The sequence below is a fragment of the Lathamus discolor genome, chromosome 6, assembly GCF_037157495.1.
Source record: "Lathamus discolor isolate bLatDis1 chromosome 6, bLatDis1.hap1, whole genome shotgun sequence".
Classification (NCBI taxonomy): Eukaryota; Metazoa; Chordata; class Aves; order Psittaciformes; family Psittacidae; genus Lathamus; species Lathamus discolor.
In genome coordinates, this window is record NC_088889.1 from 19721797 (window position 1) to 19993098 (window position 271302).

The window sequence follows — 271302 nt, forward strand, 5'->3', positions numbered from 1 at the left end:
ACTTTGGATGATCGTGCATTACTCTTCAAACTCCCCTTTCTTGTCAATCTCACTTTGATGCTTAAAGCTGAGTCAGTTTTGCAGGCAAAGTACTGTGAATATGAGTGAATAGGATTCTTGTTTGTATTACGTTAACAGCCAAACAACTGGTAATTACATGGAGATTTTCTTTTTTGAAGCATGAGATACTGAAGGGACAAGCAGAAGCTGAACTTTTTTGATTGTAACTTCCCATTTTCTGACAGTTGTGTATTTGATTTCTTGATATTATGATTATCTGCTGACGCAGAAAGACTTAGAAGCTCAGTGAGAAGATTGGTTTGTACTGTGGCCCCTGAAAGTAAATAGTGTGGAAAAATCCGGCTGCAATATTTTAAACAGTGGCTTGAATTCAAATATATGTGGGGTTTTTTTTAAATAAGAGCAGGAATATTTCTAAGTCTTCTATTTTTTTTTAACCTACATATAGTGTTTTTGTGTTTGTTGTGGCTTCTAAGGAGTTACATCTTATTCTTTATCTGTTCAGAAAGCTTTTGAACATAGCAGCAGCAAAAAGTTAAGGATGGGTGTTTTCTGAATGCAATGCTGAAGAGCCAGACCCAAATCCCATGGAAGTCTGTGGATGTAATTCTCACTCCATCTACATGAAAAGTAGGTCTGGATTCACAGTGGGTCTGAGTTAAAACCTCGTGAAATCATTCTGAGCCTTCGCTTTGACTCCAGTTGTCTTTGGCTCATGTTCAGTGAATGGGGAGCCAGTTGACTTGTATTTCTGACCCCAGCTTATTTTTATTTATTATGAGTGGACACCAGCTGCTTCTTTGTTGTCTAAAATATACCATCTGCCCTTGAACTTCAACATTTTCCTTCCAATAGGATGATTTAGACCTCATCCATGGTTTGCCAAATCAGCAGGCGACATCATACTTTTGGACTTCCGACAGACCACAAGTGGCTGATCCTTCACCTACCTTTGGAGAGATACATAAAGTGAAATATGAAAAACATCTACAAGGCCTTATAAAATGGAAGTATTGATCAACAGGGCCACAGCTTGTGTTATTACCTTTGCTGATATGTTCAATTAACAGTCCTGTCAAGGAGAACCTGGCTTTGGTCACTCAACTTTACTTCATTTAAGTTGATAGTCCTTGGTATCCAACAGTGGGATAAACCAGATTCCTTAGCTTTGTTTGTTTTGGCCTACCGTGTCTCTTTATGAGGAAAATGGTCAAAGTAAAGTGCTTCCTCTGTGTATTTTGACAGGGAACAGTACTAATATGCTTTCCTTTTGTCGCATGCCTTGCTCTTTTCTCCCGGTGTTGTTTAAATATTTTCAGTCCAATGACATATTTATTAACCCACCACTCTCTGCATGGGGTAAGACTTTGATTGGCCCATCTGTAAAGACTCTCGGTTAAGGTGGTTTTTTCAGCGAGAGTTAATAATATTACTACTATTCACGTAAAACTCTGAGACAATCTCTTTAAAAATGGAGCACATTTATCTAAAACAGCTGGTTAAGAGAGCATGAGGGCCCAGCTAGAGTCGGCAAGGTCGGGGGTCAGGGTTAACACCAATCTCTGTGGAACTTTGAAGCTGACATTTTACAGATTATATGTGTCTCAGTGCACAGTGGGCATGGCATATAAATTGGTCTTAGAGGCCCCTATTTGTTCTCTGCATTTTTATGAGCCCACAGAGTTGTTCTTTGAAGCAGCACACACAGAAAATAAAAACTCATTTTAATGTTGTGGAACTATTTGCAGTAAATCATGTTAACATCCTGGCTTTTCTTTAGAGAGATGCAGCGTGTTTTTCCATGTTCTTGGGTGCTGTGATTGCCTCTCTTTAAATTCTGTATTTTTCTTTTTAATCTTGCTTCATACATCTTGTCTTCTCTCCTGTTCCCTGCTTTGGTATTTGCAAAGTTACCCTATATGCCTGCTTGATTTCAAGCTACAAATGATACCTTCATTTTCCTTCATGCGATGCCTTAGCTATTGTAAGTGCTTACTTTCTCCTTTATCAAAAATCCCCTGGCACTATAAACCCCTTTGCCATTGTATGGCACTGTAACCTTAAAAGTAAGCATCTGATTTCAAAGAGACCAAGTTCCATTCTTGAACTAATTATATCATTTATTTTATGATTTTTTTTTTAATTGCTAGGTGTTTTAACTGGAAAATGCTGAATTCTGGAGAGTTACAAGGAGCAGACACTGTTAATGGAATCTGCTGGAGGTATGTTAGCCACCTAATTAATTTTCAATAAATGCTTCCAATAGGTAATTTGCTTCTGGCCAAATGTAAATCAACTGGAGACAAATAGGGTTAAAATTAGAAATGTGTGACGGGGACAATATTTATGGACAAAATAACCTGGCAGTCCTAGAAATAGCTTGCTGACAGTAATAGAGAGTTAGACCACACAGATGTTAACAAAAAAAGAACATTGCATTTCACGTGGCCCTGGTAGAGTTTCTCCAGCTGGATGCACAACTGGCTCCTATATGAGGGTCTCACCACACAAGGTCTGCTTATCCTTAAACTTCCTGTGGTATGGATTGGTATGGATTGGGCATAACATGACCTCAGTCCTCCTCTATTTGGCGTGCTTCCTGAGGTGCCTTTTCTCCATTCTATGTGCAACAATAGACATTACTGTCCACTTGAAACTTCCACAAAGCCTCAAGACACTCCAGCTAGTATGAATACCCTCAGCAGAACTCCAAATTTTTATGTTCTCTAGTCTAAGAGGTCACATTTTCAGAAACACATAACAGCTGAAACACAGCTGATTGATGAAAAAAGTTTTCTAATTTTATTAATTACCAGTGGTACCAATCTACATCAGCTTCTGAGAGAAACACACAGATTTCTAAAACATAAATTCTTCTCGCATATTTGCTTTCTTAAGTTTCCTCGCTCTCTCCCAATTCTCTCCTCTCAGAGCCTTCTAATTCAATGGCAAATCCCCTGGTCTTCTCTGCTGGAATATGAAGCCAGTATCTGTCCCACCCTAAAAAGGCTGGTAAAAGATTCTTTTTATAACTTCTGTTCTCCCATGCCAGGTGACTCCTGGACAGGTCTGTCAAATGCTCAAGGTCCACCAGGAGCAACATTCTGTATAAGTCCCTTCCTGCCCTTAAATTTAAACTGTAAAAGTTAGTCTGACCTGGGCAGAAACAGACTCTTTATACATGGAAACTTTCATATGTTAAGAGGATTTTTAAAGCCTCATTTTGATGCCTCATTATTATGGGTCTTAAGTCACCTTTATAATTTAAAATAAATCATAGTTCAGAGAAAATGACAGGATTGGTGTTACTTGTTACTGAGTGTGCCTGTGAGCTGTGGATACTGGAAGAGCCCTCAAAACAGGCACCATCTGCTGTACAAATAGGGAAATCTCTCAAAGCTGGTATTCATGAGCAGACCAGCAGCAGCACTAGTAAGACATGGTAGAGCTGCAGAGATATTGTTGGCCTGAAAAACAAGTCACAGATAATTATGTGGTACAGGACATGACAAACATAGGCTGCTGTTACATAAATATAAGCACAAGTGACCTTTGGAGGCATGTGATTACCCTTCTAGAAGGAAGCTTGCTTAAATCTTTAGCATTATCTGAAAGCAAAAGTCAATGACACAGGCTTGCAACTTGTATAAGCTTCTCTAAACATAAAGGTGATGAAGCAAGATACGATAATTCTCCTGACATTTTCCTAGTCTCTGTTACTGAAAAGATCCTCACATGGACTCCACATTTCCCTAGGTTTTAGTGGATTTGGGTCTGGCCATGCTCCCTATATAGGATCTCTGTCAACTTCAGGAAAAGGGCTTGGGAGAAAAATTCTTGGTTGTTCTAGCAATAGCTTTTAACACTGTAAAATTATGAGTGGGTCTGGAAAATTGTGTTCATCTCTTTGATGTCCCACAAAGTTTATTTCTGTCACTTTATTTTTCTGTGATGGCCAGTGTATGGAAAATGGCAACATATCGGACTCCATTCCAGTCTCAGGCAGCCCCAAACAAGGTTGTGTGCTGGCTCCCATGCTGGTTTCCGTCTTTTTCTTGGCTGTGCTGGTGGAAGCATTTTGCTGACATTGAGAGAGGCGTATTTATTTAGTTCTATACCAATGGAAAGTTTCTCCATCTGCAGCGCTGCTCATCAGAGATCTTCTTTTTTCAAATGACTTGATGCTTCAGTTGAAGACATTTACTTAAGCAGTGACCATTTTGCTGTGCAGCCGTTCGAGTGTGTTTCATGACTGAACAACAGGACGTACGTGTTGGTCATATTCTTGCTTCTCTCCAGTCTAGGAGCGCTTTGCCGGATAGTAAGAATGTTGTCACAGAAGCTGCTGATGAGATTAGCCATTGCATGACTTTGCATTTTGGTTGTGGTTACACCTCTGTAGAACAACATTGTGAAAGTAAGTAGTAATAATAATGTCTGTCAAAATGTCCAGCTCATAGTATTCCTTCCTGGTTGTAAGACATGGGTAACATACTGTTGCTCCATCAAAATACTTAACCTATACAGCCTAGATGCTATGGTTTGGCCTGTTTGTGAGATCAGATGGTGGAGTGACATACCTAACACACAAAGCCTTGTATATTGGCAAAGTTTTCTCACTGAGCAGTGGAAATGCCTGGACACCTTACTATATGGCTTGAAAATTCTTAAGGAAATTTGTTGAAAGGATCAACAAAACCAAAATGGCTGTTCCCATTTTGCTGGCATAATGCAAATCCAGCTGGAAAGTGAGCTCCATTGACAGCACCTCCCCAAGGAGGCAGCAGTCCACAGCAAAACAGAGTGGTGGTAACAGTGCTGTACATCATTGAAAGAAATTGTGACTCGTACAAAAAAAGTCCCTGATAATTCCACTTACTCCACATCCAGCTTCTCAAGACAATGAAGCATAGCTGCAGTTTCCAACATACCTGTCCATGTTGCGTGTTTTCTGGATTCATGTGTGCTGAAATGAGCATGAGTATTTGTCATTTTTGATTAGATAGCAAGAAAAGTAGGTAAGAGCTGGATTCAACAGGATTGTGCAGTTTGACACAGAATCCCATTAAAACCAGATATTTTAGATGGGTTCTCCAGAGCGATGTTCTAAAGCAGCTTAAAAATGAATAAGACATAACTGGCTAAAAAAGACTTTGTAGTGATGAGGACAGATCCTTGGCTGCCATAAATTTCTGTAGCTCTGCTGAAGCCAATGGAGCCAGGCCTTTTTCTACTGGCTGGTGTTTCAGCCCATAAAGTTGTCATTTTAAGTCCATCATTAATTATGAACCCTATTTTTTCAATTCATAGTCAGACAAATAATTCTGGACTCAACACTGTAACTGTTCATGCATTTAAGTGCTGCAGGAAGAGGGAACAGTGAATCTAAAGACCAATATTAGAGCAATAGCCCTCAGGCAGGAATCTGAATCTGTACGGCATTTTAAGCGTATTTTGTCTGCTGTATCATGAAGCAGATTGATTAATTAACCCAGAATCACATTTAGTAATCAAGACTCAAACAATCTATGATGTGTTTCAGGAATTATGATTTTTTAACCAGTCTACCTACAATAGCAAATTATATTCCTGTGTTTAAGATGAGGTTATCATGAGTTCTTTACACTGCTAGAAGAACTGATAGTAACATCAGAGAGGTGAATCAGTTTTGGATAATAGTCCTCACTTTTGGGTAAGGACTGTCTTTCTATTCCTCGAATTCTATTAAGATAAATGACAGCAAGTTTTCTTAAGTTTGGTACTACCCGGTAGTACAAGCTATGTAAAAAGGCACTTAGAAATTGTTGGAGATACTTTATTTTTGAGTTTATGGACATTCAATACAGTGCTGAATCCATATATTGCCTTTAAACCTAAAAGCTGTAACAAAACTCTCTACGTTTTCTGCATTAATCTAGATGTATTTAATTAGCAGTAAAGCACAAGGCTGGGAGCCAGGAGGTCTGGGTCATAACAGCTGTGGGAATCCTTTGCGAGCCTTGCCTTGCCTGTCACCTGGGAATAAAACTCTCTTCAGGGAAGGTTTGCCACAATGGAACTTAATTTACTGATGTTTTTAAAGCACTTTAAGGACTGAAATGGGAAGCACAAGAGAAGCGAGACTTGGATGGAACTCTTGTGCATCCTAGTACCCTGGTAACTGTTAATGATGGGCACATCTCAGAAAGTTTACAGAACAGCTGAGATGATAGCCATGTGTTTGGGTACATAAAGCCTGTTTCTGCTGAAATGAAGCCAAGTCTTATGCTAAACCTAATGAAAGCAAGACCAGTCCTTGTTCTTGGTCTGTGTCAAAAAATGGTACAGGGACATGTTCTCACAAAATGTATTCATCAGGACTACCTCTGTCACATTGAACTAGAAAATACAAAGGAAGAAGGAAGCAAGGAATGCATTTTTTAAATTAAATGGAATTTTATTTTTAATCTTAAGACAGCCTTTATTGAACACTGCGCACAGATTTGTTTTACTTTGCTATTGCCAAATTTCTTGAGCTACTGCCAGTCATAATTCATTTGAACTCTCATGTTGTGATTAAACACATTCAGTGAACGAATGAAGATGGGAAATGCCAGTGTGTATAAATCACAGCAGACTGCCAGTTGTTCTCCATTTGCTTCCTCCTTCTCTCTCCACACCCTTGATCAATGCTGTTTCCTGTTTGCTTCACTCAAATGGAGATGTGTCCTGATCTTGCCTTTCTTACCATTTAGTTTATAAAAGCCTCTCTCTTGTTCTGCCAAATAGCCCTTGTTTCTGGGGAAAGCCTGAGCAAACCCAGCCTAACACTCAGGTGAAACAAATCCAATTGCCTCCATTAAAATCACAGGGGTACGCCCACATCAGTGTGAAAAAAACACCTGAAAAGAAAATTTACCTTGATATTTCAGCCTTCAGTCACATGAGAATTTACATTTATCTCTTCTCATGTGTCTAACCCAACAAAGGCTCCAACCCTAGGCCAAAGTGTTTTTAGCCTCATAGCTAGTGGAGAAAAATGGAAAGAAAGGTGGTGCTACATTTCAGCTCCTGTTGATGAAGGTAAAGAAACTCGCTCTGGGCTGCTGGCATTTCTTGCTTTGAAAGAAGGTCACAAAAATGATAAGCAAAACACTGAAAAAATGGTAAATCACTCAAGGAACACTAGATCCATTTTGTTTTGTCCCAAAGTGTTTCATTATAATCATAAACTATAAGGTGTTAAAGGGGTTAACAGGCTCTCAACTCATTGTCAACTAATTATCTTTAAGGTGTTGTCATCACATACTAATCGCTGGGTGAATGCCAGTTCCACCGCTGGGAGGTGCCCAACCCCAGGGTGACCTTCTCTCACCTAACAGATGCTTACTTCATTAACTTCAACCATCACTTGCACAAAAAAAGCTTTTAGGAACTTTCATCTTTTTAAAAGGGCAAGGAAAAATCCTAATAAACTGGTAGCCTGGTTAGCAGTAGGGGATAGCTTTAGCTTAAGGCACCATGGGTGGCTAAGATGTATGAGAAACAGATGTAAGGCCTTTGGTGATAGGTCTGCACTTTCTATTTATTGACAAATGAAATAAGCAACAGAAGGTAATTAAAAGCCAATGATTGTACACAAACACTGCAAACCATAAGAGCAGAGAGAAAAGCAAAGCAACAACACTGTGCAGCTCAGCCTGTTCAGGGCCAAATGAGATTGATTTCGGAAGCAAAAATGTGAGTTCTTTGTAAAGAAAATGTTTTGAGTTTAAAGCTGAAGTGGCTTGATAGTTGTTTTGGCTTTTGTATTGTGTTTTTCCCTAAGTGATGCCTGGTTTCAAGGCGCTTCCCATCTGTTTTGTTTTCTTTCTGGGGCTCAAAGAGGAGGTTTAGTATTGGTTTTAATTGATGGAATGAATAAGAAAGATAATCAAACGTGAATAGGCAGCAAAGGGACAGTCCTTTCTTGCTGTGACTGAATGCATCAGTAATTCAACATCAAACTGTAAGCTTGATAACCTCCTTACATTTTAACATTTCCTTAACAGGCATTTGAGACCTGGACATGAAAAGATAAATTCAAATGCCTGCACTCAGCTTTTCTAAAGAAAGAGATTTATCCCTTTTTTTACTAATCTTCTGTCTGCAGGAAATAAGCTTGGAAGATAATTTATCTCCTAAAGAACTCAAGGAGTGTGTGTTCTCTGTAAGGCTGACCTCTGATCTCAGAATGTACAGACAGATAACACAGGAGATCTTCTTTGTAGGCATTTTAACAACCATTTTATACTCAGACCTGGCATAGCACCTACTTTTCACTTAATATGATGAAGGTGCAAATCCATAGGCCTAATTTAAATGCGTCTTTATTCTGGAGACTATAATTTTGCACCAGAGGCAAGGGGAAAACCAGCTCACCCTCCCAGGATGATGTTATGGCCAAGCAGAATCTCATTAAAAATCAATTCCTCATGTCCATAAAACAAGTTTATTTTATCTTGTGGGAGCCTGCTGTTAGCACTCACATAGTCCCATTGTGTGGAATTCTTGCCTCTAGTTGTATGCCAAACTGCACAGTGTACCATTAATGAGTTTCAATTTTATGCTAAGCTTTTCAATATTTTTGGTGTCATTTACTGCAGGTTATTTTGCCAGCATGTGGTGTCTTATAACATATGTTATTAATAGTGATGACATGTTTAGGTTCTGAGGGTTTAAACAAGACCTCCAATATTTACATTTATAAAACTGGGAAATGATGAGAGCGGGACTGTGATTGGCCACTGAAGGCTCCAGCTGTGCAGGTATTCATCCTAACCCTTGCAGGTCAAGGCTTGCTAGCCAACTGTTACAAAAACATAACCCAAAATACATTTTATAAGCACAAGACAAGTCAATACATGTTAACTATGTATTAATCTGCCTTTTTGCAGGGGGTAGTAGGAAGCACATGTGTTTGGTCTTCTGCTTCATAGTGCCCATGGTCTACAGTGATGGTTGTACGCTTGCCTGGGTGATACAGGGTGTGCTAGTGAGCTCAGGTGATCTGAATTACCCTGGCTTAACACCACAGTTAAGCAGTACTTCTTCACTGGGGTGGTGCAGAGAAAAGCAAGGTAGAATACATTTACTTACATCTCAGTAAGACAGGTTTGATTAAATACATTTTATGTCCTATCCGCAACGGATTAAGTATGCACATGCTCAGTAACTGCAGTTTTGCCGACCTGTGCTAATTTGAACTGTTGTAACTTGATTGCGTCTCTGGGCCTTTCATTACAGGGCTTTTAAACCTCTGTGTGTTCTGTTTGAAAAATAGTATTTGGAATTTTTAGGTACTATTGTAATTAATAAATAATGATCACAAAATAATTTCGACATGTCACTTTTGAAAGCTGGGAAAAAAACATGGTATGTTCAAATTATCACTAATCTTGAATGCCTATATTTGAGAGGAGTGGGGATGTGGGCGGAAGGCTGCTATAGTTCTAAGTGTCAGGTATAATTAGGATGATTAGTCAAGGTTGACTATGCTGTAAATTACTGGGAGTGAAAAGTGGTGCTTGAGTGATGCTTTGTGGTGTTAGGAAATGATTCATGTCTAGAAAGGATAAATACAGAGTCTTAAATGAATTATAATATATTGTATTTAGTAATAGCTGTAGAAAGTGTCTCATTTTTTATTTCTGGTGCACCTGAAATTCCAGGGCTAGGAGTTTTGAAGGGACATTTTCAGTTTTATTTAGGCAACCAACATCTATTGACTTGGCTTGCTTGACTAAGCTTCCCTTAGAAATTCCAGTGACACCAGTACAGGTTTTCAGTTCACCAGAAAGTGCAGGTATAGAAAACCGCAGCTTAAAGTGATGTCTCCTGTGAGCAATGAAGGGTTGCTCTGTTTGTAATGTAGCTGTCGACAGCAAGGAACTGATGGTCACAAATGTGCCTATGGACCCAGACGCCAAACTTCCCGTATGTTTAACAGAACTAGGCACAGGCATGAGGCTTCTTGGGAGAAGATGACCACTTTTCATTCTTTTCTTGTACATCCCTTGGCACAATAGCACCCTTGAGGGCAACATCTGTTTATTTAAAGCATTGAATAAATACAATATACAATGTATTGAGTAAGTAATAAGCTGATTGTTTCCTTCTGATCAGACAATTATGACAGATGTTTAAAATGGCTTATTTTGTAAGTCCTCTTTACAGAATGAAACAAAATGTATTGTACTTGAAATCCAGTGCAAAGACCTTCATGCATTAAAATCACAGGCCTATTTGCTATATAAGCACTAGCAACATAACAATGTCACTACGTATCTTCTGTCCAGTCCAGAGCAATGGCACGTATGTATAAAGTGGCCTTGAAAACTGGTAATCTTTATACTACATCATTTCATGAGGTTTCACTACCTAGGAAATATATGAACCTTTTTATAGCCCGCTGTTGTCTGATGGCTGAGGGTGGCAAGAAAAGGGCTGAACAATTATTATGCTTTATGTAACAGTGACGTTATTTGCTGTAATCTCAAATGCTTCAATTAAAATACAGATAGTGAAAAATACAGCATGACCTCAGGCTGGCATCTCTGAAACGGATGGTCACAGAGCACAGCCAGGAACTTTTGACAGATGACTTGTTTGGGTCACCAGGGAACTCAAGGCTTCTGGTTCTTAAACTTCTCTGGACATAAGAAATGTTGCGGTTAGTAAATTTATTTTATTTTCCTATTATTTTGAATTGAAATTTCCCAATAAATAAACTCAGTGATAAAATACAGCTGAAATTACCCCTGTAGTTATGAATAAGGAAACAAAATTACCTAATATATCACGTTTTCTCACGTCTGTATTTTTGGCTTCCATTCACCCAAGAAAAGTTTTGAAATTTTTAGGGAATTTTAACCAAATCCGTGAAACAGGAAGAATATTTAAAAGTTCCACAGGGGATTACTACAGGTTTTATGGAAACAGGTGTTTGTGTAAAAGGGAAATATAAAAATGAATGTCTCCTCTCTCTTCCCCCCAAAAAAGCTTCCGCACAGCCTCTGCTGTATTAATACACATGGGAAATACATTGGAAACAGTCATACTGAGGACTCCAAGAAGAGGAGAAGCCTCTGCTGGTGTTCATGCTATATTAGACACAGGATGATCCAAGCATGAGACATTAACTTGTGAAACCTGGTTTCCTGTAGCTATGCTGTTCAGAGCACCCCTTAGTTTTAGACCCCCACCCCCAGACATTACAATTCAATTAGAATTCAGCATCATAGGAAAGCCTCCATCAATTGGACAGTCAGGACACCTACAATAAAACCACAAGAGTGTTTTTATTTTGTTTAAATGGCTTGTTTTTATGAGCTCAACAAGGTTCCCTCAAAGATTACACACAGAAGAAATATGTTCTTTAATTTCTAAAATTCAATAAAAGTCACCCAAATCTTATTTTCTTTTTAACAGTTACTGAATTTCAAAATAATATTCACTGGAATTTTTCAAGGCAAATGAGCAAGTTAGGCATGCATCTCCTGCTGCCTTTCAGTGGGAACTCAACAATTCACTGTTGTATTTTTACTTTAAAGATCTTCCCCATCTGTATGCAAGTATTCATTGGGGCAGGGCTGATTTTTGTATAGAAGGAAGTGCCAGAGCACTAACACAACTTGCAACAGAGGGCTCAGCTGGGTGGTGAATTAGGTCCTGTCTCACCATGCCACAGCGCTCTCCACTAAATCTTGGATTTAGGCATCCAGCACTAGGGGTGCAAACTTGAAAAAAGCAGCTGGTGACTTTTTGCTTTCTTTTTATTTATCTCCTCTTCTTAAAAGTCTCCAGGCCAGCTAGAATTTCACAACAGGCTCCCCTGCAGACAGCGGGAGCAAAGTACCTGGTTGGAGTCAGAAAATGTTGGGAGAACCAGAATGATCCGATCTTCATTATTGACCTCTTGGTTCATACTTCTTTTCTGTTTTGGGAAGTTGTCACTGCCTCAGGATGGCACCCCTCAAAGGTCACCCATGGAGCTTGTCAGATTTTAAGGAGCCCTTGGCTTTCTCCAGTTCATCTGGTAACAAAAAGGTGGTGGTAGCACAGTGCTGTACCTGCTGCCAGTGAGACAGGGCAGGTCCTGGGAAGGGAAGTGTGACATGGATCTGTGTGTGCCAGCTTCTGGGGCCATGAGTGTGGGCCCATATACAGTGAGCTGGCTCTCCTGCATCCTTTCGTCAGATGAGCTGGCAGTGGGGTCTCTCTCCTGAGCGTAACTCTTCTTCCCTGAAATAGTAACTACAGGTACAGCAGCTGAACAGGCTCAGGACCAGTGTTTTTCTGCTCCTTGCCTAAACTTGACCTTTCTTAAGGCTCTAACCTCATAGTTCACCCCTTTGGGAACAGGGGATGATGGAAGCATGCAGAAACTCAGATTTTTTTCAGCAGGTTCTATATTCCAAAATCAAAACCAAAAAGCATACAGGCTCAGATCTGCTCCCCCACTTCCCTTGGTTTTGTGTCCTCTTTGGGATCAAGGCAAAGTTCTTGGAGGACTGGCTCTTTCTCACTTTTAATACCTATATCTGCTCTTCAGGATTTAGGAGACTTTTCTGCTCGTTTTTGGCTCAATTTCTTTATCTCAGATGGTCTTGAAATTAACAAATATCCTGTGTCATAAAAGCATGCCCCATCTCCTGTTTCCTGTACACAGCGTCCTTCCCAGAATATACGGTCCCTTTGGACTCTCCATTGTCAATTCCCTGCCACTGCTTTCTGCTATACCCTCTCTTGTCACATGACCCTGAGCAGCCTCCAAAAGGATCAAAGTCCCTGCCTGTTGGTCAGCCGTTTAGTTCTCTTCCCTCCCTGTCCCTTATGTGTTCATCAGACTTAATAAATGAGGCAGTGGCCTTCTCTGTGCATGGCTGTTGCAGTTGAACAGGCTATCTGCAGCATTTAATGACCCCTGGTTTTTATTAGCCCTATGCAAAGGCACAAAAGTTTCTCTCATCACCTCTTGTGGATTCTGGGATACTGTAAACTAAAGGGAGCCAAGAAAGGAAAAGATTGCCTGCTCAGAATGGATTTTGTAGCCTCTCAGGCACACAGAGAGAGTCCCCTGTAGCAAGCAGATTTCACAAGCTGTATGTGGAGAGATTGCCCAAATTGTCACTTAAGCTAACATGAATTTTTATAGTCTTTCCCTAGGAACATATATTACTTAAACAAAATAGAAAGATTTTCCCCTTATCAAGCATTATTCTCTTACATTTACAGTTTGCCTGACATACAGGAGTAATATTCCATGGTTTGCTACAACTTATAAGTTTATGACCCTTCTGTGGCAGATCAGACTAAACATAATTCATTCACAGCTACTTAGTGTTCTGGGAAATAAACCCCTGAACTTAAATAACTATAGTGTGACCTCTGTAAAATATTATTTATGGGTTAAGAACTATTATTATGTATATATCAAGATGTGCCAAAGGTTATAAAACAAACACTAGTCAGCAAACTGCACTGTTTACTGGCCTAATCACTCATGGCTTGCTTTCTGGTTATAGTCCTACAAATATCTGTAAATGGAGAAAACTATTACTTGGCTGCCTTGGTAATAAGAATGAAGTTGATGCTATGAACCACTAAGGATGCAGTAACAAATAATTCTCTGTCATAAATGGAATGCTGAAACATGGCTAAGCAGTGCAGTTGAAATACGTGGTGTTTTCCATTAAAAAACATTGATTGCCACAAGGGTGCAGCCACTGTCAAAATAAGCAGGGAAATGACAACCATTCATATGCTATTCATTTTGTGAATCAGTTGATCGAATGCAGGGAAAAAGTTCCGAGCATGTATATAAGGCTTCCAAAAGGGAATTTCAGGTTCTGGTTTTGATATCTACCAACCCAAAGGGGTTTTGGGAACTGTGTAAGTGTGCATTATTGCACTGCTTGTGTATAATCCACCTATATCAGAACACATCTTGTGCACACAGCCCCTAAAATGTTTTACAGGCAGAGCTGTACAGACACATACATCAGTAATGTTCATATTAGTCAAACCCATATAAGTTTCTGTAAGAAATCTGTCATGGTTTATTCCCCCTCTCCCCCTCCTAAAAGAAAGACAAAAAAAGTTTGAATAAAAATAAAACACCAGCTCTATCTGTACAAGTTTTATAATGGTCACATTTAATGTCACAGGAGACTTCCCTATTTCCCCTTATCAGACAGGAAAGTTCCCCAGCAATGTCAGTGGTGTTTCGATAATTTCTGCCATAAGGACAAACATAAGTACCTGCATACAGGTTTTCCTGGCTCTCAAATCAAGTCTAGTAGTGCTTGGCTCCCAAAAATGCCTTCTATCCAACTTGCTTTTTAGACATCAGGGACAGATTCAGGCCTATAAGGTAGTTGCTAAGTAACTAATACGAGGAAGCAAATAATTTTTCAGCCCTCTGAAGAAAACTTTATTTTTGTTATTAGTTCAGGGATTCTTTCTTTTCTCCTTTTAGTACAAAAATACTGTGTGAATAAGAGAGCTGGTACCAAAATAGCCAACAGCCCCCTGGCTAGGGCAATCCTGGAGATGATGAAGACCCAAATTCAAGTCCTTCTGCAAACCTGGGATTTACACCTTGGTGTGCCGCATCCCATCAGAGTGCTTGTCTGCAGACCCATCTCTAATGCTGACCAAAATCTCATCATGGGCTGAGCCGGCTTTCCCTCTGAGAGCTGCGTGGAAACCAGCACCCTTCCCATTAGGGGGCTTTGTTGCAGTGGAATGTTTCAATCCATTTCGCTCAACAATTCTCTTCTGCCCTATCAGTTATTGATTCTTCTACTGTGTTTGCTGTAAGATCTCAGGCTGTTACGTATCTCAACATTTCCTTCATAATTTGATCCCATTTCATCAGTGACACCCCTGCAGCAACTCCAAATATTCACATGAACTGTCATTTTCATTGGTTTAAGCTGGTGGAAAATCACAGTTTAGTAGAAAGCAACCAGGTCTTGCACCAGTACGGAGCAGAATGGGGATAGGGTGCTCACTGTAGCCATAGAAGTGAGATGGAATCGCATGAATTCCAGCATGATATCCCTAATCTATACGAATAATTGACTGTTAGCGCTGCCAGTTATGTGAGCCAAAATGCTCACCAAGTCCTTCTGAGCTTCCTTTAGAATACAGCAGGTGCAGATTTAGCCACCAGTCTCCAGGAGTATGAACAGGCAGAGCTTGAAGTGCTTGGTGTGTTTTCTGTTAACATGAAAATAGGTGACATTTCCAAATATTTGGCTCTTTATTCTAGGTCACAGTTTAGGCTAATGTTTACTCATGCTAGGTTTTTCCTGTGACTTGCTTTACCTTAGCTGAAACTGGACTGCAGGGAACCTGGCTTTCAGAAGGGCTGTGCATCCATCTTTGTAACCGAGCTGGAAAAACACAAACCACAGCAAAAACAGGGCATGCTGTGAGCATAGAGCACTTGAGGTAGTGTGAGCCAAAGAGGAGAATGCTGCTAGGGGAGCAGGGTAACCAGGTCTTGCTGCTGGCTTTGTCTCATTGCAGAGTAATCTTGGACCACCACTTTTCCCCTCTTTTATCTGTTCTCCTTCTTCTCTTATGCTTTGTCTGCTTTGATTGCAAGTTATGGGAAACAAACTGTGTGCTTCTTACTAGGTGTTCATCCAGTTCCTAGGTTTTTTGGAGCAGTCCTATGTTTATTTAGAGTCCCCTCAGGCACTGCTATACTGAAAATAATAGTAGAGATTTCAACATTTTTGCTCTTATCCCTTTGATAAGATTAAACATGTATTTTAAATGTCATCTCCTGCAGGCCTCCTGGTTTTTTTCATTTACTCCCCAGAGTAATTTTTGGCTTTGATTGCACAGGGGGCTTTAACATTCATGTTGTTGGAAGAGGCTGGAGCTGTTAGTTAAAAGCACAGCCGTATGTGGCATGGTGCGGTCCCAGCCTGCCCAGGGGGCTGCTCTAAATAAACAGAACCAAATTAAAGTGCATCATAAAATTACAGCATGCTTTTCTGTAAAGTTCGATTTTTACTTTCCTGGGCCTGACCTTCAGGTTTCGTTTGAGCAGCACTCACAGAGCTCCCTGCCCAGCACCGCTGTGGGCTGAGGGTACCCTCTAGTGGGACAGGTTCTAGCAGCAGTGAAACCCAGCAGCTGCTGCCCTGCCTTACCAGGGTCTTCTTTAGGGCCCATGAGACACTAGGGGAAATGAAATACTGACTCTGGACCCTGCCCACCCATGCTCTTCACCCTGTGCAAGGAGGATGGGCTGCAGACTGGTTTAGGGGTCATGTCGAAAAGGATCATAGAATACAAGGTTTGAAGGGACTTCAAGAACCATCTGGTCCAACCTTTCTGGACAAAGCATGACCTAGACCAGATGTCCCAGCACTCTGTCCAGAGAATCTTAAGTGTCCAGTGCTGGGGAATCCACCACTTCCCTGAGGAGATTATTCCAGTGGCTGATTTTTCTCATTGTGAAAAATATTCCTCCTGTGTCCAACTGGAATCTCCCCAGGAATAACTTGTGCCCATTACCCCTTATCTTTTCCATGGGACACCTTGCAAAAGGGAGGTTGCACCTTCTTTGTAGCCACCCTTTAAACACTGGAGCATGGTGAAAAGGTCTCCCCGAGCCTTCTTTTCTCTAGGCTGAACAGACACAGCCCTCTCAGCTTTTTCTTACATGGCTTCCCAGTCCTTGGATTTTCCTCATGGCCCTTCTCTGACCCTCTCTGGCCTGTCCACGTATTTTTTGTATAGCAGGGACCAAAACTGAACAGAATATTCCAGGTGTGGCCTGACAAGTGCTGAATAGAGTGGGATAATGACATCTTCATCTCTGCTCATGGTGCCCTTGTTGATGTAATCCAGCATTCAGTTGGCTTTCTTTGCCACAGCTGCACGCTGTTCACTTACATTGAGCTTGCTGGCCCCCTGGACCCTTGGGACCCTTTCCACAGAGCTGATCCTAGAAAGGGAGATGTGTGCTGCCTTAATCCTTCCAAAATCTGGGCTTTGTGGTTCGCAGACCTGATGGGAATAGTGCAGTGCAAAGAGGGACACAACGCTGTTAGTATTTCCTGTGCATAGTGCTGGTGGTGCTTCGAGGCTTGTTCTCCAGGCTTACGGGATCATGCAGGCTGATGACACCTGTGCAATCAGCTCTCTTCCAGCTGGCTGGCCCTGCTGGGAAAACTGCTGCTGCTGTCCATAGAAGGGGTAGGCCTTCCAGAAATGAAGCCCCCCATCATGGGAAGCAAAGGAATTCTTCAGTGTACTAATTTTTGCTGTCTTTGCCTCTTCCTAGGGACCTAGTCCAGCTCTGAGCTCAGCTGCCAGGCTTCTGTGTATCAGTGCCACACCACTGAGATAAAGCAGTCTGGCTGTTCGGCTGGGGATCTGGCATGCTGTTTACATTCAGATCTCAGCAGTCTGCAGTCCAGTTTGACTCTCCTTTCACTCACAAATGTTACTCTTCTGGAATGGGCAGTTTTTAAAGCTAGACAGGCAAGGCTGGTTTCTCAAAGGATTATGATAAACTTTATAATATCTAAAGAGAGCACAACATGCATGCAGAACGATGCTTGCATGTACTTTGTTGCAAATGCCTAAGCTTTCTTCTTTCACACAGCACTGTATTTCTCTTGCCTTGCTTTATGGCTGGCAGTACTTCACTCGCTGCTGCATGGTTTCAAAACAAAAGAGGCAGCTCCATCTAGAGGTCTTTGATAAAAGAATAAAACCTGTTTTTCATAGCTCTGCACTTCAAGAGTTTCTGTCTGATGCAGCACTGTGTATGTGGGTGTGCTTTCTCTTATGCAGCATAGCTATACCTTATTTCTAAATGTTTTATAAGTTCTAAGATTTTGGAACAGGGCCTTGAAGTTTCAGAGCAATCTTGAGACACTTCCTCCCTTCCCCCCTTATTATTCAGAGTGAGTTGCAGTTCAGCAAGAGTATCCATATGTACAGTGTTTGCTGCCTGTGTGCACAGTTTGGTGCAGAGATGGGATGGACAGGGAGGTCCTGACCATTGTTTCTCTCTGTTTCTTCATAACATCTCAGAATTTGTCAGTGTGAAATGTGAGATAAGGCTGTGCTCAAATTTACACTGAGATTTAGTGGCTAAGCCTAAACTCTAGTTCAAAAGAAGGAGAGAGTATCACTGTGGTAACCGCCATGAAGTAGGGATGGGGACACGCAAGTAACTTCTACTCATCAACGTGCACCAACAGAGGTGTTATTTTAAGTAACTAGGAATCTAACAGTTTGTCTCACTGAGTACTTGGGATGGCATTTTGGTATCACAGGTTCTTATGATTTACTGAGATTTTAAAGATGTAAGTAAAAGTGCACACACAGCATGTTTTTCTTCCTATCAGTAACGATTAAAGCAGAAACACAGCAATACATCTGATGCACAGCATATCCCAGAGTGCAGGCCTACCACAGCACTGTGTTCATATACTAGGGGATGTTTGGGGTTTGGTTCTGGACCAAAAGGAGAGTTCTTTGTAATGGAATGAAGAACAAAAATCAGCATTTCTTATGTAGAATGTACAGGTTAATAATGCCCAATACTTCCTTGTTGTTTCTTTTTCTTCTAGTTGCCTAGTCCAGGTAATTGTTCCCTTCTCCCTTTGAACATTCTTTATCATCATATTCTCTATAGTGCACTCACACTTTTAACTTCATTCTAATCCTTTCCTGCTGGCTTTTCAATTTCCACTTGCTCTATAGGTATTAAAGACAATAGCTCTTGAGGTTACTAGAAAATGTACAGATAGAGGTTATTAGTGAACTCCTGCATTTCAGTTCAACAGAATTCAGCACTTGAGACAAAGAAAAGAATATGTAGTTCTTGGCAGGTGGGACTTTTTTCTTTATGAAAAAAAAAAAGAATTTAATGAGAGACATCTTTCAGGAAACTGAAAGATCAGGCTAAGTCTTGGCTGAAAAAAGAACTTTGAGGGCTTGCTGATACTTTGCCAGTGTTAAAGGAGTCAACTCAGAGATTATTAGCTAATATAATGAGTCTGCAACATGTAGTCATAATAGTCCCATTACGTTAATACATTTCTTTTTCCCTCCTCTTTAGCCTACTTACTGCTAAACAATATCTACTATTGTTTTAGAGTAGGCCATAGTTCAATCTTCTGAGGACTTAAAAAAAAATATAAAATTAAACTGCTAAGGAAGAAACCCAACATCCCACTTCTTAAAGAATAATATTCATTTTAGATAATCATTTCTGGGGAACATTTGGCATGCTAGTACTTAAACAGATCTCTGGCAACCACTGTAGTAGTTTTGTTCACCAAGCCCTCCATCGTTTCACCTATTTCAGTTTCAGGCTCTCTCATGAGGACCAGGCAGGTGGGCACAGTTCATGCTGATTTCTCACAGAGATTATTTCTCGCTCAGTGCAAGCAGACAGGGGTGTTGCTTTGTCTTCTTAGGATCGGAGCACAGCAGCCCTTGGAGCTGCCCACCAAACTTCGAATCTCCTCAGCAACGCATTCCCCAGCTCTCTAGCCAGAAGAGTTCCTCTCCTGGGACATCATGTTGATGCCTGCACGAGGTCTAGTGCAGCTGGAAGTCTGTCCTGTTGATCCAGAAGCATGCAAGCTTTATTTGGCTGTGGCAGGTACCTACTTCCAGAAACTATCTTTCTTCCGGGATCTCTTGGGCAACCTGTTCCAGTGTTCCACCACCCTCATTGTAAAATATTACTTCCTTGTATCTAGTCTAAATCTACCCACTATTAGTTTAAAACCATTACCCCTCGTCCTATCACAACAGGCCCTGCTAAACAGTCTGTCTCCATCTTTCTTATAAGCCCCTTTTAAGAACTGAAAGGTCCCAATAAAGTCTCCCTGGAGCCTTCTCTTCTCCAGGCCGAACAACCCCAACTCTCCCAGTCTTTCCTACAGGAGAGGTGCTCCAGGCTTTTGATCATTTTCGTGGCCTTCCTCTGGACCTGCTCCAATACGTCCATGAAGACACAGAGACACTCCCGTACTGAGGACTCTAGAGCTGGATGCAGTACTCCAGGTGGGATCTCACCAGAGTGAAGTAGAGGGGCAGGATCACCTCCCTCGACCTGCTGGCCACACTTCTTTTGGTGCAGCCCAGAATACACTTGGCCTTCTGGGCTGTGAGTGCACATTGCTTGCTCATGTTCAGCTTTTCATCCACCAGTACCCCCAAGTCCTTGTCGACAGGGCTGCTCCCAATCCCTTCATCCCCCAGCCTGTATTGATACTGGAGGTTGCCCCAACCCAGGTGCAGCACCTTGTACTTGGCCTTGTTGAACCTCATGAGGTTCACATGGGCCAACTTATAGAGCTTGTCCAGGTCCCTCTGGATGGCATCCAGTCCCTCAGGCGTGTCAACCACACCACAGTCATAATGGGCTCTTCACTTGCTGTGACAGGACCTCTTCCTTTGCTGAGGTGACACCCAAATCCTTGGAACAAAAAAAAAAGGTCCAGTGGGAGCAAAAGAAAGGAATAATATGCTGCATGAGGTACACAATGATTTTGTTAAAAAGATCCATTTCTGTAAGAGGTGGAGGGAACAAGAGAGGGGAGGTTGGTACAATGGCATGGTATCCCGTGAAAAAGTGGAGAATGAGGTGCTCAGACTTTTTGTGACAAAGGGTCTAGATCACAGCTCTGGCACCTACTTTCTGTATGGAAAGCAAAGACTGTGGGCTCTGTGTTTGAACAGTTCCTGCTGTTCATGGAAAATCCTGGGATTTATGATGTTCTGAGTTGTACCAGGAGCTGAAAGAGGCAGAGATGCTTGTTTTATTCCACCCTGTTACAGCAAGGTAAGGAGAATACATACACGCCTGACCGTCTGGGGCCATTCCTAGCAAGTCTCTGCTTCTTAATGGCGTAATGTACACATCCTCAGGCTTCTTGAACACTTTTAAATTTCTTGTCTAACTGGTTTTGTTGCACAATATGTTAGCACGTGTAGCCTGGGAAAGAGGGTAGGAAGGAAGTTGTTATCAGAAGCTGATAGGAGGGAAGTTGTATCAGAAGTGCTTTGTTTATATGCAGGAGCAGATAAGTTGACTCATATCTTTGAGTCCCCAGCACTGCAACGCTACACATCCTCATGCACATGCCATGTAAGACACAGGCATGGGCATACAGAAGATGCTTTAACCCCTGCGCCAGGGATAATGTAAGCACTTTCTAACCACCTGTGCTTGTTGTAAAAACTAGAAATGTCTTGAACTTGTTCTTAGCAAAATCTCTCACCCTTTTCCTCTTGATGCTGTGTTGGATTCACTGGCTGTCACATCAGGCAAATGGGTTTGGAGATAGCACTGGACTGATGTAATTTGGCCAAATTTGCTCTCCATGACCATCCTCTCACCACTTTGTGTGTAACTAAAACATGACAAGACCCTGTTTCTCAAGACAAATGAGAAGAGGATTGGTGGGGCATCTCCAATGTAACACGTTCAGATACAGCACTGTAAATTACTTATTTTGGAGAAGAGTGGCCTTTCTTCAGGTTGAAGAATTGGTGTCCTCAACATAAAAAGGACATGGAACTGTTGGAACAAGTCCAGAGGAGGGCCACAGGTATGATCAGGGGACTGGAGCACCTTCCGTATGAAGATAGGCTGAGAAAGTTGGGGCTGTTCAGCTTGGAGACGAGAAGGCTGCGTGGAGACCTCATAGCAGCCTTCCAGTATCTGAAGGGGGCCTATAAGGATGCTGGGGAGGGACTCTTCGTTAGGGAATGTAGTGACAAGACAAGGGGTAATGGGTTAAAACTTAAATAGGGGAAGTTCAGATTGGTTATGAAGAGGAAGTTCTTCACTGTGAGGGTGGTGAGGCACTGGAATGGGTTGCCCAGGGAAGTTGTGAATGCTCCATCCCTAGCGGTGTTCAAGGCCAGCTTGGACAGAGCCTTGGGTGACATGGTTTAGCGTGAGGGGTCCCTGCCCATGGCAGGGGGGTTGGAACTAGATGATCTTAAGGTCCTTTCCAACCCTAACTGTTCTATGATTCTGTGATTCTTCAGAGAGTTAAGCACCATGTGTGCCACTGCTATGCTGTGCTGCTGTACTGGTTGTGGCCTTTTCTTTCTGATTGACTCAAGCCTTCAGTGAACATATAGGATCATTTATACCAGGTGTAGCCTTGTGCCTTTGTAGGAGAAAAGAACTTAAAAGTACCATTAAGAACTGCAATGCAGTAGAAAAAGTCTCAGAGAGCTCAAAAATGGTGTTATTTCTATCTCATTCAATTTAGCCATCCGCACAAAGGGTAAACCACAGTCACCTCACATGTCTCCGACTCCGAAGTACTGACAGTTGTCTTGCAACACCAGTCAAGTCCAACACTGATGGGCGGGAGTCTGGAAGATCCTGTTTCCAAAGAGCACTAACAACACGTTTCTGGGTGTCTCCTCCCTCATTTGTGTATCATGGCACTGCAGGTTGAAGAAAACTGCTCAGACTGCTTGAGGAAAGCCACTTTCATGACAGGCTGTTGACGATGCTTCATGAAAATTTGACACTGGTACTGTTTTTCTATTGCTTTGAACTGTATAAAGTGAAGCAAGCAGAGCAAGTAAGGTGTGCATCAGGGGTCTTCAGCACTCAGAATGAGGAAGGTCTTTCAGATCTTGTTAATACTGGGTAATATTCTTCACATACAAGTGTTTGCAAGATTGTGGCTCTAAGCTTATTTGTAAGCCACAAGGACAGAGGAGTCCTGTAAAATTATCTGGATTAAATGTTTGTGCAAGACAAAAGGATCACTGTATCAGTCTCAATTAAGAGGAAGTTAAAAGTATTTTAAAACTTGCTGTTGGATGTCAGTGAATTAGAGAACTATGAATGAAGCAGAAGATTTTACAGCCTCTGAGATACACATTGATGTACCTTCTACTTAAATCCCATTATTATATATGGGAGTGGAAGCTGGTGCCCAATGAAAAGATACAGAAAAATCAGAAAGCAGAGGCCACTCCAGCTGTCTGGTGCCTCGGAGCTCTGTGGTTTAAAGTGGAGGTTTGTTGGGCTAGGTGGGGCTGGTGGGAACGGCTGGCACATGAAATCACTGTCTACAAGGATGGCTTGAACCCATTTCTGAGTGTGTCAGTCATGTTTGGGAATAAGTGAGGAGCCAAATTATAAATAATAGGGCAAGACTGCTGGGAAAGAAATAACCCCAGTAAACTAAAACAATCAGTTTGTTCTCCCATGTTTCCTGTACAAGTAATAAAATCTAATAACTGACTTGCTGTTAACAGTTAATGACCACTGCATTTGTTAATGGACCCAGACAAATGAGAGCAGTTTAATACAACAAACAGGCCATTAGTTGTATTAATGGTTGGCTTGTAGGAGTTAGTGCTCTTATAAACTATATTCTGCAGTTTATAATACCAGCACTATATAAAATGACCTGGTGTTTTCCAAAAAATAAAAATAATAAGGATCAGGTGAGTTCCAGTTTAGCACTGGAAAATAAGTATGCATGCTAACTAGGAAAAGCTGATAGCAGGCTAGTTTTCTAGTTTGCACTGGAGTAAATCAGGAGCAACAGCAGACATACAAACCAGGGCTGATTCTTGTACAGCCTAAAATCAGTGGCAGCTTTTCTTTTGACTTTGGTGAGTTTTGGATTGCTTGTGTAATTATCATCATTAGAGAGCAATTTTCTTTCCTTTTTTTTTTTTTTCGCAGACCACAAATGATTCTACACATGGGATATTCAGTTTTTAGCAGCTGTCATTATTTAGAGGTTTAACAAGCACGCTTATAGAAAGAACTATAAAAGGGAAGTTGTATAAATAGACTGAAATTAATAGAGGAACCAAATAGAGTTAGTTCCTGCTTCACTAGCCTCTACAGCTCATTCAATTTCTGTATTTTTAAAGTGTATTTAACTGCAGTTCTATTTACAAGAAATGTCAGTAGCATTTTTGCAATGGTAGTTGTGAAAGCCAAAGTTTTTCCATGGCTTTACAGACTCACTTCTGAATGTAACTAGTGTTTGGTAGAAATTTAAAGTGGAGCAATTTAAGCATTTGCCCTTAACTTGCCAAATGGGGACGATACTAAATTATTACAGAATTATAGGTTACTGGTGAAGGGAATAATGTACACTTTGGTATGAAAAAGAAGTGGAGGTATTTAAATGTGTATGAATGGGCTCTAATTTGTGTATAGTCGTAGCATGAGATGAGGCCAGGCTTAAATCATAAACTTATAACAGGGCTTAGCCAAGCTCTTTGGCTTTGTTTGTGGAGCCAAATTGCAAGTTTTCCAGATAGACTCCCCAAAACATAAGAGACCTTGCATAAATTTATCCTTAAGGTTACTGTGACCTGGAGGAAGAATGCAAGAGTAAACTCAGAGAGCTGTTCCCACCTTTGGCCATTCAACCACATGCAGGGAATAGTGTCTAAGCCAATCTAAAGAGGTGTCACTCTAGAGTTTTCTTACTTAGATATGGAAATTACAGTCCAGAGGAACATAATATTCACTCTGGGTCCTTCCTAGATTCATCATACCTCAGCAATGCTGCTGCAAAGAGTGGCAAGTGACTGAGGCTTCAGAGTAAGATACAAGAATACTTCAGCAGAAAAGGATAAGAAATAAGAGAGGCACAGAGTGGTCCTTCCTCTGGTAATCCTCTCAACTGGCAATATGTGTTTTAAGAGGTTCCCGGGCCAGGATTTATCTCAGGGTTGGTAGTCAGTAGGAAGTCTATCCTCCATAAATACCTAAATATCCTTTCTAATTCTGGCCTCCATTTTTGGCAATGAATTCTATATTGTAATTATGCATTCTGTAAAAAGATGTATGCTTCTGTGTGTTTTAAACCTCCTACCTCAAATTTCACTGACTGCCCTTTACGTCTTGTCTGGAAAAGAATGAAAAATTCTCTCCCATTCATCCAGCTCATATGGTTTATGATTGTACAGATATCAACCGCATTTTCCCCTTCAGTCATTCTTTCCCAGACTCTGAATTCTTAAGCTAGGCAGTCTCTCTCCCTTCACAATAACGTTTCATGGCTTTGATCACCTTTGCCATCTTTTCAGTTTTAGTTCAGTTCTACTCTGCATTTCTTGAGATGGAGGGAGAAGCAGTCTTGCACACAATGTAAATGGTATGGATGTATCATTTATACAGTGCCTGAGTGACAGTTTTGGCTTTGCTCTTAGTTGCGTTTCTTGTAATGACTAATATTATATTTGTCCTTTTGATAGTTGCTGAACACTGAACTTTTTTTCCACTGGCTCTCCACCCCTATCCTAAAATCTTCTAGAGTGGGAGAAGGTTAGTAAGATCACCTATTACCTCTTTGCTTATTCTGTAATATACCTATAATTCAGATTGTATTTCCTTATGTGCATTATTCTGTATTTGTTACCTTGCACACAATCCATTGTGCTGCTGCTCAGGCACAACATCAGATATTTTTATACTTCTCAATCAGTTTCTTCAACAGCTATGTGTCAGTGGCTGACTGCCCAGGAAACCACACAGCTTGGAAGGAAGAGCTGGGAAGAGCTCAGCCTCCCTGAACACTTGAGGGCACAAAATAAATCAACTTGCCTTGTCTAGAGCCGTGCTGGAGAAGGAGGAGAGAGAAGAGAAAAGAGAGAAGCCATGCTCCTGCGGACCTGCCCGGCGTTCAGAGCAGGGCAAGGAGGTTCAGCGCAGCCATCACCAGATGGTGCTGCTGCGTTCAGCCTTGCGAGGTCACCGCGCGCAGGGACGTTCTGATTCTTGGAAGAAAATACTGTACTGGGGACGTTTTTCCACTGCTCGGGCGTCTGGAGAGTAGGCAGGGGATGTTCTGACTTCATGTCACTACTCAGTTCTCTTTGAGAACCCGACATTTGAGTTTTGGCTGGGAGTTCTGAATAGGGGTGTGTTCAGATGCTGTTTGAGATGATCTGTTCCAGACTGGTTTGAGTGGATAAACAAAATTAATTAGATTCACATCATGTGAGCCCACAGGATTGAAGTTTTCCTCCAATGGAAAACAAGCTAGCAGTGGGTACTGTTGCTTGTCAGAAATATTTATAACTATAGCTCACCTGCTTTTCCATATGTTTGAAAATGTTTGCTGTTTTTTTAAAGGCCCAGGTACCAGAATCATGTTATCAAAGAGACTCCAATGAACCACTGCACAGCAAAAGTTCTCAGAGTCCCCTTTGCTATTGCTATTACATATGAAACTCCAGTGTAGCATAGTACTTCACCTTGCGTGGTCAAACAGAGGAAATGGCCTGCCTGAACCTTTAACTAGCAGATTTTAGTCTATTTCTTGTTTGTGCCAGTAAATATGTGAGCCAGTCATTACTTCTAACAAGTTGATTGGGAAAGTTTTCCTCTCTGATTCCTCAGAAAACTGAGGAAAAGGTAAAAGAAAAATTTTGACACTATGATGGCAGTTTGTGAATGTAACTCATGTTCATCTATTAACTGTAGTCTCCAATCTCCAAGAGCTTTTGTGAATCTAAGTTGATATTAAAACTTCTGTAAAGAGTTTACTGCACAGCTGCAGGAGCATACTGAGGTTTTAACTTCCATGAGGCAGACAGATCCAGCACAGGAAACTCAGAGGCAAAGCAGACACGCTGCACTATTCTTCATTGCTATTGCTCTGAGCTCTTTGGGGGCCTCTAAACAAAGTAAAATCTATGTTTAACAATTTGGAGTTTAAAGAGTGAGCACTCCAGCCTGCATAAGGCCTTGAGCCTCATCCTGTGGACGTTCATGCTGGACTCCAAGGGACAGCTCCTGGCTATCAATGATAGAATAGAGGTGATCAAAGTGCAAAATGACAAGTAATGATGCTCTTGAGAAGGTAAATGGTGGGCTTTTTTATTCTTTGCTGTCATGAAAGAAGAGCAGCGGTGAATCAGGAAATTGAAGTGACAGCAGATATAGAGCTGATGAAAAGAAATGTTCATTTCTGACCACCTCACTGCTGTGAGATGGAGGAATCAAAAAGGCACGAAGACTAAACCCAGAATATTTGTAAGGAAAAGAAAACCACTCAGAACGACCATCCCTAATGCTAAATGCATTTCAGAAGGAACATCAACCCAACAAAAAAATTCCTGTATCTTTAAGTCTTTTACAGGAACAGACTACTCTGTGTTTTCACAGCCATACCCTCTGCTAAGAGACCTGGAGATGGTCACTCCTGGAGACAAGATCCCAGCCCCTGTGGCACCTGGATTACATGCACCTTGGTAATTAAGGCTGTTCCTCCTCAGGGTGAACTGTCCTAACCGAGCTCAAAAAATTCTTAAACACTTCTTTTCTCAGGCTAACAATGACAAACCAAGGAACATAAAAGCCTGGCAGGGAGACCTGTCAAAAGTCTGATTTAAGGGTCTACAAGTTTTTCTGGCAGAACTGTTGCTTCTATGTGATGAATGATCACATTACTGAACCTGTTCCACCTGCTCTTTCCTGAGGAGACAAGAGGAACCCTGCTCTGAGGCTGGAAGGAGCTTTGGCTTGGTGCTCCTGCGAAATGTGGAGTGGCTAGAAGGAGAGGAGGGTAAGGAGAAAAAGGGGTGGGAAATGAGAGGCAGTCTGCTAGGGAATGGGTAGAATGTAAGAGATGAAGGGCTGGGGGGAAAGGCATAGGCTGAAAAGGTAAAAGAAAAATAAAAAAAGAAACACACACAGACTGTGTGCTCGCAACCAACTGTGGCACCATCCTGCTGTGGCAGGGACATTCAAATGACATGTTAGTCCACTGCGGGGATTGCAACCTAATCCAGACAATGCTGGCCAGACAGCATCACCAGGAATGCAGGATTTCACTGCTCCCCTACCCAGTCCACAGAGTTTTGCTGTAACTTTGGAAAGTAATTAAAAGTATTTAAATTCTGACTTTATTAAGAGCACTGAAAAGGCAAAAGAAATCCACCCCAAAACAAGCCCTGCATGACGAATGCCAAGAATGGTAATCACGCAGAATTAATCCCAAACGGCAGTTACAACAACAAACTTTTCAATAGCAAAATTAACGTATCCTTATATTATCTGTACACGTTCTCCTAGTTAAACGCGCTGCTCCAGCGTTAGGCTGCGGTAAATCGCCCGCCACAGAAAACAACGTACAACGCAGCTGAGCGGGTGCTGCGCTGTCGAACTCGCCTTCCCGCACAGCCACACCGCAGGTATGGCCGGAGCAGCCGCAGCCCCTCCCCGGGCGGTGCGGGCAGGGCAAGGGCCGTGTCCCCGCGGCAGCCCGGCGCTGGCATCGCTCTTCCGCCGCTCCCCCGCGCCCTCCGCCTCTCGGCAGGGCTCCGGGCACACCTGCGCTAAGGGCGGGGGCGCTGCCGGGCCAGCCCGGGCCGTGCCGATCCGGGCCCGTCCCGCCCGCTCCGAGCCCCGCGCCCGCCCTCGCGGCTCCGCCCCGCCCGGCGCCGTCCCCCGCCCCAGGTGTCCGTCCCGCGCCGCGCCGAGCTGAGCCGCTGCCCCTCTGCAGCAGAGGCCCGCACCGGGCGCAGCGGCGGCGCGGGGCTGGGCGGCGGAGCGGTGCCCGCTGCCGCGGGAGGTGGGCGGTGCGCGGGGGCGGCGGTTCCGGGGCCCCGGCATGGCCCGGGGGCGGGCGCGCCGCCGCCGCCCGGCCCCGTGAAGAGACACGGCAGGGCTGGCTGCGGGCTCGGCGGAACCGGGGTCTGGCTTCGGGCTCTCCTCCGGGCGCCCCGGGGGGGCGGCCATGTCCGGAGCCATGAAGTTCAACGGGTACCTGAAGGTGCGGATCGGGGAGGCGGTGGGACTGCAGCCCACCCGCTGGTCCCTCCGGCACTCGCTCTTCCGCAAGGGATACCAGCTCTTGGACCCTTATGTCACCGTCAGTGTGGACCAGGTGCGCGTCGGGCAGACCAGCACCAAGCAGAAGACCAACAAGCCCACCTACAATGAGGAGTTCTCTACCACGGTTAGTGACGGCCATCAGATCGAGCTGTCCGTCTTCCACGACACCCCCATCGGCTACGATGACTTTGTGGCCAACTGCACCTTGCACTTCCAGGACCTCTTGCGCTCCGCAGGTCCCAGTGACAGCTTTGAAGGCTGGGTGAGTACCCGTCTTGAGGGGAAGCTGGAGCCGGGCTCCTCTTTGAATGAATGAATGCGCTCGAAGGGTATTTGCAGAGCTGGGGCTTGTCCCTGCACGTCTGCGCTGCAGATGCACACAGCCCGGTGTGTGTGTCTCATTTACACAAGTGAACTTTCATGCATCTGTGCCCTTATGCTTTAGACTTGTTTAGCCTGCTATTTAGACTGCTATTTCAGCTGATGCATTTTGGAACCCTAAGTACAAAAAGTCTTGGCTGTCATAGCTTGAGGGTCAAGACCCTGTAGCTGAGGGATGTGAAGTCTCTCCCTTTGTAGACTAGCAGAGAGAAGACTCATAACACATAACCATCAAAGTACACCTGTAGACTTACATGATGATGTACCTTTGTTGTTTTGCTTAGCATGCAGAGATGTACTTGGAAACTTAAATACCTGGGGTTGGATATATTTCTGTTCAGATCTCTGCATGCTTGCACAATTGTTTGATGTGTGAAGGTAAGTTTCTTTGACTTTTTAACAGAATGGCAGGAATAATCTTGTGTCTATTATGTCTGCTGCTGCACTGGTTGAGCAGTTTCATTTACAGCTAGTTGTAGGCTATTTCCAAGTAGGTGTCACTTGCATCCAGTTCAGAGAACTTCATTTATGTCTTAGTTCTAATGGTAAGTGAGAAGAATAGTACTAGCTTTAAAGTTGCACCTTTGTTTCTGCTACTGTAAAGGAGGAGGAAGTGATTGTATTGATCCAGAAAGCTGTTTGTAAGTGCTAAATTAAAAAAGGGGGGAGAAAAAAGGTATTTCTTCTGGTAGAGAAGATGGAGAAGAGCTGAGAATTTCCAAGGTTAAGATTGGTATTAGATTTTTAAGGCAAAGAAGTTCAGCATGTGTGGTCAGATAACCGCCACAATAAAATCACATGTGGAGGAAAGAGAGCTGACACTGTAGAGAACAGATAAGCATCTTGATCATATCACTGGGGAGAATGCTGGTGCTTTCTGTTCTCAGCTGGTGTCTGTGACTGAGATGTGATGCTGTGCCTCTGAGGTGATTGTAGGGAAATGCCAGTTGCAGGATTAATTGGTGTATGTTGGTCCTATTTCTTTCTTTTAATTTCTTCTTACGGTGTACTTGCATACCCTGTAGATAGGCCTGAGGTTCATGCACTCAAGGTGGTCCCTCTCAGGCAGCGACTGATGTCATTTTGTGTCAGGTGGAGGGATCCAAGCTAGCCTCAAACAAGTTAGCTTGGGTGTTGCTCCTGACAGCACAGCTAGAGCAGCGTTGACAAGGGTTTGCTCAGTGTGTGGGTACCCTGATTCCCAGGCTAGCTGTGCTGCTGGAGAGAAACTGCTCCTGGGACTTGAGCTAAAACAGTTTTAAATGCAGAATGAAGCCCTATGGGCCAGGGCAAAGGAGTGAGCTCAGGATAGAGAGCTGTGGTTTTGAGGGTTTTCTTTGTGTTTGATTTGCTGGGGGTGTTTCCTCTTTGCCCCTGAGAGAGGCCCTGTCCTCCTGGGAGGCTGGAGTCCTGGCCACAAGTGGCATTGGGCTGCTCTGTTGCAAAGGTGGTGGCCTTATTTACATTGCCAAAATATCTGTAATAGTATTGCCTCTGGTGTGGATGCATGCATGTCCAGGGACCCACTGTTCCTTTGATTTTGTTCATCCTGGAGTGCTGATTTTTAAGACTGATGGCCTGAAACGATTGTGGTTTTTTTGTTTTTTTGTTTTTTTTTTTTTGTGAGGGAAAAGTTTTTTTATCCCTGCTGGATAGGCTTGTGTTTTATGAACTCCTGTACCTGTGAATTGATGGGTGCAATGGGTGGGAAATTGGTGATTCTTGTCAACTTGACTGCTGTAAACTGATGCTGTATCTGGGCATGTAGACAGAGCTGCTTCTCTCCTTTTCAGTTAATGTCTAAATATTACAGCTGGGGTGGATTTAGTGGGAAGTAAGCAAGCATTCATATTCTGTTCCCTTTCTCCTCTCCCTTTTGGCTTGCTTCGTTAGCATCTTGCATAGTGTGCAACCAGGATCACATGACAAGAGGGAACAACATCTTGCCCTGATAAATTAATATGTCTTGACATATCCAGCAAGGCTGTCATGGAGTTTTGTGTAATCAGAAGGATATGGAATGCTGATTTGTAGTAACCAAAGGTTCAGGAACTGCTGGCATGATACAAGACAGCACAAGGGGTTTGTAGATGATTTGCAACACCTCCACTCTGAAATTTTTTGTCCTGCCCTTTTTCCATCCCCAGAGCTAAAGCACATGTAGGCAAGGAAGGAGTGAATGGACTGAGGGGAGAACTGATGAATCCTTGAAGTTTAAACTGGCTTATGCTTATGTGGCTATGCATGATTTTTACGTTCACTTTGCAGAGACAAGGACAAGTAACCTCCAAATGCTCTTTGGATTGATAACGGCCAAGCAGGGCAGGGGAGCTGGCTGCCTCTGGTCCTTCAACTGCTCTCCATATTGCTGAGCTGCAAGGCATTACCTGCAACAGTTCCTCAGCTCACATACACTGGCCTGAAAGTTTTGACATAAGCTCCCAGGCTCCTGCTGCTCTGTTTATGTTTAGGGGGCCTATAAGGATGCTGGGGAGGGACTTTTCATTAGCGTCTGTAGTGATAGGACAAGGGGTAATGGGTTAAAACTTAAATATGGGAAGTTTAGATTGGATATAAGGAAGAAGTTCTTTACTGTAAGGGTGGTGAGGCACTGGAATGGGTTGCCCAGGGAAGTTGTGAATGCTCCATCCCTGGTGGTGTTCAAGGCCAGGCTGGACAGAGCCTTGGGTGCGAGGTGTCCCTGCCCACGGCAGGGGGGTTGGAACTTGATGATCTTAAGGTCCTTTCCAACCCTAACTATTCTATGATTCCATGAACATGGATTTTCTCCTGCTGAAGAAAAAAAGAGATTATCTGTAACATTGGTCACCACCTCTTGTGACAACTGTAAGAAGTGTCAGCGAGAGGCAAGTCGGAGCAGCTGGTGTGTAAGCGTGACTTGCAGGTACATCTCTGCAATTATGACCCCAAACAATTATGCAGATGAGTAAGTGTATGGACATGAACTGTCTCATCAGTAATACTTCCCCACCTGACTCATCCCACTGGCTACTGGGACAGAGTTCTCTGTTCATGATTTGCATTAAAATCCATGTTCCAGTGACTCTTCAAAACTGACCCTTTTTCTTCTAAACATTTTGATTATTTTCTGAGGTCTTTCTAGTAAACATGTTAGCATGGTCCGGATATTTTTTAAGTTGCATCTTTGTTGTTAAACACATTTGACTAATTTTACACAGATCAAATCCATAAGAGCTTATAAACTTCAAGATTTGTCTCTTTGTTTCCCATGTCTTATATTTACTTGTCAAGTCGGAGAGCTGTAGTTTTTACTAATATTGTCCATTAAATGCCATCTTGCCTTGAGGATGCTTTAATGTAGTTAAAACTGGGAGCGTTCTCCCTGGTATCATGTTCTTTCGGGTAGGCATTTTCCAGTGTGGGTGTGAAATTGTGCAAACCTGAATGGTAGCATTTTACACAGGTGCGCATGACCCAGCCAGGTGCAGTGCAGTAGAGAATTAAGCTGGCTGCTGTCCGAGAGCTGTTGTGTTATGATTTACACCAGGGTTGGAACTTGTCTTTTAAAGCTTAATTTTGCGCTAGCATGTGCTAAGATCTTTTTACTCTGCATATGCATCTTTAAAAGGTCCTATCTTCTCTTTAACTGTGTTCCAGTGCAGTATAGGAAGCAGTCATATGTCAGTGAAACAATGTAAGTAATTCAGAGTACTGAGTTGTAATCAAAAGGGGAGACATTTACAATACATAGGATTATTCCTATGAGTTTTACTTAGTAGCTGAGGTGGTTTTTAAGCTTGAGGACACACTATTTACAGATACTGAATTGCATTGTGACTGGGGAATTATTTAATTATGATTGCAAAAATTGTTAGTCCCTGGGTAGTGATGTCATAATTTCTAGGATTTTAACAAGGAGTTAAAATTAAACCGTGATCTTGAAGTAGCAGATTATCAGAGTATACTGAAGGAAATTACATTACAGATGGACTAGAAGATTAATGAGCCAATCACAATTTCCTGATGAGTTTGTTATCGTTTGCTCATGTGTGCAGGGAGAGATTAATACAAATAATTCTCATGAATTCTTTAACTTGAGCTCTTTTTGCCTTTATCTTTTCCTGTGACTTTCTTAAGGCAGAAATACTTGTGTTTACCCATGTCTGTGTGCAATTGTATATACTGAACATTAAACTGAAGAGTTAAAGGAGAATGCAACTTCTTCACCAGAGCATTGTGACCTTGGCAGAGAGCCACAGTGCTGCAGGTCAAATACGATATAGCTGTTTCTTGTTTTGAGTCCTGCTTCACTGCAGTGTATTTTCCAGGTGTGTGCATCTTGCATCCGGAAGCCACAAATAGGGTATAGGTCTTGACAGAGGATTTTATGAAGCAGTACTTTGTGTCTGCATCAGCCTGTGCCCACCTGAAGATATGGACCACAGTTTTTAGCACGGGAGTAAATGGTGTCTCCTTCCATAGGTCAGTAGCAAGCTGAGATAGAAAGCAACAGCAGTCTGTCCATGTCATTTCTGTTTCCATGCATGTGACAAACAAGTACGTAGTGCAGACCTCTGATCTGAGTGAAAGTCACTTTGCACATTAATTGCAAACTAGGCTTGAGTAAACTAAGCTCCTTTCCTATTTCTTGATCAGTTTTAAGTTGTTTCTGTAACTATTATTAGAGATAAGCAGTTGTTATGTTGCATTACAACACGGACTAGTAGAGAGAAACACCCACCGCAGGAGATAGGATGTTTTTTGAAAACTACCAGAATTTTGGCTTCTGTGCTTTCCTTTAGCAAACAGCTGTCCTTTGGCCCTACAAACAAACCCTCCAGAATGCTAGCAGAGTCCCGTGCACCAAAGCTGTCTGAGAGTGCCCTGCAGTCTGAAATAAAGGCTGTCGTAAATAAATGAAGGAAATATTTTTGCTGTTTGTCAGGTATTAAATAATCCTGGGGTGTGGGATGCTAATAACAGTTTTACTGATCGAGGCAGGTGAGGACAACTAGAGCTGACTGTGTCACAAAGAGCTGCATGCTTACTCCCCAATAAACAGCCAGTCTGGCAGCTGTGAACATCCTCGGAGAAAATGGGTGTGTGTTAGGTTGGAAAGATTTGGTTAAAGCATGCAGAAAGCCAGTTTCCAGGGGCTGGAGCTGCTGGGATGCCTGTGGGACCGGGGTTCATGCCCTGGCTTTCAACTGGGTACAGCAGGATGTGAATTTTGGTGGGTGCCTGGTCCTGCTGCGGTACTGACTTCCTAGTGTGTTCCTTAGTCTGTTTTTTCCAGAGCTGCACCTTGAGAACTGTTGCTTTGATGCTGTTGGAGTTGGAAAGGGCTCTCAGAACACCGTAGAGGTGTGCAGGAGGCAAGCATGCTTTTCCCCCAGTGCAGTTTGGGATAGGCTGTGCAAGTACCACCACACTGCTTTCTCCGGCTGCAAGCAGCTGCCAAGCTGAAGCTCAACCCAACGCAGCTGACAGGTACCCAGGCCCTCTGGCTCTGCAGCATGGTGGGCACGAATGTTTCCAGCTGGAGCCTGGTCTACTCTCCGCACGTTTGGCCTGTCAGCCCATGCTGCCTTTGCCTGCCTGTCCACTCACCATGCTTCAGCTCTCCAGTGGGGTGGAGAGGGTGGCTGGCAGAGGCTGCAGGTCCTGCAGTCACACAGGGGTTTCTGGAGTCAAAGCCCCTGCTGATGTGGTTGCTGGGTGCACGGTGACTTTGGTGGCAGATTACTTCTTTCTCTGCTGCCTCTGGCTCTGGTGGTGTTGCCACTGAACTATCTGCAAGCCCCAGTTAGAAGGAGGGGGGCAGGCCAGGGGCTGGTGCCTGAGTCTCCTTCAGCAGTGATAGGCATGGCAGAGGCAGCTCCTGAGGGTGTTTGCAGACCCGCGCCCCAGTCCTGGGGTGGTGTGTGGTGTGGTGTGGAGGAGGAGGCCGTCAGGGAGACTGCAGCACAAGTGAGCCCCGTACCCCAGGAAGCTCCGTCCACATCCCTGCTCTTCGCACCCTGCAGGCCTCGCCTCACTCTGTGTTTTATATTTAGCTTGTACCACAGGCCTTTCTGTAGAAATACGTTTCACCCAGGCTGTCCGAGGCTTTCTGTTTGGAGAATTTTCTGAGTAATGATTGGTTTCGGGCCATTTTGAGCATTTTTAGGCAATAAGCCCTGCAGAAAAGAGTGCCAAGGGGGCTGTTTAAGCTATTGAAATGCCATTAGAAAGTCTGATTTTTCCCCATAATTCAATATGAAAAGCATATCCCTTACTGAAGTGAATAAAACTCTCCCCCTTTCTTTGCAAACTATTAAAGCTCCTTTGATGTTTTAGGCTTGATTGTAGCTAGTGTGCTTTGCTAATACAATCAAGAAACTGGGGACCTTTTGTGTAACCATGGAGAAAAACACGAACAGAAGGGTTATCAGTGAAATGAGTTGCCGGAGGCTTTTGTAAAGGGTTCTGGATCAGGCATCATGTCTCCTTGCCTCCCGAATCTCAGCCTATTTAGGCATGCAGTTAATATATGTCAAACCATGCTGCAGACTTAATTTCTTCTGGAGACAGTGAGCAATCTTTGTTCTGATTGCTTATTCCACCCCTGCATTACTTGTGGGGCCGTGCAGTGAACCAGGCTGGAGTCCTGGATAACTAACCCGGCATCGTGTCTTGGCGGAGCTCACCAGGCAGTTGTTCCTCTCCCAAGCCATGCCCATGTGCTGGTACAAGAAGCTGTGGCTGGTTGTGAGGGAGATTTGCTTTCTAATTATATCAAAGCTATTAAATGTATGTCTAAAACAAAGTGCATCCTGAAGCATCCAGTTAATGTTGCTAAGCCATTTAGGGTAAGCCAGATGAATTACTTAAATTTCTGCCATGCCAACATTTTTTATTCTTTGATATCATGAGATGTTCTCTCAGGGAAGTCAATCGCTAAAGAAACCATCATGTTTTATCTCAAAAGCCAGCACTATGAAGCCAGGTTTCATTGAATTAGTGCAGTGCTGTGTGAGAGCAAGTGTTCCTCAGCAATTCTGGTGTTACTGACATTCAGCACTAAATCTCGGTGTCTGTGCTGGGCCCAAGGTGATGGAAAAAATGGCTTTTTGACTCCCCCAGTGAGGCCTTGTGTGCCCCTGTGCCCTTGCTACACTAGACTGGAGGCATCTAATTGACGACCAGATCTATCCCACAGGCCTGCCAGAGCAGTTTTACTGGCTGATGGTCAGCTCCCTGCTTTGCTCTTCCCTGGGGCTCCTCAGATGTGGGGCAGGGGTCAGGTTGCAGGCAGAGTTGCTCTGGCATCTGCCAGCTTGTTTTCAGCCACTGTCTGCCTCGTGAGACCCACTGCATTTCCAGAAAGACTTGTATTCTCTAGCTAACCGTCATCGGTGTCCTGATGGAAGGATGCAGCCCTCGACATGGAGAGTACCATCTGCTGCAGATAGGGGCTGCCTATGTCTTGTCTGTGTGACAGATGGTTGCTACATCCAGGTTGTCTCCTCTGAGTGTCACCTTGCAAGCCATGAAGCCCAGCCTGGGAAAGATAGCAGCCCAGGGCTGTTCATATGCAGGGTATTTGGAACTTCAGGTGTGCAGTAAGATTTCAGCTTGTCTGCTGTCCCTTCTGGTTGCTGGGTGGGAGTTTCTGTGCTCCATTATACAGTGTAGACCTGCCCTTCGGGTGCACTGAAATGAGAGTGCTGTGAGTGTACTTACAGCAAGCTTTGCCAATACAAAAAAATGTTGGCAGGGGAGGAGGGAGGGGAGTGTGAAGCTGTAGATGACATTACATAAAGACTTCTTCTTGGTGTTTATCTGCCAAGTTTCGTAAGGATTGAGTTTCATGAGTGAGTTGATTGTATTTGTATCAGTGATACCATGGCAGCTCTCCAGACTCCTTCCAGGAGAGGTCTCCTTGCAGTTGAAAGACAGATGAAGAACTGGCGCAGAAACAAAAGTTGAGCAGCTTTGGTAGCTGACTTCAGTTTGTGAGATGGGAGATAGATGACTTATTCTGTTATTTTAACCAACATGACAATGCTGTGCAGGCTTTAGTGGAAGTTTATTTTACTTTTTTACTTTTATTGCAGTATGAGTATTCCTGTCAACAGGAGTAGAGGAGGAAAAAACACCCATGTGAGAGATACTTTTAAACGTGTGATCTGGTGTATGCGTATTGCATGTCTGCTGTGTGTTTAAAAAATAAATAAATAAAAATTGATAACATAATTTGCAATGTGAAATCATTTGACAGAGCAGCAGAGCCCTGTAACCTCTCAGATGGAGGCAAGTGAGCGAGAGAATGTGAGAAACAGCCTGCATATCTATGCTGTCCCAGGACATTACACCTAACAGTAAGAATTATACTGACAGTCTGACAGATGGCAGTTTCATATCTGAACACTGAGGTGTTTTTCTTGCCTTTGTCTCATATATTTAGTATCAGCCATTCTCAGAGGCAGGATTTTGACTTGTCAACTGGCCTGATTTGGTCTAAAAAAGCAGCTCATACCTGCCTACAGCATTTCTGGTGTCTAGCCCTCTCTCTGACCTGCTTTGTGGTTTCTGTTTTGCCTTTGCTTGTTTCTTACTTTTTTCTTAGATCTTTGTCATTAGTCCCATTTTAACATAGTATAGTATTTTGTATTTTTCTCTTGGGTAAATTAAATTTTAATTTTACTCTGTTGTGTGAGCAAGGTGTCACTTTCAAATTAAAGTCTTTGTATACATCTTCATGTACAGCTGAAAGTGGGTAGATCTAGATTAGATATTAGGAAGATATTCTTCCCTGTGAGGGTGGTGAGGCCCTGGCACACGTTGCCCAGAGAAGCTGTGGCTGCCCCATCCCTGGCAGTTTTCAAGGCCAGGTTGGATGGGGGTTTGAGCAACCTGGTCTAGTGGGAGGTGTCCCTGCCCGTGGCAGGGACTTGGAACTAGGTGATTTCTAAGGTCCCTCCAACCCAAATAATTTTGTAATTCTATGATCTTCATTTGCTTTAGTATTTTCTATGGTAGCAATGGGGTTTTAGTTTGGGAACCATTTTATCGGTTTTGGATAGGAAATACTTGCCATCATTCACAGTTTTGTAGATGCTGTAGAAGGTTCGAGCAGGCACCAGTCATAACTATGCCGAGTGCTATAGGTGTGAGTCAGAGAGAGATGTGAGCTGTCAGAAAGGTCATTTAGGGTTTTGTCAGTTTGCTGGAGCTGGCTGGCTCTACGGTCCGCATAGGAAAGACAGTGATAGTTTTACTATGACAGTAAAAATAAGCATGGGATGTCTGTACTCCTGAGCGCTTTTATGTGATAAAGTGATTGCAAATAAATGCTGTCTCTGATAGCATTGGAGTTGGCTTTTCTACGTACAAATTAGTTTCTCAGGTGATTCTCTCTGCCTAGACTGGTCAGTGTGCTCATCCTGTACTAAATGTATTCAATTCTGGGCTAAGTTCCTTCAGAATAATGAAGGTCGTCTAGATCAAGAACAACTACTGAAAGACAAGCTTATCCTGTTTTAATTCCTACTTTGTCCTACTTTTTTTTTTTTTTTTTTTTTTGACAAACAGGGCCATATAGCTTGTTTTTTGTTTTTTGTTTTTCTTTTTTTTTTCCCCAGGACTGAAGAGTGGAGGAAAAATACCTTGTTCTAAGTGGTGAAGCCTATAGATTGGTTTACTTAATGTTTTCTTCTATCTTGTTGCCTTAAGTTCTTTCAAAAAATGCTTTAAATCTCAAGAAGAGGGAGAGAAATCTTTCTTGCAGTGGGGCCTAATATCCTTCCCATGTAAATTCTGGCACACTCCATGAGAAGGTGCTCTCCGTACCTCACTACTTTCTGGTGTCTATTTTTTGTAACATTGATGTGAAAGTTGTCCTTCTCCTTTCATTCTTATTGTTAAATGTCACTCTGTAAAAGGTTTGCCTGTGTTTTGTGTGAGATTTCAGCAGAATAGGAGTCCGGTTCTTGCCTCTGCATTTGCTTGCAAGGTTTACATCAGGGTATTCCCAACAGCATCAATGGAGTTATGCTGCCAGTTTTGCACTGATCTAATTAGGAGCAGAATTGGACACATTTCTTTCCCCTTCCTTGCATGCAACAAGGTTTTATAATGATAGCTGGGTTGTACATAATTTATTGAGTACAGTGAGTGCTTGTGGAGCTTTGAGAAAGAGGAAGGAACTGGCTTCTGTGCAATGAGTTTATTATCTAGGTCATTCGCAGACTGAGGCATCTAATGTTAATATATTCAATGGAAATTTATTCTGTAAGGCTGTTTGCTCGCGTGCCTTCAAGAAAATATAACCATGTGAGGAAAATGTTCCTGTGCCCTCCAAATCCATGGTGGGATTTCTTGTCAAAGATACTCATAATGCACCATTTAACACAAAAACTACAGTGGTGTCAAATGTGTAGGGTGGTCCTCCATTTCTTAATAGGGCTTTGTAGAAGTATTGCTTTCGATTATCAGTTTTTGCAAGATGGAACCCTATGCCTCTCACATCTGTTTGCTTAAGTAACAATAAAAAGTCCAGTATAAGAGCTTTGGGTATTCCCATAAAAATTGCTCACAAGAGTGGATGTGAGAGGGGGCAACTTCTTGGAGATTGCTGGGAATGACCCTACAGTCAGTTTCCCTTAGAAGTTTCAGCCTCTTGTTTCTGCATGATATAGTAGCTTACAGACCTATGCTAATTAAAAATGCTGGTTTAAGTCTTCCTTAACACAGTGGCGTGGAATTGTAGTTGTTTGGCATCTTCTATACAAGCAACTAAACTGTTCTCGTTTTGGAGAGGAGCAAAATTGTGTAGAAACCCAGCTGTGTTAGGATAAGCCGTCTTCCTCTCAGAAATTAGCCCCTATTATAATAACCCCATCAGTACTTAATGGTAGTAAATAATTTTTACCACATTTTCACTTAATTAGCTCAAGTAATATTTAGCCTGTCTTGCCAATAAAGATGATGTTTTCACTTTCCTTTGTGAAATCTTGCTGAATGGATTTTGGTGTGAGCCTAGAACAGCATCAAGTTCATTGTGCTCAGGTCCACGTGAAAGGAGCAAGTTCCAGTACATTAGTGAGCCCAGATAGTAGTAGGTGCTTATTCTTTGCCTTCGAGGGGCAAAAGGGGTATGATGTGGGCAAAAGAAATGGGCAGCAGTGTTACGGAAGCAGATACTGTTTCTCTTGCATGTTCTAGATTTCTTTAGGTTGAGGGTAAAATCTCTAGCTCTACCTGAAGGACGGTGGGATCCCTGTGTGTACTGTTATGGTGCTGACTCTGCAGGTCAGGACTCACTGTATCCAAATCGTTAGGGCTCGTCATTGTCTTGGAGTGACAGCATTGAAATGGAGAGCAGACTCTTGGATTCTGGAGTGTCTGCCTAGCTCAGGAATAAAACATCAAAAATTCAGGCTATCTGCACATCCTCATAGAATGGTTTTCAGCTTCTTGTAGATAAAATACTTTCATGTGGTGGTATGAAACCCTTTTTATTTGGGCTAATGCTTACAAAGCCATGCAGAGTAGGAGTGGGGTTTGTGTTTAACCATGGTCGAGTGCTTTTTCAGCAGTGTCTTGTGAGCTCTAGCAGCTTGCACAGGGCAGATCTAGGAGGATAGCCAGCAGTTTTTTGTCCTCTTCTGCCCTATGGGCAGTCTCTGTGAAGCAGGAGAGGCAGAGTGCTTTCTGCTTGTGTCTCTGCTTCTCGCCTACCCCATTTCACAGCTGAGCTTGCTAAGTAAAACATCAGTCAAAGCCCGAATGAGTTAACGTGGTGGGCTGTGAACTGTGGTTTTGGAGTTGTGCGAAAGCAGCGTCCATTCTGCTGCCTTTGCAGAGGAGGGGTGGCAGCCGGAAGAAAAGGGGAGGAAACTTTGGGTGGGGGGAGGGGAGCTGGGGGCAGTAATCTTCTTTTGATCAAAGCTTGCTACCAAGATGGCTTTTTCCTTTATTATATATGTACTGAGAAACTCGGTTAATGATTTAACAGTTCCTAATCAAGCCTGTGCTCTTCCCAGCAGTTAACTACAGTCACTGTTGGACATGTACAAAACCTCACTCTGACGTTACCAAAGCTCTCCTGAAGGGGTATTGAAAGCTGCACCTTTTAGCTTGTCTTAGGTGAGCAGTTGCTGCTTGTGGCTGCACATCTGCAGGGGCACAGGATGTTAATAGTCGCAGTGTAGAAATGCCTGTGGACGTGCGCATGTTGTGGGGCAGACAAGACACAACGCACACTCAGTTCAGTTCTCAGTGCTGCATGTAAGGAGGAAAAATCCCTTTGACTGGTTGTGCACCTTCTGGCTTCTGCTTTGTTTGTTAAAGTTCTTATAATTAAGAATTTTAGAACTCCAGTATTTTAGAAGAACCTGAGTGTGAGGAATTGAAGCTATATCCAAAACCATCAGGTGGTTCATTTTAGAGTTGCACTCTTCTGATTTTGTCAAGAATAAACCGTAGGGTCTCAGTGGATTTCTTCAGAGAAAAGCAATGATCATTCAAGTTGTCGCATGTTTTGGCTTATGTGGATGTTATCTTGGAAAGTTTCAGATGTGTCCTTGCTAGTTTGTCATGTCCCTTTGTTATAGAGAAAGGAGTGTTTATGATTAATGTGGGGTCACTGGTTTTATTTCTATATATAAAGAAGCTTACTGCAAAGAGACTTGCCTCAGCAGTGGATGTGCATCACTCATTGTTTTTAAGCAGTGCTACTTCTTATTTTAGTAACCTTTTGGAAGCGTCTGTTCCTGTTTTGAGCAAGAACATTAGGTGAGAAAAGAGTAACAGAGGCTTTCTGGTTTTAAAGAACCTCTGGTGCCCCTGTGCTTGGCTCCTGAAAAATTGTTCTGAAGGAATCTTCCTGACCACAAAAAAACTCATCAACATTTTCTCAGTATAAGTTCTGTGTTTCATTTCTAGCTTGACTAAACAGTCTCCATATGTTAATAGTCCTGGGTGTATGAAATTTTATTTGCAGGGAAATGTGGGTTGTTTTTTTTTTTTTTTGTGTTTATTTATTATTTTTTTAATTACTTCAGCTGCACAAAACTACTCGTTGTCTTTGCCTGCTACTTTTTTTTTCCACTGTCAACAATAAGAACAGGACCTTTTTTTATTTTAAATATATATATATTTTCTGCCAGTAAATGGGTAGTTGCAAAATTCTGTACACCTATAGTATTTATTCTTACTCCATCTCTAGCAATATTAAGCAACTGTTTCCACAGGAACAGTGCTCTTTACAATAGACGGTGTTGTGGCGTGCTTCAAAGCCACAGTCAGAACATGTAGGTGTTTGAAGAGTACCAGATCTTTCCATCTCTCGCTATGAATTTTCCAGTGGGTCATTACTTGTTCAGACTTTCTATCTCAGTATCCAAAACCACTCCAGTGCTTTATATTACTGTGTGTGGTTATGTCCTAGAAGCCTTTCAAGTGCTGCTGGGTTGCAAGAGGAATCTTTTTATATTCATAAAAAGCCAAAACTTCTGGTGCGGTGGTGGTGAGGATCTAGTCAGCAGCTCCAGTGCAGGTAGTTTAGGATCTAACTCTTTACTTCTGTAACCTTATCTAGGGGTCCTTCAATATCACGCATATTAGGAATTGAACAGTGTTAGGTGTTTTATTATCTTTCTTAGGGGACTGTATTTGTCATGGTTCACTTCATTGGATGTATGGAAGTTATTATGGTGACTGTATCTCTTCCATTTTCTTCCTCCCAGGGTCATTACTGAGTGTTCTGCTTGTACAGAGGAGAGGAACTGTCTGAGTGGTTTCTTGGCTCTATGCTGCAGGGCTTGGTAAACTTTAAAAAAGAAAAGTTATTTGATTTTATTTTGAAAGAATATAAATGCTACGGGATTTATGTTCTCAGCTGGTGAAAGCTTTCTGGTTAGGGTTGTGAGACTAAAACTGGTGTTACTTTTCCTGGAGTGAATAACATTTTGCTGTGGGAATTAAGGTAACGTTGCTTCTTCTCAGCAAGGGCCGTTTGTCAACTGGAAAAGGTGCATAAGGTCCCCATTAGCAGTGCCACCCAGGTAGGGGTGTACTTTTCTGCAGAAGGGAATTTATACTTTTAATCATATTAGCTAGTGGGCTGGAGTTAAAAGCATGTGTATTTGTAATGTAAAGCACATGCAACATTGGCTGTGGCATGGATAAAATGCCAGGCCTTCCATTCACAAAGAAACTAAATATTTATCAAGGAGGGAATATGATGTCAGTTGTCCTAAATATCATGGCCATGTAACAGAGCCTGTTCTGCTCTTGACTTACCTTGAATTACCATGTGCTTGGGCTTGCAGTGATCTCCAGTAAAAGCTCTGTTTGAAGAGAAGAACGTTTATGTGCAGCTTTGTGGGTAATGTTGAACTTCAGGTGGGAAATGTGGTCAGTATCAGGTTATACTCTCGATTGACATGTGAGCAAAACCACTCTAACCATGTTCTGACCTTTTTCTCTACAGACCCTTTTTTTATTAATCCAAGCTACATCTTGGTCACATTGGTGAGAAGTGCTTCCTCGTCTTGAAACCACACTTTGCAAAGGGAAAAAGAAATACTAAAAAGGGGAAATACGTGACAGCATGCTGTTGGTAGTGCCAGCGAGCTGCCTGTCAGCTCGCAGTTGCACACAAACCCCACATGTGCCTCCTCCTTCAGAGGGAGGCAGATGGCTGGGTCAGCTGAATAGCATATCTCGGTGTCATGGCACCTTGTCACCCATCCGGTGGCCTGCAGAAGACTGGAGGCTGATGTTGTTCAGCTTCTTCCTGCCTTAACTCAATTGCTGGAGTCACAGCTATGACTTTATGGTCACATGGGGGTAGTGAGATCATCTCTCTCATGAGGTAGATGAGGAAAACTGTAATCACAGACTTGATGGGACTAAATATTGTTTGGTCTTGGACAGTCCGTCTCCTATTGCGGTGCTTGGCTTCAGGATTTTGGGACTTCCCCTCCCCCACCCCATTAGGCCTCTTTTGTACTTGCAACCCAGTGTCCTTCACAAGGAGAACCTCATCTATGCACCTTTTTTTAACTTCTATTTTACAGAAATATTTTTATTGTACTCTTCCCCTTTCCCTCACCAAAGGAACCCTAAACCGAAAACAACCCTACAAACAAAAAACATTATACAAATAGGATATGATCTAACTTGGCAAAGCAAATGCTGGCAACGGCATGTCCTTTCTGGGTGTTGTCAGCTGCATACTGGATCCCAATCTACATTCTTTTTGCTGCATGGAGACTTGACTGTGACTTCCAGCAATATACCTCATGGGATTAGAGCGGAGATGCAAGCGGTAACATCTGGACACCAGGAGCAAGCATCATACCTTCAGGAATGCTGGGGGAGTGCATGCCTTGGCACTCCTTTTTTTTTTTTTTTCTTTTCTTTTTGAGTTCTGTACCTTTAGAAATGTCTGATTGGTGGTCAGAAACTGCTGCTTCTTTCACTTGATGTTCTGGGATGTGTGCACCAGGAACGTTAAACAATCCCATAGGCTGCAGGCAGGGAATGGGAGAGACGTTAGTGTGTGAGCTAAAGGACTTTTAACCTTCCTCTCCATCGTTCTCTGTCCCCCAAGACGTTTCTGTCCTTGAGACATCACCCATATTTGATAGTTTGTTTTTCATCCTTCAGTGTCAAATCTTTTGACAGATCATCTTGCAGCATGGAGTGTGAGAGGAGATGTGGTGGATTGATACTGGCTGGATATAAATGTTAATAGTTTCAGTGTTAAGAAACTGCCAGGTGAGGAAGTGAGAGGAGGAAGAAAGTCATTGTGATAAATTCAGGATCTGGAAAGAATCGCCGGAGTATAGGTACTTAGGCTTCTCCGTGGTGTTATAGCCCATGGTGGGATCTGGGTTTCAGAAGTTACTGGAATTAATCCCGAAGGATGAGTAATACAAAGGTTTTATGGGGGAATATCTGTGATGGGAACTGTAGTTCTAAAGACTGGCTTGCTACTGAGATGTGTCCTTTGAAATCTTATGTTTTGTCAGAAATATTGCTGATAACTTGATTTTGCATGTTAAGTAATTGTGATACTGACAGGGGTGGTGGTGGTGGTGTATGCCCCTCAAATACACTTAGTGCAAGGCTTTATAGTCACTGAGAAGAATGATGGGTTTTGGTGCTGTGGAGCAATAGACTTTTCTTGCCATTGGACTGCTGGGCAGTCCAGGCATGCATTCATTGCTTTCACAGGTACAGCAGAGTCTTCCTTTCACTTTTTCAGTGTGGTGTGCCTGCCATGCGGTGTGCTAGATTGGGTTTGTGAAGACCATAAGTGCCATTTCTGGCTCTGCTTGTGCTATCTCCATACATTGCTTTCCTTGTCTATAAAATTGATGGTGTAAGGTTTCCTCAGCACCTCAGGGGGCTTTTGATTGAAAAGGTGGAGATGTGTATGATCTCATCTGCGTAACTCCTTCTGTACGTTGCATTGCCTTTAGGAGAGATACAGCAATGCTGCTGTAGGAATATACCAGGGATACAACAAGGGGATAGCAGCCTGTGTGGTAAGTTTCCCTGGGTGAAGGCAAGCACTGTAGGCTTACCTGGCGTGGAAGTTCCCTTAGAATCCATGTTATGGGGTTCCACCTATCCCCAGTGGTGTCCTACAGCAGTGCTGGAGGTCGGGCTGGGACAAGTGAGCAATGATCAGGACAGAGAGCTATTGAACCCTCATGCAGCACACAAAATGTTTGCCCACCCAACAGCATAGCGCTGATTACTGCAAGGCCCTCTATTAAACATAGACCTTTTCAACACTTGGTGTTGAAGGGAAGAAGGTAAGTGCCTGCAACTCAAGCCCTCTGCAGAGTTTTTGGTTTGGATTTGAATCTCTGTATCGCTGGACCCCAGCTTCCTGCTGTCAAGCTGCAGGCATCAAGATGCTTATTACATCTCACTCAAGGAGTTTTAAGTTTACAGCACCCCATCAGTAGTGATCAAGCACTGTAAACAGCTGGACTTTTCCAACAGATTGCCTTTTGCTGTACCACCAAGACTTAACTTTTTAACTTATTGAAAAGATGGGGTTTGGCTCTTCAAAAGTGATTCTCTGACTTAAAATGGTTGGAGTAGCAGAAAGTTGTGACCTTTCCCCTTTCTACCTGGGGTGTTGAGAAATCTGATGGATTATATCTGGAGGACTAATGGATTTTAATGGTTCATGATCTCATCAGCTGCAGCCTGGTTTTATGAAGAAGGGAGAGCTATTGGACAAAAATGGAAAAGCATCAGTACACCAAATGAATTATATGTAGTAGGAAGATATTTTAGAACTAGTGACACACTTAATGGAGACTTGAATGAGAAGATTTTCACAAAAGTTTAAAACCTATGAATAACAAGAAAATCAGTTTCCAGCACTGAATACTGGAGAACAGCGCAAGTACGTAGATGGGCAAACACGTGCTGGGGAGACAACTACAGAGGGGTTCTTTGCAGAGTATTGCAGCTGGTTTAGGGGTTCACAATTCCTTGGGCTGGATTTGGGAACAGGATGTGAAGGGCACTGTCTGACATTGTACAACCCGGTGGATTTCTCTTAACCTACCCAGTGCTGTCCTGCTTGTAACTGTGTGGTGACTGTCCCTGGGTATTCAACAGGAGTTCCTTGAACACAGAACCTCAGACCATAATGCAGACTTTGCTGCTTTTAATGTAAAGTTGTGAATGATTCATAAGCCTGCCTGGATTTGTTAATGAGGTTAATTAAAACTGCAGGTGACTGCTGTGCCTAGGAAGAGTTCTCCTTAAGGCTGAGACCATCGTTAATTCTTTTCTGCTCGGTTTCTTTGTTTCTCCTTCTGTCTTTCTGCCTGGTGCTTGTTCTGTTCCTCCCTGGGCCTTGTTCTGTTCCCTCCCCAGGTCTCTGGTGTGTGCTGGTCGGTACATGGGCTATCTGGGCTCACTCCCTTGCTAGTGCACTCACCTGCCCTTTCCTTGTCAGGGACATTGCATCACTGCTAAGCTCAGCTATGTCACTGCTTTTCTTGTGGGAAACTCCACTCACTAACTCATTGCTATGGCCTTCGGAGTGTTTCCAAATGGGAAGTGCCACCAACTTGCCTGCTTGGCACCCATCTTTGTTACTGAAAACTGCAAAACTGGCACAGCTTCCTGTTTGGTTTTTTTTTTTTTTTGCCAAGTTAATTACGTGACAGAAAATATGTTTATTGATCACCTCCAGAACCCGGAGATAGAAACCAGTGTTTCCTGCGTTGTGTTCTTCGTGAGAGACCTAAAACATGAACTGTCAGCATCTTCCCTTTACAACCCATATGTTCGGAACGTAATAGCTAAAGTGGTGTCCCGGGGCTCCATAACTGTTGAAAGATTTTTGTTTTATTGGTAATAACTGGTTGTTGAGGTTTATTGACCTGTTGTTACAGCTCATTGAATGGAAATAGAAGATTTTTGTTTGCTTTGTTTTCCCAAGGGCAGAGACCCTGTCCCATTTTCAGCTTCTTTTACCTGCAATTGCACATACAGATGTTTGCAGGCAGATCTCCGTATATTGCATATGCATAGCCAATAGCCTGATACCAGCTACTGAATGTGTGCATGGGTGTGTTTGCTGTAATTAAGTATTCAAACAGCTGAAAACAAAGCCCTGCATTTGCTATCCTTTAATTTAGTGGTCCTGCATTGATCAGTATCTGTCTGTTAGGAAATTAATCCGTGATTTCCTCCCATCTTTTAAAAAAATAAAATAAAGCTATTGGAAGAAGGCAAGAGGAGTTGGGAGGGAAATCCAGTGATGGACGGGATGTGGTGGTATTTGGCATAGTGTTACAAAGCAGGTTGTGTACTTAATAAATTGTGCTCAGCAGAACTAGAGCTCTGCTTGTCATGTATGTGGTGGGAAAGGCAGAATGCATCCTGCCCACACGATTTTGGTTTCACATGGGCTATGGTCACACAGCTCAGGGAAGGAGGTGGCACAAAGGTGTGAGAGGCCCTCTGGGAAGTGGGTCCTGCCCCTGCTCTCTGCATCTGACTGGGTTGCAGAGCTGCTCAGGAAGGCACAGAGCAGTCTTTGCTCTCTGTCTGTCATCTCCCCTGCCTGCCACATACAGTCACTAGAGCAAGTGAAATGCTGTTTGTCAGCCAGGTGGGAAAACAGAGCAGTCGCCTGCAACTTCATAGAATCATAGAATCAAGTAGTTTGGAAAAGACCTTTAAGGTCATGAAGTCCAACCGTTACCCCAGGACTGTCAAGTCCACCACTAAACCATGGCACTAAGAGCCTCATCTGCACATTTTTCGAAGACTTGATGTCTCCTGGGTTGAAGTTATTTCAGAGCAGGCTTTTTGCTGCCTTGCTCCTGTCTGTTCCCCAAGGCTTTGCCCAGAAGGGGAGACCTTGGCCTCCCAGGGCCCTGCATCCCAGTAGTGCTGCTCCACCGTCTGTCTGTACAGGAGCTCTCTGTCAGCGGGGCTTACTGCAGGAGCTGTGCAGGACAGGAAGCCACACGCTTCAGCGTGGCTGTGCCCCAGCAGTTGCAGAGCCGCCTGCGGTAAGCCTGGGCTGTGCACACCATTTCTAACCATGCTGACAGCGTGGGAGACCACCTTCCTCCCCTGCCCCATGGGGCCGGCTGGGGAGGGGTGACAGCACACCTCCTTGTGTGTGACAACATGCCCCATTGAACTGAGAGGGGAAAAGCTCAGAGGCGGGAGTTTCAGCACCAGTGGTTATCCCACATTAGTGTGTTCTGTACCTTCAGAAACTGGACCCTCACTGCTGGGCTCTCATCACCTTTCATGTTTACTTCTCAGCCTGTTCACCACCCTCGTCATTTCAAGCTATCCTAGGTTTGTGCATGAAAGCCCTCCTCTGTTTTGAAGACTCCAGTGTGTGCATGGGACTCTTGGGCTCTTCCCCCATCCCCTGTTTCATTATGAGTTTCACTTTAATTTCTGAAGGAATGGGTCTTGCTAAGTGATGTTGGGGTTAATGCCTGGAGTCTGAGAAATTTCAGTACTGTGGCACTAATGAAGAGGTGATTGGATTTCTCCTGCCACGTAGCTCAGGGTGTGCGGAAAGAGATCAGAAATCCCTCCAGAAGGAAGCTGTTGTTTTTCCTTAAAAATATAAGGAGAAAGAAATATAACAGTCTGAACTAGTGTGTGTGTGTGTGTGTGTATGTATATCTCTTTTTTCTCAGATTGATAACGCTACCTTTATGTTTTAGATCTATTAAAGACTAGCCACCCACAACTATTATTCATACCTCATTCATTGCTTTAGAGGTGGGATCTATCAAAACCAGTATAAGTTGGTGTAACCCCATTAGCAGCAGGCTTTGGCTCACACTTTTGAAAATGTAATTTTTTGGAAGATTTGGAACCTCCTTTTTTATCTGTTTTATTTGTAGCCTTTCAGGCAGGTTTCCATAGACTCACAGGTTTTCTTGGCAGGAATTTTCACAGAATAGATAAATCTCATTGCAGCCCTTGCTCTTCCTACCCAAGCAAAACTCCTGTTGAGGGGTGTAATCTCTTGGATGAAACTAAAATTGATTAAAGAGTCCAGGATTGGCTAAGAGTCATTAGTTATGCATGATTGTTCATGGCTGGTGCACAGCTTATAATTATGCAGCTTGACTGAAAACAAAAGTAATATGTTGAACAGCCGTCCTGGAACAAAAAATTAGAATGACAATATTACAGTAATAGCTGGAATAACAGGTTATAGGAGTTATGAGAGAGACTAACTTTCCACCCGTTTGTGGGCTTACCTCCAGAGCATCAACCATGTGGCAGTAATGGTTATTGGAAAGTGTTGGATTTTTCCCCCCCTGAAACTTTGACAGTAACCATGGCTTGCAGAAAGCGGAAGTTTTGAGTCTTTATCCCCTACCAGGGGATGGACATGCTGACCCCCAGGGGACCAGGTTTCATCTCTAGGTCTAATCATGCGTCTGCTAAATCTGGAAACAGTGAGCTGCGAGGGCTTCAACACTCCGAATTCAGCATGGTGCGTGCACTTACCACTTTGAGGCGGGACTGGCAGCCTTTGCAGTGTTGTGCCACCCCGTGCTCACTTTGTTTTGAGGCCTGGCATCAAAATTGATTCTTGGTGGGAGCAGGGAGACACTGCTGTTCAGCAGCACCAGATCCAGAGCTTGCGTGGAACAAGTGAGCTGGGGTTGCTGCCGCTCACCAAATGGTATCTCCTAGGCCTCCCCTGGCCAGAGCTTTCCATGGTTTGTTGAGAAACTATCCATGTCTGCGCTTGGCGCCTATGGTGGAAATTACTGCCCAAAGCACTTGCAGCCTTTGCAGGAATGAGAAGATGCCTCAGCACCCCATTTTATTTTGTTTTAGGCACACAGGTTTGAATTTTAGAGATTGCATGCAGTGTGTTTGTAGGAAAAATAACTTTAATCTGTTGGTCTGGAAATGCAAAATCCCCTTTGTATGAGAGAGCCCTAAGGATTTTCAAAAGTGCTTGTCTTGATAGACAGGTGTCTGTCAGCCTCAAAACATACAAGAAGGACTGATTAATCCAGACACCATGTATTTGGCTGAGACAGTTGCTACTTCGACCTGTCCAACAAAGGCATGCTCAGGTGGAGGTGCTATCTTTAATTAAAGTACAGGAAGATCTGCCATTCCATAAGCATGATCTGTTAGGAGCTTAAACAAGAAAAAAGAAAAGAAGTAACTAGAGGCATGTGAAAAAACAGCTTTAGCCTAACCCAGACTTTCAGCCCTTTCAACCGAACGGAGCCTTGGGAATTGCCTCCACAAATGACTGCTTATATATGCAGTTCTGTTAATTAAATTTAAAAATTGTGTAGGAAGTCAGAAGATACAGCTACCTGTTTAATTAAGCTAATTAAGTCCCCAGGTAGCTTTTATATTTGCTTTATTCACTGCAAGTGTCTGGCTTGTTCTGTTTTTGAAGCCATGTCAACATTGACATGGCTTAGAAAAAAGGTTGTACTAGGATGCTTACTAATTGTGCCTGTGGCGAAGGAAGGACGGGACAGCAACAGGAGAGAAGGATGTTCAGAGCTCCAGGGTAAACGCAGCTGTCTTTTTTGTCTGATTCAAAGACAATAAAAAGATTCCCACTGATTGCAGTGCACTTCAGACTTCCCAGACTGGATTATCGATTGCAGGGAAGGGTGGAAAATTTGTTCTGAATTTGTGTTTGGAAGAATTAATGCTCATGTCCGATGCAGTGTTGAAGATCTCTCTTCCTCCTGGAGGTCCACCTTGTGTCCGTTTTGGTGAACAAGCAACTTGCAAGAAGGCAGCCACCCTTGAGATCTGCCTCTTCCCATCCGCAGCAGGTTTTTAACCTGCCAGGCACTCTCAGAGGCTGACTGACTATACCTGCTCTTCTAGTTCAGTGGATGCTTCAGCTGGGTGTTGATATGTTGCCTGAGAGATTACCCTCCTCCTGAATTTGTTTTCTAAACCTCTTCCATTGATGAATCATGCACGACCAGTTATTATATGTGTGAAGGCATATGATTAAGGAGCCCTGTTCTGGTCTCCCTGCGTCTGTTCCCTTGTTTGTTCCCGAACTAGCTCTTTTTTTGTAATGAGGAGAAGGGGGGCAATTAACGCCTGCCGAGTTGTCGGGACGATGTTGGTACAGTCCCTTCCTGGAGAAGGTGTGTGAGATGGTTGACTGGGGCCCCTCCTTGTGGGAAACCAATCCCTTGCAGCTCCCTTTGAAGTCACGCGGAGCTGCGCAGTCTCGGCAAGTTCAGGCATGGGGCACTGTGTGAGTGGTTTGAATTGGGAGTGGAGTCCTCAGTCCTGTGTTCAGCCTCGCTGCCAAGATGTTGCGTCTCACAATGGAAGCATAATGGCTGAACTCATGAGTCCTTACCTGCTCGTTTCCAGCTTGCTTGCCAAAATCCTCCACTGCTTATGTTCTCTTGGGTATGGCTGTGAAGTTCAACAGAAGTTAAAGTGTATGTTTAGCTCTGGGCCAAAATCCTGTGTTGCTCTTCACAGATACAACTGAGCTCCAACAGTTGATCTTATCCACTCTTTATGCTATGGAGGAGCACGCTGTCTTCCATTTCCTTGAACTGGAAGAGAGCAGTGATTAAAGGCTTTTCTACATTGATATGCACACTTTCCCAGCTAACTAAAACTTGGCCAGTTGCCACTAAAATGGCCAGAAAGTGGATGGTTTTTCTCCCAGTTGTTCTCTGGGGGCCTGGGCTGAGGATGAAAGCACTGGAGAGAGGGGAGGGTGATTACAGCTGTGTGCACCAGTGGTGTGCTGCTGCATGCCACCAGTTTAGTTTGATTTATTTGGAGACTGCTGTACCTTGTGCCATTCGCAATATCATGCATGCATAAATATTCAGGCTTCTCCTTTGCTTCTCCCAGTACCACCGGACTTTACCATTGCAGTATAACTCGTGCTCTGATATTAAACCTTCCAGGCTGAATTCTGTGATTCTCCAAAAGTTACCCTGTGCCAAACAGATCTTGGCATTAGAAAACTTTTCTCTATAGCTATTACTCTTTTAACATTGTTGTCAAATACATAGAGATGGTTGCATTCCTGTATCACTTATCTCCTATGTTATGATACAGGAGATCCCCATTAGCATCATCTGTGTTGTCTTCAGGCTATTGAGTTTCATGGTCTCTTGTGCTTTCTTTGAGAAAGAAGATCAGCATCAGCTGCATTGTTGACTTAAACCAATTGCATGGTCTGCTTTAGACCTTAATAATTCCATCAAGAATAATACTGTGGCCCCTGCTTCGTTGTAAAAATACATTTTTTTATCTTTGTGCAGCCAAGGTCAATGCTGGGAAGACAAGAAAGAAAAGTGAGTAACAAAACTTGATGTATGTGTGGTACTGGTGTTACACCATCAATGCTGTTGTGAGGATCCCAGGGGTGTTTGCTGATGCTGGGAGGTACTGACACTGCCAGAGCCCCGCCAGCAGACTGTCAGGGCTCGGGCTGCCAGCCAGCCCTAGACAGAGTTATCCCTTCATGGCTGGAGGGCCAGTCCTTTGACAGCTGCTTCCTTTTGAGGTACCTGAGTCCTATTAAATAACAGCATAGTGAGATGTCCTCTCAGTCTGTGAAAACAGGTGCTAGTGATAAAGTTCTTTAGTGACTGAAGAGGTTGAAAGAGGGCTTATGTTAGGAATTCTTCCTTTTGGAGAAGGAAGTAGGGTAGCACACTCACTTGTGAACATCTGTTTTCAGATGGTTATGACATATTTTTATGTGACCAGATGTGGCTGCAGTTGTTTGCTGTGTTGGTAAAGCTATCCCAAAGCATTTGCTATTTCAGTAGCTGCACCACAAAGTGTGTAGGCAGTAATGAAGGTGTAAAGAAGGGGCAGGAACAGGAACCATGTGATGCAAGGATGGCTGAGGTTAGCCCTGGTACCTGGGCTTAGCAAGCCACTTGTGCACGCCAGTTCAACATATGAGCATCCATCAGGCTGCACGTGCATCATGGGTTGCGGTCCAGTACATGTGGGCAGCTCACAGGAGTTAATGATGCCAGCATGAGGCCCCTCCATGTTGTGAGGCTGTGGTATGGGGGCTCTGTGCGATGGTGAGAGGAAGCATGTGTGGTCAGGTGGGAGCTGCTGTCTGGGGGCTGCTTGATTGTCTGATCTTGGGCAGGCTCATGGAGGAGGTCTGCAGGCAGATATTTTCCTTTCAGCTTTCTAGGTCAGAGATTATTTTCTGTTTCAGGTGCGTTCCACGTATCTGGGAGTTGACCTCAGGTGTTGTGTTGGCTGCTGCTTAGCTGGTCACATTTATCTTTAAAGGAGATCACAGCAGCTCCAAAATCCAGACTTTTACCAGTGGTCTATTAATTTTAATTACTCATTTCATTGTATCTTCCCTGTTGCTGTTGCTATCAGTTTAAGAGCAGAGAAACTCTTAAGACTGTCTGATTTCACCTCTTGTATAGATTTTGCTAGCTGTCCTGCATCCAGTGGGGAGGTGCTGTGCCAAAGTTTCAGCAGCTTTTGGCATGCTGAGGCTTCAGTCCTCTTTTTAGAGCATTTTAGCTGTATTTTTTCATTTTCATGTGCTTACACAGGGCTGTGAGATCATCTTAAGTGTAGCTAGAGCCTCTTTGTTGAGTGCTTTTGAACTGTGGTATACTGTGAGCAGGGCTGCTTAGTTGGTGTAAGGGATTTAACTGGCCCTTAATCTTGGAGTCCGGAGGGGAGAGAGATTGGTTTATAACTGTCATAAATCTCTTGCTGTTATTTTCAGAATTGTTTTGTTTCTGTTTTGTAAGACCATGCTACCCTTGGTAGAGGAATTCCGTTTGCAGAGCTGATGGAGAGCAAGGTGTGTCACAGAGTTTGGAACAATTTTTGCTTGTGCCCTGTGTCAAAGGTAGATGCTGCTTTTGTTGCATCTCCTGGTCTCAGCCCAGCTCTTTGTGTCTTGACAAGCCTTTGCTTTTAAGACTAAACAAGGAGTGCAGAATTTGCTCTGCTTCCCACCACAGACCATGTATGTCAGAAGAAGGGAGGAAAGATCCACTTTGTGAATGCAAAAGTCGCAGTCTAATGTATGTATATGGAGACTGGCAGAAAAATGATAAGCACTGAATTATTTTGGAAAACTAAATAGGGAGGATTTTCTCATAAAATCTCAATTCTTGATGTCCCATAAATCAATGTGGGTGACTGTATATATTATAGTTATTAAATATTTTTGAAAGAATCATTTCTTTAAAAAGCTGCGTCTCTCTCCAGAGAATTGAAATTCAGGCAGAAATGATGCATGAGATCACTGGAGTTGAAGTGGTGTTTTTTAGGGGGAATGGAGACAGAAGGCCGTCTCCATTAAACACAGCTTCCTAAAGCTCGTGTAAGTAAGCAGCCTAAGCAAACACAAAAATTAATACTGAGTCAGAGCTATGTATTTAATTTAATTTTTCCCTGTGAGATTGATTTTTTTAATTTTTTTTTTAAGTGGAAAATACAGTGTCCGTAAAATCAGCATCTTGATGGGATATTCCCAAACAGTTCTAGCTTCCCTGTTTTGTATTCCTTTGATAGAGGTTGTAGCTGGAGTGGTGTGAATAGGATATTCTGTCATCCTTTCCCTGAAATTATTTGCTCTGTTAATCCTAATAAGTTCTCAACGCTTTAAAAACCAATTTCTGTATTTCTGCACCACACTGTAGGCTAGGGAAGCGCACAGGGGTGGTGTGTGCTGTCTGGCGCTTACCCCAGAATATTGTTTTCTCTCAGCTCATGTTAGTGAAGCTGCAGTTAGCACCCCCAGGAGCGAAGGTGCCAGCAGAAAGGGCTGCTATACCTTACCACAGCAGAGTCAGTCCGGCTTGGACACCTTCTTCTGCCACTTACAGCTATGCAGACACTTTGTGTCCATTTGTAGCATGGCTGTCTGGCTCCTCCCTTAAATATGTAGAGTTCAGCTCTCTCTTTTGACAGTATCTTAATGTTATTCACTTGAAAGGACTGGTTGGTACATGCAGGGTTTTACAGTCCATGCACAAATATTGTTTGGACTAGTGGTGGACCATATACCATTGCTGTGGGAGCTTATGCTTATAAGTTTATTTGAATGGCGTGATATGTATTAACACTGGAGAGAAATCAAATTGTTGGCAAGATACGTTGTCTGTGTGTGTATATATATACACATGCACATATATATATATACACGCAATATATATGATACCAAAGAAAAAAGAGGGAGCCTGGACTCATCTTACTTCCTTGCAAGGCAGGAAATAGTTTTCTATTTATTTTTTTGTAGTTATTATGATTTAAGACTATAGCGAGTTATAAATACATAAATACAGCAAGGTGTATTAAATTCTGGGCACCTCCGTGGTGAAACTCTGTGCTGCTGACATAGGAGACTTGGTTCTGTTTCTGCCAGACTAAGGGAAGGTGGCTGTACAAGCGCAGAGGGGGTTTGGACGGTTGTGCTCAGTTGTTCTTCCAGAGAGCTCGATTTTCAGGATGTTTATTCTGCACAGATTGTCAATACCCACAAGGTGTGAAGCTTTTCTTTGCTCATTTCAAGCTTGCAGTTTGGGGGTGCATTGGAGGTGCCTTGTGTGGGTTTTTTCTTTTTTTTTGTGTGTGTGTTTGGCTTTGTTGTTGCTTTTGAGGGGGTTTTGGGTGAAATTTCTGTGTGACAGCTTGACTCAGACACCAAGAATCCTTAGGTGTGATTTTTGCGAAAAACTAGCTGGTGAACAGTGGAAAAAAGCCACAACCAACCAACCAACCAACAACAACAGAACCCCAAAACCAATACAAAAACCCCACCCAACCAAAGACCTTGATTGTGTAAAAATGTAACTAAAAAGTAAAACATCTACTCAACAAAACATACATACCTTCTTTCAAAGACAGGTTGGCTGACACCAGGATTGAGTCTCTGATCCATGAAGTTACGTTCTACATCTTTGTCTACTATAAACTAAATGACAACAAGTCCTTAGGTAACAGCATGAACAGTTTCCTATTTTCTGTGGTTTAAGGCCAAAAGGTGATTTATGTAAGAAATCAGAGTTTACCCCAGCACTGGTGGTATTTTGGGAGACTGAAACAATTTCAATGTGATAAATTATATTAGGGAGGAAATATCCATGTAATTCACCAAACAGGTATGCATGGATCTTTTTCAGAGAATTGCATATGTTTAGTGTTACACCCATTTCATTTATTTGACAAATTGGAACACTATTAACCTTTGGTTTGTTTTTTTTCTTCTTTAATCTTCATTTCCTCTAACAAGGCTGGGCTTGTTCAGCACTTCTAGGAAAAAGAAGGAATCAGGTTATGTTTTATGGAGCCCTGATTGTTGAACAATTAGAGCTATGGATGCTTGATTTTTTATTTTTTTTTTTTTTATATCAACTGCTGGCCAGATTTATCATGCAAAATCCCAAGAAGAGTCTTTGCCTTGAAAAACAATCTTCTAATGATTCCTTTACTTTTTCAGGTGGATTTGGAGCCCGAAGGCAAAGTGTTTGTTGTCATAACTCTTACAGGCAGCTTCACGGAAGGTAAGGGAATTATTTTGGCTTGTTTCCATTAAAAGTTGAATCCTGGTGTTTATTCTTGCCATCAGTCACCAAGCAGTACAGAAGCGAATGGCATTCTTCATTCAGGCCATATGTTGTTGCATGCTGAAGACTTTCTGAGCATTAGGGAAAATCTGGAAGGTTAAGAAGAACTGTTAAGCTCTTCTTAACAGCTCACTCTGTGTGTGCCCACTGCTCTGGTGTTGCTCTGCTCTCAGACCCAGGGAGCTGATTCATGCTTGATCTGGTTTATTTATCTCAAGTTGTCCTTCAAACGGTTTGTTTTTGTCACCTGTACTTTTCACCTGGGTGCCCCTTGAAGGGCAAGCTACAGAGCATGTAGGGCATGTTTAAAATAGAACACATTCAAAACATCTGGATGATTTTTATCCCATAATGGTTCTCATCTATTTCAAGTGTATTTCTGTTTCCCAAATTCACTTTGCACAGGAAACTTAGGAGGTTTTTAGTGTGGCAGCTGCTCTGGAAAAGTATCCAGGCAGATTTTTTTCCCTGTAACTATATTTTATAGTGTGATGTTTTCAATTTCCGTGTTGTTTATTGTGATACCAGCTATGAGCATGGATGTGACCTGTGCTGGAAGAACCCAGGAAATCTGGGCACACAAAAGAACTGTTTTCTTCAGACCTACGCCATGGTTCTTGTTTTAGCTGCAGCCGCAAACTGCATTCACTGGGAGCTGTTCTCTGTACAGACGCCAAGAATCGAGGCAGGGTCTACTCTGCATCCTGGGGGAGCTGGGTTTTTAATGTTTTTTCTTGTTCTGTGCATAAACTGGTTGCTCAGCATGAAGGCTGTGCTGGGGGCTGCAGCATGGGGGAGCCCACCCTGCCATGCTGTGTCTTGGACACAAGGAGGGTGCGAGCTGGAGGGATGCTTGCTTCAAGGGTTGTGAGGGAGCTCTGCTCCACTGCCTAGCAGTTCTCCTAGCTCATACCCTGTGCTAGGTGCCCAGGCTTGTCAATGTTCCTGCATTTGTTTTTTCAAATCCAGGTTTGAATGCTAGCTTGTACTGTACTTGAGTGCTGCTGGGGAGCTCTCACTCTTGTCTTCTTGGTGTGCTGGGGTAGCTGCTTGGTGGAGAGCTGCTGCAGCAGAGGAGCTGATGAAACTTGGTTTTCTTTGGGTGGTTCACACTGCAGGAGTACTCTGCTCCTGACAGGATGGCTGTGGCCTTTTAAAGCATTTGAGCTGACTACAGGAGTGATCAGCAGAGCCTCACCTGAGGGCACAGCAAGGGTTTAAGGGAGATGGTGTTCATCTCCACAGCAGCATCCCAAGCCCCATGGTGTGGAAATGGTAGCAGGTTTAAAGAGATCCTTCTGTGTGCAGCTGAGACTGCTCTTACTCTGAGGGACTATGGGGAAGGCGTAATCCCACTTGCAGAAGGTCTGTTAGGAAGGAGACATGAACAGAAGGCCTGATTTTGACTACTAGCGAAATATAGTCTTGGAACAATGGAAAAGATGAGGAGTATCACACCCTGGCACTGCAGCAGGATGGAGAGGACCAGAGTTACCTTTTCCAGTGAAGTTCACTTACCATGTAAAGCTGGACAGGCCACTTGCTGTTTAGGCGTGTTGCTAACAAGGTCTCAAAGATGAGAGATGGAGAACTGAAGTGTTTGTACAGCTACTGCTTTCTGAGGAAAATGAGAAATATCGGAAAAAGTCTACTTCTCTTTCCCCTGCCTTTATTGAGGATGTGTGGACTTACAGAACAGGAAGATCAAAGACAGCTCTTGGGTTGTTTTTGGTTTTTGGGTGGTGTTTTTTTTTTTTTTTTACTAGTTAGTCCCATGTGTGCTTACAGTTAGAGTTTCCAAGAATAGACATAATCCAGTTCAAGCCTGATAGCAGATACTGACTTCTCCCAGCTGTTAGTGAAGGCATCCATCAGGGAGGGGTTTCCTTCTGAAAAACAGTGAGGTCTTTTTCATAGCATCTTGTTTTATTAGATTTTTCTCCCTTTTTTGCTGGAAATATGGAGGCTCAGAATTGTATTTGAAATCTGAGTTTTTTTGGAAAGGAATCTGAGAATAGCTTGCAATTTGAAAGCACGAAAAGTGGCTTCCTACTTGTTTGCCCTAATGTGGAGGGTAGCTACTACCACATCTTCTCTGCTTGTTATGGCTAACATGCAGAGGCCACATAAAGGCTGTGTGTGCCTATGGGTACACACAGAACCCAATGATTAGTTTGCATTAGACCCTATCAGAGTAGCATATAGACCCACGTGGAATTTCAATCAATATGGTATTTAGGATTTTTGGTATGAATGGTTGTGTGACTCTAGTGTGTTTCTTGCTCTGAAAAGGATCAAACAACGGTCATGTGCTGGGAAAAAAGCCAACGCAAAACTGGGATGTTATGTCTACCTGAGACTGTATTATTTTGTTGTCTTAGAACGCTTACCCAAAGTAGACAGTCCTAGTGGTTTTGGCAGCCTGTCCATTATTTAGCTTCGGGACTGGTGGGATTTTTTGTTGTTTTGTTTGTTTGGATTTTGTTTTGATAAAAAGGTCTTCTGACCAAAAGTTTGATTAGGTTGGGCTTACCTATGGCAGTGATGGGGGAGAAGGGTGGCACTCCTCTGAGTGGCGCAGCGTGTCTGACGGAAGCATTCCTGTACCGTCAAGATGAGGGCAATATAGAATATGTACAGCTGGAAGGAGGTTGTCTTTTGAAGGTTCCCATATGGATCTTCTGTCTATCAGTGTTAATCTGCTGTTTGAGGCAGGGAAATATGCCTGTTTCACATGTTAAAAATACATGTAACTTTTCAGGAAGAGAAAGGAATGGAGCAATAGGAAGTGAGGGAGGTCTAGTGAAATTATCCTTGCCTGTCTTTATTTTCTCTGCTGAATGTGTTTGTTGCTGTACTTAGCTCTATCTGATTATATTAACTCCCCTCATTCAGCTCGCGTTTCCTGTGTTAAGTGACCAGTGCAAAAGTAAGCTGAAAATCCCCTTGCCTTGGGAGGAGATTACCTCTGAGCATGACTGTGTGATTTGGAATCAAGAGCCTTGCAATGAGTGTGGGTGAGCTACTTGTGTTGTTGGTGCTTCTGGACACCTGTGAGAAGTTAGTAGAGACACCGAAGAGCAGGCAGTCATGCATGGGTCAGGGTGTTTCACTGAGGCGAGGTGAGACTTGACACCGAGAGGCCCAACGTATGTGTCTGAAAGATGGCACGAACCTCTCTCCCTTGCAACACTGGAGTTCCAGAGCAAGCTGAGCCCTTTCTAGCTTTGCCTGAAAGGTGTGTTGCTGTGCCCTTGGTTTGCCACCTCTCTTGCTATTTGTTCTTCCATTTTGAGCAAAGCTAATGAAATTAATAAAAATTAATTGTTTGACTGAATCAATGAATGAAGCAAGCCTTGTAGAAATTAAAGTGCTTCTATTTTAGTACTTCAAACTCTTGCAATTAGCCTTTTTTCTTTATTTTTCTTTTACATTGTCGTTCAAAGTCAGAATTCTGGCTTGAAGTTCAATTTTAGTTTCGTCATTGTGAGGTAAGTAATGTTTTTTTCTTTTCTTTCAGTGTCAGGAAAGACAAAGACAAATTTGAGTTCTGGGCAAGAAATAGAACAGTGAGAATATTGAAAAGCTAAGTGACTTGGTAGAGCAGATATAGTACCCATTACTAAATATTTAATGTTGGTAGGCTTTGCAGCAGCAAGGAAATATGCACCTGCCTCTAGAGCAGGAAATGCTTCTTTGTTTTCCAGCTGTCACATCATGTGTTCGGGATGATTTGCTGTCAAGCACAAAGGCTCAGTCTTTTACTACTGTTCTTCTTTGAATACATTTTCCTTACATTAAGTGGTGTATATCTAAAGAAATAGCAACTCAGGCAGGCACCAGTAAAGATTTTCAGCTTGAAAGTTTCAAATGGTGTATAGGTGTTGTGCTTAGTAGGTCCTTGCTCTGTACTGTAATGTAGCTCCTCAGCCCCGCAAAACTTGTATTTACAGATACATTATTAGGCTCTTTCACAAGAGGGAGAAAAAAGATGTTTACTGGTCCTCCGTAAACTGCAATAATGACTGTTTTCAGCCTGGTTTTTATAGTTAAGGGGATAATTATTGGAAACTAGGAACAAGGAACAAAAAATGCCCTGGTCTCATCCCCTGCCTATTTTGGCCACTCTTCTGATTTGGGTCACTAGCCCAAGCAAAGTTCTAAGGCATGTAGTAGATACCATCCAGAGAACCTCCAGATCTAAACAGGCAATATCAGTGCAGGCTAGCATAAAGAAGGGTTGTCTGTCTTTGGCTCACAGTCTGAGAACATTGTGGTCTTCAGTGTCTAGCCCAGTCTAATGTGACAGAGAGAAGCAAGAGACATGGAGGGTTTTTTTCCTATACCCCTGTATTTTTTTTCCAATGCCTACAGTTTTTCGAGTGCTTTACACATGTGCATGTCACACGTGCATGCTGCAGGCAAGGGATTTCCATATGTACTCCGTGTTGGTTCAACCCTGCATTTCCAGATGGAAATAGGTCAGAACAATGTTGAGTCCCGTGGAGGAGAAGGTGCAGCCTGGAGAAGACTGAACCCTTGTGAAGACCAGGAGTGTTGTCCACAGATGTTGTGCATCTCTGGGTGGGAGGCAGGTGAACTTCAGTGGATCACCACCTTCACTGGAAGATGCCAGTTGAGTTAAAAAGTAAAAAGCAGTTCCAGAAGCTGACCTTGAAGTCCTGAGCGGGTTTTGCTCTCCTGGAGGTCAAACTCTGCAAACCTGCACCCCAACAGAGATGTGTCAGCCAAGTCAGTAGGGCAAGAGCAGCTGTATCCTTGTAATGAAGCCTGCATGAGCTAAGCACGAGGATGGGAAAGCTTCTCAGCAACACTGAGAGAATTTCAAAGTCGGGAAGACCATAAAGAACCTCTTGGAGATCCTTTTCAAAGGGAGGAGCCTTTGGGCATTCTGAGAAATGTCCTTTGAGCTATGAGTTGGCATTAGGAGAAGGGGCTGACTGCATCTTCCCAGGTGTCACTTGCCTTTCGCTTGCCATGTTCAGGCTGACAGTGGCATGAGAAAGGGTAACTGCAATGAGAGACAGTGCAGTCTTGGAAGATAGGCAAAGTGAATGAACTTGGGGGTAATGAATATAATAAATAATAATTGCTGTTTATGGTGGGAGGATAGTGATTTTTACCTGTTTTAAAAGTGAAGCCTTCTAAAGTTACATGGTGCATTTCACATTAAAGTGCTGCAGAGAGAACCCAAGTGTTTTTGTGCCCTGGCACTCTTATGTCTCACATTTGCCTCTCCTCCATTAAAAAAAAAAAAAAAAAAAGAAGAAATAAAGAAAAAACAAGTTTGATAAACGCTGGATTTTTACAGGGAAAAAAAAAGATTTCAGTGGGGAAAACAAAGAAAGAAACAAAACTGTTTATTCCTGATTGCTGAAAGATCTAGGCTGTGGTAAATGGTTTGCTCTGTGTTATGGAGGGACTAATGCAGAGCCAGGAGGTGAACAGTACCTCAGCCTGCTGCATATCCACAAGATCACCTTTTTTTTTCTTGGAAAATGATCTGTTTGAACTCCACAGCTCTTGCATTATGTCTCATGCTGAGAAGAGGATTTTGGCAGTAATTCATGGCTTGCCAAGATCTGCTAACTGCTTAGGTATCCAGACAGTGTAAAAATGCATCAGACAGCACTATCAGGGTTAACTCTGCTTCCCCAATGGGCTGTGTTTTGTCTGGCCTCTGAAACCTAGATATAAATATGCAAGCTTGCAATCTGCTCTGGGATTTCAGTGTTCCGGGCTGAAATGAGGAGCAGAGATTTTTGCTTTGTTTTAATGTGGTTCCTGGAAGAAGTGATGCTGGTTCCCAGAGGAGCTTAAACCTATCTACTTGGCCTTTGAAAGCAGTGCCGTGCTTGTGCTGCAGTGAAGCAGGATGGCAAATGTGTGCTGGAAGGAGCAGAATGCTGCTCCAATTTTCAGTGCTGGAAGCCACTGAAAATTGAGTCTGTGATCCTGTGGCCAGGGATGATGACAACAGCCCCGTCCCTGGGGGATGATGACAGCAGCCCTGTCCCTGGGGGTTGCTGTTTCATGGCTATCTCCCTCTGCATGTATTGTGGTCAAGGACACTTGGATGATGCCCTAAACTGAGATGAAGGGGGGGGGGGGGTGCCCCATGTACCAGCACAGCTCATGGCTACACCTAAATTTCCCTAGCCCTTAATTTGCAAGGTACCTGACTGATGAAATAAATGAATGGCTGTCCAAAAGCCCCAGTAGTTTGCCTAGGGTCACCCTGTACATCTATAGCAGAAACTGCAGGTCTGTCAGCTCTGGCTGCTGGAATAGACTCCTGTTCAGGTGGTACCACGACAGGCAAGGGTTTTCCTTGTGTCTGGGTATCTGGCAGCTCAGTCTGTCAGTCATCCCTGTCACATGGCTGCTGCATGAGGCAGAGCTGGACTTGGTGTGTGAGTAGATCTGCTGGGCCTGTTGGTATGAGAGGATGTGTGAAGCAACAGGATCCTGTTGTGCCACAGTGCTTAATTACGTCCATTTACCTGGAGGGTCGTTATGCATTATTAGTGCTTGCAGGGTGAGGAGCAAGGTTCCTTCTGGCCCTGCAGACACAAGGGGGACCAGCAGTATCAGCCTGCTGCGTGTTGTGGATGTTGTGGCAGTCAATTCCTACACCTCATTGGAGCAGGGCACTAACACTAACAGCCAAGCCAGATGGGGTTCTCAGCATTAGGCAGGCTGGCATGAAGCCGTAGGAAGCAGAGATTGTCTTCTAGTGGTTCTTTTAGAGGCAAATACTCATGCTTGCAATTCATATGCCCCTGGTTTTGGTTGTTCCTGAGTGTGCCCAGCATTTCCTGCTCTTCAGTGCCAGCTGGTTTTTGTTTTCTGGAGTGCTTCCAGAAACTGCTCAGTTGCTTTCAAGAATAAGATGCTGAATCAAAATAGAGCTTTGAGTGAAGAGATCCTGATGTTGTTTAGCCAGGGCAACCTCCAGCTTGGTGGAGAAGAGGGTGGGAGGGATGAGAACTGCCATTGTCCCTGTCTGCCTTCTGCTGTCTTTGTGAAAATCTACCCATTTGTTATCTTCTGGGATAAACTGCATGAGATCTGCATGGCTTTGAAGGCTGGGCTGTGGACATCACCTGCACTGAGCAGGTTCCCGCCTCAGTGGATGTTGAACCTGGCAATGCTGACACTGCTGATATTTGCAGATACAAGAATGAGGCTGTTATGTAATTGGAGGGTAAATCTGTGTGTCTTAAAAGGATGCTCTTGGATTTCTCTTTAGGCTGGCCTTGCGTGGGGCCAGTTCTGCACTGTCTGGACTGGGGAACTGAGCAAATCTGGAGCAGGGGTGTGCGCTGGTTTTGGGCCAGATCCATCCTCTGGGTGAGCTCAGTGTTGGCTTGGGGTGCTGCAGCCAGGCAGGAGGGGAACCCCTGGTGGTGATGCAGAGGAGGGAGGAAGGCAGGAGGTCTGGCTGAGCAGGTGTCCTGCTCTCTATGCCCTGTCCTTGTCATGGGACAAAGACAGTGAATGGTGGAAACACTGGGAAAAGTACTTAGAGAAGAAATAGAGCCATAAGGGTCTGGAAGAAGGATATAGAAGAAATATAAGGAGCTATAGAAGGAAGTAGGAGACTGGGCTGGGGGATGGTGATGGGTCGGTATGGGCAGGTACTGTGAGGAAGAAACTAAAAGAAGCTCAAAAGGTGGTGGAAGGGCAAGACTGGACAAATGGAGCTCCTCTAGCAGCAGGGGACAAGGAAAGTTTGCAGCAGAATGCTGTGACCAGCAAAGCCTGTTTCTTGCTAGAACCTGGAACCAAGTATTTAGTCCCAGAATCTCAGCTCTTTTCTGCCGTCTAGCTGTCAAACTTGTTGAGCAAGTGTGTCTGCCTGTCACTAGTACAGCAGAGCACAGTCTTTTTCTGTGAACTGCTCCCCTGTAAGTGCTGTCCTCTCTCCTTGAAGCTGTGTGCCTGGGACCATAGTCATGCTTGTAAACCACAACCATGGAGGGGGAAGTCTGCTCTAGTTCCAGTGAATGAACTTATTTCCAATGATAGTTTATTTTGTTTAGAAAGCTTAGGACATTGTCTTAAAATGAGAAACCTTTTCATTTGAAGGTTTTCACTAATGTTAGAAAATAAAAATCTCAAAACTCAGGAAATGCTAAATTTTGGTCTAAAATACAGTCACGATACTGAAGTGCAGATCACACTTGTAGATCAGAAATAACAAAGGCAGAAAGATGTTTCCTCTCCAGCCTGCCCAGCTTGGAGTGCTTAAGTAGTGGGTGAGGAATCTGGTGGCTCAGTCTGGTCCCAGGCATTTTTTTTTTTTCCTGCATTGACTTTGGTCCTGTACTTCACTTGTGAATCTGAGGTAAGGCAAGCAAAGCAAGTCCTTCAGAAGGCTCCAGTGTTGCATCCATAAGGGCTGATGATGACTTGCACACAAGGGCCATCACACACCTTAGCTGTACCCTGTGTCCCATGAGGTGGGCACGCAGGGCTGAGTCCAGCAGCAGATGTGGCTCTGGGCTGTGCTGTAAGGAGGAGCGTGGAGCCTGGATGCTAAGGACACAAACCTTATGAAAAGCCTTCCAGTATCTGAAGGGGGCCTACAGGGATGCTGGGGAGGGACTCTTCATCAGGGACTGTAGTGACAGGACAAGGGGTAACGGGTTAAAACTTAAACAGGGGAAGTTTAGATTGGATATAAGGAGGAAATTCTTTCCTGTTAGGGTGGTGAGGCACTGGAATGGGTTGCCCAGGGAGGTTGTGAGTGCTCCATCCCTGGCGGTGTTCAAGGCCAGGTTGGATGAAGCCTTGGGTGGCATGGTTTAGTGTGAGGTGTCCCTGCCTATGGCAGGGGGGTTGGAACTAGATGACCTTGAGGTCCTTTCCAACCCTAACTATTCTATGATTCTATGACGAAGTCTGGCTCATTTTTTTCCTCCGGTTTGATTTCATGTCACACATCATGCCATTGCAGCTATTTGTGGGGTGCATGGAAAACCAGATTTGGGAACTGTTCTGACTGGAAAATGACTGTGTGGAAGGGGGTGCTGGAAGGAAGGCAGGGTGCTGTATGGGGGGAGGACTGCTTAAATCTGTGAGCTGTTGTGAGCTTCAAACCACAGGATGGCTTTCATCTGCTGTCCCTTAAGCCTAAACAAATTCCCCCCCGTGTGTTCCTTCACCATTGAGGGACTGGGAAAATGATGAAAAGTGCAGATTTTAGGTGTCTCTCACAAGCTGTTGGAGAAAGGCTTTCCTCCTCCTCACCCACCTCTGCTTGTTCATTAATTGATGGGGGAGCCTGCAGGGAGGCAGAATACGTGCTTATTACTCCTGCTGTTATGGAAAGGGCCACCCATTTGCGAGAATAAAATTAGTTGATGGCGCTGGTGGCTGTTATGGAGCTGGTGAAACCAGTGGGGTCCTTCCCTCTCTTTACGTGTAAAGAGATTCTGAGCCAAGGTAAGCAACACCTTCTGCATGTGGCACCCAGTGCTTTTAAAGCTTTGGGATGTCTGCTTTTGAAATCTCAGAAATGCAGAAATATGTATTGCAGGGTGAAGTCCTTGTTGGGGAGGAGATGGGGAAGAAGGATAGATCAGGTTTAGCCGTGTTAGCTGCATGGGAAGCTGTTGGGGACAGCTCAGCTGTGTTTTCTGAACATGCCATTCCTCCTGGCCTGCAGCCCTTGGAAAATCCCTCTGTGAAATAGTAATAATCTGCTAGCACTAGAAAGGGCGCGGTGTGTGGCAGAGCAGCAATTGTCTGTGCCATCTACAGAAGGGTTTTAGGACAGGCTGTGCACTGAAGCCAAGTGAGATTGCTAGCCTGAGTACTTGAGCAGTGAGCATTGCCTTGCTGTATTACCAAGGTAGGGACTGTCTGGATGAAAAGCGGTGCTGCTTTTTGGCAGATATCTTCATGATAGCAATATGCTTGGGATACGAGAGGCAGAATTTATTTTTCCTGACAGATGCTTTGCTGCAGCAGTGTCTTACTCAGCCCATGGTGTGTGGGAATCTGAGTGGGAGAGTGACATGATAAACAACTTGCTTTTTAAGGCTGTTGCAATTAGAGAACTTATTACCAAGCTACCACATGGAAATCTCAAGAGTAATGAGGATGGGCTTTGTAATCAGAGCTGAGTATGTGGCTGGACCACTTGGGTTGGTGCAGCTGTTGGGTGACCCATCAACCAGGAGAATCCAGGTGTTGCAGGGTTGTGATTCAGGGGCTGGTCATCCTCCAAGGTGAGCACAAGGCCAGTGCACCTCGAGGGACTGGAGAAGGGCTGAGGTATTGCATGACACTAGTCAAGGCCCCAACAGCAGAAAAAGGGGAGTGTTTAACTTGTCCTACTTAATTAGCTCTCACAGTTAATTTGTTCCTGACTAGATTCCACTTGTGCTTGGGGTTGCAATTTACTTTCTTACCAAGAGGGTGCCCCTGGTGAGGAAAGCTTGACGTTTTGTGCTAGGGATGGCACAATGTCGAGGAATGCATTTTCTATTTGCGGAATTGCTGCAAAACTTTGGGTCCCTCTGGACACAAGCTGCTTGATGCTTCTGTTTTAGCTGGCTTTCTGTTGATCCTGGGTTTTTTGCGTGTTTTGTCCCATGTTACACAAAGAATATTTTCATGGTCTTTCTCCTCTGGGACAGATGCAAAGCTCTTGTCTCTGGAAAATTGCACTGCCTAAACATAAAGGTGTGAATTGTAAGCTCATTTAGTTGAGTGTAAAACCCTGTGTGTATAATCTTGGTTTAATGCCAAAGTGATCGATTTTAATTCTGAAACTGGCCACATAGCTCAAAAGAAGGATATCCCTAGAGCATCTGCTTAAATACAGCTTTAAACTGCATCTGGTTAAAAATAGGTTTAACTTGGAACTCGTGCTTCCCTGTGTGGGTATGGCCTCCTAATGGCATGTTGTGATGCCTACGATGGAGCCACCTATGAGCATGCGAGTTTCTGATGATTACGACATGCATGAGCCCTGAGGTGTCGGGAGCAGGGGAGGGTTCAGGATCTTCTGCCGTTTGCCCAGCCTGCCAATTCTGCTTTTCTCAGGGATTTTGCACTAGTGCTGGTAGCTTTGACTTATGAATGCTGTCACTCTGTTAGTGCTGCTTCCTCTCTGTAGACAGCATAGTTTGAAATCTAAAACTTACCGTGAAGAGGGCTTATGGCGCATGAATTAATCATGGGAAAGATCAAAGTTGCTATGTTAGTTTTATTTTCCTGTTTTTAATGAATAATGTATTTAAATGGTTTCCTTCCCTAATAAACCACATCTCAACATTTTTCTCTGGAGTTTAATAGGTGGGAAGGACTAACAGGAGGTTTTACAATGGAAATTCACTTGCCTAAGCACAAGGAAATAATAATGATTATAATTGGTGAGGGGAGGAGAGAGAGGAATCAGTTCGTTAAGGCTTTAATGAGCAATGCGGTAAGAATTATGAGGTACTAGTATTATTTTCACATCTTAAAGAAAGAAGGAGGATTGTCCCCATCTTATGATAAAATTGAGACAGCAAGCAGATGTGCCATTCTACCTGCAGCTGAGTAGGGGAGGCAGCTATTACTGCCTGTTTCTCACTGTTTGTGTGGGTCAGTTGAAATTGTTAATAATAGCGTTTTTTTGCTTTGTTTTGTGTTTTGTTGCCTGAAGCTCTTACTCCAGATCAATGGGGCAGAGTGGGTTATGGAGCAGTTATGTTGGCAGGTCTTAGATGGTAGAGAGGGGATTGCATTGTGAGGAGGGAGTAGTGGGACTGGGGTGTCTTTCTGCTGCTGGAAGACCATATTCAACTACAGCCAGAGGGAAGCATGTACCTGTTATCTTGCCGGATAGGACCTGGCTAATTTATCTTGCTTTTCCAAACTGCATGGGTATTGTGTATCTCTTGTTAGGTGTTGGACAGATATGGGGTGACCTTCTACACATAGAGCCAGCCTGGGGCTCTAAAGGGCTCAGTTTGGTGTTCAGGTTTCTTCTGTGTCTCCCTCAAGTCCCTGCTCCAATTTTAAATAAAGTCCTTCTCTGTTGGCATCCTCTCTCAGTGCAAGCTGAGCCAGTTTTCTGCTGTTATCACCACAGCCTCAACTCTCTTACAGCCAGAAGTATCATGAGGTTACCACTGCCAAACAGATGCAAAGCCTGACAGAGACAGAATGATTAAATGGAGTGCGGATAAAACCTTGGTTGCTCTTGGCAGAGAAACAAGCACAGGGTGAAAAATGGGGCTGTCCCCTTCTTTCTCACACAGTTGTGTGGCTGTAAAGAGGAGAGGAAAGTGCAGGCAAGTGTCTGCACTTCCTTCGCACACATCGTTGTTGGCAGCCAGCAGCATCTCTGCAGCCTGTGGCCTGGAAAAGCTCAAATGGGCTGGCATGCAACAATCTGTGTTTGACAACCGGGTCTCTTAGGGTGTGGGGTAGCTCATGTGCACTGAGATACTTTGTTATCCTCAGTATCCCGTTTGTTCTTTCATTGTTACCACAGAAGGAATGGAAAGGCTTTTCCATTCATGTTTTTCTGCCTTGCGCAACGTGCTGCAGTGCCTTCCTTCATAGCTGTCAATGTCCATGAGCAGATACCTATAAAAGCTTTTCCCAGAAATAACTTGTGAAAGCAGATGTGGAAAATAGTATTTTTGAGCTGGCCTGTGCATGTCTGAAAACCTGGGTGGCAATCATGATTAAAACTCTATGCAAAATAACCTGTATGGTATTCAAAACTGGTTGGTAGACTTGAAGTGGTAGCAGAATACTTGTTTTAAGAGTTTGTCAAGCCACCTTCTTCCTTCTCTCTCATGTTCTCACAGACCTTATGCAAACAGGTAAAAAGCAGCTATTTTTTCTTTAGCCCTGGCACTAGGCTCTAGCCTGTGCTTTGCAGCCATCTCCCTTCCTGCACATGTGGATACGTACCAGCAGCCGTATACTAATCACTCCAACTCAACAGAGCTGTCCTGCTGTCCTTGGCACTGCTACATCATAATGTAAGGGACTGTTAGTGAAGAAAACAACCCTCCAAAAAGTCCTGGACCCCAGTTCCACACCAGTAAGGTTAGCAGAGATGGATGGAGCAGAGCTGTAGCTGATAAACCTGGGAAACATGACACGTCCTCTGAGCTTTTCTGTCTCACCTACTAGTGCCACTAGAGCTTTGGCATCATTGTGTAATTGTAAAAATAAGCCTGTGACGTGCTTTTGTAGCAATAGCTGAGCATTGTCATGCTCACTAATATTGTTGTGTGAACTGTGTTGATTGTGTTGTCACTGCTGCTGCACTGAAACATCATCATTCAGCCTCAGTACTCAAATGCTGCCAATCACTGAGAGCTGAGGGTGAGAGCTGAGATGAATTTATGCCCTAGGCCTGTCAGGAAAAAAAGGAAGATGGACCCAGCCTACTTCAGCACTTGGACAGGAAACAGGGACCTTGTCTTGAGTTTAGAGTTCTGTGTGATTTGATGCGTGGATGATTACATCTTTTTGCATTTCCAAGACTGCTGGTAATGCTGTTTCATACTCGCGAGTTGTGGAAAATCCTTATTTTTTGGATTGACAGCGTCATGCCTCCTTCTTATGCTTTCAGACAACACTGACAGGCTTGCTTCATAAAAGATGAACATGGGTTTTCTGTAAAGTCCTAGAAGCCCTAGGAGCTAGTGCTGCCACCACTAGCTGTCTCTTTCTCTGGTCTTTGCACAAAACTTTATCCAGATTCGGAGAGGAAAATGACAGATGGATCAAACATAAGTCCCAGCCTGCGTCTGATGTGCCACACGTCTGCTTTGCAATGAGCCTCACCTGGGATTTGAACCAATCTGGTTTCATGCACAGATGGGGAAAAGTAGCAGAATGACAGAAACTTTGACAGACATGAAGTGGGAGACAAAACCCTGTATGGTTAACGCCATCCCTGTGGATGTGACTGTTTCCTAGCTGTCCAATTCATGTATCCAAGTGACCTTTGAGGGGAACTGAAGAAAATACTTTGCAGTGATGAAGAAAGGCAGTGCTTTCACACTGCAGCACTAATACTAGGGAAGCAGAACAGTCAGCACTGGAAATGCCACTTTGGGTTGTAGTCTTTAAATCTTTTTCCCTTTTCAGAGTCAGGCTGTCAGCCTCTTCTTCAAGGCTGTGTTGTATTTGTAATGTTTTAATTAGCAAGGCTTCCTGTGGATTTGACTATCCACAGGATTATGGTGATAAAGCTCCTGGTTAAGATATCAAGCCTTTGTAAGGGATTTTTGACATATGTGTTTTCTACCTTGGGAAATAAACATCTGGGTTCATTTTGGTTTAGCCTCTGTTTATATTCAGTTTATGTGAGGAAGCCTGCTGTTGGATAAATAGTGAGAGAACACCTACATACTGATGGCTGGAAGGTGTGAGTGTATTCATTCCCTGCCATTTACTTGGTTTTATATATTATTTTCCTAAAGCAGCACTATTACCGTTAGGGCATGGGCTGGATGAGCATTTAGTTTGATCTGAAATGTTAAGTGCTGCAGTACAAAGCAAGGGGTCTGCCAATCTACTGTGTTGCTTTTTACAGTCCAGTAAATTGAGTGGTCGGCCTCCACTCCATGCTTATGTATCACTCAGTACAATGGGATCTTGCATGCAGTTTTTCCAGGGGAGCTTAGGGTAACATATATTGTTACTGGTACTGATGAAAAAGGCTTAATTAAGTTTTACTCTATTAGCATTATTGTTCTAAGACTTTTTACACTGCGGGTTTTGTTTTGTTTTTAATACCTCCTTTCAAAGAAAAATCCCATTGACACATACGGGAGTATAACAGTAGAAATTGTCATGTATCAGGAGATGCCCAAATGACCTTCGCTGTGCCAGCGTGATAGCAGTGGTTAATAGTGTGATGGTGAAATTGATTTCCAATAGATGAGACCTGACAGGCTTTAGCTACTAGAGGCAAATAATTACTTGCACACATACACCCCACTTAATTCTGCAGCTCTTCCTCTTGTCTTACTGCTGTAGTTATGCCACCAAATGACTTACCTGAAATAACCTAATGGGGGGAGAAAGAGAGGGAGGATCTCTGGCCAGCAGGGCAGGATCAGGTACGCTCAGGGGGCAGGTAGGGCAGTGTGATGAGGCTGCTGAGTGGGTGAGCGGTGTGCTACTGCATGCAGATGTCCTCAGATGACTTGGTGGGTTATTTATTCTCCTCTCCATCCATGTGCATAATTTCCACTGCCATAAACACGTGTTAGGCATGAGTGGAGAAGCGGAAAAGGAAGAAGCTTTTTTACTATTTAACTTAGTAGTTACTTTTGCACAGAGCCAGACACAGTTAATACCCCGTAGTTACAGATGTCCAAATTTAACCATGGACATGGAAACTCCCTTCACTGAGCAATTACTTGCCTATTTTCATAGCAGTATTTGGACATTTGAACCATTCATGGTGGTTGCTGCTTTACCAGAGATTAGAGGCTTTTAAAAGTATGGGTCTCCTAAAGTGGTTTAGAGCTGCTTTGTTTTGTAAAATGCTCACCACATGAAGCAAGACTCATAGGATCACAAAATGGTTTGTGTTGGAAAGGACCTTAAAGATCATCTAGTTCCAATCTCCTCTGCTATCTTGGTGGCTGGGGGGGTGCTGGTGGTTGGGAGGAAGGTGGTTTTGAAAGTAAAATGTTCCATCATTTCAAAATCACTTGCACCTTGTTGGAGGGTTGAACTTGCCTGTTCCATGGTGTGGTGTGTGGGATGGGTGAGTACCCAAGCCCTCTGAAAGAGGGATTTATATTGTGGGATGTGGTTGTATATGTAGTTCTACTAGATTGTGAGGTTGTGGTGGATGGTTTCCTACTGGGACCTAGGTGTGGCTGAAGTTGTCCTGTGCTCTCACTCTCCTTTTTGCTCAAGAGAGTATCAGGAAATGAGAACAGTGCCCAAAAGAGCTGACTGCATATGGAAGGTAATCCAGGCCTTGCTGAAGTCAGTCATCTGCTTAGTGACATTTAGATTGTTATAAGGTAATGTAATGTGAAGTGAACGTAAGCATGGGTGAGGATCACCTAGAAAATGTGGAGAAAGTTAGCGGGTAAATGCAGCCAAGTAATGTGGGAAAAATGTGAAATTTGAAGAAGTTTTAAGTATGAATTATGCTATTAGAGAGGAAAAATATAAAAAGACTTGTGGAGTGTGTTTTAGTAAAAAGTGGGTCTGTAAGATGGAAACCATTGTGCTGTGTGAGATGGTGGTGGCTGGGGAACAGGAGAGGGAGACCAAGGACAGCTTGGAGGAGAAGGCTCAAGGCTGGCCATGGATGTGGTTCACCAGTGCAGGCAGAGTGGAGAATTCCTGGATTGCCCATAAAAAAAATTGACTTCCTGTTATCCTTTGGTCTTCCTGAACCATTTCAAAATTGCAGTCTCTCCGAAGCTCTGCAGACCATAGGGTTGCACAGCAGTGTCCCACTTGGTGGCTTTGTGGACCACCTTCGAGTGTCCCCTAATCCTCATGCAAAGGTCTGGTTTTCTTTTGGCTGCGTGTGGGCTTCTTGCTGCATGGACGAGCACCAGGGAGGCAATTACTCCATGCTGATCCTTGAGGGGAACTGTAGCAAAACCAGAAACTACATGAGCTAAATTGGGAACATATTCTCTTAAACTCTGGTAAATGTAAGTGCATGAACCTAAAGGGCATCAGTGGTTGGACTTCTAATGGAGCAGGTGGTATGGAGCAAGCTGGTAACTGGATTGCTGCTTTAGGTGATTTTCTTACATGCTCACCACCCACTGATAAACCCTGCTTTTCTCTTTCCATGCCTTGGAAGTTCTCCAGTACATGCTGAACGCCAAGATGGGTACTTTGCTAGTTGAGGTGTTTGGCCCTTATTCAGAAAAACACTTAAGTGTGTTTAAATCTGGATGAAGGAGATGTTCTCTTGAATTTAAAGGTGGGCAAATTCTGTAATACTCTAAGAATTTATTTATTTGTGAATAGTTCTCACATGAAGTTGTAGGAAGCCTGTGCTCAGCAAAGCAATATGCTCTTCTCTTTTGGGGAAGAGGGCTGAACTGGTTGACCTCTTGAAGTTCTTCTCAGCTATGTTTCCTATGGTGGTTAATGAGTCTATTGAAATTGTGCAATGATGATTGAATGTTTGGAAGGGATTTTAAACCTCTGCACATCAGCTCTCACTTCTGGAGATCAAAATGATATCTCCAAGGTGCAGGGTTCCTCCATCTTGCTCTCATGTGGTTCTGGTTGCCCACTGACAGAGGCAGGATGCTGAACTAGATGGACCGATGTTCTGATCCAGTCTGGCAATTCCTGTGGTCCCCTGAGTTCTGTTGACTTCAGTGAGAATTAAACACATCTTTAAGTACTTCCCTAGAAAGGCAGGCTTTTCTGTGCCAGTCTTTCTGTCCATCTATGCAAAGTTCTGCAATGAAGAAAGCCGATTTCTGTTAAGTACTTGGATCAGCCCTACCACATCCTTTTTTTGTGTGTGTTTAATAGGAAAATTGTGACATATAGCATGTGCTTCTATTAAAAATAAATGCAAACTGTCTCAAAGTCTAGCTGTCCTCCATGTCATAGTTATACCATTGGTTAGGAGGTTTCCAGCCTGTGGCTGGGAGAACACAGCACTGAAAAACCCCTTGAGCTTTATGACCAGCTTTGCTTCTAAACCTGTGTGGCAAGAGTACTGAAAGGAATACATCATGTGGCTTACAGCCCTCTGAAGTGGCTGGGTTCAGTACTGACAGGATGGTTTCCTTTATCCCCACTCCTACAAAGAAGACTGGGAAATACGCCTGTGATGTGGGACTCTTACATTTCAAGCCTTGATCAGGTTGACAGCTTTTTCCCTTTTGTTTTCCTGCCAGTGGTTAATCAACAAAGCTAGTTGAAAGCAGGGAAATGCTCTGCCCCCTTTTTATGGGTAAATGAAGTGGAACAGTAACAGCTGTGTTTGGGTATTGCTGCCAGTCCAGTGCTCCAGGATGATCAGATGTGTGGGAAGTTTACAGACTGCCTGTCCCTTCCTGTGTCATTATATCCATGCAGAGGGTTTGGCAGTAGCTGGCTTTTGTCTTGCATTCAGTCCACACTCTCAAAACAAGAGCCCTGAATGCATATATTGGTGCACAGTCACCTTTATCAGACTCCAGTGTGCATCCCCAAAATGCACTTGTTAGCAGGGCCTTTACTTTGCAAAGCAATGAACTTGAAAACAGCAAATTTAATTTCTTGCTTCTGAGGCAAGTGTGCCCCAGATGAGGCTTTGATCTAGGAAGCTCAGCTGAGTCTGACCTGGTCTATGCAAGCATCTCTGAGACCAGCTGGCTGTGATTTGCAAGTCAGATGGCTGCTGCTGTACTGGAATGGCTTTCTTGATGTAGAGCTCACTTCTGCCTTTTAAGAAGGCAGAAGTTCTGCCTTTTAAGAGTGACTTGTTTTGTGTAAGCTGAGCTTTGCTAGGAAATTGTTCAGTGGCTGAACTAAACCCAATCAAAAAGAAGTAATTAAATTGGTAGATATTAAAATGTGATATTAAGTTGTGCCAAGGAGGTTCAGACTGGACATTAGGAAGCATTTCTTTACCAAGAGGGTGGTCCCACACTGCAACAGGCTTCCTAGAGAGGTGGTTGATGCTCCAAGCCTGTCAGTGTTTAAGAGACCTTTGGACAATGCCTTTAATATACTTTAACTTGGTCAGCCCTGAATTGGTCAGGCAGTTGGACTAGATGATTATGGTAGGTCCCTTCCAACAAACTATTGTTTTCTAAAAATAAGGTAAGTTTTGAGACAATGCACATTTAAAGGCCAGCAGTTCCTGGGTTCCTGCTTTCCAGAGCTATAAAATGTTATCTACCTTTTGGAAAATGATCCCTTTAAAGAAAGCTGAGTGGCATGTACCAAGCAAGTAACAGTCCTTGAAAAATTAAGCTATGCCTTTTTCTCCAATACAGGAAGCAAAATCTCTAGAAATGGTGATACAGAACTGTAGCATGTGAATACTGAAGGTGAACAAACACTGTTCACTGAGCAAGTCACTGCTTTGTCTCAGCAATTGGGGTGCTGGTCAGTTGGTTGCACGTAGTTATGTTTTAGGAGTTACTGCCCAAAAAGCAGTGTGTTATAACAACTCATTAGCCTTGAGCTTCTGGTCTGATTACAGCTTGTGAATTAATTGTTGGTGACATGTCTTAACATGCGAGAGGAGGGAGAGAAAGATGGGAAGAAGCAGTTATTTCTAGATGAAGAATGCAATTTTGAGCTAAAGGGGGCTTTGCAATTACCTTTGTTGCCAGTCCCAGGTGCTATCCTTCTTCAAGAACATGGTTCCCTGACTTCTAAATCAGGGATGTAATTGTGGCCTCTCATAGCATTTTATCATGGAATCATGGAACAGTTTGGATTGGAAGCTCATCCAGTTCCAAACCCCTGCCATGGGCAGGGACATCTTCCACTAGACCAGATTGGTCAAAGCCCCATCCAACCTGGCCTTGAACACTGCCAGGGATGGGGCAGCCACAGCTTCTCTGGGCAACCTGTGCCAGGGCCTCACCACCCTCACAGGGAAGAATTTCTTCATAATATCTATTCTGAATCTCCCCTCTTTCAATTTAAAGCCATTCCCCTTTGTCCTGTTCCTACCTGCCCTTGTAAAAAGTCCCTCTCCTGCTTCCTTGTCAGCCCCTTTAGGTGCTGGAAGCTGCTTAAAGGTCTCCCCGGAGTCTTCTCTCCTCCAGGCTGAACAAGCACAGCTCTGTTGGCCTTTCCTCACAGGAGAGGTGGTCCAGCACTCTGATCATCTTTGCGGCCTCCTCTGGACTTGCTCCAAGAGGTCCATGTTCTTCTTATGCCATAGCAAAACCAGGAGCAATAACTGTGCATGGTAATATTTGATAATGTTAATGTTTTGTTGTCTTTTGTTTTTTTTCCCCTCTGCTCCCTGCACAGGGACCCTCCAAAGGGATCGAATTTTTAAGAACCTCACTCGGAAGCGCCAGCGGGCAATGAGAAGGCGAGTGCATCAGGTGAACGGGCACAAATTCATGGCAACCTATTTGCGACAGCCAACGTACTGCTCGCACTGCAGGGAGTTCATCTGGTAAGAACGGCTTGAACATGGTGATGTGAAGCTTTCCGTCCCTTCGCATTTTGGGGACCAACATGCCACCCTGATCCTGAATTAGTCACCCCGATCCTGAATCAGTCGCCCCGCACTTTGTACCAAGGGCCACCGATGTGATTCCCCTTGGCCATCAGGTTTAGCAAGGCACATTTATGCTGCAAATTGGAGTCTACTGCAGAACAGCCACAGGTGATGTGTATCTTGGATGCTGGTAACAAACTGGGAAGGTATGCGGATGAGGCTATGTTCTTCACTTACGTAAGCGTACCTATTATTTCAAGGGGGAGAAAAAGTAACCCAGGCAATCTGAAGTAAGACCCCAGATCTTGACTGGAGTGGAGCTTTGATATTACACTGAGAAAAAACAGTTGCTTGAAACACTAGAGTAAATGCCTGGAGAACAGAAAAGCTATCAGGTGTGAAGCGTGGGGTGATACATGTAGGCACAGCAGGGAGAACATCTTAGATAATGTCTCAAAAGAGCATGGAGTGGGAGAGATAATAACAGGGTGTGGGCTGCTGGGATCAGTCTAAGTGTGGTGTATGTTGTAATAATGTGGGTTATTTCAGAAAGTAGTGTGAGGAGGGAATATGGGGAATAACATGCATACAACAGCCCACCCTATAAGCTATGGCCTTTGCAGTACTTTCTTATGCTCTCATACCCATGTGCTGAATTGTATCATTATTGCTGAGCAGTTTTGCCCCAAGCATCTGGTCATTTGGGATCCCCTTGTGTTTTGGCTCTTCTCTGTAAGTGATCTGGAAGAAGACTGGCATTCTAATGTTAAATTATGTTCATACTTTGTATTGAACAGGGGCGTATTTGGGAAGCAGGGATACCAGTGCCAAGGTAAGGTGCTCTTCTCCTGCGTGGTGAGTGTGTAGGATGTGCTGTTTTGGGAACGCTTTCCCATGCTGCTGGGACATACTGTGGTTATAAGCTTCTCTGAAGTCACCACTCCTCTTCCTCCCGAGCCAGCCAAAACTGTGTGTTTGAGCAGCTGTCAGGCTGCAGGAGCAGCCACCTACATTCGTACAAACACCTAGGGGTCTGGTTCCTGTGCTGATCCACTGAGTACCTGCAACACCCAGCTAGGCTTGAGACCTCCAGGGTCTCCTCAGGACAGCATTCAGCCAGTATTCAGCTGGTACTGGTACACAAAGTACCCTAATGAAATGGCCACCCTCTTCCTTTGTCTGCCTGTGAAGTTCAACAAAGTGAAATTACCAATGTGACTTCAAAGGGCAGTCCTGTGTGTTGGCACAGCACTTTTGTCTGAATGCATGTTTTGGCTGAATGATGTTTACGGTGCTTGTTTGCTCTTAATTATTGTTCTTCCTTTCCCTTTTTCTGTGGTGAGATGGCAGAATTACTTGCTTCAGAGGTGCATGGTCATTCTGTATAGCCTTCTAATGCAGCCTGTTTCTTGTGCAATAAAGTAGGGTACTTGTGTCCCCATATGAAAGGAAGTTTCATGTAAATAAAATTGATATCCCACATAAAATTTCTGGGTGAAAGTGAATGTTATTGATAACCCTTCATAAATACAAGCTTAAGTCAGCAACAAACAGAATAGCATGGGTCCTCACAACATACCTGCAGCTTGCAGTTTCCATTACAAAAATCTCCTTACATAGACAATATCTCTGGCCCTTAGTGGTGTCCGCAGTGCACACTGGGTTGTGGGAGTTCACTCCAGCCAAGCCAGCTTCATACCTGGAGAGAGCCCAATTCTGCTTTCAGGCTGATTAGCCCTTTTGATGGGGACTAGCTTATTAGCCTAGGCACAGCACCATTCTGCTGCAGTTATCCAGCTTCCCAGACAGAAGCATTGTGCTGAGCCTCAGTAACAAACTAACCTGGTTGGGACTCACTTGGATATTCAGTGTGAGAAGCACTAATGCCACTGAGATGTAGGGATGACTTTGAGTATCTCAGACCTGTGTTCTTTAATGTTGCTTTTGTATGTTGTGTGAAATACTCTCCCCTGGATAACTATTTCAACAGCAATTTTTTAGTTCATGTGAGAAATAATAGTGTTGTTATGTGTGCATCACCCATATTTTATATAGACAGCTGTTTTCTAGGCTGTATGCATGATCCAGTGCAGAATTTCTGTTGCGATGGGTTGGAGATGCATCTCCAGATCTGTTGGAAGTTCCAAGCCACTGATTGTTTTTCACATCATTACTGTGTCCTGATGATACAGCTGTGCCTTAAAGAACCCAGCTGGTGGGCTGATGTGTTTGGAGTCTTTCAAGAGCTCTTTTCAGCATGCCTCTTTTATTTCCTAGTATGCACCTGTGTTGTACACAAGCGCTGCCATCATCTAATTGTTACAGCTTGCACGTGCCAAAACAATACTAACAAGACCGATCTCAAGGTAAAGTCATGTTGGTTATTTTGGGTCATGATAATATATGATGCTTCAGGGTTATGTGGGTTGCTGGGGGTTGTCCTATAACAGAATTTACTGTGTTATCTTTATTCATGGATTTAAAAGTGTGAGTGATAGGGATGTGCATAAGGCCAAGCAATATAATCTGGTTGTTCTACTGTCAGTGCTAATAAGGGGTTGGACTAGTAGCTAGTTTAGGAAGGCAGGGTGTCTTCACTGCAAGACATCAAGAAATAGCAAATCCACTGTTTTCTTTGTTAATTCTCTTGCATGATTAACTGTGTTGCATCAAAATCTGATGCCCGGTTCTTAATGTGGATTCCTCTGCTTTAAAATTCAGCCACTGGTCTTTGTTATGTGTCTTTTTTTTTCTTCTTCTGAGAACTCAAAGTGCCCATTTAGTCATTGTTCCACACCTTTACTCTAGGAAATTATGTATGTTTTAATAAAGAACCCTCGTATAACTTGTGTTTCTGAAGGCTTGTTTTCTTGCTAGTTTTGGCTGTATTTGACAGGAGTGCCATTCTTACCTTAAACTGCACTGTGTATTGTGTCTCATTTCTGTAACTGGAAATTGTTTAATAACTGATGAAAATTCAATTGTAATGTTTTGAATTGTGTGTGTCATGCAGAAACCTGTTTTCCAGTGCAGATACGTAATTGCTGTTGTTCGTTATTTCTTGCCTCCAAAGTGCAGAGCTAGGCTTCTTAAAATGACCCCTTGCCAAGCCAGATGAAAATAAGTTAAAATGCCTAAAGCTAAACTGCAAGTTAAATAGTGAGGTTCCATACCCCTTTCTTAGGATTATGAAGGGTTTATAACACATTTAAGCTACTTTAAAAGAAGACAAAGGTGAGCAGCCCTGCTCACTTCAAGCTCATAGTTTCAGTTGCATCCTTGACTTAATGAAGTTGTGGGTTTTCCCTCAGTCTTCCAGGATCTGCATGTTCAGAAACAAAGTTTAAAATAACAAAGAGGCTAAGTGGGTGTTGGTTTCTTCAGCAGCTCAGTGTTTTCTGAGGTGTCTTTGAGATGTGAATGATTCATAATTGGAAAAGACCAAGGTTAAAAAAGGGATGAGAGCAAGTAATAGAGTGAAATGTGGGCTAAAAGACTGTTAATTACAAGGAGGATGAGAAGGGGAATGAGGATTATGGGAGCTGGGAAAACTGTTCTGTGTTAAATTTAATAAAATCAACAGTTTGACCTGAAGTTACATGTTTGCACATAATATGCAAGTTAATAATTTGAAAACTGGTTAGTTACAAAATGCTGTAGCTTTAATTTGTATGTGGCACTTCAGCACGATAGGTTTGTGATGAGCTATTCCACACTTGTGATTCTAACTCGGTTTTAAGAATTTAAAATTGGCTAGGCAGCCCTCTTCAAACTCTGCTCTGTCAGATAGCCCAGCTTGCTCAGCAGAGAAACCAGAGAGGCTTGCAGCAGGTGAGGTTGTTCACTTGCAGTAAACCTCAGTGGGGTGATGTACTGGGACGTTTTCTGAGATGTCATTGTTTTGTCATAGTTTTGCACTTGAATGCTTGTGTGTAAATGAACCAGCTCATATAGATGTATATATTTGGATTTTAAATCTGTGCTTTTCTTTTGGTGCCTCAGGTGACTGAACAGCGGTTTGGAATCAACATTCCTCACAAGTTCAGTGTTCACAACTACAAAGTCCCGACTTTCTGTGATCACTGTGGTTCCTTGCTGTGGGGCATCATGCGACAGGGCCTACAGTGTAAAAGTGAGCAGCTTTTTATTGTAGCCTTTTGCACAAAATACAAGTATTTTTAGACTCTTGATAGACTGTGTGGGCTTGATTTCAGTAACCTTCAAGAGAAAGCTGAGAAATAAATATTCATCTTTGCAAGAGTTAAAAAACACTGATCTGCTTTTTAATCTCTGGCTTCCAGAAGGACTCTACTTTGCACTGTCAGCACAGCTTTGTTTGACTTGCGTTATTGAAATTATTCATGGGTAGCACTGCTTTCTGCATTCATTTTTCCCTTTACCTGAACGTTTTTCCTCAGCTAATGAAATAGGGCAGTGACAGTGCATTTGAGAAGAATGGTCATTGCTTTAGGTTGACCACCCTATCTGTCACACTGTTAACTGATGACAAAATGTGTTCTGCTGTTACGTTTTTGCTTCAGACTGCACAATCCCAACAATCTGCGTTTACCTTCATCTCCCACAAGAGGGTGTGTGTGTATCCACGAGTGAGAGCAAGAAAGATTTTAGTTTCCTGCTTAACAGCATGCCTATAGATACCTGCAAATGCAGGGAAAGTTCGTTGTGAATTCTGTAGAGTTATAAATACTAATTTTATCTGCAGGCATAGGTACAATGGTATTTATATACCTGACAAACATGTGCTTGCGAATAGCTTCACACGTGGTATCCTGCTTTTGGAGGGTTTGGGGTATATTCCTGACTTTCAGGGGGTTGTCCTCTTGAGAGTCCTGATTTTGTTTCTGCTGAGATCAGTGGCAAAAATCCCTTTAATTTAAAGACCCAGAGTACATCCATATGGGTATATTTCCTGAAGCAGAATTGCTAAATTATTCTCAGCAATGAATCCCTCCAAGTTATTTTAATTGTTCCTTTGCTTTTACTTTCTGTCCCTACCATCACCCCTGTCAGTCTGTAAAATGAACGTCCACATCCGATGCCAAGCAAACGTTGCACCAAACTGTGGGGTGAACTCAGCAGAGCTTGCTAAAACCTTGGCATGCATGGGTCTGCAACCAGGAAGCATTTCCCCGAATTCGGTGAGTCTTTTTCTCTTTCTTTTTGTCCCCTTCACCCCTTCATTAGAAGACAGCTGAGTCTTTACATGGTGCAGGAGAAGTCAGAGACTTCAGTTATGACAGATGGTGTTGGGCAGTGGACTGCATGAGTAGGTTGTTATTGTCTGTGTCTTGAGGCAAAGACTTCACCTGGAAAATTGATATCTTATATACAGGTTTACCCTGATGGAGGCTTTAATTTCTAGGTATTGCTTTGTTGTTTGCTTATGTTTCTCATTGTTATGGCTCCATTCACTCTTTTATCTGTTTGGCATGAGTGAGAAGGGAGTAAGAGACCTAAATGATAAGTCATCAATCTAATCCATGCCATACCTTTTTTATTGTTGCTGCAAGCACAAATGTTCTATTTGCATATGTGGCTTGTAGCAGAGCAAAGGAAGAGCTCAGCAAAAGCCTAGGTTCTCTTCAGAGCTTTGTCACAGTTGCTTTGAGTGATTTTTGGGAAACCATTTCACTTTTCACTACAGTTTCCCTGGCTAAAATCTGTGGTCCGGGTCAACACAACATTATCTATGGTCTTTGCTGTCTGAGACATGGTCCCAGTGGGATTATTGCCATGGTTTGGACATATCTGTATACTTTCTGCTTTTCACTACTTAAGACATCCTAAAAATCCAGCTGTTATATATGTGAATCTATTCAGAGTTTAATACACTCTGTAAGAACTTGAATGAAAATGCCCATACTCGGTAATGGAAATCAGAGCTGTCATTTGATAACAAGTCTGTTTTCACCATGTTTCTTTTGAGAGCAGTACTGAAAAGTGAGTTTGCTTGAGATCATGATAACCCATAATAAAATGTTGGTCTATTTATTTTTGTTTGCCCAAAAGAAAATATTAATCCCCAAAACATAATTGCCAGACATGGTAAATCTTGTCATACAGTTAGCCAGCTACACTGGTCAACATAGTTATCCTGGGAGTTACAGGGAAACACAAGTCCCACACTTCCTTCTCAACTCTGTTAAAAACAGCACTTGTCAACATTTGTTGTTTGCATAATCTGCGCATCAAAAGGAGGTAAAACTAGGAAAATAAAAATCTGTGCTCGGTGTTTAACAATCTCCTCTCATTATCTGTGAGCTAAAGGCTGTAGATGAGTGTTCAGAGTGCTGTAAGCTTAAATCTGTTGGAAGTTTTGCTGGGTGCTGTGATCAATGTGCTTGTGGTTTTACCCATAGCAGGGATTGCCATTTCTATGGCGTTTGGGACTAGGCTTCCGTGCAGAAAGAATTTTGCTTTACACCGAAATAGTCGCGAGGTGGAGCTCAAGAAGTCCGCGTGACTTTGTTTGAGCTAATTAACTGAGTAAGTAATTTATATGCGTACACTCGTACCTGGCGAGCTGTGAATAGAGGGCGCTGGAGGTTGGCTGGTCTTCGCATACTGCAAATAAAGGATCTCTAGTAATGTGTACTGATACTGCTATAAGTCCTGAAAGTGCAGATCCCTCACTGCTGGCATGGGAATGAGCAGCTTTCCATTACATTTGGAGCAATGGAAGAAGCCAGCAGCCAGCTATGGAGAAGAAAAATATTTTGATGTTTTGGACCCACTGAACTAGACTTTGAGTAAAAGTCTTAAAATCAAGTAGAAACCTCAGAGATCAGGTGTAATCTGCTTGAGTTCTGGACCTCACCAGCATTTCACATATTGCAGAAATTGCAGTTTCTCTCATTCTGATGTTATATAGGAGACTTTGATTTCCACACTCAGCATCTTATTTTTCTGGGGAGTGAGGGTGGAGAGAGTCAGGCTTGCCTCTTGGATCTGCTGGGCAGTAGATTACCACTAAAAACGCCAGGTCAGGAACCAGCGTTGACATCTCAGCACAGCTCTGTGTAGTACCAAGGTTTCCAGTCCCACACAGCAGCTATGTGGGGTAGTGGGTACCAGTGTGCTTTCTGTTCCAGTGGCCATACAGTGCATCTGAACAGGTCCTGAATGCCTAGGTTGGTAGGTTAACTGCATGTCAGCACCTCTGATGCAGAATTATAATTTCTGTCCAGACTGATGCTTACTTACTTTCTTCCACAGAAACTACTTTCAAGATCTACTTTGAGACATCAGGGAAAAGGCAGCCTGAAAGACAGCAGCAATGTTAGTGAAACCTCAGCGAGCAAACTTGGGATCAAAGACTTAACCTTCCTTCGTGTATTAGGAAAGGGCAGTTTTGGAAAGGTGAGAGTTATTTGTGGCTCTTTTGGGGAGAACTACATTCCTTATTTAAGAAGCTGCAAGATGGATGAAGTTATTTTATAATGTGGCACACGGGCTGTTCACTGAAGTATGCTTTGTGCAACACAGTTGGATACAGAGAGCAGGGAGAAAAGGGAAGAGAAAGAAAGCTGACAGCAAAGTGAAGAGCTGGATATCACAAGAAGGAAAAAAGCAACTGAAAGAACAGATGCATGCCAGGGCCTATACCAGTAGTTACAAGTGTGTGCGTTAGCACTCGTTTGGGCAGCATCTCTTGGAGCATGTGAAGACTTTTCCTTTAAAGGAAACAAGGCAGTGGTTTCAAATGTGGTGAGATGGGGGCTTTGTTTCTCTGCTTTGCCACAAAGATGGTGTGGAATAGTGCATTTGAATTTGGTAACTGAGGGGGGAGGTGGAGTGAATGGTACTGCTCAGGTGTTTGCCCTGGCACAGTGAATGAGCTTCAAGCAGTTAGCCCTGCACCAGGCATCACAGTAATGTGTGTGGGTATACTATGTGGAGAAGCCTGCTGCAAACAGTAACGTATGTGTCATTGATTGTACACTGATGCCCATACTAACAGGCTGACTCACTTGCATCCACAAGCCTGGTCATGAGATAACTGACCTTTCTAGTGTGAGAAAATATGAGAGTCTCTGTGTTGCTCATAAAGTGAGGGCTCAGCCCTTGTAATTCACCTTCCCCTTTGGTTTAGGTGATGCTTGCCAAGATGAAAGAGAGTGGGCAGCTCTATGCAGTGAAGGTGTTGAAGAAGGATGTCATTCTCCAAGATGACGATGTTGAATGCACCATGACTGAGAAACGCATCCTTTCCTTAGCAAGGAACCACCCATTCCTCACCAAGCTTTACTGTTGCTTCCAGACTCCTGTAAGTATAGCCCAGGTGGTGGACAACCTTCCTCCTGACATTGGCTGGCATGTTCAGGACAGAGGCCCTCTCCTGTGTATGTAGTCCCTGGCCTAGTATAAATGTCCACTTACAACCAGGATAAAACTTCTTTGCTCAGGGGTGAGAAGGGCACTCTGCTGTAGTCCACCTCTAACAACTGCTGGGCATTTGGCAAACAAAATCCTGGCTTGTTCTAAGCTCCCTGACAAAATGGTAATAACAGGGAAGCGTGTCATTTGTGGTATGTATACCTCAGTGGAGGACTGCACATGCGCTTCCTGTCCAGCTCAGAGCCTCCTGTGGTGTGTGCATGTGGGTGGGAGCTTGTTGCTGGTGTGGGTGGTGAGGAGGAGTGACCGTGATGAAGGCAGTGGCAGCAGCACTGTACCAGCAAGGTAAGATTGGAAGCCCCTGAGCTAAGCTGTTATTAGGACCAAAGCATTTTCTTCAGTGTAGCTCTTTAAAACTGCCTGGACTCCTTTCCAGGTGCTTTTTGTCCATTGCTAAATGGTAATAGAGCTTGTTTTCCTCTTAGAAGAGGCAGGAGAAACTTGCCCTTTTAGTTGTGGCTTCACTCCTACATAAACTGAAAATACTGTGGAAAAAAAAGGGGGTGGGGGGCAGGCAGACAAATGGATCCTGCCACACACCCATGTCTTATTCTTCTCACTGGGGTGATGCAGCAGCCAGCTATGGAGTTTTAGAACTGTGCTCATTCAGGGTGGAGCTCTTGGGTAGACTCATGTAACAGAAATTAGATTGAGATGGTTTGAGTTTTTTTTCCCTATATACACGGCTCTCAGAGCAGCTGTGCTGTAGAGCAGAAACAAAACTTGAAGCTCACTGTTGTCACTAGTAACCAAGGAAACTCCTCTTGTATTTTATAATGTGAAGAAACAAGGCCCATATTTTAATGGCTTTCCTGAAGTTCTCATATAAATGTTGGAGATGTCCAGTATTGGTGTGTGCTTTTTGAAGTCACATGCAGGATAGCAGTGGGTTTTGAGAGCTGTTGCTATGCCCTTTGCTATGGCATTGCTTACTGAATTGCAACATAGATGTGAAAATAGTAGGTGCGCTGCTGAGCTATGTGGAGTATTTCCCATGAACTTAAGGAAGATTTAGGGTCACTGTGTTAGTAATCATCTTCAAAAAATGAATGTGATCTGCTATGGGTGCAGAGAAGGTCTGCTGAGCTGATGAAGTAATTGCAGAGGCTTTTGTAAAGAGGAAAAAAATGGAACAACTCAGTCTGTTTAGACTAACAAATTGAAAGCAAAAAGAGGATCTGATTGATGTCTGCAGATGCTGAACACTGAGGAGGGAAACGAAGCTGTCAGGATGCTGGCTCAGATTAAATGAGTCTAGACTGGCCATGGATACAGTTAGACTGGAAATGAAAAGGAGGTTGCTAAACAGTAGAACAGCCTGGAACAGGAATTTCTGGACCAGCTTGTCAGAGGAGTGGAGGGGAGAACCTCTCAGCCCTTGCCGCCCAGAACGCAGAGCTGGTCAGTTCTCTGAAAGGGTGCCAAGGGAGTGGTGCTCATCACAGCAGACCCTGCTATCGCCAGTCTTTCTCAGGTTCCACTTTTACTTGGATCTCACTTTGCTTTGTTATCTGGATTGTCAGTAACAGAAAACTGCTTCTCTCAAATAATACACAAACCCAAAAAGGAAAGCATTTACAAAAGAAAAATTATATTTAAGACTAATGTGGTTCATTGCATCTTTTGCCCATGTTCTGCACTCAGTGACACCCACTGCAATCCAGAATAACCAGATTTAAATGGCTTACAAAATCATAATTAAATCCCTTTGCTATATTAGAGAAGTGATTGCAACAGCAGGGTATTCATTGGACAGAGTTGTTCCAGGAGGACTCAGCCAGGCTGATACAGTACTTGGTGTTTCTGCTTGTTCTTTATATGGCATGGCGTTATCCTCTCCATGAACAAAAACTTAACAGAAAATAATACATACATATAAATTAAAAGAAGAAAATACCACTTATGGCTGCTGGCCAGTGTTTTGAATATTTAAAAATGCTACTTATATTTGGAGTTGGTAACAAGGTTACACAAAACAATACCCATTTTCACTTTAAATTACATGGAAATCACATCACATGTATCACATAGCCTGAACTCTGACATTGACAGTTCATGATATAAAAAAACAAAGCTTGACTCCAGTCAGCTCTGGAGATCCTGGATAAATAATGAGCTACTGGGCCTGCCTTTAGGACATTGTCAAGAACTGGCCATTTTGAGTCTTCTTACCATTTGTCAAAGCAAAGTCAGAGCCTGATCCCACGAGATGCGTCAAGACAGGCTGGGACTAACTGGCAAAGGCTTATGGTCCTTGCCAAGTTCCGTATAAGTCAGCATTGGAATCTCATTGCACACAAGTTAAATTATGTCCTGGGCTACTTCAGGAGCTCAGGGGAAGTCATTATCCCCTCTGCTTGGCACTGGTGAGGCTGTATGTAGAATAGGGGTGTCCAGTTATGTTCCACTCTCACCCTTCCTTCCCCAGTTCAAGAGGAAATTGTGGAACCTGGAAAGGAAGGACCTTGGAAGTGCCTGAAATGCTGCAGCAGTTTGAGAACAGAGTGCTCAAAGGGACTGAGGGTTTGGCTGCATCTGGGGACATTTGAATTCTGGCTCTTGCATAATATTCCACCCAAACCAACAAACTCTTCCCCTGAGTTAAGCAGCCTCGGGGGTAACTTAAACAGCCTGGGGTGTGTCTGCGCTGCATGGTGCCATGTCGTGTAGTGCCAGTAATCTAGCATTAGCTGAGCTGGAATAAGTACCAGAAACAGCAATGCATTACTAGAGTTCATCTATATTACTGCTACTTTGCTCGCCTGCTTTAGAGCTAGCTGAGGACTTTTTATGCTTACATTAGCCACTGATGTTTTCCAGAAAGGGTTTCTGCTCTCTTGGGCTGCCTCTGTGCTCACTGTGGTCCTAATTTCGTCTCAGCTGCGGCATAAATGGTACCTGCTAGCAAGGGCTGCAAATAAAGCCCAGGGTGAGCTGAGGCTGCCTGTCCTCCAAACAGCCTCCTTGCTGTGTCACAGAGAAATACTGCAGCCGCTAGGTGGCAGGAGCTGCCAGTGTTGTCTCTGCCTGCTATGGGTCACAGTTTTCGGAGCCTAAAGAGGAAATATTAACTGCACAGCAGGCTAGCAGAGGCTGGATGAGGCCCTCTGCGTGCCCACTGCTTGGCTGGGCGGTTTTGGACTTGCACCTCCAGATTCCTTTCCTGTGAAAGGCAGGGAAGGAGACCTGCTGCTTCCTTGCCGTTTAAGTTGTGCTCAAGTGCATCCAAGTGAGGTTTTCTTGCTCCCCACATCTCTGGGTTTTAATTAATTTTTTTTTTTTCCTTATTGAAAGCCTTGCTATGGGAGCTTTGCAGCTTGCCCAAGCCACTCACCTCTGCTTTTTCTAGGGCCTTAGAATCATCCTTCAGTGTCACAGAGGATTATGCTTCTACTCCAGTAATCTGTGAGTTGCTGACAGGTGCTGGGACCTGTGGATAATAGTGGATCCTGTATTAGGGAGCACAAGCACAAAAAATGCTTGTTTCTATTTACCTGACACTGTCATCCAACACCTCAACCGTACTGTCCTAGAACGGGTGAAAGAGGCTATACGTATAAATAGCTAAGTCAGTAATTTAATCCTGGGGAATGCGGATCCTGGAATGTTTTAATTAAAAGGAGTTTGCAGTAGGAAGGTCCTGTCTTCTTTGGATTTTAGGAACCATCCTTCCTGTGCAGGTGGTTTGCTCTTAAATCCCTTTGTCTCCACTCATATGCATGAGAATGAAGAGGGCTGGGGGAGATCAACTTCCTATGCAAATAGTGTCAAATAGCTTCTGGGTTTTATGTTTATTGCCCTTATCCCTTTTCTCATGCTTCCAGGGGACCCCAGGCAATGCTGTTTCTAGCACTGTCCTTGCTGGCCTGATCATTATATGGATTTGCTTTGGGTGGCTCTGCTGACAGTTGCTGAGGCACAGAGCCTGCCCGTGCTGTTCCAAAAATAGTGAGACACGAGAACTTGGCAGAGGGATGTGATTTTTCTGTAATGAGCGTCTTTTCGAGATAATAGCTAGCAGGAGTGCTATTGAAGCCAACAGGGACTGGCGCAGGAACTCCAGGGCAGCGTAATAATTGAACTGGTCCCATTTTACAAGGGCAGCCTGAAGTCCGGCACGCAGCTTTGTGCTCTCTTTACAAGCTGTGGGCTGATGTCATGCTCTCGACATGGAAGGGGAAGGTTTCTGCACGTCTCTGCTGGTTCTTGGGGCAATCAAGCAGTTCCCCCATGGTCGGCATGGGCGTCATGTCATGGGTCACCCAGGTGTTTGGAGAGATTAGCCTTTATTTCACTTCCTAGAAGTGTTGGAGATAACCTGGAGCCTTTGATGGGGGCATAATTTCCAAGTGAGGGCGCATCACTCAAAGTGGTGGGACTGAGCAGTGGCTGCTGCCTGGCTGCTCACCCACCCGTTAGTCCCTAGATGCCACAAGAGAGGTCTAGGTGCCCTTGTATGTCCAGGGGAGTCCCTCAGTCATGGTCCTTCCAGTGGCTCTCTGTATCACCCTGGTTGTCACCAGCTACTCCACTGTCACCAAATGGGCAGAGCGCAAGGCAGCCCTCGGGCAGAGCATGGCGTAGTGGAGGTAAGGAAGACTGGAAAGGCAGTGGCAGCCTTCCCAGGGCTTTGGTTAGATAAAAAAGTGTCCTGAGACAGGCCTAGGAGTGTGCTGGTGAGTGGTAAGGAAGCGATGAGGCTACTTTGATATTCTCTTTGAAAGGCGCTGGAGAGGGAGCCCTTTAAAAGCAGAGAGGACAGCTTTGATCTTCTCCCAGGCGCTAAACCGCAACCTTCCCTCTCTGGCATGTCAGGGAGAGGTATGACTCCATACATGCATACACCTGACAGCCAAGTGCACACCTTGGATGCTTTTCTGTCAGCATTGAGGCCTTTTCCCCTGTTGGAAGACCAGTGCATGCTTCAGTTTTCCTGCTGTCAGTCAAAAATCAAGTGAAGAAGTTGATGGGGACATCCTGTTTCTGGGCCAGGCTTTTCCAAAAAGCTTGGTACAGTCTAGCATGCCTCCTGGCTATAAACACAAGGCACCCTGCTGGAAGCCGGCTTCAGAGTCTTTCTGAGGTCAGGCTTGAGTTGTGTTTTACCTGGGACTCTACAGGGGAGAGTTAGGGTTTTGGGGGGGGGGGCTGTTGGACAGGAAGTACAGGGGAATTCCCTCTCTCCACCTTTATGTCCAGTGTGGCTTCTGCAGGTATGTGCATCATGGTGCTCTCACATTGGCTTTGTGACCATGGGAGAAGCAGTTTGTTTCTGCCTTTCTCTGGCTCCTGTTTTGTTTAGCACCTAATAAAAGCAACCTGGTAAAAAAGTGTGTCTTCCTGTGGTTTTACAGTGTTTGTATCCACCAAAACCCATGACATCTTTGCTGGTATGCCAGCTCAAGGTGCCAGTAAATCAGATGTGTGAAGCCTCCGAAGCCCGGTCTGGAAAGCTCAGCTTTCTCTGTCGTGCACAGTAACACCTTGTGATGGTCTCTTCGTTGCAGGAACAAACACGGTCAGAGTTTCGGTTGGGTTTTTTTTTTGTGGGCATAGTGGAAGATGAAACTAGATCTGACTGACATTTCTGATTTGATCTGTGAACTTTGCTGGGTGTCCACACTTAGGCTGCACAAAAAGGTGATATGAGCTGAAGGGTTAGCTGCCATCATCATGTTGTAGCTCTTGAGTGTAACTTTCCCGCCCCCAGTTGTTGAGGGAGCATGGATACTTGCATTGTTATGAAGCTGAGAAAATGCCTTTCTCCTTCTGCAGTGGCTTATGGGAGAGACTGTAACTTAGACTTACCAAGTTTCTTGCAAGGGTAGCTGAAGGAGATGCTGTTGCCAATGGTTAGCCACAGCATGTGAAGCTAATATTTGTCTTTGACCTTAAAATCAAGGAAGTTGCAGCATACAGATCGAAATGAAAGCAATTCACAAGCAGCCTGAGCCAGTGGGTGCCACTAAGGATAGAGGAAAGGAGAACCAAAACAAAGGGCAGTCGAATCTCAGAGAAGAGGTAACTAGATGAGGTATGACCCAGCAGTGCTTTAGGTTTCAGTCCCTTTGAATCCATATTGCTTTCCAGGTGATGTTTAGGGTGAGAGGATGGATCCACAAAGCCCTCAAAGTAAGCAGTTTCCAAGTGGCCTTTGAGTGTTTTGGCATCCTAAGTTTTCCTGAAGACCTTTGGCTGAGCTTGTAGAGCTCTCTAGCCTCCATGACAGGGGCGTTGGAACTAGACGATCTTAAGGGCCTTTCCAAACCTAACTATTCCATGACTCCCTAGCACAGCTTGAGGCCAGCAAGTATTGCAGAGTTCAGAGCTGTCTGAGGTTGGTCACTCCAAACCAGAAACACCAATTCCAATGGCTTTTTTTCTGAACTGGGGGCTATAAAATAAGCATGATCTTTACAGAGCTCATACAGGTCTCTTCTGAGCCACTGTGATACCAGCAGCCAGCTGAGGGGGGCAGATGTCCATATCTTGCTGCATTCTAATTTCTTATTCCTCAATTTATTCCCCTCCAAATGCAGGCAGCCCTTTGGTTTTTGATCTCTGAGGTGGGAAGGAGAGCTTATGTAGTTTTCTATGCCATTTTAAAAGGCCTGGAGGGGAAGATTTGATTTTGTTTATTCTTTCAATTAGCTTTGATTTTTTTTTTTTGGATGTTTTGTTTTAAAGGTAGCTAAACTGGCTTGCTTTTCTTTTTTAATGGGGATTATACAGGCCTTTTTTGGTACGGGATTTAAGTGGTTGACCTAGTGTCTGGGATGGATTTAGTGTTTTTTCTAGTTGTGAGTTTTGGTTTGTTTCTAATAGAAAAAATACAGATGAACAAGAGTGATAAAAGGCATCCTTTTGCATTTATGCTGAGTAAAAGTTTCTACTCAAAAGAGGAGCTAATCATGTAATAGTGTACGAATTAGACCATCTTGAGGGTATGAAGAGGAAGGATGCACGTATGGTTCACTTGTGTACCCCGAAGGCTGTATTGTTCCAGAGAAATGGCTGAATGAATTTGTGTGTTACAAAAACTCTCCAGTCTATGAGCTTGAGATTTTAGTTGCATGGTTAAGAGAACAGAGGCAGAGATTTGGAGGGTGTAGTTAGATTTGTGATTTTTTTACCTATTTACTTTTCCTGGGGCAGGTGGGAGCACTAACTCCCATCAGCTTGCCCCGCGTTGTGGTTGCCATTGTTCAGCTCTTCTGGAATGAGCTCAGGTTTCATGCTGTGTGGTGCCGTGCACACATGTGTGCGGAAGGCAGCCTTTACCCCGAGGGACCCCACAGAGTTTATTTATGTAAATGGGGAGAGCCAATTTGTTATTCTCTAGGCAATGTTTATGTGACTGACTGCCACACGGGAGAGCCTGCATTGTGCCCATTACCAGCAGCGTCAGCAGAGTGTGGTTTTAAGTGATAACTGGTGATAACTGTCCTGTTCCAGGAGTTGTGACAATGACGCCAGTGGCTTTGTTAAAGGAACTAAAACTGAGCCTGGTATGGGGAAGTGACCCACACTTCTCAGAAGCGTGCTTACCAGCTGCCCAGCCTGGAGTAGATGCCACATGCACCTTACCTCGTTGACTGCTTAATTTTACCACACCCCCTTCTAGCTAAGAAAAAAGCATAACAACAAACCGAACCACCCCAGAACCATCAGAAGAAAGAAACCTTCCCTTTCTCAGCCTTTCATATGTGGCACACAGTGATCTCTCCATCTCGATAGCCTCAGGGCTGTATGTGCCGTCTGTGGCATGCTCCCTTGTGTGGCTTGATGTTTCCTAGGCAGAAGTGGTTCCTGAGGCTGCTGTGCACTTCTGCAGCCACTGAAGCAGGGAGGTAAAACGGCTGCCAGAGCACCAAAAGCCAGCTGGCAGATGGCTGTAAAACCTGCTGCCTTTCTGCTGCCGCTTTGCTCGTCTGGGAAGTCTCACAAGCAGAGCAGCAGCAGGTACCATGGGCAGTCATCACTGCGGCCGTGTTTGGGAAGCGCAACTGATGCATGCACGTAATTCTAGCTGAGCAAATGTGACATGGAGGTGTTTCTTCTTCTCTGCTTGATGCAGATTTGAAATCAAAGGACCAAATCTTCACCTACATAAGTCAGTGTCTTGCTCCATCTCGATCAGCTGAATGTGGCTTTGACACTGCCTGGAAATTGAGGCTGAGCTCATCCCATCTGCTTCAGCTGTTGTGCGCACACATGTTGCTTTTAGTGGGCCCGTTCTTATGACACCTGCAGTCCTCTCTGGATTTGAAACACTGCCACATGTAACCCCCCTGTAAACTTCCTAGCTGGACCAGTACTCAGCCCGCAAGGATGTGGTGCATCCTTGGTCGAAGGGCTGGGTATGGAGGGAAAGCATTTCAATGCAGAGCAGCGCCTAAGTGTGGTTCATGGTTCTGTTGCACTTATGAAGATAAACATTGAGAAACAAACCTGTTTATTATTCTTCCTCTGGGTCCTGTGCTTTGCAGTGCCTTGACCTAGATATGGATGGCTACTTGCACTGCTGGGGGAGTTGGACATGTGGCTTTCCAAAGCCTGGTACAGTGACAGCACAGTTTATTTGCACACTTCCAGCAAGACCTAAGGCAGATTGCTTTGTGTGGGGGTTGTGGACCACAAAGGGAGAACAGGAACACTGGGAGTGCTGAACGAGCCTGCCAGCTCTTGTAATTACCTTGTAATAATTTGCTTGCAAGCTCCCTGAGCCCTGCTACTCTTTTTTTGGACGCAGTAAACTTTTGCTGGGAAGCAGTGACACAGCTGTCTGTATGGAGATAATTTTGAAAGCCTGCCTTCTGCTCTGCAAAGCATGAACTGCCAAAACAATGAAAAACTACTGTTTTCTTGGGAAAATCCTTTGGCTTCAGGGAGCTCAGATTGAGCCTAACGCTGATTTTCTGAGAAGTTGTGTGCATGAATTATTTCCAAAGAGATGAATGCAAACCTAGCAGAATTCCTGAGCCAGGAATTCTGATTAATACAAATTTTTTTTGGGGGGAAAAATTGGACTATTGCTTTAAGCCACATTTAACCAGGTCTCTGTATCCTCCAAATGCTGCCTTACATGGCAGCTGATAGCTAAAGAAGATGCTTGGGTGGGATTACTGCTGGGATGTGTCCTTGGTGGGTCAGCTCAGCCCCTTTGTCCTGAAGAGAAATCAGTGTGTGCAGAAGCAATGTCTGGGAGAGCTCTGCTGTGAATGGGATATGCAGGGCTTGTCCAAGCCTATTTCTCATGGCTCTGGAGGCTGGAGAGCAGACACCCATTGGTGTTTTGCAGTGGGTTTCCTGAACCTCTGCTGATGACTTTCTTGAGAGAAGTTGTCTCTGGTCCATGCTGCCCTTGGCACAACAGCTGTTGTAGGGCAGATAGGGAAGGCAGCTTTGCTATTACAGCCTGCATATAAGAAACATTTCTTTCTCCATCTCCTCCGTCTGTGTTTCCTGAAGGGGGTAATGCTGCTGCCCTGTCCCATTTACTTAGCGCGAAAGCCTGTGATCAAAGGTAAGGTTCTCACCTTACCTTTCTTCAGAGGTCTGTGGTCTTGTGTAGGTTGTACATGGACATCAGCTAGACTTTTAACTAGGAGGAGGTGTAAGTTATCTATCACACTGAATTTTTTGGGTCATGCAGAGGGAAAGGATGCTCTTTTAATAAAATCTGTATTTTTACTTTATATTTTTTTTTCTCCTGTGATAATGGGGAGGAAAGGTATGAGGGTTCAAAACAGCTTGCTTATAGAGATGGTGAGGACAAAGGGCTGAAGTAATGTTTGAGTTGGATTTCATAGTGCTTGTGTTTGCAAGGGCAGTAACTAGTATGTGTATTGTCCCACCCGGTGGCTTTTGCACTCAGGGGACTCTTTTCAAGCCCCACCAAAACCCCACTAAGACAACAAGCAAATGAAGCTTTGAAGGTATGTGTAATTGCTATCAGACATTGTCCTTAAGACGTAGTATGTGATTCCAACAGCCTCTGTCCTGCTAATAGACAAATACATAGGAATAGCAAATGAAAATTTAAACAAATAAATTAAAAAACCCACAAAACAACCCCAAAAAACCCCAAACCCAAAACGCCCCAAAAAACCTCAAAGAGTTCTCTTGCACTGAAATTGGCAAGGCTAATCTCTAGCCGTAGGCCAGCCTTGAAATGACCCCACCTGATCTCATGGACTTTTATTTCCTCTGAGTATTTCTTTAATTTACAGTAACAGTTGCTCTGCAACTTATTTATCTCAATCCCAGCCCAGAAATGGTGCAATGTGATTTCCTCATGGGGCTGCCAATGCTGCAAAGGCTTTCACGTCACTGTTTCCTGTTGACTCAAATGCTCTTTTCTTACTCTTGCCAACGTCAAACAGAGATAGCAGATCAGGGAAGACTTCTGAGCAATGCGAAGTAGAAAAATAGGAACAGTTTCTTCACAGAGAAGGTGCTCAGGCATCAGAACAGGCTGCCCAGGGAAGTGGTGGGATCACCGTCCCTGGAAGTGTTCAAAAGCTGTGTAATGAGGACCTCAGTGGTATGGTTTAGTGGTGGTCTTGGCAGTTGTGGGGTAATGGTCGGACTTGATGAGCTTAAAGCTCTTTTCCAACTTAGTTGATTCTATGATTCTATGAGTAGAAATCTGAGGATTTCAGTATTAAGCCCTGTCAAAAAACACTCCAGCTTTCAACTTCGTCTAATTCTCACTGATAGTCCCCAAGAAAGGATGCACATAACTTTAAATCAGGTCAAATTTTCAAGTATCTGAACTAGCTGTTATTTTAAGATTTCTTTTCCTGGTGCCTTTTAAATCTGTTTATGCACTCTTAATCCGTCTGCTGCAAAATTGCCATCCTCCCCCTGCACCTCTTCCCCCCATAAAATAGCACTGTTTATTTTATTTCTCAGTGATTCCTGAGGGAGCAGTTGGTCTTTGCAGTTTGTCAAGCCGATGGTGCTTAAGAGTGAAAATGGAAGACTGCCTGGTTCTTAGATGCTGTTCCCCAAAGGGTGGTTGTTAGTGTTCATTTTCCTAATACATGTTCCCAGGCATGTATCAGGCCAGTGCACAAATGCTGTAACATAAACAAGTTATAATACCCATCCTGCTTTTTTCTTCAGACACCCCATGGGATTTCTAAATGTTAGAATACTGGACAGACAATTAGCTGGACCTCTTAAAAAAATAAATATATATACATATATAGTTCAAAGTACTGTATTTATACTTGACCTTTGAAGTGAGACCATGGGCGGAGGTTAGGTGTTACGATCTTTAAGGTCCCTTCCAACCCAAACCATTCTGTGATTCTATACCAGCTCAGGTTTAGTTAGTCTGAAGCAAGAGCTGTTTGTAACAAAAAGCTGCTAATGCCATGACAGCAGTGATGTGAATGTTAAGCCTGGCTGTTTCAGTGCTCACTGGAACATTTGAGAAAGAAGTAGTGTCTCTTTTACACATCATAGTAGAGATGAGTACATCCAAAAGATCGAGATGGGCCATGGGGGTTTGTCCACACTGGAGAAGCAGTTTTTATGCTAGGAAGAGTTAACTTTGTTTCCCTGAAGCTCACCTTTAAGGAAAGAGTAGAAAATACATGCATGTTCACCTAACTGTATTCATGCTATAGAATCATAGAATCATAGAATAGTTAGGGTTGGAAAGGACCTCAAGATCATCTAGTTCCAACCCTGCTGCCATGGGCAGGGACACCTCACGCTAAACCATCCCACACAAGGCTTCATCCAACCTGGCCTTGAACACCGCCAGGGATGGAGCACTCACAACCTCCCTGGGCAACTGATTCTAGTGGCCTTGAACACCGCCAGGGATGGAGCACTCACAACCTCCCTGGGCAACTGATTCTAGTGTCTCACCACCCTAACAGGAAAGAATTTCCTCCTTATATCCAAGCATATGTATTATACAAGCATATATATTACTTATATAAATACACACACACACTCCTCGTTGGGTTGCTGCTAAATTCCTTCCTGTTGGAGATCTGGCAAAAGGGATTTCTTTTTTAAGCATGGGCTTGAAGAGATGCCTGGACAAGCTGGTCTAGGTAAACACATGTCATGTGGAGAGATCAGCGCGGAATGAGCCCAGGAGGAATAACAAGGAGATGTAAAAGCTGGCCTGACTGGCAAGGTAGGGGTGATAACTGCGCTGCAGCTGGAGGAAGGGTTGCTGAACAGGTAGGCAAGGTGTAGCTGGGCTCAGTTTAACTAATGCATCAAAGATGTAGCATTAGAGATCTGATGTGGGCTGAAGAGCCAAGTTTTGCTGGTTTGCAGAGTTTGTGCTACTGTCTTAGACTGGTGCTGTAGACAAGCCAGCTTGGGTGTCTTTGAGCAGCCCTGTAATAAAGGCACAGTGAAACAATGAAGTGTTGTTTATATGGACCACAGATGATAACATTAAACACGTGGCCTTGGTGCTAGACACAATGGTATTGTGAGATTGCTGGGAACACATCTATCTTAGCTTCTGGAAGGAGCCCAGAAGCTGTTGAGCAGAGCCCAGGATGGTGACGAGAAGCAAGCTGTTCTTGTCTGTCATGAGCCATTTGGTTTCCTGCTCATATGCAGAGAGGAATGAAAGGATTCCTGGTGGCTTTTCTTCTGCTGTGTGCATCTCAAGATGTTAATACCAGTAGTCATTTCAAGCTGGCTGGCTGCCAGAAAGTGGAGCATAACAATGCTTATCCTCTTAAACTTAGAGAGGGCTTAAAACTAGCTTGTAGATGATTAACATCAGATCTGGGAAGGGGCTTGTGGGGAAAGAGGGCCAAATAGCACCATTAAAAGGCTGACTAGTCTCAACTGAATTGTATGCCAGTTTTCCAGTCTGCTTGTTCCTGATTGATACTCCGAGTAAAACTGAACCAATCGATACCAAATGTCCATAAACAATTACTAGGGGAAATTTCTGAACCAGACTGCAACAATTCCAGGGTTTAGTTTTGTACTAAATCATTGTTTGTCCTTCTTCTCACAAGTAAGTGAGCACCCCTTTTGCATGCACTACCCAGACTGGTGAGCATGCAGCATAAGCAAGTGCCTCGCTATCTGTAGACTTTTGCAGAAGCCAGAACAATGCCAAAAAAGAAACCTCAGAGACCAGCAGCTGTGGTTAGTGAGTTGAACTTTATCAAACAGGTTGCTTTTCTGTCCGGCTGAAAAATTAGTTTAGACTTTGTCCTTACCAGTTCCTTCAACACCCACAGGTCTCTGCAGGCTAGTCAGAGGAAAGCTGAAATTGGAGGGTCTGTCAAGCAGCTGCTATGCAAGTGTATAGCAGGAAATCCCATTCTGGAAAACAATGTGTATTCCCCAGAAATGGCATTAGGATACCCTCCAGACAATGTCATCATGTGCTGTTGTGGCAAAGCTGCAGTCTGAGTGTAGTCTGGTTATACATGTTTTACCATGGAGTGTATTTCCCCAGAGATCTGAGGTGTTTACTACAGAGCAAGTGACCTTTTACAGATTTCTCTTGTGCTTGCTCGGCTCGGAGAGTGCTGTTGAAAGGGTATTACTCTTTGCTGATTCAGGCTAAGGACAGTTTGGGAAACCCAATGGGAGCTGGTTAGTGATGAGCACACACCTATGGATATGCCTAATCCCATGTGGACAAGAATTCATTTCATGACAGGGAGAACATTTCTGGGAGGAGTGCAGGGCAAGGAGGCGCTGACAGCTCTTCCTGGTATTGACTTAATCTCTCCTGAAGAAGTTGGCATTTTTTCTTTTTCCCCAGTGTCTCGTGGGTATTTAATGTTTTTGTTTGGTAGATAATAGTTTTACTTAGAGCTTTCTAAGCCTGACAGAAGGTATGATTAATGCTCTTCATATCTGTTGTGTTTGCGTGTGTGAAGGATCGCCTGTTCTTTGTGATGGAGTTCGTAAATGGCGGGGACTTGATGTTCCATATTCAGAAGTCACGCCGCTTCGATGAAGATCGGGCCCGGTTCTATGCTGCAGAAATTATTTCAGCCCTTATGTTTCTCCATGAAAGAGGCATCATTTATCGGTGAGCTCTGCATTCATTCATTCTCTTTGAATACCATGGCTGAGATAATAGCCTGAGTTTTCTGCATAATAAATAACTCTCACTTGCTGCCCACCAGGAACAAGTTGTCAGCTGGGATAACAGTACCTCCACTTTCCTCTGTACATTGTCCAAGGTGCACCAGCTTCCAGGCAGGAGTGAAATTTCTGGCTGCAGTATTGGCTGCAGGGAGGGCCTTCCTATGACATGTGTGCAAGCACATAGGAAAATGGTTTTTTTGAGAGGCACAGAGGCTAGAGTTTGCATTGGCGTCAATTCACAAAGCTGGTTTATATTAGCCCCAGAACTGCAACTTGTCTTCACCTCAGGTGACTGTGCGGCTGCTGGGTGTTAGCTGCTGACCAGCAAAAGCCTCCACTGTGCTGCTCTGGGCCTGTCCTGTTGCCATAGAGCATATGTCAAACTGATAGCAAAGAGTCAGGCTTTAAGTGAAACCTTCCTAGATTTTCTTGGAGATAAATGCAAGGAGCTGTTGCTTTTGCCACTGTGTTATTTAAAGGCTAATATGTGCTGGGTATACCAAAGCCCTTTTATTTCCCTGTATTAGCTATAGGCCTGTGTTTGAACCCTATCTATTTGACACACCTGTCCAGTGCCACACAGCTCAGCCACTAAAAGTCTTTTAATTCCTGCCATGATCCTACAGCAGGAGTTTTTCCTTCCTGTCTATGTCTGGCATCTTTGTGTTGCAACTGGATCGAAGCATCATTGCCTCCCTGTGTCAGCCTCCGTTCCCAGGTCTCAAGGCTGTTCTCAGGAAGCTACTTCCTATACGCAGCTCTTTATTTGTCATTATTCTGTACTCAGGATGACAGTTGGTTATATTTTTTCCTTCTGTAGTGCCAGAGTGCTCCCCTGTCAGCTCAAGCATCAAGGCATAGACTAGCCAGCATGGATCAGACAGCCAGTCTGCTTTGCAGAAGCCTCCCTGGCCAAGATGACCATTTGACCAGCATCCTCACATATAGGCCAGAGGCAGAGCAAGACTTCTGGGTTGAAACAGAACAGCTAGAGCCAGGAGATGTCAGCGATGGGGCATTCTGGTTATACAGAAAGGCTTCTTCTGATATGCGTTGCAGAACATTTCTGGCATCCTCTTGCCCAGACCACTGGAAAGAAGAACAGCTAGTTGTTCTCTTTGGACTACTGTTACCTGGGTTCCAGCAGCAAAACATGCATATTTTTGTATGGTTTGCTGTAGCTCTGCTGTGTCCCACTTGTGGCATGCCAGCACTGCAAAGCATAATGCCAACTCTTGATTTTTGCTGGTTGGTTACAGTTGTACAGCTGAGACCCACAGCTGGGTCCAGGATGGGACCAGTTCCAGCCCCAGCCAGGCTCTGTTAGTACCATTTCACACTGTGGGTTGAGCCAAATGCCATTTGGTTTGGGGCTTTGCATAGTTTAACCTCGGCAATGCAGTCTTGCATTTAGTAACGCATCCTCCTGTGTCAGATAAAGCCAGGTTTGAACACACTAAAACCAGAATAGCTGAGGGCTGAAGTGGCTGAAGGGCCAGGGGTTGTGCAGGGGACACTTTCCTATCTGATGGTGAGATGATAGGCTAAATCAAGTAAAAGCAACTTGTCTTTCTCTTCGTGGCTTGAGTTCCAGTGAGAACCAGATGGTCAGGTGAGGACAGAGAATATGAAATCATTTTCGAGTATGGAATCATACGATATATGTGGCACAGTGAAATAGAGAAGGAGTGTCATTTTAATGTTCTCTGAGTCTTGAGAGTTATGAAAATTACTATTGATATATACCATATGTATTGAGCTTGTAAGGCGCAGTGATTGTCTGCATAGAATAGCAAATCTACTTACTCTACAGCTGGATTTTGGTCTAATTCCTCCCCTGTGAATAATACCAGCCGCCAAAGAGAAACCGTGCCAGATAATTACGCGAATGACATTATCCTTAAAATAGTGACATCCACTAGCTGTTGTCAATCATTCAGCAGCAAAACTATGTCTGTGCATAATGTAATGCCACTGTGCTTACGGCTTGTCCTGTGCCCCCCAGCCTGCTGCCTGTCACAGGGCAGGAGTAATCTATCCCTCTGGGTTTTCGCACTCTTCAAGTGCTGCTGTAATTCATGGTAGAAACTGGAGGAGTAATTGAAAAGCTGCTTGAACAACTGCACAGGCTTTGATCTTGTTAAGAACCTGGTTGAGTTTTGGAGTCAGGCAGGCTGAGCTGCAAGGGGCAGATTTGCAGGGGGATGACTTGTTTTAAAATTAGTCGGGGTGACTCCGCTCTGGGAGATGTAAGAGGAGAGAGCTGCGAGCTCCATTTGTACTGAGCTGAGGTTGCTTCTGCTGGGTCATGAACACCGGGCTCCAGAATGGAGTCTGCAGAGTGGAAGGAGATGCCCAGAGGGGAATCACTGCACTTGTGTAAGAGAGCTTGGAGATTTTGTGATCAGAATGTGAATGCTTGCTTAGGAAGCTGGAAGCAGGGGGAAGAGGCACCAGGACAAGCTTGATCAGAAAGTGTTTTGCCACAAGCTATTCATTATGCCTCTTCTTCCTGGATTCCTAGGGTCAATGAAGTAAGAATGATGCTGGCCTGCAATACCCTGGCTCATTTGTTTTTCTTCTGTACTAAACTTAAACATAATAATACTGTATTTTTCCTTGCCCCCTTCAAGATTAAGCAGTTCAGGAGAGAGTCTGCATTTACCAACACAATGAGCATTCTCCTGGTAAGTTGAGGTTGAGTTGCTTTTGCTGCAAGCTGTGTCTTCTCTCTTTTGAAATGCCGAAGAGGCTTGAGAGCCAGCACTGAAAATTCATCGAAAACTAGCTGAAATGTGTCACTTTTCCCTGGGGTGACAATGCTGGTAACAGCTAAAATCGGGTGTTTGTTGATTACTTTTCTACCCATACATATGCAATCTGAAACAGACATGGTGCAGTACTCCTGCAGTTGCTGCTGTAGGTCTTTGAAATGGGGTTCCTGAAGCAAATGCTGTATTTTGCTTGTATGCAACATTTAAACATTAAAACAGGTCTGCTGCTGGATTAGTGCTCTTACAGGATGGTTTTCGTGATGCAGCTGAAATTTTCAGCAGGTTTGCTTCACGGAAACTGCTTTTTGCTACTAAGCTGGGGCCAGAATAGAAGTCCTGTAAACATACATATGTGAATTTGTATGTTTTCAGAAGGGAGCTTTCATTTTCACAGATTATGGTGGTTGTTGCTTTTTTCATTTGCAGCACTGCAAGGGAGAAATGGCTTTCTGGGCTTATCAAGGAAACATCTCTGTCTTGCCCTAAGCTGAGGTTTAGCTGTCAGCTCAGCAGCAACTATTTATAGTTGCTTCCTGAAAAAAATGTCGACAGGTACCATGTGGTTCCTTATCCCATCATACAGGGGAATGCATCCAGCCATGGAAACAAGCTTTTCAACTTGTCACATTGTAGTATATTGTGCACCCCTACCCACAGAGTAGTAGGACAAGGACATATCTGGGATCAGCTCATGCTGGATGTTTCCAGGAAAAGGTTAGGTGATAATCAAGGCTTGCTGCTTGGCATAGCAGACTGGCAGATACATCGTTAGGGGTATAGGTAGTGTAGCATGTAGGTAATGTAGCTGACCAAGAGCCAGAGGAGCTAAAAGACTGGATTAGAGACCTTGGGAGAGGGACTGGTTGTTGGCTAGCTGCAGAACCTTGTTTTTATCCTGAGGACTTATACTAGTTAGCTTATTTCACTGCCTTTGTGTCCATATCGATATTTCTAATGCAACTTACCCTTCTGGAGATGCTTGAGGTCTCATTGTACTCTATCATGCCTCTGAATGTGAGATGGTTTGCACAGAGTCCCCATGCTCTGATGTGGCACCAGCCACCATTAAGTAAGTCTTGTGAATGGATTGTGCTTATTAGGATGTGTGGTCCCTTTGGGAGGCAAAAGATGAGAACAGGTCTTGCCCTGGGGCTAAACACCAGCTCTTGAGGAAAATAAGATAGGTTTGTTAATAGGAAATGTTTACTTTTTTGTATGTTACTTGAAAGCAGCACCTTCACATGTGTAGTACGATACGGAAAAGCTTCATATCCTTTGGGATCTGGTAAGATTGCTGGATACTGGCCAGGTCTCTGAAACTGTCACCTTTCTCTAGGGTAGGAGACCCATCAGGTCTGCAGGTATGTGTCTCATGACTATTGGCTTATATAGTGAAGGGGTTTTTTGCAACAGGTTAATTCTCTGCCAATTCAAACAATAAGCCTGTGGCACTTGATGTAAAGTTTACATAAGCCTTTTATGGAGACCAGTTTTGCTGGAAAGTCTCCTATTAACTGAAACAACACCAAAGTTTCTTTCAGCAAAATCAATTAGAAGTTACATGCTGAAAACAGAAGCTGAATGCCTTTCCTAATTACATACACCCACTGTTAACAGAACAATTTTATTAGTGTTCAGTTTGCTTTTTCCAGTGACTTGAAGTATTGTAGACATGGAAACCCTCATGTTCTGTCTTACTTTGTGTGTGTGTGTGTGTGTGTGTGTAGGTTTGTTTTCTTTTGGCAACTGGCGAATTTGTTTATTCTCATCTCATGACCTTTTTCACATCTGGAGCCAGATCTGGTTTCCCCTAAAGTCAAGAGGCCTTCCCAGGGGAGGTAAATTAGGAGTTGAAATGGATCTGTGACTGACAGCAGCAGTGCCCAGCAAAGCAAACAGGCTGGCTGGGGGGCTCTCCAGGGATTAACATTGGTTTGCTTAGGTGCTATGCATAGCTTTGTTTTCTTAGCAAATAAAGGTAAATCTTTTATTTAATTGTTTTAAAAGTTTTCTCAAAGTTTTTGCTTGCATGTGCTACAGTAGAGGCATCTTTGCTCTATTTGATGCCTCCCTCTTCCCCACCCTGATTCTCTGACGTGGGCAGAGGCAGGTTGGTTGCATCCAGGAGGAAAGGATGGGAAACAGCTCAGCAAATGCCAGAACAGGTGTGAGTCTGCTCCGTGGAGCACCATAACCTCAGCTGTGGGATCTGGTCCTTGTTGCTTCAAAACCTCTATTCAGGAGAACTCCTAGCCTTGGTGCTTCCCTGGATTTGGGCCCTGAAGATGACAGCAGATTAATGTAAGCAGAACAAAATGAAGGATGTGCTATATTATGAGAATAGTGGAAAGAATTAACTATAAGCTGATTTTACGGTGAATGAGTGAAGCAAATCAGCTAAAAGCTGCAAGTTGGCACAGAATAGCATACCAACAGCCCTGTCCCTACAAAAACTGCTTAGTGCAGGAAAGAAATTTTCATGCTTGAGTCTCTGGAAGCACTTCATTCAGCTTAGGAAATACAAAAGGATGTCTCTTAGGGTCAGGAGTATAGTAATGTCTGTGGCTATCTTATCTGGCAGTCAACAGCTCATGTAGACCTGATTTGTGCTTCTAGACAGTGCGTCTTCCACATTGTTTTCCTCTCAAATGTGGTTATTGCATGCTTGCAAGGGGAGCTCTTCTACAGCCTCTGGCATGCAGTGTTTAAAGTATTGTTTCTCTGCACTTGATCAAATGGAAAGTGCAGAGAAAAAAACCCCAGCCTCTCACGTTTCCATGTCATGTTTAATCAGTCACTGTGCAGGACAGTTGAGTCCTGATTTACAGTTATGCTTACGTAGAGCAGTCCTGTTTTGAGATCAGATCTCTGTGCCCCATTGACTCCACTGTATATAGTCTGTGAACTTCAATGCAACTTTCCACATGACTAAGGACTACTGAATAGCCTACAGAAGTTACTGGCTCTGCTAGTGTCTACTTTTTTCTTTATGGCTCTTTAAAGGGATTGATTTGAAACCTGCAAACCCTGCACATAATGAGTTTGTATAAATCATTAAAAAAACAGAGCTCGAAGGGACCTCAAGAGTTTGTCTAGTTTCCCCACCTGCCCCAAGGCTGGCTAACCTTTACCTAAATACAAGTGTCTCTCTCATACTTTCACTCTTCTCTTTTGGTGTAGTTGTTAGACCTGCATGTAATAACTTGTGTACTACACTCTCGCAGGCATGGACACTCATTTATGCAGTGTTTGAAATGAGAGCTCAGCGTCAGCTGAGAATTCTGGTATTGGTGCAATAAAATAAGCAATGCTACCCATATGTGGAGGGGGTAAGTGATTAGATGTGACTTCTGTTCTGTCATTCTTTTCATGACTAATATATACTTATGAAGGCATTTCACAATTAAAAAGCATATAGATGCAATTCAAGAAATAGCTAGGTGTAACAACTACAGGCAAGGTTTTAAAGAAAGGAGTCCAGAATTTGACTCAGTTTTTAAGTCCCAAAGCAGCTGGGAGTGTTCAGGTTAGAACTTCTGAAACAGAAATTTTTCTACAAAAAGACCAATTTTCTGCCTTTCCTGCCCTTTTCTTTCTTTTTAAAGGCGTGAAGGTCATGAGGAGGGAAAAATAAAGGCAGAAATAAATTTTAAGATGTTATGTAAAATTTATTTAAAAAACCATCTGTGAACATTGCTGCTACCTTTTAGCCAGAACTGCTCATCTAATTTTTAATGTGTTTCCTGATATCAAGAGCATTCAGGCCTGTGATTTTTAAGGACCCAATTTTGAAAACTTCTGCTCTGAGATCCCCACAATTGCCCAGCATTAATCCTGTCATTTTACTGATCTTTGTACCCACCTTGAATCGAGGAAACTTTCAATATTAATGTCAGAGAATGTGACCCCTGGGATAGCATTAGGGAGGCTGGTATATATAGCTGAGGAAAAGGTCTCTGTCAACCTTAATAAACGCTTTGCACAATTTTTGAAAACAAAGATTATGCCAACAAAATGCTGTTGCATCTGCTCCCTCTGACTTGCTGAAATGGAAGATTTCTTGCTATGTGCTATGTTGCAGCGGGCAAAGCTACTGTGTAAGGGAGACAATGAGAAAATCAGTATAGTTAACATACTTGGCCTGCAGCAACTGCCGTAGCTATCCAGGGAGAATTTGACTTATTCTTTTAGCTGTACCAAGGTCAGTGCCTGATGCTTCCTAAGTCAATATCCCAGTGTTTAGATTTTGTTCTTTATGGCTGGTGAGCATTTAGGTACTCTGGTTTTATGCAAACAGGAATTTGTAAAGTCATCCGCAGCTTTTAATATCAGTGGTGGACCATTGTAACACCGTATCTTTAGATTCTAGCTCAGAATCACCAGCTGCCTGTAATGATAAAAAACTAAAAATAAACACAGTTGAAAATTTCAACTGTTACATGGCAGCACAGCAGCAATGGTTTTCTGCTTTACAACTCAAAGTGTATGTGGGAGAAAATGCCATCATCTTCCTGAGCTGGTGCTGAGGCTTGTAGTTAGCTGCTGGTGCAGGCCAGGGTGCAGATTGCAAAGCCTATTCCCATGAAGCAAGGGGAAAGCATTACTCATTCGGCCTCTGAGTCATAACACCTTTGCTGTTAATAGGATGGAGAACCTCCCCTTTTATGAGGCTGTGCCTAAAGGCACAATTTAGGGTCAGAACTGTATTACCTGATTATTATTCCACTAAAGCAGGTGGCAGTATTCCAGCTGACAACAATGGGAACATGAGCAAGCCTTCAAGTCTCAGCCATGTACAAGGTGTGATATATTCACAACCACAGAGACCCTCCACGCTTTGAGCTGATTTCTTCTGGATCAATTAAAGTTTCACAAGCACGATTTATTATTACCATCAGGAGCTGCTTTCACAAATCTCTCAGCAGCATAGTAAAGAAGTGCTTATGAATCAGAAAAATTAGTTCCAGGTAGGAGAGGTTATTTACTAGCTAAATCCCTGATCCAGGTGTACTGCTGTAGCAAAGTCCATCCAGTAAGGATGTGAATGTTTGCATCTGAACCATTTCTGATCTATGCTATTTTGGGGGTGGCAGAAGTGTTATGGTGCCTTGCCAAAGGGTCATGCTCCTTTGTTTATTGTGTTGGAAAAGGAAGGGAGCTCGAGGAAGGGATATGATGGGAACATGGAATTGGGAAAAGCATGATTAGCTGTGCAAGGTAGCAGGAAGAATTTATTTCATGTGCAAGCCTGTGTGGTAGAAGGGGAGTGATGGGAAGCGATCCCTTCAAACTCTTAATGGGCTTTCAGATAAGCCTGTGTGTGCTGTTGTAGTGAGGCTGCTGCACATTTCAGTGTGCAGGTTATGTGGCACCCACGTTAGAGTCCATGCTCATGTGTGACATTTAGCATGTGGGCGTCAGATTTTCTCCTCCCTCCTCTGGATGTGGTTATGTTCCTTTTGACATTTTCCTGATATGAAAATGTAGCAAGGTCCTGTGTTCTTGTGACTTGTGCCTAGAAGCTGAATTAGTGTCCTTTGTATTTCTGGCTGTCAGCATCTCTTAACTGTAAGTTGAGGAATTGTATGCTTTTCTATGTTTTGGGGATTTTGACTCAATCTATCAACTCAACGTAGTCTTTGCCTGCACCTTCTCTTAATTGTTTTCTCTTCCCTAACGGTTATTCCTAGCTGGAGCTCCCCATTTCAGTATTTCTCATATTACTAGTTTGAAACTTGGTGCCCAAACAGCAGCTTTACAGCCAGAATTTCTACCTTCACCCGCTGTTGAGCACTGAAGGGAGCAAAAATCTTGGCAGCTGATGCCTGCTTCTTGTTTCTCAGCCCAGCCTTGATAAATGAGAAAGCCAAGGAGCTGTTCTGACTCTTGATAGCTGGCCAAGCTCCCAAAGAGATAGTCCACCCACTGTGAAGGGCACAGTGCAGCACTGCCAGGTCCCTCTTTACTTGTATAAGCACAGAGCACGGTCCTGCCAGTCCTGCTCCCACTGGGGTCTCTCTGGGGCCAGAGCCAACCCCCGCAGGAGGGTTACAGCTCTCAGCATGCAAGCCAATGATGATTTAGCCAATCCAACTCGTATCTTGAAATGCAAAGTTAATTTCAAAGTTGAGATGGCCCATCAATGTCAAAAATTCTGTTGGTGGTAGGTTTGAGATGGAACCATTGTAACTCATACCCAAAATCATGATTTTTGACCTATCCCTACACAAACAGAAAATGCCCAAATAAGCCTTTGTTGCACCATATCTGTTAAATAGATAGCTTTTATCTGTGACTTAGTCACTTGAAACATACTTTCCTGTCTGCTTTCAGAAAGGCAATACTAACCTGTGCTGCTTCCTGGAAATCATGCTGGTTTGGAAAGGAGTCAGAGCAAAGCGAGACTGGCTTTTGAACCTCTAAAGCCACAAGACATCTCTGGCTCAAGTGGGCTAAAGTCTGATTCATGAGTGAAAAGTCTGTGTTGCACATCCCCCTACACTTTTTTTGATCTAGTAAAATTGCCCTGCTCACTCAAATTGGTGACTGCCCTGACAGGGATAGCCCCAAGGGGAAAATCAGGTATGCTGTGTGATAAAATTAATGGAAAACTGTCTCGCAGCCTGCCCTATTTTCTGCACCTCATCACTTCAAGTTGCAGCTGCCTTTTGGGTCTTTCTGGATTGAGGGCTTTCCATAAGCCTCAGGGTAGTCAAGAGAAGCTTCTGTCAGAGCTGTTGGATGCTGCTTCCCAACACGAACTTGTGGCATCTCTGGATCTCTGCTGGCCAGGAAGCAAGACAGGAAATTCCAGCTATTGCCATGAACCAGTAAGCCAACACTGGACTGGGGATATGTGAAAAGGAGGGGATGTCAAATGAGTGTTTCTAGAGGCCTAGCTGTTACCTCTGCGTGAGTCAAATGTGTCATGGAGTATCAGGTATCTCCATGTTCTGTCATGTCTAGGAAAGGTTAATTGAAGTCACTGTGTGACTGACTGAGAGTCCTCCGTACTTTCTCTTCACTTCGTTACAACCAGACTTGTTCTGAAATACTCCAGGGAAGCTCCTAATATTTCCAGGTCCTTACTCTGCTTGTGTCTTTCTTGAGCCTTTGCTGTGGTTTGGTGTAATTCAAGCTGTTCTGTTCCCGGGGCTAAGTGGCCAATTAGAAGATGGCTGTCCCGCAATAGAGTTGGCTTGTAGATGTGAGCACATGATTTCCGTAGGCTCCCAATCCCTAATCCTCTGAAGCCCACACTGAGTATGTAAGGATGCCTGTAGCCACAGGGTATAACAGAGGCATCGCTGGCTCGCAGACTTTTCCTTGGCCTGTGTTGGCAGGGCCATTCACAGCATTGGCCAAGTGAGTGGCTGCATCCCAGGCACTGTTATGTAAGGACGAATTTCGACATTAATTACGTGTCTTGGCTTTAGGTTTCATGTTGTCTCTCTGGACAGCAGTAATCTCGGAAGATTCAGTGTGGCTTCTGCAAACAAAACAAACTTTATTTTACAAGCTTTGCGCTCTGTTGCTTTCTCCTGGAGCATCCGCTGTTTTGGGACATTTTGCTTTTGTTTCCCTACCGCTGAGAAGGGACAGTGGTTTTTCTGGAAATGCTGCCGAGCATAGCTAACATGCTAAAGCATTTGAGCTGCAGGAAGGCTGGCACTCATGGTCAGACAGATTAAAAAGGAAAACTTCTCCGTTTGCTTTCGGCTACCTTCCTCATTCTGAAGGGCTGCAGGAGGAAGGGGTGGGTGGAAGATAGATGCAATGTGCTGCTGCCAGCATGGCTGTAGAGGTTGTCTGGGGCAGAAATGTGTGTGCTGGGTGAGAGATGTCCGTGTGGATCATGTTCTCACACTAATGGCTTTCCTCCCCTCTTTCTCCTGCCACTGAAGTCATTAGTGCTCGTTAAGCCAGGATGGAAACAAACCCAAACAACAACAGTCCACAAAATAATTCCATCACTCCAGACTGTTCTTTTTTTCCTTTCCAGTGAAGCAATTAGTCTTCTGCAATCCCATTTTAGCCAGACTGGAAACAATCAGCTGGACAATAGCAAATTCCCTTCCTGGCAGGGCAGTCATCGGATCCCCTCCGTGATGGGAAAGGTGAGGCGCCTTCCTTCAACTGTGTCTGAATCTCCCCAAAGAAATTCCTTTGGGCCTTGCTGGAAGCCCTGTTTTTGTGCAGCCCCTCCCGATGAGTCACAGCCTCTGGCTCCTCTGAGAGCCTTCTGTAAGGTCGTATTTTCTCTCAACCCACTGCAGAGTTAACCCTTCTGTGGTTTTGCCTGAGCGCTCTCATGCGTATATGACCCATCCCACTCACTGGCTGATGATGTAGATTGTGGGTGCCAGAAAGTCATGAAGTAGTCTGTGGTTTATACCAACAGCAAGCCAAAATAGGACTTGCGTGTGGGGGGGGTGGTGGGGGTTGGGGTGGGTGAGTTTTTTCCAGTCTTGCTCATCTGAGTGGTACTTGGTCCTAGGAATGTCTCAGACTGTGTAAGGGGACAGTGCTGTGGAGCAGGAGACTGTGTGATGCGAACAAATGCATTGGAGCTTGGCAAAAAAACAGGGTGCAATAGAGGGGAGAGCGTCTAGCTGAAGTCCTATGATAGCACCAGAGGGCCACAACATAGCTTGGCCAGAGCGAACCAGGAAATCTCTCAGTTCCGATAACTGCTTACGACATGAGTAATGTGCAGTGCTGTCCTCTGCCAACGGTGAAGCCTGCAGCTGTGCCATGCACAGGGCCTTTTGCTGCTGAGGTTGGTTGTAATACATTGGGAAGCACTGGGTTCCCCCTCCATCGCTGTATATCTCCCTGCAGGGCACCATGTCTGCCCAGCACATAGCACCTTTACTGTCCCAAAAAGCACAGATGGGACAGGACATGGAAGGGCGTGTTCAGGTAGGAAATCTGTGTGGCCATGGTGCTGCAGGAGAAGGCTTAAATCACCATAAAGATGGACTTTGCTGTCTTTAGGTTCTAAAAAGCAACCCTGATGGCAACTCAGTGGCTGGCCAGTGCTAAACCTGAACACTTCTTTAAAGATGCAGGAAGAAGCTAAGCCGGAATCCATGTTTTGTCTCATTTCTGTACATGAGGTAAAAGCCACAGGGTTGCTAGTCAGGTGCCAGAAAAAGCTCCAGCTGCCCAAGGCAACTGAGGACAAAGTGGAGCTCTGCTTGCTTGGCTGCTGGGTTGAATAGCAAGTCACCGCGTGTTTGAGTAATGTGTCACTAGTGCCAGAGCTCTGATGTCTGTGGTATGAAGGTGCTGTGTGGGCACCAGAGCCGCCGGGCTGTGGAGGGCTTTGCCTTGAGATAGAAAGCTGGGGTGGAGAAACACTTGTGAGGAATTCTGCCATACAGGCTCATCTGGGGACGCGCAGTTGAAGGTGATTCTGCCTGATCCCTGCAGTCTGGATTAGCTGTGGGGCAGAGCCTGCCGCATCCAGGCATTGTACCAGGTGCCAGCTGAACCTGCTCCATGTCTGGGCAGAGCTGCTCTGGGAGCATGCTTTAGTTGCTGCGGGTGAATGAAAGGCTGTTGATAAGGTTTGTTGGGCATTTTCTATTTGAGTCATTCCAGCCATGGTGAAGGTTGCTGACTGTGCCAGGAGTAACAAGTGCTTGGTCTGAGGACAATGAAACAAATGCCCAAGGGTTGAGTTCCAGGTAGCAGGCGGCTGTGGAGACACAGGCATGCACGTTGGGAATGTGGAGATTCAAAACCAGTAACACAAACTTAAGGAATTGGCTGGAGAGGGGGAAGCAAGTTGGGTATACATTTGTATCACTGGTGCTTCCCAAGTCTCCACAGGGACAATGTGAGGTGGGAAGTGAAAGTAACCCTGTGTTTAAAAGCTGATTCCCAATGCACATGGATGTAATCTTGATGTGAAAGTAGCTGCTGCGTCATGGTGTGGTTGCTTTCCTGTTTCAGTCTAGCACGAAGCGTGCTGCAGCACCCACACCAATCCCCCACGCAGCATCCTCTGCTCTCACAACCCTACTGTGCAATAATTTCTTATGCAAAATCATGAAGAGGTTTGCAAACCATTTGTAAAGTAAAGGACTGTGAATTCTGCGTGAGAACAGAAACGGGGGACTGGCAAATCACATGTGTATAGTGTCCCCAGAGTGCAGAGGGGACATCTGTTGCTCCTTGTCTGCATAGCCTATCTGAAATAGGTCTGAGAATTCGTTAGTTTTAATGTGTCTTTTGTGGGTGATGTATTTCAGCATGTTAAAATTAATATAATTCACCTTTTGTTCCTTTTTCTCAGGGCAATAAAGAGTCGATCTGAGTCTCTATGGTCTTCCATTAGTCCTCACTTATTTATTCATGGGGAGAGCATCTTAAAACAGCAGTCCCATTGGGGAGTAGCAGCACTAGACTGCTTAGATGAGTTTGAAGTACTTGATGACAGAACCCACTGGAATTGTCAATAGCATTAAGAACTGCTTTCCTGCCACAAAATAAAAATATAGCCTTGTAGGTCGAGTGTGCTAAACTTTGATGAGGACATGAGCTAAAAAGCAATGCACTTTAGATGTCATCTGGGTGTACCTTTACCAGGCACAGACAAGGACTTCTTTGAAAACGTCTTGCTTTCACATTGACTTTTATATTGTGATAGAAAATGTGTATTGGTGTGCAATTCTGGCCAGTGTAAACATGGCAGGTTTAGATACAACATCTTTAATTCTGAATTCTGATCTGGTGCAGTGCCTTCATGCCTCTCAGCAAAGATTTCTGTCTGGTTTGCCTGTTGTTTCTTGTCTCCTTAAGAAGTAAGTTTCATTGAGGATCTGTGGGGTCTTCTTCATGCAGAAAGGGACTTACAGTCGAGACACTGAAGCATATAATCCAGGCCTGTGTAAACGAGGAGAACCTGACAGTTTTAGATCTTCCCCGGTTAAAACAGTAAAATCTGAGAGTCCTGTAGTCTGTGGCCTGAAAAAGGCCAAAGAACAGTTGTCAGCGGTACCTCCAGTAAGCAAGGCATCCTGGTCCTGGACAGAAGGGTGAACACAGAGTCACATCATGAATTGACTCTGAATCAGAGGCACATGCTGCTGAAGGGCACATGCTGCTTGTGCCTAACATGCCCAAGTTTCTAACTCAGTGGAGCTGGCTAGTGTTACCCATTCCTGTCCTGAAAGTGCCACTTGTGCTTCCTTTGCACAGTCTTCCCACTTCTGCTCTGGAGTTGATACTCTGTGTATTGGGTGATGAAAGGAAAGGGCTGTCTTTTTTCAAGGTGAGGTCAGTTGAGACAGTGCTTATTTTCATTTTCTGATTCATTTGTTTCGTATATTACAGGAACAAGGGAGCTTTTTGTGCACGGTAGCCGTGTCAACTAAGCACTGATTGACTCCTGCGCTCACTTCTGTTTTGCTTGCAATCGGGCAACCAGCTAAGGCACCAATTTGGGAACTTAGGTAGCCTTGCCAGCTGGTGAGTGATATTTTAGGGGGGCTGAACTGCGTTGGGAAAGGTCCTGTCTCCCTTGATTGCTGGAATTGGGAGCACTGACCAATGAGACTTGTAGGTTATGTGCCTGATGTAACAGAGGGACAAAACCAACCAGCATTGTTCATGGACTGGTTGGGGTCTGTTTGCTGCCTGTACGGCATTTGAGGTGACCCATGGGATCTAGTCTATCCCTGTTGGCCTGGCACAGAACTCAGGGTTGCTGGTTCCTGCACGCAAGCAGGTTGGGAGGAGTCCCCAGAAGTGGGAGTGGGATTGCAGAGAGCTCGACATGCCCAGCCAGGACTGTCACCTGGCTCTATCCTGCTTATCCAGGATACTTGAGCTTCACACAGCCCTGCATGAATCAGCTGCAATGAGTGAATAGCAACAGTAATCCACATGAAATAAGAAACTAAACCTTGGGATAATGACACATTTTGCTACGCTCCTACAAACACCTACAAAACCCTCTGATTTCACTGCGGCTATTGAAATTATTTTTGTGGCAAAAAGGAGAGAGATCAGAGCAGTGAACAAAGCACTTTGTTTGCCTGTGGGTTTATTGGAGTCTTAGGAAAAAAAGAGAATCAATGATATCAGTGATGGTCTCAGTCTTTTTTAAGAAACGACTCTCAAGGCTGCATCTCCTAGGAAATGTATTTAAACTTTGTTCCAAGGGGTACTAGGCAGTACCCCCTCCTGCTACCCCCTCCTGTGCTGTACCAGGATGCCTGTGTGCTTTGTGCTCACAATGTGTCATTAACACAGAGACTGCTCTTTCTCCACATGGACAAAAATTCAGTGCAGACAAAAATTCAGAGGCAGCCATGCTGGCCCAGTGTTGCTCCTTCAAAAGTCAGTAGTAAGTTTAGCAGTGCAGGCTAAAGCAAAATGCTTTTAAAAGTCCTGTCTAAAAATACAGAACTTCTGCCTTCAGCTTTGTTCTTTCCATTGTAGAAAGGAGATTAGCACCTACAGCCTTAGCTTTATAAGTCTGGATCTGTAATTCAGAGCCTTAATAAGGTTAAGTCATTTATTTTTTTTAAGGCCCTAATTGAAAATTGACTGAACCAACAGGACTTTTTTCCCCTGATTTCCCTGTTTTCAGGCTCAGGCTCAGTAGAGTGAATCTTACCCGTATCAGATGAATATGGTGAAGTCTGTCTGACTAGTCATACAGGTTCAGTGCAGGAGTGTCTACCCCACAAAGACCTGCTGGCATTACCAGTGCTAGCACAGGTTGGTTTGCTGCCCAAGCCGTTGCCAGAGGCAGTCTGAACACATGATCATGATGGATAGGGTCATCCTTATTTTTATTTTTGTTCTTTGATATTTCCTGGAGTGAAACATTCCTCCTAAGACTGCGAGTGTGGGGAGGGTGGATTTCACAGCATCCCTGAGATTAGCGGTGACAGCACACAAGAGTTGCTTTCCTGTGAGATACTAATTCCCTCAGGGCGGGCTTAGTGGCAGGCAGCAGTGAAACCTGTGTCGCTCTGTGCAGGTGGAAAGAGGAGCCTTTTCAGCAACACGGTCCAACCCTGGTCCTACCTGGACAGCTTGGAGCTGTGATGGGACCTTTGAGCAGCTCTGCAGTGGCCTATGGGCAGTTGGTGATGGTTAATCTTGGGTAACTCTTTCACGACATCTTGAAGTGTTGGGGCCATGTTGTACTGTAGGCACAAGCCTGATTTAATTTCAGTTTCAGGCTTCAAATCAATGATAGTCTATTTTTGTCAAAGTGGTATAATAGGATTATATTTTTAACCTCTCAGCACTGTCAGCTGTAAGTCCACACCTGGTTCTTGTTTGTGCATTTGGGTCTTGAATCTGTTGTATGCTTCCTCTGAAGACTTCAGGCAATGCGGCTCACAGAAAGAAGTATTGTGGTTTAGTTGGGTTTTTTTTTTCTCTCTCCCTCTTTTTCTGGCAAGGATAAAATAGGAGCTCTGTTGGGAGCAACGCAGCAAGTGATGTCTCAGGGCCAGCAAATTCCAGTGTCGCTGCCCAGTGGGACTGAGGAGTCTATCACAGGACTAGGCTGGCAGCTCATCTGGAGAGGGAGCGTGTGGCATGCATACCAAGAGCTGGACACGAAGCCTTCTCCTGTCTACCTCTCCCATTCCCGCAGTAAATAGGAGGACGTTTGCTCTGGGATTCGGGGAAATACCTCAAGTGTAACTCCTCTTTCCTGACTAGAGTCCCACATAAAAGTGAAGCAAATAATATATGTATTATGTATACATATATATATATATAAAAGTACACACACAAATGTGGACATATAAATATATATGGATTGCACCATCTTTGAGATTACTCCAATGTAGCAATCTCCAGCGCGTCTGTATTTCAGCAGTAATGGGTAATGGCTCCAGCTTTTGGGTGCTCCATTTCAATGTGTCTTTTTGCTCTTGTAAATCTGCCTTTGGAAACTATCATTAGCTCTCTTACAGCTGCTGTGCATCTAATAAAGGGGGAGGTAATAGGTGTACCTGGCCTTGAAGGGAATCGTGGCACCCATGGGGTCTCACTGGATCTGTACCACCCAGGTTCAGACCCACTAACTTGGTGGAAGCTCTGTAATTATATATTGTGGTATGCCGAGGATTATTTTTTTTTTAGTGTATGCCTGTATACTTTAGTCTACCACTCTAATTTAATTGGAGGATGAATCATGCCCATTCATCTCAATAGCAATGAAATCATGTCAGTAATTGTGTTAGCTTCCACAGATGCTTTTCTGAAGTGCCCAGAGGGAGGGGAGGTGGGACTGCTGGCACCTGAAACCACCAGAGAGGTCTTGGATCTCCAGTAATGCCAGCTTCTTTGCCATAAGAGAAGTCAACGCCTTGGGCGCCGCTTTGTCTCAGAGAGCAGCCCAGGGAGTGCCAGGAGGGGATCGGTGTTCTGATGTGGTTTGGGGAACTAGCTTCCAGAGAGGCCCCACCAGCAGGAGGGGGTCAGGCAGATGGGGAGCCAGCAGTGCTGGGTTCCAGTCTATCTCCATCAGAAAACCCGTGGTGTGGCCTTAACCGAGGCAGAAGACTTGCAGAAACTTGTCCTAATGCTTCAAGGGCTGCTTGACTTTGAGACTAAAATGTAACAGCAGAGTGCTTCTGGATACAAATGCTTGCCAGTCAAAGTTTAGTCTGAAGCCCAAGCAACAGAGCAGGAATGTATTTCAAAGCTTAATCAGACTTATCCTTGTGAATGTGTAAGACTGATACAGAGTGCCTTTGGACGTACTGAAGAGCACAGATGCAGGTGAGTATGAGAATATCCCTCTGTCCTGCACAAATTAAAACACCCATGACCTTGTCCGGGGTGGTCCTTGGCCAGTGCTGTAAGTTTTCAGAGAAGTTCAGCCATGCATTCTGGGGGGGTATCTGACCCTGGATACGAGTCCATATTGCATCACTATTGCCATCCTAGTGTCTGCAAGAGAGGTGGAGCCTGCTTTAGAGGCTGGGTGGCCATAATCCATCATGCCTTTATCCTAACATGCAGGTGTGGAGCATTTCAAAAGGTTTGCTCATTGCATGCCAGCATGGGTGGGTTAGGTGAAGAAGAGAAAAGCCATGGGGGTGTTTTATATGGGCACATTCCCCCTCTGCAGCTCTCTGCAGAGACTGCAGAATGTGCTGTGGTGGGATCCCCAGGAATAGTGCTGGGCTCCTGGCTGGAAAACTGCTCAGGTACTGAGCTGCCTGTGCAATTAACCTTTCCTGTGAGCTGCCTCTGCTTCCCACAGCTGCATCAAGTGCTGTCTGCTGTTACATGGCCTAGCACTGAGTGTTAACTTTTAGTGGAGTTTCACCCACTCATACCACTCATCTGGGTCTGAGTTGGATCTCTGAATCAATATGTCACGTTTCTGCTTTTGCTTTGTTTCTGAGAAATGTGAAAGTTCAGTCTGGGGCTGCTGTGCCTGTATTTACAGTCCCTAAACACTTATGTGTGGTCAGCTTTTGAAAATAACTTCTGGTCATTAGGACAGAGCAGAAGGGCACCTCACTATGTTTCATCCCTGCTTTCTGGTAATTATGAATTACAAATATCTGGAGAGATATTCTCTTGATTTCTGTCATAGAACCATAGAATAGTTTGGGTTGGGAAGGACCTTAAGATCATCTAGCTCCAACCTGCCTGCCATGGGCAGGGACAGCTCACACCTGTCCTGTTATATTGCACTGGAAGTCGCAGTATGACTGCTCTAGCTGGGCTGTCCGTGTGCATGCTGGTGGTCTGAATGGGTTTGCACCTCAGAAGTTGTTTGGAAACTAGAAGAACTGTTTTCTTCACCCAAGAGAACAGTGTTCAGGAAAACAAGGAGTGTAGTGATGGTTTGCAGTCCCAGCATTGTATTTGAACATTACTTGTGCAGAACCACGAAGGATAAAGTACACGGACTAAATCCCATAGGACTTGGGGGATTGTGCTGTGAAGCTGTGGGTGTGGGTAGCAACACTCTCCATCTCAGCTTGTGAGTCCCCTACCATGGTGTATGTAAATGGCGACATGCTGGTTATATTCTGTATAACAGTGCTGAGTCTTACCTCTGGTTCTTCACTTGGTTCTGCATCCAAGAGGGTACCATCTTTAAGCACAGCAGAGTTGCTCCAGCTACACTGATCTTCCCTTTTAAAGTATGTCAGGAGCTGAATTAGAGGAAGCCTCCAAGGCTGGGAGGGAGCAACAGCTCGTCCTTTTACTTGGCAGCAAAACTCAGGATTTCAAACCGTTTTTCTCCAGCTCGGTACAGCTTGATCTTTGCCTGATCTCTGCTTTGTGGCTCCCTTTTTCAAAGGCTTGTAACATGATGTTTCGTTTGTGATTTCAATATTTCCCCCTACCCTAAAGATGTCTACCAACTAAGGAAATAACAGCTTAGCCTGTGTTTTTATGTCCTAGCTACGGTAGAATATATTGCAAGTGTTGTCTTTAGCCTGTATTTACTGCTACCTGCTGATGCTCAGCTTTACCATTGCTTAGGAAATTTCCTTAACTTTTCCTTGATGCTGAAAGAATAGCAGTTTCTGTTTATAAAAACTTACTTGACCAAAAAAAAAAAAATGTTTGTCATTAGAAAAATGTGGGAAATGCGAATTGTTTTTTGTGAAGGAATTTTTAAGTGAGTTCTCTACAACCTAAGGCACAGGGGGTTGGAAGTCACCTGAGTTTCCAAAGTTATATGGAATATTGGGAATAATACATGGAGGTCCCTAGTCCAAAGCTGGTGAAAATGGAATTGTGAAAATAATTACTTGCTTTGAGTTTGATAACTGAGATTCCAACATTTGGTGTGGAAAGAAAGAGAAAAAATCACTTCAGAAGCTGTGGGCCCAAAATAGTTGTTAGGGCTTCTTAAAAGTAACAATATTTTTTTGCAACCTAAGAGAATATTGGTTTTGAGTAAATAAAATATTTTGGTTTGAGTATTATTAATGAATACAAAGGAAAATGGGAAATTATATTAGCTTCACGTGAGTTTTTAGGGCTTTACATAAAACTGAGAACTCCATCTGTTCTCCTCTTTATTTAATCGTAATACTGGTTTAAATCTGTTGTCTTCTGTATTTGGAGCAAACCTCCAACTTGAAAAATCCTACCTCTTTGATAAATCTCTTACCAACTGTGCTATTCCACAGGTTGTAGGTCTTTCGGTCTCCTCTATTGAAGTTGCTTCATTTTGCAAAAGTAATCTCAGTTTCACTGAGCAGGAGTTGGAAGCTTGCGTTGCTTTGGCTACCAGAGCAGGCAATAGGAACACATTTTTCTCCATCATGACAGATATTTTAGTATTTCTATGGAGCAAAATGACTTCAGCAGAAGAGGTGAAGAAAAACCAAAATCTACTCCCTGCTTGCGAAAGGTGTGTTTGAATGTGGAATTGCTCACCCAAAGGTGTTCCCAAGGAGTATCTAAGTGGCCTTGTATGCTGAAGACTTAAAAAGGCAAAGATTTTCTCTTTCAGAAATGCCCCAATTCCTCATTTAGCTAGTTCCAGTTTTGGGGATTGTATTTTTTAATTGCCCCCTTTTCTTTTTTTTTTCTTAAACATTTGACTGGAGTTTCACATTAGTTGCACCTATTTGTGGCTAGCTCGCACTGCTTTGTAGCTACATCTTTCATGACTAAATGATTTGCATCGAGATGGGAACAGCAGGCTTCTATGAGCTTTAAACTGGACTTTTGGGATTACTAAACCTGGGAGAACCTTGAGCTGAGTCAGAAAGCCAGTTTCTGCCCTCCCTACTCCTGTGAAGAAGATCCTTACCATGTGTACAGCCCTTACAGCACAGGGTGGTAAAATCAAAAGAGAAAAAAACAAAACAAACCCAACCCAAAACTTCATTCATTAAAATATCATTTCCACATCACAAGTGAGATAATCAGAGTGGAACGAGTGGCAGGTACGTGTATAACACCTATTCACTGGCAAAGCTCCCTGCTGCAGGGAAATTGCATTTGACAGATGCTGCAGGAAAGGGCTGGACCATCTGCAATTGCAATTTTGGGTTTTTACAGATGTTAAACTCAAGCAGCAGATGTGTAAAGAGCACCTCTTCCAGCGAGTGACGCTGAAGCAGCTCATTTTGTCATTTCTTCTGGGTCTAGACTAAACCGAGGCCGTTAAGCCGTTATGTTGAGCTGCCTGTGAGGACAAAGGCTGCCTTTCTGAGTCGGGATGAAGCCTGTTTTCCAGTGGAGGTTTGCCAGTGAAAGGCAGAACCTCAGCTGGACCTTAGAATCTCAGCCCTCAGAAAACCTTTCTGCCTTTATTGCTTCATTGAACTGCTAAAAATACTGAATGGAAAATGCAAGTATTAAGGAAATGAGGTAGATTTGGGCTTTCTGAGCTGGGTGACTTCCAGTTTCATCAGCTTCCCGGAATCCTTACTGCGAAAATGAAGCGCTCCTTGTAAATCTCAGAAACCTGTCAGTGTTTTTCCTCTCATGTGGGCGTGTTGGTTCATGGGGTATGGTGCATAGGGAGACCTGTCAACATCGAGCAGTGAGAACAGAGCTTTTGGCTGCTGGGATCGCTTGGGATGAATGCTGAAACACCTGACCAAACCACAACTTTCCCAGACAATTATTACCTTACAAGAAAGCAGGCTCCAGAGGAGCTGTGTGGCCGAGCCTGCCACTGTGCTGGTCAATGAGACCTGCTCCAAGAGGGATGTGTGGGGCCATCTTCTGTGGCCTTGCCAAGTGAAGAGCATTGAGAAGTCTCTGTCATGGGAGATCCTCCTCTAAAGTGATCTGCACGTAGCCAGAGTGCCTGAGCAAATGAGAGCAGATTGATGTCACATTACCGGTTAGTGGAAACAGAAAATGCAAGTTTTGGATTTCACATAGCTGGGAAGTCAGGAGAGGCCAGTATCCTAACTAGACGAGGAGACAACAGGCACTCTTAATGGATTTAACGTGCTGAGAAGCTGAGGGGCTGGAGGTTTGCTTTGTGTGGTTAAAACTGTAGTCACCCAGTGAGAGGCAGGTAGTTTAAATTTCATTGCAATTACATATATAGGGGCTCTCTGGGAGGACGCAGCAGGCACAGAGTGCTCTTGCACCTGCAGAAGCTCTGACCGTCCTGTTGCTGTAGTGAGCGTGGTGTATTACACAGCTAGCAGGGATTTCAAAGTGCCTGGTAATCCTGTCTGCAGAGCTGGCTCTGGTGTCTTGCCTCTGCTCCTCAGGCTCTCCATGAGGAACCGTAACCTACTCACTCCATATATGTGACTATGTTTCTGCTGGCTTGGGTATAAGGAAGGTGTATTGTGAAGTATTCCCAAGGCATTCCAGTACATGGCAGATGTTTGGGACAGTGGGGGGAGGTTTGCAAAGGGGATCTCCAAGCAAGTTCATCAAAATTTCCCTTCCAGTTGCACCTCTATGGGCACCCCCAACAGTCAGTCCTGCCCCAAAAAGATGTTTGCTGTATTTCAAACTGAGCCAAGAATAAACTGTGTGTTTCAACCACATTGCAGACTCCTGGAAACAAGGCCTGCCTTCATGCTTGGAGGGCTTCCCTGCTCTGCCAGGAACCACAGGGAAGAGCAACAGGAGCTTTGGCTGGAAACTGCTGCTGACAGTGTACTGTCATGGGTGACCACATACAATACCACTCACTGTGCTTGCCTAAAGTCTTTCCAGGACGAGCCTTTGGCCTTGACAGCCATTTTTGATTCTCAGAAAGGCAAAAATAAGTGTCTTCTGCTGAGCATCCCACCCGCAGGAAACACTGCAGCATGAAGCAGGCATGGGCACTGTCCTTGGCATCGGAATCTCACTGGTCACCATGTAGCTGGTGGGCCTGCTGGGAAGGGCAGCATCGCTGCAGAGGGCTTTTTCCTGGCTTATGTTGCCATGCTGTGTTGAAGTTGAAGAGAGAGGATGTATGATCTTGTGATTAAGATCTGCAGCTGGAATTCGGGAAGCTGGTGTTCAGTCCCAGTTCTCGGGGACATGGGCAAATTTCTTGACCTCTACTCCTTGCTTTCTCATCCTTTCAACATAGGCTAATAATACCTTTCCTTATCTCTTCAGGACAGGATGCGGCTCTAATTGTCTAGCACAATGCATCACTGATCTTTCCACTGCACAGCTGTCTCAGGCTCTGGAGAGGTTTCTGGTGGTGGTGTGGGCTGTAGAAATGCCAATGCACAACAAAGCAATCGACCACCTGATTTTCACTTTAAGACCATAGTTACAGTGGAAGAGCAGGATCAAGCTGGATTCCGATTTCAGCTCATCCAGAGATTTTCATATTGATATGGAGATGCCACCACCTATGTTACCATTGCTACCCATTGCTCCTTCTTCCCAGGGAAATAGGTGTCCAACCAGAGGGCAAAATGGATCAAGTTCCAGCATGGATTTCATTAAGGGGTCTTGAGACCCTCAAATGTATTCATTTATTTGATCCTTCTCTGGGCATCTGCATGACTTTGAAAGTGGCTTTGTCTAGTGTCTTTGAATGTGTCCTCCATCTCAGTAGAATGGTGATGGTAACACTTCCCTGCCTCAGAGCTGCTGTGAGGGCTCTGTATAACTCTTGGACCAGTACCTGAGATGCTTCAAAAAATGAACTGCAAACTATGTGTACTGCACAAAGCTCCCATCTTAGCTCCTTTCCTCCATCTGTGACAGTGCCTACAACACGCCTGGCAGCTGAAAAGCAGAGGTGCTATGACCTGGTATGTATTCTTAGGAAGGCATTGCCTAAGTCTGCAGATGACCCCGTGCTTTCTGGTCATGTTCCTGACAGCGCTTCTTACTGCAGGCTGTTCCCTCAGGCAGTATCAAGGTCAGGGAAGCTGATAAGCTGTGTTATGGCTCTGTCATTTTGGCAGCTCTGCTTTTGATAGGGAGCTCCCAGCCTCCTAGGGGTGACGTATTGGAAAATGAGCCCTTTTGCAGCTGGTCTTTCTTAACAGTGACAAGGAGGTCCCCATGCACCCTAATGAAGGCTATGGGAGACATTCGCTTCTTGCAGTAGTGCAGTCCTGCTGGAATTGATACCCCTGGAAGGACTAAGACTTTGTCTTATGATGGGGGCATCCCATGCTGGCCACAGATTCCCCCAGTCTATATGGTGTGTTGTCAGCAGGGAGCTTATTTTCTTCTCAGCTTGGATAATGCTCCAAGCTTGGTTTATCAGTCAGGCTTGCCCTAGTACAGGCAAGTCTAGGATCTTAACCCCACACACCTCAGGAGAAGAGGGGCCGTGCTTCCCCCTGAAGAAGCCTTGCACTCCTCCTGGCTTCAGCTCTGTGCTCCCGGTGCAGCGCTTTGCTGAATCAGAGCACGTCCCGTGCAGTGCGTTCTGCTGCATCATAACATCATTACGCAATTTGACAGCTCTGGCAACCTCTGCTCCAGTGAGTCCCAGAGCTAAATGAGCAGGAGCTGTGCCAGCCAGGCTTGTGGTATGTTTAGAAAGCCATGTGGGCGAACTCATATAGCACCTGCCCATGCTAAATGCAGTTTGGCAAACATGTATTTGTTCCTCCCTCCTTTTTGTAAGAGATGAAGCAAAAGAAAACCCCTCCTGTATGACTTCTGTTTATTTTTTTATGATTATGAGGCTTGTCCAGTTTGCAGGTTAAGCTTCTGAAGCCTGGGACGCTGCCTCCGTTTGTGCTGGGGTTGCTCCAAGCATGTAGTGACTTGAAGAACAATTCTCATTTCAGGGACTTGAAGTTGGACAACGTGCTGCTGGACTACGAGGGTCACTGCAAGCTGGCAGACTTTGGAATGTGCAAAGAGGGCATTCATGACGGCATTACCACAGCCACCTTCTGTGGTACACCAGACTACATCGCTCCGGAGGTATAGGAACCTTTCTGAGCCCAGGAAAATTGGCTACAATATGAAAAGTGTAGGTTAGCTTTGGAACAGCAAGTGTACTCCCTGGTGTATTTAGCTACACCTTATTTGACTGCTGGGTGCAAGGATTCCTCCTAGATGTATGCTTGTATAATCAGTCCTTTGTGCAAGTAAAGCATGAGTAAACCTTCATGCTGCTGTAAGCACCAAGATACGCCTGTATTTTTCTTTAGGAAATGTGAGGTGAAAAATGGAGGAGCAGCTGTAAAAATCTTGAGGCACATGAAGATACTGGCCCAGTTTAATTTGAAAGGAGATTGAATTCGCCCTTGTTCCTTTTTTTCCTACCTCCTCCTATTCGCTGTCATTCCCCAATTTCACTACAAAATTAATAAACACCTCTTTAAGGAGCAGCTGCTCTCCAGATGCTGCCAGATGTTCTGCCAGGGTTTTAGATCCTTCTTCAACACAATTGAATTTTTGCCAGTGGTTTGTGTTTGTGCCTTTCTCACACACTCGCACTCCTTCCCCTCTGCAGCTAAAAGCCTTGCCATTGGAGCTGGGTAAGCAATTCCTTCCCAGGGGCAAGGAAGAGGCGGTGTCAACCCACACACATGGCTGCTCTGCCGCTTCTGAGGCTCTGCCAATTCTGCTGAAATCCCCTTCTTCTCCTGCTAACCCCTAGCGTAGGTTTGTTTCCCGGGTGACCCTGTGAGCCGCCAAGCTCTTATGTAATGTATCTGATGTACCTTTGTGTTGATACTGGGTTGAGATCACCTATATGTTCCTGGACACATAGCCAGCTTAGCAGAGAGCACTGTTAGGACACAGTGAGAACTTCCACATTAATGTTTCCTCCCCTGTTCCTCCCCTCCTAAGAAGCTTTAGGGTTGATATTTCTTTCCCATCTCTTCTTCAGATCCTGCAGGAGATGCTGTATGGCCCTGATGTAGACTGGTGGGCCATGGGTGTGCTGCTGTACGAGATGCTGTGTGGCCACGCGCCCTTCGAGGCGGAGAACGAGGATGACCTCTTTGAGGCCATTCTGAATGATGAAGTCGTCTACCCAACGTGGCTCCAGCAGGATGCAGTGGCAATTCTCAAAGCAGTGAGTGCATTTGGCTACTCGCGTTCTCTCTGGCTTTCTTCAGCCTAAATCTAGCAAAAGGAAATAGGGCTGGGGGTGTGGGCACTCAGAAGCTGCTGTTACCCTGGTCTTTTTCTTATCTTGGATTGAAGGGTAAACAAACAAACAGATCCTGACACACTTAGGTGTGTTTGCATAGTTATGTCCTTTGTATGGTTCAGCTTCCTGCGTGTCTGCATGTCTGTGTGTCTGGGCTGACTTAATGATTTACACTATACAGTCAGAACAGAAGCAGCAGTTATACACAGTATTTAATCGATAGTGAATATATGATTTCCGTGCAATTGGAGTGGGGAAGAAGTGAAGTCTTCATCATAATCCTTCCTTCTGATGGTAATACCACTTATCCCCCAGGGTTTCCTGTCTACCTGCATACAAAGACAGGAGTTTGATTTTTTGTGGGGAGTAAAAAAAAATGGAGCCATACAGCAGTTTGAGGCGAGCTGTTGCTGGCTACACTTAGTCCTTGTTCTACCATGTATTCCTGAATTTTCCCAGGAGCCTTCCACCTTTTGCCTGTGACATGGGAGTGAAGCTTTTTAAGATTTCAGGCTGTGTGTGTACAAACAGTGCCTAGTGCAGAGGAATTGGCCTGGCTTTACTGTAATGAATCAAAAGGTGATTAAATGATGAGGGTGTTAACCTACAAATGAGGAGACCTAACACAGCTGTTCTGCTACTGACTTCTTCCTGCCCCTAATCAAGACACGTAATGTATTTAGGCACCCTTTGGAAAGAGAATGTTAAGAGTATTCCATTTCCTTGCAAAAGCACTGTGACCAAAGGTGTGTTTAAGACTGGATACAACTAAATATTGTTGTAATAGAGGATCTAGAAAATAGTTGGATAAAATGGTAGCTCATAGGAACTTGTGGAGCATTGACCCTAAGAAATGAGGTAGTGAATGATGGGACTATTTAAAGGAAAGAGGAGAGTTCATTTTCATTAGGTCTTCAGATTTCTGCTGAAAAACTTCTTTTGTATACTGACTGAGCAGCTACTTTCTGTATCTGAAAACACATCTAATAAATTCTACAGAAATCAACTGAGAATAAAATCCACTTCTTGAGAGGCAAAGGATTGTGTTACTGAAATAACAGGTTGTGCTCAGGAGTGACTGTCATGCTGAAGGCTACCTTTGGTCTTGGAAATAATCCGTAACATATTCAATTATTTTATTTTTTTAAGTGAAGTTCAGACTCTTGTGGCATTTGGAGCCGTGTTCATGTTGTTGGGTTGGGAATCTTGAGTGTCCGAGCCAATTCCTCTTCTTCAGGAACAAGTAATAGCAGAGTGGATTTGTTGCAGGCATCTAGTGTTATGTATAAGATGGAGGTAATATGTGGCCAGATAGATGCTCATTGTAACAGGAATTTCAGGATATGATAAAATATGAATTTTAGCCTCTTGATGAAATGCTTATTTTTCTAATTCAGATAGGGACCTCATAGAAACAGCCAGCACAAGCTGCAATCACCCCAGGCTGCTTTAGCTCGTGTTCAGAGCCCAGCTTTTAGAGTGGGTCCCTTCTGTTATTGATTGCAAGCAGCCTGATGAGAGGCTTTGGAGAAAGAGGGCCAGAATTGAGGATGGAGCTAAGAATTTAAATAAGGACTGACTGAGTGCCTCCAAAACTGCACAGTCAGCTTAGCAATTGCTGCTTACTTGCCTGAAAAAGTCTCCTGTCCAGCCACTCTGCTCGTCTGCTGTGTCACGTGTTGCTGGTGAAACCCAAATGAAAGCAAAACTGCCTCTCTGACTGCATGTGTGTTGCTCAAGAGAAGTACTAAGCTATGTATGCTTTGGGAAGAAGGCTGAAATTTAGGGCACTAACCAGGAGCCTGGTGTTTAATCAGGGGAAGTTGCAACTGGAATTTTCACTGGACCTTCAGTGTTTCTGTTCCCTGGGTGGCTGCTACCTGGGGGCAACTTTTGCATCTTATTTTACAGCACTGATGGTAAAACAAGGCCTGAACTTCTGCAACTTCACAGTAGCTGCTTTTGGGACTAAGAGCTGATCACTAGAACTCATTTCCACCTCCATTTCTTATGCTGAGTTTTTAGATGCATCACAGCATATTACCTTTAACAGGAAGGAAACATCCTGTCATGAGGTTGTATGGGACTCTAGATTAAAAAGGGAAAAACCCACGTGCTTTGATTTCTTTTGAATGATAAATGTGATCGCTGCTGAGGTATTAAATTTGCAGTGTACTGATAATGTTTGGTCAGTATTTTTAGGTTTCAGTGTAACGCAGGGTGGTGAACCTGGGTTTTTTTGTACCTTTGTGGCTATTTCCTGAAGAAAGGTGGTAGATTTTCAGTTGCTAAGTATGTAGATTATTTTTCTCAGAGACTACTGATGCTAATATTATGTCTCCTAGATACAGCATTATTACTGTGTGAGTATCTTCTAATCACTACTGTGTTTGCCTCCAACAAAAAGTGAACTTAAGCTCCCTGACTTACAGCTGTGACAGGGCTTTCTAACCCATGATATTAAATGCTCCAGAGAATCAGAGCACTCAGCTACTGCAGTGACATAAATGATTATAAGTAATTACATGGCATAGGAAGCCTGTAGAAGACCAGGGAGTTAAACAGGGGGTCTCCTGTATTACAGGCTAAGGCCTTAATAACTGGATTATCCCCTCACTAAAAGTTCTGGCCTCTAACCTTGAAAAGCACTAAATGAGAATTCACTTAGTCCTGAATTGTACAGAGCTCTGAAACAGACATCAAATTCTGCCAGGAAGATGCAATTAGGTGTAGGTGCTTAGAGATGTTCTACAAATGGATATATCTAGGTTTAGAAAGCACTTGATCCATTTGCCTTCATGAAGAGCTTCATTGTAAACAAGGATAATATGGTTTAGGACCCATTTTATGGATGCTGTTATTTTGGTTTGCTTTTGTTTACCATAATTGTGCTTCACCAATTTCCCCCCATCAGAAACCAGCTGATTTCTGAAAGCTGTATCCTGTTCATCTCTGTAGTTTCCCAACAATAACCAACATACGTCCTTAGGACCTCATTTAGATCACTGGGTGTTCCTAGTGTGTTTTTGAGCACTGTACCAAGGAAAACAAACCAAACTCAGCGCCCTGGGACCTTGTTTAGAATTGAAAGCAGAAATATTTGTGCTCTACAAAAAGAAGTTTTTAATTTATTTCCATTTTTAATGGGTTTTTTTACCCTTGGATGTTTTCCTTCAAGAGCTGGGGAAAGAGTAGGGAGAGCTAAATCAGTGTAAATCAGCCGGATTTTCCAGGAGTGAATAGTCCTAGAGGGAAGCAGAAAATCTCACTCATGTGCTCTGCCCTATCTGAGTGTGTCACTGGGGAATTTGGGTATTGGTGGGTCAAGTCAGGTGAAGAGGACTCAAACTGAGGTCTCCACTGCTTGTGTGAGCAACTGGGCCTGGATTTGCTTGTGGGAGTAAAATAAGTGCAGAAAGGGAGGACTGCTGTTGAATTGATTCAGACCACTTCAGCACATTCTAAACATTAAGTTTTGCTTTGATTCTGAGCCCTCCTTCCAAAAGGTTTCTCCATAGCCATACCTGAATGCAGTCACAAGGAGTTTATGCCAGAGCAGTTATTGGGTTTGTGTGAGTAAAAGAAATTCTTTCAAATGCTCTTTGCTATCGGTTGACAGAGTTGTCACCAGTTTGTGATGATAAAGAGACTGTGAAAGAGAAGCTTTGTGGGCATGCAGAGAGCAGAGACTGCCGCACTGTATCTTTTACAGGGAGAGTGCAGCTGGAGTTTGCAGCATGTTGATGTTCTGAATTTGTAAATTGTCACTAGCAGAAAATGCTTGAGCAAAGAGGGTGTCTTTCCAGGCAGCCAGAGGCTTTGGGATTCAGCTGACTGAGCTGCAAAATGAAACACAATCCTTGCATTTCCCATAAGCAGGGTGGTATTTTGGCAGCATGTTTCACCCACTTCATGTATGACTTTCTCAAATGCAATTCAGTCATGCTGTCTTGCTCACAGTCAGGCTTAGCTGAGGGGAGAGCAGGGACACAGCGAAAATCAGATCTCAAAAGTCGATGGCGTAATAGGAAGCAAATTCCTAGGGAAACCTACAGGAATTTTCCTTTCCAAGTCTGATTATAGACTAAGGCTATATTCAGTAGGCTAAGCCTATTGAATCGCTCCATGGACTGATGATCTGAAATAGCAGTGGTTGGCCTAAAGGTTTGAAAACTTGGAAGACCAAACGCAGCTTGGATGTTTTCACTGTGAGCCAGGTAACAGCAGGAGCTAGAAAGCAGTGTCTCCCCACAGAAATATCAGCATTGCTCTGCCTTCTGCACCCTTGATTTCTGACCTTCTGTCACAGCTGAGTCTGATGAAGCCAAGTATGTTATCTTAGTGTTTGCCTGCCAGCCTCCAGTCTTAATGTTAGCTCTGAGACAGTTCTGGCTTAGCGGAAATGCTCCTTCTGAAAGTGAGGCTTGGGCAGCCTTGCCTGTAGCTGTATATTTTGGGGACGTAAATGAAACTAAAGCCTGTTCTCCTTCCAGCTGGTTAAAACTATGCATTTTGAAGAGAACACTACTGGAGTCAAGAGACTGAGCAAAAATCTTTGTCTTCCTCCAAGTGGTTTTCCTGTAAAAAAATAAACACCAGACAAGAAAAGAGGAAGATGCAGAGGAAATTGGCTGTGATTTTAGCAGCCTGCGCTCCTGCCCAGAGCAGGTGGAACAGCGCAGGGGGAATGTGCCAATCCACCAAATGCCAGTGGATTAGTGCGGAGAGGGAGAGGTACTGAAAGGTGAGGGAGATCAGCTGAGAGTAAACATGACACATCTCAGGGAAAATTGATGTCAGCAATACGGAGCTAAGGGTGCAAAGAAAAACTTGAAGACTGTCTGTTTTTCTAGAGAACAATAGCCTGGAAGTGACGCTGACTCAAAAGGCAAATACTCAGGTTTAGTGAACTCTCTTCAGCTTTGTGTCACAGAGTTAACTTCCTCCCTCCGGATAACTGCACCCTGACAACACCACTGAAGTCTAACATGCACAGCAGCCCCGCATCCTCCTTTGCTCTTGCAGATTCGCTTAAAATCCCCTTTGTATTGCCAGGTTAACAACAAGGGGCTGTCGTGTCTGGGCATTAGTGCTTCAGACTCAGCTGCAGTAGCAGTGATGCTCTGTGGGTCAGCAGGAGCCAGGTCTTGCTCTGATGACCTGTGTTTTATGGACTCAGTTTTGGTTGTTGGAGCACAAGGTGTAAGGGAGTTGGGATTTCCTTCCCAGCTTCTGGGAGGAGGGAGCTTGCGTGATTCTTAGGAGCAGCTGGAAGGTAAATGGTTAAATGTGCCACAGTTTAAATCCCACAGCCTTGAAGCCTGATCAAGAAGTAAAAAAAAAACCCTGATCTAGAAAGGAAAATACTTTTCTTACATTTGTATGAGTTCATGTCACAGACTGACACCCAGAAATGATGGGGTTTTTGTAGTTCCCTCTTTTTTTGGCTTGCTTATACAGCTAGCACACACAGCGATGTTCAACACCAAGGGCTTGTTGGCGGTGTAAATTACCCCCTTTGCTAGGAGGCAGCACACGTGTTTTTCTGAAGGGCAAGAAAAGGGCTCAGGAACGTTGCAGTGCAGAAGGCAGCCAGCCATTTCACCTTCACTGGGAGAGAGGTATTGGGGCCCTTCCACAATAGCTTGGCCAATTTTCATCTTGTTAATTAAAAAAGCCACTCAAAACTTTCTGCAGGAGTTTGTTTGTCTTTCCTTTGTTGCCCAGAAGAGTGAATCTGAGGCTGCCTTAGGTCCCTCAGTCACTCAGGTAGCCAACAGACACAAGAGACTTCCCCACAAGGTACTGTAATGAGTAGGGTATTGCTTCACCAGCAATTTCTCTGGAGTTGATGGGGGAAGCCTGTGGATATGGTTTCAAAATGTCCTTCATGCAGAGCACAGGGCAGTCCAGTCTGTCTGTAAGCAGGATAACAGCTCCAGCAGAGCCCTTGGAGACTCAGGTTGTGCTGCATGCGCTTACCATAACAGGCTGAGAAGAAAGAATATTGGAGAGATAGAGATTTCCCTAGGGCACTCCACCCTAGTGCAGCTGAAGGACAGAAAGCAACGTGAATTGAGCTGTGCTTCGGGAGGACTAAAGTACCCATCCTAAGCGGATGCCACCACGACTGCCCAAACCCTTGGTGAGGGCACCTTTTGTGTGTGTGCAGCTTATTTTCAGGAAGGCTTTCTGGATGGTGAGGGCTATATGCTGAACCAGAGTGGCCCCACCACTATAAGGAGCTTGAAAATGCCATTAACGAAGAGAGGAAGCAGAGGGCCAGCGTTTTTACATCAGAAACAAGCACATTTTTAAATGTAGTCAAAGTGAAGAGTCTGATGTGACAGAAGAATGGAGGGGAAAAGGCTGGTTTTGGACTGCTGGCAAGGACACCTAAGCTCAGGAGAGACAAGGGTGGTCCAAGATGCCTACTTGCTGCAGTTGGTTACCCCAACATCAGCACAGAGGGGGAGTTCTTCTGAAATCTGGAGAAGTTTATTCTCTTCATGCACTGCACTTGTTTGAGGCCCAGCACCCCTGGATACCGAGAGATCAGAACTAGCTCTCATCAGCTCGGATACCATGGTGAGTGCCTGCATCCTCCTTGCACAGACTCAGAATACCTGGGCTGTGCTTTGCTTGACATGTTCAAGTGCAGTACATATGCGATTCCTGCTCCATTTGTGCCTCGCCTTTTCCCTAAGTCAGGGTGGTCTGTTTGGCTACTGTGTGAACTAGACTAAACCCCCATGTTTGTGCTTTCCAGTCCTCTCCTGAGCACTTACGAGATGTGAAACAAGTCAGCAAGGTTGCCTACGTTTCCTTTACATTGCTCTGCACAAGCACGTCTATCCTTCAGCTTGCATCCTATAGATCTGAACCAACTTTGTTCTTTCCAACAGACAGAAAAAGGCGGATAATCTGTTTCACATGCAGTGCTGAAATAGCCAGAATTAACTTGTTTCTGAATGAAACAGATGCTGGGAGTATTTTTTAGATAAAGATTAAAAGGAAAAAGAACAACACAACGGTGGGCCCACTGAAATCAAAGAGGGATCTAGATGAGCTCATTGCTTTATCCTCAGAGATGAGAAGCCTGTTAACAAAGGCAGATAGATATTAAAAATGCCTTCAAATACACCAATAAATTATTCTCCTTGGCATCTCTTCAGAGTTGGCAGGCTTGATAAATCCTCTTGCACAGTTTGATTAAGTTTTGGCTGTCAGAGTGAGGTCAATATTTAAATCTCTGTGTGAAACTCTATGCTGGCTCTGTGTACACATTTTTCCTTTATTTTTTTAGTTAGAAAAGCTTTCACCTTGCGTTTCCTGGTTGGCTCCAGACCCTCTGCTGCAAAAGCAGAACTCCAGAGCATGTTGTTTCCCAACTGGGAAGGAGTTTTGTAGTTTTAAATGATCTCATCTTGATAATTTTTGCCATAAACATACACTGTGGTGAAGTGACAAGGCTGTGCTCCACCACAGATTGACTTCTTACCTCTTTTGCCTAAGCTTGCGTATCCATCGCTGTAACATGCTGTCTGTTATTCTTTGCCTCCTAATACTCAGCAAACAGCTTTCTCCAATGATTTTAATCTCTTCTGTCGATTGATCTGATCACACCTCTTTCTGAAGCACTCCTCTTCCCTACAGTAATAGTCCCATGCTTCTGAATAATTCACTGTGAAAAGAAAACTAGAGCCATCTCTACATTGCTTGCCAAGGACAAATTCATCTTGATGTAGTCACTAAGACTTACCTTTCTCTTTCCAATAGGCTGAAATTAGCTTCTTGTTGAAGTCCGCAGTATGCATGCTCAGATTTGCAAACAGAAGCTTCTAACCCAGCCTATTGTAATATCAGGTGTGACTCATCCTCCTCTTTCCTGCCCCAGATGGGAAAAAAGTGAAGGAGCATTCATTGTGCCAACTTTATCTTCCCCCTCTTCTTTTTCTGCTTGCTTTTAGGTGCTCAGGAAGAAGTGATTCCTGTGTCTGAGCCTAAGACTTGTTCTGGGTTCCCTTCTTAGCTCTGCTATAGTTAAACAGTGCAATTATAGCCCCCCAAAAGTGTTTTGGTGAAGTCCATTAAAATCCAATCTTGGGGAAAGGCCCAAGGCTTCCCTTGAGAAGCTGACTTCCACCTGGAGATGGGAATGATAGCTGAATGATGGGACCAGCTTTTGCTGTGCAGCCCCAGTGGAGGGGGCCAGTCCGTCTAACTGGGGGGTCTGCTAGGGCTAACAAATCTCCAACTGTCCGAGCCATTCAGGGCCGTAGGTCTTACTTGTCCTTCCAGCTTTGAACTTTCTGACCTGCTGTGTCTTTTCAGGAACTTTAAAATTAAAAGAATTGAAATATAACCAAGACCACAAAAAAGCTCCTTTGAAGTATTTTCCTGTGAGGTTTTTTTTCCTTTTTTTTTCTTAATTGGCCTTTACAGGTTTGTCTGGGGCACTTTAGTCCTTTGTACTTGACCCTATGTAAATAGGCCACCCAGGGTTGTGTAATAGATTCCCAGTTCCTCTTGACAAGACCATCAGAAAAGGATTAATTGTTTTCCCATGCAACCCTAGGGAAATTTTACCACTGCTTAAAACGAGAGTGAGATCATACCCCCAGACTGTTAACAAGTGTGATGTGCATTCTTGATCCATGTCTGTGTTAGTCTGATGGATGCATTGATTTAGTAATTGACCTGCATATCCCCATGTCGTACCTATAGTCCAATTGGAGTAATTTAGAAACAGCAGCTGGAGTTCGATACTGTCTGGGCAGCCCATGCAGCTGGTGACCCATGTGGGAACTGGGGTTGACTCATCAGTTCTGGAAACACAGATTTCTACAGTGACATCTTGACCAAAACCTATGTTAAATATTCCATATATGTAATGAATAAAGTTAATTTCTGTTTAATGATTTATTATGGGAGTACCGAGGGCAGACGGGTCAAAAATCACTAGCTATGGCCAATATGCATTTGATACTTCTGGCCTTTTCATCTGCGTTAGTGTTAATGAGTTACTTGTTGATGAGTGGGGAGGGGCATGGAAGCAGGCAGGTTTCAGGACAGCAAAGAAGTTTGTAGCTATTCAGACAACATTTAATTCCCATATTTTGGGCTAAGTTCTCTTCTAGTGGTAGTCAGCAATGTTATACCAGTTAACACTACTAGGAGATTTGGGCCCAGGTGTGTCTGTCCCACATCTGAGTTGCTCTATCTGGTTTATTTTGCTAGGCTCCCTTGCTCACACTGCTTGCTGATACACAGTTAATCCTTCTTGTTTCCTTGGGCTTTGACTGGGCAGCATTGAACAGCCATTTCTGTACTAGGGGAAAGCAAGATCAAATTTATCTGCTTATTATCCACTGCACTGACATTTTGTCCTTCTTGTCTGCGGCTGGCACATCAAACATGATTGTTGTCATGCTTATTGTTACAGTCTTCTGGCTTGTAGGAGCAGGGCTGAATATTGTTTTTTACCTCCCTTCCCACTCCTCTTTTATCTAGAAAAGGAGATAACAGAGATCTCTCACTCTCTTTCTTCCTCTCCTCCTACTTAAAATGCTTTCACAGAGCAGTCTTGTACTTCTTAGCTCTGCCAGTGCAGTCACTGGACCCTCTGGTGAAACCAAAGGGTTTCACCTGCTCAGAGTTTTCTGTAGCCATGTCCCCAGCATGGGGGTAGAAGCACCCTGTACAAGCACGGGTTGCATTCTGGCTAGGATGTACTTTGCACAAGTACAAATCAGGGCTTTTAGCAGTCTATCCTGCTGTGCCCAGGGTAGGAAGCCAGAACGCCAGCCACATGGCCTCTAATGGCTGCAATCAGAGCAAATGCCCAGTGTAAAACAGAGGCAGCATTCAAGAGAGCTGCAATGACTCCAAGTCCTATTCTCAGCAGCACAGTCCTCACTGAAGGTCAGAAAGACTTGGGCTCCCAAGCACCTGGCTCACACCCACAGCCAAATTGCTGCAGTACCAGGCACCGGCTGAGCTGTCTGCAAGTACGAGGAATTCCATGGGAGAGCCGATGACATTTACAGAAATTGGGGTTGCTCCTTGTAACCCACTTGTGTGTCTGAGCTCTGGATTGCTCCTGTGGGGGGGAGTGAGGCATGCTTGTGAGCATCGCCCTGGAAGGATTGTGATGGAGGTTGATGGGAGCCTTGCCCAAGAGAGCAAAGGACAAAGGACAAGACTGGCTCAAATAAGCAGCTTTTTATTAAAAGATAAATAAAGGGGGGGGGGGGGGGGGGGGGAAGTGTCTGCTATGCTAATGCCACCTGGCTTCCAATCTTTAAAAATAATACCGACATTGACAGAGCCATAGAGCCATCTTTCTTCTCCTTTATTTAGGGGTGGATGAAGGCTAATGAAACCCCAGAGTGCGGGTTTGTTTGCTTTACGTAATAGGCAGCCAAACTGTTTTCAGCAATTGCAGCTTTCAGTCCAGAGACTCATGGAGGGAAGCCTTAATTAGAGTAATTGCTCTATTTATATAACGATTCCCTTTTGTCTGCAATCAGATAGATCTTTGAGAAATCTTAGTTCTGCCCTGTTAGTTTAGCTCATGAATCTGAATGAAGATGGGCACGTTGGATATCTCCTGATCTCTCTGCTCTCCCTCATTCCTAGAGGGGAGACTGTGGGGTGTTAATCTATGCTGCTGCTTTTTGCATTGGGAAAGCAACAGGCAGGAAATGTTAATACCGTGAACAGGGAAATCTTGTGTTCCTTTAACGGATTGGGCTTGACTATTGCATTGGCACAATCCTGAATTCCTCTGAGGCATGTGGTGTGATGGAGAGGACCTGAGACCAAGGATCTGCCATCAATCCTGAAGTCCTCTGAGGCATGTGGTGTGATAGAGACCAGCTGACACTGAAGGTCTGCTGTTGTATCTGTGACAGGCTGCTCCTGGACTCCTGGCAAAATGAAGTGATGAATTTCCCTGGGTCTCTCTTTCCTGCCTGTGGGATGGGGGATAGCTTCCATCTCTGCTGTACACTTGCATTTGAAAGACAAGCTGCCTGGGGCACACGCTTTCTCTTACAAGGTAAATGCACCCTGCCCAGGGCAACAAAGTCCTGATGGGAGCTGGTACCTCTGACACTTTCTTTAATACAAGAAATACTAATTTCATCCTTGTCTAGGTGGCTGACAGTGTGAAGGGAATGGCTGAGCAGGAAGTTGTATTCCTCTTCCTGAAGTGCATTACTTCCATGAAGGGGTCTGGGCTTGTTAGTGTCTTCATAGAACATGACACAATTTAACACAATCTAGTCACTGCGATATTTCTCATAAAGTTAATTGTTGTGATGCAGAAAGCATGTACATGAGTTAGGTAAAACCAACTGGGGATTCCAGTATTGAGAAAGGGAACTTGTAAATTCAAGGAAATTCATGCTTGGAACCATCTGTTTTGTGCAAACATCCCTTCCAACTTCCAGGCCATCAGACTGATTTGCAAACTCAGCCTTTTGAGACAGAAGTTGCACTGAAGAAGTCTCATACAGCATTGCCCAGCAGACAGGGAGACCTGTACCCCTTCCCAGCATGGTCTGTGCCACACAGTGGGTGAAGGGGAGGACCAGCATGGGTACCCTTCTCTCCCTCACCTGCCTGTGGGCTGAACTCCCAGGGCTGATTCAGACTTTTCCTAATGGTTGGCACTGCTATGTCGTATTTTTCCCTTGTAACTTCTTGGACCCTCTGTGGACTAATCTCCAGCTTTTAATTTCTTGTCATGGCTTGCTGCATTTTCTTTCAGTAAAAGTTTTCAAATGATCTCATGAAGTCATGTTTTTGGCTCATTCCAACTGCTGGTTTTGGCTGTGATGCTGCTGAGTGGGTTAGCTGAGGTCAGTGAGAGCCTTGCTCAAGTTTGCTGCTCGGCAGATTGGTGTAGCCTAAAGGGACCCAGTCTGGGGATGCTCACAAGGGGGTCTATACTGGAATGGGATAATTCCCTGTGGTTGGATGTGATAATAAAGGGACGGCTTGATGGCCTGGTTCAGGCATAAGACTGATGGTCCTGCTATTGATTTTCCTGGGAGGCTTCTTGAATTTGAGTGATTACGTATTTCCTTTTGTTCAGGAACATCTCAGTTTTGCCTTGTTTTTACTGTTGAATTATTTTTCTCTGTTTCTTCACTGAGCTCTGTATGCCAGAGGTTGAGCTTCATGCTGGATTCTGGATTATCATGCAAAATTAGAGATACTCAATAAACATTAGGAGGTGACATTTTGCCAGCTGAAAAACTTTCAGCTGAGCATCTTCTCTCATCACCTGCAAAAACATTGGAGGTTTGTACTTGGAAGGACATTTAGGGCTCCCCAACCTGTGAAGCAAGAGTCAGACTCTGGCCTTTGTGTGGATGCCAGGAGGAGGCAACACTTTCTAAGACATTTTCCAGCTGTTTCTGAATGCAGCCAAAGGGATCAGGTGAAAGATTAGCTGCCCTTCTGAAAACTTTTATCCTGCGCAGCCTGCATGTGTGTGGAGAGCAGCATCTGTTTGCTCTGGGCACTCAGCTTTACCCCTCCTGCTGCAGAAGTGCCTCTTATATGGACAGAGATGTGGGTATGAACTACTTATTTCAGAGATGAAGGCTGAGCTTGTAATTAAATTCCTCAGAAATCCCAGGTTCTTTATCTGCTTTGCTAGAAGTGCCATCAGATAGCAGAGGTGTCATGAAACGGGCTGTCAGATGCTACCCTATTGCAGCAGAGAAGTGTCAGTACTGTGTAAGGTAGAAGGAGAGAGAGAGAGGATTCATGGGGTTTTGAGCCCCTGGGAGGTCATTACTGTCTTTGGGGTTTTTGTGAAATACTGGGCAACACAAACTAAAACCAAACCAAAACTAAAATCCATTTCTTCGTCAGTGCAGCAGTTTTTAGTGAATCCAAATCGTGTTTGAAAGGATGAGTTACTCATTTTAGTGAAATTGGTTTCCAAAATCTCATCTTTTAATTTCATCTATCTCTTGCAATAAGGCAGGTAACTCTGTTCCAGTGTAAAACATCAGTACTGTCTCAGTTGGAGTCGCCATTTGTGCACCTGCTTTTCAGTCCAATTGCCAAATAAAGGCTACAGCCGCTCCCCAGAGAAAATACCCCACCTTCACCAGGCTGTGATGGACCTGCCCTCTCCAAAATTCACCAGGAGATTTTATGTAAGGTAGGGGCAGCAGTGGTCCCAGAATATGGGACCATATTTCATGTACTGCATTATGCTGCTCAAAGGCAACATTTTTAGTCCCATGGGCAGATGGAAGCAAGAGGACTCAGCGCAGTGTACAATACATTTATCAGGGATGTAGGTTAACGATACGAGACCAACTGTCCTTTGAAATGATATCACACCCTGTGAGTGTTGACCTGTTGGAGTGAGTCCAGAGCAGGGCCACAGAGATGCTCAGAGGGCTGGAGCACCTCTCCTATGGAGATAGGCTGAGAGAGCTGGGGTTGAACCTGGAGAAGGCTCCAGGGAGATGTAAGAGAAGCTTTCCGTTACCTAAAGGGTCTGACAAGAAATCTGGAGAGCGGCTTCCGACAAGGGCTTATAGTGACAGGACAAGGGGAATGGTTTTAAACTGAAAGAGGGTAGATTTAGATTAGATATTAGGAAATGAATCTTCACTATGAAGGCATTTGCGAGACACTGGCACAGGTTGCCCAGAGAAGCTGTGGTTGCCCCATCCCTGGCAGTGGTCAAGGCCAGGCTGGACAGGGCTTTGAGCAGCCTGGTTTAGTGGAAGGTGTCCCTGCCCATGACAGGGGGTGGGAACCAGATGAGCTTTAAGGTCCCTTCCAACCCAAAGCATTCTATAATTCCGTTGCTGAAGCAGACTAGCTTGAGTTTGATTTCCTTGAAAGGGAGGCTTCTTCACCTAGAGCACATGATTTATATTCACTTCCAAGGTCCTAAGCCTCCGTTAGGCTCTTTCACAGTATCTGGAAAACAAGCATAGAGAAACATGTCTGGAGTTGTTTAAGCTGCTGGTGGGACACTGCTTCCTTTGATATCCTTGTACTTCGAAGCTCTTGTTTTGCATAGCAAGGGAGGCAGCAGCCTGACAGCTGCAGAAGGTACTGTTCAATCATGTGCCCATAGGTCACCTCATTCCTATTGGAGGCAAGGATTATTTCAGAGGGGTTTTGTGGCAGCCCAGTATAACTCAGCCACTGCTGAAACACAGGAGCATGTGTTCCAGCAGTGGGTGAAATTGAAGCCTTCGCTTTCCTCCTGCCTCCTTTGGGCACCCAGAGTGGGGTAGAGGGTTCCTGGGTTTCTTAAACTGCAGGTCCAGTGCTCGGATGGGAGTTGGCCGTTTGAATTTGAACAGTCATTTTGTTTTGAACATTATGTTTTGTTTTTTCAGCGCTCAAAGCAGCCCACTCAAGGGATGGCACTTGCCTGATCCTCATTGTCCTAACAAAAAGGGTGTTTAAGCAGACAGGAATGCATTTACATTGGCTCTCAGCTTGTTTCATGGATGCCTTTGCTTGGTACAATTTTGGCATCATGTAGAATAAAGCAAGCAAACAGGAATGTAAATGCATTTTTATATCCCAGGCCTCTGAACTGGTCTGGGAAGGGACAGTCCAGTTTAGGCTTCGGTTTTATATGGTTGTGCATGAACGGGAATCCAAGCAAAGCACGTTTCCAGCCCTTTTCAGAGATTATTTGCTTTCATTATTTTGTTGTGGTTATTTTTCTACTTCTCCAGGTTTAGTAGAAGCTTCCTGATGTAATGGAGGTGGTGGCAGGTCAGGAGCCAGGAGACAAGGAACTTACTCCCAACTCTTCTCTCCTTTTTGTCTTGTCTCTTTGGGCTGTTTTTTTCTATACCACTCCCAGCACCAGCACGCTCTGATCTTGTCTGAGCTTTCTAGGTGTTCAGCAATGCAAATAAGATCCAGTGAGGTGCATATATCCATATGTGCAGACAAAGAAGCTGGGCAGGGAATCTCTAGAGAAAGACAGGGCTGCCAGGAGGTTTCTGGCCTGTTTTGCAAACCAAAGAAGCTTAGTTCAAGACTTGAAAAAGCTTGTCTGAACCAGGTCTCCAAGAGATTTTGGCTTGACCCATTTCTTGCTTGGAAACCAAACTGTTGTCTGGGGATCGGTATCCCACAGAAGTTTGGGGGCAGAGTCTCTTGGGAAGCAAATTGTGTTGGGGTTGTGCTGATAGAAAGGGAGAAGAATGGGTTGAAAGGCTTGGGAGACAAGTTCTGCTTTTACTTGGGCCTGATGCTGGGAATGCTGCATGACTGAGGGCCAAAGAGTCCAGAGAACCATGGGAAGACCCCAGCTGCAGAGAGTTGTGCTGGATCTGCTCCTCTCCTGGTGACTGCTCTTACAAACCTGGATGCACTCAGCAGCCCTTTATACTGATGTTTGGGGTGGAATGGTGGGAAACAGTTCTGCCATAGGGAATCCCGTGGCAGCACATGTCCTTGAAGGGCTCAGGAGATCAGGCTGGAGCTGGGGGGGTTGTGCTAATGTCAGCAGAGTTGGGGGTCCTGCAAGGTCTCAGCTGCAGATGCCTCATGTACTTTGGCTCTGAAGCCCCATCAGGATGGGGTATTGAGCAGACTTCTAAAATAAATCTGGCAGTCGTCTTTCTTCTCCCTGTCTTCTCTCTAGGTAGGGAATGACTAGAGCTTTTATCTGCTCATCCTAGGAGAATTTGTACCTTCTGAAAAGCTCATACAGTCAGAATGAAGTTGGTCTGCACCTCCCCTTCTTTTAATTTCCCCATTGCCGAGATGCAGCAGACTTGGTCATTCCTGAAACAGTGACCGATTGTCTGGTTTGGCTGGTTCAGCTATTTGCTAAACATAATGCTCTTTCATCTTCGAGGAAATCGTCTGGACACCTCCACCAGAGTGGAGCTTGCTTTATGCTGCTATTTCAATAGGCAAATAAAAGCGGCTATTTTCCCAGTTTAAGCATAACCTGATTTCTCTAATGAATTAGAAATACTGTTGGGGAGGGGCAGTGCTGGGTTTTTACTGAATTTTTAAGAACTATAATCCTAAATTAACAAGCCAACTCGCTCTTTTCCTGCCTAGGGAAAGGATTCCCCTCCTCCCCCAATATTTCCCTTCGCCTTAAGAAATATCTGCAGCACTCACACTTCATCATTCTTGTCAGGATTAAAGGGCACCCACCAGGGCCCTCTCACACCGTGTGTGTGATGTATGGCTTTTCTCATCTCTCCCTGGCAAATCAGGGCACTTTGGCTGAGGTCTGAGATTTCTTTTCACTGGTCGCAGAATAAAAGTGTTACTAAAAAGAATCCTCGTTTCATTGTTGAGAGAGGAGACAATCACCTGTCTGCTCTCACCTACTCAGGATTGGGGGGCTCTAAAAGCCAGTGCTTTGCTCTTTTTCCTCTGTCTCCTGAGATGACAGGAAGGAAAGTGTAGGCTTCTGGCTGTGCTTCAGCAGGATGAGGTTTAGGAAAAAGATGCAGCTTGGGACTGACTCCAGTCCAAAGCCTGGGGAGCAGCATTTGAGAGCGAGCTTGTATTCCTGAGAATGTAATACAGAAATAAATAACCATCAAAACCACTGTGCAACGTTTATAATGGTGCAAAGGATGTAATTCAACTTTGCTTTCTTATTGTGGTAACCAAGGATTGGACCAAAAGAAAAAGGACCAAGGAGAAATACACCCTGACTTCTTCCTTTAGAGTATGAGTGAAGTTCCTTGCATGCAGCTCCAGCACAATGAAACGGAGAAGTCTGGCCAGCAACTGGGTTCAACAGGAAAGCTGAGGACAAGCTTTTGTGTGACTGCTAATAGGTCTCTCTCCCATGGCCCTGCTGGATGGGAGGAAACAAACAGCCCTTTCTGTGTTGCAGTTCATGACGAAGAACCCCACCATGCGGCTGGGCAGCCCGGGGCTGGGCGGCGAGAGCGCGATCCTGCGGCACCCCTACTTCAAAGATCTGGACTGGGACCTGCTGAACCAGCGCCAGATGGAGCCACCGTTCAGGCCCCGAATTGTACGTGGGAAGGGAGGCTGGGGGGAAGGAACCCTGTTTGGTTTACTCTCTTCTGGGTTCTGTAAGTAGGTTTGTTCCGTTCTCCTCAGAAAGGAAAGGAGGTGAAGGGAGGACAACTTTGACACAAAAGCCCTGGCCCAGGAGGTGAGCCAGGAGGTGAGGCTTGGCTGCTCGCTGGCCCCCTGACATTGTACCGGTCACATTTCTCCTCCATGCAGGATTTTCAAAGGCCACTCAGCCAAAAGATGCAGGTTTGTAAGAGCAGCTGCAGCAGGTTAGGCACCTAGCTACCCTTTGCCTTGCCCCAAACATAAGGCAGGGTAAGTAACCCTCATCCTGCCCACTCCACCTACCCTACGCAATTGGACTATCTCTCCACTGTCTGTCTCTGTCTGTACAACACCCAGCACAGTGTGAACCACTCAGTGGAGTGGTTCAAATGGCAGCCAGGCTGCAGAGGACACCGGTCTGCCCCTTTTCCCAGTGGTGCCACACAGCCCTAAGGATGCTGTGTGATAGAAGGTGCTGCTCTCTGTGGAGTGCCCTTCCAAGGTTGTCTGTGAAACCACGACACGTGCCTTTGAAATTGTTGCCCAGAGTGTCTTTATCTCATGCAGTGGTCACTCCTCAAGCTCTTAGTGGCAATGGTTGACCCAGTCCTGCTCCTTGAAGATCTCAGGGTGCAGGATCATGGACTTGGTTGAGCTATAGCAGCTCAAAGTCAGGCTCTGTGTTGGTCTGTGACCTGAATCAAAGGCTAAAGGAGCCTCCTCGTTCTGCTTTGAGCTGGACAGCATCTGGGACCGTTAGACTGTGTTACCATAAAATATCTTGTTTTGGATGCAGAAAAAACACATGCCTTGTCAAAATGTGCCACAAACCCAGTTTGTGTGTGTGCACTGTAAACGGTCCCACTTTGTGGCACACAGCAAGGAATCCAGCACCTGGAGGCAAGCCATTTGCCTTCTCATGGCCTAGTAATTCATTATTGTGCAGGTTTAATGGCTCTCACACATGGGAGTGTACACCCACCCTCCCCCTAAAACCCCGCTATAGACACTCTGCAGATAAGGAAGGACTGTGTGGAGTCAGCTAATTGGAAACACGGCTGATAACTGCTTGAAACGGCTGGGTCTGTGCTGCCACTTGAGGAAGGGAACAGATTTATGTGCCCTGTCCTGCTGCGTCTGGGCAGGCAACCCATCAGAGGTGGTGTCAATTAAATCAGAGAAGCCTGCAGAGGCTCTAGAAGGTTTGCACTGCATGAGTTTCTGTGGGGCACTCAGCTGCTCCCAGCCCAACCCCAGAAAAAGCTTTTGGTAAGCTCAGTCTTGGTTGTGGAGGGGATGGCTCATTGCACTCAAGACTAGACTAAAGATGCAGAGCGAGGATCAAGCACGTGATGCATACTTTTGACATCTCTTTCCTTTGTCTTTTCTGTTTGACAGAAATCCAAGGATGACGTGAGCAACTTTGATCCAGATTTTATAAAAGAGGAGCCCATTCTCACTCCCATTGAAGAAGGAGTTCTTCCAATGATAAACCAAGACGAATTCAGAAACTTTTCATTCACAAGCCCAGAACTGCAGCAATAGCTACAGCTCTGGGAAAGGGCTGCTGAGAGGACTGGGGGGAAATGAAATGAAAACTAAGTTTACGAGAAATTTCGTTTTCAAGGAGTAACAGTGCACTGACTTTACACGGTACAGCAGCACCACTGTCAACATTACCTTAATGTGAAATTGAAACCTTCCTGTGTTTGTGGGATTTATGCAGCTCTTGGATCAAATATTGACAGGGGTAGAACAAACATAGTATTGTAAATAGCTGATGCGGACAGAGAACTGAATGCTGAGCTAGTTGGCTCAGCCTGAATGTCACCGTTTGCAGTGGATTGAAGGAGTCGGCATGAGCATGAAACAAGTGTCTTGCAGCTCTGAGCCAAACAGACTTGTTACAATTCTGATTGTTTGCAAGACTATTTTGAGGAGTCCCAGCACTGTCCAGCATTTTGGAGCCTTGATCCAGCATCCCATGGCCTGACCGAACCAGGTGTTCCTGCTGACATTACCTGTTTCTGCAGTATTTATTTCTTTCTGAAGGACAAATGGCTCTCTTTGCCACCGTTTGGGTTTTCCGTGTGAAATATTTCATTGTGCTGACTAGCAGAAGGAAAAAAACAAATGCCCTGTGCCCCACACAGATTCTTCCAAATCAAAGGGAAGTCATGTGCTCGTAGTGTTCTACTGTTTGTGCGATATGACAAGTTTTAGTGTTTGCATTCTGTGAAGTGCCTTTTTACATCATGCATCTTCAATGCTCCTTTCTTTGCCTCCCAGCTGTTTTCAACTATAACCTAACTTGTAAAACCTTACTGTTTATTTAGGCCAATTCTATTTAATTATGCTATACAGAGCCCCTTTGTGGGTTTAGTGCCTCATTAAAATTTTGATCCAAAGTGGTAGCACTTAAATTATTTGTAGCATTGTTGTAATGAGAGCCACAGAGATGGCAAACTGCTTGAAAACAGAGTTGTCAGCCAACAGGTAACACAAAAGGACAACTTTCTCCCATGAGAATGATAAACATTATCCAAGAAACAGGGTGACTTGGTTTGGTTTGGATTTAAGGGCTTATTATGCACAGGGCACTTCTTATCGGTTGCAGCCTCAAGCCTCTGCCACAGGCAGACTGAGACACTTTTTCTACGTGGTTTGTACAAAGCAGACACTCTGGAGATGGTTCTGTGCTTTCCCTGCTCTTCTGGAAGTGGGGTAATTCTTCTATAGCTCCTTGGCACACCTTTGCACTCCTTGCTGGCCTTGAAGCTGTGCGTCAGGGTCATAGCCTGTTTCCTGGGCAGATATGAATTATTGGAGACGGAGGAGGATTTCTAACCTCTTGCAAAACTGATCATGGTTGTACAGGGCTAGTCACATGCTTTAACTTGCAAGAAGGGTGAGGTGCAGCACAGAGGGACACGTTCTGTACAGGCCTTTCACCACTGCAGTTGTGGAGGTGACACAGGGGAGCAGAAGCCTTTGTTAAGGAAATCACACTGCTACAACCCCCATTACAGCACAAACACACCAATATGTACGTTCTCCCCTTCTGTAAAACCAAGTTAGAAATAAGAAAACAAGGCTGAGATTTGCATAGAAGTGTTACCCTTTCCCACCCAAGCCCTCTCTACTTGACTGAGTCCTCTTTATTTCTACCCTGCAACGACCTGCTGAACTGTTTGACAGATGGGGCCAAAGTTCAGTTACCCTCAGACACTTCCTACCTTTGCGCTTGTGTTATACCAGTTCTCCCCTTTTCTTCCCTGTATCATCTCTTACATGTAAGCACAGCTTCATCCTCTGGTCTTCCCTCCCTTCCACGGGCATCTTCTGGCCACACTGCAGCCAGCCACTCTCTTGGCCCTTTGCTGGTCTATAGATCCTTCAAACTGGAACAAAAGAAGAGGAAGGACAAAGGAGGAAAGGTTGTGTAGTGTAGGTGGGAGAAGAGAGAGCAGATATCCAGAAAAGTTATCCAAGAACCAATCAGGCAGGCTATCTTGAATTGCTTTCCCATATAGGAAGAAACGGTACAGGGATTTTGCATAAAGGGGGCACTGTGGCATCCAAATCACAATGCGGTGTGAATTAAGTGTAGTGCTCACCTGTCTGGTGCAGACATGAACCTAGGCATCTCCTCACTCAGTTTCCCAGTGTTATGACTGCAGCAGTGCTTGCTTGGCAAGGGGTGAGTACAGCTAAGCTGGCCACTGAGGGTAAGAGCACCAAAACTATCTATGAATTTTGCGTTGACAGCTTTTTGAATGCCCCACTGTCGAGGATTATGAATGACCTTCCCTAGAGATCAGTGCAAGAGAATAGTAAGTGATAATGCTTGTTTGCCAGCACGGTGGTATCATCACAGTGTTTTATTGGTTGTCATTCCTTGGGGCTCTGGAGACCTTATGGAATCATTCCTGCTGGAGAAGCTAGTGCCACGGTGTTATCTTCAGCATCAGAATGTGATCCCGCTTCCATGGTCACAGGATGCAAGCAGCTCTGCTTACACCCCTGACAGCATGAAGAATGTGCGATAGTCACCTTTGGAGACCTTTATTTGTGTAGCAATAGCAAACAATCTGTGTCCTGAAAGCTTGGGGGATGGAAACTGAGACACCTCTGTAGTGCTCTGTTAGGATCTTTGTGAACTATAAATCAGAAAGCTTGTAGATTTCTGGAAGCTATAAAATTATGTCTAAGGCCACCCTGGGGAGCAGGAAAAGCTCCTGCCCTGGCCAGTCAGTACCTGCTTTGGCCCGGGGCTTGTTGGCTTGATGGAGCAGGCATCAAATATCAAAGGGAGATTCTTCCCAGTTTCACTTCTCATTGATTTCAAATGGCGTCAGGGTCGCTCCACCCTGCCATCACCCTTGCCTCAAAGCACATGTGCAGATCTGTGCTTGGACCTGGAGCCTAATGTTCTGCTCTAATTTCCTTGATTTTCACAATTTCACCTGGATCTTGCTTCATAATTTAGGGCAGCTCTTCTCCTCCGCTGCTTGCCTGGAACTCACATGTCTACGTAATGATTTCGGCTGCTCGAGTCAGCAGATCCTGAGTCAGCCACATTTGGCTGAGATCCTTGAACTCTCCCATACTTTTTACAAGGAGCTGCCATTTTCATTGTGTTCCCTCCAGACTCTGTCAGCAGCATGGATGAAGATCAGCCCAATAAAAAGTATCTATGCAATAGGTTTGCTTTCCAAAAGTTGAACTGATGTTTGTGCTGCAATGGAATATGCAAAGAAACACTGATATTTTTTTAAAAAAAGCAGGTATACAAAGAAAGAAAGAGTTTTTCCATGAGCGAGCCTGCCAGCTCTTCTGGTGTCATTGCTTGTCTGAGTGGATGCAACATGGAGTTTAGTCCATTAATTTGGTCCTGGCTTTAGGAGTATATTAAGCTGGCAGCCATGGTTTAAAGCATAAAATGCTTGTATTTGCTCCAGTGTGAAAACTGACAATAGAGCAAATTATAATTAGTTGCCTTTGCACTGCTTTTAATGCGTGCATGAAAAGGGAAGGTCCCTTTGATGTCTCTAAATTTGTGTTCTGTGCAATCGTTTCATTTTCAAAGAGGTTCATGAAATTTAGCTATAAAATTCAGAGGCCTACATCTCATTCGTGGCCTTTGAAAGTTGGGGGTAAGAAGCAGATGGTCTAGAATGAATAGATGAGAATCATCTCGCATCTACTCAGGCTGGCTGTGCTGCCAAAGACTTCGCTTTTAATACCGCTGCTTGATAGGCAATGGAAAAAAGATCTCACAGACTCCAAGTGCCTAAGGGATTTTAATGTAAAAAATGCAATTCCAACTGCTGGATGAAGATGCTTTGAATGCATCCTCAAACACTGGCACAGGCTCCTTACTCCTTGTGAAGTCCTAAATGGTTTGCAGCAATATTTTTCCTTGAAGCTGCATGCTCCTCCTGCGGAAGTTGCCGTTTCTCTAGCTGGATATGAGAGAGGCCCCGGTGGCTGTGGCATGAAGACCTGATTAGCAGTGCCCAGAGCCAGGAGAAGTGAAGAGGAAAACGTGTCTGGGATCATCTGCTCTGTCCCTTGGCCAGAAAGGAAAGAGCTGTTCGCTGCTGCCTGTTCTCTGTTGGTTTGCTCAGCTGTTCAAGTGTCTAGGCAGGAGGTTTCTGCTCCTCCCCAGGGAGACCATTTCACAGCTTTTACAACTCTCGCTGCTAAGTAAATTTCCTGATATTTGGAAATTACGTGAATGAGATGAATATCTGTCTTATCATGCCATTAGGATCCCTATTGGAAGCTGCAAGTCAGGGTTTGTATTACTAAATATATACTGGGCTGCCAAACCGAAGCATTCAGAAATGATGAGTCAGGTTGTCTGAAAATCCCTGCTCACTCGGGAATCAAGAGCTTTCCAAAATAATAAAGTCTTTTCTTTTTTTATTGTAACATCTGGATTATGACTTGCATTTATCCTCCACATCAATAGAAGCTGGAATGTCATGTCATCATAATTATTTTAGATGAAAGCTGGGATCCATGAATTGATGTGAAGCCAGGCACTGGAGCTTGGAAGAAAATGCCAAATACCAGGAGGTGGGTGATAAAACTGCAAGAACAGAGGGCATGGGGTTTATGTATTTTTCCATGTCTTCCTATTCTTTATGTATAGTCACCACAGTGGTCCCTTGTCTCCCTGTCTCAAACCCCACATAACAGGGCATGCAGGAGGCCCAGGAGTGAAGGAAGAAAAGGAAGGCTGGGGAAGGCATTTACATGCTGTATAGACACTGTGCGTAGGGCTTGCTCAGAGGCATTTCTAAACTTGTGCATCTGTCCTTGCACAAGCGCGTCACCTTTTGCCTTCTGCCCGTCACCTTTTGCCTTCTGCAGCCTGTGCTGCCATTCCCCATCTGCCCCACTGCCTGTCCTGCCTTCCCCTGGGCACAGCACTCTGCATCTCCCCTTGGACCATCATCACTGGATGTGTCCTGCTGATGGAGCCAAGACTGTATGAAGAGCAGGAGGTCAAGAAGCGTGGAAGAAAGAGAAGGGGTGCTTGACCGCCTGGGTGCCTTCTGGTCCTGAACAATGTGGTGGGGACTTTGGTACTGTCACTGTCCCAGTGATGTCCGTATATGACTGAAACCTGTAGGAGAAGGATAGGCTATATGCCCTCTCATGCCATGTATTAGAAGCTAGAAAAGAGAGGAAGCAGGACAGTATTATCTGAGAAATGGGGTCACAACTCTGAGTTGTGATTGAGAGGGTGGAGTTTATTTTAGAAGTGCCTTAGGCTGCTTGCAGCCAGCTACTGAAGACACGTGAGAAAGTTGCCCTTTCATCTCTGCCCCCATCCACAGTGGGGCAGGCCGATTACTTTGCCTCAGTGAGGGTGGTTTGATTGCAGAGACCTGGGGACCACAGGTCCCAGGGATGGTGGGAGTTAGAAAGTGTTGCAGCAAAAGGCTGCCAGGCAGAATTGCCAAGGAGCATTCCCAAACCCTTTCATCCCAAGAAGGAAGCTTGAAATGAGCTCGGGTCAGGCAGAGGCAGAGGCTTCGCCGCGTGGGCTCCTATAGGTAACATGTCCTTGTGAAGGTTTTAGCCCTGAAACAGTTTTAACTTGCCTGTGGTGTAGCTCTCCTGCTCCAGCTCTGAACTCCCACAGCTGTTGTTGGCAACAGGTCTTACAAAAGTGGAGTTGAGAGATTTTAGCAGCGAGTTCAGGATTGCTCAAAACTGGTGACTCAGTTGCTCCAGTGCTTCCTTACCCCCTCCTTCAAATGAGGGGTTTGTTCATCACCTGGTTTCTCATTTCCAAATGTTTAGCGTGGGCTGGGGTCAGAGCCTCAGTTTTCCTACAACAGTGACAGCTAAAACTGCGTTTCTCCTTAAATGAAACCTGTTTCACCTTGGTCTCACTTGATTCCAGGAATAGGATCTCATGATCTTCAAACCACTGCAACAACAGCACCACCACCACGTATGCCAAGAGAGAAGAACATTGCAAGAGCTGTCAGTAAGCCTTTTTTTGGAGATTAGTCAAGACGTGCTGTGGTTGGGCTGGAACTAAGAGACAATTCATAGATCTTCATCTTATCTGCTTCTAGACTCAGACAGGAAGCAGTTCCAGGCCTCCTAGTCATTACAGACCTGTCTGCTGCCCAGAGATACCTTCTGCACAAAAGTCTTGCTTTCTTTTCCCAAAATGCAGCCTAGAAGACCCAGGGTATTGAAAGCCTTTATTAGAGTTTGGTGCTGACCGCGCATTTCTTCTGAACTGAGACACAGTGTCGTGTTCATCTCAAGAACTGGGTCACTGGGTTTGCAAATGCCAACAAGAACTCTGGCCAATGTCTCCTCTAGCTTCTGGGATGCTGATGTCTCCCAGACTTGGAGTGAAAGCAGCGCCATTGGTAGCTTGAACCTTCTGACTTGAGGCAGGAGGGCAGTGTTACAGGTGAGTAAGTACTTCACCCAGAGCTGAGTCACCATTATTTTTAAGCTGTGAACACACTCTGGGGCCTGAGCTTAAGCACTGTTAGCTGATAGACATATCTGAACTTGTTGCTCTCCTTGGGGCAACCTTTGTTTGCCACTTCTCAGGCCCTTTATTCTCACTCATCCCTAACCATTTCTCTAAGGGGAAGACTGGGTGGTGGTTTTGTTCAGCTCTTTGCTTCTGCCGCTTCCCTGGACCGTGGAGAAAACCTGCCTCCAACTGCCTAAGGAAACTGGTCAAGTGAGCCATATGTCACAGGATAATTCTGCTTTTCAAATGCTAATCTTTGTAGGTTAAAACTCATTTTTAACTGGAGGAAAAAAGGCAAATGTGACCCTTAAACCTGCTCAGCTAGGCCTGGACTTTAGCAAAATCCTTCTACTTGCAGGAACCTTCATCACCAAGTTTCACCAGGGCTCCCTACAGACCCATGAAAATTGCCATGTAGAGCCTGCACCTAAATTACACCCTGGCAGTTGAAGGCTGTCTTTTGTTTTTGCTGCTAATGAGCAAGAATTTCCCCTGCCAGCTCGGGATGCCTTCTCTGATCTGTTACCCTGACTCCTCTAATTTTCCTTGCGCTTCAGCAATTTACCATGGCCCCGAGTGTCCTGCCCATGGCAGACATTTCCCTCGCGCACACAGAGGGGAGCTGTGCTGGTGGTAATCTGGTGAAGATGATGTAAGGCAATATGGGGCTGTCTCTCAGCTATTCTGGTGGAGCCTGGTCATTTGTCTGAGATGGAAAATCCCCAAGCTGCAATCAGTGCCTGGTACACTTGAGTGGAAAATGACAAAATTATAACATGGCTCACCTCCCCGTGCTGAATTACTCTGTGTCTACGTATAGACCTATCAGCATTGGTCTGGACCAGCCAGTGCGACCACAAAGGTATTTGGGCCTTCGTTTTGGCTCCATAGCCTTTATGTTGGGTTAAACATAGAGGAAATGAAGCATCCATGGCCATGTAGATGTCTCTCTGTTTTGCTGGAGCACAAGTGTATCCCAAGGACTTCTGAGCAGTAATAAATGGCTTAGGAGCCCCCAGCAGCAACTGGAGTTCAACACAAGCAGCTGGCCGATAGCATCCTGCTTTGGAGACTGGTTCCTAGGCAGAGGCAAGGCATGATGAGCAAGGAGGTGCCTGGAGCTACCCAGACCTAGAGTAAAAGCCTAAATGCAGCAAGCTTACTAGCGCTCAGCATGGTGCGCATGAGGTCACTTGGGGACTTTGCCTTAGTTCTCCACCCATTCGTGTCTCAGGCTGGTGATGTGGTGAGCAGCTCCTGAGGGAGTGGAACCTGCCTGATGTGTAGGACCTTGCAGCTGGGCTTGATGACCGCAGGAAAAGGCGTTGCTGGAATCAGGAAACTTCTTTTAGGCAATTACTAAAGGAGCGTCCTGGTTGAGAATGGGCAACTGAAGCCTAAGCTGGTTCTTGTGCTGAGACCTTCGCCTGCTGCTTGCTCCCAGACTTTCCCACTCGTCACTGCTGCCTGTGAGCCATGAACCAGTTGTTTATGGGGAAATGACCACAGGCAGTGAGAGCCCTGCAACAATTTAGGGTCATCAGGCAAAGGTCACACAGCAACACTTACGTTTCTAAATCTTGGTGTCCACACAGAAGCAGGATTCTGCAGCTTATTTTTATTCAAATCATAAAGTGAATCTAGCAGCTTTCTGAGATAGGGTACGAGATAAGCCTGCAACAAACCCAAGTAGACAAGTAATTTTGTTCTAATTGCTGTTGTAGGGCAGTAGGAATGAAAAACCATGTGTCCAAGGGTATACACACCCTCATCCCCTGATTAGATACATATAATGAGATGGAAAGCTAATCTATCATATTTAGAATCAGTCAATTAGAGGGTTAGGGCTATAGATGCATTTAGCTTTAGCATTAGGGAGATATTTAAACCACATGCTGTACTTAGTCATTACCATGCTAAGTGATAGTAGATGCAGGTTGCCCTATATATGGGCCGTAGTAATCAGCTTGAAGTATTACCAAGTAAGCCACTTCACCTTTGGGCTCTCTTCCATGCCACCACAAATAAAATGGGCCATCAAGGTCATGGTGAGATGCTCTTTAAAACCCAACACCCACTGTTTATTGTGGAGTGGAGAGCGATTTGGATTTAAAGTTCAGCTTCTGCTGTGTGGAGGGAGAGTTGTAAACAAACAGCTCACCCTCTTTAACAGACCTTTTGCTTCTTAGTTGCCAGCAAAAGAAGCGGTGGCAGATGCCAGCCAGGCACTGCCAGCCCTCTGCTTGCCCAGGTGCCTGCCTGGTGTTATTTGAAGCCCATGGACCATCCAGGTGAATTAACCACGTCCAAGCGAGTGCAGCTCTGGCACCTCCCTGCTGGCACTCCTCGCTCTTGTTTTTGGAGGAAGTCACTGAAAGCTGCAAATGCTGTAGTTGCCCTAGAAAGCAGCTTATGCGATTAGGCGGAAGGTCAAAAATAGAAAAGCCCACAAAGGAATGCCTAAAATATTGCGGGTGTGATCCAGCGATGGCTTCGCCACCTCCCTCTGCGTCCGCTGAGGTGCAGCTCCCAGGGTCCTCATCTGCTTCTGGTACCGGCCCGTTCCCCACAGGAGCTCGTGGACTCCTTCAGGCCAAAAGCTCTTGATGACTTTGATTTTATATGGAGGGGGTTTGCATCTGCTTTTAAGACTCTGATGTGTGGGGCTTGTGGCAGAGCCACGAGCCTCCCTGCTGCAGGTGGCCAGGAGAATGGCTTTGCAGTGCCTCCCAGCCCAGAAGACAGGCAACGGGTGGCCATGGGGAAGGTGCAGTGCCTCTGGGTGCTCTCCAGCCCAAGGGGAGCTACTTTTCTGGACCATCTTCTCTCTCACAGTATTACCAAGGCGTTCCTGGCAGCACCCACTTTGCTGAGAAACACCCTGCCCTTAAACCTTCACCTCTCCATCCTTTCCTCAGAGGCTAATTGCTCCACTGCTGCCTTCATTTCCCATCTTCCAGGAGCCCAAGTAAAACTGTCCTGCTAGCAATAGGCATAGCTGAATATGTGCATGTAACAGCCCTCTCAGACACTTCAAAACCCGTCAGCCCTGTCCCTCCGAGGCAAGTTTTTGCAAGTAGGCAGGAACCGGCACAGAGGAGGGTGCTCCTGTCTCGGAGGAACACCAGGAACTGGTGCTGCTCACCAGGAACTGGGAAGGTCTTGGCTTTGGCATGGCCTGGGACCAGGAAACAACTCAAAACATTGGGTATCTGCTGGGACACAGCACAGGCATTGCCCCAGCTCCCCTCGGCCTGCTGAGGCCAGCTGGTGAAGATCCCTCAGGGGAAGCTGCCAGGTTTGGGGCTGATGGAGACCTGCCCCGGGGAGGTGGAACAAGGATGATGCAATGGGCCACAGCTCTTGCGCCACTGATGAGCCCCGGCAGTGGGCTGGGGCCAGGGCGGGCAGGGAAAGTGGTTGTGGATGGTCTCAGGCAGTGTGAGGCATGGGCAGCCGCTCTCATTGGGCTCCGGGGGCTGCCAGAGCGGTTGGCATTATCAGGAGGACCTCAGTGTTTCAATGCCTGTTCTCCCATGGGCAAGGGGCTCCAGATGGAGCACAAAGTCTCAGTGTAGTCGATTCAGCAGCAAGCACCGTGGCAAGAAGCCTGTGGCAAACACCTTGTGTTTTCCCCATGTGCAGACCTGGTAACACATCCCCAAACTCCCACCACAGCCCACTCACTGCCCTCCCTCTTTGCTGGCAAAGACACTGGAGGTGGCTGGGGAGGTGCAGTGGGGTAGCAAGCACGGGCCTGGAGCAACAGTGATGAACCCCAGCTGCAAAGAAGCATTCTTTGTGCATCACCAGTCGCAGGAACTGTGGCCGGTGGTGGCTGCTGTAACCCCAGTTGTGCAGATGGGGAAGCTCAAACAGTTGAGCATAAGCAGGGCCATGCATTTTTGTCCCATGAACTGTTTCTCAGGGGAGTAAAATCCCCTGCTTGATGGTTTTTTCCCTACTTCTTGGCCAGTGATGGCAGGTGTTGAAGGGACTTTCCATCTCTCACTAATCTGGTTGGCAGGTCATGTTCAGCTGCTCCTCGGCACTTGCAGGTTGGTCAATCACTGGACAAGCCTTTGCAAATCCACATTAAGTCACGCCAGCCCGCAGGGATGCCTCACTCAGTACCTACATGATCTTTGTATTGTCTCATTTATCCTCCTCCCTCTCCTTTTGTGTTTTTGCCTATCTGTGATCCTCCAGAGGCATTTCAGCACCCTGGCTGGGAAGGAGCAGTGCTGTACCAAGGAGAAGATATAAAAGTGATCTCTGCAAAGCTGATTTTATCACTATTTGTACCTGCGTTTTGTTTCGGGGGTTGTTTTTCATTTACCCAGCTTGCCTAGCTACTCCTGTGCTCAGTCAGTGCTGCAAGCTGGCACAGATAAGCACAGCGCTGCCCATCTGGGTAGGGATGTGTCTGCTGTGGGTCTGTTTTGTGTGGCAGTGTTGATGTGGTGTTGAAACGCCAGTTTTGGTGATGGCATGGACAGGAGCCCCCTCTGTCACTGGTGGGCAGAGCAGGCACTGCCCCTTCCTCCGCACCATAGCGGCACCAGAGATGCTCACTCATTCCCACAAAGGGAGATGGGTGCTCTCAGCACAGGGAGTTATTCCCACTCTTCCCCATGTTGCTCCAGGAGAACAGCTTTCAGCCCCACGGCACACACAGCCCATCCTGCCACAGCACCTCTCGGCTGGGCTCTCCCAGCCGCCCACACTGGCACAACGTGTGGAAAAGATGCAGGGAGTGTGGAAAGATCCAGTGCAACCAAGGAACCTCCTCCTCCATCTCCACTGTGTCATGGTGTGGGGATTCATACCACCCACCACCATTTCTGGGGATGTTTTGGCTGTTTTCTCCCCTGGGCATTGGTAGTTTCCATAGGCAGCAGAAGCGTCCCACCAAACTTCCTCCGAGCCATGGCCCATCTGTGATAGCCAAGAGCAAAGGGGCTGAAAGTATGGAGGTCCCGCACATCGGAGACCCCCAGCTGGTGTCTGTCTCTGCTCAGAAAGATGAAGATTTCCTTTGCCAGCCAGGCATTGTGAAACGATGGCCGTGCCATGAACGAGGGGGTGGTGCCTGCAGGAAGCACGCGTGTGTTTCATGTATGGGGTGAGAGCCTGGATTTTCACAAGTAACCTTTGGGTCGTGGTTTTGGGAGGTGCTAGGGTTGGGCTGGGGTCTTTTTCCTGTTTGCTTTCTTCCATTGCAGCTGTAGGTCTCCTTCAAGAGGTCTGAATTTCTGAAGGAGGGTGCTCAGCCTGGACTCCAAGCCTGTGTTCCTAGAGGTGACAATGGAAAGCCCACCCGTGACCTGGAGCATCACTGGCTTTTCAAAGCCCAGCAAAGTCCCATGTGGATCATTTCATGACACCTCCCAGTGCCTCCCCAGGGAAGAGAGCAAGCGAGCCCCCTCCTAACTACCTGCTGCAGGGATTTAGGAGGGAAATAGAAGGCAATGCCCATGCTGGGCACTGACCCAGCCACAGAGCCCAGAGCTGAGGTGGTGTGAGCATCATGAGGACCGCACCCCACACTGTGAAATGAGGGCTAAAGGCAGACCTGCCCCGTCTGAGCAAATAACACAGGCTGTCGGGACATTTAGTTGCAGCTTGGCTGTTTGCCCCTGTTACAAGGCTTGGCGAGGAGGGGATTGCATTTCTTGCAACATCCCCACGCGAGGTAACATGGGTTGCCAGCGGTGTTTGTCTACCGGGACACACAGCAAACAACTTGGCTGTTTGTCCTGGCCTCCTGCCTGGTGGTTGGTACCAAGCGCTGCTGCTGCTGTCCTGCAAGACAGACCCACACTTGCCACAGGAGGAGGCATCTCTTCAGCTGCAGAAAGCCCACAGATGCCAGGGTTTTTGGAAGAAGCAGATGAGCGGGTGCCATGGCGACGGGGGAAGCTGCCTGCTCGCTGCATGTGCTGCTTTGCTTCATCGGAAGCTGTGGCGCCGTCACAGTCAGCAAGTTAAACATTGCAAGAAATATACTTTACTCCTTCCTTGATCAGCTGCTGCTGAATCACTCAGCATTTGTCCTGATTACAAGGCCTTTATCAGAGCTTTTTACTACTTCACCCACCCCCCACCCCGTTTCCCCCTTCCTGGTACACCGTGGTTCATCTCCTGACTCCCTAGATGTTTCCAGGCTCTGTGTTTGCAGAGCGCCAGGGTTTCCATCCTGGCTCTGTTAGCTGGGCTCAGCATCCCCACTGCCTTCCTGAAGCGCATGTCAGGTCTGGTGAAGAGCTCTGCCTCACTGAACCAGGCAGATTTAGCTGCAGCACCCAGCACGTTTCTGGCTGCTGCCTAGCCCCCCTGCATGTTGGCATCTTTGCTCCCGTAGTGCTCTTCTCCTTCTCACTCCTGGTTTGCAGATCTAGATTATTAGTGCAAAACACCAGTGATCCCAGTGGCATCACCTCGCTGACTGGGAGGCCAGCAGTGGATCAGTAGCTGCCCACCATGGAGACAGCACCTTTGGCATCGTGGCAGGCAGGCAGTGAGGCAGCAAGGGCTTGGGTGAAATCCACCCTCTGGCGTGAGTCACAGCCCTCTGCACCCACTGAGTCAGCCTGGCCTCTTCAACACCCCATCAGCTTGGACTGCAAATCAATCCCTACTGTTCTGGAACAGGAATAGGGCAAACCAGGCAGAGTTGCCCAAGAAGCCAAGCATGGGTGTGGATGGCAGATTGCAGAATATGCAGGTTTTGCCCAGTTAAGTCTCTCCTGAGACATTTCTGCCCTCCACAGCACCCTGGATGCCCCATCGGTGTGCTCTGCTAGCAAAATATGTCTGGTATCGAGGTGAGAGTCCACCCTGAGAAGGACCTAAACACCATGCATGTGGACAGGCCTGGTGTCATTTTATTCCCCTCTGCAGGGCAACAGGCATGGGGTCCTCAGGAGCACAATTTGTGGCTGCTCTCCTGAGGATGGAGAGCCTCGTCTGGCTCACAGGCCATCCCAGCAGGAGTACGCTGGAATTCCGGATGTGGCCTTAACCCAGGCAAAATCGCACAAGGAGTTTCCAGCCATCCATGGGGATGGCAGGTGGGTATGGCCAGTGCTGAGTGCTGGCAAGGCTGGTGTATGGAGCAAATTTGGGTCTTATGTAGGGGTTGCAACTCTTCCCCAACACCATACACCATGGTGTTGGCTAAACTACACAGCCCCTTTTTGTCCCATCCCTGCTCCCCTCAGGAAGCCTGAGCAAGGAGAGGCTGCCCCCCTGCCAGAAGCAGTTTACTGCACCCGTGTATGTATGCTGCAGCTGATTAAAGCTCCAAGTAAGGCAATTGCAGGGTATGGGGTATATAAATAGGAGGTGCTGTGGTGTCACAGGCTGGGGAGAGTATCTGGGGGTGTACTTGGGGCTTGCTTCTGCCTTTCTCACACTGCCTCATACTCAGGCTAAGGCACTGGGTCACCTTCATGGGACCGCGACTTCCAGTAGCGGTTTGTGGTGGTCAGCACAGGACTCGAGGCTTTTTTGTGTCCCTGACTTAGTGGTGCCTTCCCTCCCTGTCAAGGATGCTTGAAGCCGCTGGAAAGCCTGTCCCTCCTCATACAGACATCCAGATAAAAGCGGACCCTGGAAAACCATGGCCATTGCCATGAGTTTTAAACTCCTGTTTTTAAACAGTTGCCTAAACTCCTTAGAGTTTGAGAGGTCACTACAGTTTTGTTTTCAAGGACTTTATCTCAACCTGCAACAGTGAACTAATAAAAGGTAATCCCAAAGGAGAGGCTAACCCAGCCCCGCAGCAGGGCACTGAGCATCGCTCACATCTCGGCGTTCTTTTCTTCTTGATAATTTGAATTTTTATTTCTTTTCTCCTCAGAAGTGAGCTGTCTGTGTGCTGTGCTGGCTCCTATCTGGATGGATCCGGCTTTTACTGCTGCTCCACCTTCCTATCTCCTGGAGCTAGACAGCGGTTAAGAAATGGCATTCATGTGCATATACGTGTTGTATACGGAGGGATTCTCTATTAATCTTAAAGATGCTTTGATCAGAAAAGTAATAACTTGCTGGCATGAATTACTTTACAAATTTTGCTTTTGTGGAGAGAAGCTCCTTGGCTTGAGATCTTCCTTCCTAGCTGAAACAAGTTATAGCTGATGAACTAACCTTGCTGCTTTTGCTCTCAAAGCACTAATTTACTCTCCAAGCAGTGGCATCACAACTTACCACCCCTGCAGCATCATTTATTCAGCAGTGCAGTCAGCCGGGAGGATAACAGAGGGTGCAAGCGATGTGGTTACTATCTGTGCTGTACCATCTGACATGACTTTCCCCTTCTCAGTGTATTTTTGGACACACAAACTAGCAGGGAAATGTTTTTCTTCATGTGAGGAAATTCAAGTCACCACAAGATCAAATTTATCCCACAGAGTAGCAGCTACAGCTCCCAGTCGATCCAGTGGAAAATAGCTGTAACCCAGCAAATTCCACTTTGGCCCATACAGCTGCAGAGCCGTAAAACACTTGGATGTTTCCCTGCAAAAAGCTCCTGTAAAGGTTTCCTGCAGCCTTGACTCCTCACCAGCCCAGCCTCCAGAGCTGCCTGAGCCTAACCAGGACTTTCCAAAGGAATTCCTGTCAAAAACTTCCCAGTTCTCTGGTTTGTGTTTTGTGCAGCACTCTGATGTGAAAATATTGATTCTGGACTATAGAGCAGCCACTTTGTATATTTGCCCAATGCAACGGTACCGAAGTTTGGCCTGAACTATCGTTGTCTGCTTCCTTTTTTACCTTTTTAATGCAGCCTTAAAAACGCAGTGGGTATTGACATTAGGAAGAGCCAAATATAACAATGATGCAGCATAAATGCTATAGCCAGCCAGTATTGTCTGCCTCGGCTGCACACCTTTCATTTAATTTTTTTTCTTTTACCCTCCAGATTGTGTTTAAAAATGGAAGATTTCACAAGGGCATTTCAGGAGAAGTTTAAGCATTTATGCAGAGACAGGGAAAAGTCAGACTGAGCTTTTGCTGACTGAAAACACACAAAAACCCGAGGAGCGTTTGCAGCACCACAGTGTTTCTATAGGCAAGCTGGGAGGTGTTGAGCTCTGCTCAAACGTGAGCCGATCATTTTTCCTGCTGCTGAAGGAGCCTTGCCCCAGGCCAGGACCCTGTTTCACCCCTCCGTGCTGATGCACTGCTGCTACATCTGCAGCCAATGACGAGGGATTTGGTACAGAGGCTTCAAATACATGGGGCCAAGTTCCTGCTAGCATGAATTAACACTCCGAGCAGCAGCCCCTCTCTAGCAAGGCATAATTCATCCCGTGGCAGGGAGCTGCAGCTCCAGTTGTTGCTTTGTTTTCTTCCAGGTTCATTGCAAATGCCACATCCCGATTTCTGTTATCTCACAGGGACTGAGGATTTCACACTGTCCACCACCGTCAGGCAGTAGGTTTCAGTCTGTTCCCAGAGGACCAGCGTGTAACAGGCCAGCTGGGAGGTTGGGAAACTGCATCCCTGCTTTGCATCTCTAACAACAACCTTCAGCTGCTGTAATTGTACTGTCGGCCTCCCTCCTTCACGGCCTTGCAATCAGCAAATGAAGGTGAGTGAAAGGCATAATCAGTTGCGTGTGGCTTTATAGTCTTCTCCTCTGCCTTTTGGGCTGGCTGCAGCTTGGCAGCCATGCACAGTGAGACAGAGCCTGCTCCTGCACCCTCACCGCCTCTGCCTTTCTCAGGGCCTGATCCGGACAGGGCATGGTTTCACTCCCAAATCCCCCACAGACTGAGGTATTTTTAATGTTCTTTTATACCTGCCAATAACTTGAAGAAATGAGACTCGAAGCATGCTGGTCACAGATGGACCTGCCCAAGAATTTCTGTGCCGTGGGCTTTTTTAGCAATTTCTATGAGCAAATCTTTACATGAGGTTTTGAAGCTGTAATTGTTTGTTACAGGGGTCTGAAGTGCACCCCTTGCTCACTGTTCATCAAGTGCAAGTCAAAATTCTTTCTTATTTGGTTAACACTGGCTCAGCTTGTGCCTGTGCCTGCTCTGACTGTGATATGGGTGGGAGCAGTGCTTGGAAGTGGTCTGGCCCCATGCTCTGCACAACACACTCTGGCCAAGGAGCTCTGAGAGCGACTCTGCTGATAACTGTTTCCACAAAGCCACAAATGATCCTACATGCAGCTCCAAAGCCCTGCAGCAGAGATCTGTGCACTAAAAAACTCTTTGCCCTCCCTCAGTTGTGTCCAAGTGAGGTGCCATGCTGGGTTAAGTCAAGAGGTAACCTTGAATGAGGGAGCATTAAAGGTACCTTTGCTTTCAGCTGGAAGCAGTTTGGCATCTCTGGATCAAAACCTTTGCAGCTTGAAACTGGGTACATTGTAAAAATTTTCCTATCAACTGGGTGTCTGTGCCGAGCCATCTGCATCTTCCAGTGTTGCATCTCCCACCATTGCTCTGCACTGGTAAAGGAGACATGCTACATGAGGGCAGATGTAGGAGCCAGTGTGTATTTTCTCTTCTACCACTCTGTGAACCATACCAGCACAAGCCAGCCTATAAATCTGCAGCTAGCCTTGACGACATGGTATCCGCAGCACCTGCCATGGGATCCAGCTGGGGACTGATCGTCACCTCTCCTTGAACTGGGATTCTCCATGTCCAGGTGGTACGTAAAAGCAGCCTGACCTGCCCTACCAGCTCCATGACTGCTTGATGCTAGAAGAAAGGTATTGTCCCTTGCCACCTGCAACCTGCTTTTATCTCCACTTGCCAGCATCCTGTTCCCTTACTTGGTCAGAGTCTTTTTAAAAGGCCAAAAGGCAAAGAAAGAAGATAAAGGGTAAGAGATTTCCTCCCAGGCATGGCTTGTTGATGCTGTGGGTTGAGCACCCGAGTGTTGCTATTTTGGACACAAAGAAAAGAGAGCGGGTGGTAAAGACATGGCTTCTTTTGGTGACATGGCCAGGTATGCCTGGGTGCAGCAAGGAGCGCTGGGGATGTCTCTGTTGATGGGGTTCATGGGGATGCACTGGAGCTAGGATTGGCAAGGGAGCTGTGCTATTCTCCTCACTGATTTTGGATTGGTGAAATCCAAATCTTTCTGGATTGCATCCCAGTGTCTTATGCAGCTCTATAGGAGGGCAGGACCAAAGAGGTATCAAGGGTGGATCGTAGGCTTCCCACTGAGCCCAGTGGCAACTTTGTGGAGAAGCTGGTGGGTCTTATGAGGCTGTATCTCATCTCTGCATTTAGCAGAGAGGAAGGGAAAAAGATCCAGCTTTATTTCCAGCCTCTTTGGCTTTCTCACAGATCTCGAGAACACTGAAAATAACGTGTTGAGAGAGGGAAGGGAAATGTCCATGACCATGTCTGATGCACATTGGACAACCTCGTGAAAGTGTCCTCAGGACCATCACGGGACAATTTTACTCTCTCCAGCTCATCTCAAAGGGAGAGGAGCTGAGGAACTTGCCTAGAGGATCTCTTGACAAGCAACAGGACGACGTACTCTGGGCAGCCTGGTGTGCGGCTGCAACTCAGGGCACGTATCACACTCCCTTCAGCTCACACAGGGGCAGTGGGGGAGAGCTGAACTTCAGATAACCTGGTAAGACTAAAGCAAGATCAGCTGAGAAAACTACCCTGGCTTTCAACTACTGCCAGTCCCGGCAGAAGCCGGAGATGGAGCAGTCGTGGCTCAGACAGAATGGCTTGCTGGACTTTGTTGCCAGCCTTTGTCTGCCTGTGGGTGGTTTTCTGCAAGGCCGATTCCCCACTCCCTATAAAGCTGTGCAAATCTTGCATATCACTGCAAAACGCGAAGGGGTGAGCTCCAAATCAGAGCTCACGGATGGCTTGAATTCAGCTTAAAGCAAAGGTGAGGGTTGTTCCTGTCCCCACATGAGGATTTGCTCTCCTGGGGGCCACATGAATATACTGAAGTGATGGGAGCAGGGACAAAGTCTTCAGATAGAAATGCTTCTGGAGAAATCCCAGGGGCTCCAGGCTACTTACTGAGGACAGAGGAGCAGGAGAGGGTTCAGGGGGGACTTGAAACACTCAGAAGAGAGGCAAAAAATGAAACTCACTGCAGTATTTGAAGCTACTTGTGCCCTGTCTGGGTTAGTGCTCTTGAGCGGTGTCTTCCTTACGGCATTTGGTGAAAGAAAGTCTGAAGCTTGTTTAGGCTGCCAGTGTATCCCGGCAGTTTATTTTTAGCTGAGATGGCTTGTGACAGCGCAGTGGTGTTGCAACACTGCAGTTCTTGTTTGTGGTTCCCCTGTACTTTGGTACTGGAGTAAGTGAAGACTCCTAACAGGGACTCATTGTTTTGGAAAGTACTTGCAGAGATTTTGCAAGAAATGGTTCCCTCCCAAGGAGGCAGCGTCTGAAGAAGAAAGACCTGCAAAAGCAGAAAGAAGAAGGTGGAGTTGCAGCCTGCTGCCGTGGATCTGTCCTTGTTGCAGCCCCACAGACCCACTATGGCATGAGCTATCTATCCCAACCCCACCACCATGTGCTGCCCAAGCAACCTGTGGACCTTCTTCAAGGGAATGGTGATGAGAGGCTCCTGCCACGGGTTTTGCTTCCTTCCAGGTCTCCTCCTAGCTTTGCTGTTTCTTGCAGCCACTAAGGTCTTGCACAACTGCTTTCCCCTCCGTCCCCTCCATGAGCATGAACCACACCTCTAAATCAGTTTTTCTAACTCTAGCAATGTCACCACAACTGTGAAGTGACAGCCAGGTGAACCAACACAGGACCAGCCAGGACACAAAGATGAACTCTGAGGACTGAAAGGAAATCTATACCTACAACTCATCGCTGTAACTAAACCTGTCCGCAAAAAGCAGACTTCACAGTTCATGAGATGAAACGTCAAAGGAATAAAGATCTGGTCTCCTTCGTTACTGTCCCTTCACTGGCACATGCTTTGAGCCAATTTAAATCCCTTAACTTCTGCCCAGGGTAATACAAAACAGAATGAGGTACCTGATGTGCCTCATGTTTTAGGCAACACAACCTGAGATTATAGCTGTGCTAGCTTGGTATGCTGCGCCCTAAACCCCTACATGTTGGTTCCCTGTCTCCTCCTCAACAGCACACCAACAGCTTTCTGCTTGTTTTATGATTTCATGGAAGTTGCTTGACTGCCACAAATTAATTCATCTTGGCTACAGGGTAGGCAGCAGCTCAGGCAGCCCAAGAGCAAACAAGGTCAGGATTTCAGCATCAGCCCATTTAGAGAACTTGCTGGGACTCAAGCAGAACAGCCTCATTGCTCTGATTTTTATTTGGATCTCTGCTCTCTTGCCTTGTTTGCAAGTTCTGTCCTGTTGGTGAGGCCGGTGTAAAGCCAAACCCAGAAGTGTTCGGCAGATGACTCTGCTCCATACACGGAGCGAGGATTTGGGCAGGGGTAGCATTTGGCTCACAAGCATACAGTCACTACAAATAATTATTGACTTAAAATCCCTTTGCTGATGTCCCAACTTTCGTTTGATGATGTTAGAAGGTCAGAAGGAAAATTAAAGCTTTTTTGCCCTAGTCCCTTTAAGTGCTAAATTCATGGAAAGCAATTGAAATAACAATTTAGATTAAGGCAATAGCTTCTGATGATGGAGAAACTCTGATCCTCAAAGGGTGCCTGAATGAAATGCAGCTTTTCAGAATGAGATTGGAATTGCCCTTGGCCTCCTGTTACAAAGATCCTCCCTCTTGGCCTGGTAAGTGAATAATCCAAGACTGCCATGGTTATTGCAGTGCTCAGCTCTGCAACATGCCCTTAGATCACAGCAAAACACTTTGAGCGGTAACAATAAATACAGGGGAAAAGAAAGATCTATGTCAGACTGACTCCAAATTAATGTTTCACGAACAAATCATTACTGCTGCCAGTGAAAAGTGTTTATCAGGTTGATGCTGCTCTTTACAGCCCTTGTTAGGGCCGAAATACCTCTTTGTTTTTTTCCTTTTCTCCTCCCTGTCTAGCCATTTTCCAAGCTTTCTCTTCAGGGTGCAGTGAGGATACCCTGATGGAAAGGAGGGATACCCGCCTAGAGAGTACATAGAACAGTGAGGTGGCAGATACAAAGGAGAACCCAGAAGAGGGCTTGAGGGCAGTGTGGCTCCTTTCTCCCCCGGTCCCAGACCCTGCTCCAACAGGGTGCCCTCAATGCAAGCAGGCATTAATCCAACAGGCTGTGAGATGGTAGATAAGATCTTGTACAGTTTAGCTGGGTTTCAGCCAGCTCGTTTCCTTGGTGCCTCTGTTGATAGAAGGGCTTTTACTGCACATACAAGCCTTAGCAGAAACAAAACTTGTGTCTCCTCTTTTAATAGGAGAATTGATAGATACAATGCTGTCAGCAAAATATATTTTCCATGTATGGCTCTGGGTAGGAAAAGGGCCTGCCCCTGCAGCTATGCTTATCAAGCAAGAGAAAGTCCTGGGGACAGGAGCCCGGGTTCATTGCCGAGCAGCAGGGAGCAGCCAGCCAGCCTGTGTGTCGGCTGAATATCAAGGGAGATGCCTGGCTGTACCCCTAAAACCAGAGCACCCCTAAGGGCTAGGCTGATAACATGCCCTGTTATCTTTCCAGAGAGTTGCCTATGTCACGGGCCCGCTGCCAGGGCTGCCTCTTGGCTTCTCCTCCAACGCCCTGCTCAGGATTGGAGAGGAAAGCATACAGAGAGAAAATCATCCTGGACTTCCACACCAAGCCTGAGGGGTGGTGGATAGTGGTGTGTGGATTTCTATAGCACAGTCCCTATAAGCTGATAGTTTTACTGTTATTATTCTCATGTCAAACGACCCTTTGTAATCTAAAGCACAGCAGTTAACCATCCTGGTGAAGAATGGCTAACTGCTCTTACTAGCAGAAGTGACATGTTGAATTCCCACATGCCACTCTAGAACAGCAGCTCCAGCCATCCCTCTATCCCGACCCCTTGGTCTCAGTTTTCCTTTTTTTAAGTTTTTCCAGTTTTAGATTTGCCTAGGAAATTTCTTGTCCTGAGAACAGTTCTGCGAAACATGTTTTCCATGACTGGTTCCTTCAGAAATGTTATTGCTGGCCTGGGATTATTCTTATACAATAAGATTAAGTTTCTCTTGCTGGAAAATTCAGACACTACAAATTTTTAATGTCAAAACCCAAACAAGTAATAACAAGTAATTTCCTCTGAACTTACACAATCTGGCATTAGTAGTCTTTCATGGGAAAATGCTTCATTCTGGTGTCTGTGCGTCTATTTCTAAGGAAACTATTAGCAAATAAGGTGAAAGGAAGAACACACAGGATAATTACAAACCCCTACTTATCAACCTGCTTCTAACCATTCTTTGGAGTGGTAGGTAAACATGCAAAACACTAAACCACTCTGTATTTTCATGCTTCTTTGAAGTGTGAGCTCCAAAGAAATTTTAACTCGCATCACTTCAGCACTCGCATAACTGACTACTGCTGGTGTCTTTGTGCAGCAGCCACCATTTGGCTTTCCTGAACAAAGCCCAGACCAGGTAACTTAGTTGGAGATGATATGTCCTTAACCAAGATAAGAGATGGGCAAAGGAGGGAGCTGTTAAAGTCTTGTGGACAAGTCTCACCTCTGTTCTTCTCATACACTACAGGATATTGCCACCATGCAACACCTGGTGCTCCAGGGTGGCATTTTCGAAGCACGAACAGGTTCTTGGTTTGCAGAAGGGAACCAAGGTCCTTGGAGTTTTTCAGAGGTGATTTTTCAGGCGTGCTCTGGTCGGGGTATGCTCCCTGCTTCAGTCAATCGCATGCATTTCATGGTTCCCTTTTTCTTGTGGCTGCAGCAGATAATCTTGTGTAAGTCTCTGGAGCAGTATGGCAAGGAGAGGTGCTGGGTGTCGACACTCAGGAGCCTCTGCCATCAGCAGATGCAGGTGTTGGCAAGTGCAGGCCAGCTTCTAAAAATATCCTGTGTGCTTTATTCTTGTTTCAAAGACCATTATGTATTTCTATGAGTCTTTTCCACCTTCAGCATGGAGAACTGCCTGATACTCCCACGCATCCTTCATAATCCCCTGAATCTCAGGTTCTTTCAAATGGGAATATCTGGGCTGCAGATCAGCGCAACAAACCTTTAGCACTGTGTGGAGGCACCAAGTAATATGGGCAATGAACCTGAATTTCTTCTTGTTTCAGCTGTCCTTACAACACTGTAATTCTACCAAGTGCAGGCTGTGGTTTTATTTCCCGTATCTGTAAAGGACATAATCAAATTCAGTTACTCTTCACACGTGCGTAATTTACACACAATACTTTTTAACCTAGAATACTTAGGTCTGCCTCATAAATAACAATGAAGTGTCGTGAGGAAGTATTGGCTCACCTATAAGCACCTTACCAAACTCAATGAAAGGCAGGAGAGACCAAGGGTCAGCCTTAAAAATAAGGGCACGTCGCTTTCCTCTTGCTCTGGGTTTGCTGCTACATTTCCAGCATGTGTGCTCTGTGATTCTTAGCAGTCCTGGTGTTTTAGTCATCCTAATATGTTTGCTTAGGCACCGACATTAGTGTCAGAAGAACTTAATGCAAAGGAAACTTCCCAGGACTGCACTGGTCTCTGCCAGGGCAATCAGTCTTGTGTTGGGTGTGTATACACCGTGCGGCATTTACTCCTGCGGGCTGGATAATGAATTACCCACAAATCCTGCTTCCCACTGGGCCATTTGTGGAAAATCTGCTGTGCCCCATATGGGGTGCCTGTGGGTCCTCCTGCACTCACATCATCCTCCAATGACAAGAAATCTGAGCCAAGGATGGAAATATTTATTCTTGGCTGGTACTGCTATCTCGTTTCGAGCTGATGATTCAAACCAGTATCACTGAAGCTGCTCTATGGTGACAGCCCCTCACCCTGGCCTCTGTTCATGAAAATTCCTGTTTCACATCAACCTAATTACGGCTGGGTAATTGTGGGTAAGGTTCAGCCTGTGGAAGCCCCTGGCAAGGTGTATGACCCCTTTCCCAGCCCCCAGTAAACACAATGCCTGGCTGCCTGTGGGGCTGGCCAGCATTTGTCCTGTACCCCCAGGTCTTTCAATGCAAGCTGCTGGGTTTGGAAGCACGGCTTTAAATTAGGCTCGCTCCAGCCTAGCTGTGGGATCTGGGGCGGAGGATTTAGCCAAGAGCCTTCTCATGTGACCCCATTTTTTAGTAAGCAACTGCAAGGCCCTGTCTTTGGGCTCTCCTTAGGCAAATGAGGAGAGACCTGGCTCGCGCACTGCTTTAAGAAGCCCTTTTTCCTTCATGATTTGTTTGCTGCTTTGATTGTGGGTTTTTTTCAAGTTTCTGTGTCTTTGATGTAAAGGAAACAGTTACGAGGAATTTGAGCTGAGCTGTGGAGGTGAAGAAGTAATTAGAGATTACATTTAAATCTGCTGGAGTTTTGAAGGCAACTCTTAAGAGTGACTTTTGTTTTGTAGTCTCTTCTTTCCCCTTTGTAGCAGAAAATGAGCTTTCTGGGGATTCTTGTGCATCACATCTTGCAGAGATGGGTGAATCCTCTCTGGGTCCATTTGGTACCTATCAGGAAGTGCTGCTTTACTGTCATTCACCTTCTGCAGATAGGCTCTGCCTGTAAAGATGCCTCCAGTGCCCGCAGTCTTCCTACCACACATGCTCCCTTCCCCAGGGGCAAATATTTGTTAGCTATGAAAAGGAAAGCACAATAACAATATTAATACCAAAAAAAACCCCAACCATTGCTTAGCTCAAGTGTTTTTTTCTATGAGTTCCAGTGCCAAACCCTTATGCCTGGAAATATCCAGAGCTACTTCATCTTTATAGATGCCCAGAGTCACCCTAATAGCAGCTAATCAAAGCTATGCTTCCCTGCCCCAGCGTGGTACCTATATGTTGCGCTTATAGGCCCTTCAGAGCCTGGCAGTGACGGGCTCCGACTCACAGTGCACAGTCCCGGTGTCCTTGAAGATGGAGGGTGGAGAATCCCATTCCTGCGTGAGAGCTTTTCCGGAGGGAGCAGGGAAGCGGCGAGGCTGGTTTGCTCTTCCCACATGCCAATTTACTGTAACGCAAGGCAAGTCACCTCATATGCTATCATCAAAGTGGTGGTGGTTATTCCAGGGGATTTTTGGGGTGGATTTGCCTAAGGCTGGTGCCTGAGCTGGAGAGGCCATTAATTACAGCAAACAATATTGACTTTCAGCCTCTTTTGAGAAACTGAGGATCATTTTAAAGAGACAGATCCCTCAAAGGGCCTTGTGCCAATCTCCTTGCCATGCCAGGAGGGTCTGAGCCAGCCTGGCTCATCCCATCCCAGCTGCACTTTCTGCTCTTCTGAGGACTCAACATCTCTGCTACAAATCTGTAGTTTCAGAACTAAGAGAACTGACTTTCTTTCCATATATATATTTCTGGAATAGAGAGATCATTACAAACAATGCAACTATGAACAATTGGTTCCTATGTGAGCACTGCAAATAGTATGTACATCCCAAATGCCAGAGTTTTTCAGCCTGTGGAGAAGGGGTGCAAGCTTCCGCTCCTCCAGCTGGCTGCCTGAGTTGAAGCCAGCAGTTTTGTACTGCCAGTGAGAAGAAGTTAGATTATTTGGGTGCAGAGAGGATTTCTGCAGCAGTTTTGTCCCTGTCGTCGTGTGTTTGGGCAGCTGCAACATGGAGCTCCTTAAAGAGCATGCCATCAGATTTCCTGGTGTGGTGCAATTCACTGGACCCTTGGCATTTTGAGCCCATAGAAAGGTTTCTTGCTCAGGGCTTTGTTAGTGTTTGATGTTTTAAAGACACTAAGTAGACACTACTCTCCTAATCCTGTCAGACTCGCAAAGAAGCAGATATGTAATCCTTCACGGGTATTAAATTTAATAGCAATAAAGTGTATTTAAGAATTATACTGGCAAATGCTTGCCTAAGCAGAGAAAAATATTCTTAATTTAAACTTCTTCAGAAATCTGTTTCCAATTGTTATTGCCTATGAAATCCTCCCCTGTATGTGTGGAAGTAAAGATGAGAAAAGTCAGCAACAGGCAGTCCCAGGCCACTCTTTTCTGGACACTTGTGGGAGAAACATTTTCCTGTAATACACGACCATATTCACATGCGTGCACATACTTCTGTACAGCTGCTTTTTTATACATAACAGTAGATGTACTCAGGGCACCCCTGTGTACGAGGAAAAGCCCCAAGCTGCATGATGCATACTCATACCATAGAAGGATTTGAGGAGATGTTTGGGAATTGTACTGGGGACTGTGAGAGGGAGGAGGTGGGAGCCCTGCTACAGACAGGATCAGCCAGCTCTGGAAGCTATCCCTATAGAGTGTGAGCAACAGGGCAGGTGGGGATTAGGGAACGGGGGGGCACACCACTGAGGAGGGAAGCAGCAAGGAAAAGATCCTGGTTTTGGATCCCCTTCTAACTCAGGAACTGTCATTTGGCTTTGCTTGGCTGAAAGCCAAAACACAGGGGCAAGCAGCGAGGTTTGCCAGCTGAAAAGCAGGTTTCTCAGCTGAGTAAACAGCTGAGTTAACTACCTAATTTAACAATAATTTTAGCAGGTGATTAAAAGCTTTAACTCAGCCTCCTCTGCTGGCATGAAATGGACAAAAGGTCTTTCTCTGACCCGCAATCCCTTAGTGTCATAGCTGGGAGCCCTGGTTCAGGCAGGAGAGTGAGGTGAAGCTGCCATGGTGGTGGTACCCAGGCACAGGTCAAGGCGGGGGGGGAGGTATCCCACAAAAAATATTGGCTTTTGTGAGATTTCAAGTGGAGAAAAAAGAGGAAAACTCCAGCTACACTGGCTGTGAGCTGCACAGGACGATGTGGTGGGCAAAACAGGAATGGCTGTTTCAGATGCTGTGTGACTTCTCTCTGCGCAGTGATTCCCATCCTCCTCACACCAGCTGTGGCAGGAGACACCAAGAGTTTGGAGCAGAGAAGCGCTTTCAGAGGTGAGACCTGCGGAGATCCAGCTCATATAGAGTCTGTCACTTCCTACCAGGGTATCGCACAAACAAATCCCACCCAACATGACTGCCCCCTCTCCACCTCCACGCACCACCCCCTGCCACCCTGGCAGTCAGGCAAACGCAGTTTTGCTGTGGCTTGCATGCAAACTTTTTCCATTTGACAAAATGAGCCCTGTGGTATCGCCCGGGTGCTTCTAGCAGCCAGCACAGGAACTGCTGGAGACCACAGGAGAATTAAGAAGCCTTTAAAAAGTTTCCATAAGAGATAGGATAAAGTGCTGACTCAAGATGGGGAAACCTGGAGAAAGGTGACAGGGTTTTCCATGCCACTACCCTCCCCTTTCCTAAGACCAGCTATCAGTGGCTGCCTTCCCAGGAGAGCAACTTAACACCAAGGCAGTGCTGAAAGATGCTCCTTCACTATCAAATGCACTGATCATCCCTGCACAGGCTTTGGACGCTGTGAAGGGGACCCTTGGAGTATATGGCTGACCTATGTGGGGTTGGAGTCAGCTCAGCCACTTCCTCTCAACAGGGTTTATTTGCATCCAGACTGTGCCTGGTCACTGTTGGCATCTCCAGGCTGCTCTCTTCCTTCCTGGATCTAGCCTGCTTGAACATGAACATGGTCTGTACAGACAGCCAGGGCAAGAGCTGGAGTTTGCAGACGTCTCCCCTTAAAAACCCAGTGAAGTGGGTGGGAAATCCCCTGCCCCAGGTTGATGTAACAGGGCCAGGCCCAGCACTGAAATGAGTTTCAGTTTAATGCTGATTTGGAGAGGGCAGGAGGAGCCTGCGCCAGCACGGCCCTCATTGCTTTTAACCTCAGATAGCCCCATGTAAAAGTCTGAGTGCTAAAATCCTGTGACCGCAGGGACCGGCAGCTGCCTGCAGCATTCCTCCATAGCAACCCACAAACTCCTCTGGTAAGGGCCTGGGGTTCCAGCAAGGAGTTTTAACTCCTAAGGATGGGGTACTGGATACATAATCAGCCTTTTGCTGTAAAGTGAGGCTTTATGGGGACAAACCTCTGTAGGCATGTGTTGGAAAACCATCAACTAGATAATGATGTTAGGTTCTTTTTAAAGCAATGCAGGTATTGTATTTGCTACACAAAATACATACCCCTCGAAAAGCATTTAATCTATAGTGTTTGACATTGGGAAAAACCTGTGAGATAAACATCTTTTGGGTGGAGAATTTGAGCTGAATTCCACTATGGAATTAGCAGACTGAAGTCTCATAAACTTGTTTTTTACAGAGTTCAAAATGTGTGATAAAAAGCGCATATTTCTGCGGCTAACTCAACCCTTGCAAACAGAATGTCACATTAATGTTTGCTTAGAAAAACCTTCCCTTGGAGCAGCCAGCCTTGACCCTTTCTGACAGCATGAAAAAATATATATATGTATGTGTATATATAATTTCAGTGGCTTTTCATACTGTCTTGACCAGCTGCTGCCAGAAGCTGCTTAGCAGCTGCCTTCTTGAGGCAAGGACACAAACAGGAATTTGTATGCTCTCAATTTCTTCTAAAATGGTAAGATTGTCTCTTTAACAAGAAAGGTTGGCTGATCATGGGCCATTCTGTGGTGGATGCTGTGTACCTGAGGATTGATGAAGACTGTAAATCTGCTCCCAGTAGAGTGATGCTGATTTGCATGGGCTGGGGATTGGGATCACCAGATTTACATTAGACAGGGTGACTTTTGACTCCCAGTTACGTTCTGTGGAGCGAGGCAGGGAAAAAATTTACCCAAGCAAAGGCGGCTGCTCGCCTCTACGTCTGTGGCAGCACAATATTGGCCTCTTAATTTCCTACTGATTAAACTGTAGGAAAACAAAATCTGCTTTGCCTGGAGCAATTTGGCTTCTTCTCAGAAGCTTTCTCATCAAAATGAAATATCATTTCTGTGAAACTGTTAGCAGGAGAATAAATGTAGTTATTCAAGAAGCTATTTGTAAAACCCAAGTGGGGAGCAGCAAAATTCTGTAATTTAAGGGGGAAACTCCACAAGGGCTCTGGAGGGTAAAGCTGTTTATAAAGCCCATGTTTCATCTGCATTGTCTAGTTAGTGGGTTTGTTCAGCAGCCCATCATGCCGACACAGAAGCTTTTTCTTTGCTAACATCTCTCGTGGCTTGTCTAAAGGATGAGCCAGTTGGCATGGGGCTGGTGGGACCCTCCAGTTTGATATCAGTGTCCCCAAGCCCCAAAGTGCCATTGGTGGCATCTTGTTGAGAAGCACAAGGCAAGAAATGGTGGTGAAGCTGGGGGACGAAGTGTCAGCGAAAGAAGCAACTTCTATAATCCCATATAATGTTGAGTAAATAACAGGCTGTTTTAGTCATGGGAAGTAGCCACAAGAGGGAGATGTGATTGGATGAACTAAACCTAGGTCTTTAACAGGCAGAAATATCGAGGAATTGAATATTAACTCAGAGATCACTAGAAGCCCAGGAAGAAATTTCATTGCATGAGCCTGAAGTTTTGGGGTGACCAAATACCTACCGAGCTGAATGTAGGAAGTACTTTTACAAAAGCAAAATCATTTGTTACTATTTTTTCCCCTAACATCTCCTTAATACTAATGAAAAATTGTGTTTTCTTGAATGCTGCCTGAATCACACAAATAATTTTGGGAAAAAAAGAGGGAAAATGTTGACTTCCCTAAAACCCGAACAAAACAAGGGGGCAGATTTTCATTGCAAGTTGATGTAAAACGAATTTTTGATCAGTGAACCAAAAAATCCCTCATTCAGACAGCACAGCTGCAATCATCTCACCCTTCAGGGCAGACTGACCGAGTGATGTTGAAGCAGTTTGGAGCGAGTTACGGAGATCGCTTGAATCTGCTCCCCACAGTCTGTTCTTTAGGTTTAAACAAAACGTTTCCTGAAAGCTATCAGTCCATCGACTTCCCCCCGTCTGAGAATAATTTCTACTAAAAATAAACTTCCTTATTTCTCCTCTCCCGCTCCTTTCACCTGTCCCCCCACAGATCCACACTCTTAGTATAAACAGCTCTGAGAGGCTAAAGATTTAGGAAGCGTAGCCAGTGCTGGGATGCTCCCTTTAAAATCATCTCTATGCCCTTTATATCATCTGACTCTGGACTGTCATTGTAACAATGGGGAAAAAACAGCATTTTTTCCCTCCTCTTAGTGCTGCTTCTATTACATAACTGCTAATACAGTATCTGGCTCGTTCAGCCCATCAGTCCTTGGGGCTTTTAGACCTATTTACACACAAACAGACTAACATCCATCTGAAAGTCATCTCGGGCACAGAGAAGTGATCTTTTTTACCTCCCTAAAATAGCAATTCTTTTCTGCAGGGCACTGAATAACTGTTTGGCAAAGCAAATGCCAGGTTGGTGCTCAGATTAATCTGCTTAGAGCAACTAACACAGTTGTGCAAGAGTAGAAAATACAGAGTCAAGTAAATTACATCATCCAGGGAAAAGCTGTTCTGAAGAAAGCACACTTCATGAGGCTAAGCAAAATCCTGCTCAGTTAAACATTTACATATATTTACAAGCAGAAGCTCATTTCTTTCCTTGTGAAGAAAAGAATGAAAGGAGGATCTTTGAAGTTTTGGCTAATAGAAAAGCATCTGACTAAATTAATCACTGGCCAAGATCCAGAATTAATTAAAAACACATTATATTTTTTCTCACATTAGTAGTACTAAGTAGGTAAAGCCCCCAGTCCAGAAGAAAGGAGGTCAAAGTGTTGCATAGCATTGTGAATAAGAAATAGCAAATCCCTGGGTAAAATTGGGTCTGTCTTGGAAATGATTTAATTTCTTCTACTCTCAGGCCATCTTTTAACAATATCTATCACTTGATGCTTCATTAAAATCTGTCGTTCTCTCTGCAGTCTTAAATACAATATGACAAGGAAAACAAATGAAGTTTGAAGGGACAAGGGAATTCAGAGGCCATAACCATATCTGGATTTAAAACTTGACTCCTGCTGACTTGTTTTTTATTGTCCTGCCTGGAAATATTTGTAGTGGAAGATGTGTTGTCAGTGGTGAGACCTGAAAAGGGCTGATGGTGCAGCGCCTGGATGTAAGCCCCTGTCTGGTTCCATTTTCTAGGTTGCTCCCCAGAAAACATTCACTAGAGAAAGGGTTCATGCTTTAGCAAAATGAAAGATGGGATCATAATGTAGGGTTTGTCTTGTGACCATCCACAGTCGCAGCACACAAGTGAGCTCTTGCTCCCAGCATCTCAGCCAGCTATGCCTCGGGAAATTACAATCCTGAGGGGCAAGCACCACTAAAGTCCCTCAAAAAGAGGAGAAATGCCACCACAGATGTCTGGAAATGTAGCAGAGGGTGCTGGAGACAGACCAGGTCTTGGTGTCTCCATTACATTCTCTGGACCAGAGCCCATTCCAGCCACCTTACACCTCTTGCTGGCAAACTCCAGCAAAATTAGGCAGCGTGTTTTAATGAAGTGGTGGTTGTAACAGCTAAACACAAGACACAGTCAGGTCCACGGTGGCCAAGCTCTGGACAGACCCCAAAACCCAGCCTTGGAGGCCTCTGTTTTGGTTTTGCTTTTGCAGAAAATACTGTGTCATAGCAGGAGTTCTGCCTCAGCTTTCTGAAAGCTCTCCTCTAGCAAAGCTCCTTGCCACGGTTTGAGCTTTAGATCACAGTTTGGGCCCAAATATGCACGTGTATCACATGGGGAATTCCCACAGAATAGAATAAAAGTAACGTGGTTGTACAAAGACCATATCTAAATGCAGTGGGTTGGGTTTATTTTTAGCTCTGATTGAACTTCGGCTTTATAGAAAATTAGACATGGCTTCAAATCATTATTTCTTTCCTTACTTCTTCCCAAATCCATCTGATCAAGCCCTCTTCAATTTTAAGAACACCTAGACACTCAATTTATATTACTTTTATTTCGGAATAATCTTTGCTTGTTACCTTCCCCTCCCATCCCATTTCATCATTTTTTTCCTTTTTTCACTTTAGCTTAAACTCACATGAAGTAAGAGCTGCCAGATTAGCAGCAAAAAAGGATAAAATCTGTGCAAGTGTAATTGAGCCTTTTAAGATTTTATCTGCCTGATCATGTTAACAGAAGGACTATTATGCTAATGTGAATTTTAAAACTATGTATTGTATATTGTATATTGGCTTCTACAGTGGATGCACGTGATCAGCTGGGAGCTGGGTGGATGATTCATCATCGGATGACTTAATATTGCTCAAGAGTTGAACAAGGCAGTATTAACCAGGTTCTTCACACTGATTGCCCTGCCCTGGCCAGCTTCTCCTTCCCTCCAGCTCTCCTCTAGCTCCTCCTTCCCTCTTATTCACTGGTTTGATCTCCCAGGTTCTCTCAGATCTAATTTCATACTAGCACTGCAGATAAACCACATCTATCCAACATGTAGATGCAACCACATACATGTCTTTGCAGGGTGATGGTCATAATATCATGTACATATTATTATGTGTATCACACAGAGTCCTTCTGTTCATAAGAATGAGGAAAGTCCTTAATAGACGTAATTACTATCATTAGTATTTAGCGACAGTGTTCCTATGTAAGTGTATATTAAATGCACATTTAAAATCCTCACTCTGCTTTTTCTACGCTGCAAATGAGCTGATAAATGATTGCAGCCTGTTGGGATTATAATATGAATTGACATTAAAAGGAAAGGGTTCCAGCTCCATCTGTTTGGGTTACATAACTCATGATCTCAAGCAATCTCAGAGGCAGGATTTTCTGCATAAATAGTACAATTTCCAGTAAGGAGATTAAGGTTTCTTTGCTGGGAAAGGAAGAAATTACCAGCAAAGCTGTCATTTCAATGAATACAAATAAATCATGTTCCAAAATACACAGGAAGACAAATTTATGTCATTTAGTCCCTCTGCCCCAGATGCTGCCTCCCCACCTGTCACAGAGAGACGTATTTTGACACAGAATACTATTCATCCTTTAAACATTTCTGAAATGCAGTTATATTTTCTATGGATGTTAATGCCTTTAAAAATCACTGCTGCTATTAATATTGTATGTTTTTACAGTTTCAATCCTAGTGCCCTCTTTTAATATCCGGTGGCTTTCCAGAAGTGCAGGACTTCAGTAAATCCAGGCGTTGGGAAGCATAAAATATATTCCACCAGTATAAACAGCAGCAGTCAGAGCAGCTACTATAGAGCAACCTGGCAGCAGATCCCACTGTGTGTGATGGAGAGAAAACCTCTCCCCCGGCAGCTGACAGCGCCGTGTCTGCGCTCTGCGAAAGCACGCACATTTTTAAGTTAAAAAAAATCCACTTTTTTTTGGTGTGAATGAGGAGAAAACTCCATGTTTGGACTATTTCTGCAGACAGACAGGCAAGTGTTTCTGCAGACAGACTGTTACCACACGTCACATCCTCCAGAGGCAAAAGAGCCCATTAAAAGGCTGCTTGCAGAAAGCATTTATTAAAGCAACCCACAACGCCGGCTTTCCTGATGGCAGCTCAGCTCCAAAACCAGCCGTGTACAGCGAGTGACTCCGGATACCTGCTGTGGCACAAATTCTCCTTTCTAGAGAGGCAAAAGAAGTGGCGCCCACCAGGGAAAGCCCTGGCTCACGCTCAGGCTCTGCGCAGGACTGGTGTTTGCTTTCCCAGGGCTGTGCAGAGCTTTACCAGGCTGTGGGCTTTCACCCAGCTCTCTCCAGCGCTGCTCCCATTTCTGTCCCTGATTTATTTATTTGCTTATTCTTGTCTGCTGCAGCTCTCGTGTGCCCAGATCCTTCTGGGTTGTGATGCGAGTTTCTCATCTTTCACGTCCAGGGTAGTGCTTTGGCACTGACCAAGCCATGGCTCCTCAGCAGATCCCTTTTTCCTCTCCCTGGTGTCTTCTCCTTGGAAAGCTGAGAGGCTGGTGTGTGGTTAACAGGAAATGTTGTGCTGGTAGCTCCCATTTTATTGCTTGTGCATTACCATCCCTCTGCTGAAACCACTTCATGCCTGAGTCATGTGTTTACCATCCCTGTGCTCTCAGGCCACCTCCATCCCTTGTGTGGTTTGGGAGCTCGGGGACCTCCAAAGAAAGCTTAGCAGGATGCCCTGGGAAAGCCTCCCTCTTCCCAGGCTCACCTCTTTGCTTTTCTACCAAAATGGTGTATAAACAAGTGAGGAGGCCCTCACACAAGTCTCCTGGACTTTAAAATAACTCCTTATCTCCTTGTTTCACCACAGGGGAAGTGAACTCAGCTATGCTGATACACAGAAGACACAGAGCAGCAAAGGGGGAATGGCTTGCCTGGAAGCATGTGCACTAAGCAGCACTGGCAAACTGAACCAAACTCAACATGCTTTTGAGAATGTCCTGTTTCATACCTTGGAAGCTGCAGCTTATGACCTGCCACAGCAGAACCTCACAGGGATGACACAGGAGAGCAGAGATTTTTGCGTATAGCAGCAGTTAGAGCTGGTGCCTTCTCACTGCCCATCCTCCCCTCTTTCATGTGCATGCCCCCAACTCAGCAGCAACAGGGTTATCACAGTTGGTTCCCTCTCCAGGCACCAGAGACAAAAGTTTCCCATCAAAACTCCTTTTCCTCAGCTTCACAAAAACCCCTCTCCAAACTGCTGCACCCCCAGTGAGATAAATGGAGACACAAGTTTCCACAGCTGGTCCCTGTGTTCCTGGGGATGAGGTGAATATTGAAAGGGAAAGCCCTGGGTTTCCCTGACCTGCTGTGGGCAGCACATCAAGTGCCTGCATGGGAGCTGCTGCGAGCACTGACTGGAGTGTTGCAATATGCCATTGCCCTTATGATGGACTATGAATGCTTCCTGTCATCTGAAAAAAGAAAGGACATCATCTGTCCCAGTCAAGCAGAGGAGAAAGCAGCTGGTGGGGCAGGAGCTGCCTGGAAGCAGGGAACAGCAAGGGTCACCTGAGCCCGGCCCTGTTTAACACCACACACCCTGCAGAAGCTGCAGCCACTTCATAAAGGTCAAAACTGTGTTATAACGGGACATGAACTCTGACATCATTTCAGAGCGACTGATCGATATGCCTGGCATGGGAAAGCGGCCAGTCATCAGGCAGAGCTCCACTGTTGCAGCCAGGCTTGGCAGCACCGCATGGCTTGCAAGGGAGTTTATAATGCTGTGTTGCTAATGTATCTATGCTTTAATTGCTATTTAGTAATGAGGTGTTTGGGAGGAGTTGCCCAGGCAGGAGAGATTAGAGAGGGCCAACAGAAGAAGAGATGCTAATCAATGAGGTGATTGATTTTCTCTGGTCAGATGTGTTAGCTAACTCCAGGAAATTATATTTTCTTCATACTCCTCCTACGAGCCTGCAAGAGGTTGGCCTGATTTCACTGACACCCAGCACTTCAAAGCTGGCCACATCCAATCTCAGGAGGCATACCTGTGTCTGACACAGACCATAACCCTGTGACCAGCAGCTACCTCTGCTCAGCAGCATTTTTCAGGTGAGCATGCATATGTAGCAATTAAGTACTTGCACTGAGATGTGCAGTACTGTAACTTACTTTAACGAGTAAATCGGTTGTGCCGTCTCAGATGTGATAGACAGAACTTTATTACTCTTCCCACAGGGCTGCAGTAGCAATTTCTTTACCATGATATGCAGCAGAGGCTGTAGGACACTCACACATGCTACAGAAACTCTGAGGTCATGGGGAAACTTTTCAAATTAAGGAAGGCTCCTGGACATGAGATACCTATGTTTTGCTAAATACACAATGCTCCGGGGCAGTTTTCAGCTCATTTTTTCAGCCATTTTCAGCCCACATTTTTAAGCTTTGCAGGGAAAAATAATAGAAGTTGTAGGATGCAAGCTACCTGTCTTTTCTTGATGGGGTAAAAACATGCGAGGGGCTTCTTGTTTGTAAAAAATCCCTGCGAAGAAAGTTAGCGGTTTTGGTGCAGATCTGTGGGTTTGGAAACTTGGGATGTATCCCTGAGAAGCTGACTGGCTGCCTACGTGATCCTGAAGAAGTCAATGGACTGGCAATGAGCTGACCTTTGGTTTGAGCCAAGCCTGAATGCCTGTATTTTGAGGGAGGAGGGGGTGTTTTGTTTTTTATTATTGTGGCTATGTTTCTATGTTTCCGATTGCCCACTGAGAAGGCACATGGCCAGAGCAGCCTGCCTGTCCCTGCCTTTCCTGCGGCCTGGTGAACTGGAGGCAACTCTCTTGGGCTCTCCTCTGCCCCATCTTCTTGTGCGTACCTGCAGGGAAGCGAGATCACACCAAGTTGCCGTGTAAGGGACATTGCTCAGTGAGTGAGGCTGGCCACAGAGGAGCCTGAGATGTAACCGAGGTGTTTCTTTCCCCTAACTCTGGCACTTGCAGGCCTCTTTCTGTCCCTCTGAGCCTCAGGGATGCTTGGCAGTTGGGTGAGGGTGTGGCACTCTGGACATGTCAGGCTGAGAGTACCAGGTGAGCCGGGCGTGCATTCCTGCCCAGTAAATCAGTTACGGTGATACATATGCCTCCAACAGCTACTGAGACACTTTAGCTTGTGAATTCCCAGCTCAGTTCACCTCGATTATGTCTCCTATGGATCGTGGTACCTAAGGGGTTGTTTTTTCCTTGTTTGTTTACAAGCTTAAATAAATTTAAAACCCTGAAAAAGTGTTCCTGTTATACCAGAGCAGATTCTTCCTTCTTGAGAAACCGTGCTCTACTCCACCAATTAGATTTCTTTTGCTGCTGCTTTGGGAGAAGATGGTTTAATGTTCAGCTACTAGTCCTATCAATAATCCACGAGCTGCTGTACTCAGGCCTATTCTTGCTTTTACCTGGGGGATATTGCGGGTAGTACTGTCTTCTCCCAGTTTTGCGTAACAGTCCTAGTACTATAAATGAACAGTAGAGATGCTATTGCTATAGTCCTCTTGCATCATTATTTTTTTTTTTTTATAAAGGCAGGAGCCATGAAATAGTTATGAAATTTAACTGGTTTCTGACCTCACTGTCCTTTTTTTTTTTGTGAGGTATTTTGTTCATGATGAACTGAGGGTTTCTCAACTGTCTAAAGGTGAAAATTACATCCATGACCTTTTTTTTTCTCTTTGCCAAGGCAATAGGAAAAAGAAAACTTGATTAGCTTGTGTGAATCTCTCTCTGTTGGGTGCACGAATACCTATATGTACTACAAGTTTGCACTGAGCAAAAGCTGGCAGCATAAGCAGATTTTCATTTGGTTCTGAAAATGGTGAGGTCTGTGGTCATTCTTATCTAGATCCAGTTCCTATGAGATCTTTGTTTCCCACGCTCATGAGTTGCCTCTTATTGATAAACAGTTTCATTACTTAACATGTGATCTCAGATAGCAAAGAGAGGTTTGGTGCACCAACTTTGTCATTATGGGTCTCAATTTTGCTTACTCAGTTCCTTGGCAAAATTCTTCTATCCGGTGTTGACATCTTTTGACATACAAACCCAGGGTTTGCCTGGTCTCAAATGCTGTGCTTATTAGCTCCTACCATAACCTGCCAGCATTGCCAAGTTCTTCATGAACAATATATGAATGCCCCCAGCCTATTGTATGCTTCAACACAGCACTGGTGGTCCTTGTTCACTTCACCCTTCCTGCACCCCACAGTGACTCCAGCTAAAGTCCTTGGGAATGGTTTGAACCAAGAAACAACTGGAAAGGGAACAAAGGGGATGTTGGTATCTTACTGCTGGCTGAGGTAGGTAGCACTAAGGAGAAGACACCAGACAGAGAGCCCAGATGCTACTTTGAGGTCAAATACCCTGGAGCTGTTCAGTCACTGCCTTTCCTCAGCTCTTGCTTAGCCTTTGTCTTCCATGATGGGAGTTACTGCAGTTCTGCTGGGAAGTACCTATTATACCATTCATAAGTGGAAAACTCAGTCTCCTTCCAAAGAATCAGATCCACAAACAACTTACGTATCTCAGTCCAACTGATCTTTATCTCAGTTGCCTGAATATCTTTGCATATCTGGACCTAGGTGTTTTGTCTGTGGTCATGCAGGAAGTCTATGGTAAGCAAAGAAGTGAAAATACAACCTAAGCTAAAGCTGTGACTACTTGTGCCATTCTTCCCTTTATTGGGATTTATAGGCGTTTGAGAAGATCTCAATTTCCTGTGAATAACAGCGGTATTTTGCCTCTGCATTTTGATATTTGTCTTTAAAATAAAAAAAACAAACCCACATATCAGTACTGCAAATGATGCCTATTGATTAGCCTCTCATAAACTAGAGAGCTCATTTCAGCTGGCATTGCCATGGCTGAAAGCCAATACTGCAATTGATCATTTAATTAACTGGAAGAAAATTAAAGGAACTGTAATCTGTGTCTCAGCTCTGTTGTTATCAAGCTGGCAAAGTGCTTACTTCTGCATAGAGCAACAATCGGTTTCTTGACCCTGCCATTTAGAAATGATGGTTTAGGTATCCTCCCTCACCTACCCACCTGGCTTTCTGCAAAGCAGAAAGCAATGTGACGTGGTCCTTCATCTGCTTGTGGATCCCAGACTCTGGGGTACCTGATGCTTCTCGCAGCTGGCTCGGTCAGCTGAACTCACATCTTCTCATAGCATCTGTAAAGGCTGTTGTTCTAGCTTAATAGGTGGAAAAACTGACTCAGGAAGAGAAATTGATTTACCATGAAAGTCATTATTTTGCATCTGAAATGTGAACATGTGAGCTTTTGAGTTTACTTGAATACCAACGTTTCCTTAAAGGGATTGTGATACTGATTTTCATTTTGCTACTTCAAATAAGTAATAGAGAACACTGTGTTTAAGAGAGAGATTCCTGAAAATACAGTGAGCTCTTAAAGTTTTGACTTAAGCAACTCAAAAGGTCTGTGAACATGGAGAGAAAAATAAAAGATATAAGAAGCCATTGTTTTAACAATTGTGTTGCCATATCAAGAGAAGAAAGACAGCTGCTTCCAACTTGTCTTTGCATGCCTAAGTAATACATTAATTACCTCATTCCCTCATAAATGCCTACAGTCCTCCAAAAGGCATGTTAAAACAGACATAGTCGTTAAAGCTTGCACTGCATTTTCTAATGTGTTGTGGGAAAATAAACAAACAAACAAATAAATAAAACCTCAAGCCCTTTGTGTTTTAGCTATATCCAAGTTGGGGAAATGTTAAGTAGAAACACTTAAGAAACTGTATCTTTGGAAAGAAAGAATGTTTTAATGTAAAAACAGAGAGAAAAACTCCAGAATTTGAAACAGTTCTGAATTTCAGATCAGGTAAAATAGTTTGGTGCCCTTTCCATTTTAATTACAAGTGAAGCCTGTTTAATTTCACCTTTTGATCTATTTTGGACTCTTTCTTGTTCCATGTGAGAAACTTGTGGTCCAGGCTGTAAAATAATAAATGTGTTGGTAGGAAGAACGGACAAAAAGAATCGAAAAAAGGAAAAAGAAACCTCTTGCAGAATGTTCCTGCAGATCATAACTAGCTGTAGGAGTCAGAAATTTGCATGAAATTGAAACCACATCTCCTTCTGAGAAACACATTTTCCCTCTGCTCTAGGTTATAACTTGTGCAAAGACTGTCGCACAGTTCACGCTGCATCTGCTGACTGCTCGTCTGGTTTCCCTTACATGTCCTCAAAGCATTTCACTTGTGTTTATAGTACCTTCAAAAGGGAAGCTGGGCAAAGAAGAAAGTAAAACTAGCTGGGTAGGTATGAGGTGTTAGGGCTGATTGGCATATTGGGAGTGTCTTGCTGGCTGCAGAGATGTAGGTTAAAAACACTTTGTTGGTCACAAGCAAAACCGACCGCTGTCCTGCTTACCTGTGTGACAAAAGACTGCTGTGCTGGTCACTGCAGCCTCACAAGAAAGTTGTGCTTGGATTGTGTAAGCAGAGGTGAAGGGGAGGAAAAGAGAGTGTTTTATCTCTATCTTACACAGTGAGACTGATGGTCATGAAAACAGTGCCTGGTATGTTCAAGAGTACTCAGGACCAAGCCAAGGAGCACCAAACATGCTGTTTAAGTTCTCCTGCACTCTCTAAATGCCAAGTAGGGCAAACCTGTGCTCAAATCTCTTTTCTGTCTTGCTTGAATAGAGGTTTTAAACCCAGCTCCATCATGTCCCGAACTGTCTCTCTGTAAACAGCAGTTCAGAGGCTAGTGAAACAGCTCCCTGAGGACGAAAGAAATGAAGCTTTGACCAAGTGGGTGCCAAACCCTGGTCTGGGATGGACAGGACAGAGACTAAACAAGCATCTCTGACCTCTAAGAGAGCACTTTACCACCCATACTTTGGCCAGCCTGAGTTCCATTGCTGTGGCTAGCTGCAGGGCTGAGTTACTAGCTGAGGATCTTGAACACAGAGAAATATCTTGAAGGACAAAAACTGGACCTGGAGTTGACAAGACCATGGGTCTAAGTAGAACTCCTTTTTTCAATGTTGACATTGTGGTTATCTCAGTCAGTCCCTCCTCAGTTGGTTTCTGCGGCTCCTGCTCAGGTCCCCAGATCTCCTAGTGTGCAGCACAGGGAACCAGGCTTCATGCCTAGCATGCAGTGAACTCCTCTGCTCAGCATTGTAGTAAAGGACTGCAGCACTGAAATCCAAACCCCTTTCTCTAAGTGATTTGTGTAAAGTCCAACAGGAAGCCTGGAACCAAACCTCATCTCCCCAAGTCTTTGTTCAGGGCTTTGACCACAAACCCATCTTTTCTGTAATGATGATTTTAAAATTCCATCCTGCTTTTTGTCCACATCAGGAAAACCACCATACAATTGGCAATATCTGCTTAGGAGTGGCCTGGGGTTGGCAGGATACAGCCGACTCGTGAGATTGTACAGCATAGCCTGCTGAGCGCCTGCTTGCCTTATGCTTTCATCTGGTAAATTCCTTTCATGGATAGAAAATCATTCCCCCAAATCTAATTACTCTGAATTGGACATAGTGCTTTTATTATACTGTAGAATTTGTAACCCACATTGGTGTACATCTGTGCAGAAATCACAGTCAAGAGAGTATTTCCAAATGCCTAAATGTGCACTGAGTCAAGCAGGCTTTAAGAGGTGGCCATAGTTTAAAAAATGTGGATTGTGAAAAAGCAAAAGGAAAATAAAAAAGATTCTGGCACAAGAAGGGGAGGAGAAGCACTAAGGTTAGAAAAGACCAGAGGAAATAACAGCTGCCAAAGAGAAATTGTGTCTCCCATCACGTACTCTTGTTTCAGACAGTATTTCGTATTTAGGAAAAAGCAGCACTAAGCTTTCACTACGAAAGGTTTGGTTTGAATTTGATTCAAATTTCAATTCACTTTTCTGTTGTGAAATGATTTGACCACCACAGATCTCAGGTTCTTGCACTGTTAAGCACAGTAAGTTGTAGTAACAAGCATTAGATCACTGGCAGTCTGTGTAGCAGAGCCACAGGTCTGCACAGCATTCAAGACCATGTGGCACTTTTCTTTCAAGTAAATGCTCTCACAGGGGTGCTGTGCATAAGGCAGGTTTTGCGGTCAAATATCGATAGACTAGTATGCACCCTTCATTGTAGGACCTTGCTTGTTCATTGAATCAATATTAATTCCCTAAATGTAAGGGGCTGTACTATGAAGCAAAAGCCCAGGAAAGCCAGTGCTGCAGGCAGGTTGTTACAGTGACATCCCATGTGATATGAGCTGTCAACTCAAGCAAGATAAATGGAAGGAGTCTTACTTCTCTTTACCACCTGGTAAGTCCATGCTCAGAAATAGTAAATGTTCTTCAGAGGGATGATATATGAGACAATTAAGCCCTGATCATCTTCCCACTGAAATTATCAGAAGTTTCATCAGTCAGTGTTGATGGGGACACATCCTGAGAGTTAATGCATACAGAGCCCATCATGCTGAGATGTGACCCATCAGCAAACAGATCTGAGGCCAGAGCCAGAAGCATATCTCACATCTTCACGTTGATTTGTTCTGCTGCTGAATCTCTTCCAGTGTCCTCAACAAGCTGTTTGCTGATTCATCAGCTTCTGTATTTGCCCTAATTAGTCATATGCAATCACTATTTTATTCAGGAAATTCTCTTAACGTAAGTTGGAGTATTGAACTTAGCATACCAACAAGTGTCAAGAAAAGTGACTAAGGCATTGTATACTGTAATAACTTTCTGTTATCAGCCACCAGCAAAGCAGGAAAGAAAATGTATATGCAGAATTTTAGTGGAGTGAAGCGAAAGCTTAATAAGGGGGAGGATGTGTGTGGAGGAGAGTGTTTGCTTAACATCTCTCTAGAGCTGCTATAGTATGAAATACTTAATTGCAGAACAAGTTTCCACTAACATCCTCCTGAAATACAGTTGGGTTTTGAAGCAGCATTCTTTATTATGAGCCTGGGGTAAGCAAGTTTGGCATGAAAGAAATGTGTCTAGTAAGGAGACCACAACACTTACTCACAGCTCTGCAGCCGGTTTGTACTGGGAACTCTGATATCTTTGAACAATCAACTTGAGCAGTGCTAGTAATTTGTAGACTGAGATTTTTCTGCAGTGTCTTTTATTCAGGGATTGCTAACACATCTTGAGCCTTTGTGCCTGAATGATTTTAAATGATCAGAACCTAGTGTTTGAATACTCAGAGCAATCCTTGTGCTATATTGCACAGTGTGTGAAATTGGGTAATGCCAATAAAGGTGCACATGTGAATCCGATACATCCATGCTTATGGGCACCAAAAACATCATTCAAAGGAGTGAGAACTGTAGGATTGAAAATAAGAGTTTACAGAGGATAAGCTGGGTTCTGTAGCTTTACAGCTAGGCAGTCTCAGGTCTGGACCACATTGGTGCTACTCTGTCTTTGAAGGGAATGTGAACAGTGGGATTGCAGTCATAAGCGAAAAAGAGGCTTTCACATCTGTGTGTGATGGGTTTACCAGGAAACACTTCATCCTCACGCTCAGATTAGAGAAGCTGCAACAGCTGCTCTGAGTTGCAGCCGCCTTCTCTGAGGCACAGGAAGCATCTCTGGTAACACCACTTCACTACCAAAACTCCCAAAGTGTGTTCCCCATGGTGGTAGTGGTGGGGCATGTCATTTCTGCACCTGCTGGGAGATCCCCCCATTTCACTATGGAAATACCTCAGGGGCTGTTTATGGTGACTCTGTGACTGTACTAAAACAGCGCAAGACTACTGTGCATGGTTGAGTTTATTCCTATGTTTAAACTCTCTATACCTCATTTTGAAAGATGAAGATGTCTGTGAGCTCTTACATAGGGTTTCTTGGTACTTATGCAAGAGACCTGAGTTTGAGTCTTGCTTTGATTATTTCTCTTCTCAAGGCTCGAGGGAGCACAGAACAACAGAAATACCAGTAGTTCACAGCCACACTGCCATGGGCTGTTGCGTTGTCACATCTCATAAGTTAAGCAAAGCTGGGATTTGTCAGCGTTGGGCTGAGAAACCTTAAAGGAATTAAAGGAGTCGATAGCACCTGTGCTTCTTCTGTATATCTGACTGCTGCAGGCAGAAGCAATTAATTTCATACAGAAATTCCTTGTGATTTCTATTTAATGCCATGGTCCCTGCTTTTTCTTAAAAGAAATTACTCCCTCCCCCCAAAAAAACTAAACACAAGACATCCATGGTTGTATGCAAAAAAGGACAGCTCATTATCTGGAAGTTTGGACCCCCCCCACAGAAGTATTGGAAAGGTGCAGTACTGAAGCATGGCTTTGCCCTGCAGATGTTTCTTACATTGCCTACGCACACAGCAGCACAGGGCTGTCGCTTATGCCTGTCAAAGCTGCTTTTTTTAAAGGTATTGCATCTGAGCTGCAAACCGAGTAGTCTTATGAGGTTCAGCTCCATACGATCACTTAAAGTCCTTCCTCCAGGAAGCCCACAAAACATGAAGGAAGGTCTGAGCTTTCTGGAGTCCCTCCGTCAGGAGCTGCGCTTCTCCAGTCTTGGTACATAGCTAAGGTCAATATGGAGCCTGTAATTTTCCATGGCTGGGCTCAGCCCCCACTTTTCCTCTCCCTGTACCCCGACGGCTGTGGCCTCTGGCCTGACTCCCTCCTTCCGAGCACCTGCGTGGCCTCGCAAACACCAGGCATCCTCGTAAGGCCCGTGCGGGCCCTGCCAAGTGTCCCGCTCCTCAGGAGCTTCCAGGGGCTGTGGCAGGGAGCGCGCCCGGCCCCGCCGCTCTATGGTGCCCCCGAAGGCCGCTGGTGGAGCGGGGGCAACGCCGCCGGGCCGCCCACCGCCCCCGGGGCAGGGCGAGGGACCGGGACGCTCCCCCCGCGCCTCGGCAGAGCCCGCGATGCTGCGGAATGAGAACCCGCGTCCCGCAAGCCTGGACCGCTGCTTGGCCGGCGGGGTCGGGGCCTGCCTGGGTAGGAGGGAGGGAAGGCTGCGGGAGCGCTGTGCCTCAGCGCATCCCCGTCCTTTAAGACCTGCCTGGGCTCCTGAAGCTGTACAGCTTGCTGGAAATGTGCGGGATGACCCGCGCGTTACCCCGCTGGCCCGCCCAGAGACGTAGCGCCCTGTCCCTGTAATTAGCGTGAGGGCTTGAACTCTTTAACTGTAAATGTCCCGGGCTGAGGGCCTGGAAGCCTCTGGGGGAGGCATCAAGCCCTGGATAAAGTTCTGTGCCTTAAAAATAAAAGCACGCGACGTGCCGGCGGGCTCTCGGGAGCGGCGGTCCCATGCGGGACGACTCCAGCGATCCGCACCAGCGCTGCTCCGCAGGAAGCCAAGCGACCCCGGCTGGGGCGAGCCGCGCTCCGCGGACGCGGCGGGGGCCAGCCCGGAGACCCTCAGCCTGGGATCCGCCGGGGCCGGCCTGCGGCGGTCCCGCCCCGCGCCGCGCAGCGCCACACGTGCGGCGCCGGCCGCTCCCAGCTGAGCGCTCAGCTGACCCCGCCGGCCGAGGGGCCGGGCCGCGCCGCCGCTCCTCACTGGCGCAGCGCGGGGCCCGGGCAGGCCGCGCCCGCCCCCGGGCCGCCTCCTCCTCGGCGCGCAGCCCCGCACCTCCCACCGTCGCCGTTGCGCCCATCGCAGCCCGCACCGCCCCGCAGCCTGCCCCGATGTGCTGAGCCCGCGCGGACCCAGACCCGGCGCCTTCCCGGCCGCGCCTCCGTCTCCCCGCGCCGGCCGTTGGAGCCGCCCGCCTCGCAGCCAGGGTAGCCGGCGGGAGGAGGAGAAGCCAGCCCGCCGCCATGGACAGCCCCGGCGGCGTCACCGACAAGAAGAGGTACCGCCGGCCGCACGGCGGCCTCCCGCGCTGGCCTCCCGCGGCGCCGGGGCTCGGCCCGCGCCGGCAGCGCGCTGCCCGCCCCCCCGCTCGCCGGCCGGCCTGGGGGCCGCCTCTCTCCCCCTCCCCCGCGCCGGCCCCCCCCGGTGCCGCCGGCGCCGTCCCCCGGGCACCCCGCCACCCCCCGCTTTGTTACCGCCGCCCCCTCCCCTTCCCCCGCGCTGCCCCGGCCTGCGGAGCGCTTCGCTCTTTCATTGCTTCTCCTCCCCGCCGTCCACGTCGCCATTTTGTCGGAGGGGGGAGCGGGCCGGGGCTCCGCTGCCGGGGCGCTCCTGTGGCGGGAGCTGTCCCGCCGGCCTGTCCTGGCGCGGCGCACGGCTCCGCGGGCGGGTGGGAGCGTGCTCCGTGCTTTGGCCCCGCTCCGCTGCCCGAGCTTCGCCGCGGCGCCCGGGCGGCCTGCGCGCCCAAACCGAGACAGCCGGGTCGGGCGAGGAGCGGCCGCAGGGCTGTGAGGGGAGCTGGGGCGCGCCCTGCCCCTGCGGGGAGCGACCGCGGGCTGCCTTTGCCTCTGAAAACGAGCGTGGAGGAGCCGATTGTGCCTTGCTCCGGATCATCCCGGCCTCGGTGGCCGCCTGGTTTTGTGTAGAAACGGGCATTTGTGGAACCTGAAAATACGAATTGGGAAAAACCCCATCGAACCTAAACCCTTGCGGGGGGAGGGGTGCGGTGTGTAGGGTGGCTGGACAATGTGAGTTGAGGAGTATGAATAATTCACCGAGGATTGTTACCTCAAATTAGAAGGGGGAAATAAAAGTCCTAAAAGCCTTTGTTAGGCGGTGAAGTTAGGGAGTTTGAGTATTTGGGTGACCAGATTTCTGCGTTGGTGCCCCACCGGCGCGCTTTGTGGAGGGATTAATTGCCGTAATCGCCATCTGCAGAAGACGCCGTTTATTTATATTGATATCGATAGCTTTTGGGGGGGGTTGCTTTCTTTTTCTGACATGGGTTTTCTTAGCTGTTGTATCAGAGGGTCATCTGAGTAGGTTAAACGCCGTCAATGTTAAAGTGCGTAAGTTGTGTCGGGAAGTAGACTGGCTTGGGTTTTAAAATGGATGGTGAGCTTTGTGCTGAGCTGGGAGTGCAGGGTGCTGGGCTTGGGAGCGGGCAGCGCTTCACCTCTAGGTCTGTATCACCTCGGTGGTGATTTGGAGTTGTCACAGTGGTGTAGTCTAATGAAATCCGTGCAGGGGGGCTCCTGGGGGTAGCACCGGTTCTCTGTAACCTTTCTCTACTGAAAGCTGATGGCTATTGAGAAGTCTGGGAGAAAACGTTGCAACAGCAATGGTTATTTTGTGCTTTGCTTGGCTGCCCTGATTTAGTTGGAGGTCTAGAACAGGGTTTTGGGACTTGGATTGTTCTGTTGCTGGTTTTGGTTCTGTTTGGTCAGGTTGCTTTTTTGTTTGTTTGTGTGGGGTTTTGTTTTGCTTTTTTCTTTTATTCACTTCAGCATTTGTTATTTTTTACTTACCATTCTGTCCCACTTGGGTACTTTTTTCTTTTTTTGCAATTTCCTTATCCTGGATGTAATCTGCTTTCTGCAGAATGTAAGAATCAGTATGCAAAGCTTATCCTTCCTTCCTTAAAGGCAGAGCTTAAGAAAGAGAATTCGTTGTTTTCTGTTTCCTGTAGGCAGAGTTCAAAGTTGGGAATGTTTCTTATAAAATGGTAACGAACATTCAGATTATTTCTGTTGTAAGGTTGTAATCGAAAACATAAAGTTGTATCTGTGGTAAGCTCATCCTGGGGGCTGTGAATGTGCAGTTGAGCAAAGATGGCTAAGCAAAAAGGAAGGATATGAGATCACCAGAGAACTTATTGAAAATCTTGAGCATTTCTCAAGAACCTGGGTTGTTTTAGATGGGTTTAGGTTTGATGGTGTCCGTGTTGAGAATACCTTTAAGGGAGAAGACCTTTGAGTCTTGTTCTTCTATTATAGAAATTTGACTGATTGTATGTATTATACACCTCTGTTTTGGCATGCATTGCAATCCTTTTATTCCTTGTTTCTCTCTGTGCTTGTATTTGGATAGTGTTTAGCTCTTGATAGTTAAAGGGAAGCTTGTTATTTGTTTAACTATGTGCTGCGAGATGCAGAATTATGGAATTTGACCGAGTGTGTGTCTCGGTCTTGCATAAATGTAATTTAGTCCTAATAGTAAATGTAAGTGTGGATTAATATACTGATATGTTGAATCCATTCTTTGATCTAGTCCCGGGCTTCTCATATACATACAGGTGGAAAGATTCCATAAGAAACTAAGTATCTGTAACATGGTTAGGTATTGAGTTATTTGGGTTTTAGCTATTCTTTAATAGTTGTATCACTTTCATGTGAGCTTGGGTTTTCCCCCATGTGCTACCAGGGTGAGTTTGTCTCAGTGCATGGAGTTGGTAAAACAGCACTGTTGGAAGCTTTGTTTGCTTATTGACTCTCATTTGGTTCAAATTTAAGGCACTTACTGAGAAGGATGCTGATTTTTCTCAAAATTGTTTTAATAAACTCTAGTGCGTAGATGGCAGATGCTACGAAAAGATTTTCCTCAGGTCTGTGGTGTGATACTTCACTATTAGCAGAGTAATTCTTGCACCATTTTAAATAAATGAGCCATTTAGGCTACTGGTTACACTGCTTTGGTAGTGGCTTGCAGCTGGTAGACACTCTAAAAAAATACGTATGTTATGCCGCAGAGAAGGACTTAAACCAATCCAGAATTCATTTTTCTAATGGGATGGGTGCTAAATAAAAATTAGAGGCAGGAGGACTTAAGTAATTCCTTGAATGTTCATTCCGAATCTTAAGATGGTGAACTTTTACATCCTGAATGTCTTGCAGAAAAGCTTCAGCTTTTCACCTTCTTGGAGCTGGGACTTGAAACTTAACATGTAGTGTCTAAGGGGTGATTTGGAAGACCAAGGTTTTGCTGCTGGATCTCTGCCACTGAGTCCAGCTCCAAAATCTGTTTGAGAAGCCCAGGTCCTGTGCTGCTGGTGCTGAGGGGCATTAGCTACCACTGTCTTTTCTTAAACTTGTGTGAGGTCTTCAGGATTGTATGTGCCATTGATTTTTGTCTGTTAGTTTCTTTCAATACTGGTGGAACTGAGCCACCATTACTAGAGTTGAAAGCAAATACAAAACCCTTTTGTATCTACTGTGTTGTAAGAAGAGGAGAAATCTTTCAGTAAATCTGCTGTAGTGTCTCCCCACAGGTATGGGGAGGGCAGGGTTGCTTCTGGCTTACAGAATGGTGGTTTTACTGCTTTCTGGCTTTTTCTGGATAGTCTGTCTTGCCATGGGGCTTACCTTGTGGTGTAGTGCCTGTGCTGTCTGTTCTTTGCTGTTTCCTCAAACATGAAGCAGTTTTGAGTTCCTTCAATAAAAGCCATCAGAAATTACTTTTGAATGCCCACTAAAAATAAAGGCAACAGCATAGTGCTACTGCACTTCCTCTTGTGTTATCAAGGCACTGACAATCAGGGAAGAATAGCCATGGAGGATTTGCCTACTGAAGATATTTTCCATAATTTTGCTCTGGTGATGCTTTGGTTGCCTTTTATCAGTGAAGGTGTGAGTGTTTGGCAGTATGTTGATAGAAGCAGCAGGAGGGTTTTCTGGTTTTTGTTTACAGTAAAGCTTGCTTTGCCCTTTTAAAACATAGTGTCTCCAATCTGCAGTCTGGGGCTCTTGACCGGCATGCCTGAAATACCAAAAACCGGTCCACATTTAGTGAGGAGGTCTAGCATAGATGTGATCAGATGGCCCTGGTTGTCAGGTGGTCTGTAATAGGGTGATGGGATGGTAAAAGGTTTTTATTTCAAGTACCTTCAAGCTCTTTTAGCAACTCTGTCTTGTGTAGGAATGCTCTTCCTTTCTGGTGCCTCTGGAGGCACATCCTGGACTATTTTTGGGGGGTGGGGGGGGGACCAACACAAATGTGTGTTTACAGCAACTTCAGTCTGGCAATTAAATCATTATTACTGATTGATTGATGATCAGTAAACTATTACTGATAAACAAACTATTGGTTTAATGGTGAAGGTGTGAAGTGGATAATCCATTTTATTCACTCAGTTGCCATCACAATTTTCTTGGTTGGTTTCTCATCAGAAATGTCCATCAACGGCTTATTTAAGTGAGATCATGCTAAAGTATGTTCTTTGTAAGCCTTGAGAAGCATAGTTGCATGCTGTTTTTCTACCACCACCAGAAGAGATGCCAAAGAAGACCATGCTGCTATCACATGTAAGGCTTCAGTCAGCTATGTTAGAGTATGCACTTGCAGGTGCTTACTTCCTTCTTGGTGCATTGTGAAAGCAATCGTAGACCTTTGTTCCTCCCTATCCTTGAACTATAATGTGTGAAGTTTATAAGGCTGTTTCCAGGACTGATTGCTGATGGTGAAGTGGAAATAAAAAAGTCAGTAAATATGAATAACACTAGCAAATGTCAGCAGTGTTGCAGTATAAGTCCAAACCCTTCTGAGGTTTTTGAGAGTGTGCCTGTTCACTTTGGTGTGCTTCTGACCCAAAAGTCTTGAAGACTCTTGCTGAGCCTATGTAACTCAGTGGATTGAATTCTTGAGTGTCGTGTTGTTCAGTAGTAATATTGCACCATTTTATGTTAAAGGTTGGATTTCAAGTAGGCTCATGTGACATTTTTGGTATTAAAGAGGACATTGACAGAAACAGGTGGTTTTTGATTGTTTGCTCTTCTGCAGAAGAGAATTTGGCATTATTATCTCAATTTATTCTTGCAGAGCTTGGTGTTATGATATGCCAACAAAATAATTTTTATATGATTGTAGAATATGCATTGTTAAGTAAACCCAGGAGGGAAGTACTGCATGGTTCAGCAATGGTATATGAGAGCATCTAGATTTTCCTGATGATACTGCTCTTTCAAGGAGATGCAAATACTGATCTGATTACAAGATGTGTTATTTAACAAACAAACAGCTCAAACCAAAAACAAATCTTGCAAGAACTGTAGCAAGAAGGCACAGTAACCCGTTTCTAGTAAGCTGATGTCCAAAAGGAAGGAATGTTCCAGATTACAAGTCATCAGCTCAAATGTGCCTTTTATCTTTGCAGACACAGTTATATAGGCAGGTGTTTACATGCCTCAGAAAAACCACGTAGGTAATGCATGGAAAGAACTTGGACCTTAATCATCTTTTCATGTTCTAGCAGCCCTTTCTCTTTTGAATTTGAGAAAGTTTGAGTATTTTGAACCTCTCTTGAGAAACCTTTGTATTAGAGCAAGCGGAGGAGCATGCAGGAGAACGTGAGTGTTCCACTGAGTACTGCTCCAAAATGGGAGGCACTTGGGTGTTTTATGACATTGATAAGGACAAAAGTGGCCCAGGAGAGAAGGTGAGCCTTTTTACTTTAACTAATGACTGAAAATTCAGGAAAGTTACAGGTTTCCAAATTACCTCTGAATACGAAGACTGTTAAGGTTTTCTTGTATTATTTAGTTCTGAAATTATTAAAAACATGAACATGAAATCAAGTGAATACATACCAGCATATATATATATATATATATATATACACACATATAAGGTTTTTTGTTTGGTTTTTTTTTTTAAATACAGTTTATGTAGGTGACAAACACTTTAAGGTTCTTTGATGTGGAGCCATAGGCTCTGTTGAAGCTACGCCTATTCATACCAGCTTGGGAGTTTGGTCTAAGATCTCAAGAGTAAGGGCATTGATAAAGAGGACTTTCACTACATACTGAATCTGTAAATTATTTTTTTTTTCTGTTGAAGCCTGATGATACTGGGACTTCTACAAAAAAGAAGCCTTTTAAAACAGAGGTATTTTAGCATCAAGACATTTGAAATGGCTCTGCTGGCACTGAAGAACTGGTGCTTCGAGATGATCCATTAGTTGTTCCTTAAAGACATCCAATACATTATAAACTGTGTGTGTGTTAGGAGACGCTGTACATCTTCTGTTTAATTTGGTGTGGTGTGAATGAACGCTTGTTAAGCGTTCTGAGCAAAAATGTTACAACATCTTGTAACTCACTACATTAAAATAGAGCCTGAAGTTCAAGTGAAGAATAGAGGAAACTGAATCAGCAGCACTGAACTGTGCTATTGTATTTACAACAGTGAAAGATGTCACCAAGTAACTTACTAAATAACCTTATCAACGCAGTTTGTAATAATCCTGAGAGTGTTACCTGAAAAAGATGACACATTTTGTTTGCCAGAACGAGTCACTTCGCTGTCAATCCTAAAGCAGATTGGTGTTAATTGTGAAAATACATTTCAAGAAACAGAACAATTTGAGGCCAAGGCCTGTTTGGTGGGTTTTTTTGATGGTGGGGTGTTTTGGGGTTTTGTTTTGTGTTATTTTGTGAATAGTAAATGGACTGTTAAAGCTAGAGAGGGAGTTACTAGAGGCTTACCTTGTTATATTTGCCCTCTGCTCACATCCATCGGAAGAGTGAGAATGTGTTCCACATAACAGAAAACTTGAAGTAATCCACATCAAATGTAAAGGCTTCAGCCTAGCTAAGCTAAAGAAATGAGGCCTATGTGGTTTAGAGGGGGACAGGAGTATTTGGTGCCCAGTCCTTCAGAAAGGACTTTTCCTGTGTTCCCTATTGAATCTGCTGGATGTCGAGCTGACATTGCTGTGGGTTTTTTGTCCTAGCTGTTGTTGCAAGTATTTTTCTTGACTGCTTAGTGGATCTGTTAGTTCTTAATTCATACAGGAAAATAAGGTTTCACATCTCTTTAGTTCTGTTGTTTGATTTTTTTCTTTTTTCTTTATATATATATATAAAATATATATATTATTAACCTTTGATCATTAAGTGCCCTGTTAACTGAAAGCAGTTGAGGAACATGAGGTAAAAGGACAAGAACTTGGATGGAAGCAGTGAAGGGAAAATCCCCAGCCTTCCATCTGGAAAACCTGAATACAATGACATAGATTATATATAATAAAACCCTGATTTAAACTAAAATTCCTTACTTCATCAAGAGTTTGCATCTGTTGGAAGATAGACTAGTTTGTAGCTAAAGCATTCTTAACTGAGAGCCTGACAGATATCTCAGGGTTATGTTTTGCATCTTTTTTGTGTGCTTGGTAGAAGTAAAAGCAGGAGGGCTGAAGCAGGGGGAGCGCTCAGTGGCTAGTTGTGTAAAGCGGGTGTCCAGATACCTCTCTTAAATAGTTGTTTTTTTCTGTAATAATAAACACAATTTAAGTACAAAGTATCTTTCATCCTGAAGGGCAGACTAGAGGTAATTAAAAAAAAAAAATGCTGTATTGTAGCAAAAAGCCGAATAACCAAGCTGGGAAAAAAAAAATAAAGAATTTTCTGACAAACAGCTATTTGTTACCATGTGGTTATTTAAAAACAGTAAATTACTATGCAGAGGTAAAATACCAGTGGGTTACATTGCGTAGCAGGACACAGCAGGTTTGCTTCACATTCTGAATTGGAAATACTAATTCTGAAAGCTTTCACTTTCTTGATCGCACTTCCTAATCTGGGAGGTAGTTGGGGTTTCAGGTCAGCTCAAGGCCAAATTGAGGTGATGGATAATCTTGGCAGTGTGTGGTCCTGTGCTGCCTTCAGGAGTTTCAGGCTCTGCTGCCTGTGCCTGTGTGCCATAATTTACCTGTCTGTAGAATGGCTGTTTGTGTAGACTTCACAGTTTTGGTAGTAAGATTTGACTTCGTAAGTTCATGTGTAGCTTGATGGACTCTCTTCTCACTGCTTTTCCCCACCATTATTTTGCAAACGGCAGTAAGTTTCAGTGTTCACTCAGAACATTTGTGCTGCTGTAGCTAATTTGGTCTGAACTGCCTGCTGGCTCTCTTAGGGCTTTTTTTGGTGGTAGTCAGGTTAGAGTAAATGCCTGTAACTACCCTTATGTAATGAAAATGGATCAAATTGCTATGTTAGAAGGGAATATGCAATGGAATGAGTTCTGATAGTTTACATATAGTGTTGTCATCTGTGCCTGGCTATTACGCTATTTTCTGCAGTTAAATATCTTTTAATTCTTATTGTACATAAGGTATTTCTGATTTCTTTTCCTGAGATGGATTACTGGGCTGTAATGCTCACTAATTCATAAAGAGCAAGACTTTTATGTAGAAAATCACATGCTTATGATTACACATGAGATTTGTGTGTGGGGTGTTTTTTTGTTTGTTTGTTTTTTTTTTTTTTCTTGTTATCTTCCTCACAGGAAAAATGAATGGCTTTGGCAGCCTGTGCCTTTTTTACATGAGCTTGTATGTGGTCAGTATTTTCTTGGTGCGCTGTTGTGCTGTAGGTGAGAGCAGCTGGCATGGACATGCCTAGGGTTGAGCTCTTCAGATGGTTCACCTGAACACAGCTAGTTAGGCTGGTGTGAAGGTACCAGTGTTAATGTCTTCTGCTGGGGTACAGCTGAAAACTGGGGGTTGCATACAGCTGTGCTGGCAGAAACACCTGGTTTAGGCTAGGTGTGAAAAGATGACCGAGTTTTGTACCAGCTGCAGGAATGAGTTCAATCTTAAAAGCAAAATAAGAGGCTGCTTACGGATCTACTTTCTGATACCATCATGATGGCATGTACTGTTCGGGTATTATTGTACTGTAATGGCTGCATCTTTTTGGTTCTGCATAATGAATTAAAACTGAAGCTGTGTTACAGCAGATACAGTTTTTGTGGATCCATTTCTAAGCCTGGTATTTCCCATGCTAGTTTTACAGTCTGAGGAGAGGTTGCATCTAACACTGAAGTACTGAGTGTGAATCTTGTACTGGTAAATGATGGGAATTGATGGCAGAACTGAAAACTAGTTGGAAGTTCAGTAATGAGATGTTAGCAGATTTGAGGCACATTATTAATTTGGATTATATTATTCCCATATGTATATGTCTATGAAACTGTTTAAGAGCAGATATCATGATAAATACAAATCCACTCAATTGCAGAAAACAACCGTAGAGTGAAAAAATGTGAATTGCTATCGGAAGATGCTTGTGAATTTTTAGAATGTTCTCAAAACCTAAATCAAGAAAGATAAGCCTGGATTCATTATTACATGCACAATAGCTCTTTTACATGGGAATTTACATCTTTAGGGCAAAATCTACCTGATTAGAGAAACAGTAAGTTAGAATGGGAGAAATGCTAGAAAATAGATAACAGCAATAAAGACGCATACAGGAACCCCCTTGTTTCTTGTGTTAATGTAATATTGTGTACACAATGTAAAATTTTCTTTATAGTGAGTGGTGATTTAGAAAGCTAGAAGGAGACAAAGTTGACATACTACATGTTTTAAGCTTTGTATGTTGACCATTTTAAATCTAGTTCTTTTAAACTGAAATTTATCAGTTACTGATGATATTTTCCAGGGTTCCTTTAGGCAGTGGTAAATAAGCAGGAACAAGTCAGCTTAAAATGTGGTCATTGATTAGTTTTCCACTGAAGGAGATGAAAAATGTGGGGAGTATTTAATTGGAGAATCGCATGTAGAAGTATGCAGTGGTAGACAGAGGGGTCTTTGGGATGCTATGGGGAACAGTATATTGGTTGAGAGACCCAAATCATTCATATGACAATGACAGAAGTTGCATATTCAAGTAGAGAGGCCATGTTAACCTCTGTTACTCTGGTGCAAATGGGATTGCTGCTGTGCTTTGTTCTGAAGGCTGCTGGGCCAGTTGTTGCTTGCTGTAAAACTTTGTTTATGTCCACCTTGCTGTATTTTAAAGCCTTTTTGATTTGAGGCAGTGAGTGGGAGCCTGCAGTGAATCCTGGTGGTGAAATGTTTTTGCTCTGGGTCTCTAATTGGAATATCTGTTGGAACTCGGTTGTTTGTTCAGCTATTGCATGTGAACATCTCTTACATATAAAAAAATGCACAGGTTTGGTTTCAAAACTGTCAGTGAAACACTGCTTTCTGTGAGCTGTGATGCATAACCTGCTCTGGATTGCCCTCTGCTTCTGTATTCTGGTGGCAGAAATACAAAATGGAAATGAATGTCTGGCACTGAAATTGTGCAGGAAAAATCATACCTGAAAATGCATGCAATTTCCTGCCTAGCACTGGCATCTCTGATATTTTCATTGCATGTATAATCTACTCTTCAGCTCAGATTTTCTTCTGAGTCTTTAGAAGGTTTTCTTTCATGCAAGACTTGATAGCAGAAGGTTGCAATATAGCTCTTAAGTTTGGGGTTTGTTTTAAATGGAGCCTGGGTTCCTGTTGTCTCAACAGAATGGCTATTTCTGTTGTGAAGACAAACTGCCTCTTTACATAGGGGCAGTTTGGAAAATCTCTCTTTTTAAGTTGATTTTGAAGCAGTTCACATCTGGCTGTTTAAAGTCCAGCTTCCTTGAGCTCCTTTGCCCCCCTGTCCCCTTAGTTGGAAGAGAGCTCACTTAGGAAATATATTTTCTGTACAGGGATTCATCATCCTTTAATTGTCTACACAGAACTTTGTGGGCAGCTACACATGATGATGTGTGTTTTTTCATTTACTTTATGCAACTGTAAGTAACGAAGCTTAGAGTAGTTGCAACAGTGAAGGATTTTTTTAGTTGGTGGCATCCTATGTTGAGGCAACTCTGACTTCACTTGGTAATTAAACCTCATTTGTGAAAGACCTTTTCTCTATTAATTTGATCCATTAAAGAAACGCTCTTTGAAGCTGGTAGTTAATCTTCCTATTTAAATTGCTGGGTTTTACTCAGATTGGTTACAGCTTAGTTTTAAACAGCAGCTAAAAATAGCAAACTGTTGTGCTGTACAGTTTAAATATCTAAGTAGTAGCCTTTCTAGAAAGGAAATATCTAGTAAGAGGGAAAGGAGACTGCTGCTTGGACAGCACTGGTTGGTACCAGCATTGCACTTTTCCTTGAGTTTTGCCTACCTCAAGCTCAGGCAGCCCTCCAGTAGGCAGCACTTGATTCTCTTACTCCAGGAGTAATAACGCTGTTATTTTGTAACAGAAGCACTGTGAGCTTGATTAGAATAGTGTTTCATTCAGTGATTAATAATTCAATGGTTTGTGAGAAATTTTGACTGTTCATGTTGAAGTCTGCTGCTCAGCATGCTAAAAACAGACAAAAATTCAGAAACTAGCTGAAATATTTTCCAGAACATTAGGCTTTGAGAAAGAAAATATAAGGGAAGGGGCTCAAATCACAACTTGTGAGGTTAGCATCTATTTTAATCTCCTCTATTCTCCTTCTCTACATACCCTTTGTGATTTGCACAAGCCTGACAAACTTGTAGACTTGAAGTGTGCAGCGTTATTGCCAAAACGTGTGGGTTTTAACTTAAAAGTGTCTGCATTTGAAAAGGAAGCCGTGACAAAACTGCAGGCATCTAGGCAGATGGAAACCAATTACTTCCAGTAATGCTCCCTTGAGTTTCTATTGTAGAATGAACTTTCTGCAGGTGTAGGGATCTTGAATGAGTTATAAAGGTGGATCTGTCTAAGGCAGCATAATTACTTGTGTTAATTTTGTCAGTGAATCTGTGGTCTAAGAAGCAGAACAAAGATAATCTAGATGTGTTTTCACCTCCACCCTTAGTTTTCCATGAAGAGGAAAGTTCCTTTAGGCCTGTCTTCAATAAGAAATGTTTAATCAATCAGCTTATATAGCAAAACTATTTTTTTCAGTATTGTTAAAGGTCAGACTTCTTGTAATAGCTGTTTCCAGATATATCTGTATGTTAAGAGCCTCAAGCTTCTCAGTCCAAGATATCCATGACTAGAGCAGGAACTTCTGTTGTCATGGGAAAATTGAATGTGAAGAAATCTGCAAGATGGGAAGTATTATCAGATATTTTAGGCTACCCTTCTGAGGAACATGAGCTTACATTCACGGAAACTGATGGAACTACTGTATGTCTGGAATTTTTAAAATGGTAAAATCCGTAAGTTAGTTTCCCAAAGATCTCCATTACTGTTGATTTATTAATGTTTCTCGTTACATAGAAATAGTATTTCTGTGATCTAATAGCCTGATAATGCCATCAAAGGAGAAAACATAATCCTATTCTTAGCTCTATAAAACTTACCGTTCTGAAAACCAAGCTTCTAGCACTTCTTTCTGTTGGCAGTGGCAAGGGTAGCAGGAGAGGATGGTGGGGTTGGGGATGGATGGGGATGCCATACGGTTTAATGAAGCTGGAAAAAATTAAGGTAGTCGTAGAAGAGATTCTGATACTTTACTTTGCCTTATCACAGCTTATTGAACTTTTGGTGTTTCAAGGCAAAAGTTTGGGCTGTTCAGCCTGGAGAAGAGAAGGCTGCATGGAGACCTCATAGCAGCCTTCCAGTATCTTAAGGGGGCCTATAGGGATGCTGGGGAGGGACTCTTCATCAGGGACTGTAGTGACAGGACAAGGGGTAATGGGTTCAAACTTAAACAGGGGAAGTTTAGATTGGATCTAAGGAGGAAATTCTTTCCTGTTAGGGTGGTGAGGCACTGGAATCGGTTGCCCAGGGAGGTTGTGAATGCTCCATCCCGGGCAGTGTTCAAGGCCAGGTTGGATGAAGCCTTGGATGAGATGGTTTAGTGTGAGGTGTTCCTGCCCATGGCAGGGGGGTTGGGACTAAATGATCTTAAGGTCCTTTCCAACCCTAACTATTCTATGATTCTAAGGCATTCAGTTTTAGTGCTTTCACTTGCATGCTTCTACACAAACTAGGCAAGTTTTTGGCTGTTGTGGGTAGCGCATCAGGTAAATGATTGCAAGCATGTTCTTTTGGGTATATATTTGCTTATATTAATCTGGTTCATTATTTCCCAAGTAATATCAGCTTGTGAATTGCTTTCCTCTATCATTTGTGGTACCTCTCCCAAGAGGCATGCTAATTAAAAAGTGCTTTTGCACAGATCTGCAAACTTAGCAATGTGAATTTGGCAATGGTAGTATATGACTTTTAAGTCTAGTGATATTTGAAAAAAGTAATTCCTAAATTGTTGCTAATAAGTAATGCTGTGTTTTATTTTCTTTTTTAATTAGTGACACATTCTCTTTATGATTACATCGAAAGGCATGTGACTTTGAATAAAAGTAGTGTTTACAGACATGTTTATCTTACGCTTTTCATGTAGGTCAGTGGAAAAAAGAGGATCCTACAGATTAGTGCAGCTGCCTTTTGTACCTCAGGTATATGTAAAATGAAGACAGGGTGCCTTCAGAAGATATATGAAAAGAAAAATGGGCAATAATACTGTATGCTTTATATATTGTCCATTTAAAAATGAAAGCACATTTAACTGCAGTGACATAATTTCCTTGGGGACCATAGTTCTTGTTCAAATATGAAAAAATTTGGAGCTTCCATCTGAAAATGCGTACTCGAAAACTCATGTGGCAGATGCACGAGACAAACATGAACCAGTGTGGGTACTGGGAAAAGGGAGAATTATCCATGTTACTAACTGAATGAGAGTCTTAGCTGTTTGAGTGCTTGCTTTTAGTGAGTTGTCTTTTACTCAATGAGCCTTGGAGAAGGTGAGCCTAAGAGAGGCAGCGGAAGGAGAACAAGGCAACTTCTTAACAGCTGGAGTTTTCCAGTATAGGGGAGACTATGGAAGGGGCTGTACTGTAGAAAGCTGGAAAAGAGACTTTTTGGATTGCTTGAAAATCAGGACACCTCATGTTAAATCAATATCTTTGCTTATCTGACCTGTTAGATGGGCTTTATAAGGATGGTAACAAGGGAAGAACTTGGAGGGTGTACATGAGGCTGCTAGAGCATTGAGCTGAGAATAATTTACACTGTAGTATTTTGAATGGACTTAAGGAGCTAGGAAAGAGGAAGGAAACAGGATTTGGAGGCTAGAGAAGCAGCTGTCAAAGTAAAGATAAGTACTGCAGGAACGGTTCTGAGTATGTGGATGTCTATTTGAATTTGTCTTGTTGGAATACTCTGTGAGTTTGAATTTAATTCTGTCAGAGCCCAACCATGGCAGAACTCTCTACACAGAATTACAGTTATACTTTTAAACTGAGGTTTTGAATTACTTGATTTTGATAACTGGGTACTTGGCTACTGGGCAGCTTAGTTTCAAATTTAATTTGCAAAGAGAACTCTGTTTCCTGTATTAACCCCAAACTTTCTTTATATAGGATTAGCTCGGAACGCAGAAAAGAGAAGTCAAGAGATGCAGCCCGGTGCCGAAGGAGCAAGGAATCAGAAGTATTCTATGAGCTTGCCCATCAGCTTCCCTTGCCCCACACTGTGAGTGCACATCTGGACAAGGCATCCATTATGAGGCTGACCATCAGCTACTTGCGCATGAGAAAGCTGCTAGATGCTGGTAAGCAGATAGTGTAGCATAATCTGGAAAAGGGGCTGGAGTTATATTGAAGAACAAGCTATTTCCAAAACCTATCAGCAGTTAAATATGTCGATAGTCACATACTTTCTATGGAAAGGTGGAAGACCTTGCAGTAAAATTGGCTGTTGGTGATGGTACAGGAAAATTATGGCCCCTGTTCAATGGGCTTTTTTTTTTTTTCCCCTTTCTGTTTTGGTGATCCTAGTTAGCTCATCACGGCAAGTTAGCTAAATATATATCTGTCTCTGCAGTTACACCTACCCATGCAACTACAGGACTATCTGAGTTAGCTTATGAACCAGTATCTGTATAGCATGCCACAGATGCTGTACTGGTTATTTGTACTCATACATGCATACCTATACCATATGGAGAAGTACCTTTGGTAAGCCATACTCTGAAACTTCTCCTAGGAATCCCCTGAGAAGTTTGTAATAGCTTTTTGAGATAAATGGTAAGATTTTTGTTATGCAGTCCTTTTCCGTAAGGTAGAAGGTTTATTGGTTTATGCATAAAAGCAGAGGGTTAACCTCACAGATTTTCTGCGACTTGTGATACCATTTCTATAGCTTGAAAATTTTAATTGACCACTTAGATAAGTGAATTATACTAGTTTTGAACAGTTCTGCAAGATTGACTCCTTGCAGACTGGTGCCAGACGTTGTTCCTGATAGTAAGTGAAGAATGGCTGATGTTTACTTAAGTGAAAATGTGTGGCTGCTTGTAGGTGAGCTGGAGACAGAAGCCAAAATGGAGAAGGAACTGAACTGTTTCTACTTGAAAGCTCTTGATGGATTTGTCATGGTTCTGTCTGAAGATGGGGACATGATTTACATGTCTGAAAACGTGAACAAGTGTATGGGACTCACTCAGGTGAAATACTAACGTTTCCTAACATTGTTTCAAGTCTATAAAAAGTTATGTTTTTATATATATAAAATTAGACACCTGTATGCCTCTTATTTTTTGCAGTTTGAGTTGACGGGGCACAGTGTATTTGATTTCACTCATCCATGTGACCATGAAGAGCTGAGAGAAATGCTTACACACAGAAATGGTGAGTAGAAAAACAAAATTGATTTGATTTTATTTATGAATAGCTCCTGTTAGCATTAGTACAGTTGGGTATCTGCCAGAAAAAGCTGTTGAGAGAACAAACTAGTATCTTTTAGTGCTTAAATCTCAAAATAAACCTTGTTCAGCAATACTAACAGAAATAGCCAGAATGTTTTGGCAGTATCCTAATTAAAAAGGAGAGGAGACTTCATTACTGCTTTAAAACAAAATTAATGACTGAAATGGAATTATTGAAGGTTGAAAGAATTAACATGCCTGCAGGAATAAAATTAGAGGTAACGTAAGAATGATCTTAAGCAACTGCTGTAGAGGGATATGGAGAGTTAAATTGGTGCGTTTGTCCTGGTCTGGGTTTTTCTTTACAGGACAGTTTGAAAGCAGATGCTTTCTTCCTGGAATCTGTGATGGTATACTTAAAACAAAATAAAAAAAGGATACTATATTTAAGACACTGAAAAACTAATTGTGCAATACTTGGATAGTCCCAGAAAGGGCTTCGGGACTGATGCTTCTCTGCACCTTTTAATTGGTGCATGAAATTGGTATCTTTTCACAGATTTCTGACTCTTCTCTGTCTGAGAGAGCAGAACACTGTGTTCACATATTCTGTATGCTTTTGAATTTAACCAGTGCCCATGAATTACTGCTTTTATGTCTTCTAAAGGTTTATTAATGACTATAAAGACTTGGCAGCCTGCATGCCTCTAAACAAATCTGCTTTGCTCAATTGTTAGATGTCCAAAATCCAACCTCTTTAATTTCTGTTTCATCAAACAAGGGTTATATGGATTCTGAATCTAGACTGTGATAAATTACCAAGCCTGACCTCTGCTTTCATCTTACATTGCCATTCTGTTTAATTCAGTGGAAGAGACCTGATAAGATACCATAACATTAAGGGCCCTGACTTTGATTTTTGTGTTCTCTAAACTGCCCTTAGTATTAAAGTATCTTCCTAAGGCTTGATGAGACTTCCCCCCCATTCTTCTGGGATATAGTAATGCATCTGGGAGGGGATGGGGAAACAACTTCACTAAAGCAGTGTAAAAAAAAAAAAAAAAAACAAAACAAAAAACAAAACAAAAGGAACTTGTTGCAAAAGCTTATTCTTAAAAATGTCATATTAGTGAGCTTTTCATGCAAACCAACTGCAGTGTGTCTAAATTGGCCAGACTGGAATAAAATGTCTGGAAAGCATTATTACAAAATCTGTCTTGCAAATGAAGTTGGCAAACAAAAGTCTAAATTACAGTAATAATAGTACATTTTTATATTTATTAGAATTCCCAGGTTGCATTCTACTGCAGCTCTTACATCACTGGAATTATTCTGGTTTTGAATTAAGCATTAAATACTCCCCTTTAGGATTGTGCAGGTGCAAATGACTATAAATGTGACTGGCAGAAACTGAACTGCATTCTGATTTTATGAAGTTGCTCTTCAGACTTTCAAAGCTGACAATCTTAAAAATAATGTCCAGTGCTGAATCAGACTTCAGAAGGTTGCTCCATCTTTTACAGTGGCTTCTTAAAGCCGAGCCTTAACCAAGAGGACTGATAACAATAATGCGTGGTCTTCAACTATGAATTCCTAGATTGGTTTAACTCCTGTTTTATAAAAAAACTTACTGAATTAAATAAGTTTTGGTTGCTTCTCTGAACTCTGCGTTATTCCTCCTCCCCTTTAGGAAGGGTATTTTAATGTAGCATGAAGTAGGCGTGTCCCCCATTAGCCTCTGTAGAAGCTATCAACAATGTAGCATAGGGACTTTAACATTTTTCTAGTGAATTTTGTGAAACTAGTAGCTGGAGTACAAGCCACCATGAAGAATTTTATAGCTACTGTTGTCTGTGGAGGATGAGAGCAAATTACTGTATAAACTTGTATCAGAAGTAAGCTTCCATGTTCTGAACCTCCACCCTCTGATTCGGTCCTCACCCCTTAGCATGCCTCAGCAAACTTGCTCTTCCACTGCTCCTTATCCTAGGTCCTTTATTTCCTTCTGCCATGCACAGTGAGCTGCCCTCCTGTTAGGATCAGTTTGCATTTTCTTTGCCCAGAATAGCCTAGCTAGTAATAGACTCTGAAAGGTTCTCCCCCTGTAAAGGCAAAAAATTAAAGCTTGATGGTAGAAAGACTAAAAAAATTAGTGTGACTAATGTTAATTTGTGTTACGATTTATTGACTATTTTCTCCTCCAAGAATGCTAATAATGTGTTTTAAAAACTTGGTACTGTTTACTCTGAGTGTAAATATTTGAATGCATGTAAACAGCGGAGTTGTAAACTCTGAGCTGAAAAACTTAAAACACTGCAGTCCTGAAAAGCTACAGGTCCAAAACACATTTGATTTGAACCTCCCTTCAGTGAGTTACTGATGCATTTCAGTGGAAACCAACTCAATAGTACTTCTCATTCTGCACATGCTTTTCTTGTCCTCTCACAATTTTAAAGGATATTAAATTTTCAGTTGGTCTCTCATTCTCCTCACTCCTTTTTCCTGGGAATGTGGAGTTGGCTCACAGTAAAACTTGTTCTGAAAAGTGTTGTTATCAAAAGCACTTCTAGGTTTACCAATCTTTTTTCACTTATTTTTGGGGTCTTCTCCTAGTCTCAGAAGTCTAGAACACGGGGGGGGGGGGGGGGAGGGTTGGGGAATTATGCCTTCCAAAGATGATCCAAGAGCTTAAGAATTGGTTTACTGTTTGATTTTCTAGGTCCTGTGAAGAAGGGCAAAGAGCAAAATACAGAGCGCAGCTTTTTTCTCAGAATGAAGTGTACACTGACTAGCAGGGGAAGAACAGTGAATATCAAGTCTGCTACATGGAAGGTAACTAATGCAAAGGAATATTTATGTAGTTTGTCAGCTTCCTCTTCAGATGTCATAACATTGTATTTCAACATTTTGACTTCATGTAGTGAGATGGAGTTTCACTATCTAATGATTACGCTTCAATATGCTGAATTTTAATGCTGACTATATCATGGAGGTAACTGAAACAGTGTTTTAAAATTACTTTTTCAAAACTTTTTAATGAATTCTCCATTTTAATTTAGAGGTCATTTGCTTAGTAGAAATTATAATTACTAAATATGCTTGCATAAAGCCTTCTCTGAGAAAAAAATGTTTGACACCACTTATGCTGATACCTGATTCTTTTGATTTGACACTAAATGTGACAGTTGAGGTCTCTCTGAAGGACTTCAATATAATTTTTTCTGAAGCTGCTGGCTGTCCCTTTTGTAATGGTTGGAACAAAAAAAGCCCAGCCTGATAACTTTCTGCAGTGAATGCATTTTATCTTCTGGACAAAAAGTAACCTTTTATTGTATCGTCTGGTATCATGGCTCACAATTCTCTTTTATAACCTAAATTTCATTATTCTGGATTAAACTGTTGTCTTTGCTGCTGTCCATAAACAATTTCTGCTTCAGAATGGTAAAAAAAAAAAAAAAACACAAAATGTGAAACTTATTGTGTCTTGGAGAATGTATTTGATTACTTCTGCAGAAGATTTAAAATGGAAGTCACTACTGTTAATATAACTTTCCAGTTTAAATAGTAAGATACCCTTTGTGAGGCGATTGCTTATCAGTGTCATCATTAATGCAACTTTCACAGAACAGTTCACAGAAACACTGAAATATCAAGTGTGGCTTCAGCTAGTGGCCAAGAGAAGTTGTTGGCAGCCTGTGTACTCATTGCATTCTGCATAGCGTGAGGGGGAAAACTGCTGCTCTCCTGTAGCCATCCATCTGAAAGCACTGCTGCCCTTCTGTTGTTGCTGTCACATTGAGGGGTAGGGAGGGGAAGGACTTTGCTCTGGGTGTGTTAAGAGATTGTGTTGTCTGACAGACAAGAACCTAGTCTCTTTTTAAAATAGAACTTTCTCATAGGTACTCCACTGCACTGGACACATACGTGTATATGACACATGTGGTAATCAAACTCACTGTGGCTACAAAAAGCCTCCCATGACGTGTCTGGTGTTGATCTGCGAACCTATTCCTCATCCATCAAACATTGAGGTCCCCTTGGACAGTAAAACGTTCCTCAGTCGTCACAGTCTTGATATGAAATTTTCATATTGTGATGAAAGGTAATGTATATTTTACAATTTAAAAAAGAGTTCATTTGAAGGATTTGCAGGGTCGGTACATGTCGGTTAATGTTGGCCTTATACGTTTACATAGTCTTACTTGCAACTTGATTCATCAGCACAGCAGTCATTGGTGGGATATTTCAGCTTTTACTAACTGATCAGGATGTCTCATTTAAAAGCCATATTTTTAAATCTAGGGAGAGTGCAGGTTATTGTTTTGGAATAAATCTTTTGCCTGCAGTTAACTGCCTGTTCAAACTGGTCTTTAGTGTAGCGGCAGTAATTAAAACTGAAATCATAAGGTTCTCCTGGACACTGAAAACAAGGGAAGGATTTTAGGTTTGTCAAAGATGGTGGTGCATTTTGGTGACTGAAAAGAGTGTGTATGTAATACTTGTCAAATGCATTTTACTGTTACCACTTCACTTCCTCAGGAGATCAGTGTCTGCTTTCTCCAGTCCAAAAAGCCCCCAAAAGTTTAGCTGTACTTTTGATGCAGTACATTTGCTGTTGAAAATGAGATGTCTGTGTTCAGGTAGAAATCATGGGTGTACTCAAATACACAAGACTGCTCTTACTATTCTCTGGAAACTTAGCTTGGCAAATTTAAAAAACAGAAGTGAAAGAAATCATTGGCCTGAGGTTTTTTTCTTGAGTCTGGGGGGTTTTGTGGTTTTAATTGGGTATTATTTGCTACTGCCTGGGGGTTTTTTAATAACAAAAGCGAACTTAAAATTAGTTGCTGCTGTTACACGCAAAGAGATGTCAGTGTAGGTTATTTTCTGTCCTCTACAGTAACTACTGTTCTAGGGTTGGTGGTGTCATATGAAAAGTACTTATTTGGTCACATTCGGCATGTAGAATAGGGCAAAATAAATGCGTTCCCTTGTTTAGCAGGGCCCTCTAGAGGCTGAAGAAAATACTGTTTTCTTTAAAAGCTGTCAGTGATTTGAGTGGGAAGAACCATAGAATAGTTAGGGTAGGAAAGGACCTTAAGATCATCTAGTTCCAACCCCCCTGCCATGAGCAAGAATAAATCTGATTCCTAATTTTTTAGTTGAAGGTTTACAATAGTTGATTGCATAGATATCTTATTTTAGCAAATACTCATACTGGATGTTATAGTCCATAAGTAGCTGGTCTACTTTTAAGGAGGAAGGTGGAAGGCTAGAAAGCAGGGATTTACTTAATCCTGTCCACAGGACATGATTTATAACTATGCAGTGAGAAGTAAAATCCTGTGCCTGCTGAAATTTCCGTTTTAAAAAGTGTATTTTAAAATTTTAAAAAAAGCAATTTATTTAAAAATGAAAACTCCCAATAAACCAAAATTGCTGCTAATGTGTATGTATTGGGATTTTTTTAGATGTGCAAGCATTCAAATTCTTTAATGTTTGTGCTAGTCAGTGTCTGCTTTTACTTAGCAATTTTTCCCTTGTTTTAAAGAATAACAGAGTTGATGGGATATGAGCCAGAGGAACTCCTGGGTCGCTCGATCTATGAGTACTATCATGCGCTGGATTCTGATCATCTGACCAAAACACACCACGACAGTAAGTAAAAGACACATTTAAAGCCCTTCAGCTACAAGAGATGAGCTACAGCACCGGGATAAAGCAACAGAAGAATGAGGGCTTTCTTTTAGAATGATAGAATAGAATCATAGAATAGTTAGGGTTGGAAAGGACCTCAAGATCATCTAGTTCCAAAGCCCCCCACTATGGGCAGGGACACCTCACACTAAACCATCCCACCCAAGGGATGGCAGATGTGAAACTGCAGTGAAGTTACCTTAAAACAGGTTTTTTTTCTGCTTGTAATTAAAGCTGGTGTCCTTTCTGCTTTCAGTGTTCACCAAAGGGCAGGTGACAACAGGACAGTACAGAATGCTTGCTAAACAAGGTGGCTATGTCTGGGTTGAAACTCAAGCAACTGTTATATACAACACTAAGAATTCTCAGCCACAGTGCATAGTTTGTGTAAACTATGTATTGAGGTAAGTTGAGTGTGCATTGCTGTTCTTTGTAATTATCTTTGCTGAAGACAAAGTCAGATTCTGATGGCACTGCATCCTTTTTTCAACTTGTTAAGAATGTGGTCTTCTGTTGAATGTGTTATGGTATGACTATTTCCTACTAATGAAACTTTGCTTAGAATACTGCCAGTGCTAAGATTAGGAAATGCACTTGAAAACAAAACACTTTTTTGATTTTGTAGTGTCAGCAGGAAGATCTCTGTAGGCAAATGAACGTAGGGCTAGCCTCTGCTGTACTATCGCAATGGAAGTGAGACAATTTTTGTGTGTTCTAGACAGCTCCCCAATTCTGCAGTCTGGAGCAGTTCATTTCACTAATAACTTTAAGTCATGGACTTCAGAGCAGCAGTAATGGTGTCTTGTTTTTAATCCTATTTTTTCTATAGAATTTATTTTATAATTGAGAGCTTCAACTGAAAGCAGACTTGACCTTTTCTGCAACTGTACAATAGTTCTAAATTAGTTTTTTGAAACTTCAGTGAATGTACCAGTATTTATCAATGTATTGCACATTCATTTAAAAGTAGCTTTTTTTTTTCTTACTTTCTGAATGCTTTCAGAAAAGCATGTTTATTTCTGTGACTTTTTCTTGATGGCACCACAATTAGTACTTGCTTTATCTGTTACATTTGGGGAAAGAATGAGTAATAAAAAAGAATTCTTAAAGCTCCTATCCTGATGATTTTGTGGTGTGGGCAGTATTTATTTTTATTTATTATTTTTTATTTTTCTTTTCAACTCACAAAATTGTTAACCCTGAATTTATTCCTTTTAGCTGTTCTTTAACAATTTTCTTCCTCTCTGTCTGACAGTGGAATTGTTCAGAAAGATTTGATTTTTTCCCTTGGACAAACTGAGTGCATGCTGAAACCAGTGGATTCTCCTGATATGAAAATGACCAAAATATTCAGCAAAGATGACTTGGAAGATACCAACAGCCTATTTGAAAAACTTAAGCAAGAACCAGATGCTTTAACTGTGCTGGCCCCAGCTGCTGGAGACACAATTATCTCTCTAGATTTCAGCAGTAATGGTGGGTGTGTGTTTAAATTGGAGAGCATGCAAATTAGTAAAGCTAGTATTTTACAGCAAAAATAACCTCCCGGTATCACTTGCCTAGTAGTATGTCAGCTGCTGTTCGAATTTAATGAGGTCCATAGACATGCACAGTATTGTTACTTAGGTTGATGGTTTCTTTTAATTTTTATAGAGTCTGATGAGCAACAATGTGATGAAGTTCCTTTGTATAACGATGTAATGCTCCCCTCATCCAGTGAGAAATTGCAGAATATAAATATGGCAATGTCCCCACTACCTGCTTCTGAAACTACAAAGCCACTTCGTAGCAATGCTGATCCTGCACTCAATAGAGAAGTTGTATCAAAGCTGGAGCCAAACACAGAGCCACTCGAACTTTCTTTTACCATGCCTCAGGTGCAAGAGCAACCAACCAGCCCTTCTGATGCAAGTACCAGCCAAAGTTCACCTGAGGTTAGTTATGTAATTTAGATACACTGTCATTAAAATGTAAGTGCTGCTGGGACTCGTGGAGCAAATCAGGTTAAGGATGTAGCCAAGACCTGAACTGAAAATTATTTCTATGTTGTGACTTAAGCTCATGCCATGATCTGAGGAAAAAGATCAGTTTTGAAACTGAGTATCACCTTTTTACCAAAGTGAGTCTTGCAAATGCTTGCAGTACTGCCTGATAGAAACAAGAAGAGCTTGGGATTGGTCTTTCTAGAAGAAAAATGGTTCAAAGACAACTTCCCTAAACAGCAAATTAGATGTAACCTATTACTGTAGAGGCCACTTCTGATTTCCAACAAATTGTGTGCTTCCAGAGTGGAGTAAATTTGAATGTATAAATGTGTTTTCCTTTCCCATTAGAATTTTGTGCAAGTATAGTTTGGAATTAGCTTTTACATTAGAACATTTTTCAGAGAACCTGTAGATACAGTGCTAAATAATGTAATGGCAGAAACTTAAAACCGCACTTACAATGTTTTCACAGCCCAGTAGTCCCAACAACTACTGCTTTGATGTGGATAATGATATGGCTAATGAATTCAAACTGGAATTAGTGGAGAAACTCTTTGCAATAGATACAGAAGCAAAAAATCCATTCTCTGCTCAGGTAATGTACACTAACTTAAAATTTTGTATAATCTTAATACTTAGTCTCTGTGCTTCTCTTAGAATGTCTTCAGGAACATCCTTCCTCTTCTATGCCATATTTTTGTTAAATGGCAAAAAAATGTTGTAAGGATTCGGTAAAGGGAAAAGCCTTAATAAAGCCATGAAGTCACAGCTGAGATGTTCTTACATATTTATAATTTTACCTCTTGTCTTTTCCAGGAAACTGATTTAGATCTAGAGATGTTGGCTCCTTATATCCCAATGGATGATGACTTCCAGTTGCGATCCTTTGATCAGCTGTCTCCACTGGAAAGCAGTTCTTCTGGCGCTCAGAATGCAGCCACCATTACCATATTTCAGCAGACTCAGACACCATCAAGTACTGCTGATGAAATAAAACCAGTGACGGAACGTGTGGATGATGTGAAGACACTAATTGTTCCTGCATCTCCTGTTCACATAATCAATGAAACGAGTAGTGCCCCGGGATCGCCTTACAGTGGGAACAGGAGTCGAACTGCATCTCCAATCAGAGCAGGAAAAGGAACATCGGATCAGACAGAAAAATCTTGTCCTGGAGCACCCAGTTTGCTAACAGTCACTCTGAATAAAAGGTATTTTAAAAGCAAAGCTTAAGCCCTAGTATCTGTTGAAGAAATTAGATGTATTACACATTTAAATCCCACCAACTGTTACATGTTGTCTTTGGCACTCTATTTCAAAGTAGAAATCAATATGCTTAAATTTAGACATTTGAAACCAGTTTAGTATGGTTTATAGTAAGTTTCCCTAAAGTTAATGTTGCAGTAGCTTTTACATAAACATCTGATTTAATAGGCAGCTACTGTATACAGAGTCTTACATAATTTTGTTCTGCTCGTGTATCTGATGTGCAGCCTTTTTAAAAGAGCGCAGTAGGCAATGTACAAGCAGTTATATACAAGCTATTTCTGGTGCTTGTCCACTTTGTTGTGAGGTAAGAGGTGACTTCAGTCTGTGTGCTGCATTTATTGTGTTTGAAATTAGCCATATTTCATAATGATGGACTGTGGCATATGCAGTAGATATTTATCATGATAGAAAACTCTACAAAGTCAAACATCAGAATTCTGATCAATAGAACACTTTTCTGTACATAGAATATTCAGAATAGACTTTTCCTCGCTCACCCTTCCCTCCTTTCTGTTGAAAGTGAATTGCTGAACTTTTGCGCTTTTTTCCTGCAAAGACTATAATTTTTGTTATAATTCATTCTGAGCTTCATGGCAAGATGAAAAGCTAATATTTGCTATGCTCATACACAGTGATTGTTGAAATGAGTTGATTATGAAAGAAGTATAGTTCATAAATTCAGTTCTGTGATGTTGTATGTGTGTCCACAAAAGAAAAATGGCTTGAGGATAGTAGAAACGTCTTAACAGCCTGAATCAATTTTTCTTAGATCTACTGCAATGGATGAAGAACTAAATCCAAAGATGCTAGCTTTGCATAATGCTCAGAGAAAACGAAAAATGGAACATGATGGTTCACTTTTTCAGGCAGTTGGAATTGTGAGTTTTGTTTTACCATTTTAAAATATTCACTTTTAACCTTGCAATTTTTGAAATGAGGCACCAGTTCAGACTCCTGATTTTAGTTCTTGGTATGCACTGAAAACTTGGGATCAGAGAAAATTGCTTGGTAGTGAAATTCCCATGTATACACAGGTACTCTGATTTTTTTAGCTCTCTTTTACTATCAGCTGTTTCAACAGTACCCTCTATACCTAAGCACATTTCTTGATAGGTAGGAAATACATTTGTGCATATTCTACTGAAGAACAGATACGTTCACAGAAGAGTAAGACATCACATTTAAATGTGAAATTGCCATTGAATTCAAACTCAGTTTTCATATTTGTCCATACTGGAGATAGTGTTTTTGTGCTTCTTTCTATGCTTTCATTTTTGCATTGAGTCTTACGTTCTTTTATTTGATCACATAACAAGACCATCTGAACCATAAGGGAATAGAATTAATATAACCTAGCACATATATATAACTACCGCTTCTATTACATAGCACATTCTCTGTAGTGTTAAGTGTGCGTGATTGTGAGTAGCTCATCATTGTCTGTTCTAGCTATTCAAAAGAAACCTTGGGTATTCTTAGGTTTGTGTCACTTACTTGGGGCTATCTAGGTTGTTTTCTCCAAGGGTATTTTGTCTCTGTAATCTTTGTCTCTTACTATCAGTTCTCAGTATTTTGTAATCTTGAGCTTTGCCATTACATACTATTATCTCTCCTTCTGTCTTCATTGCAAATTCCCACTTGTCTTAAGTTTTGTACAATTAATTCTTAGCTCCTCTACTGCAAGGTAGTCTTTGAGATTCTTTGTTTCTCCAGCAATCCATCTCCTAGGGGTAATAATCCATCATATTCAGGATGATTTTTCTTTTGAACTCTGAATTATTCCTGTGTTGGCATTCTGGTTTGGGCATGAGACAAATTACTGTATACTGGTTTTATCATTTTTGTCCTCCAGAAGAGCTGAGAACTTTCATATGTCCATTTTTATTCTATGAGGCAAGTAGACTTTAAAACAATCATATTATTGATTTCATTTGCTAAATGTTTTTGCACATGTTCTGCAAGATACTGTGTTGCCTTCCACTGCCTTTTTCTCATGTGATGGTGCTACAGCTGTCATGTAGTGTTGCTGATTAAATATTCAGAGTAGCCTGAGTTGTCATTAAGTACACTGAAAACAAGCAGTTCTGCATTAACTGCTGTAATAGTGTTCAGGCTTTTATGCTTAATACTTAAAGGTTCAGACTTCATCCTTTACTAAATATTTTTCTTTTTTCTGTATTTGAAATAAGTGTTGCAAATGTTGACTGTTTCTGCAGTCAGAAGCTGAATTTTCCATGTAGCTGGGTCTTAGTAATACCTTTTCAAGCAGATACAAGAAGATACGAGCTATATCTTTCTTAATATGAAGGCTGTATTGCATTCACAGTAAAAACAAGACCAAAAAATCCAAAACAGACAATAAAGAAACAAAAAAAAAAAGCACCCCAGCAACAGTGCAGGTGACCAGCCTTACTATGAAATGCAATTTCTAAGTCAAAGTTGTTTAGCTTCTATTATACAACTGTTCTTTTGAGTTACATGGATGCTTTATAACCTGAAAACATACGTTCTTTGCTATTTTAAGTGTTCAGGATAATGGCAGTGTTCTGAAATATCTTTTCCTCCTTTAGCAGCAGTCAGTACTACTAAGACAAAACTTTGCAGATTCAACTACTTTTGCTAGTAAATTTGATACTAAGATGGTGTGTTTTCCTTCCATCCCATCTGTTTCAGTGGCAGCTTCTTCTTACTTATACTAATCATATGGAGCCTTTAAAAGCTTTCTAATCACCATATCTTCTGTACTGCTGTCAAAACAATATGCTAAGGAGCTGTATCTGTGGTAGAATGGCTTAGGACTGCATTCCCTTTGCTTCGCTCAGATGGCTTGGTGGCAGTAACTGGAGTGCAAGCAGAATTTAACGTCTTAAATTTAGATAGAATCAACTTACCAAGGTTCCTGAATCTCCTGTCTGTGCTATTAACTACAGTGTAGGAAACCATCAGAGACTTCAGTGAAAACCTGATGCTTACTCACACAAGAGCAGTGGCAATTAAACGGGTGTGTACATGTACAAGAACATGCTAATCCTGAGCACGCTAACCGATCATAACCAGGATTTAGTAATTGTTTTCTGTAAGGGAAGCAAGGTCTTTTGAAACCTGATTCAGTTTTCTTTTAAATAATTCTCAAGGCTAGTGTACTTGGAAATACATTTCTCCCCAAGTTCTGAATGAAGTCCACTTTAAATTATAACAATGTCTACACTAGTAATTATTGACAGGAACTGTTAGTTTGGAAGAGGGATGTGGAGGGCTACGAAGATATAGTATTCAGTAAAGAAGATTTATTTTATTTCTTTCTAGGGGTCTTTATTCCAGCAGACAGGTGACCGTGGAGGAAATGCATCACTTGCTTGGAAACGTGTGAAGGGATGCAAAACAAATGGTCATAATGGAGTGGAGCAAAAGACAATCATTCTACTATCAACTGGTCAGTCTCTCCTTTTAATACCTAGAGGGGGGCAGAGGGGGCTGTGTGAAAGAGACCTGAGTGACAAAAGCATACCCAAACTTACCTCCTTTATGAAGAATTGTGGAGAAAAAGTTAAAAGTGGTGAATAAAGTGCACTTTTTCTCCTTCCCCTCCCTCTTTAGACATAGCAAGTAAACTTCTAGGGCAGTCGATGGATGAAAGTGGGCTACCCCAACTCACGAGTTACGATTGTGAAGTAAACGCTCCCATACAAGGCAACAGAAACCTGCTACAGGGTGAAGAACTGCTCAGAGCTCTGGATCAAGTTAACTGAGCTTTCACAATACTTGTTCCTTTTTTGGACACTGGTGAATCATCACCTAAAGCAGTCTATTTATATTTTCTATATCTGATTTTAGAAGCCTGGCTACAGTACTGCACTAATTCAGTTAGTTCAGTTTTGATCCCCTTTCTACTTATTTTGACAGTCTTTTTAATATGTTCTTTATGTAACAATAACTCAGAACTATAGTGCGTTTTTATAATTCTTTGGTACATACACTTTTAAGTCCATTACATTTAAAACACTCTTGCAATAGCAGCTTTGAAATATGCACCTGATCTAAAAAAATAGAAATATTTATTTTTTGGCTGGGGAGTTGGTCACCAAAACTTAGTAGTAAAATGTCAACACAGGAAAAACTGGCAGTACTTCCACCCTGCTTTTCATAGGTAGTTGGAAGACTTGTGTTCTCTTACTCTTTATGTTCAAATAAGTTTTTTATTTTGATAGTTTTTATAAGATACAACAATGCTTTGCAGCGGTGCATTGTAGCCACAATCGCACAATATATTTTCTTAAAAAATACCAGCAGTTCCTCATGCAATATATTCTGCATTTATAAAAACTAGTTTTTAAGAAGAATCCTCTTTTGTTTGCCTATGAAATCGTATTTAAACCTGGATTATGTCATTATTTTAGTCATGTTGTAATATAAATTGTTCTTAAATGCTGTCTTATGCTTTTGACTTAAATGAGTGTGGTTAGTCAAAGGAAAGGCTTTATCTGGAAAGGGCTAGCAGCATTTTATTTGGATTTGTTCTCAATTTAGGAAAGTTTGATGTTATTAAAGTAGTCATTTTGCCAGCTTAAAAAAAAAAAAAAATCCCCTGCCTGTAGCTGTTGAAGTTAATGCTAATATTGTGTATGATCTTAAATCTAAATGTTCAGCTTACCCTGTGTGGTATAGGTGATATTTCAAGCAGATTGTAAAACATCTTGCATTGTTAGCAAAGTTTTATCTAGTACATCATTGAGTTGCTCAATATTTTGATGTTTTGGTTTTATGCACCTTGTTGCTATTAACATCCGTACGTTTTCATGTAGATTTCAATAACTTGAATATATTTAGCAGCCTTTTTATTTAGAAATACATAGTTGTCACAAACATCTTAATTTCCTATTATGTACTGTACAGAACCTTCATTCACTCATTCTTTTGCTCTTTGTGGTTGGATCTAACACTAACTGTATTGTTTTCTTACATCAATAAACTATATGTGGACCAGGCCCCCTTGGGGAGTGTGTTATCTGAGAGAAATGAGATAATTTATATTTTTGTTAGTGGTTATTGTTCATCCGTGTTCCCTTTTTAAATTAGAGTTGATTGGAAATCACTGCTCCCTTATTTTGATTGTAACATCTCTGTGTTAATTATTTGAGCCTATTCAGTACTGAAGTCTCCTAGACAGTGTTGTACTACCGCTCGCCAAAGATGTTTAACTTTTAAATCTGTTATCACACCAGTTAGCAAACTTTAAAGTGAGGAGACAGCATGTTTGTGTTACTGCAGAGTGGAAAGATTCTTCCTTGTGAGCAGCTTAAAGGCTTGTCTCTGGAAGCTTTATCAAGGTAACACTGGAAAGCAGGAAAAAGTAAAATTCACAGGACTGATCAGGTAAAGACAGATTTTTCCTCACAAAACTGTATGATTACAAAATTAATCTGGTGCTTCATAAGCTTGTTCTGCGTTCTTGTGCTCTTGACTCACAACTTTAGGTGACTTCTCATTTTGCTGCCATAAAACACAATACGACTGATAGAACCTTGTCATGTGTAAGTATGGTCAAGATAATTGTGCATTCTTCAAACTACTTGAAAAATTATCTCAATGTAAGACATCACATGGAGTGTCACAAGAATGATTTTGGTTTTATTTTGAAACTTTGGCTTCATTAGACTCTTGAAATCAATATAACGGTACATAAGCTTTAACCTGTTTTCTACAAATTACTGTTTCACTAAAATGAGCAGTTTTGAAACTGAAACAACTGCATTAAACTAAATGGAGACTATTAGCTACCAGCTTAAAGTAAAAGATAAGGCACTAGTAGCAGAAGATGGTTGCATACTTGAAGTTTTGAGTAGAAGTTGCACATAGAGGAAAAAGCATGTTAGGTGCATTAAGCCAGAGTTGAAGCTTCGTGCAGAGAACATTTGAATATATATATGTATATATACACGCCTGCTGCTGAATACTACAGATTTTTAATGCAGCCTTTAAGTGTACAGAGCTTAAAAAGTTCTTGGGATGAATACGGCAGAGCTACTGTGTCCCTGCTGTGTAAGGTCTTGGAGATGATGTTCTGTCAGCAGTTAAAGGGTTTTCACAGTGAAGTTGCTAACGGCTTAGGGTAAAGAACCTGCTGGTACAGGCATCCCTTCTGCTCAGCTCAATGTGGATTGATGTGATGCTTCTGAGAGATAGGAGAGTCTTGATATGTGTGAAAGATTCAAGTGGATTCTGCTTTTCTTACTGGCCCAGCAAGCTTTAAGCTGCATTAGTGGGTTTTCCGTTTCCATCTTCCAAGAGAAACTTCATACCATCATGCTTGAAGTTCTTTTGCTACTTTCTTGACCTTATTTTGGAGCAGCCTGACTTGTTTAGATCTGTCAGTTCCTCCTTGGTGTATTTTAAGAAGGCAGTAAATTTTCATAAAATCCATGTTAGAGGAGGAAAACTTAAGTGACCCACATGATTTATGGTTATGTGCCTGCTGGAATAATCTCTGGTCTCAATGAGAGCAGTTCTGTATTTAAATGAGCCATATTTCAGCTAAGAATCTTCCCAACTCGCACATTTTTTTAATTATACATAAGGCACAGCATTTTGTTTTTACTGTCCATGTAAAAGTGACTGAAACAAGCACTTAATGGCATGGACTGCAGTAGCTGTATCGTTTACTTTTTTGTTTTGTTTTTACAAACAAAAAAACCCCCACCAAACCTCCCAAAGACACTGAATATGGAAAAGTAACAGTAATTGCTCTGGCTTTGTGAGAGCTTTCCTAAATGCAGATGAAATTTTACAGAGTCTAGAAGGATACCTTCTAGCTGCCTTGTTTTAATTTTTTCTTAGACTCTCAGAATGCATGGTCTGATTCTAAACCTACCTTGGAGGACAATCTTCCTGGTCCAGTGGAGGGTGTCCCTGTCTATGGCAGGGGGTTTGGAACTAGATCATTTTAAGGTCCCTTCCAACCCAAACCATTCTATGATAATACATTACTTTCTAAATCTTTTCTTAGGGATTTTGAATAATTTCTTTGCTCACTTGCTACCTTTTTAAAATGTCGAGACAGTACATTAGAGCATTCGTTCTTTGCCAGTAAAGAACTGTAGGTAGATACAGTTTTTCATTCTGCTTATGAAACATCCTCAATTATCATTTCCACATAAAGTGAGGAGATTGTAACAAAGCTTCCAGATTATTGTCACTGCAGTAGTAGTCAAGCCCTGGTGGCTTTGTTAAAAAGAAAGGAATTGTAAAACTAGTACTTATGATATCATTCATTCCCTTACCTGAAAGTAGTTACTAACTACGGCTGCAGCTCCCAAGAAGTCACTGAAGTCTGCTGCCCAATAACTTGATCTCAGGTGTAATGTACTGAATACATTAAGGAGTCTGAAGTACACCTTTCTAACAAACATAACTCCCTCCTGTGTAGTGAGAAAGGCTTGGACTGTGCTGATCTTTGAAAACCTTCTGGTGAAATAGAAAGAAATTGCTATTAAGTTTCCTTTCCTGTGTGTCTCTGTTCACATGTTAAACTCTTCCTAAGTAATTACTGCATTAAAGAACCACAAGTTAAGGCCTTTACCTGTAACCCTGGTGACAATTTAAAAGACTTCAAAGGTTATATTAGATTAATTGATCAGCCCTGCTTCCAATGAAATACAGCTTAAAAAAGGCTGATCATTACAGGTTAAGATACTGTATATTTAATAGTTTGGGGTTTGGTGGTTTTTTTTTTTTTTCATTATTTGAACAAGCTGTTTTATTAAACAGCTAGCCAGCGGTAGTGAAAGGCAGAGATGTGGGCTGTCTGACCAGTACCTGTTGGCAAGCTTTCTCCCCACTTCCACTGTGGATTGAACTGTTCCCCCTGATGAACAGAGCAGTGGAAGCTGGGAAGTGTGAGTGCCCTGCCACTGTCAACCATCTGCTCCCAGCCTGCTTATTAGCTGCTACTGAACCCAACACAGATCTTGCACAAATGTCACTGCACTTAAACACATTATTCAGACTAATTGCCAGCACGAAAATAAACATTTCACAGGCCAAGAGCACTTTGTAAGAAGACCATTTCCATAGTAATTCACATGAGTTAGGTATCCAGCTTTCATTAAAAGTACCATTAGCAATTACAAGGACTTGACTCCCTGGAATGCTCCATTCTGGAGAACTGTGATTATTTTTTATTTTTGATCCAAATTGCAGAAATTAGTTGTCATTTTCCTTCTGCTTCCCTGTTTACCTTGAGCAAGTTACCAAAAATTAAAAGAGTTTGCTACTGGATTTATACAGTGTGGTAGACTTTGTGAATAATAGCAGTATTCTCTCACGAAGAAGTGGTATATTTTAATGGAATTCTTTTTTGGAGCCAAGTACAACATACTGCAATTGATATTTCTCTTGAAACATTTTGACGTACTTGTGACTGTATTTCTTTTTGATTGTGTAACAGTATAAAATTCAATAAAAGAGAGGGTTTGTTTCTAATTTGTGACATATGTGATCTTTCTGTTCATCCCTTATCCCTGTTCTAAAAGATGATGGCAGATGGCAAAAACCACTTCAAAAAAAGTGAACTAAAACCCACTATGCAGCATAACTAAGACTCCTCGCATGCTTCAGGTCTTACTACTGAAGTCAGGAACTTTAACACTAAGCACATGTGGTCTGTTTTCCAAAAGCATTTACAAATTCTGCCTTGCCTTTACAGCTGAATCCTGTTCACAATGAATCAGAATCACCTAGGTTGGAAAAGACCTTTAAGCTCATCAAGTCCAACCTTTACCCCAGGACTGCCAAGACCACCACTAAACCGTGTCACTAGGGGCCCCATCTACATATTTTTTTGAATGCTTCCAGGGATGGTATAGAATAATAGAACATTGGACACAATGGTTATCCCACCCAAATCAAGTAGACTACGTGTGTGAACTAAAGAAGCCTCTTTGAGTAATCACATGAAAAAAAATGCCCTTAGTAACAAAACAGGAACTACTTTGAATCCAAGGTGCTGGCTCCAGGGGAGTTCACTTGCTCTCAGTACATGCAAGTAACTTCACAAGAACTTGAGACTCCTGCTGCCTTGTTAAATCAATAGTGCTTCCTACTGCACACATTAAAAGTCTTTGGCAACATTTATACTTGGTTGGGAAGTCTGAAAGCAAAAGGCAAGGGCCAGTGCTGTCACAGTAGAGTACAATCCTGTTACTTGGTATTAGTGATAGGTTTGTACATACAGAAGTTTGAATATACTATTCAATAAAATGTATCCATGATTTATTTTCATGAGAATACATTAAAATCTGATTTTAATGCTTTCAATTTGAAAATGGGTAGAATACAACCATACAAGGTATTAAAAAAAAAAAGAAAAGAGTTGTCTTGTGCAGTGTGCATTTAGAGAACACACTGTTATTTATATCTGTGCAGGATAAAATGGCTTTTTAACTTGCAACTTATAAGCTAGGAATTAATAGAGGAAAGAGGACTTCATCCTTTAGGAGTTAAGTAAGAATACAAAGAAGATACAGTAACCAGCACCCCCTTACATCATCTGATTTTTCTTTGTTTTTTTTTGTCAGGAAGGTGGCGTATTAAGAATTAAAATGTATTAATGAAAAACTGAAGGAGCACTAGGTAAAAACACACAATTTATCAAGAAGAATAGAGTATTAACCTACAAATTGACACTTTCATTATATACACCACAGAAACGGAATTCTACGAAGAGGCCTTGTTGCTTTTATTTTTTTATTTATCTGCATTTTCATTCTCTTTCTGCAAGGAAAGACTTAGCAAACGTTACCATATGGGCACAATAGCCTCATCCTCACTGTATCTTACATCATCTTACACAGTGACAGTGTCATGACATGCAGCCCCATCTGCCTTAGATAAACTAAGACATTTCCATCTAGTATTTCCTGAAACACCATCTCTGAGAAATCACAATACTTAAAATACAAAAATCAGGAAACACACTGAAGCCTTACACATTCAGCATCTCCCCAGAGCCAAGCTCCTCCGCTTAAACTAACAGATAGCTCCTGTAACTACATGGGGCTTGGCTTGACCTGTAAGTAATGACAAACTCGCTCCATGACATGTCAATTATTAACCTGCTTGTGCTTTTAATCCGGAAGTCCATTGCAGGGGGAGTATGTTTTAACTGTTTTCCCAACAGCGTTGGCATTCTGTTTCAAAATCAATACAATCTGTTGAAGACAGAGTCACGTACTGGATGAACAGGGTCACTGCCCTGTGTCTCTTAAGTATTAATCCAAATGCAAGATGAAAATGTCTTTTCAGAGAAAAGCCAACCCAAAATCCAGCAGGTGCAGCGCTTCTTTCCCTGCAGCTGCTAAAACCTGTCCCGTTCATGTGCAACAGCTCTACTAATGCTCCTATAATCAATAACAGTGACAATCAGTGGTGCTCAAGTGCAACGGCTGTTTAGCTGACAGCCATTCATTTCCTCCTCATCTACAAGGGCTCTGCTGGACGTTGTATTCCAGCAGCCTTGTGGGAAATATAATAAATATGGAAAGATGGTTTTGTGTCTGATGCATTGTGGAAGCTACTGTCACTGTAGGAGCTGATAGCTTTAAGGAGCTACCTTTGACGCAATTAGTTGATGCTAATGGTGGATTGGAAAACACCACGGTAGCAGAGCCAGCAGAGTTTAAAATCCATTTTGTAGTGCACGATTATTTGGGAAAGCGAAATGTGAGGTTTTGACCTCACATAGTTGGGAAACTCCTGCAGGTTTAAACCCGTACATTCCCTACTTTCTCTACATGCCGCTTCCACCCGCCGAGGTTCCCCCGGCGCAGGGACAAACCCCACGAGCCCAGCTCACAGCCCACCTCATCGCACGGGAGCGGACCCGCTCTCCCCGCAGGTGCCGCCGCCGCCGCTGCCAAACCCCGCTCCCACGGGAGCGGACCGCGGGCTGCCCGCAGCCCGTCTCCGGCCAAGTCCCGGCCGCAGCGGCGGTTCCCCCTGCGGGCGCCTACCTTGGCCACAACGCTTTGAAACCGGAGCCCCGTCCCCGAACCCCCACGGCAACTGCCGGAGGGCTGCGGAGCTTCCCCGGTGAAGGCAGCACCGAAACCCGGCTCCCGCAGAACACACATCCCTGCCGCCCCGGGGCTCGCCCGCCCCGCGGGTCTGTACTCACTCGGGGCGCGGGGCTCTCCAGCGCTCCTCTCCGCTCCGCTCCTCTCCGCAGCCGCTTCGGCCGCCGCTCGCCCCTACGTGCGCGGGCCGCGAGATCCCCCCCGCCCGCCCCGCGCCGCCGGCGAGGCCGCACCCACCCACCCTACGTGCGGCTCGGCAGCCGCGGCCCCCTCCCCGCGCGCCCGGCTCGCCGCGGCCGCCTACGTGTGTCCGTGCATGCGAGGAGCGGCACGCTGCCCCCAGCTCGGGAGGGGCGCCCGCCGCCGGATCCGCTGCCCGCCCAGGCGGAAACGCGGCTTCCAGCCGCAGCCGGGCCCTGCGGGCAGCGCCGGGAGGCAGGCGGGCGGCCACCGCACCGGCCGTCGGCAGCGGGGTGCGGGCCGGCCAGCCGGCAGCAGCACTAAGCGAGCACATCTGCGGGGGCACTGGCGGCGCCTCACGTTCATAAGGCCGCGAAGCGCGGCGCACCGCGGCGCTGCCAGCTCCCTGCGCCGCGCCCGGGGCACAGCGGCGGAGCCCGCCGGCACCCGCAGGCTCCCTGTGGCCGTTGTGCAGCGGTGGCTCCTGACCAAAGCCCCGCATCTCTCCGGGCTGCTCCCGGCTGCACCGCGGCGCCAGCTGGAGGCGAACAGACCTCTGCGCCTGCGGGGCGGCGGCGGCGGACGGGGTACCGGGGCGGAACGTCCCCTGCCCCTCACGGAGGAGCCCCGCGGCAGGCGGCGCGCAAGCGCGGGACGGCTGCGCAGGCGCTCTGCGGAGCGGTGTGTGGCGGCGCGGCGGCGGGATGAGCTCGGTGCCGGGGCTGCAGGTGGACTGCGAGGAGCTGCTTGGTGCCTTTCAGGGAGCCGACACCGTCCGGTTCGAGCGCTTCGCTGAGCTGTGGCGGGAGCGCCGCTTCCACACCATCTTCTAGTGAGTGAGGACGTCGGTGGGCCCACCCGTCCCCGCGGCCTGCCCGCTGCCACCCGCCCTTAGAGGCACCGGGTCCGGCCGCCCTTTCGGGCCCTCTTCCCGTGCCCCCCTTAGGGAGCCCGTCCTTTCCTTCCCAAAGCGCACAGCTCCCCGATGCTGGGTTTGCCCTGGGATAGTACTGGGGACCGTGAAGTGATGTGCTGGAGAGCCGAGTTTCACTTCAGGCATGGCGTTTGGGAAGGTTTGCTTGGTTGGTGTGTAGGTAAATGGCAGTGAAACATCGGTCCCTGGGTAATACTGAAAACCAGTTATTAGCGCAGTTTATTTTGTGCATTAGTAATGCATGAGTTGAGCACTGACATCCTGGAGCTTGATGCAATCCTCATGAGATTAAAAAAATGATTGGTGGATGTTGCATTTTTCGCTTTAAATCTAGTTTAGCACAGAGAATTTTATGCAATACTGTGTGAGAGCTTAAGGGCTGGTTGTCTTTCAAGACTTCCCAGGACTTTGTTCCTATGATAATATGTTTTAAAATACCTAAAGTATGTTTCTGCATTACGGATTTTCTGAAGCCTGCGCTTTTATTATTACTTGTTTTAACTTGCTTTCTTCTTCTTTACTTTAGTGGTAGAATAAGAGCTTTGGAGAGGAATAAGCTCACAAAGAAGACTTTAGAAGTGGCACAGCAGTACTTCTTGCCCCCATATGCTTTCCAGATTCGAGTTGGTGCTCTGTACCTTTTGTATGGGCTCTATAGTACACAGCTTTGTCAGCCAAAACAGAAGGTAACTATTCTTGATGTTTTATTTTCAGGAGTTCCTAGGTATAAGATACATGGTATGCCTCTGTCTTTGTCATTGTAAATGGGTAGAGCATTTCCTGTCGCTTTTTAAAAATAAAAATATTTGGAAACAGATGGTCCCTTTCGAAAAGGTAGCCTTTCAGACGCCTTTGGGCTTGAGAACTTAATGGGGTGGTGACTAAAATATTGCTTATGCCTGCTAAATTGTAGCTGTGGTCTCAGATATCTTGTTTACCAGATAGGAAGCTGTTCTTTGTTAAGAAATGAAGACTACTAGCTTTCAAAATGGGAACAGAGGACATGCTCGTTAGCTGTACAATGAACACCATTGCAGCCCCATTTATTCTTCAGAATTTCAACATAATGAAGACTGGCTGAATTATTTCCAGAAGTGGAATTCATAAATAGGTTGAAAGTGTGAATGCCTGAATGGCATGCCTCCTTGCTGCTTTTAGGACAGGAGACCAGTATGTAAAGGAGTTGGAAACCATGTAAGAAGTGGTTAACTTGGAAATCGTGTGATGTATGTTGAGCACATATTCACAATTGAGTCCAGATTCTTTAAGTAAGAAACTGAAGTTTAAGTAGTCTACAGGGATACCATTATGCCTCATATCTTGATTTCAGAGAAGTCAGTACCTTTTATGGAGATGAATTTAGTCAATTTTTAAAACCACTACTGTATACCAACTAGTAGGGAGTATAGGAGTTATTAAAGAAGCTAACAGTGACTAAAAATGAAGCGGGCAGAGTAGATGTGAGAGGAGCAAAAGCATGAAATAATGGAGAGATACTTTTATGAGCATTTCGCGGGCAGCAAAGCATGGTACAAGTAATTGTTTCCTGATACACGGGAGTCTTCCTTCCTAGGTGCATATTGTTTTTCAGACACTTCAGAAGGTGAAGAATTAACTTTTTCAAGTGTAAAAAAGGACTTGTGTTACATGTCCTTGCCGAAGACATAAACAGAATATTTAACATATCAGTATAATAAGCTTATCTGCATAACATCTTGATAGTAATAACAAATGTTATAGTAGGATCCTATCTGTAGTTCTGTGATCATACGACATGCTACACCCTGGACATCCGGGCATTGTGTATACTATAGCATGATCACAGTTGTCAGCTGGATTAATTTTTATTAGTTGAAATACATAGGTAGGTATGATAATATGTAACTGTTCTGTTGCAGATCAGAATCGCGCTCAAGGATTGGCCTGAAATCCATAAATTTCAACAGGATCTGATAAACTCCCAGCATTATGACGCAGCATACATTTTTAGGGCGCTGCGACTTGCCAGAGCATTCCATTTCACAGCAATGCCAAAGCTTGTGAGTTATTACATTTATTAAATTAATGACTTACAATTTTTAATAAAATATCCTTAGCTTTCAATGGCTAATGATTCAGTAACACTCATTTTAGCTTTAAGGCTATGTTGAAGTGTGATGTCTTGCGTTAAGTAGCTAGGTATGTGACGTGAAGCTTGGAGGATGTTTGAATGTAGCATGCTTCTTGCCTGAAAGTATTTTTTCGGTATCTAATGTTCTTACTATAACTGAGATGTCTTACCATTAGTGGAAGTGAGTCTGGGTGCTGGGTTACATTACTGACTAGGGAGTCTTTTTTTTTTTTTTTGTAAATGCTGACTCCAAGCACTTGACAGTAAAGCTGTATATTACTGCTGATGAGTTTGTTTTATGCCCTTCAGCATTTCTTGATAGTTGGATATGCAGTAAGGATTTCCAAGAGGAGGTGGCATTTTCAGTCTGCCTTTAGGTTACTAACTATTATCTTTTGCTTTAGCTAAACTACAGAACTAAGAAGAAGATTCAGGAAAACGAATTTAAAGAAGAATTTAAGGAGCTGAGTAACAGAGTAAACAGCCTTATCACTAATGATGTATTGGAGGTACATACTTTTAAACTACAGATTAATCGGTGGGGCTTGTTTTGTTTTTCTGATGTTGTCCAAGAGGTACAGCTTCTCTAATTAGCAGAGTCTTGTCCTTTGTAAGTCTTCTTATGGAATGCAGACTAGGGCAATAGCCTTAAATTTTGTAAAAAATGGAGTAATTCAAGGCAGGTGTAAGTTACTCTATTGCTCATTATTACTCAATAATAGATTTTTGTTTACAGGTTTTTCCAGTTGCTGCTACCAGATAAGTATTATCAGTAAGGTTGATTACAGTGGTACAAAAATCAGTAATCTGGGAGACAACAGGGTGAGAAGACCTGCTTTCTCAAAAGGAGGAAGTAAAATACTTCCTCAGAGATGAAAATAGACTACCATATCAGAGTGAATCCTCTCTGAGCACTCATCATGAGTAATGCAAGATACTCTTCAGTGCTGGGTAGCAGTATTGTTAGGCTCCCTAAAACTGAACTGATCTAAACAGAATCTGTTTCTAATATTCTTTCTAGTTCAATGGTCTCTTTAGAATAGTTTGTATAAATCTGGTTTTGTTCTTTGAGGACTAATACTGCTTTATTGCTGGAATAATTTTTTTTTTCCCCTGAAAAGAGCTTCTCTTTTATTTTTAGGAACTGATGAATATTCATGACCACTATCAGAAAATGAAGTGTGTCATTTCAGCTGACAAATCCCAGCCAGACAAGGCCCTGAGCTTGATAAAAGATGATTTTGTAGCTACTCTTAAAGATATAACCTTGGAACATCAGGAATGGCAGCAGAACAGAATGGTAGGTAATATCAACCATTATTCTGTGGCGGCTTAACAGATTGTGTGAACTTAAGAGCTTTCATTCTTAGTGTAATTACTTATAAGCATACTTTGCAAATCTCAGACTTAAGCAGAAGGAACTGTAACACTGAAGACATGGAATGAGTAAAGCCTTAGGTAGAGTTATGGTATGGGGTGAAGGATGTGGAATGTGGTACTGCCTCCATATTAATGTAAATGATTGCTGAGAGGTAAGCCCTGGAAGATGTGACTTATGGGTGGTATTAGAATGACCACAGAAGTACCTCTGTAACACTTATTCCTAAGATCAATGAAGAAAATGGACATGTGTGTAAATATTTGTTTAGTTTTTCACAATTCTTGGATTTTAGCTGTCTTGTATATGACAGACATTAAAAAAAAAACCACTTTTTTTTTTCCCAGAAATTATTCCTAAATGCTAAAGAAACTGATGAAATGCTAAATAAAAAGGAAGAAGGGAATCTGCTAGAATCAGAGGTAAGAAAAATTAACTAGTTTGCTACGATGCGCAAGGCAGATATGATAGTTTTTTGATTTCAAATCTCAGGCTAAGCAGTGGATGTTAGGGCTTGATAGTGTCTAACTTCCAGGAACAGCTAATGGGGCTGGTTGGTTTTTCATGTTTGGTTGGTTTTGTTTTTAAATCAGATTGTTTTCTCTTAATCTTTGAGCATTCACTGCTGTGACAGCTTTTAGATGCTCATAGTAAAAAATCCCTTTCATATAAGGAGGGGAAAAGCTTGTTCTTGGTCAAACTCTTTATGGTTCCTGGAGTTTCAACTAAATGGAATACCCATGGGGTTTTAGAATTATCTCTCTTCTTGTACTTAGCTGCTTATTTCAATTTTGAATTTAAGTAAGATGTGAAGTTTAAATCTGATTTACTTCTCTTGGGCTTTGTAACAGTGAAGACAATCAAAATTATGCTCTTTTTTTTTTTTTATGAAATTTGAAATGTATTTGTTCGTTTATTAAAGTAACCATTCAGCAGGATTCTAATGATATAGAGCTATTTACAGAATAACAGTGATAGTGAAATACTGTTCAAGTGATTGTCTGATGTGGAATTTCATTTAAACATTGCTATAATAGGTATGAAAATTTTCTGACTGATCTCTTGTTTCTTTGCAGGGCTCTGAAAGAGCAAATGCTTTGGCTAGGATCAAATACAAGTCTTACTCTGCAGTTGTTGAGGTTGGTACAAGATTTGAGGATTAGGGTGTATTTGTTTTAAACTGGTATGCAGTGAATTATTACATTAATGACTTACCATTTTAAATAAAAGTTACTTTAAATGTAAATGATGGATTAGAAAGGAATGAGTTAAAATTGTGCTCTTTAATTCAACCTTTGAATGTTCTAGTTTTCCTAAAACATAGGGGAAACCTGAAGCTCTTACTGTTCCTGTTAGATTTCTGGTAACAGTGCAGATATGGTCTATGCTTGGGGAATTTTAATTTACAAGGTATCTTTTAATGTCTATGCTCTGTTTAAGTAGATGGAATTTCAAGTAGATGGAATAAAAATACTTACAAGTTTAATTGCTCATTCCTTGAAGCTTAGACATTGGAATCTCCAACGATGCGTGTGAAAATGGATCTTGGGGTTTTAAAGTCAGTTGGAAGTTCTTGGAAACATTGTGTCCTGGGTTCAGCTGTAACAATTATTTTTCTCCTTAGTAGCTTGTGTGGTGCAGTTGTTTTTTCAATAATTGCTACTTGAAAAATACTGTTGATTTGTCTTTTTTGTATCAGGCCTGTGAGAAACATCAAAACTTTGCTTGTTGATTAAAATCTCATATTGAAAAATGCACTATTAAATGAAACAGAGCTCTTGAATGTATAACAGGCAGTTTTCTAGGCCCCTAAGCAAAATATGACAGTAAGGAGGCTTTATGGTGCAACAGTTTTCAGAGGTGTTCCTTTTGCTTGCACACAGCAGTGCCCAACATAGTGTAGGCTGATGCCAACAGAGAGTGGTTTGAAAAGAAATGAATGTTTCATTGCCTGAATTTAACTAATACACACGTTAAATCATAGAAGCATGTTGCCTTGTTAAAACTGAAGAACAGTAACTGGTGGCAATCCACCTGCACACCTTCAATCACTTCCTCCACCCTGACATGGAAGTTGATGCGGTGGTCCTTGCTGATATGTAAAGTACTGGGTGACATACAGTAGTATCTGGCTGTAGAAGTTTAGCTTTTTTGTATCATTCATATGTATGTTTGGCTTTTAGGCTTCCAAATCCAGAAGACATCGACAAGTAAAATTGGAATCTTCCGAATCAGGATCGAGTTATGGGAAATCTCCAAGCCGAAGTAAAAAAGCCAGTAGGAGACCACAGCTAGCAAGGAAAAGGGATTCTTTGGGAATCAAAGGTATTTCTCCATTGCATTTGTGAACCTGGACAAACTGTAAAAGTTTATCCATTGCTTTGCTAGCTGAGGTAGCTGGGTTAAATTTTACTGTTGATTAGTAGAGGTAGAAGATTAAAGGAATACTTTGTTATACCAATATGTAACTGAAATTTGTTTTCCATAGACTGGTTAGGTTTTTACCTAACAATGTGATTACATGCAGTTTCTTGTTAATCTGTAGTCTCTCTCATACACATATGCCTCTGTTAATTTTTTCTCTGGAAAGGCTTGACGTTGGAGAAACATGTTCTGTGTGGCGGTGTCTAAATTTTTCCTGTTGCCATATAACAGACATATTAGAGGTTGATATATGTCAGTTTTTTCTTCTGACAGATAGCTTCTCCTTTTGAAGCTATCTTTTTGATGAAAATCAGCCTATCTGGTAATTTTCATATTATTCTAATAGTTCATACTATTTTAATGAAATCCAAATTAGATCTTGCCCGTTTCTATTCTGTTTGTGACCTCTTGAAGGAATACTCTCTAATACTTCTCAAGAGAAAATTATATTGATGTCTTAATGACAATGATTGCTTTGTATGACTAGTACATCAGTAGTCTTGCACTATCACATCATTCTCCTTCCATCTGATATTTATCTTGTCCTTTTGTTACTGAAATTTTTAGTCCTTCCATACGAACACAAATCTTTTGTCAGTAACTCCTGTAGTTTCAAAACTCTCTTCCAATTGTTTCCTTAACCCCAGTATTGCAATTATTACATTATAATAGTTCCAGACTTGTCTAGTTTATAGCTAGGCTTAACTTTTCCCGTCTTGACAGAAGGGTTTTCTATACACCCATGACTTGTTTCTTATTTGATTCTGTTCCGTAATTCTAGGTTTTTTTTTTTTTGTGTGTGTGTGTTTTTGTTGGGGGTTGGTGTTTTGTTTTGTTTTTTTTTTTCTTATGAGCGTTGTAATTTTAGCTAGGAATAAACATAAGTTTAAGGAGCAGTCTTTTTAAAAATAGCTTTTAAAGTGATAGAAGCTGTTCTACCATTTAAGTTTTTACTTATTATTTATTAAAGTTTAAATGAAATTGAACAGCAAAATAGTTTGAATGAACTTTATTTTAAACACACAGATTTAATTTCAACGTTTCAGACTCTCTGCTGACTTGCTTAGCTTCTCCTAGAAAAAAACTCATTGAGAAAATAAATCCCTCTTCAGACGTGAGCATTACACAGTGTTGCCTTTGCTTCATTCTAAAACAGTAGATGAAGTGTTGCGGGGGAATAAGGCATTTTTGGTGCCCATAGGGATGCTGGGGAGGGACTCTTCGTCAGGGACTGTAGTGACAGGACAAGGGGTAACGGGTTAAAACTTAAACAGGGGAAGTTTAGATTGGATATAAGGAAGAAGTTATTTACTGTGAGGGTGATGAGGCACTGGAATGGGTTGCCCAGGGAGGTTGTGTGAGGTGTCCCTGCCCATGGCAAGGGGGTTGGAACTAGATGATCTTGAGGTCCTTTCCGACCCTAACTGTTCTATGATTCTATGATTTTGAATTATCTCTGCACTGAGTTGGTGAGTAATACACTTAACACTTATAGTGTTAATTCCTTTTTATTGGAGGCTTCTTTAGGGAGCTGTATGATGGTGCTGTGACACATACGTGTTTCTCTACAGCCTTTGACTAGAAAGTCAAGAGAGGAGCAAATAAGCAATCTTTTAACTGCTGGACCTGAGATGTAGAAACAAAAAAAGATGACAGCTCTTTCTAAATATCTATCTGCAGGTGAAATGCAAGTGGCAAAGGAAACTGTTACTCAGCATATTGGGATGCCTATAATCACAGAAGAAAACTCAGATGAAGAAGGTACAGTGGTTGAAATTCTAACTAGTGACTTGGGTTTTAATAGTTCTCTGCATGCTATATTTTTTTTGAAACTATAGCTTATATTTTGGACCATGTGTTGCTGCCTTGCAAAATCTGTATTAGTTTTAGCCTGTAAGTTGTAGCATGAAAATTGAAGCTTTGATTTGAGTCTTTGTGCATTCACATGGTGGCAAAATCCTTAGAGTCATGTTTTTCGACATAGATTTCATTATAGCACGTTCAGAGTTAAAAGTGGTCCAGTTAAAAGGTGATTTACTCTTCTGTAATAAAATCTGCCTTGAAATGTTCCAAAGTATAGGGAAAAGTGGGGTTTTTTTGGTCATTCTCCCACTCACAGAAGATACCTGATCTAGTAGCTTTGGGAATTCATCTAACCTGCCTCTCAGGCTTCAACTTTGTGGAACTGAGGGAACATCAAAATTCCCCCTCTAGCTTTCATTTCAGCTGGGCAGTACTTCAAGGATTATGTTCTAGTAGACATGCACAGTAAGTGTCCTCTGGGGTATTAGAAGTTGTCTGACGTAGTTGGGATGGGATTCTGGGGACTGCAGCAGAAGAGTGGATGATTTTTCTGTCGCTCATGTTACTAGAAATAATGTGATTTTTATTTGGAAGCAATGGTAAAGCAGGTTTCTCAAAGCTGGTGGTGGAGCTGGTCTGAGAAGCATCAAATGCATGTAGTACAAATTGAGGTTTTAGAAGCTTCAGGGTCTGTTCTCAGTATTGCTTGAGGAGAAGATAAGCACCATGAAACAGGTGCTGCATCCTCCTTTGTCTTGAGGTACCTTATTTAGCTGTGCTCTGGGAAGAGCCAGGGTACTGCTTTGCTGCCATGTCTCAAAAGATGGGTAGTGTTCCTGAGAGAGTAGTTGGCCAGCAAAAGGTGTAATTTCTGCTGGCAGTTCTGGCTGGTCTAAGACTGGCTTAGTGGAAGGCATATTTGATAGACCAGAGGTTCTGGTTCTTAACCTGAAAGAGTAGGGTTTACTTAGGTTACTTAAAGCGTGGGGCAAAGAATTAGTAACAACTTTTGGAAATGTTGAAGGACATAGGTAAGTGTAAGGAGTATATCTTTTTGGAGTTAATTTACTATCCAAAATTTTATGTAATGGAAGGATATTTCGTACAAGGAAGCATAATCATTATTAAAATACATTTGTAGTGAGGCAGCACATTTATATTTGTGCTTTTTAAAAGCAAAAGTGTGCTTTGTGATACTGAAATGAGACTGCATTCTCTGATCACTTTGTTGTAGACAATGTGAATTCATTCAGTTTTAAATGGTCAGATTGAAGTCACAATGGTGCATTTAGCATTTAATACCATACTTTATTTACTTATTTATCCTTCAAGATGTTGTGGACATAAAGTTTCTTACGTTTTCTATTGCTCAGAAAATTCTGAGGCATTAAGAATACCCCTGAGCAATCTCTTTAAGTATTCTGTGCTTAATTTTGTGAGTATTCAATTTGACAAACTCACAATGAAATCTTGAAGGCATTCATGAGAAGTGGAAAGCTGTGAAGGCTGAGTAACTTTTGAAGTACAGTATTTTGTTTATCAGTGGAATTGTAATTGACACTTTGAATGACAGTGTGCTGTCCAGTAAGATTATTTTTGTCATATTTAAAACAATGGGGAGAGGAACTGGGAGGGGATCTCAAAAGCTCATCTAATTCATTTCCTTTGCCGGGCAGAGTTAATTTTACTTTAATAATTCCCATGAAGGAAGACAGATTGAAAAGCTTGTCAGAAAATCTCTTTATTTCCTTTCAGAAGTGTCTCTTCCCAAGAGGAAAAGAAGATGTTAGAGGATCCAGTTGGAGAAGAGCTAACATTAATTTTAATGGCAAAATGTTTATGTCAGAGGTAACACAAAGTGCTTGTTTTGGATGTCTTTGAATGCACAAGAAGCGTTTGGGACCAGAACTACAGGTGATGCTGGCATATTGGTAGCGAGTGATATACCTTAGCTGCCTCCTTGGTACAGCCTCTGGTGCCTTTGTTCACCTGGTGAATGCTTCTTTTGGGAGACAAAGTTGCTGTGCCCTGTTTGAGATTGAAAGAGAACATGGTTGCTTGTTGTATTTAGTTTGTACCATTGAGTTACCGCTTGGAACTCATGTTGATCTAAAATGATGGTTTTAGCTGAGACTGTAAAAGAACAGCTCACAATATTTTCCCAAATGAGACATGTTTGTAATCTTTTGTCTCTGAACATAAAATTAAGGTTATTGACTGTTGAAAATTAGTACAATAAATTATTTTTCACAGTTTACTTGCTCCGTTTTATAGTGTGTAGCTTCAGCAATGTTTATTGTGATTTGATTCCACAGGTGCAGGAAATGTACTTGGTGATAAGCCTTTATTGTACTCTGTCTCCAGCAGATCTGGAATCATTGTGTATTAAAATAAAGAAATGTAAAGTGTATTTATTAATTCTGCAGATGACCCTAAGCTGTACATGGCCAGGACTGGAATTCAGAATTATCTTTATAAACTCTACAGGCATGGAAGAAGCTGATACTTGTGTTTTTCCTGTGCCAGCTTAAACTCATTCTACCTCTATGCATTTCTGCTCCTAATTTTTGGCAAGCAAATACAAGAAACATGAAGAGACCTCTTAAGGAAAACTTAACCAGACTTTCTTGGTCAGTGTTTTCTGCTCATCTTAATGCAGTCAGGATCCTGTTGGTAATACTGTGTTTGTCAGTTTTGTCAATTCCAGCCGCTGCTTTGGGTGTGGGTATAGAGGAAGCTTTCCAGTATCCTCACATTGCAGGGAATGAATAGCAGGAGAGGTGTCATAGTGGAGCAATGTGATGATGAGATGCAGTGGAGCACTTGAATCTTGGCTAAAAAAGATACAGATGGAGAGTTCTTTCTGGGAGATAGTGGGACTACAGCTTCAAATTCATAATCTCTTGTGAGTTTCTTCACTTTGGAAATTGCTTAAGGATGAACTTTACAGCACCAATCCTCTTCTGCTGTTTCTAGGCACCAAGGTTAAGCTAGGTCTTCCAGCTACATGGTACTGTGCTTTTCCCTTGAAGAAAAACTTGAAAGTGACTTCTCTTTTTCTGTTTCCCTCCAACTTGTAGGTATCTTTCTCAAGAAAGCTAAAGAGGAAACACAGCTACAAAAAATTCTTTTTTACTTTCTTCACAGCTTATTTTCAGCTAAATGCCCTGCACACACTTCTAAAAATGATTTGCAAATCCACATTGGAAGCATGCAGAGGCTTGACTAGGCTCAAAGATGAGTGTAATGTTGTAATTATGAAAGCAAGCATTCTTTAATTTGTTTATAAAATTACACAGATGTAAAATGGAAGTTATGCTTGAGGATAGACTTAGAACTGCTGACTATATGCACTGGTAATAGTTCAAAATGGTAATCCTGAGAATTGAGAGGCAGCTGCAAGCAAAGTTTCATAATGCTGGTGTAATCTTAAAAATAAATCCGTTGCTGTAGTCTGATGGGCAATTACAGACTTTTACAAACAGGACTTCCTAAATGCTTAATTTGAAGTAAGCAGCTGTCGTTAACAAACAAAGCTGCCTCTCCCCCCCCAAAACAGTAAATCTAGACTTCCAAGAATACTGTTTTCTAGGTTCTAACTTCCCTTCTTGTTGTAGCCTCAAGGTTGCAGCCTTGAAGTCTGCAAGGAAACTTCGTCTTTAAGGCCAGCCTAACTTCCAGCTGACCTGGTGGTTGGAAGTAAGGCAATGTGAAAGTGTGTATCTATCTGCATGTAGTTACAGTGTTCGTAAATGAATTAGAGACGTATGATTTGGCTGAAACTTCTCTGAGATGGATACGCAACTGAGCGAAGAATTACATTCATTGCTTTGGCAAAGCTAAAGGATCCTCCAAGTGGAGGTTTGAGCTAGTGCCATGCAATGTTGACAAGTACAGTGTGGGTGATGCAAAGCAGAATAAACTTAAAACACTTATAGTTGACACCAATTTAGAAACTGTTTAAGTAGAAGACATTTTCCAGTCGAATTTTTATTCTTATAATGGGTAAAATCAACAAGGTCTAATTAAGTAAAGGTAAGTATAGAGGGCTGCACTTGGAAGGACAGATCAGATAAAAATGTCAGCTTGGCAGTGCTTGCATGAGCAGCTAGCTGTTCTCAGTCTGCACGGTTTTGCAGCCCTCAAACTGAAGGCGGATCAGCAATATGGGGGTGATGTGACAACTTCCAAATGCCATGGGTGGCAGCGGTGATCTGTGTTGTGTATAATTTGGGGAGGATACAGATATCACCTCTGGAATCATTAGAGAATCCTAAAAAGGCGTTCACAAACAGAAAAGAGTGGAAGAGGGTTTGGTCTGGAAAAGAGGGTTTGAGAGTGAAACAGTTCCTGGTAATGGTCTTTACAGCTTTAAAGTACATGTTTATGCAAACGGTGATTAATTGTTCTCTGTGTTCACTGAGGTAGAGCTATACAATTTGCAGCAACATTATTTAATAAGATTTTTTGCAGTTAAGTAAACAGTTTGGCCTTATAACAAACAGCAGAATCACTTAATGTTGAAGTTCAAAACAATGTTGGAAAAACATGAGTCGTGGTTGGTTGAAGTAGACCTAGTCCTGCTTTGGAGGCTGAAGATGGACTAGAGATTCAGTCTAGTGTTATACTGGTGTGTTTTACATAACAGGACCCTATGAAGAGAGTTTATCTCTCATCACGCATGCACAGCAAATTCTTCAAATGATACAGATATTTTATCTTTTCTTTTCTGGCATGTTTCACTTTAAAGTTCATTCTGCTTCTGCAGTTGCCCGTTCATGTTTTATAGAGCTTGATGCATGGATCTGGCTTACCCCATTTTCATCTTTGTCCTTAAATCTAGGCATCCGATTAAACCTGGTAATGAAAGACTTCCCTCCCGCATGTGTATGCAGCCCCACACTTGGAAGTGAAATAGTAGGAACTTCATGAGCTACAAGCGAATGAGAAATGTGCCAAAACTCTGTCTTGCCCCTACCACTTCAGAACATGGGTCAGTCTTCTCTGCTGGCTGCAAAGCAAAATTATCTTGCAACAGCTTGAGCTTCAGACCCCAAGCTTTCTCTTTAATTGTAAACCTGGATATGGAGAATAATGGAGGACATAAAGGCCAGCTATCAGCTGCTAAATGTTTTTTGAGATCTGGAGTGACTTTGTTTCTTTGGAAGGGAGTTTTGTATGTGTGATGAAAAGTAAAGCAGCATTTAAATCTTTCTGACAGGCTCAGTGCAACCTGCTGTGTCTCCACATTAGTTTCTGAGCCAGGGCTGTGTGTTGACCATGTCCCTAAAAGCTAGGCTGGAGTTGACTGTTGTACCTTATATAGGCTACTAACAGGTCATCACAGCCCCGCGGACTCGTGAGGAACGATGCCACAACGCTTTGTAAAGCGAGGTGAAGCAGCTTGCCACCCCCGCGGGGTCTGCGCCCCAAGACGTTCCCCGGAGTCCCGCCGGTGCCGATGCGCCCGGGGCCGCGGTGTGGTGTGGTCGGGCTGTGCCGCCTTCCGCGCCGTGCCCCCGCCCGAAGCGGCCCGGGCAGCGCCCGCCGGCACCGCCGGAGGTTGCAGCATCGCTGCTCGCTCCCGCATCCCTCCCGCACCGAGGCGGGGAGGCGCCGTGCGGGCCAGCGCGCACCCTCCCCGCTGCCGGCGGCGGCCCGGGCCGCCTCCCGCCTCGCTGCGGGGCTCTTCCGCCGCTGTCGGGCAGCGGGCGCGGCCATGGCGAAGGACGGTGAGTGCGGCGGCACCCCGCGACGGGGCTCGGGCACCGGCCGCGCCCTTCCCTGGCTGGCGCTGGGGGCGAGGGGCTTTGCCTCTGCCGGCCCGGGCGGAGGGGAGCGGCGGGGTGGAACCGGGCCCCGCTCCGGCGGCCCTGCCCCTGGGACCGGCAGGGAGGGGAGCCGCGACCGCGGGGCCCGGCCAGGAGGGAAAACGGGGTTCAGGGGTGTCCGTTCTCCTCCGTGAGGAGGCCTGGCTGCGCTGCCCGGGCCCCCGGGGTTTCACAGGGGATGGGGTGATGATGGTGGCGGGTGATACCTGTGCCTTCCACACGGGAAGGGATGGGCAGGTGGGCGAGCACGGACACAAATTTTCAGGAGAATGAAGGAATAGGAAAGCCTGTTTTTAAGATGCTAATGAAGAGCAGGTGTTCCTGTCATCACGGGAGGCTTGTCTGTGGCTGAGGGACTCCAAGTTGCTGGGTTTTCTGGCCACACTATAATACAAATGGTTTCAGAGATTATCACCTTCTGTTATTTGATTGATTAGGTTGTTGCCCTATGGCATGTTACCACCGTGGCTTAGATTTTGGCCATGGTACTGGTGCTGCTGCACGAAGGGTGGGTATTTCTCTTAATATTTTGGATCACAGTGCTGGTGAATTAGAACCTGAATTACTGCTGTTAGCCGAGGTCCTGGCAGTCTCCTCCTGATTTACTGTAGAAAAAGCAACATCAGTGCTTCATGGAGATTGCTAGGTTGATTTACTGTATCTCTTGCCAGGTTGGGTGAAACAACCAACCATGTGAACCTTTAAGAGATACCAGGATGGCACACAGCAGTTTCTAAGCTCTCGGAAACAAAATCCTGCATTTGAGCTCTTCCAAGAGATTGGACCTAATGGGGAGTTTAATTTCTCTCTTCCTTTTGTCATTTGGTGACGGTCACATGTATTTGCTGTTCCTTGTTTTCCTTTGAGGCTATGTCTCTGAGGAAGGGCCATCTCAGGCAAGGCCCAGGCTGATGTGAAGTCATCCCACCACTTCAAGGTGGTCTTGGGAGAACTAGGAACTGACTTGGTTTGTTCAGAGTAACAGTACACTTTTGCTTAGCAGAATCTGCCCTTCTGTTAGTTATAGCCTCAAAGTAGAGATCCAAAGGCACTAATAGGGCTCAGTACATAATTATCATTAGTTTGCATTTTATAGTATTTTACTAATTATTGACAATATGGTGACTGGGCTTCTCAGCTCTCTTCTTGCTGCACAAATGTGAAATGGGTAATTGTATAATATTTAATTAATTAGATATCTTTCTGACCCAACAGTCGGCAGAGCTGTTGCATTGTTCCTTAAACAACACCACCTCTGTGTTCTCCAAAATACTTACAAGAGGTATTGTTTGTTTAATGGACCTCCTCTTCTGATAGGAGGCTCAGGCTTCAGGCTGTGCTGCTTGGTGGGTGACTGGTTAAGGTGTGGGGACAGCTGAGCTCCTACCACCCTGACCCTCTGCTGTTGGTTTTGGGTATACAGGGAGCTTGCATCGGCTGTGTGGACAGGCCCACCCAGCCTGGGATTGTAGCAGGCGTGAGAAGAGCTCCAAGTGAGGCTTTACTTTGTAGGTTGTAGCTCTAGGATCAGATCTGGGCACCCAGAATGTTGGTGTTCTTTCTAGAGAAGGCAAACTGGAGGAATTTTTTTCTAGAATTTCAATTTAGTTCAATTTCATCACACTTAAGAGGAAAACCAGCATAATGTGACTAAGAGAGCAGCAAACATTGAAGTTTCTTATGGTGCTGTAAATTAGCTCCTCGTAAGCCTAACAAATACAAGGGATGGGATTCACCACAAAGTATGATCGCTGCAATGGTGGAGTGTTGATACAGTGAAGTACGAAGTGTACGAAAGCAGCCTAGAGACATATGCATTGTCTTCTGGTTCAGCTGCTGGTGCTTTGGAGTGGATCATCATTTCCCAAACTGCTTCTATTAGGTGAGCTTTCTGGAAAATATCTGTGCTTCTTTGTTTGCTGTTCCTTGTGGTTCCTTCCATCTGTTGCTTTCCTGGGGCTGCCAGCACCTTTCAGTGGTGCCACAGTGAAACCCAAGCTAATAAACCCTGCTAAACTCATCTGACTTGACCCAGGGCCGCTGGAGTGTCATGCACTGCCCATTGCTTTGTGTGCCAGTCCAGATGTGGTCAGCTTCCATCCTGCTCTATCTCAGCATTAGCTGTCTTGCAGAGCTGAGGTCCTTGGTCTGAGGCATCATGCTTTCAAGGCTACCCATGTGTTTTGCGTTCATTAAGTTACTTGGCATGCAATATTTATTCTTAGTAAGTGTATCTAACAGTTAATTCCTCATCTGTTTGAAAATTACTTAATGTTTTATTGAGGAATAATAACCCAGGGTAAAAAGACCAGAGGGAAGCCTAGTATTAAATTAATAATGTGGCATTCATTGGACTTGGAGTGCTGGTGTTAAATTCCACTCCGATACAAACTGTGATTCTTACTGAAATGGGCAAATCTGTATTGTTCTGTTTAGCTTTATATCCAACAGACACATCAGCAGATGCCAAACCTGCCTGCGCTTGCATGGAGCAGTGGCACCATTGGCAGAACTGGGAGTTCTGCTAGATCAGGGAGCTTTGGGCTGAGAAGGGGCATCCTGGTAGCTCAGGTAGTGTCAATTTCTGTCCTTGTATCTGAACTGCTCCTTAGAGATGGGAATTAACAGCCAGAGGGTCTGTTTTGCTCTGTGATTCTGGGCTGCCAGAAGGGCTAGTGGTGCTGACTTGAGCTGATCAGGGACACGTGTTACAGCAGTCTGCTCTGATTTTTATTGTTAAATAATTCATCGTTCCTGCTGGCTGAAGGATCAAAAGTGGAGGAAGTTTGGCCTCCAGTAGCTTTGGCTTCAATCCAATTTGAAATGAGTACAGCTTGGAACACAGTTCAGGTCAGTGCTAAAGACAACTGTGCATCATTTCAGTACACTTCTAGTGGTATTAAAGGGGCAGGAGGAGGCCAACCCCATGTGCTGAAAGAGAACCTGGTGGGGAAGAAGGTTGGCCTGACTGAACAGAGCTTTAGCTGGAATTTGGGAAAAGAAGACGACTTTATGACCTTTGGAAGATGTTGTGAGGTTATGCAGGGAAGCAATTAGAAGGATAAAAGCCCAACTAGAACTTAATCTGGTTACTGCTGTAAAATAGCATCGTGTTTTGTATCGGAAATAGTGTGGCCAATGGGACTATGGCAGTAATTGTCCCCCTGTACTCAGCACTGGTGAGGCTGCACCTCGAGTAGTGAGCTAAGACATTACCTCCCTTGCCTGTATGCTTGATGCCTGACTGTAAAATTGCATATAAGCGAGGAAGGCTTGTTTGAGTACAGCCACACTGGTATGAATGAAAAACCTGCTACTGGGAAATAAGCAGAGCTGGTAGTTTCTTTTTTTTCTTTTTCTTTTTTTTTTTTTTTTTATCATGCATGTTACCTCCCTTGCTTCATTTTGATGTAGCATTGCTTAAATTCTTGCTAATAATAGACCTGCGTCACATCTGGCTGTGTTGAAAGCAAGTCTTGAAAGATGCTTGCTTTGTGGAAAATACTGATTGCAATTGTATATTCTCCTCTAAATACTTGAAACAGTTACTTTTATGAAGAGACTGTGCTTATGCACCTGTCCCATGAGAAAGCTTTCAACTACATAGTCAGACTTCAAAGTAACTTGCAAAATAAATCGGAGAACATTTTAAGTCTGTTTCCTTCCTGTTTTGATTCAAGTGGGGGGTATTCTCCAGGGACACTGCCTCTGACAAGAGTTGGCTTGGGGCATTATTATTTGCAAAGGTAGGCAGCTTCACAGAATCACAGAATCACAGAATCCCAAGGGTTGGAAGGGACCTAAAAAGATCATCTAGTCCAACCCCCCTGCAAGAGCAGGGTAACCTACAGTACATCACACAGGAACTTGTCCAGGCGGGCCTTGAATATCTCCAGTGTAGGAGACTCCACAACCCCCCTGGGCAACCTGTTCCAGTGCTCTGTCACTCTTACAGTAAAGAAGTTCTTCCTGATGTTAACGTGGAACTTCCTATGCTCCAGTTTACACCCATTGCCCCTTGTCCTATCACTGGATATCACTGAAAAAAGCCTAGCTCCATCATCCTGACACCTACCCTTTACATATTTGTAAACATTGATGAGGTCACCCCTCAGTCTCCTCTTCTCCAAGCTAAAGAGACCCAGCTCCCTCAGCCTCTCCTCATAAGGGAGATGTTCCACTCCCTTAATCATCTTTGTGGCTCTGCGCTGGACTCCTTCAAGCAATTCCCTGTCCTTCTTGAATTGAGGGGCCCAGAACTGGACACAATATTCCAGATGCGGCCTCACCAAGGCTGAGTAGAGGGGGAGGAGAACCTCTCTTGACCTACTAACCACTCCCTTTCTAATGCACCCTAAGATGCCATTTGCCTTCTTGGCCACAAGAGCACATTGCTGGCTCATGGTCATCCTCCTATCCACCAGGACCCCCAGGTCCCTTTCCCGTTCACTACTTTCCAGCAGGTCAACCCCCAACCTGTACTGGTACATGGGGTTGTTCTTCCCCAGATGCAAGACTCTACACTTGCCCTTGTTAAATTTCATCAAGCTTCATATGCCTAGGAGGAGAGGATGGGGAGTGTTTCATCTGAAGAACTGGGATGCAGTTGCAGAGGTGTAGGCAGCATTCCTTCTTTGACAAAATAAAAGCTAAAGGGCCACTGGGCTTGTGTGTCCTAGAGCCAGGCTTTTTAAAGATATTTTTAGAGGTTTTGAAGATGCAAGTGAGGCACCAAACCAAACATTTTTGAGCTTGTAGGGCACCTTAAATCAAATCTGTCCCCAGAACCTTGCCGATAATGGCTCTAGCACTGATTTAATAGGCTTAGGTCACTGTGGGATGGGTCACATTCAGTGCAGGTGGACAAGTAAGAAAGAAGTCTTGCAAGTGTGGTGGCGCATCTGTGGATGCGCTGGGGCCCTGAGCTGGAAGCACTGCAGCTGTGAGAACACTGTGAGCTGTGTCAGGGTTTGTAAAATGAAGCACGGCGGCTTGCCTTTGCTCTAAGTAATGGTGCCAGCACTTCCAGAGGGACCCATCTGCAGTAGTCTGGAACTTACTGCACTTTACTTCCTTGAAGTGCTCTTTTGGTACAAGTGCACAGGGGAAGCAAGTGTGTACCATCTGGCCTGGTTAAGTCCTGCTGCTCAGCTGTAGAGATGACTCTTATCTAAATAGGAATATCTGTAATTATCAGGGGAGGTTATCTAAAACCATCAGGCAGCTTCATTTTGAAAACCAGCCTCTTATGTGCCTTAGATAGGTTGACATCATGATCTGTGGGGTTAGTAGTCATTAAGGAGATCTTGTGTTCACTTTCTATTTGTATGATCTATTGCTGATGGCTCTGATTGTGCACTGAGAAAATTCGATCAATTATTCAGCAAGGGCTTGAGTCTAATCTGTTTCGGGGCTGGGAAGACACTAACCCCACAAACTGGTGTGGTTAGTTGCTGTTTAGGCACTCAGACTTTCCACTGACTGTTCTTCATGTAGGTTTTGGAGATGAATTCCTGGTCAGAGGAGGATATAGTTATCAACTGTTTATTTGATATGTATGTATTCAACCTATTACAGTGGCTGTAAACAAATCAAATTAGACATGTTTTAATCAGTCATGAACACTGTGTTAGCTGTGCTATCAGGATTGGATTTCTTGGGTATCTTCCTTTTCATATGTAAGATAGATTGGTTTTGTGCTGAAGGGTTAAATGAGTGGGTAAACGGTTAAAACTGCCAACAGCAGTATTACCCATCAGCAGGGAGACCAGCGGCAGGACTTGGTTAAAGCAATGGGAAGTGACCTTTGTGACAACCTTGTCAGTGGGTATGAGGAAGACAGGATGCCATTTGTAAAGTCCCAAAAGAGCACCTCACAGGAATCAAAATGGAAAAGATTAGGAAGGGAGTTGAAAGAGTACGGGAAAATTGCAAAGTGCATAACAATACAGGCATTATACAGAAACAAGGTGCAAAGCCCCAGAGCAAGTTCTGAGACAGGATGATGCCCTGATTTGGGGCCAAGCAGAATTATGAGCTGTGCTTTAGCCATGTTGAAGTTTCAGCTGATTCACAAGGTGTAGAGCAAAAGCACTGGAAAGGCATGCCAAGATCTAGCGTAGATGGAAAGATAAGCCTGGATTGGAGGCAGAGCTGAACAAAAAATAGAGGCTGAGACTAGAAGTAAGGTGGAAGGGAGAATAAAAAGGAATAGGTCTCCTGGGAAACTAAGGGAGATGGGGAAGGCCTAGAGGAAGATGGGGGATCATGGAAAGAAACAGTTAGAGGTGTGAAAGGATGGTTGCATAAGCCAAGAGAGGATATGATTTCAAGAACAAAGTGTATGATTGCATCAGAAGCACTGACAGGTTGAGTAGGAAGGACATAGACAGAGTGTTGGCTGAAGAAAGGGTACTGGAAAGATACCACAGAGCTCACTCTCCGTATACAAACACAAAATTACACTTATTCCTTCCTCTGCTTCTGGGATCACAGATACTTTGCATGCATGTGTGGAATAACAGCTGGATGGCATGTTTTCATTAACACAGTCCTGATTTCAGGCTTGGAGTAAACTGTATGATGCTTCCTGGTGAAAACTTCTTGTGAGAGGAGTACAGGGGCTCTGAGTGGCACTGGGAAGGGTGAAGATGGAATGGGGCTGGTTTATTTTCTTTTAGGGTACTTCTCATCATTCTGACACCTCCAGTTTGCAAGTACCTTTCACAACTGTCTTGGCCCCATGCAGGAGGCATGGCTTGGACTTGTGCTGGGCATCAGTCTTTGCTCTGCTGCTGACTTCTTCAGAGACCGTAGCATTCTGCTTCCCCATCCTGCATCTGTTTCCCTTTGCTGTTTCTGCAGTGCACTGTAATAAAATGTGTTATGTGTAAGCTAGGTATTATTATTAGCTGTATTATTGTTAGTGGGCTTTTGTGACTCAAATGTACAAGATACAAGGTGCCTCCAAGAGCAGGCAGGAGGGGTCAGCCTTAATTAGCCTTCATTGGCTTTGACAGGCTTTGAAAGCATCTGGGAACTTGCAGGTAGTGCTTATGCCCACAGCTGGCAGACATGTTTTCAGATGGCTGTTATTTTTAAAAATAAAGTTTTATGGTACCAAAACTAATTATTTTGGTCAAAAAAGAAGAGTGTTTTTTTTTTTACTTAATCATTTCTGAAAATGTGGAAAATCATTTATGAAAATGTGGAAAATCAGAATGCGTTTTACATCTCGGAAATGTCTAGAGAGCATATGCAGATGATGTATATAAACCTTTTAAAAGTCCCCCAGATGTCTTGCATCACCTCATCCTGAAAACCAAGTGCTTGCACAATTGAAACAAAGTGTTTGGTGACTGAACTAAAACGGAGTAATTTTTACACAGATCTACTCAGCCCTTTGTGATACCTCACTGTGAAAGAAAAGAGCTTTCTGAAATAATCTATTGCTTTTTGATGTGGTACTTTTTCTAAGCATTAGGTCTTCAAGTGAGGGGGGATTCTGCAGATAGAGGACTGCTGATTCCTGCTGGTATTGTGCATTTGGCCAGAAGATAAGCGTTTGAGCACTGTTTAGAGGTAGTTACAGGTAGTTATTGATAACCATATTAATATTATCTACAGCAAACAATTTGTAATATTTTTTTGAATTATTTATGTATTATTTAATTGTTTAATGTAAGTATTATTTGCATTTAAGTAAGTATTAATTATTTAACTTTGTTCTGAAAGAGACAAGGGAAGGGGTACATCTCAGGACTGGCTGAGGCCACAAGCCCTGCCAGCAAACGCAGGCCTGGGAGGAGGTGGCAGTTCCTTGGCCTTGTACACAGAGTTCTGTGGCTGCCCTGCGGGCACTCGCTTTCTGCAGCTTTTGGTGTGCTCACTGCAGGCTGTTCCAATGGTTTGTGCTGTTTCAGTTGCTAAAGTGGGTTATTAACTCATTGTCACACAGCCTTGGTTAGTGGACGGACACGTGTGTGCTTCAGGTATTTGTGCCAAATGTGCATGGCTCTAGTGGGAAGCACCCACCAGAGGGGCTGGGCTTTGCACTGTCACACAGCTGGCTGGAAGAGGTGGTAGCGTGCAAAGGGATTGTTCAGTTTTTATTCTTAACGTCTGTGTTTTGTGACTTCAGGTGGGCTTGCAGATCCTGATGCAAAGATCTCTGGAGTTTTGCAGGGTCTGTGTTTTGCTAAGATACGGTGATCCTTCATCTTTACTGGACTATTTAAGGATCAAAAGCATGGCTGGGGATACCTAAGCTCAACATGACCCAGCAGTATGAGCTTGCAGCCCAGAAAGCCAACCTTATCCTGGGCTGCATGAAGGTGATTCTCCCCCTCTACTCTGCTCTTGTGAGACCCCAGCTGCAGTACTGCATCCAGCTTTGGGGCCCCCAACACAAGAAGGACGTGGAGCTGTGGGAGTGAGTCCAGAGGATCCACAAAGATGCTCAGAGGGCTTGAGCACCTCTCCTATGGAGACAGGCTGAGAGAGTTTGGGTTGTTCAGCGTGGAGAAGAGAAGGCTACAGGGAGACCTCTCAGCCTTCTAGTACCTAAAGGGTCCTACAGGAAAGCTGGAGAGGGACTTTTGACAGGGGCACGTAGGGATAGGACAAGGAGGAATGGCTTTAAACTGAAAAAGTGAAGATTCAGATTCTATATTAAGAAGTTCTTCCCTGTGAGGGTGGTGAGGCACTGGCACAGGTTGCCCAGAAAAGCTGTGGCTGCCCCATGCCTGGCAGTGTTCAAGGCCAGGCTGGAAGTGGCTTTGAGCAGCCTGGTCTAGTGGAAGGTGTCCCTGCCCGTGGCAGGGAGTTGGAAGTAAATGATCTTTAAGGTCCCTTCCAGCCCAAACCATTCTGTAATTCCATGATTCTATGTTAACACAGGACTTCCGTTTGAAGGAGTCTCATCCTTATATGACAGGTGCTGGCTGGAATATTTTGGCATGTATCAGAACTGCAGGTTAGACTATCTGGAATTTGGGAGTTTGCAAGGAATTTCAGAGATGTAATGGTTTTCCTACATTGTGACTGTTGTTTTGTTTGGTTTGTTTGGTTTTTGTTGGTTGTTTTTTGATGGGCTTTTTGGTACTCTTTTATGCTTGACAAAATGAGCCTAAACCTTTGACCGGACTGTGGCAGAAGGGGAAGAAACACTGTCTGTTCTAGAGTGGGTATTTCTTCTCCCTTGTTTCCTAGTAACTCTCTGAAACCAACACTTTGTACCAATAACTTTTGTTGAAAATGCCTAAGAAGCTTTGCTGTTTGAAGCCTGTTTTGCATAACATGCTATGGTTACGCTTTGTGCTTAAAAACTTGGAGTCAACCCTGAAGAACAACACAATCACCATGAAAATCACACACAATATATTTAATGTGTGGGAGGCTTTTGTCCTTTTTCTTGTTTTGCAGCACTTGAAATCTTCCGAATTCTTTTTGAGAGGAATAGATAAAATGAAAGAAGGCATTTTTTTACTGCCACAAGGACTAGAATGTTGCTTGTTATAGCAGATGCAATTATCACCTCGTCATTTACTGAAGAACCCACACATTTAGCTAAAACACCTATTATTGTTCAAGGAGGGCTTAGGTTTTAGCTGGTGAAGTTGATAGTTGCATTTAAACAGACCTGCAAACAACACGCATGCTCCGTGAGGCATGGATATAATTGCAACCTATTTAATTTTCTAGTTGCAAAAATGACTTTAGAAGTTCTGTACCTTTGACCCTGCAATTATATTCGTCGGTCTTCATGTGGGTGCTTCAGCAGGGAGCCCTGCTCAGAAATTAGTCCAGGCAATTTTGTTGCTGCAGTCAGAGTAAGTGCTTGTCAAGGTTTTACTGGACCCATCACAGATGAGATGTACAAATTCTTGCAAGGTTTTGCAGCAGTGCACTGGATTTTGTTCTGCGGTTTGAATTACTTGTTACCTGCAGTTAAGAAGTGTTCCCCACTGGATCTTATATGGGTGTATACAGAATCATAGATACGTGTATTATAGGCTTTTCCATGGAAGCCGAGTGCATTTCATGATGCTGAAGTCAGAAGACAGCCTGTAAACAAATTAAGGTGTATTCCCGTTGCTGTAGTTCATGTTGGGAAATTCTGTGTTTTAAGGCAGTCCACAATCTGACAGCCTGCAGGCTTTCCAGTCTATGCTATTCATGGTGCTGTGTACCAAGGTCGGTCAACTTGCCTGGCTGCAAAAGCAGTATGCCAACATTTTCATGTGACTGAGAATGCCAGATACTGGCAACCTCCCACCTTTCTGATTAGCAGCCACTGGGGAACAAGCAAGAAGTCAAGATGGCCTTGTGTCAGGTAACTCAGTGGTGCACGACGGAGTTGTGCTTTGGTGTTTTTCTTTGGTACATTTAGCATTTAAATGAAGCAGCTTCAGCACTGTTACTGTTCTGAGAGTTACTGTGCTCCAGGAGGACTCCACAGGCTAGGGGAGTGCAGATGCTGGGGTTCAGATCCTTCTAGGCAGACCCAGGACTTCCACTCAGGGCTGTCCTGTCTTGCAGCTGCAGCCATGCAACTGCTGGAAGAAAGGTGCTGCCCACCTGATCTGGTAACAGTGCTTTGTCTCCTTGGTAATAGATAAGCTCATCAGGAAACGTAGGCAGGAGTTTCTGTGTTACGGTTGTGGGAAGGATTGGGTAAGAGGGAGTTCTTCTGACTTGGTTAATTCTGTCACAGTTTCTGTGAGCAGGTGGATGCCTGGGGAATTTTAAGGCAAAAAATGTCAGATCCCCTAGGATTAGGTGTCAACTGACTGATGGTTTTGAGGACTGCAGTTTTGAATTTGGCACCTAAAAATAACAATTGTGTGGGACTTTTGTCACTGATTCCTTTTGAGACTCACCCTTTTCTGAGAACTTTAACTTTGTGATTCTATTGGCATTCAATTCTAGTATGTAAATATTCATTCACCAAATCTCACTATTTCACTCTCTGACCCCTATGCCTCCCTGTAGCATATACTGTGTAGCTTCAGCTAATGGGATCACACATGGGGTGAAGAGTGTAAGGCCTAAATAGCACATGGCTAGCAACATGTTTGTACTGCTGTAATCACAAGGTAGCATCTGTCTTGCCCTCTCCTCTTATTTTTCTTTTTGAAACCCACTGGTTTTGTTTTTGTTTTGCAACCCTTGTTTTATAATTACTTGGGCTCCTCATGAAGGTAAAAATAGTTCCTCTATTTAGAGAGAACAGATGGGTTTTCTAATGATTTTCCCTTAACATTGAATGAATTGTGCTTGAGTCAGAAACTGCCAGCCCAGAAACGTATGTTTTCATTAGAGAAATACTTTATTAGGTTAATTGAGCATGATTTAATGTGATTCATGTTTGACAAACTTAAAAGCTTTCCAGCTTCGTTTTGGATTGAGATGGTAGTATCCCAGTGTTTGCAGTTTGCTCAGTAGTTTCCAAAAACATTACATAAGCAGTAACAAAACATGGAAGGAGCACTACTGAATTAGCAGAGGGAATATAATATTTTGTAAAAAAAAAAAACCAAAACCGAATCAAACCCACATAACAAAATCCCTGTTTTTTTAGAATGGTGCAAACAGGGAATGTATACTGAAGTCATGTCTGGACATAAAACTTACACTGGTTTAATTATGCTAATGCTGTATACATAATACGCTATGCAAGCTGTGTGGCTTCTCAGAGAGCACACAGCTCTATGTCATTGTGATGGGTTTAAGGGCAGAGGTGAGATTCATTGTGAGATTAAAGCAACGTGAAGGTGTGTGTTAGGCATCCGAGCTCCCATTAAAGGTAATGGAGATGTAATCATGATGCTCCACGAAGGCAGGAAAGTGATTCAGCTCACTTTGAAGTAGATATGGAGGGAGTGCTCAGCAGAGTGGCTCTCTGAGCTCCCCAGGCTGTACTGAGTGGTGATGCACTGACTGTGACGGGAGCTCAGCTGCCCAGTGCACACCAACCTACAGGAGACTGGGTTTTGGTGTCTTCATTTTGAACTGAGGCTCATTCTTGCTGTAACATCCACATGGTAGCCGTGTGCCTGTAGCTCCAAGGAGCTGCTGCTGGAAAGACAAAATCCAGATATCCCTGAGGACAGAGGGATGGCAAAGAGGGTGCAGGTGAAGATGGATAAAGCATGTACTGTTTAAGAAGGATCGGGAAGAATTTAAACCCCATGTTTGTCTATTTTCATCTTGTTTCTAACAGTGAAGTCTTTGCTGTTATTACTAAAGAGGAAGCTCCTTCCCGTTTCCATCTGAGAAGCTTCAGAAAAACAAGCTGAGTTCAAACCCAAACCAAGAGACAGCTAAAGGCACTCAGGGGGACCCAGCCTGGAGGAGACAGGCAGAGAGAGTAAGCTCTAGAGTAAATTTGTTACCATAGAAGTCTGTCAGAGAAACTCTCTTAAGACTCAATTTGGAGTTTTAGAAAGCAGGCATTCTTTATTGCAGTGCCGGGCACACGCGCAAGTAGTTTTGCACAGGTGAGCACGCCCGTTACTTGCGGGCAGCAGCTATGTATTTAGCCTACTCATGCATATTTACAGCTTTTCCAGGAAATTATTTACATATTCATGAGATGTTTCCAGGAACTAATTATAATATTTGCATCCCAATTATGCATGTGCTTTATTGCTGAGTGGGGGTCTCTGCTGACCAACGATGGTCTTCCTCACTGTGTTTACTGAATGACCTCAGTGCTTGCTCGTGCTTGCAAGGTCCTAGTGCTGAGCTAGCAGTTGGCATGTCCTTGCTTCTGTTCTGTTCCAGTCTCACTCCATGCTGGGCGCCACTCTGCTGTCTTGAAGGCTGGCATCCTTGGTCTTATTTACTGTTGCCTCAGTTGTTATCAGTCCCGTGATGTTCCTTCCCCTGTCAGCCAAGCATTCCTTTCTCTCTATGTGCTAGCATGTTAGAACAGTTTGCTGTATTCTACTGTGTTAGTTTAAAGGCACACAGTTAGTTCAAACCTACAATTTAAGCCTACAAGTTTGTCTTTGAGAAGTCCCTTTGTCATAAGATGGACTGGGAATTTGGCTACCCTAAGTGTGGCTAAGGTAAAGACTTCAAGGTTGTGTTTGTGATGTCCAGGATAGCGTGCCTTGTAGCAGATAAGTCACCTTTATCAATTTTAACGGAAAAGGTGATGGAAGATCCCCTGGGCAGTCCCAGCTGTTACATAAGGTGCTTTAGTCAGGCCATGGAGTGAGTTTAATGTGCTGTAATTTCCATGCAAGCTCAAGCCTCACAGGACAGAGTACAGCAGAGATGATGTGAAGCTTGGGTAAACAGGCAAGCTTCAGGGAACAATCCTCAAACCCCAGCCTCTTGATTCTTTTATGATATTTGCTGGAGACTAAGGGATCACTATGTCCCCTGGAGACCTCGGTCTTCTTCCAGACACTGGCATGTAGCCAGAGAAACTCTTAAGAGCCATATTCTATGCCCCTATCCTGTGTGCCTAGAAATGCCACACAAAGAATTGAGCCTTTGATATTCCCACTGCCATCCAGCAGCTAGTCTGGGTGGTGCCCAGGACCATGTTCTATTGATGCTTTATTTCTCATGGCTGCATGACTTCATATAGGCTCCAAGCTCTCTGAGAGGGATCCCGACAGTCTTGGTTTTGTAATTTGCAGCATGTCTTTCAGCAGCTGGGCAGTCTTTTTTCTCTTCCCATTTTTCCCCAGAGCCCCTTACTCCTGCCCTCTTTTTACGACCTGGCTCATGAGGCCAAGACGTTCTCCAGACCTGAACTCACTACTACAGCTGTGATGCTGAGAAGGTCATCTGATGAATGGACAACACGAAGCTGGCTCAGCCATGTCTCTGTGTTCTTTTAAGGGTACATTGTGTGTGCATACCTTCAGGCATGTATCTTTTACATATCTGAAATGTATCATCTCCCACAGCATTTATGCAATTTGATGTGGATGGTGACAAATCAAACAAGATGGCTTCTGTCCTTGTTTCAACCCCCTCTATGTTCCTTCTTTAGGCCCCAAGTGATCTGTAGGGTGAAAGCCATCTGTTACTGAGAGCTTATCAGGGAATCCTGAAATCAGCTACTGCCTTTGAGCACTGTTCAAGTACAAAGAATATATTTGTGTATTTCAAAAACAGAAAGGCAGATGCCACCAGTTGGGAAAGCATATGGGTTGCTTAGATGCGTAACTAGTAGGGGTGAAGCAAGAGGTCTGAAATGTGTAGAAGATGCTCCACCATTCCCAGTGCAGAAGGATGAAGTATACCTCGACCACCTCCTGCTACAAGGGGCATAAGGATGTGTACATATGGTAGTTAGAATGTGGTGTCAGTGGAATGTACTTGATATAGTTTTGATATGCTAGGGTTAAGATATGTTTTGTCCTTGCCAGCTTATGAGTGGAAAAAATGGATGGTGGTTAGCTGCATGCAGATGGATATGTATGTGTAGTAGTGAGCTGTTTTGGGGATATTTCTTTATCAATTTGAGTGAAGGGAACTGGAACTAATTTGAAATCAGAAAAAGGCACTCCTAGGAGCAATATCCATCTTTCTGTAGCACTGCACAGAGTTTCAATGCAGCAGGTCTGAGTGCAGCAGTGTTTCATTTGGAAGGAGCCAGGTAGATTCTTCATCCTGCAATCTGAGTTACAGGAGTAGTTATGGCTTTTGGAAGGGAGAAAGTAAGAAAAAATACACTATTTGTTTTTACCTTTGTTAGCATCTTTATTTCTGTGGTTTATAAAGATACTCATACTGAAAGTCCTTTTAAAACTGTAATGCCTTACTTTATAGAGATGCCTTTTTAGAAAGAGGAATGTGGGGGGAGATATCATCCAAAATAACAGTGAGAACCATTTGAAGAGTCTGAATCTGAACTCTTGTCCGTGCTTCATACGTGGTAGACAGCACTCCCTCCGCGGTGTCTTTAGAGCCAGTTCTGCAAGAATCTGTCTAGATGTTGGAATGAGGAAGTGACAGACTCTAGAGGGCACTGCAGCACCCCTGTGATGCGAGTCCCTCCAGGGTTTATCTCATTGCGATCTTACTCTGCAGGATGATTGCTTCCAACAGTTAAAAATAATAGAGAATGAATTAAATGAAAGCTTTTGTTATTATTTTTTCACAGAAAGTTTTGATTAGTGCATTTTTTTATAGCAGAAGACTGGACCCAGTTTTTGGAGGGACTTTGAGCATTATACTGACTGTACTTGGGTTGAAAAAGTTTTAATTTCTTGGAAAAAAACTTGTAGCATACTTGTGTATTAAGGAAACAAACAAACCAAAATCACCCTTCCCGTGCATCAAGCAGAGTCCACAAAAGAGCTATTTGTTTTCACATTGCTTTCCCCCGTCCTCCAGGAGAGTCTCATAATGTAACATATCCTTTGACTGGAGGTGCTGTCTGTTTTCCTTGCAGGGAGAGAAATCAATAACCATCATGTCAGCAGAGCGCAGCTTGAAATCTCCTTTCCTTTTCCCTGGAAGGTTTTGAATTAATTTCAGGTGGGAGTTCAGATGTGGAATACACACATATCTACAGATAATATTGCAAGGCTGCATTCAAAATGACAGGGTGTTGATTCAGTATGTCAAGCTGCTGTTAAGAACATTGAGCCACAGCCTAGAGGCTGCTTATGCTGTCAGAAGGGGTCCGTAGCTCCTTGCTGCCCAATAAACAGTTTGTGTGCAGCTGGCTGGTTACCTAATGAGCACTTGGCATGGATTTTTGCTTTATGAGAGAGTTCACATCTCCACTCTGTGACCTTTTATGTCTCTGCAAAGTGAACTGAAATCCAGATCTTGCAGCGCACGAGACCTGCAGAGCCTGTCATCCTCTGAGCACTTGCTTGCTGTGAGTTAAATTGGGGAATCACATTCAGATGCCTCCATTTCTCTTTGGAAAGGTGCAGGTGCATGTGCATGTGCGCACACGTGCACACACTTATCTCAAAGGATGTTCTGGAGGGCGTGCTTGGCTTGCATGACCCTCTTCCCCTGATAGCTGTGAAGCAAATAATAGGCACGTACAGTAACATCCTGTTTTGTGGCCATCAGCAAGGGTCGCTGCTTTGTCTTCAGTGTCCTTTCGGAGGTGCCTCAGGCTGCCTCTGGCTGCTCACACAGGTGCATGTACTGGGGATGAGCAGAGAGTCAGCGTGCCGTTCACATTGCAGGTACTTTCAGTGATGGGCATTTCAGTGCTGAAATCCAACAGACAGGTGCTTGAGCAGGAATCTTGCTACCGACATCGCTCTCTTAGTCACTGGATGACAGTTTTCTATTAACTTTCACATTAGCAGTGCTTCTTCCAAATGAAATTTGACTGCCTTTTTCAGCAGGAAAGAGTTGCTTTGTGTGCATGGAAAAGTCTGTGTGTGGACTCGGTATTAAACAACTGACTCTCCTTTGCCCTACACTGTTTCTGTTTAGGGACTCTTTCTTCCAATAATGAAATGAAATACGACTGCTACCTCATATATGTTATGGGCATCACATAGTGCACATCCCTGTGCACAGTGTCTTAAACTCTAATACTTCTGAAAGACATATTTATTTCTTTGTTTTCTAAGTATAGTGCACCTTGTTCATCTGTGTAAATTAGAGCAGATGATTGGAAAAGGAGAGATGTGGATAACAGAGACATGACTGAGCTGAAAAATAAGATGCAACATGCTCTCTTCTAAAGAGACGAAGGTACCTGTGCTTTCTCAGTGTACATACAATATGGTTACATTTTGTTTGATATGGTCTCTTTCAGACCACTGCAAATGCCCTGCCTTCTTTCATTTACTTCCCCTCAGATGTTATCAGCCTTCTCTGAGCTCAGCAGACTTTCCCCATTAGGTTTCCTTCCTTCAGATTCCAGGTCTGTCCTGTCTGAGTCTGAAGTCAGGGGCAGGTATTAGGACATGGCAGGTATTAGGACATAGCAGGTATGCATCAGCCTGATTGATTCTTCCCCTAGGAAGTGTGGAGCATTTTGCAGGGCTTGCAGTGGTGTTGGTTTGTTCAGATGGCCAGGGGAATTGAACAAAGTGTCATGTTGGACCACCCTGTTCTCAGACACTGAAATGTAGCATTGTCTAATAGGATGCCTGTTGATACAGGTCGTTTTGAATCTGACTGACTTCTGCTTGAGGAATGTTGCATAGGTATTACATAGGCATCACTGTTAATTTATGTTTGTACAATTAATTTCCCTATGTGTTTTCTGGTTAACTAAGGTGTGACTGTAAAGTGGATTAACAGAATGATGCCAAATCCCTGTCTACAGTTTCCTTCTGAATTAAGGTTGTTATTTCCTCTGTGGTTTAAATGTGAGCCATGTGTGCCATCTTACTTGATTTAGATTAAAGAGTATGAAATCAGCTTAATTTTATACTGTTATTATTTAAGACTGCTTTGATTTTTGAGAAAGAGATAGCCAAAGGGCTTAATGCCATTGAACCGATATGCTGAAAGATCTTGTCATTAGCATTTCTTTTGTGTGCATGTCTCTGTCAACCTCTTGAAAATGAGTGATCTTTTCTCTACTCCTGCTTCTGCCCTCAGTGTCTGCTTGGCATTTTCACACTGTTCCTTTGACTGCCTGATGTTCCAAGTGTTCAGAAGGAGATGAATAGCTGGGGGGAGTGGTGAGGTAGTGGGCTAATTTTTTCCCTAAAATTTGGAGTCAAAGTGCAGTTGTCGGGTTTTAAACAAAGTGGGGATTTTTTATTGCCCTTTTATCCTGGGTGATTTGGGTGTGATCTACAGAGAACTTTCTGCATTCTGCCTGTTTTGACAACAAGAGATGAAAACCCCATCTCCTTCTAAGGAAAGTTCAAAAACTTAAACTAGATTAAGTATAAGAAGTTTGGCCATGAATGAATGAATCTCCCATGCAGTACCTGGAACTTGTATCTGCTAGACACACAAGTTGTTCTGATCATGAGAGATACTTCTGCCTCACTCAGCTGGGTCAGTCAGGATCTAAAGAGAATCAAGCATGATGACTCTGGACCCTAAAGCTTCTGGTGGTGTTGCTGCTTGTGTAATTCCTGCTTTTGCAACCAGCAGAGAGAATGATGACCATTGGGTGTTTAATACTCTCTCTCTATATATATACTCTTATTAAAGGTGTGCTCATGGCTTACAGGCTGGATCTGCTGTAATCATCACAGCTTCCTGACTTCATTGGAATTAGCCTTCTACACTTCAAGATCTTACCAAGGTTTTAAAAGTTCTCTTGAGCTCATTGCGAAGGCTGTTCCTCACCTGCTGGGGCCACAGGCATTTGTCAGCTTCAGATAAAATCTGGTCAAACACCTGAAATGGAAAGGCTAAGTTGACAGCAGCAGGTTGAAGGTACAGCACTCCTGTGTGGTCTTGTTCAACACCCTTATTGCACAAATACTGCTGACTTAGTGCTGAGCAAAACACATTCCTGTCTAATACGTGAGAAAACAAGCATCAAGTCGTGTGACGGTGAGGCACATCCATGTGTCAGTCAGCGTAGCAGGAGACCTGCTTTTCATTGCTGAGCTGGTGACATGAGAGAGAAGAGAATGTGATGCTGAGGCTGGGGAGACTGCAACTCCTGGGAGGTCCTTTGGTAGTGGGTCCTTTCCAGGGAGCACAGACTCATCAGTGCTTTGCTAGGAAGGTGTGAATTGCTACTGCTATAAGAAGAAAGTGCAAGACAGGGACTGGTGGGCGTCATGAGCATAAACGACTCAGAGACGTGACAAGTCTGTTGCAGTTTTGCTAAGATAAAAGGGCTGGTTCCTGGCTCATCCCATGAACCTGTCTTGCCAGTAGCATGGAGCGGGGGAGCCATCCAAGCATGCTCTGTGTTTTTACACCCAGTATCCTGATCGCATCCAGGAAGGATGGAGCATTATTCAAGAGAAGGAAACTAGGGTGGACAAGTGAAAGGGTTCACGGTGTCCTCTATACAATTACTGCTACAGGAGCTTGTGGGTACTTCAGTGGGTATCTGCCCTAGAGTTTAAGTATAGTTGTTGCTAGCCCAGCATGTAGGAGTGGGATGAGACAGAAGGACCAGCCTGGCGCACTGACGAGAGGGTGGACACAGGACCCATCCTTGCAGCACTTGGAAAGCATGGAGAAATAATGTAAGTTTTCCACTGTCCCTGTGGCTGTGGAGAGAAGCAGGACTGCAGTGCCTAGAAGAAAGATCTGTCTAGCCAGCATCTTGTCTCCGACAAGTAATGTCTGATAGGACCACAGGAGCGGGGCTGACATGAGAGCTGCTTCTCCTTTCCTGGTTTCTCTGAGCTTTCACCATTTGCAGTTCAGATACTTCGCGAGCCAGGTTGCTGCAGGCTCACACTGCGTGGCTTTACCAGGTCACAGAGATGCAAACTTCAGACAGGCAAGGTCACACTGCTTTCCTGTAAACGGCAGGCATGTGCAAAGTGTAATGGATAATTCCATGATGTCAACGACCAAAAGCAAACATCTTGCAGGGTGTAATTGGTTTTTCTATAGTGTCAAGAGCTTTTATGTGTTCAGCATAAATATCTTTGCATTGATTGGGAGAAGGAGATAAAAATCAATGATTTACAATGCAAAAGTGCTTAGAACATGACATTAAAATGACTCTGGAAGACTTAGCTCATAGGGGACATAGTAAATACTCAAGAGGTACAGGAAATGAAGAGACTCTTCCCGAGTCCTGAAACCAAGCAATAAATTTAATAGAGTCTATGCTTCTCTGCTAATGGATTTTAATACTGACTTTCCTTTTGTAGAATTGCTCTCTTTTTCATGGTTTAGTTGTGGCTATTTTTTACTCTTTTTGTTTGGATGTTTAGGACAAAGGCTAAACAAAACCATTATTTTTTGTGGGAAAACTTACAAAATGGGTACCAAATCCTATTCTCTCTGGCTTTGTAGACTAGTCAGCAGGAGGGTGTCTTGACCCGTGAGTACTGAGGAGCAAAGATAATAATAGAAAATAAAGCTGGACAGGACCACAGGTCTGTTCCCTTGCCCCACATCCAGATTAACTGTATCTTAACTCACTACTGACAGGTTTTCCTGCTGCAATTTAAGCATTGTATCTAATAGAGAGATAATATAATCCCCCTTCTATCCACAGTGATTTTCTCCATCATCTTTTCAGCTGTAGTCCACCTTCCTTTAAATCTCCTTATGTGTTATTTTTTCCACAACCTTTATTTTTTTTTTTTGTATTTTTTTTTTAACAGGCATTTAAATGTTTCTTTTCTTTACCCCCAGGATACTACCAGACACTAGATGCAGTATGCAGAAGTACTGAGAAAAGAGGAAGAACTGTTTCTTGTGCCTCATGCAGGGATAGTCACAGGTCCATACTGGCAAAGGCAACCAACCATATGGAATGCCCCCATGTAAAATTTTACCTCGGGGGAAAAACACGAATGTGCAGCCCAGTGGTGTCAGCTGGACATGGCACTGGTGTCTCTTGACTGTAAGCACACTGTAGTTGTAGGGGCTCTTTGCAGATGAAAGGGCTAGATCCCAGAGAAGCTTACAGGCTTTTCTGTATCTATCCTGCAAATTAATCCTTGGCAAGATTAATTAGCTGTGCATTTCTTCCAGGGCTAGACTATCCCCACTACTTGTGCAAACGAGCTTGAAGCCAGTTGAAATCTCTGCTGCATCATCTAATGCAATGCCCTGTACAAAGGAGACAGACAGCAAGCCAATTTCTTGATCTTCTTTTGCAGAGATGGTTCCATGTCAGCCAGGGGTTTTCCTTGCTAGACCTCTGCCACAGCTGAAGGATTTTGCTGAGAAGAGTGGTTGATTCCCAAGACCAATGTGTTCACTTTACACAAGTTTCCCAGAGTTTTGCAAGTATATATCTTGGGGCTCAGCTGAGTTTATTGGTGATCCTTTCACCTCCACCTTCTTTTCCAATGAGAGTCTTTGATTCATCTGGGGCTGGAGAATGAGACACAGTTGTAATGGTTTTTGCTGGAAGAATATATAGAATCATAGAATAGTTATATATACTATTCTTGTATTAATCAGGAAGATCCTAACTGCCTTTCATTGCTGGCAGCAATTTGTGTGATGAGCTGTTCCCTAGAGAGGATAAATGCTCTGAGCTCCCCAAAGAGTTGCAGCCCCTTGTCTGAGAATCTCAATTTGATTGTGGGCTTTAAAGTAGAATTGAAAATCACAACTTAGGGATGAAATATCCAGATTTGACTGGTGCAGGAGGCCATGTGATGAAGTATGCAAGTGGATTCCTGGTCTGTTGAGCTGAAAGTAAGGTGATGTGTTCCTGCATTTGTAGGAGGGGTACAAAGTGGGATGTCCTTGAAGTACTGCACTGGCATTGTGCATCAGTACTGTGCAGCAAAAGACATCATGCAAGTTTACTCTGTTCTTCAAACACATGTAAGTAGCAAGGGCAGAAAATAGTCTGAAGGGAATTGTCAATGATATTTTCAGGAATTTGCACTATGCTTGCATGTGGCTACCTGCAGACACAAGATAAAACATCACCTGGATCTAGTGTCTATGTCTTCCTCAAACCTTTACTGGGAAAGGAAAAGCTGCTTGCTCAGGACTTTCTGCCTGTTCAATGCACAGGTCTAGTTTGACTTTAGCTGCCTGCTTTACTTGCTGGTTAATGAAAAACCTGTAAAAAGCTTGCGGAACAGCCAATAAATAGTGTTATATACAGAAAAATATTCTCAAAGTGACATGAGAACAACTGGGGATGTGATCTTCTGTGATCTCCTGTCCCTGTTTTTCTCCAAAAGCACTGAGGGAGCTCCTGGTTTTCCACCTGGATGTTGTCAGAATTGATGATTTGTGTCTCACTGTCTCTCCAGCTGAGAGCTGCCTTTGAATCCAGTCCAGCCCAGCGCCTCTGCCAGGCAGACTGGTGTGGGTGGTGCTGACTGTACACTTTATCTAGCACTGCCAGTAAACTGCTGCCCTAAGGTGAGGCTGGGAATACTTTATGAAAGTTTTTAAGGAACAAGTCAAGGCTACTGCTGAACTGAGGATAAACATGCTGTGAGCTGAAATAATTAATGCTGGTCACAGAAATATGTATTGCTTTGTGTATGACTATATAAGCATTACAGTGTTACAGGAAAGAGTGAAAGGTTATAATGATACCTCTTCATTAACCTAATCCTTCAGATTGGCATTTTGGGTATTAGATCCTGGTTTCTGTCCTTGCCACCAGTGTTAGAATCATAGAATCATAGAACAGTTAGGGTTGGAAAGGACCTTAAGATCATCTAGTTCCACCCCCCCTGCCATGGGCAGGGACACCTCACACTAAACCGTGTCACCCAAGGCTCTGTCCAACCTGGCCTTGAACACCGCCAGGGATGGAGCATTCACAACTTCCCTGGGCAACCGATTCCAGTGCCTCACCACCCTAACACTAAAGAACTTCGTCCCTATATCCAGTCAAGTTTTAACCTGTTACCCTTTGTCCTGTCACTACAGTCCCTGATGAAGAGTCCCTCCTCACCGTCCCTATAGGCCCCCTTCAGGTACTGGAAGGCTGCTATGAGGTCCCCACGCAGCCTTCTCTTCTCCAGGCTGAACAGCCCCAACTTCCTCAGCCTGTCTTCATACGGGAGGTGCTCCAGTCCCTGATCATCCTCGTGGCCCTCCTCTGGACTTGTTCCAGCAGTTCCATGTCCTTTTTATGTTGAGGACACCAGAACTGCACACAATGCTCCAGGTGGGGTCTCACGAGAGCAGAGTAGAGGGGCAGGATCACCTCCTTCGACCTGCTGGTCATACTCCTTTTCTGCAGCCCAGGATACGGTTGGCTTTCTGGGCTGCGAGTGCACACTGCTGGCTCATGTTCATTTTCTCATCAACCAACACCCCCGAGTCCTTCTCATGTTGGTTCATGGTCTGTATTTCACCCCTTCCCCATTGTGCCTGCAAGCATCCCTGCACGCAGGCAGAGGAAGGCTCTGTACAGGCACTCCATGTAGCACCCTGAACTGTGGTGCCTCAGTTTCTCTTGCTTCTTGTCTTGACATCTTGAAAGTGCTAATGTGATGCAATAATTTGATCGTTTTATCAAAATTGGGTTTATTAAAGTATTCACACTTATTTGTTGCAGAACTCCAGATAAATGAAGTGAGACTGTCCATGAGAAAGCAGGCTTGTCTCCTCTCCCTGCAAGGGATCCTGGCTTTTTGGCCACCTGTTTCCAACCAAGGGCTGCCTGTAATGTTGTGGGAGCTCTGATGTCTGGATTACTCCTGCAGACAGGATGACTGGCTTAGCTGTGTTGACTTGTTTATACCTGCAAAACCATGAAAGATGCAAGGTTGCCTTCTCTTTGGTTCTTTGGCAAAAAGCAATTCCAAACAAAGGGTTGAGCATACCTTTTGTTAAGTGATTAAATCTGTTTTTCTCCCTCTGTAGTGCTGTCTTCCTGTGCCTTTCCCATTGCACTCCCTACTTTGTGGTTTGATGAAGAGTGATGCTGGATCACTGGGTGGAAAAATTCATGACAGTTCAAAGCACGGTTTAGGTGGAGTTTAGGTGGTCTGATCGTGTGGTTGCCACTGGTGAAGTAAAATCAGGCGATAGCGACCTTGGGTTGGATGAGCATCTGGCATGCCACATGTTATCCCAGCTTGCACTGTCTAGCCATTGCTTGTTTTACACTTGGATTGCCAGTGTCATGGCAGATATACGTATCTGTGCTGAGTCCACATGTTAATCATCATGCCAAGGGATGATCATGTAAGACCATGGAAGAGATGGGTTGCAGGCGGCATCTGAATGCAGCCATCCCCCATGTTCTCTCTACTCTGTCCCAGCCAGTTCAAGACTAGGAAAGTGATAGCTGTGCTCATGGCTGTTAGGTCATACTGACTGTTAGGAAAGCTGTGGATGTGTGATGTTGCTGAGGGATGAGCAGATACCTTGTGCCCGCTCTCCAGGCGCAGATCATTGGCAGGAGGAGTGGTGTGGGCTTTGCAGTGCTTCAGGCTGTAGCAGGCTGCTCTGGGAAGGTGCTGGCCTGCTGACCCTTGTGCAGGGCTCGCTGACATTAGTGAAGTTGCTGTATGTTGCCACCCTTTCCCCTTGCCAAGCCTGCCCATCTTGTGCTGCCCTGGCGCAGGAAGCAATTCTTGCGTGGTCTGACTCATAATCTGGCATCTCGCTGCTGCAGCAGCTCCTGGGTATCAGTGGGGAAATATGCTTCTGGCTCTCTGGAGGGGAATGAAAAGGGACATGCTGGTTCTTTCTCCTCTGCCCCCAAGGAAGGCCCATTCCTGGTGAATGTTTTGGCCATTTTATGGAGCCGTGTGTGCATTGGGTTGCTTCTGTGTATTTGATTTTTTCTGAAGAGAAGAAGAAATCCTTGTTTATCCTGCACTCCATTTTTATTCTTGCTGCTGCCACAGGCAGAGCATCCCCCAGCAGCAGCGGGCAGGACAGTGTTCCCTGTCAGGGCATGTCTCCTGGCTGTCTTTGCAGACCTGTCAGTGGGAAAGAAGAGGAGGCAAGCAGAACCACCGTCTGCCCCAGTTGCCTGCCAGCACCTCTCTGCACAGGGCAGAGAGGCAGCACAGATGCTGCTGGTTGAGGGCATCTGCCTTGGAAGGGCACAGAGATCCTGTGCAGGGAGTCAGCATCCGCTGAGCCTGTCTGGAAGGCTTGGCTGGGGGAAATTAGGTTAGGAGAAGCAGAAGTTTCTACAGCATGCCTACCAAGTGGCGGCTCAAGTTGGCCCAGGATGCTGGAAACCACTTTGTAGCCTGGGAACTTCTCCATCTACATGCAATCTGTGCAGCAACCAGCCATGCTAAAGAGCAGGGAAGTGACACTCCCTGGGCCTGTCTTGTAGAAGATAAAGCACCATATGGAAGCTGATGGCTCAACCTGACATTGAAAGGTATCTAAAGAGAGAGAGGAAACACAGGGCCCACACCCTTAAAGGAAGGTGTGTGGGTGCCATTTCCTCAGTGATTGAAACTTGCACTGTCTGATCTATCTGTGGTTTCAGCCTCTAAAATAGCACTTTTGCTAAGGGGACAGTTGGGAAGAAGTTCTGCTTCATAATAAGCTTTCAGGGAAGATCAGATTTGAGATCAGAATGTGATTTTTCTTGTTTAGTTCATATTTTCTCAGGAAAACTAAACTAGTCTCTCAAATCTTCAGATTTGATTCTTTTTGTTTTGTCCATGAGATTTCTGCTTTGAACTCTGATGGCAGTGCATTCCTGATGTATCTTTGGTTTTTAGTTTTCTATTTTAATCACTCTCTCTTCTTTCCTGCCTATTGTTTTGCTGTAACCTTTCCCTCTCCTGCCTATTTTATGTTCCCTCCTTCTTTTCTCAGAAGTTAAGCACTGGAACCTTCCGCTGCTGAACCCAAGGCACTGCTGCAGTGCCTTTTCTAATACCCTGGTAGTTGATTAGTTCCAGATTTCTGGACATCTGTCTCAGTTGCAGTATCTAAATTTGATGCTCTTTAGACTCAGCTTTCTAACGTAGAAAGTTTTATACAGGTGGAAACCCATGGAAAGAATGGACACTTAGCACTTATGAAAATTGAGTACCTTGTGTCTCAGGGTGGATAGACAGAAAATAAAGTGCTTTTAAGTCTGGAGAAACTTTTGGAGGTTGTCTCCTTTCTCCCTAGCTATCTTTTTTATGATTTGCAGGACTGGGATAATTTTGCTAGGTAGCTGTGAACATAGTGAAGAGGTGGTCATTTTCTGTACTCTCACAGTTCAGAATGACAAGCCGTATCATTAAAGCTCACTGCATGTGTACCTGATATTAAACAAATTGGATAACTCTGAGATTGCTTATTTCTTCCAGAGATATAAAGATGAATAGAGCCAAAGCTGTTTGCAGCCTGGCGTGTTTCAGCTCAAGGCTGCTAATGACGCATCCTAGAAACACAGAGCATCAGCAAGTGCTTTGTACTTTGCTAATATTTTTCTTGCAGTAACATGAGAGCAATTACAGCTTGGAAGGGTGGGAGCTGGAAGGCTGGAGGAGATGAAAACATTCAAAGAGGAAAACAGAATTTCATAAAGTGAGGCAGGGGGTGTATGTGTGTGGGTGAGGGAGCAAGCATCTGTAAATAGCTGCCACTGACAGCTTCTTTTGAAATATATAGGAATTGAGAGAGAGAGAGGTAAACCAGCTGCAAGTGTGCATATGTTTCATGGAAAGAGGAGAGCCATGTGCAGCTTTCCTTTCTTCCCTCTCCATGTGAGGGAAGGGGCAGAAGAGCAGAGCTGGGCAGGAGTCCATGGGAGGGGTGAAAGTGGAGCAAAACCAGAGTGAAGTTGGAGGAGAAAGAGATAAACTCAAAGAGGCTTTCAGGAATGGGTATAAACTATAGTGCAGCTGATGTAAAATCCTCTGTCTTGCTAGTGACTGCCAGGGAGGGGAAAATTGCTGTTGCCACCTGCCTGCAGTTCCAGCCTGTCCTCCCTCCCTCCCTCCCTCCATTTGATCTTTTGATTTATAGTAATAAGAAATTGGCCTTCCCAAGAGCAGGTCATGGGACTTGGCTGAGGGATTAAAGCCAAGCCTCTGAGCATATAGTAATGCTTGTGAGTCATTGAGACATCCTCTGTATTGGCAGGTTGATGGATTCTTAACTAGGTTGTTAGTGGCATCTCGCTGTTGCTGTCCGAGATGTGCTTTTTGTGTTTTAAACTCTGACTTTTTTTAGTGTGAGGCGTCCCTGCCCATGGCAGGGGGGTTGGAACTAGATGATCTTGAGGTCCTTTCCAACCCTAACCGTTCTATGGTTCTATGACTTAGAGAAACAAGTTCATTCCAGGCTCTTTGTGTTTTTCATCTCCTTTTCTCAGCTTTCACTTCTTTAAATGTAGACTTCTTTTGACAGATCATCTCCATGGTAACTAACAGGACCGGGCTGCCTACAGAAATTGTAGTAATAAAGTGGTTGGTTTTTACACATGATGAAAAGATGATGAAGCACAATGATAGGTGATAAAGACACAGGTAATTGCTCTAGAATAATATTGCTGCCAAGAAGATGACTGAACTCCCACACAGAAGATGAACAGATAGTGTATTTATTGAAATTCATAGGCTGAGAGAAGAAAAATGTAATTGATGGCTGTGTAGGTTTTGTTTCAGTTTACTATACGCTGAGCAGAGCTTGGAGAGCAGTGTACCGGCAGATGGAGCCCGTATGCAGAGCCACTGTTTTCTCACTGGAAAACTGGCTTTTAGCTTGAGAACAGTTCCAATCAGTGCCATAAAAGCAGCAGAACTGCTAATTGCTCTGATGCATTTCTCTGTTTTAGATCTGTCACATAGCCCTGTTTTATTTTAGAAAGGGTGTAACACTTCTGTAAGAACAGTGGTGGCAAATTATACTGGCACACCAGGAACGTCAAAGTAGAAAGCAGAAGAGCAAATACTTGCAAAACTTGTGCTCAGTACAGGTTTTCCAAGACCAGTGTATGTTTGTGTTAGCAAATGGCAGCTGCAGGTTATTTACTAATCTAGGCGCTGGGGACTGTTTCCTGGTATGGCAGTTCCATTGTTCAGATCCATGGGAAGGCAAACACAAGGTGTTTTCCCCTGGTTGTGCTCTCTGTTTTCAAGTATAAGAGAAAACTGGTGAATTTGTGTTGAGGCTCTTGTGAAAATGACTGTGTATGGCAGTGCTATGGATCTGGAATGGCTACATAGCTGCTCTGTGATGTGGTGCAGCCATCCTAAGCATGGAGTGCTCTGGCATCCGCTGCCACAGGGCTTGGTGCCTTCATGTTCCCAAAAAGATTGCTTCAGTGCTGCCAGAAGAGCATAAGCATCCACAGACGTAGTTTTCTGAAAGGTCTTTCTCTGAGAGGTGCAAATAACCCTATTTATGACAAGAGTGCCAGCTCTGCAGCATAAGGATTTTTCCCCATGTGTAACAAATGCTTACATTTGGGAGAAATACTGCTGGAGTGAACTGGTTGAGCTGAAGTGCTGGTGGCAGATTGCTGCCTTCCCTGGGGCTCCTCTGTTCTCCACCTCTTTAGCACCTCTGTTGTGCCTCTGCTAACTTCATAGCACCATGATTTATTGCTGATAATGTCTGGATGCTGTTTAGTAGATCATATGATTCTCTCTTTCTCTACAGTATGGTGCTACTTTATTGATTGTGTAACTCATTTTCTCATCAAGTTTGGTAAGGAAACCACTTCCCACTTGGTTTTATATCCAGCTGCACCTACTCACATATTGACTACATTTGTAGGGCTTGCAAGCAAGAGGCTTTGAGAACGCATATAAATAAAAGAAAAAACAAGTTATTTGTCTTACAATGGTAGTGTCAATGAGAATGAAAATAAATATGTTGTAGTACAGAACAGACTTTCTCTCCAGGACACTTTGTCCTAGGAAAGAAACTGAAAGTTGCAGGTTCATCATTTGACAGTGTTTGTGTCAAATTCACCCTTCTTTTTTTTTCTTCCCTCCAGATTGGCAGGGCCCCCACATCTTCTGTGGCACCTGAAAAATCTGATTTTCATGCAAATTGCTCCCATTTAGGTTAAAACACTGCTGTCATTCTTTTTTCAAACTTCTTTCCTTTTTCATGGAGAAAAGGAGGGGTAGAAAAAGTTACTTAAGTGATACACCTTCTCCATACAAGATTAAACAGAATTGCACTGGAAGTGGAAAGATGTGCTTTTTTGAGACCTGTCAGCCAGCCAGCAAATGGAGCATTAAGTTAGAGATGCCGGCGAGATATACTATATTAGTAGAAGAAAGAATAAGGATTGAAGAGCATGAATCTGAGCGCCGAAAGAAGAGTACCAGATATATCTGAGCAGCTACTCAAGAGCATGAAGCATGGCTGGAGTGATATTAACCCAGCTTGGTGACCATCATTGTGGTGACTGTCTCCTAATGAGCCTGCTGATCTATTTTCAGCACCAGCCATTAATGTTGCTGGATACAGGCACCTGAGAGGTGCTGCGGACTGCACTGGGGGAGCTGGCAGGGTCTGAGGGACCTAGACCATGTGATGGGGTTCTCTGGAGAAGATAGCACAGGGCATCTGTCAAAGGATAAGCCTTGTTTGGAATAAAGGGCTGGATGTGTTAGCTTGAGCACAGATTTGTCAGGTGCTTGGTAGCCTGGGTGCTGGCAGCTTCTCTCTGCTAGGCTGGCTTTGTTTGCTGCCCAGCCTCTTTTCTTTTTTTCCCTATTCCTGCTCTGCCCTTCACCACTAATCGATTGTTTCAGGCAAAGCTGGTCAAAACGTTTTTATTCAAAACTTATTTCCCTTGAGCTTGGCAGCATCAAAGAAAAAATGTAAATAAAAAGGTACTGTAATTTTTTCTGGGAAGAATTCTCATTTTCAAAGTTAGAAGCTGAACTGTTGCCACCCAGCTGGGGGGGTGGGGGGGTGGGGGGGTGGGGGGGGAGACATGACACCTTTCCAATTGTTTTTTCCTTTTCTGCTTTACCTTCTCCCCTTTCTTCCTTCTCTGTTCTCCTTCCCCATTCTATGATTCTATGAGCTCTTTTTCCCTACTTGGCTGTGTAAAAACTGCCAGAAAAGTGAAAGGAATCTAGGCTGATATGGAGACTTCCTATCCAAGTTGAGTGCTTTTAATCAAAAAAACAATTGGATGTTTTTTCGATCTCCCTTCCTCACAAAATTAATGGTTATTCTTGGAATGGTTTCTGCCTCAGATGGGCTAAGGCTTCTCTGGTTTCCTTGCCCATTAAGGGGAGTAACAGCCAGTGGGGCAGAGCTGGGCTGGTGCCCTGTGCGCTGGTTCCCAGACCTCTCCAGCAGGCAGCAAAGCCTGTCCATGAAACTGCTTGTGTGTCTCTCCACTGATTGCATGCACATCGCTGAGCCTGAAAGAAGGATGCTGCTTTGCCATTGCTAGAATGATGTTATCTGGCCAAGAGAGTTACCATTGGTAAGTACTTAACCTTGTGGCAGAACAGACTCCAGGCTGGAGGCGATCGTGGCCTGGTAGAGGATTCACTGCTAAAGCAGTGACATTTCCTTGTGCTGCTTGGCATAAATTGAGAGCATCTTAGTAAAATAAATAAATAGTAAAATGAATAAAGGTAAGGTTCCAGATTAATGCCTCGCCCTAGTTTAGGGGAGAGCTGGGATTATACAATATCCAACTTTTGCACAATTGAGTTGCAGGACCAGGAGACTGGTATTGACTGTGTGTCCACAGCGTATCACTTGAGGTGATGCTGTCAGTTGCTGGGTAATTAGCAGCATGAATTAGCTTTCAGATACCTTTTTCTGCTGGGACTCCTACCTCTGAACTTAAAGCAAATGATCAGAAAGGTTTATTTGACAGATGAAGCTATTGGAGCAGTGTATTTGTTTGGTCTGCTGAGTGAAGGCTGCAAACCAAGAAGTTAATTTTTCATCCTTTGTTAACAGCTTGCAATCTTACAGGTTTGGATTGTATTTAGATTTCAAAATAACTTAAAAAGTTAAACAGAAAAGCAATCTGTGGTGTGCTGCCAGAAGAGTGGTTGTGCTGCGTCAAAGCAAAGGTCCTTGGTGCTGGCTGGTAGCAAGTACCTGGGGAGAATGTTTAAGAATGGTTTGGCTGTGTGTTTGGCTTCTGACTGCAGTTTGGGGACTTCTAACCCCAAAAGTATGGCCTTTATGTTTGTTAGCCTGTGATGAACCCGTCCATTTGCCTGTTTGCTTTTTGAACCCATTATGCTCCCAGACCCTGCATTGTCCTGCAGGGGTGAATTTCATAGTCTTGTGTTGCATTAGATGTTATTTCTGTGCATTGTGTTTTGTACCTGATACCTACTCATTTTGTTGTGTGCCCTCTAGTTCTTTTCTAGAAAGTAGTTTCAATTCATTACTTATTTGCCACCCCCATACCACTTACCATTTTATTGCCCCTCCATTCCTGTGCTAATCCCATAATTACCTCTTTCTCTATCTGAAAAAGTGAAGTTTTTACTTGAGTAGAGGCTGTTTCAGACCCCTCATTATCCAAGTTGCTTGTCTGTGTGAGTCTATTATAACCTTTTCAAGACTTCTGCACTGTACTGAAGAAATGGGGGTGCCGTATGGATTTGTCGTGGCAAGGCTGGTTTTGTGATCTTATTCACTAGTTTTCATAATATTTATCTGCCTTGTTACTGAATGCTGTGCTATTTTCAAAGAACTGGTTGGACAATCACTGAGATACCCTTCATAAGTGAAAATAGCTGGATTATGTCCTTCAGCTTCTTTACAGGTAAAACTGCTGCAAAATTTGGCTTTCCTACTCTAGGCCTAGTGTCATGAGTGTTCCTTGTGCACCTTCATCATTTCTGACCCCACGAGCTGTCAGGAAAGGTGCCCTATTTCTGCAACACTTGAAAAAGAGTTGTAATTAAATTTTCATGCTGCTAGGAAGTCGCTTACCACGGTTGTTTTTTGGTCTGCCCTCCTATGATTCCACATTTAACTTGCCAGAAGTTCATGATCTTTTCTTCTTTTGCTCCTTTGAACATGATATTCGCATTCTGAAGGATATTCATTTTCCCCTTTTTGTCTTTACTGCCGGTAATGGCCTTAATCCGCTGTTCAGCCCCAAACAACAAATTGATTTTTTTAGTCCTTTTAAAATATTTTGAATTAATGATGTAAGTATCCTGATGCTTTCCTATAGTACCTGTACATGCTCTCCTGGAAATATTTGCAGCTTTCCAGCTCTTTCTTTTTACTGCTACACTGATTTTTATGTAGTTCTGCTTTTTCAGATCCAAGTTTATTGCTTAGATTTCTATGGGTTTGGGTTTTTTTTCTTCTATAGGATGCTGAAGAATGTGTCATTGGGGACGAGCTGCTTTTCTAATACATTTTTTTAACTAGTTATTTATAATCTCTAAAAATACAGTGTTTTTTCATCATCCTGTCAAGATAGTTTCCCAGTCTGTGTGGGGTGGTTTCAAATCATTCCTGTTTTCTGTCTACATACCCAGTCTCCTGTAGTCCCTTGGACCAG

The 271302-nt window shown here is 43.9% G+C and overlaps 3 protein-coding genes and 2 long non-coding RNA genes across 7 annotated transcripts; all 5 read left to right on the top strand.

The window, feature by feature from the left end:
- The first annotated feature begins 19630 nt into the window (after positions 1 to 19630).
- LOC136017386 (uncharacterized) lies at positions 19631 to 23833 on the top strand. Its single transcript, XR_010613922.1, has 3 exons — positions 19631 to 19690; positions 22510 to 22592; positions 23765 to 23833. It is a non-coding gene; the product is annotated as an uncharacterized LOC136017386 (long non-coding RNA).
- A 4794-nt stretch (positions 23834 to 28627) lies between these two features.
- PRKCH (protein kinase C eta) lies at positions 28628 to 145344 on the top strand. Its single transcript, XM_065685159.1, has 14 exons — positions 28628 to 29144; positions 57243 to 57306; positions 77347 to 77497; positions 78340 to 78374; positions 79820 to 79908; positions 81545 to 81674; positions 82574 to 82701; positions 84779 to 84922; positions 85656 to 85829; positions 99853 to 100007; positions 124539 to 124677; positions 125594 to 125782; positions 142743 to 142886; positions 144335 to 145344. Exons 1-14 carry the CDS (start codon positions 28785 to 28787, stop codon positions 144479 to 144481), a joined length of 2049 nt encoding a protein of 682 aa, XP_065541231.1. The 5' UTR covers positions 28628 to 28784; the 3' UTR covers positions 144482 to 145344.
- Positions 145345 to 148988: 3644 nt separating this feature from the next.
- On the top strand, positions 148989 to 153963 carry LOC136016860 (uncharacterized). The gene is made up of 3 exons (XR_010613728.1): positions 148989 to 149020; positions 150360 to 150887; positions 153795 to 153963. It is a non-coding gene; the product is annotated as an uncharacterized LOC136016860 (long non-coding RNA).
- Positions 153964 to 188892: 34929 nt separating this feature from the next.
- HIF1A (hypoxia inducible factor 1 subunit alpha) lies at positions 188893 to 222064 on the top strand. Of its 3 annotated transcripts, none has more exons than XM_065682772.1 (15): positions 188893 to 189168; positions 203350 to 203540; positions 204289 to 204434; positions 204534 to 204618; positions 207355 to 207467; positions 208535 to 208737; positions 210187 to 210293; positions 210589 to 210736; positions 211588 to 211808; positions 211986 to 212266; positions 212790 to 212912; positions 213134 to 213528; positions 214356 to 214464; positions 216893 to 217019; positions 217184 to 222064. In XM_065682772.1, the coding sequence occupies exons 1-15, from the start codon at positions 189134 to 189136 to the stop codon at positions 217333 to 217335; spliced, it is 2436 nt and encodes an 811-aa protein (XP_065538844.1). In that variant the 5' UTR covers positions 188893 to 189133; the 3' UTR covers positions 217336 to 222064. The 3 variants fall into 3 exon arrangements, with proteins under 3 accessions (XP_065538844.1, XP_065538843.1, XP_065538845.1); XM_065682771.1 differs by lacking the exon at positions 188893 to 189168 and adding an exon at positions 193345 to 193468; XM_065682773.1 differs by lacking the exon at positions 188893 to 189168 and adding an exon at positions 194483 to 194598.
- A 3272-nt stretch (positions 222065 to 225336) lies between these two features.
- On the top strand, positions 225337 to 235982 carry SNAPC1 (small nuclear RNA activating complex polypeptide 1). Its single transcript, XM_065685376.1, has 10 exons — positions 225337 to 225667; positions 226296 to 226455; positions 227668 to 227808; positions 228284 to 228388; positions 229021 to 229179; positions 229605 to 229679; positions 230334 to 230396; positions 231441 to 231582; positions 233362 to 233442; positions 235240 to 235982. Exons 1-10 carry the CDS (start codon positions 225540 to 225542, stop codon positions 235272 to 235274), a joined length of 1089 nt encoding a protein of 362 aa, XP_065541448.1. The 5' UTR covers positions 225337 to 225539; the 3' UTR covers positions 235275 to 235982.
- Positions 235983 to 271302: the final 35320 nt, after the last annotated feature.

Bases quoted from the DNA above. Each gene is read 5' to 3' on its own strand.
- PRKCH (XM_065685159.1), top strand. From the start codon at position 28,785: ATGTCCGGAGCCATGAAGTTCAACGGGTACCTGAAGGTGCGGATCGGG. The intron at 78,375-79,819 runs GTAAGGTGCTCT...TTTATTTCCTAG, and splicing joins GCAGGGATACCAGTGCCAAG to TATGCACCTGTGTTGTACAC. The intron at 125,783-142,742 runs GTGAGTGCATTT...TCTGTGTTGCAG, and splicing joins CAGTGGCAATTCTCAAAGCA to TTCATGACGAAGAACCCCAC.
- HIF1A (XM_065682773.1), top strand. From the start codon at position 194,498: ATGCAGGAGAACGTGAGTGTTCCACTGAGTACTGCTCCAAAATGGGAG. The intron at 210,294-210,588 runs GTAAGTAAAAGA...TTCTGCTTTCAG, and splicing joins GACCAAAACACACCACGACA to TGTTCACCAAAGGGCAGGTG. The intron at 213,529-214,355 runs GTATTTTAAAAG...AATTTTTCTTAG, and splicing joins ACAGTCACTCTGAATAAAAG to ATCTACTGCAATGGATGAAG.
- SNAPC1 (XM_065685376.1), top strand. From the start codon at position 225,540: ATGAGCTCGGTGCCGGGGCTGCAGGTGGACTGCGAGGAGCTGCTTGGT. The intron at 229,180-229,604 runs GTAGGTAATATC...TTTTTTTCCCAG, and splicing joins AATGGCAGCAGAACAGAATG to AAATTATTCCTAAATGCTAA. The intron at 231,583-233,361 runs GTATTTCTCCAT...ATCTATCTGCAG, and splicing joins GGATTCTTTGGGAATCAAAG to GTGAAATGCAAGTGGCAAAG.